The sequence below is a fragment of the Spermophilus citellus genome (genome assembly GCF_964194105.1).
Source record: "Spermophilus citellus genome assembly, chromosome: 10".
Lineage (NCBI taxonomy): Eukaryota > Metazoa > Chordata > Mammalia > Rodentia > Sciuridae > Spermophilus > Spermophilus citellus.
In genome coordinates, this window is record NC_138197.1 from 56,590,174 (window position 1) to 56,853,497 (window position 263,324).

The 263,324-nt window shown below is 37.8% G+C and overlaps 1 protein-coding gene across 3 annotated transcripts; it reads right to left on the reverse strand.

Annotated features, from left to right (window-relative positions):
- Window positions 1–25,503: 25,503 nt before the first annotated feature.
- DENND5B (DENN domain containing 5B) lies at window positions 25,504–210,602 on the reverse strand. Of its 3 annotated transcripts, XM_081310696.1 has the most exons (23): window positions 209,437–210,602; window positions 147,352–147,417; window positions 143,907–144,016; window positions 131,556–132,222; window positions 107,310–107,497; window positions 99,042–99,578; window positions 95,343–95,574; window positions 93,067–93,153; window positions 91,139–91,289; window positions 84,654–84,747; window positions 79,988–80,119; window positions 77,355–77,507; window positions 75,229–75,307; window positions 65,675–65,756; window positions 54,125–54,253; window positions 50,650–50,771; window positions 46,474–46,619; window positions 42,486–42,604; window positions 40,410–40,597; window positions 37,449–37,531; window positions 37,100–37,226; window positions 34,499–34,673; window positions 25,504–31,775 (listed from the first exon to the last, which is right to left on the reverse strand). In XM_081310696.1, the coding sequence occupies exons 1-23, from the start codon at window positions 209,579–209,581 to the stop codon at window positions 31,592–31,594; spliced, it is 3,996 nt and encodes a 1,331-aa protein (XP_081166822.1). In that variant the 5' UTR covers window positions 209,582–210,602; the 3' UTR covers window positions 25,504–31,591. The 3 variants fall into 3 exon arrangements, with proteins under 3 accessions (XP_081166822.1, XP_081166820.1, XP_081166821.1); XM_081310694.1 differs by lacking the exon at window positions 93,067–93,153 and having other exon boundaries at window positions 26,210–31,775; window positions 209,437–209,813; XM_081310695.1 differs by lacking the exons at window positions 93,067–93,153; window positions 147,352–147,417 and having other exon boundaries at window positions 26,210–31,775; window positions 209,437–209,813.
- Window positions 210,603–263,324: the final 52,722 nt, after the last annotated feature.

The window sequence follows — 263,324 nt, forward strand, 5'->3', positions numbered from 1 at the left end:
TTAACTTCCGCCCTTTTCTTCTTTTCCTTACAGGGTTTGCAATGAAGGTTGCGGGGTGGGGGACGCAGAGATATGGGGTCTAGGGAGGGGGAGTATGCAGATGGGTGCCAGAGCACTTATCTAGCCACGTGCAAGGCCCTGGGCTCAATCCCCAGTACAGAAACAACAATAAACCTAAGGGCTGGGGATGACAGTGTTACTGAAAGCTCAGTCTTTGTCCCTGATGCCAATCCAATAACAAGGACAGGGTTTTGAGAAAAAGGAAAAAGAAGGTTTATTGCTCTGCTAGCAAAGGAGAAAATGGGGATTCCTGTTCCCGGAACAGAGGGCTTTTAAAAGAGGTGATTCAAAGGCTACATTCCACAAGGTCTCGGTGGGGAGTTCTAACTCACTTGTTAATTTTGGAGATAGTCATTTCTTAGATCTTTTGGTGCCATCCCCAAATCTGAATTCCTTCCTTCCTGTGGAGGGTGTGTGGCCAAGGACAGGTAATTCTGCCAGGGATGAGGAAAGAAAGTTATCCATCTCTCCGCACCAGATTGGAGTGGGGGGGGGGGAGAGAGGAAGAGAAAGAAACTTTTAAAAAATAAGTTGCAATGGCAGAGCAGCAAGGGCTATGCTCACAGTGTAAAGTAGGCCACTGTTACAATAGGAGAAAACATCACTGACCCTAGGACTAAGAAGAGCACTGAATTTAGTGTGGAGATAGGCTGGGGTCCACAAGGAAATATTGGTTATCTGTTACCCAAAATATAGCAGTCCAAATCCAGGCTGTGGTGCATGCCTGTAATCCCAGTGGCTGAGGCAAGAGGACTGCAAGTTCAAGGTCAAACTGAGCAATTTAATGCTCAAAATAAAAGGGCTGGAGATGTAGCTCAGTGATAGAGCACCCCTGAGTTCAATCCCCACTACCCCCAATACATGTACACATCAGCTTGAAATAACAAATGTTGACTGTCTAGGGGTTCCTTTGAGTCAGAACACCAGTTTGGTGTAGCTGAGTGCTGCTCAACTGGAAGTTGACCGTGAAGTTATATTGATGTGAAGCCAGTTTTAAAGATAGGTATTATAGTTAGGTAAAACGGGTCTAATAAGGAGTAAGGTAAATAAAATGGAGGCCATTATTGAGAATGGAATCCAGGAAACCAGAGCAGCACTTGGGGAAATTGAAATGTTAATGTCCCCAAGGCCCAGAGCCCATCCTAAGGAAATGTTAATGAAGCAGCTCCCAGCAAACAGGGAGGTGCTAATCCAAAAGCCGCCCTAGGTCCTTCCTGCCCAGATTACTCACTCCTTCAGCCCACCTGTCCCCCACCTTTTGGGCCTTCCCACCTGCATTCTATCTCTGCAAGATAACGGAGAACTAAGGACCGGAGTGTGGGAAAGCTGAAAGAAGACCTTAGGGAAGACTTCCCCCTTCCGTGGATTCTGCCTTCTGAGTCCTCTTCTTCCTTGGGAAGAAGTCTTTTCTGCTGACTTTTAATAAAGCTTCTACTTTCCACTCTACACTTGCCTCTGCGTGCTTCTCTGGTGTTATACGTCAGCATTGGGGAAGCAGGGGACTCATCACCGGTAAACAGCGGTAACAGATGCCCACACAGTGGTAGAAGACCCCATTCCAAAGTCCCTCACACAGTTGTTGGTGAGTTTATTTCCTTGCAGGCTGCTGGCTGGAGGCCTCCCTCTGTTCCTTGTCATGAATTCCTCCTCATAGGGCGGTTCGCAACATGGCCGCTGACTTTCTACAGAGCAAGCAAGGGGGAGAGCCCCGAGAAAGAAACCACTGTCTTCAGGTAACTTAACCTTGGAACTGACAGCCCATCACTTCTGCCATGTTCTATTATTCAGAACTGCATCAGTCAACCCAGCTCACTGGAAGGAAGGGGATTACAGAGGGGCACAAAGACCAGAAGGCTAGGTTCACCGAGGGCCATCCACATGACTGCCTGTCACAGTAGCTACACAGAGACCTAGAGTGACAGGAGTTAGCCAGGCAGGAGGGGAGGAAGTTTGGGAATGGCAGGTGTCATGAACTCCAGCAGCTGTAATTCAGTATGACTGAGCAGAAAGTGGTTCATGTGGGTGATGTGTAGTTGTATGGATGTGTAGGGGAGACCAGCAGGACCCAGGAAGTATAAGCTGTCTGGGGGCTGGGGATATAGCTTAGATGGTAGAGTGCTTGCCTTGCATGCACAAGACCTGGGTTTGATCCTCAGCACCAGCACTGCCCCCCCCCACACACAAAAAAAAAGGAAACCCAGGTTTGTAAAGGCAAACTTTAACCTGGTGGCTAACATGTAGTTTTGTTTTGTTTGTTTGTTTTGGTAGTGGGGATTGAACCTTGGGGTGCTCTACCACTGAGCTAGGTCTCCAGCCCTTTTTAATTTTTTATTAAGACAGGGACTTGTGCTGAGGCTGGTTTTGAATTTTCAATCCTCTTGCCTCAGCCTCCTGAGCCTCTGGGATTACAGGTGTGTGCCACTGCGCCTGGCTTCCCTACCCCTTTTAATTTTTTAAATTATTTTTAAAAAATGTTATGTTTTAGGGGCTCGGGTTGTGGCTCGGTGGTCGAATTCTTGCCTCATAAGTGTGAGGCACTGGAACAATCTTCAGCACCACATAAAAATAAATAAATAAAACAAAGATATTATATCCACCTACAACTAAAATATATATATATATATATAAATAAAAATAAGCTTGGCATAGTGGCACACACCTGTAATCCCAGCAACTCAGGAGGCTGAGGCAGGAGGATTAAGAGTTTAAAGCCAGCCTCAGCAATGGCGAGGCACTAAGCAACTCAGTGAGACCCTGTCTCTAAATAAAATACAAAATAGGACTGGGGAGGTGGCCCATTGATCACGTGCCCCTGAGTTCAGTCTCTGGTGTGTGTGTGTGTGTGTGTGTGTGTGTGTGTATGATGTTTTAGTTGTAGGTGGACACAATACCTTTATTTTATTTTTATGTGGGCTGAGGATCAAACCCAGTACCTCCCATGTACTGGGGAAGTGCTGTACCACTGAGCCATAACCCCAGGCCAATTTTTTTATTTTGATGTAGGGTCTCGCCAAGTCGCCCAGGCTGGCCTAGAACTAGAACTGGAGAGTCTCTTGCCTCAGCCTCCCTAGTGGCTAGGAATACTGACAGACTTGTGCCATTGTGCCAGGTATAAGATTTGGTTTAAGATTATACTGCTATGGGGGCTGGGGATGTGGCTCAAGCGGTAGCGCGCTCGCCTGGCATGTGTGCGGCCTGGGTTCGATCCTCAGCACCACATACCAACAAAGATGTTGTGTCCGCCGAGAACTAAAAAATAAATATTAAAATTCTCTCTCTCTCTCTCTCTCTCTCTCTCTCTCTCTCTCTCTCTCCTCTCTCACTCTCTCTTTAAAAAAAAAAAAAGATTATACTGCTATGGGGAGAATGGTTTGGGGGAGTAAGAGAGAACAGGGAGGTGAACTGGGGGTTTTGAACTAAGGTAATGATTGGAGAGTCAAAGAACTAGGATCCATTAGATTTTAGGGACCAATTGCCCATCATTGGTCTCCCTCCTCTAGAATATGAATTCAACGAGGGCAGGGAGGGCAGGGACTTTTGGTCAGTAGTCTTTGGTTTCCCTCATGGCTTTAAATGAATAACTCTTTTTGTTTCTCTGGGGTTTATTTTTGTGTTTGTTGAAAAAGAATCTTGCTATGTTGCCCAGCTGGTCTTGAACTCCTGGGCTCAAGAGATCCTCCCACCCTAGCTTCCAGAGTGCTGGGATGACACTTGTGCCACCATGCCCAACTGAATGAATGACTGCATTTCTGGTTTGAGTAACTGGGTGGAGCTATTATCTGAGATGAAGTCCAGGGAAGGGACAAGGCCTTAATATTTAAAAAATATCTGAGATGCTTGGTGTCGCATCTAAGAGTAAATGTTTAGTAGGTGGCTTAAGAGTGGGGATCACCAGGAGACTTGAGGAGCAGAAACACCCAGATGCCAATTGTGGGACTATGTAATATGGCCTAGGAATTTCCTGGAGTTTCCAGGACACTCTGAACAAAAGCTTTGCTTACTTTGAATGATAGTGCAAGAGCCAGATATGGTGGCATGTATCTGTAATCCCAGTGACTTGGGAGGCTGAGACAGGAGGATCCCGAGTTTCAGGCCAACCTGGCCAACTTGGCAAGACCCTGTCTCAAAATAAAAAATGAAAACAGATTCCAGTTATGTCTCAATCCTATAAAATTATTCTCTTAAGGGGGAGGCAGGGAAAGATGACTTTTTTTTTTAAAGCTGCCAAGTTTTGATTTGTGCTGGGTATGGTGGTGTAAACCTGTAATCACAGCCGCTCTCAAGTTCAAAGCCAGCCTCAGCAGCAGCGAGACGCCAAGCAACTCAGACCCTGTCTAAATAAAATACAAAATAGAGCTAGAGATGTGGCTCAGTGGTTGAGTGTCCTGAGTTCAATCTTTGGTACCCGCCTCCTCCCCCCCACAAAAAAAAATTATTGATTTGTGTTTGGCTTAAGCCTTTGTAGAAGAAATAAAGTGGCAAAAACTAAGACAAACACCTCCTAGATTGCTAATCTGATAGAAGCTGACAGTTAAATTTAAGACTTCAACAGGAAATTTTAAGCAATCAAGAAAATAAACTTCCCACAAAGTTAAATCAAAAACAACTATAAAACATCCTGTATATTTATTATCAAGAAAGTGCTGATGACTATAATTAGGACTATAAATTTAACTGAGAGTAAATGAGAACTAGATTAGTAAATAAAACTGTCTGTAAACATTTGTAAATCAGTTCTTCTATGGGGCTGGTTTGTGAAAGAGCTCAGTGGGTCAAGAGCAGGAGCTGTTTTTGGCTCAGAGTGGCCATCTTTGTTGGTCACTGTGGAGTAGCGCTTCCATCTCACCCCTGCTCTCTTCCCAGAGAGCCCCAGCTTTCTTCTTCCCACTCCTGGGCTCCCCTGCTGTCTCCATTTCTTCACCACTCCTCATCCCTGGCAGTTAACTTTGATCCTCAGAAGCCCCAGTTGGTCATGGTGGTGTATGCCTGTAATCCCAGCAGGAACATGGCAAGTGCCAGGCCAGCCTGGGCAACTTAGACCTTGTCTCAAAATTTAAAAATAAATAAAACAAAAACAAACAAATAACAACAAAAAAGGGGCGGGGGCTGGGAATCTAGCTCCATGGTAGAGCACCTCTGGGTTCAGAGAAAATTGTCTCCCCAGTTTCCTCCTTTCTTCGCAGTCCCTAAAGACAACCCTGAAAGTTCTTTTCTGTTTTAGAAGATTTACCCCCATCAGGTAGTAAGATAAACGTGGGGAGTCAATAAGTGACAGGCTTCCCCTGAGCAAGGCTCTGATGCTTTTATCTTTAGGTTAAATCATGCCAAACAATAGATGCTCTTTGGCTTCACCTCACTGGATAGAATGTGTCTACTTTCATTGGTCTCCTGTTCCCACACAGGGTTTCTCTGGACTCCTTAGGGTATTTCTTCAAAATTACTCCAATCTTAATCTAATTAGTCCCTAAAGAAATGCAAAAAAAAAAAAAAAAAAAAGTTCTGTCAGGAGGAAAAAAAAACTAACTAAATAAAGCCTGATAATACCCAGTTTGGCTAGGTTTTCTGGGATGCTGACTCATTTTTGCACTGCTGAAAGTGCTCTGAATTCAGAGCCTTAAACACATGCATACCCTTCAACCCAGTAATCCCACTTCTAGGAAAATATCCTAAGGAAATAATCAAGAGATGCAGTCAAGGATTTATGAACAAAGGATATTCATTGCAGAGCCATAATTGAGAAAAATTGGAAAAGACTTACATGCCTCCCAGGTGGGGCTTGGCTCCACAAATCCCCCTGTTCTCTCTGATGGAATGAAGTGCATCCAGTCATGCAGTCATCCGTGTAGCAAGTATTTATTAAGTGCCTACCCTACATTAGGCATTTGGCTGCATAAACAAAACAGGTAAATTCCCAGCGACCCCCGCCCCAGATGCTGTCATTAAAATTCATCATCTCATAAAGCAATTTAAAATTGCTCACCTTATTTTTGGAGTTGGGGGGGCAGGTGACACCTGAATCACCTTCAACCTTTCACCCCACCCCCATAAGCAGTTACCAGATCCAAAACATTTTTCCTTCCATGGTTCTCCCGCATGACCTCTCTTTTCCTCTCAAAAGCAGACCCTAAGGCTCTGAGGTAACCTGATATCCGCGGGAGGAACACCAACATGGCTGGCTTCAGATTGGTTTCTAGTTCCAGGAAGTTGCTGGACTTTGGGCAAATCACACCACCTCTGGGACTGTTTCTAATCAGAATAATGAGAGGACTGGCCAATCTTTCAGGTCCTTTGAGCCTTGTAATTTGGAGCTGTATGGAGGGCCCTATGTAGATGGGGGAATCTCAACCTCCAGAGAAGGGGAGGGGAGACTGTGAAACCCTTCAGGATCTGGACACAAAAAAGCCAAGGAACTATCTAGGCAGGAGGGTGAAAGTACTAGAAGTCAGAAATATCAGAAAACAGGCCTGTGGATGGTGGGGAGGAGGAAATCCCACAGGCCCAGACCAGCCAGGCCAGTTCTCTGCACTCTGCTCTTCTTCCCCGGAGCAGACCTCAGGCCCATATCCAGCCTTTCTTTGAAGGGGCTAATTTATGTTAAATAATTGCTGGTGTAAGCTGGAGTGGCTCAGAGGCATGGCACTTGTCTAGTATGAATGAAGCCCTGGATTCCATTTCCAGCACCACAAAAAACAAAACAGCAAAACAAAAGTCATCTAGTAATTATTGGGTGTTTACTAAGTACATGGCATTGTGGTGATGATTTACAGTTACCTCAGGTTCACATCACAGAAGTAGGAGGTCTGCTCTGCTGTTCTCAGTTTTCTTTTCTTCTTCTACTTCTTAATTTTATTTATCGGTACTGGCACTTTACCACTGAGCTACATCCCCAGATGGTCTTGAACTTGTGAGCTGGTCTTGATTTTGTGATCCTCCGGCCTCAGCCTCCCCAAATTGCTGGGATTACAGGTGTGCACCACCACATTTGACTTGTTTCCATTTTTCTACAGGCAAAACAATGGCTTGGGGAAGGTTACAGAAATTATGGGAGCCGGGGTGTAATGGCACATGCCTGTAATCCCAGGTGCTTGGGGGACTGAGGCAGGAGGATCACAAGACTGAGGTCAGCCTGGGCAATTTAACTATACCCTGTCTCAAAATTTTAAAAATAACATTAAAAGGGTTGGGAATGAATCTCAGTGGTAGAGTGCTTGCCTAGCATGCACAAAGCCCTGGGTTCAATCTCAGACATGGCTAAATAAGTAAAAGAAGTTATTATGAGAAGTAACACAGCTTGTCACCATGCCTAGCGCTCCTCAGCTTTATAATGGCTGGTCTTCTTTTGTTGGAAGGACTGTGGGACAGTTTCCCATTTAATCTCTGTTTCCTACTGCAGAAGACGGAAATGAAGTTCACTGTGGCAGTAAGGGTTCGTGGATTACCAACTGAGGGATTGACATGAGTAGATCACAAACAAGCATGTAGGTTAGTAAGGGTGCAGATATTTATAAATGACCCTGGAATTGACTGCAGCATCTGCTTTCATTTGGAAACCACCCCTTCCCTGCCCTTGTCCCACTTGGAGTGAGGAAACCATGTTTTCTGAGAGTTGAGTGAGGGACCCAAGATGCATCTAAGAGGAATTCTGACCAGCGCTGCCCAGTTTCAACTCTGACTTTGTAGTAAAGATCTGCTCTGAAGCAATATGGAGTCTTTGACAGTAATATTCATTTAACTCAGGAATCTAAAAGAGCAGTTTCGCTGGGCACGATAGTGCATGCCTGAGTCCCAGTGGCTCAGGAGTGTAACAGTGGTCCACATCACCTTTTGAAATATAGCCTTTGCTTCTTATTTTAAAAAAGACATCGACAACTACAAGAAATATTTTTTAAAAAGGATGTTTTTCTTGGGGCTGGGGTTGTGGCTCAGTGGTAAAGCGCTTGCCTAGCATGTATGAGGCACTGGGTTCAATTCTCAGCACCACATATAAATAAATAAACAAAATAAAGGCCCATCAACAACAAAAAGAACATATATATAAAAGGATGTTTTTCTTTTCTTCTTCCCTCTCTCCCCCTCCCTAACCCAGGAGCTGAAAGATTACCTTGAGTTATCTGTCCTCCACAGGAAAGAGACATCACCTGAAGATCTTTGGAAGTGACTATCTCCCAAATTAACAAGTGAATTTCAACACACTATCAGGGCACACCTGGAAGGCAGCCTTTAAATAGCTTCTTTAAAAGCTTTGTTTTCCCTGACTGGCAGAACCACAGCTTCTGGGAGTAGAGTTCCCTGTGTTTCTCCTTTGCTAGCAAAGCGATGAAGCTTCTTTTTCCTTTTTGTCTAAACTATGTCCTCTTTATTAAATTGGCATGAATTGGCATCAGGGATGAGGACTGAGGTTTTGGTAACAAAATGTTGAGGCAGGAGGATCACAAGTGAAAGAGTAAAAGAAACTGAAGTTAAAATCTAAAGGACCAGGTATTGTTAAGTTTCTAAGCTACACTCAAAGCCTAAAATTCCTGTAGCTGTTAAGACAATTCCCGGGACTGCCCATTAGATATGTGTAGGAATCCCCCCGACCACTTAGTTGCTTAACAACTTGGACCCAGTGCAGCTTAGCACGTAGGCACCTCAGGGCCTAAACCAATCAGTTTGAATGTATACCCCGCTTTAGGACTGACCTATCACCCCCGCCCGACCTGTTCCCGCCAATGAATGTACTAATCATGTTTGAGAGTTGTTGTGCCATTTTCCCGCGCCTCATAATGATTTGCTCTGATGTATGCAAAGCCCCCGCCCTCCCCAAAAAGTGTACTCAAGCACTGCTTAACCCCTGCTCAGGGCTCTGGGCCACTCTCCCTTCTTGAGTGAGCACGGAGCCCCAGCGCGCTGGATCTTCAATAAACCCCTTTTGCTGTTGCATGAGACGGTCTCTTGGTGGTCTCTTCCTCCGTCGTTCGCCGGTCCCTTACATTTGGGGGCTTGCCCGGGATCCCTGCAGCGCCGGACAGGGAGACCCCAACGGACTCCTCTAGGGGTAAGTAAGGCGCCTTTTTCCTTTTTCTTGCGATCGCTAGGAGTTTCGGTTTAAGGGTTGGCAGAGTGGCTGCCGGCGGAGAGCGTGAGCTCCCGCCGGTGGTGGTGGACAGACGTGTCCTGAAGCCACAGGCCACGTCCCCAAGGGACGCCTTGGAGGACTCGGGAAACTGGGGGACGGAAGCGCCCTCAACTCAGGTGTATTCAGTGACTCTGCTGCCAACCCATCAGGTTCTGCCAGCTACTCAGTTCTGTTCATTGTCTCGTGTTGAGTTTACTGTCTGTCTTTAGGGTCTAGCCCATCAGGTTTTGCCAGTTACTCAGTTCTAATCTTTGTCTTGGACTCATGTTAAACGTTTACTGTTTGTCTTTATCGTCTGTGTCGCATTTGTGTCGTTACTGTCACTGTTTGTGTATCTCCCATTATGGGACATATCCATTCCACGCCTCTATCCCTGACCCTCGATCATTGGACTGAGGTCCACTCAAGGGCCCAGAATCTTTCTTTTTTAGTGAAACACCGGACCTGGCAGACTCTCTGTGCTTCAGAATGGCCTACCCTCGGAGTTGAATGGCCTCCAGAAGGATCCTTTCACCTCCCTCTAATCCACAAAGTCAGAGATATTGTCTTTCAGCCGGGGCCGCATGGCCATCCAGATCAACAGCCATATATCTTAACCTTACAGGACCTCTGTGAATCTCTTCCCACATGGGTGAAGCCTTTCCTTGTCCCTGCCCTCACTCCAACCCTCCAACCCCTTCCCCCACGATCCTATCACTCAAACCTTCCGTTCCTCCCCCTCGTCCCTCCATTCTCCCTGAGTCACAGGATTTAACTTTACTGGACTCTCCTCCCCCTCCTTATCCTCTACCCATGCTCCCCAACCCCCAACCCATCCCAGATGACCCTCCCATCGCTGACTCAGCCTCTCCGCTGCTAGAGGTAATTGGGTCAGACCCAAGCCCTCCCGGGGACTTCCCCGTGGTAGCAGCAGCAGTCCCTCCCCCCCCCCCGGAGGAAACTGGGCCAGCTAAAGGAACCCACCGGCGACGAATAATGGAAAACTTGGAAGCCCCTGTGATGTTCCCTCTTTGTCCCTATGGGCCCACAATAGATGATGGCCACGGAGGAGAGATGCAAGCTTACCAATACTGGCCTTTCTCCTCCTCAGACCTATATAACTGGAAAAATAACAATCCCCCTTTTTCTGAGGACCCCACCCGACTCACAGGTCTAGTCGAGTCGCTGATGTTCTCACACCAGCCCACTTGGGATGATTGCCAACAAGTTCTGGGGACTCTCTTCACAACGGAGGAATGAGAGAGAATCCTCTTGGAAGCCAGAAAGAATATTCTTGGACCAGATGGGCGACCAACCCAACTTCCCAACATCATCGAAGCTGGCTTCCCCTTAAACCGACCCAACTGGGACCCCAACACCTTTGAAGGTAGGGAGCATCTGTCCACTTATCGCTGGGCTCTTATAGCAGGTCTCCGAGCGGACGCCAGGCGGCCAACTAATTTGGCCAAGGTAAGAGAGATTATCCAGGGGCCTAATGAATCTCCCTCAATGTTTCTGGAGAGAATTATGGAAGCATATAGGAGATATACTCCCTTTGATCCTCAGGCAGAGGACCAAAAGGCATCTGTTGCAATGGCCTTTATCGGGCAGGCTGCCCTAGATATTAAGAGAAAGTTACAATGTTTAGATGGATTACAAGATATGACCTTAAGAGATTTAGTCAGAGAAGCTGAAAAAGTATATTATAAGAGAGAAACTGAGGAAGAGAGGGAACAGAGGAGGGAGAAGGAGAGGGAACAAAAGAAGGATGAAAGGAGCAAAAGGCAGACTAAAGCATTGGCTAAGGTCCTGGTCACAGCCGCAGATAGGCCAGAAGTTAAAAAGCAGGGAGACAGGAAGGGATACCTGGGCCCACGCCAAAGGCTGCCCCTGGCCTCAGATCAATGTGCCTACTGTAAAGAAAAAGGACACTGGGCCAAAGAATGCCCCAAAAAGAAGCAGCCACGCCAGCCTGCCATGCTGACTCTAGAAGATGACTAGGAAAGTCGGGGCTCGGATCCCCTCCCCAAGCTCAGGGTAACATTTGAAGTGGAGGGGACCCCAGTGAACTTTGAAGTGGATACAGGAGCAGTATACTCAACCCTTAAAACCCCACTGGGCCCCCTATCAAATAAAAGGTCCTTAGTTCAAGGGGCTAATGGCAGTAGATATTGGGCTTGGACAACAAAGAGGACTATGGACCTAGAAAGGGAAGAGTCCATCACTCCTTCCTAGTAATCCCAGAATGCCCGGCCCCATTAATGGGCAGGGATCTGCTCACCAAACTCCAGGCTAAAATAACCTTTAATCCTGATGGTCCCCAAGTGGAGTTTCTAAATCCTTCAGTAAAGACTCTCATAGTCACGGCTTTGACTATGTCAGTAGAAGATGAACATCAACTCTTCATGCCCCCTGGGATTGTCCTGGCCCAGGTAAGTCAGGGATTGGCCAGAACCTTGGGGATTGAATGGAAGTTACATTGTGCTTATAGACCCCAGAGCTCAGGACAGGTAGAAAGGATGAATAGAACAATCAAAGAGACCTTAACGAAATTAAGCTTGGAGACCGGCATAAAAGATTGGACTATGCTCCTACCTTATGCACTGTTTCGTGCAAGAAATACCCCCTCCACCTCTTTATGTAACCTCACCCCTTATGAGATTCTCTATGGTTCCCCTCCTCCATTAAGGGACCTAACCCCAACTCTGAGACTTAATGATTCCTTTCACACCCCCTTGCTTAACAGACTTAAAGCCCTTGAACAAACCCAACGGTACCTGTGGAAACAGTTGGCCACTGCCTATCAGCCCGGAGACGAGGGAACCCCACATCGATATCAAGTGGGAGACTTCGTCTACGTGAGACGGCATCAGGTGTCATCCCTGGAATCCCGCTGGAAAGGACCATACCAGGTGCTGCTTATAACGCCTACAGCGGTAAAAGTGGATGGGATCGCTCCCTGGATCCATGCCTCCCATCTCAAGCCTGCGCCCTGTCCAGACTCTGGCTGGAAACTGGAACAGACTGGTAACCCTCTCAAGTTGCGTGTCCGTCGTGTGGGTAGGGCTATGGATTCTTCCCCTGACCACCAGCAGTCCTAATCCCCATCAGCCTGTTCAGCAACAGTGGCAAGTTATAAATCCTACTGGACAAGTAGTATGGTTTATTTCACATACAGCCCCCTTATGGACTTGGTGGCCATCTCTCCACCCGGACATTTGTCAACTGGCCATAGGCCTCTCTGACTGGGACCTCCCTGACATAGAGGACCCCACACAGATCCCGCTCAAACCCAAACCAGGGCAACATTTCCAACAGGGTCACCATATGCATTATGGATGTAATCACCCCCATTTTAGGTGTAGACTAGCCAGTCTTGATTATTATGTGTGCCCAGCTGATTTCTGAAGTCGCAAACAGGCCCGAACCTGTGGAGGACCCAGTGACTTTTATTGCAAATCTTGGGGTTGTGAACAAACGGGAGCTGCATGGTGGAAACCAAACTCTCCAGATAGCATGATTCAGGTAGGGCGAAATGACACCTGGATAGATCCCAAGAACTGTTTGGCCAGCCAAGTGTCAAAAACTCGCTGTGGAAAAAATAGTCTATGTAACCCCCTCAATATAACTTTCACTTCCAAAGGAAGGGGCTACCTCAAAACAACGTGACTTACGGGAAATACTTGGGGAATGCGATTCTATGTTTATGGCCCCACTTATGACTTTGGCCTCTGGTTCACCATCCGACTTAAACAGGAAGAACATCGGGCTGGGGATGTGGCTCAAGCGGTAGCGTGCTCGCCTGGCATGCGTGCGGCCCGGGTTCGATCCTCAGCACCACATACAAAGATGTTGTGTCTGCCAATAACTAAAAAAAACAACAACAACAACAACAACAACAACAAAAAACAGGAAGAACATCCCACCACAATAGGGCCCAATCCCTCCAAACCAGGAATTAAGCATCCCAAACCTCCCATGCCTAGAACTACCAGAACCCCTCTACCATCTCATTCCTCCCAGTTTCGTCTTTGCCTACTTCCCCAGTCCGGAGTACAGCTGACTCCTCCCCCTGGGAATTGATTAAAGGAACCTTTATGGTACTGAACTCCACACAGCCAGATCTCACCCAATCCTGCTGGCTATGTCTTTCTGCCGCACCCCCCTATTATGAAGGGATAGCAGTCAATGGGACTTATGCTGTGAAGACGCAGAGTTCCACCTGTAGTTGGGGCGAAAATCCAAAGTTAACTCTCCCAGAAGTAACTGGGGCAGGTTTATGTCTAGGGTCCCCACCCAAAAGTAAACAACACATATGTACCCAGAAAGGAGAAATCAATACCATGCAGGGCTTTCTAGTCCCTGAGAAAGGAACCTGGTGGGCATGTGACTCAGGATCAACTCCTTGCATTTCAGCCCAGGTATTTGACAGCTCTGTAAACTATTGTGTAATGGTGCAAATACTCCCCAGGGTGCTTTATCATGATGCAGAATCATTTGAAGGTCTAGTAGGGGGACAAACAACCCGTTTCCACCGGGAACCAGTGTCCCTCACTCTAGCCATCCTATTAGGGATAGGAGCTGCTGCAGGAGTAGGTACGGATGATTTGTTAATTCTTATAACAATCCTGTGAGGTAAATAAAGTTACTATTCTGGTTTGTGCATTCTTTCATTTAGTAAATATTTATTGAGCAACTGCTATGTATCAGGCACTGTTCTCACAACTGGGGATACAGCAGTAAATTTTGTTTACTGTTTGTTTTGACTGTTTTCAGCCAAAAAAAAAAATACCTTCTCTCCTGGCACGTACATCCCTGTGGGGAGAGAGATAATAAGGAAGATGAGGAAACTGGGTTCACAGTTAAGAGATGAACCCAAGGCCTCAGCTAGTGAGCATCTGAGTTTGAACCTCAGGCAGTATAGCTCTGGGAGCTGGTTTCTATTTCAGGAAAAGAGGGAGGGGAAAAGAGAGAGACAGGGAGAGGGAGGGAGGAAGGGAGGGGGGGGAGAGAGAGAGAGAGAGAGAGAGAGAGAGAGAGAGAGAGAGAGAAGGAGGGAGGAATGTAATGAATGTAAATCACAAAATACTTAACATTTCAATGCAACAAAAAGCACCAGAAACTGGGTTGGGGGTGTAGCTCAATGGTAGAGCACTTGCCTGGCATGTGCAAGGCCCTGGGTTCAATCCCCAGCACCAAAGGAAACCAAACCAAATAAAACAACAATAGGGCCTGGGGATATATCTCAGTTAGTAGAGTGCTTGACTCACATGCACCAGGCTCTGGGTTCAATCCCCAGCACCACACACACACATACACACACACAAAAGTGAGAAAATGCTTACTCATGTAAGACCAAAGAGCTTAAAATGATTCTGAATTATATAAATCAAAGCAAACACACATATTAAAAATGAACATACGGGGCTGGGGGATGTAGCTCAGTAGTGGAATATGTGCCTAGCATGCCCCGAAACTCTCCCCAGCACTGCAAAACATACATATATAAATGAATAATAATTAAGTAAAAAAAAAAGAGATGGGAAGAGTTTTAAAGGTTACAAAATAATTTAGAAGAGGAAATAAAAATGTTCAATAATGGTGAATGCCCTTTCTTTCTTTCCTTTCTTTATTTCTACTGATGGAATTAAACCCTAGGACCTTATACATGCGAGGAAAGTATTCTACAATACTGAGGACACACATTCCGGCCCCCTCAATACTTTTATTTCTTTCCTTTTTTTTTAACATTTATTTTTTAGTTGTTTTTGGCACAATATCTTTATTTTACCTATTTATTTTTATGTGGTGTTGAGGATTTAACCCAGGGCCTACCACTGAGCCATAACCCAGCCCTCTTTCCTTTAATTCCTGAGTTGTTGGTATCACAGGTGTGTGACACCTCCCCAGTTTGTTTGTTGTTGTTGTATTTTCGTGTACCAGGGATTGAATTCAGGGGCACTTGACCACTGAGCCACATTCCCAGCCCTGTTTTGTATTTTATTTTATTTTATTTTATTTTTTTATTATTTTTTTTTAATATCTATTTTTCAGTTTTTTTTGGCGGACACAACATGGTTGTTTGTATGTGGTGCTGAGGATCGAACCTGGGGCGCACGCATTCCAGGCGAGCGCACTACCGCTTGAGCCACATCCCCAGCCCCCCTGTTTTGTATTTTATTTAGAGACAGCTTATCACTGAATGAATTGCTTAGCACCTCGCTTTTGCTGAGGCTGGCTTTGAACTCATGATCCTCCTGCTTTTGCCTCCTGAACCGCTGGGATTACAGGCATTACATGCATGCAACACTGCGAATGGCCTTTGTGTGTGTGTGTGTGTGTGTGTGTGTGTGTGTGTGTTGCTGGGGATTGAACTCAGGGCCTTGTGCATGCCAGGCAAGCACTTTACCAACTGAGCTATAGGCAGATGCATTTTAGGATCTTCTCACAAAGAACATCAGAGTTGAAGAAGTTTGCTGAGGGTGTGTGTGGTGTGTGAACTATATTCTTTAAAATTCACATGAAGGTGTGTGTAGTGCTGGGGGTCAAACCAGGGACTTGCTCATGCTGGGCAAGTACTCACCATGCACCCAGCCCAGTCCCAGAGTTTCTTTTCTTTCCTTTTTTTTTTTTTAAATCAATGACTGAAAATTAGAACTTGTCAATTTTGCCTTGAGAAAGGTGGGGGGAAGGGGGTACTGGGGATTGAACTCAGGGGCACTTTACCACTGAGCCACAAGCCTAGTACTTTTCTTTGGTACCAGGAATTGAACTCAGGGGCACTCAACAACCACTGAGCCACATCCCCAGCTCTATTTTGTATTTTATTTAGAGACAGGGTCTCACTGAGTTGTTTAGTGCCTCACCATTGCTCAGGCTGGCTTTTGAATTCGCTATCCATTCTCCTGTTTCAGCCTCCTGGGCCGCTGGGATTATAGGTGTTTACCACCAGGTCCAGCACATAGTACTTTTCAACAGGGTCTTGCTAAATTGCTTATGGCCTGGCTAATTTGCTGAGGCTGGATTTGAATTTGCAATCCTCATGCCTCAGCCCCCAAATCTCTGGGATTACAAGTATATACTACCATGCCTGGTAAATTTGTTAATTTTTAGATTGATATGATCATACAGTTTGTCTTTACATTTTAGTCTTCTAATGTGTTGAGTTGTAATGATCAATTTTTGAATGTTAAACCAAATTTGCATTCCTTGACAAAAAAAAAAAAAACACCCAATTCATGCCAGGCACAGTGGTGCAGGCCTGTAACCCCAGTAGCTCCAGAGGCTGAGGAGGGATGATTGTGATTTCAAAGCCAGCCCAGCAATTTAGTGAGGTCCTGAGCAACTCAGAGAGACCCTGTCTCTAAATAAAATATACAAAAAGAGCTGGGGATGTGACTCAATTGTTAGGCACCCCTGGGTTCAATCCCTGGTTGGGGAAAAAAAAAGTGTTCTTCCACTAAGCTCCCCCACCTAACCCCTAATTTCCTCTTTAGTTGACAAATAACAATTTTATATATTTATGGGGTACTATTTAAGAATTTTTGCATCTAAGTTCATAAGGATTATTGGTCTGCATTTTTCTTTTCTTGTAAGGTTTTTGAGTCAGAGTAATGCTGGCTTCATGGAATAAATTGGAAAGTATTTCTTTGACATGGCCTGTTTTAGGCCATTTTCTGTTGTCATAACTAAACATCTGAGACTGGGTGATTTATAAAGAATAGAGGTTTATTTTGGCTCATAATTCTGGAAGCTGGGGAGGCAAAGGTGTCAGCATAAGATGGCCTCTGGTGAGGGTCTTGTGCTGTGTCATAACATGGCAGAAAGGTGGAAGGGCAAGTGGGTGTGTGTGGAAGAGGCCAAGAGGATAGATGGCATTATAACCATCCGCTCTCGCCACTTCCATGAGAAAATCACTCATCCCTCTAATGACCTACTCACCTTCTGTAGGGCTCATCTCCCAATACTGCTACAAGGGCAATCACATTGGAACATGGGTTTCAGAGGGGACAAATAATATTCAAACCATTGCAGGGCTGAACTATATTCCTTAAAATTCACATGAAGGCAAGGCATTCTAAGTCCTTCAGCACCACAGAATCTGACTGAATTTGGAAAGAGGATTCTTCCTCCGTTTCGTGTGTGATGTGCTGGGATTGAACCTGGGTTCTCATATGTGCTCATATGTTATCACTGAACTTCACACCCAGTCAGAAATAGGGCCTTTAAAGAATGATTAAGTTAAAATGAGGTCATTAGGATGGACCCTAATCAAATATGACTGGTGCCCTTGTAAGATGAATCAGAATACAGATACACAGAGGGAAAACCACGTGAAAATGCAGAAGGGCCTCAGAAGAAATAACACTGCCAACACCTTCTAGACTTCAAAATTCTGAGCAAATGAATTTCTGTTGTCTAAGTAACCTAGTCTGTAGTACATTGTTACAGCTGCACTACCAAACTAGACATACTTCCTCATCAACTTTCTGGAAGAGTTTGTATAGAGTTTTCATTATTTCTTCCTTAAATTTTTGGTAGAATTTACCAGTGAAGTTTTCTGGGACTATACTTTTTTTGGGGGGAGGGGGTATCGGGGATTGAACTTAGGGACACTTGACTACTGAGCCACATCCCCAATCCTATTCTGTATTTTATTTAGAGACAGGGTCTCACTGAGTTGCTTAGCACCTTGCTGTTGCTGAGGATGGCTTTGAACCTGCGATCCTCCTGCCTTGCTGCTGGGGTTATAGACATGTGTACGCGGAGGGACTGTTTTGTTTGTGAGAAAGTTAACTATAAATTCAACTCATTTTAAAAGATATAGATGAATCTGTTTACCTGTATTTTGGGGGAAAGTATCAGGGATTGAACCCTCTTGCCTCAGCCTCCCAAAGCACTGGGATTACAGGTGTATACCAAGGTGCCCGGCAATTTATCTGTTTTTTTTTTTTTTTGTTGTTGTTGTTGTTGTTTTGTGGTGCTGAGGATTGATCCCAGGGCCTTGTGCATGTGAGGCAAGCACTCTACCAACTGATCTATATCCCCATCTCTGATTATCTGTTTTTTTAAAGATTTTTTCTCCCTTCATTTAGCATTCTGTATGTCAACACTGAGGTAAAAGAAAATGAATGAAAACTGGGCATGGTAGTAAGTAAATGCCTGTAATTCCAGCTCCCAGAGGCTGAAGCAGAAGGATCTTAAGCTTGAAACCATCTTGGGCAACTTAGTGGAACCCTTTCTCAAAATAAAATAAACAGGGCTAGGGATGTGGCTTAGTGCTAGAGCACTGGCACAGTATGACCAAGGCCTGGGGCTCAGTCACCAGTACAAAGAGGGGAGAGAGAGAGAGAGAGAGAGAGAGAGAGAGAGAGAGAGAGAGAGAGAGAGAGGGATGGATGATTGAAACTTAAATGTGAAAAACTCTTTACAATTTAATCCACAATTTTATGTATTTATCTTACATGTCAGTGAAAAATTGCCAACTATTATGACAACAACAACTTATATGTTGAAAGAATCCAAATATATAAAAAATTTCATAAAAATATAATAAACTATGAAAAGAATTGCTCCCTCGGTATCTTTTCTTTGTTCTTTACTGTGAACTCATATACCAACACATTGTTTTCTTCTTCTTTTTTTTTTTTTTTAGTACTGGGGATTGAACCCAGAGGGGCTTTACCACTGAATCACATCTCTAGCCCTTTTTATTATTATTACTTTTTTAAATTTTGAGACAGGGTCTTGCTAAGTTGCTTAGGGCCTCCGTAAATGGCTAAAGTTGGCCTCAAACTTGTGATACCCCTGCCTTAGCCGCTCAAGTAACTAGAATTATAGGAGTGCACCACCATGCCCAGCTCATCCTGTACTTCTTATTTATTTATTTAAGTAGGTATAAATGATAGCAGAATGCATTTTTATGTATTTATTTTTTGTAGTTGTATATGGACAGCATGTCTTTATTTCATTTATTTTTATGTGGTACTAGGGATTGAACCCAGTGCCTCACACATGCTAGGCAAGTACTCTGCCCCTGAGCTACAGCCCCAGCCCAGCAGAATGCATTTTGACTCATTGCAGACAATTGCAGCTCAACTTTTCAATTCTCTGGTTGTCCACAATGTAGTGTCACACCATATGTGCAGTCATGCATGTACCTAGGGTAATGATGTCCATCTCTTTCCACCATCTTTCCTGCCCCATGCTGTACTTATTCTTCAGTCTACTCCAGGGCTATGTTCATATAGCCATGTAGGTAAGTCAGGACCTCTCAATAATCTACTCTAGAATTTATTTATTTTTTTAATGGCAGAGGGAGTTGGATTTAGGACTTTTAATACCCTGCAGAGGTGCTCTATCACTGACCTATATTCCAAGCACTTTTTACTTTGAGAGGGGAATCTCAGTAAGTGGGCCAGGCTGACCTCGAGCTTGTGATCCTTCTGCCTTGGCCTCTCAGGTAGCTGGGATTACAGATGGGCACTACCATGCCCAGCTCATTTTTTTTTTTTTTTTTTTTGGTACTGGGATTGAACCCAGGGCCTTGTGTGCATGTGAGCCAAGCACTCTACCAACTAAGCCATATCCCCAGCCCCCTCCCCAGCCCTTTTTGTATTTTTTTTTTTAGAGATAGGGTCTCATCGAGTTAATTAGGGCCTCACTAAGTTGATGAGGCTGGCTTTGAATTTATGATCCTCCTACCTCAGCTTCCTGAGCCTCTCGGATTACAGGTGTGTGCCATCACCCTCTGGTTCAATATTTGCTGTCCGATAATTTGCTTTTAAAAGTTATTATAGCTGGGTGTAGTGGCACATGTTAATTAATTAATTTACTTTTTAATTTTGGTACTGGGGATTGAACTCAGGGGCACTCAACCACTGAGCCACATCTCCAGCCCTATTTTGTATTTTATTTAGAGACAGGGTCTTGCTGAGTTGCTTAGCGCCTTGCTTTTGCTGAGGCTAGCTTTGAACTCTGATTCTCGTCTCAGCCTCTTGAGCCGCTGGGATTAAAGGTGTGCACCACCACGCCCGGGTAATGTTTATTATTTTGATCAAGTACTCCAAGTCTTTAGGCATTTTAGTTGATACTAAATGGCTCTCAAATTTTTATAGACTTCAGCAGGGTTAATCGCTTGATTTAAAAAATGCAGGGATTCCGCCTCTTGGGTTCCCTTCTTCCTCCGGGAGAAGTCTTTTCTGCTGTCCTTTAATAAACTTCTAATTTCTACTCTGAAAAAAAAAAAAAAAGGACTGGGGATGTGGCTCAAGCGGTAGCGCGCTCGCCTGGCATGCATGCGGCCCGGGTTCGATCCTCAGCACTACATACCAACAAAGATGTTGTGTCCGCCGAGAACTAAAAAATAAATATTAAAAATTCTCTCTCTCTCTCTCCTCTCTCACTCTCTCTTAAAAAAAAAATAAAAAATGCATTAGTCATCTGCCTGCAGAAGGGTGAGACTCTTAATACATAATTCTTTTAAAATTTTTTGATTATTTTGGTTTCACCAGCTTTATACGTATTGAACAGAATTCTATTAGATTAAAAAAAGTTACAAAGGGGAAATATTAAACACATAAGCATTTCAAAAGAAAAAACACAAAATGACAATTTTTAGGTTACCTCTAGTTCAATCTGTGTGGCCAATCAGTCTGGATGGAACTGGCCCAGATTCATTCTGATAATCTTGGGAGGCAAGAAACCTGAGTTTGAATTCTGATTTTACTACTTAATTAGCTGTGTGACTTGAGTAATGCATTATTTCATCTCTTATGGTCCCAGGTGTCTTGTCTCGTAGCCAGGATGCCACTATCTATTTCTTAAGTAAGATTTGGTAGTTTATGACTTTAAGAAATATCTGTTTCATGTAAATTGTGGAATTTAATATTACAAAAAATTATTCATATATCCCTTATAATCCCATTAATATCTATAGGACCTGCATTTATGTCACTTCTTTCATTTTTCAAACTGGTAATTATATCTTGTCTCTTTCCCCCAGTCAGCTGGTTAGAGGCTTATCAATTTTACTGATAAAGCATAAAGAATCACATTAGGGTTTCACTAATTTTCTCTTTTGTTTTCTGCTTTACTGATTTAACACTATCTTTTTAATTTTCTGTCTTCTACTTATTAAGATAGAAGCTCTTAAGCCAGGTGCAGTGGCATATGCCTGTAATCCCAGCAACTCAGAAGGCTGAGGCAGGAGGATAGCAAGTTAAGGCCAGCCTCAGCAACTTAGCAAGACCCTGTCTCAGAATAAAAATAAAAATGGCTAGGATATAGCTTAGCAGTGGAGTGCCCCTGGGTTAAGTCCTCAATACCACAAGAAAAAAAGATGAAAAGCTCCTTAAGACATTTTCTTTCGGGCTGGGGATGTGGCTCAAGCAGTAGCGTGCTCGCCTGGCATGCCTGTGGCCAGGGTTCAATCCTCAGCACCACATAGAAATAAAGATGTTGTATCCTCTGAAAAGTAAAAAAATAAACATTAAATTAAAAAAAAAGACATTTTCTTTCTAATGTAGGTATTTGCTGTTCTTAATATCTCTTTTTTGTTGTTTTTTTAAAATTTTTTTTAGTTGTTGATAAACCTTTATTTTATTTATTTATATGCAGAAGCTTAGAATCGAACTCTGTGTTGCACATATGCCAGGTAAGTGTGCTACTGCTGAGGCCCAGTCCCAGCTCTAAATACTTTTTTTTTTTTTTTTTTTTTTGTGGTGCTGGGATTGAACCCAGGGCCCCAGCCCTTCTAAATATTTCTTTAAAGGCTGATTTAGATGCATTCCTCAAATTGTGATGTGCTTTGCTTTCATTCAGTTCAAAATAACACAATTCTACTCTTGATTACATTTTGACTTACTCATTTCCAAACAGTAACAAATATATTGTTTTCAGATATATTTGTTACTGATTCAGAACAGGGTCTTGCTATGTTGCTTAGGCTGGGCTTGAACTTCTGAGCTTATATGATCCTCCTGCCTCAGCATCCCAAATAGCTTGGACTACAGGAGCATACCACCATGGCTGGTTTTTTAGTAAATATTACTCAAATCTCTTTGTAACCAGAGAACTTTGGTGCTTTGCATTGATTATATCATTTTACATTTATTTAGCCTTGTTTTATGATCCAAAATAGTCAATCTTGGTAAATGTTCTTTGTGTACCTTGAAGGAAATGTATGTTTTGCTATTGTTGGGTATTCTATAAATATCGATTAGGTCAAATAAGTTGATCACGTAGTTCAAATTTTCTGTCTTGCCTGATTCTCTATTTGCTTTATCAGTTATGCAAATATTCAGAAATGGACATTTGAACTATTCTATAATTGAGGATCTAGGTTTTTTTTTTTTTTTTTTTTTTTTTTTTTTTTTTAATGGCAGGTACCAGGGACTGAATCCAGGGTTGCTTAACCACTGAACTCATATCCTCATTCCTTTTTGAGACATGGTCTTGCTAAGTTGCTTAGGGCTTGACTAATTTGCTGAGGCTGACCTCGAATTTGCAATCCTCTTGTTTCAGCTTCCCAAACTGCTGGGATTATAGGCATATGCCACCCTGCCAGGCTTGTCTATTCCTTATTGATTCTATTCAGGTTCACTCCAGCCCCCATGTATTTTGAAGCTTTGCTGTTTTTTTTTTTTTTTTAAATAGAATATAAGTGAGAAATCCAGGAAAAGTTTTTTTTTTTGTTGTTGTTGTTGTTTGTTTTTTGGTGGTGGCTGGTCTTGAACTCCTGGGCTCAACTGATCCTCCTACCTCAGTCTCCAGGGTAGCTGGGGACTATAGATATATACCTCTAGGCCTGGCTTTGGGAAGGTTTGAGACATTTAAGAGTATAAGCTATAGGTAAGAAAATGATAGACCTCAGGATTACATTATATTGGAGGATAGGGAACATTTGGTCCACATGCCAGCTCTAATTTGAGTGACTTATTTTTAATGACTTTGGAGCCCAGATCAATTCCTCCATCTAGGTTACAATATCTATTTTAATCAAAGTATAGTGTATACCAGGATAAAGAATTAGAAGAATCATATAAAATATTACGTTACAGGTCACTGTCAACATTTGTCTTTGACCTACATGGTCTTTCCTTTATTTTTGTCATGCTATTGAACTCAAGGCTTTGTTCATGCTAGGCAAGTGCACCTTTGCTGAAGCATATCCCAGCTCTCTTCTTTCATTTATTTATTCATTATTTTTAAGCACTGGGGATTGAACCCAAGGATGCTTTACCATTGAGCTACATCCCCAGCCATTTTCATTTTATTTTGGGCAGGATCTAAATTGCTGAGGCTGGCCTGAAACTTGAGATCCTCCTGCCTCAGCTTCCCAAGTCAGTAAGATCATAGGCATGTGCCAGTGTGTGACACTGCTACCAGCTCTTAGACTCATTCTTGACCTTTGTTTCTTAGTTCCCCACAATCCCTCAGGAAATTCTATGGCTCTAGTTTCAAGATATACCCAAACTCAACACTTCACCATTTCCATTGCTATTATTGTGGTCTTATCCATTAGATGACAAAATCCTCCTCACCTTAACTGCAATTAACTAATATTTTAAAGGGTAGTGATGAAAATTGTACGTATCTGGACCAAGTTCAAAGAAACATGGTAGTGTCTGTAACCTAAACTACTGCCTCATAACTTTTTGGAGACATTTGTCTTAGCTTCTCATCTTCCCCTCCTGCAATTTTTTTCTTCCTTGTTTCCTTCATAATTGTACAAAACTAATCCATTTTTGGCATTATCCACTTATCACCTCTAAGGTCTAAAATCTACTCTTCATTATCTGCTTAGGAATGACAGAGCTAGACCCTGTTGTGAACACGTCTGTTTGCCAGCTGGTGTGAGGATGACCTTTGTCAGTAGACTGCACTGCAAAGGCACTTGGGGAGGAGCTTTTCTTCCTGATGCTGGTTTACTCCCCTCCACAGGTTCCCACATCAGGCAGTTTCTAGCTCTAGTGATAGTCAACAGCCAGCCTCACCCAGTACCTTTTTTTTTTTTTTTGGTGTTGATGATTGAACTGGGGTTGGGGGGCTCAGGCACAACAGCCATTGCTACATCTCCAGCCATTGCCCCACACTCTCGAGATGACTGCACTTTTACTGGGATAGCACCTCTCCTTGGACACCTTCTCTGGAATCTCCTCCAGTGGTTTCCCAGAAAATTCTAGAGTATGTCACCACTCTTTGGATACTTCCTAGGTATTGAGGGAAAATTGTAAACAAGTCTCTTGGATGCAACCTTTCAATAAACTCTGTTGTCCACTGAGCCACAGTTGTGACCTAATAAAATTTGGCTCAACCTGAAAGGGAAGACCTCTTCTAGATGGCTTTGCTTCAGCCCTTAGGTTTGTAGTTGCCCCCTATATATGCTATTTTAATTTTTTTTTAATTACTTGATAGCAAATCCTCCATTATTTCAATTTGGTATTATGTGCAATAGTTAATCTTATATATCAACAAGATGCCCAGATATTTGGTAAAACTGAGAAGTTTTTATTTTATTTATTTACTTTTGGGGGAGGTACTGGGGATTGAATCTAGCAGTGCTTTACCACTAAGCTACATCCCCAGACTTCTTTTTAAATTATGAGACAGGGTCTCACTAAACTGCTGGGGGCTTTGCTAAATTGCAGACTACCCAGTTAGAATAAGATATATTTCATGACTGTATAATTACCTCAAAATGACTTGTACTGTCATGTTTAACTAATAAAATAAAATAAAATAAAAACAAAAATCAATTAAAAAACAAATAAATAAATTGCAGAGGCTGGTCTTAAACTTTCTCCTCCTGCCTCATCTCCCAAATTGCTGGGATTATACACATGTACCATCATGGCCTGAAAGTTGGTTTTATCTGAATGACACAAACATTTAAATTGGTGGATTTGCCAGGGACAGTGGTATACACGTGTAATCCCAGTAATTTGGGAGGCCGAAGAAGGAGGATTGCAAATTCAAAGCCACCCTAGGCAACTTAAGTGAGTACCTGTCTCATTTAAATAAAAGGGCTAGGGATGTAGGTTACTGGTAAAGCACTCCTGGGTTCAATCTCTAACATTGGGGGTTAGGGGGTGGAAAGGTGGACTTGAAAGTTCAAGTAAAGTAGGTTACCCTCCACAATGTGGGTGCAATCAGTTGAAGGCTTAATATAATTCCCCCCAAGACTTGATTTTTCAGTTCAATTTTCCCTCACCCATTCTAGATAAACAAGTGTCCAGCAGATTTTTTTTTTTAAACTATGTAATGGTGATTGTTTTTATTTTTGAAGTCTTTTGCCCTATGAAACATTTAGTAAGATTCTCCAATGATGAAGCAAAACAAATTATCAATCCCACAGTTTTATTTGTAAAGAACAAAGCATGAAAAGTCATATTTAAATGTACTTCAAAATCTGAAAAACCCATGTCAGTTTGCCTGATATGTTAAAGTGCTTAATATCACAATACTCTTTTTTAAGTGTTATATCATGTCCAGATGAGAAATAAAGAAGTATCCAGTTCTGATACACTCTGTTAACAATACAAAGGGAAACAATATAATTTAAATACAGAAATGGTAATTAAAAAAAAATATACAGGGTACATTTATACATGGTTCAAGTGTAACATGGGATTTTTTTTTTCGTTCCATTCCCTCATCTGATTGACAATAGAATCTCCTTAATATACTTCTCTTCTGTCAACAAAAGTTGGTGTTTAGATGAAGACTGGGTCTAACACCTAAGTACATCCAGGTAACTGGACCAAGCATGATTCCCTCCTACATAAACTAAGGTATGTTGGACCCTAAGAGGAAAAATTTTATTTGGTGAACTTTTTTCACTCTGGTATTAATATCTCAATGTGATGCCTTTTTGAAGCCAATTTTTATGTCTTCCTTAAGGGGTAATTAGCTCTAATAAATTTGGGAGGGTAAAGTTCTCCTTGAACTCTTTCTTTATTAGTAAGATTGAATGTGGGGCCTTGTGCATGCTAGGCATGCACAGCACTGTACCACTGAGTTGCACCCCAGTCTCTCCTTGGACTGTCTCTCTTTTTGTGTGTGTGTGTGTGTGTGTGTGTGGTGCTCGGGATTGAACCCAGGGCCTTGTGCATGTGAGACAAGCACTCTACAAACCGAGCTATATTCCCAGCCCCCTCCTTTGAACTTTTGATCATACTGCAACAATGATCTTTTCAAAAAGCTTGTATTCATTTAATTCAACAGATTTATAATCCCATTTTAACAGAAATAAGGAAGTCAGTAGCTTGTCATTCTTTCTGATTTATGTTAAATGGTAATGAATAAATTCATCTGTTACAGGAATTCAAAGGACACAGACAACTTGGAAATAGGATTCACTTCACAAAAATCGAGAACTCAAGACCCATTCTCAATCAATGAAGTTGTGTTAATACTGAAATGTAAGTAGCTAAGGTTCAGATTGTCCTCTCAACATTTGTGGAAAGGATAGACTAATATCTGTAAACCTCACAGAAAATACTCACAGTTCCTTAAATGAAAAATCTATTGGAAAAAAACACATAATTCTTAATAGAAGATATTTCATTATGAAGAGCTACACTCCCAAAGCTAACAGATATTTCCCTGGGAATTTGAGGTCCTCAATTATTGCCTCATGTTTCAAAACACCTTAGGGTATCAATAATATACTACATATAAGTTGTCAAATATAATCTTAACCTCTCTTTTTCACTTACACCTGCATACAAGGCTTTGTTGCCAAAAAAGGAAGTATGAGCAATTCAGTTTTTCCCCTACATCATTTATACAATGTGACAGAACTTCATTAAAATTATAAAAAAGAGGGGCTGGGGTTGTGGTTCAAGGGATAGAGTGCTCACCTGGTATGTGTGAGGCACTGGGTTCGATCCTCAGCACCACATAGAAATAAAATAAAGGTACTGTGTCCACCTACAACTAAAAATAAATATTTTAAAAAATTATAAAAAAATAGAAAAAAAATAAAAAGAAAAAAGTCATGTTAATGTAAATAACAGTTACCCAAAAAAAGCTGGGGACATTTATAAGAAATTTTAGAGGGAGGGGCTGTGGTTATGGCTCAGTGGTAGAGTACTTACCTAGCATGTGTAATAGGCACTGGGTTCAATCCACAGAACCACATAAATAAATAAAATAAAGGTATTGTGTCAATCTACAACTAAAAAGAATATTTAAAAAGTTTTTAGAGGGAAAGCTAAATCTTTGCAAATTTTAGGTCTCTTCTACCAAACTCACTCTTCCAGTGGGACATATGTGGAGGGCAATGGTTGGGAGGCTTTCATTCTTAGCAGCCTACTTTTCCCACCTAGAGCTCTTTTATACCACCTCATACTTGAGTGTCAGTCATTTTTCTTTTTTCTTTTTCTGTATTGGGGATGGAACTCATGGCCTCAAGCCTGCTGGGCAAGTGCTCTAACACTGAGCTACATTGCCAGCCAAGGCAATTTAAGTTTTAAATAATTTCTTCCAAAGCCACTGTTATTTGAAAATCTTAATTATGGCCCCAGGCATTTAATTTTATTTGGAGGGGGAAAAAGCAAATAGAAAATTTATTTTTATTTACTTTATAGTATGATTCTAAGGCAATATACTAATTTTAAAATTAACATAGCAAGGCTGGGGTTGTAGCTCAGTAATAGAGCACTTGCCTAGTATGGGTGAGGCACTGGATTTGATCCTCATCACCACATAAAAATAAGTATAAAATAGCCAGAGTTGTGGCGCACGCCTGTAACCTCAGTGGCTCGGGAGGCTGAGGCAGGAGGATCTTGAGTTCAAAGTCAGCCCCAGCAAAAAAGTGAGGTGCCAAGCAACTCAGTGAGACCCTGTCTCTAAATAAAATACAAAATAGGGCTGGGGATGTGGCTCAGTGGTTGAGTGCCCCTGAGTTCAATCCCTGGCACTAAAAAAATAAAGGTATTGTGTCCATCTACAACTAAAAATATTTTTTAAAAAGTTAACATAGCAGAAAGGATATCTCTAAATGGATATGATCATTCCAAAAGTCAGGGTGAATGAGTGCAGTGGCGTACACTTATAATCCCAGCAACTCTGGAGGCTGAGGCAAGAGAATCCCAAATTCAAAGCCAGCCTCAACAACTTAATTCAGCCCTAAACAATTTAGTGAGACCCTGCCTTAAAATAAAAAATAAAAAGGACTGAAAGGACTGGGGATATAGCTTGGTGGTAAAGCAAGTACCTCTGAGTTCAACCCCTCCTACAAAACAAACAAGCAAACAAACAAAAAACAACTCAAGTATGAAAGGTCACACATTTATTCAGTGGATTCTGCTTACTGGTGTGCTCAAAACATTTTGGGATTAACTCAGAGACAGTCATAAGCCACCTGAGTTTTATTTCTTTATAATTGTACTAGATGACTCCATCAGAAGAATCATTCTTTTTATTCATCAAACTTGGATTGTAGGGACTTTATGCTGTTTCTAATTATTAATTTATTCTGAAATATTTATTCTGAGAATATTTATTCTGAGAATATTCAAAAGAATGGGCTATGGGCCATTCAAGTAGATCACAAGTGGCCCAAGTGTGTACAGCAAAGGCTATGCCCCAGGGACAAGCACAGGTGCTCTGAGGTGACTACTGTGCCTAGCCAAGAGGATTTATGTTTTTTGAAATTGGTTCTCCCCCTATTCTTCTCTTGTTTTCTTTCTTTTTTCCCTTTGGTATTAGGGATTGAGCCCAGGTATACTCTACCACTGAGCTACATCCCCAGCCCTTTATTATTTTTTTATTTTTTTGAGTCAGGGATTTGGTACAGTCCACCCAGGCTGGACTCAAACTTGTCATCCCCCTGCCTCAGCTTCCTGAAAAGCTGAAATTTTAGTAATTCTACTGTTATAGTCATACTACACAACAAAGTGGGATGAAACTTTACTCATAACTTGTGTATGTGTGTGTATGTATGTATATATTTTGGTATTTCAGAAGCATGGTCTTATGGAAAAGGTAACAAGAATGAAACCCTGTGCTGGGCACAGTGGTGCACATCTATAATTCCAGCGGCTCAAGAGGCTGAGGCAGGAGGATCAAAAGTTCAAAGCCAGCCTCAGCAAAAGGGAGGCGATAAGCAACTCAATGAGACCCTGTCTCTAAATAAAATACAAAATAGAGCTGGGGATGTGGCTCAGTGGTTGAGTGCCCCTGAGTTCAACCCGGGTACCCACCTCCCAAAACAAGAATGAAACCCTGGATTGGGCCATCTATAATTTCTGATCACTATGGTAGAAGATAGGTGAAAGAGGCTATGAATGTCTTCAATAATAGAATTCCTATATCCCTAGGATAGCTATACCATTGTAGATACAGTTTAGTTTAAAGTAAACCATTCTCTCTTCTACCCAGGTCAACCAGAACCACCTTCTTTAAAAAAAAAATATTTTTTTTATTTGGAGTTGAACATGCTACCTTTATTTTATTTATTTATTTTTATTTGGTGCTAAGGATTGAACCCAGGGTGTCGCATGTGCTAGGTGAGCACTCTATCACTGAGCCACAACTCCAGCCCCAGAACCACCTTCTTAAGCCCTTTGCATAGGTTTCATGTGAAGCCTTCAACAACCCTTTTTTTAAAGTATAAAGTCACATGACAAAAGGGCCTGTTTCTTAGCTGCATACAGTGTTTGATAAAGGGAGTGAGGCACTTGTTTCACTAATTTCTTCCTCCAGGAAATAAGAGAACAACACTGTTGGCTAGAGCCCAGGACCTTTAGGTTGCACAAGGATCCTAAGAAGCCATGGCTTGGCTTTGCAGTCAGAGTTGGGAATAAAACCTGGAGGTCTGCTGAGGCAAATTTCCTGTTAACAATGTTCCACTCTCTATAATTAGAATTAGGTGACCTATCAGAAGATGAAGACTTAAGGTAACTACCTAACACTACATTTACTTAACATCTTTATAAACAATCAAATTGTAAAGTTACTCACAAGTCTGGTCTTTCAAAACTGCTGCCTCTTGTTTCTTGTTTCATTTCCATTTTGTCAATCTGTGCTCCTCTGGGCCAGTTGTTTTACATTATTGCCCCTTCTTACAAAGGAACAGAAAGCTTGCCCTGAAACACCCAGAAAGGGTTCATTCTTTCTCTCCCCGTTCTGTTATTTGCATTATCATGGTCAACAAATACTTTCACAAAAACATTCCAAGCCACCCAGTGCCCTCCTCCTTCTTAGACATTCCTTCCATTTCCTGAAGGGGGATGGGCATGCAGAGGGGGTGGCTGGAACCTAACAGACAGAGCTGATTATCCTTAAGATGTAAAGGAACACTGCAGAGTTTAGATGGACAAATTAAAGTGCAGAATCAAGTTGCTGTTTGTAGTACTTATAACTATGAGGCTAAACTCTGAAATTCATATCTTCCTAAAGTACCTCAAATAACAAGAATAAAAATGCCAAGAATGAAGTTAGTCTAGGCTAATCTTTCCAAAGTGCAAAGAAGTTATAATCCCATAATTTTAACACACTTCTCAGGGCTTCCTGTGTTTCTTTCCAGTTCAGCCAAGCTCCCAGTGTCTGGTATTTAAAATACTTGAATTAACTGGGGAGGGGTTGGTGGGGGGCATGCGTATAATCCAAGGGACTCAGAAGGATGAGGCAGGAGGAATAAAAGTTCGAGGCTAGCCTCAGCAATTTAGTGAGAACTTTCAAAAAAAAATAATAATAAATAAATAAAAAGGGTTGGGGACATGGCAGAGAGGTAATGTGCCCCTGGATACAATCCCCAGTATCAGGAAAAAGAAAATGCTTGAATTATATCTTTACCTTGTGCCAACTGATTTTTTTTTTTTCCAAAAGGCTGGAAAAGTGACTCAATTTAAATGCATAAGCATAAAGTGGTTTATAACTTAAAAAATACAAGTGAGGATTATCCCACAGTAGGTAAAATGGCATACATTCACTATACAAAGGATCAACACAGGATGGATGGCTACCACATAAAATGCATTCTGGGTTCCTTTGTGATACCTACAGGAGAAAAAAAAAAAAAAAAGCCCAACAGGGTTGCACCATATTTACATGTTTACTGGCTTCTTCCTGACTAGCACCACTCTTCCCCTTAACCCCCAACATTTTTAAACTACTTATTTTAAATCACAGGAATTTTCAATCTAAGAAAAGTATCTTATTAGAGTAATATAATTTCTTAAAGAAGATAGCATATTTACACACATCTAACACATGAAAATACTCTATTTTATACTAAATTCCAGGTTCAAATGAACTACAATACAGCATTGCCTTGTCTGCAGAGTAAAGATCCTTCAAATTGGGACATTCACTGGGTTGCCCCCTGCGTGACTCACTACTGTCAGACAAGTCTAAGTCTGTCCCCATAGTTGGGAGAAGGTTCAGAATTCAGAGGTTTGGACTGAGAATTTCTGGACAGTTGGTTCACACATCCACTCCTTTGATGAGTGATCCTTCCAATACTATGGTGAAGTCCTGAATTGTTTGCAGAATTCGGATGAGGGAGTTGACGGTCATGCGATCTCGCAGAAGTGCACTCTCCTCATACATTCGAGTGATGGCAGGACACTCAGCTAACAATGGAATCCACTGAGACAGCAGGTGATCTCTACAGACCCAAACAGAAATAATTTCTTAGTACCAAGAGGGAGCCTCACTGCACAACAATAGACATATTGGTGCTTTCATTTGGGAAGGTGGAGCTGAACAGTGCAATCTCCAGCCAAGCTCTGAGGTCAACAGAGAGGAAACCAAAACCAAGAAGGTGGAGGAGATTCACTGATAGAAAGGTTGTAATCAGAGTACAAAGCGAATAGAAAAATCCACTAGATTATAAAAGTACATCAGAAAGTCTACACACATTAAAGAAATTCTCTGATTTTACCACCTTTTTTGGGGTACCAGGGATTAAATTTAGGGACACTTTACCACTGAGCCACATTCTCAGCTTTTTTGATATTTTTATTTTGAGAGAGGGTATTGTTAAGTTGCTTAGGGTCTTGACAAGTTGCTAAGGCTGGTTTCGAACTTGTGATTCTCCTGCCTCAGCATCCAGAACCATTGGGATTACAGGTGTGTGCCACCTAGGCCACATGCGTGGGCCACCTTGGCTGGCATGCTTTTACCACTTTTTTTTTTTTTTTTTTTTTTGTGGTGCTGGGGATTGAACTCAGGGCCTTGTACATGCAAGGCAAGCATTCTACCAACTGAACTATATTCCCAAACACCATTTACCACCTTTTTAAAAAGAGGTTGGGGGCCGGGCTGTTGGCAGATGCCTGTAATTCCAGGTATATGGGATACAGAGGCAAGAAATTAGTAAATTCAAGTCTAGCCTGGGCAATTTAGTCTCAAAATAAAAAAAGGGCTGGGAATATATTTCAATGATAAAGCCCACCTGGGTTTAATCCCCAGTACCAAAATAATTTCCTATGTCTTTTTTTTTTTTTTTTTAACAAGGTAGAATATACTGACCGTTTGGGAAGACAGACTATATTAAATAGTAGGGATTTTCTTTAAAAACAAAAAAACAACAACAAACTTACCTTGGGAAGCAAAACTGAAGTAAAAAAACGTAAGTAGATTTTATAACCCCAAAGAGGGTTTGCATTGATCAAATAAATCATAACAGTACAAAGATAAAAATAGATAAAGATCATACTCAAGAAAAACTTTAAAGACAGCTGAAATTGGGCCCGTTTTATTAAGAAATACAGAACTTTCTTATGTTAACTGCTGTTTCATTATGACACTGTCTCATATCTTCCATTGTTTCTAATCACACCTGACACTGGCAATTGGTTAGAGTATCTTCACTGAGTACCCTCAACATATCTTTCTATGACATGCGCGACCATAACTAGCCATTCTCAATCTCAAATTGGGGCTCTCAATGTTTGTGAAAACACAAAAATTACACCAATAACTTTAAAATATCCTCAGCCCTTTTTATTTATTTTTTTAAATTTTGAGACAGAGCCTCTCTAAGTTGCTAAGGATATTGCTAAATTGCTGAGGCTAGCCAGGTACTTGCGATCCTCCTGCCTCTACTTCCGGAGTTGCTGAGATTACAGGCACACACCATGATGCCCACCCCCTATGTGTCATTTTCAAAAAACAAAGCTACCAGTAGGGCTGGGTGTGGAGCTCAGTGGTAGAACACGTGTCTAGCACATGCAAGGCCAAGTTTAATTTTCATTAATGCAATAAAATAAAACAAAGGAGTAGGAAGCTAGTGTGGTGACTGACATTTGTAAGCCCATCAACTCAGAGGGCTGAGACTAGGACAGCAAGTTTGAGGACCACCTCAGTAACTTAGTGAGATTCTTTCTCAAAAATAAAAAATAAAAAAGGGCTAGGGATTGTAGGTCAGTAGTAGAGCACCCGTTGGTTCAATGCCCAGTATCACAAAGATGAATGAATAAATGAATGGGTGGAAATAGTCCTTTTTTGGGGGGGTACCAGGGATTAAACTCAGGGGCACTCAATTACTGAGCCAAATCCCCAGCTCTATTTTGTATTTTATTAGAGAAAGGGTCTCACTGAGTTGCTTAATGCTAAATTGCTGAGGCAGGCTATGAACTTGCAATCCTCTTGCCTCCACCTCCAGAGTCCCTGGGATTACAGGAATGCACCACCACACCTAGCTAGGGAATAGTTTTAAAGAGAAGATGAACCAGGCACAGTAGTACATGCCTGTAATCCCAGCAGCTCAAGAGGCTGAGGCAGGAGGATTCGGAGTTCAAAGTCAGCCTCTGCAACAGCGAGGCGGTAAGCAACTCAGCGAGACCATGTCTCTAAAATACAAAATAGGGCTGGAAATGTGGCTTAGTGGTTGAGTACCTCTGAGCTCAATCCCGGTACCTCTGTCCCGCCCCAAAAGATAACAAGGATCCCACAATATTATTATATTCATAGCAATATGGTGGTGTATCACATAAGGTCTACAGAATAAATACACATGTATAGTCATATCTATTTACTTATCTCTGGAGCCAGTACAGAGAAAAAGTTGAGAATCTGGGCTGTAGCATGGGACTGGATATAAATCCTGGCTTTCCTTTCTTGCTGTGTGACTTTGGAAAAGTGTGCTAACTTATCTGTGCTTATTTCCTATTTTCTCACCTTCAGAATAGGGAGATCAGTTGCTACTTCATGTGGTGGTAGTAGTGAAATAATAAGAGCATACCCAGAAAATTAGTTTCATAATTAGAAACTGAAATGATAGAAACTCAACAGAGGGTTTGGGAGGGGCATGATCTGGTCTAACCCTTTCTGGACTCCTATTCAACATGTAACAAACATAAGGAAAGTAAAAAACTGGTTTTATACCGTGTTCCAAGGCAAACTAAAATCTGGAATTTGCCATCCTTCCCAATGTTTCTGGGTGCAGTATTAATAGCATTTACATAGTGGCAGAATGTTTTGCAGGATGATTTGTGGATAAGAACATCATCTTCATTGTCCAGAATCTGGTCTAGGGTTTCAAAATAGGTAACCGCTTTCTCTGTGGAAACAAAGCAGAATCACATTTCACAACAGAGTTAATACTTGATCTAGGGCTGGGGATGTGGCTCAAGCGGTAGCGCGCTCGCCTGGCATGCGTGCGGCCGGGGTTCAATCCTCAGCACCACATACAAAGATGTTGTGACCGCCGAAAACTAAAAAAATAAATAAATAAATATTAAAAAATTCTCTCTCTCTCTCTCTCTCTCTCTCTCTCTCTCTCTCTCGCGCGCGCTTTAAAAAAAAAAAGCTGAGTGTCAGGGTCAGATTTGTAGATCCCTTAGTTTAAAAAAAAAAAAAAAAACTTGATCTATAGACTCATCATTTAATTTATTCTGGAAACACTAATAAGGCTTTGTATCATAGCCCATCCTAAAGCCAAAATCACTACCTTATCATTGGTTTCAAAATAAATTTCAGAAGTTCACATTTCATGGTAGAACAATATATTCCCAGAATTTTTTTTTCATATTGGCTAAACCATTTTTTTATTCCTACCAGCAATGTATAATAATTCTAATTTCCCAGAAATTTATTTTCTAATCAAAACTGTAATTTTTTTTTAAAAGCTTAGAAAGTTTACTTTAATAAAAATATCTCCATGAAAAGAAATTGGCAAAACAGAAAAATAGAATCTTATAAGACTGGAAGTTTTCAGTAGTCTATGATAGAACAATCATTAAGATGGTGCCTTCTAGGGTTGGGGCTGTAGCTCAGTGGTTGAACACTTGCCTTGCACATGTGAGGCACTGGGTTCAATCCCCAGCACCTTAAAAATAAACAAAAATAAAAATAAAGGCATGCTGATGCTGTCCATCTACAAGTACCAAAAAAAAAAAAAAAAAAAAAAAAAGATGGTGCCTTCTGGACCAGAGGGGAGTGAGGGGAGGGGAGGGGTTGTGGGGATGGGAAGGACGGTGGAAAGAGACAGACATTACTACCCTGGTACATGTATGATTACAGAACTGGTGTGACTCTGCACCATGTTCAGCCAGAGAAAGGAGAAATTGTGCTGCATTTGTGTACAGTGTGTCAAAATGCATTCTACTGTCATGTATAATTAATTAGGGGGAAAAAAGATGATGCCTTTTGTTCTGGAATGGCTGCTTAACACTTTGCACAAGATCCTTGAAATAGACCTGACTGAGTAAACCTGAGGAAGACAGTTGTAGATATACACATCGGAGTCAGGACCAGAAAGAAAAAAAGGAAAAATCACTCTTGGGCTTAGTTCTGTCATTTTTCTTTCTTTAAACGCCTGAAAATTCTGAGTTAGGTGAAATCAGTCACTGCTTTATCTAGGCCTTATTTATAAAACACAAAATGATTAACTGCTCCTTTAAAGAAACTGGGAATTCTAGAGGAACTGCATACCAAAAGAAAGATCACAAATGTTAGCAGGCTAGAGCAGCACATTCCAACAGAACTTTCTGTAAGAATAGAAATGTTCTATATCTACAAGGCCCAATTTGGTTGCCTCTAAACATGTGTGGCTACCAAGTATTTGGAATATGGTCAGTAAAACTAAAAAAGCAAATTTTAAATTTAATTTAAATTAAGTCAATCTAAGTTTAAATATCCATGTATGGCTACTGGCTTACCATACTGGACTGCTCAGAACTAGAGAACACTTCCTGGGCAATTTAGTGAGACCCTGTCTCAAAAAAAAAAAAAAAAAAAAAAAAAAAAAAAAAAAAAAAAGTCTGGGGATGTGGTTCAGTATGTGCCTAGACTGTATGAGGCCCTGATTCAATCCCCAGTGTCAGAAAAAAAGGAAAAGAAAAATACATACATTGGTGTGTGTTTATAAATTATATGATGTCACTCTTCCATCTTAAAGTCTTCCAATGGCTTTCAGAATGAAGGCCAAGGTCTTCCCAATGACTTAGAAGGTAAATACCCCACTTCCTTCACAAATTTCCTACTCTCTCTCTGGTCTTCTTGTAGTTCCATGAAAAGGCCACACTTCCAAGTAGGGGCCTCTGTACTGGCAGTTATTTCCACCAGATATTCATATGGCTCAGTTTGTCACCTTCTTGAGGTCCAAGCCCAAAAGTCACTTTCTTTGACCCAGCTCAATTTTTCCCAAATGAAAGATCAACTTCTGTATACCATATAAATTATGTATTTCCTAAAGATTTTATATATTGTCTGTTCTCTCATCCCCATCAGAAACAAAAATTTGTCAACTTTAGGAATTTCTGTTGTATTTACTGATATATCTCTCGAGCATCTAGAGCAGTGTTTGGCATATTGTATGTACTATAAATGTTTGTTGAATGATGAAAAACAAAGATAGTGCTTATTTAATATTTATTTTTAAAAATAGACTCCTTTATTACTAACCTTTATTCAAATTCTTGGATCTCTGAATTTTCTAAGAAACATTTCAATTGCATTATAATAACATATATCTGCTTAATTTACCTACGAAATCCCAGATGAAGACATTCTTGTGAAAGATTCGGGTGGATTTGAACCCATGGTGGAAGACTTGTTCAAGTGCTGCAACCAGGCCATTTTCTCCACAAAGCAAAACCGTGAGGCTTCCTCTCTATGAAGCATAACACATAGTGTTAAAAGAAAAATTGTTGCCTCTATGCTTAGAAAACCACTAAAGAAACAAGAAAATGCTGAGGGTAGCTATAGGAAGCATGTTTTTGTAGCTATTAAAAAGCTTACAAGCGAAAATTAAGGTACCACATATTGCTTTATGTATCACATATAAAAATGGCTTTAAAACTCCCACTATATGAGGTTATAAAGCCCATAATACCTCTTTTTCAGGTTTATGAAAATGTTTCACAATATTGTTCACAGCTTCTCCAATTCCTTCTTGGATCTGTCCAGCATTGGGTTCTGTAAAATAATGAAGAGGGGTTGCATACTCATGCAGGAAAAATAAACCCAAGTACCATGCGATATCAACCATGTCCATCTCTGCAGGAAACACTTCACAAGACCAGGCTGACTCTGCCAGGGACTCCATGGGAGGAATCTTGGCACAATGAAAAAGAACTCAAGAAATTGATCCCTAAAGCAAACCCCAGCCTTACCCTGCAATTTATAAACCAAGCCAAGTGTCTAACTTTCTGTGAGTTTGACTCTTTCAACTAAAAAATAGAAATATATACACCTTACTGGAAAAACTAACGAGATATTAGGTGTAAACCACCTAACATGATGCCTGCTACCCGGTGCTAATAATAAGTCTCCAGATCTGAGGAGTAAGATGTGGATGGACCCTATCATCAATCCTCATATGCTCCCTTATTCTACTTACTTCTAAGCCCCTCAATGGACCCAGGCTAAGGCTTCTGAGGCTTGGAATGGCTAACCTGAAGTGAAGTTTACCAGTTGTGTTAAAGTGGAAATCCTAGGTTCCCTGTGGCACCCCAAATGGAAGCTCAGGACTCTTCCCCTTCCTGGCTAGTAAGTTTGTGTCTACTTCATTTTCCAAGCCAGCAGATGCTCATCTAGGCCGAGAGAGAGGGAGAAGGGGGTGATGGTGAAGGGAGGGAAGAAGGAGGAAGAGAAAAGAACTTGTGTGGTTGGTGAGCTGTCTAAATGGACCTTTAACTGTCGTTATCCACTGTACTAAGAATGATTAAAAGAAAAGTAAAGTGTAACAGATTTCATCAAGCGTCAGAAATAGGTAACAGGAGAAAAATGATTAAGTATTAGATCTAATTTATTTACTTCACTATAAGGGAAAACACTGTGTACTGTATTGTTTAAGAGTCTTAGTTCATACTGCTGGAGGATTTTTAAAAAATATTTCTTTAATTGTAGATGGACACAATACCTTTATTTTATTTGTTTATTTTTATGTGGTGCCAGGGATGAATCCAGTGTCTCACACATGCTAGGCAAGTGCTCTACCACTGAGTCACAACCCCGGCACCAGGATTTTTTTTTTTTTTTAAACATAAAAACAGGGGCTGGGGATGTGGCTCAAGCGGTAGCGCGCTCGTCTGGCATGCGTGCAGCCCGGGTTCGATCCTCAGCACCACATACAAACAAAGATGTTGTGTCCGCCAAATACTAAAATAAATAAATAAATAAATATTAAAATTCTCTCTCTCCCTCTCTCTCACTGTCTCTCACTGTCTCTTAAAACAAACAAACAAAAAACCATAAAAACAGCCCAGTCCTTTAGGTAAAATTCAAGTAAGTTTTTCCTAAACTGGTAAGTTTTTACCAGTGCATAAAAATTGTTGAACTGGGCTGAGATTGTGGCTCAGTGGCAGAGTGCTTACCTCACACCTATGAGGCACTGGGTTCGATCCTCAGCACCATGTAAAAATAAATAAGTAAAATAAAGGTACTGTGTCCATCAAAACTAAAAAAAAAAAAAAAAATTGTTGAACTGGCAATGTCTTATGATTGAAGACTGGTACTGTGATCTCTCCAGCTACTAGTAGTTTTTCTAACCAGCATTTTTTTCCCTCCCCACTTTTACCTTTCTCTGAATATTTTCTTTTAAATATTGTCTTATTCATTCTAAAACAGCCCTACACTAATCAGTAGTATTTTTTAAAAATATTTTTTAGTTGTAGTTGGATTGAACCCAGGGCCTCACATGTGCTAGGCCAGCACTCTACCGCTGAGCCACAATCCCAGCAATCAGTAGTATTTTGATGGATTTAAAACTTTCAAGTTCTCTGAATATCACCTTGCATATCTTGTGAAAAAAATACCCTGCTATCCATCCATCTCTGAGTCTTGAATTATTTAAAAATTTGGGCTTATTGAACAAGTAAAGAAAATATGAGTGAAATTGAGAAATAATGGTAGGTGTGGTAGTTTACACCTGTAATCCCAGAATTTGGGGTGAGGTAGAAGAAAAATCACAAGTTACAGGGTAGCCTAAGCAACTTAGCAAGACCCTATCTCAAAATGAAAAATAAAAAGGGCTGGAGACCTAGCTCAGTGGTAGAGCAGCCCTGGGTTCAATACCCAGTACCAACAAAACCAAACAAAACAGTCAAACTATGAAACTGGCCTAATTCAGAACTGCAATAAATTTGGATGGAAGTGAAATCTAGTTTTTATATATATATTTTATGGGGGATAGGGTACAGTGCTGGGCAATGTTGGGGATCAAACCGAGGGCCTTATGAATGCTAGGCAAGCATTCTACCATTGTGCTACTTGCCTAGCTCTGAAATCTACTTTTGAATTAAATTAAATAAGTCAATTATTTTTTGGAGTTGGGGATTAAATCCAGGGTCTTGTACTCGATAAGTACATGCTCTACCACTGAGCTACACCCCTAATTTCTCTTCTCCTTTTTAAAGTCCCTTCTCCCAAATTAATTTGCCTCTTTCTTACTCTCTTTGCCATAATTCATTAATGCAATCTTTGTTTAAAAATATTTTTTTAGTTGTAAGTGGACACAATACCTTTATTTTATTTGTTCATTTTTTATGTGGTGCTGGGGATTGAACTCAGTGCCTCATGCATGCTAGGCAAGCTCTCTACAACTTAGCCACAACCCCAGCACCCCCCACTTTTTTTTTTTTTGGTGAAATCACCACATGAAGCCTGTAACATGTAAAGCACGCTAGGAAAAAAAAGGTTGAGTGCTCCTGAGCAATTTAGCGAGGCCCCAAGCAACTTAGTGAGACCCTGTCTCTAAATAAAATATAAAAAAGGGCTGGGGATGGGGCTAAGGAGTTAAGAGCCCCTGGTTTCAATCCTGGTACCAAACAAACAAACAAATCAAACTACTTACTGGCAGTTTTTCCTGTTAGGGAAGTGATGCTCAGTCTCCTAGCTGTGGTGGGTGATTTCTGCTGGGGTGGAGTCCGACACTGTTTTACCAGGTCCTCATCTGATGCTGATGTCATCAATTCTCCAATAAGAATTCTCTCCAGGCTCCCATCATCAATGCCTTTCCCTAGCCACCGCCCACATGGGAATCTGAGAGGGGAGAAAAAAACTTCTCAATCATTAATTTTTAAAAACTGTTTTAATTAGAGTTTAGGAATGGTACCATGGATTAAGCTCATCATTTTAATGTCTCTGGGGTGAACTGGGGATGGACCTAATTGGTAGACCACTTGCCTAGAATGCGTTGAGGCCCTGGGTTTAATCCCCAGCATCACAAAAACAAAAAAGCCTGTGGGTTGCCTTTATTTATGAAAATGTCAAAAATATAGTAAAGTGGAAAATGGTATATTAGACATCCATATTTCTTATCACAGACGTAATATTTTGCCATTTGCTTCATTTTTCTAGTTAAGTATTGTATTTTTCATTTTTTTGTAATCCCAGGCTCTGAATCCAGGGCTTTGGGCATGTTAGGCAAGCACACTACCACTGAGCCACACCCCCCTTACTGTTAAGTATTTTTTTTTTAATATTTTAATTTGTTATATATGACAGCAGAATGCATTTCAATTCGTAGTACACAGATATAGCACAATTTTTCATATCTCTAGTTGTACACAACGTAGAGTCATACCATTTGTGTCTTCATACATGTACTTGGGGTAATGATGTCCATCTCATTCCACTGCCTTTCCTACCCTCTCTTCCTCTCCCTCCCCGCTGCCCTATCTAGAGTTCATCTATTCCTTCCATGCTCCGCTTACGTCCCCCTTATAAATCAACATCCTCATGTCAGAGAAAAGATTTGGGCATTTGGTTTTTTGGGATTGGCTAACTTCACTTAACATTATATTGTCCAACTCCATCAATTTACCTGCAAATGCCGTAGTTTTATTCTTTTTTTCTGGGGTGGGTACCAGGGATTGAACTCAGGGGCACTCAACCACTGAGCTACACCCCAGCCCAATTTTGTATTTTATTAGATACAAGGTCTCACTGAGTTGCTTAGCATCTTACAGTTGCTGAGGCTGGCTTTGAATTCATGATCCTCCTGTCTCAGTCTCCCAAGTTGCTGAGATTACAGGTGTGAGCCACCACGCCTGGCTGATTTTATTCTCTTTTAATGCTGAATAATATTCCATTGTGTCTATATACCACATTTTCTTTGTCCATTCATCAACTGAAGGGAATCTAGCCACTGGGATTACAGGCATGTGTCACCGGGTCCAGCTTTATTTTTTGTTTTGAGACAGGGTCTCACTAAGTTATTTAAGGCTTCACTAAGTTGCTGAGGCTGGCCTAGAACCTGGGATCCTCCTGCTTTAGCCTCTAGAGTTGCTGGGATTACAGGCATGCTCCATTATGCCAGGTGGAAAGAATATTTTCAAACTAAAAATGAATGTGGGAGTTAAATCACAAGAGAAAAAAAAGGAGAATGTTTACTCTTAAGATTCTGTAATTGGTAGAATTTAAGAGATGATTTTCTCTTATCAAAATTATTATTTTTTCAAAAAATTTTTTTAGTTGTAGATGGACACAATACCTTTATTTTGTTTATTTATTTTTATGTGGTGCTGAGGATTGAACCCAGTGGTTCACATGTGCAAGGCAAGCACTCTATATCACTGAGCCACAACCCGAGCCCCCTCATCAAAATTATTTTAAAAATTCCTTTTTTCCTTCTTCTTTTTTTTAGTTATGCCAATCTTTTCAAAACTCGTGGACTATTGAAGAATGATTTTTATATTACATAAAAAAAACAAAAAATTGAACTATAATGCAGAAGGCAGGGGAAAAACTTTAGAAAGAAAACAATTTCAAACCCTATCTAAAGAGCTTTGGCTGTGAATGTAGCTCAATGGTGAAGTGCACGTCTAGCATGTATGAGGCCCAGGGTTCAATCCCTAGCATTGCATAAATAAATAAATAAATAAGTCTCAAAGCAAAGAATTTTGAGTCTTTAAGGCCGTTTACTTACCTATATGTATGTCCTGTAATTTCATTTCTGACCATGACACAATCCACTAGCCATTTGGCTAATAGTCCTGAGTTATCGTGACCAATTTGAACAGTGGTGAGCTTCCCCAAGTTCTGGCACTGTAGGGACAGAACCATAGGTTATTTAGGATTTGACTCCATCTCATTCTCTCTCACCTTTAACAGTGGCACTTTGGTTTTATCTAAAAATTGCAGAGACTTACCCTGTTCAATGTGCTAAGCTACACACTAAACAGGAATATCCATAAAGTATTCCTTGCTCTCAGAGCCCTTATACAATGAGATAGGAGACATAGACACTGACAATCAAATGAGGTGGACTGTACAAGGTGCTAGACTAAAAATGAAAAACAAGCACTAAAAGAACTCTGGGGAAGAAATGGTTACTTCCATTTGTGCAATCCAGAAATATCATTGAGACAGTGATTTGAAGGATGAGAAAATTTTAAGAAATGGGAAAATGGTGCTATTTAAATTGACTTACAGAGAGCTTAGCAAATCAACTAGATTTTAAAAATCTCTGACACTGTTATTTTTCTTTACTTTGGGGGTGATGGGCCTCATTATTGCCTAATATGGCCTTAATTTACAATCTTCCTGCTTTGGCTTCCCAAGAAGCTAGGATTATAGGAGTGAGCTGCCTTGACTACCGATATGTCTTATATTTATTTATTTAGCACTGTGGATAAAATCCAGGGGTATTCTACCATTGAGTTTTGATTATTTGAGACAGAATTTTTGATCCTTCTGCCTTCACTTCTTAACTCGCTGGGATTATAGGTATGTTATACCATACCTGGCTATTTTCCTCTTTTTTTTTTTTTGGCACATGGGATTGAACCTAAGGGTGCTTACCCACTGAGTCACATCCCCAGCCTTTTTTATTTTGAGACAGGGTCTTGCTAAGTTGCTTAGAGCCTCACTAAATTGCTGAGGCTGGCCTTGAACTTGTGATCTTCCTGCCTCAGCCTCTGAACTGCTGGGATTACAGGTGTGAGCCACCATGCCCAGCAATTTTCCTATTTTTAATCAGAAGCTGAGGATATAGGTTATTGGTAGTGTACTAACCTAGCATGAGCAAGGCCTTGGTTTTGACTTCCAATACCACAAACAAAACATAAAAATCCAAGGCAGAACTGACCCCAAACCTCATCTACCAGAATTTTTTCAAGCTATTTATTAAAAAAAATAATAATAAGGCATACGGCAGTCCTCCCATATTCTCAAGAGATACGTTCTAAAACTCTCAATGGGCATCTGAAACTGCCATAGTACCAAACCTTATATCTCTACTAAGTTTTTGCCTATATGCTCTGCAAAGTTGCCACATAGTACCAGAGTTAATCTGTCCTTCAACATTCCTGCCCTGGTGTCTTCTTTGTACCATTATTCTTATATCACTAGTATGAGAGTGGTGGGGGCTATTATTAAGTAAGGGTTACATGAACGTAAGCAACTGTAGTACCTCAATAGCTGATCTGATAACTTATAATATGTGGGTGGCATGGATATACTGGACAATGGAATGATTTACATCCTAAGCAGGACAGCATAAGATTCTATCATGCTACTCAGAATGGTATACAATTTTCAACTTATTTATAGGGTAGGGTGTAGTTCAGTGGTAGAACACTAGCCTAGCATATGCAATGCCCTTGGTTTGAAACCTAGCACAGCAAAAACCAAAAACCTAACTAAAAAATACCCAAGCAAACAAAATTAGCTTATGAATTATTTATCTCTGGGATTTTCTGTTTAATATTTTTGGACTGATTGATTGCAGGTAATTGAAACAATAGAAAGTGAAACTATAAAAAAAAAGGGGGGGGGGACTACTGCAGTTATCAACATCCTTACTGACCCTTTGTGACAAGTATAAAATAAAGCAATGACAATAGCAATTGTAAACATAAAAGCTAATTAAGTTCTGACTTTTTTATTTTTATTTTTTAGCACTACTGGGGATTGAACCCAGAAGCACTTTATCACTGGGCTACATCCTCAGCCTTCTTTAAAATTTTTTATTTTGAGACAGGTCTCACTAAGTTGCTAAGGCTGGCCCCCCAATTGTGATCCTTCTGTCTTAACCTCCTGAGTTATTGGGATTATGCCACTGTACCCGGCATAAATCCAGACTTTAAATATCTGATAAGAAAAGCATCATAGACCCTACATGTGTCAGATAGAAACATCAGAATTATGAGTTTTAAAAGCATTTGATTTCTTTGTATCTCAGTGAGAAAGAAGGGGTCACAGTGAGTCAGCTGAGGGAGGATGGTACCTTGAATTACTCATGCAGCAGAGATGGAAAAGAGTGGATTGATACGGTGAGAGTGTTTGGAAACAGCAAGATAGGACTTACAATGGCGCTTATGTCCCATAATTGGTAGATGAAGAAAAGCCAAGGGTTTTAACCTTTTATATACAAATGACTGTGAGTCCACTACATATATAAGGCCAAAATGAGATCTTGGGTGAGTACTGTGATTCTGAGTGGATACTGCTATTCCTAGACCCCAAAGGACACGAGAACAGGGCTTGCAGGTAGTACCACTTCTCTCTCTCTCTTTTTTTTTTATTATTAGTTGTTCAAAACATTACAAAGCTCTTGACATATCATATTTCATACATTTGATTCAAGTGGGTTATGAATTCCCATTTTTACCCCGTATACAGATTACAGTATCACATCGGTTACACATCCACGTTTTCACATATTGCCATACTAGTGACTGCTGTATTCTGCTAGCTTTCCTATCCTCTATTATCCCCCCTCCCCTCCCTTCCCCTCCCATCTTCTCTACCCCATCTACTGTAATTCATTTCTCTCCCTTGTTTTGTTTTGTTTATTTTTTCCTTTCCCCTCACATCCTCTTATATGTAATTTTGTATAACAATGAGGGTCTCCTTCCATTTCCATGCAATTTCCCTTCTCTCTCCCTTTCCCTCCCACCTCTCATCCCTGTTTAATGTTAATCTTTTTCTCATGCTCTTCCTCTCTGCTCTGTTCTTAGTTGCTCTCCTTATATCAAAGAAGACATTTGGCATTTGTTTTTTAGGGACTGGCTAGCTTCACTTAGCATAATCTGCTCTAATGCCATCCATTTCCCTGCAAATGCCATGATTTTGCCATTTTTTATTGCTGAGTAATACTCCATTGTGTATAAATGCCACATTTTTTAATCCATTCATCTGTTGAAGGGCATCTAGGTTGGTTCCACAGTCTAGCTATTGTGAATTGTGCTGCTATGAACATCGATATAGCAGTATCCCTATAGTACGCTCTTTTAAGGTCTTCAGGGAATAGTCCGAGCAGGGCAATAGCTGGGTCAAATGGTGGTTCCATTCCCAGCTTTCCCAGGAATCTCCACACTGCTTTCCAAATTGGCCGCACCAATTTGCAGTCCTACCAGCAATGTACAAGTGTACCCTTTTCCCCACAGTACCACTTCTCTCTTGAAATATGAACAGTTATCTATCTTCTTCCTACATGCTAAATTCAACTTCCATGTTGGGAAATACTTCACTAGGTGAGATCTGAAAACTATTATGCAACAAGGCATTTTGATAAAAATCGATCTATAAATGCCATTATGTGGTTTAAAATCCATAAGCATGGATGTCAGCTCTCTGGTCCTTTTGCCAAAACATGTTTAAGTTGTGGCAGGGAGGAGATTGTTTATTCCAATGTTCTCTGCTTGCCACATTCTGTGTTAGGTACTAAGAATCATAAAATAGCAGAAAAATAGAGCTTAACAATGAAAATAACAATAATGAAAATACAGAACAGATTAGTGTAAGATACTTTAGACAACAATAAGCATATGATCACAAAAATGATCCAGTATGCTCACACATTCCTTTATTTTATAGATTCATAGAACACTGATAAAAAGCAAACTAGAATCCTTCTGTAGAACTAAATATGACACTTTTTTTTTTGCTAAGAAAGGTATCTTGGACCCTACCTCAAAAGTCATCTCAAGGAGGTTTTTGGGAATCTGCATTATTCCTGTGTCTCCCAGCTCTCCTGATACACAGATCCAGGGGTTTGATGTGATGATTGCATTGCTCAGCTTTTTGATTGGGATGATCACTGACCTGTATGGAATCACTAAAATATAAAAGGGAAAATTAATAAAGAATTACAATAAAGAAGCTCTTTTAACAAAACAAATATATAAGAACTGCTAATTTTCATAGATACTTTGCTTTTATGATCTTTTAATATGTACCTACACAAAAAGATGAGATCACAACTTCTAGTCTAGAATGAAAAGATTCAGGTTATGAAGACCCTATACTTTTGCTGGTGGTTTCTATGATACATACATTGCCATGTACAAGTGGCTTATATGTCACCATGATAATATACACCATCATTAAATTTATAAACAATATCAAGTATTAAAAAGAGAATACCTGAGGACCTGAACACTATGCTATATAGTGTTTTCATTGCTTAATGTATTTAAAAATGAATTCTGTAATAAAATTGAGTACCAATGAACTTATTTACTAGTATGTTTTCATATGAAAGGAAGAGTAGATGACTTATAGATTAGTATTCCATTTTTTGCTGATTTTCTTGGAGAATGCTTAAAACACTGCACTTCAGAACTTTCCCGTTCCAAGTTTACTGTACAACACACAAAACTGATAATAAAAAACAATGGAGCCTCCACTTTGGGCACTGTGTAAAGTCTATAATTCACAACTTGGGAAGCTGTTAAAGGTGACTCCTATTTAAGAGAACCTTGGGGAAAGGTCAAGATGTGGAAAGAGATCTATGTGAAGCTTTTCCCTCTAACAGTACATCCAAAAGCCCACCACTAGATGTCACCTTCCTATCATGGGCCTTGCCCCAAAGGTGAAAGGCACAAGTTAGATATTAGAGGTGTCCTCCCTTCTTTTAAATAACGGGGATGGGTAACACATATTATATATATGTGTGTGTGCGTGTATATAAATGTATATACATTTATGTACATATATAAAAATAATTTTATATATATATATATATATATATATATAAATTTATTTCAAATAGAGTAGAATCAATATTTTTTTGTTGTTGGTATCCTTGGGATTTCTACTCATTTGGTTATAAGTGGGGTGGTCAGAAGCTGTCCTTGAAAGATCTACATATAGGATGAAAAACAGTTAGTGGGCAAAGTGTCCAGACACAGCATCACAATAAGCTCACAGTTCAGCAAACTCTTAGATAAGGAAAATGAATGGGATGAATGGTTAATTTCCTTAATTCTACATAAATGACTTTCTTTATGTTTGTGAATAATTGCCCTTTCTGTCCTTTTATTTCGGTTGGAGAAAAGGAAAATGTCAGAGGATAGGCCATACTTTCATGGTTTAGTAATCATCAGAATCAAATCGGTTTTGAAACTGAAAGCAGAAGAGGTTAGTGTAAGACTTTATTTTAGGTTCCAGAAGTCTCTCTAATTTCTTGCAGTGATAGGATTAGAAAAGTTGCAAAAAAAAAAAAGGCCTGTTTAGGGTCAGTAGTTCTGCACTGCAAAGGGTGCAAAACAGTGACTCACACTGTTAAGTATAAAAGAGCAATATTATTAACTAAGACTATTCTTTCATAAAGTATCTCAATTTGCTCAAATTCAAAGAATTATTCAGATGAAGAAAAATTCCAGATATAAGGAAGCCTTTAAGAATCTTAAATGACATTTATGTCTTTTAAAACTGTATATAACATTTCAGAATCGTATAATTGAAGTAACATAATAAATTAATAATAACACAGGTCCTGTCCCCTTTCTCTTTGGTATTTTCTCCTTCCTTCCTACAGGTATGTGGGCAGAGAAGCCATATTCTGACCATGAGGTGATTAGCACACTCTGATAATGTCTAGGAGGAAATAGACATAGGTCTTGGTCTGTGACAGCACTGCAGATTGCCTACTACCAGACTACTTCTTACATAAGAAAAATAAATTACTGTTGTTTAAATAACTTCTTTTCAAAGTTTCTGGTATTTGCAGCTGAACACAATTCTTAACTGATACAAGCAAAAATTCTCCAAAATAGGGAGGGGAACACACTGAAAATAAGAATTAATAATGGTGGATAGAATAAATGCTGTGGTTCAGTTATCAAAAATACACTGAGGCTGGTGTGGTGGCTCATGCCTGTAATCCCAGCAGTTTGGGAGGCTGAGGCAGGATTATGAGTTCAAAGCAAGCCTCAGGAATTTAGTGAGGCTCTAAGCAACTCAGGTAAGCCTTTGTCTCTAAACAAATTATAAAATAAAGGTGTGTGTCCAACTACAACTAAAACAAAATACTAAAAAAAAGGGTGGGGGGCTGGGGATGTGACTCAGTACTTAAGTACCTCTGGGTTCAATTCCTGGTACAAAAAAAGAAAACAAAACAAAACGTTGAGGCTGAATGTGGTGTGCTGTATGTTTCTAATCTCAATTGCTTAGGATGCGGAGGCAGGAGAAACACAAGTTCAAGGCCAGCCTGGGCCACTTATTTGAAACCCTATTTCAAAATAAAATAAAAAGGGATAGGGATGTAGCTCAGTCACGGAGCATGTGAAGCCCTGGGTTCAATTCCTATTACTAGGGGGAAAAAATGACAATCAGTATTTCCTCCCAACCTAGACCAACAATATCTAGCAAGATTCTGAGGTGTTTCTTGATCAACAAAATTAAATAATGTTGTTACATAAGCGTATTATTATTATACACTTATTCTTTGAATTTATGTATTTTGGATAAATATTGGAATATTTATTTAACAAAACATTCCTTTTTACACCCATTGTAGGTAACAATTATCATCAGATTGGGTGTTTTGGAAAGATGAATAAGTCAGAAATTAGTACACATGATGTAGCTCCTGGGATCCACATATGAGGAGGAAAACAAGACTGGTTGAGGGAAATATTAAGTTGTGATGCAGTCTTCTTTTTTAATTTTTTTTTGTAGTTGTAGATAGAATGCCTTTATTTTATTTATTTTTATATGCTGCTAAGGATGGAACCCAGGGCCTCACACATGCTAGGCAAGTGCTCTGCCACTGAGGTATAGCCCCAGCCCTGTGATGCAGCCTTTTTTTTTTTTTAAAGGGAGACAAGAATCAAGCCAATTTTTTTTTTTTTTTAGAGAGAGAGAGAGAGAGAGAGAGAGAGAGAGATTGATTTAATATTTATTTTTTAGTTTTCAGTGGACACAACATCTTTGTTTGTATGTGGTGCTGAGGATCGAACCCCGGCCACACGCATGCCAGGCTGCTAGGAGCCAGAAGCAAATAATATGATGCATGGCACTTGTAAGGTTGTAAGGTGACGCCAGCTAGCCACTGAGATGATATGATTATGTTAAGAATTACATTCATATGGAAATTGGACTCCTGCTGTTCACCTTGGCCTGCTACGGGACTCATGTTACGGGACTCCTGGAGAGTTCCCATTGGTTGGGGAAGGATAGTAGGAGGGAATTCCGGGGGAGGTCCGGCCCGGTTCGGTAGACGCACGCGTGGGTGGACCGGTTTTGGCTTGCCGGCCCGTATGGAGGATTGGCGGCTTTTTCAAAAATAAAGTTTTGTTCCTGCTTGAGTGGCTCGTGATTCTGTGCCCAGCCAAGACATTGGCACCAGGCGAGTGCGCTACCGCTTGAGGCACATCCCCAGCCCTGATGAAGCCTTTTTTAAAATTTTATTTTATTTATTTTAGTTAATGAACCTTTATGTTTTATTTATATGTGGTGCTGAGAATCGAACTCAATGCCTCACACATTCAAGGCAAGCACTCTACCACTGAGCCACAACCCCAGCCCTGTGATACAGTCTTAATGATGTCCTCAGCTGACATCCACTGTGAGCTCTGAGATAGCTCTCTTGTCAATCGTGGGATGCTGGCTGGCCCTGGCTGGAGGGTACATGCACAGGAAGGTAGTTTTCTTTAGCGAGGTACTACCATAGGCTGGCTGGCAACTGAGGACTATCCCCAGCAGCTAAGGTATATCCTGCATTCCTAAATGGAGATCTGGGGGGCCATCATAGTATACCTCATTGTACTATGGTATATCTCATTACTATATATATATGAACACTTTTATTCCATTAGTTACCTAACAGAGTCTTTACTTAACAGTCAGTTCTCCAGACTTACTGATAGTGGTGAACACACTGGTGAAGCAGAAATAGTCCACAGCATTGAGGGAAAGAAGATGGTAAAGAAACTGCTCTCTTTCTTCTTCACAACGTAGAAAAGCATAGCGCTTATAAAGCTTCCTAAAAACAAATAAGACAAGCACAAAACAACAGTGTATTTTTTATACTTTTCATTATATTTAAAAATAAACACTTCACTAAACAAAGGGAAGAAAACAATGTTGAAAAAACAGAATTCACAAAAAATGGACATATTAACAGTTAATAAAAGGTTTTTAACTAGTAAAGGGGGAAAATACATGAAAAAATTTTTTTTAATTGGGGACTGAACCCAGGGGTGTTTTACCACTGAGCTACATCCCCAGCTCCCCACCTTAAAAAAAAATTAAAATAACTTTATTTATTTTTATGTGAGGCTGAAGATTGAACCTAGCACCTCATATGTATGAGGTAAGGACTCTACCACTGAGCCACAATCCCAGCCCTCCAGCCCTTTTAATTTTTTTTTTTTTTTTTGGTGCTGGGGATTGAACCTAGGGCCTTGTGCATGTGAGGCAAGCACTCTACCAATGGAACTATATCCCCAGCCCTCCCTTTTTAATTTTTTGTTTTAAGAAAAGGCCTTGCTGGGGCTGGGGATGTGGCTCAAGCGGTAGCGTGCTCGCCTGGCATGCGTGCGGCCCGGGTTCGATCCTCAGCACCACATACCAACAAAGATGTTGTGTCCGCCGAGAACTAAAAAAAAATAAATATTAAAAATTCTCTCTCTCTCTCTCTCTCCCCCCTCTCTCACTCTCTCTAAAAAAAAAAAAAAAAAGAAAAAAGAAAAAGAAAAGGCCTTGCTAAGTTGCTGCGGCTAGCCTTGCAGTTGCCTTCCTGTTACCCCAGTCTACCATGTTGCTGGGATAACCGGTATGTGACATCCTGCCTGCCTTTGCCATGAATTAAGTTTTTCTATTAAACTAATAGAAGTTGGACATGATGGTGCATACCTGTAATCCCAGTGACTTGGGAGGCTGAGGTAGAAGGATTACAAATTCAAGGCCAGCCTGTCCAACTTAGTGAGACCCTGTCTCAAAAAAATGTAAAGGGCTAGGGATGCAGCTCAGTGTAAAGCAACCCTGGGTTCAATCCCCAGTACTGTAAACAAAATAAAACAAAAAGTGAAACAATAAAGATTTAAAAATTATAACTGGCACCAAGGAGGAGCCAATGTTATCCTTATAGTTGGTGGGATTGCAAATTTCAGGAAAGCAATTTATTGGTAAGTTCCTGTCAACTAGTCATAACCGTTAACTCATAAATTTTACTTTTAGGGGTCAGTCCTAATTATACAATATGAAATGTGGGCGAAGGTTTACTTACAGCTGGGCATGGTGGCGCATGCCTATATTGCCAGTGGTTTTGGAGGCTGAGGCAGGAGATTGAGAGTTCAAAGCCAGTTTCAGCAACTTAGTGAGGCCCTAAACAATTCAGCAAGACCCTTCCTCTAAATAAAATATTAAAATAAGGGCTGAGGGATGTGGCTCAGTGGATAAGGTGCCCTTGGGTTTAATCTCTAGTACCAAAAGAAAAAAAAATTTTAAAAAGATTTACTTACAAATGTCCACTAAAATGTTATTTGTGAAGTAAAAAACCTTTTAGGCTGGGGTTGTAGCTGGGGTGAAGTAAGATCCTGGGTTCAATTCCCGGCAGTGACAAAAAACAAAAAATAAATAAAAACAAAAATGTTTCACAATATATTCACATGCTGGAATACTGTTATGGCCATTTAAGATAAAAGTTTATGAAGGGTTTTAACAATGGCATAGTCGCTACTACTAAAAATATTACTCTTTTTATTTTTTTGGGATGGGGTAACTAGGGATTGAATTCAGGGGTATTCAACCACTAAGCCACATTTTAGCTGTTTTTTGCATTTTATTTAGAGACAGGGTCTCACTGAGTTGCTTAGTGCCTTGCTTTTGCTGAAGCTGGTTTTGAACTCGCAGTCTTCCTGCCTCAGCCACCCGAGCTGCTGGGATTATAGGTGTGAGCCACCACGCCTGGCTTAATATATTTAATTCTTTTTTTAAAAAAAAAAATCTTTGTTTTATTTAATTATTTATTTTTTCATGTGATGCTGAGGATCGAACCTAGTACCTCACACATGCAAGGCAAGCACTCAACCACTGAACTACAACCCCAGCCTCATATATTTAATTCTTATGACAATCCTATGAGATAAGTCTATTAGCAACCTCATTTTTTATAAATGGAAGAACAGAGGCATAGAGAAGTTAATTATCTTGTCCAAAGCCATTCAAAAAGTAAGGAGTAAAGGCAGTATTCAGACTTCAGAGTTTAAACTTTTATATATTGTAAAACCATGTTAGGCTAAAAAAGGATGGCACTGAATTACAAATACAGTATAATTTTAACTAAGAAGGTATGAATAGATGACAGTATAGATGAAAGTACAGAAATACTTAATATTGTTCTTTATGCAGTAGGATTATAAACTATCATGTTCTTCTTCTTTGTACTTTTTTTTTTTTTGTTTTTGGTAATGGTGATTGAACTCAGGGGCACTTTATCACTGAACTGCATCTCCAGTCTTTTTTATTTTGAGAAAGGGTCTTGCTAAATTTCTGAGGGTCTTGCTTAATTGCTGGAACTTGTGATCTTCCTGCCTCAGCCTCCCGAGTTGCTGGGGTTAAAGTTGTGTGCCACTATGCCTGGCTCTTTGTACTTTAGCCACAATGGGCATAAATGACTTTAATGATTGGGGGAAAAAATGTTAAAAGACAAGGTCTGGTTCACAGTTGATAAATTACATTTTATTATCAAAACGACTCTCTGGACATTAAGACTCATCCTAAAATGCTCATGGGGTAATTAATCCAAGGGTGATACATATAAAAGTAGAACTGCAAAAAGCACTGGGTTACTATGATGGGATTACAATAAACTGTCATATTTAGGTCTTGGTTAGATTCTTTACATATATATGCTCTTAAAAACTCAAAAGTCCTTAGCCTTCAAAAAAGCTCTAATGTACACATTCAGACATGTATTCAGGATTTCTTGATAAAGGAAACTACCAAACCAATTAACAATTAATTGTCAGGCTATTAAATGGTTTCCTGGCTTTAGATTATTGAGCATAATGTTGGCAAGACTGTCATAAACCCTTTACTGTGAACCCTTCTCCCATCCTTTTTATGCTACTCTAGGTTTCGAAGTTGCTGTCAAACTGTACAGATGAATTATTATTTTTTTTCTGATTAGAACATAGCAATCTGGCCCTTGGCTATAAAATATGATGAGTCCTCCCAGCAATGATCAAATATTATGTTAGTCTTATTCTGAAGTATACTCCTGTTACACAATAAGAATTCATGTGCAAACAAATCAGCAATTCATGCTAAAGATGCCAGTTTGTCAGCTTTGCCAGCATACAAAACAGAAAGGTCTCAAAGGCAATATCTTACTTGGTAAGTGGTTGGTTAGAGAGCAACTGCTTGAGATGCTGGGACAAAAGCTTCTTCTCTAGAGATAATCTTATCCATGCCCGAGCTCGTCCAACATCAGTTTTGATCTCACTCATGTTTTGAATATGCCTAAAAAACAGTAGTAACAGTAAAGACAGATCCTAAGGAAAACCTTGAGCTAAAAAAGAACTAAAAAAGAATTAACAGTTCTGGGCACCAAAAAGCTGTTTCATACTTAGAGGAAGCAATGGGTAATACACAATTTGAAGGCCCATTAAACCTTAAAAAGTTCCATCTGAATCATGAATTTAGCCCCACATCAGAACTGTCATTATAATACAAACACACAAGCAACAACATCTTAAGATAAAGCATTTAACAGTCATCTATTCTTTCAGACTTATTATGTCCCTGTTTCATCCTCCGAGTTACCTATAAACAGGCACTTGATGATTCCCGATGCTAAAGAAAAGTAATAAAACAATATGAACAGTTAAGTTCTTATTCAAAATAATTGTTCTATAGTTTAAAAATGAGCCACAACTTTAATCCACTTAACTATTTTTTCTTACTCTTTTCCCTTATTTTTGTTTTGTAGTAATATAGATTAAACCCAGGAGTACTCCATCACTGAACTACATCCCTAGTCCTTTTTAGTATTTTTTAAATTTTGAGGCAGCTGTACCCTACGCTGCCCAGGTTGGCCTCTGATTTATGATCTGCCTGCCTCATGAACATATGGAATTACAGGTATGTGCCACTAAACCTGGTAACTACTCATCTATTTTTCAAGTTGCCCCAGACAATATATGGAAAATATAAAAATTTTACTTTTATGGTATCAGAAGTCACATTATATTGTGTTGATAATCTTAAAAGCTAGAAAGATTTAGGTAATTATGTGGCTACACAAAAAAAATTGTGTAGTCAAACAACAATTAAAAGTTACATCTTTTAACTGGGTGCAGTGGCCCATGCCTGTAATCCCAGCGACCTGGGAGGCTGCGACAGGAGGATTATAAATTCAAGGCCAGCCTCAGTCACTTGGCAAGGCCCTAAGCAACTTAGGGAGACCCTGTCTCAAAATAAATAAAAAAAATTTAAAAAGAACTGGGGATGTGGCTAAGTGGTTAAGTGTTCCTGGGTTTGATTCCCCAGAACCAAAAAATAAAATAAAATAAAAGTTATGTCTATGTATAAATTAGTATTCCATGTAAATGTCAGTGCTATATTTAGCCGAACTGAATTTATCTTCCTAAATATTTTTTTTCCTAAAGGGGAAAGAAGGATCAGACAAGAAGGACAAGCCTTAGAGAGAGGGTAAATTATAAAAACCACCACAGGGAGGTGAGTCATGAAAAAGCCTTTGTTACTATATAATGCATCATTTCTCATTTGATTTTTTTTTTTTTAAATATCCAGAATGACTCATTCTGGCTGTAATAAATACTGCAACAAAACCTATTCTCTGCTGATTCTAAGCATTCAGAATAAGGAAAAAATCCTCTCTGTAGCACACACATGTTCTTGCTTTTTTCTTCACTTTCTCCCTTTTTCTTCTCCTCACCCCGAATGTGAAGAAGTAGCACTTTAATCTTCAGTGCTGATGTATGAGCCAACACTCTTGATCAATAAGATGCAAAGCACTGTTATCACATTACATAGACAGATACACTAAAGAAATGACTTAAAAAACAAGTCAGAATCAGGAGGTAGAGTTGTGGCTGGGTGTGGTGTAATCCCAGTAACTCAGGAGACTGAGGTAGGAGGATGGCAAGTATGAGGCCAGCCTTGGCAACTTAGCAAGACTCTGTCTCAAAGTAAAATAAAAAAGGCTGGGGGTGTAGTTTGGTGGTATAACACTCATCAGTTCAATTCCTAGTATCCCCCCCGCCTCCCCCGAAGCTGTGTTATAATTTTTGTGGGATTTAACCAAAACCATCTTACGTCTAAGAATTTTTTCAGATTTTATAATACTTATTTTATTTATTTATTTATTTATTTATTTATTTTTGTGTGTGTGTGTGAGAGAGAGAGAGAGAGAGAGAGAGAGAATTTTTAGTATTTATTTTTTAGTTATTGGCGGACACAACATCTTTGCTTGTATGTGGTGCTGAGGATCGAACCCGGGCCACACACATGCCAGGCGAGCGCGCTACCACTTGAGCCACATCCCCAGCCCTTATAATACTTATTTTAAAGGAATTAATGCTATTAAACATGGCCATTAACAGAGAAATCTGGTGTCAAGTAACATCCTCTTGGACCCTGGTTCTTACTGGTCTGGTGTCAGTAGCTAGGCATCTGACAACCCAATTGGGTACCTTCCATATGAGTCTCTGAAAGAGCAGTGGCTATTCCTCAGCTCAAGGACATTCCCCAATTGATAACAAAGGTGACTAAAAGCAATAAAGTCTTAAACTTTAAACTACTATTTTTTCTACTGCATTTTCTTTAAATTTAATTAGTATGCTTCTTTAAAAATGACCCTATCATTCTTGTGGCATTTCCTTATTTGTGGCACCACAAGATGCCTCGGACTTTTCCTGTTTTTGTTTTTTTCTTTTCTCAGTACTGGAATCCTGGAATCATCCATTCCCTAGGAAGCCCTATTTATTTATTTTCGCAGTACTCGGGGTTAAATGCACTGACCTATATTCCCTTTTTTATTTCGTATTTTGAGATGGTTCTGTGTTGCCCAGGTTAGACTTGAACTTGTTCCTGCCTCAGCCTCCTGAATAGCTGGGACTGCAGTGTGCATTGCAGTGTGCATTACTGTGTGCAGCTACAGAATGATATTTAGAAATTAATATATGAGAGGCCAGTGTGCTCACTGTTACTGAGGTACTACTCTTCCAGTTCTTGTCCATGCAAAAAGCTTAGAAATATATCAGTCACTTCCTGGGGGAGGATCTGGAAGAGAGGTTGACTAAGAAGCAGCACAGGGAATTTGGTGGGTGAACAAAACTGTTCTTTATCATGATTGTGTATTTGTGAAGTCCCACAGAACTACATACTAACAAAGAGTGAACTTCATTGTACATAAATTTGGGAAAAACAAAACAAATTCACCAACTAAAATGTGGAGGTAACCCAAAATGGAATACAAAGTAACAAAAAGAACAGGACTGTATTATTATTATTAATAAATAGTATAACCATAGTGAAGTGAATGGAGAGAATAAAAGGAACTAATCTAAGCTTTAGAAAACAATATTTTGATTGGATACTGAAAGGCCAAAGACAAAGCTAGAGTTAGACATGAACACTGTGCTAATTTAGTTAATAAGCTTTTTTTCTCATATGGTTTAGCAATTAAAAAATTACCTAGTATGTATACAAAACATGTAAGAGTTATACAAATAAGTAAATATATTCTAGATAATGGAAGCCAGGTTTCTAGTGGTTATAGAAAGAAGTTACAAATATGAATTATAATGTGAGATATTATTAACCATTACGGAACCCAAGGTCACTTTTTTTTTTTTTTTTTTAAAGACAGAGTAGACCAGGCTGCTCCTCAACTTCTGTGCTCAACTGATTCTTTTGCCTCAGCATTACAGGTCTACATCACCATGCTGGTTCAGGGCCCAAGGTCTTAACCAGTGTACAACACTGCTCATAAAGTGAACAGAAATCCAAGCAGCACCTCCTCTCCCTGACAAAATAAATAAAAGTAAAATAGAAGAAAGTAAAACAGCAGGAACTAGAAGGAGCTTACAGTAGCCTTACATGATGTGTCTGTCCCCCACTGGAAATTGAATCAAGAATTGCTTTCCACTGAGTTATATCTCTAGCTTGCTTGCTTGCTTCGATCTATCTATCTATCTATCTATCTATCTATCTATCTATCTATCTATCTATCTATCTATCGTACTGGGTATTGAACCCAGTTGGTACTGGGGCACTCTACCACCAAATAATATCCTCAGCCCCCCTTTTTTTAATATTTAATTTTTTTTCAGTTGTAGATGGACACAATGCCTTTATTTATTTATTTATTTTTAATATTTATTTATTTTTTCAGTTATTGGCGGACACAACATCTTTGTATGTGGTGCTGAGGATCGAACCTGGGCCGCATGCATACCAGGAGAGTGCGCTACCGCTTGAGCCACATCCCCAGCCCACAATGCCTTTATTTTATTTGTTTATTTATATGTGGTGCTGAGGATCGAACCCAGGGCCTCATGTGTACAAGGCAAGTGCTCTACCACTGAGCCACAACCCCAGTCCCTTAAAATATTTTTTTATAACTTTATTTTATTTATTTATTTTTTATGTGGTACTGAGGATTGAACCCAGTGCCTCACCCAAGCTAGGCAAGTGCTCTACCACTAAGCTAGCTACAGCAACAATGCCCCCAGCCCTTTTTATTTGGAGACAGGGTCCCACAAAATTGCCCAAACTGCTGTTAAACTTGTGATTCTCCTACCTCAGGCTCCAGTGCACAACCATATCAGGCAACTACTTTGTGTGTGTATGTGTGTGGTGCTGGGGATTAAAACCAGGGCCTTATGCATGTGAGGCTAGCACTCTACCAACTGAGCTATATCCCAGCCCCCACTTTTTAATGAGGTTTCAGAAATTTGGCTTGGGTTCATAGTGGCAAAGCTTTAAACCACCACCTCCTTAAGGTGATGGCTACTGTGAAGCCATTGTAAAACACAGGTAGTTGTATATTTTTGTTAAGAGAGCTGAACCCATTTCTTCTCAAAAAAAATCATAAGCCACATAAGGACAACTACATTTCATCTACCAAAGAGTAATAAAACTTAAGACATAAATATATAAATTGATTCAGATGGCAATTAACATTTTGTGATTCTTAGTATGGGCTATGTACTTAAGTTCTTTACATAAACTAACTCATTTACTTCTCATTTAATCACTTCCTGGCCTTTGGCTAAGATCAAGTATAATTCTCATAATACTCCCAACAATATGCTGTCTGCAAGAGACTCACCTCACAGGCAAAGGCATCCATAGACTAAATCGAAAGGATGAGAAAAAATATACCCCATTCATATGGGACTTGTAAAGAAGTAGGGGTTGCTGTTCTCATATCAGATAAAGTGGACTTCAAGCCAAGAGCAATCAGAAGAGACAAAGAAGGTAACTTCATATTGCTTAAGGGAATCATACATCAACAAGATATAATTATTATAAATATTTATGCCCTAAACAATGGAACATCTATGTATATTGAACAAAACCTTCTCAATATTAAGAATCAAATATATCACAATAAAATAATACTGGGTGACTTTAACATGCTTCTCATCACTGGGTAGATCATCCAAAAATAAACTAAGTAAAGATTCTACAGAATTAAAACATACAATTAATAATATGCACCTAACAGATATCTATAGATTGAATTCACTTTCTTTTCAGCAACACATGGAACATTTTCTAAAATAGACCCTATTTTGGGTTGCAAATCTTGGCAAATACCAAAAAACAAAACCCACAAACATCTTGCATTCTATCAGATCATAATGGAATAAAATTAGAAATCAATAATAAAATAAAAACATAAACCACTCCAATACCTGGAGATTAAATAATATATTTTTGAATGATGAATGGATAGAAGAAATTGGGGAGAAATAAAAAAAACTCTTAGAAGCAAATGAATATAGTGGTACAATACATCAAAATCTCTGGGACAATATGAAGGCAGTTCTAAAGTAAAAGTTCACAGCCATGAGTGCATACATTAAAAGAATAGAAAGATACCAAATAGCTGGGCTCAGTGGCGCATGCCTATAATCCCAGTGACTCGGGAGGCTGAGGCAGGAGGATCACAAGTTCAAAGCCAGCCTCAGCAACAAGGAGGCACTAAGCAACTCAGTGAGAACCTGTCTCTAAATAAAATACAAATAGGCCTGGGGATGTGGTTCAGGGGTTAAATGCCCCTGAGTTCAATCCTCAGTGCCAAAAAATAAAAAAGAAAGAAAAAACCAAACTAAAACAAACAAACAAACAAAAAAACCCCAAACCAAACAAACCAACAAAAACCTCCACATTAAAAAGATACTGCACTGGGGCTGGGGGGCTGGGGTTGTAGCTCAGCGGTAGAGTGCTTGTCTCACATGTGCGGGACCCTGGGTTTGATCCTCAGCACCACATAAAAATAAATAAGTGAAATAAAGGTAGTGTGTCCAACTACAACTAAAAAATAAATATTAAAAAAGATACTGCACCATGAGCAAGTGGGTTTCACTCCAGGGATGCAAGGTTGTTTCAACATGGAAATCAATAAATGTAATTCACCACAGAAATAGAAGTAAGGACAAGAATCATATGACTATTTCAACAGATGCATAAAGAGCATTTTACAAAGTGTAGCACCCATTCATATTTAAAACACTAGAAAAACTAAGGATAGAAGAAACTTATCTCAACACTGTAAAGGCTGTATATGACAAATGCAAGGTCAACATTATACGGAATGGAGAAAATCTGAAAGCATTTCCTCTAAAAACAGGAACAAGATAAGGATGCCCACTTTCACCACTCCTGTTCAACATAGTCCTTCAAACTCTGGCCAGAGCAATCAGTAAGAGAAGAAAATTGAAGGTATACAAATAGGAAAAGAAGGGTGAAAATTCTCTCTTGTTTGTTGACAACATGATCCTATATTTAGAAGGCTCCAAAAAATACTCCACCAGGAGACTTCTAGAGCGTGTAAATTAATTAAGCAAAGTAGCAGGATCAATCACATGCCTAGACTGCAATGATGAATAAACTGAAAAAGTAATTAGTAAAAGTATCTCATTCACAATAGCCTCAAAAAGAATAAAATACCTGAGAATCAACAAAAGAGGTTGAAGGGCCCCTACAATGAAAACTATAGAATACTAAAGAAAGAAATTGAAGAAGACCTTAGAAGATGGAAGGACCTCTCATGTTCTTGGATAGATAGAATTAATATTGCCAAAATGGACATACTACCAAAAGCACTATATAGCTTCAATGCAATTCTCATCAAAATTCCAATGACATTCTTCACAGAACTAGAAAAAGCAGTTATGACATTCATTTGGAAAAACAAGAGACCGGGGATGGGACTGTAGCTCAGGGGTAGAGGGTTTGCCTAGCACGTGTGAGGCCCTGGGTTCAATCTTCAGCACCACATAAATATAAGTAAATAAAATAAAGGTATTGTATCCATCTACAACTGCAAAAAACAAACAAACAAACAAACAAAAAACCTCCAAGAGACCCCAAAACAGGTCTCAGGGTGAGAAAAGCGAAGCAGGAAGCATCACAATACTGGACTTCAAATTATACTATAGAACTATAGTAACAAAAACCGCATAGTACTTGCACCAAATAAGCATGGAGACCAATGAAACAGAAAAAAAGACACAGAGACAATACCACATAAATGTAAGTATCTCATACTAGACAAAGGTGCCAAAAAATATGTTGGAGAAAAGGTAGCCTTTTTAACAAATGATGCTGGGAAAACTGGAAATCCATATGTAGGAGAATAAAATTTAACCCCTGTATTTCACCCTGTACAAAAGTCAACTCAAAATGGAACAAAGACCTAGGAATTAGACCAGAAAGCCTGCAATTGCCAGAAGAAAATACAGGCCCAATACTGCAACATGTCAGCTCAGGAACTGATTTCCTTAAGATGACTCATAAAGCACAAGAAGCAAAACAAAAAATCAGTAAGTGAGATGGTATCAAATTAGAAAGCTTCTGCACAGCAAAGGAAACAATTAGTTGCATGAAGAGAGCCAACAGAATGAGAGAAAATCAGTTACCTGCTCTTCAGACAGGGAATTAATATCCAGGATATACAAAGAACTAAAAAAACAAGCAATAAATGGGTAAAGAGCTGGGCATGGTGGTTCATGCCTGTAATCCCAGAGGCTTAGGAGGCTGAGGTAGGAGGACAGCAAGTTCAAAGCCAGCCTCCATAACTTAGCAAGGACTTAAGCAACTTAGTGAGAATCTGTCTCTAAATAAAAAATAAAAATGGCTGGGGATGTGGCTCAGTGGTTAAGTGCCCCTGGGTTCAGTTTCCACTACGGAAAAAAAAAAAAAAAAAGAAAGAAAAAAAAGAAAAGAACTAAAAAGACACTTCTCAAATAAAGAAATACAAATGGTCAACAAATACATGAAAAAATATTCAACATCTCTAGCAATTAAAGAAATGCAAATTAAAACTACATTGAGATTTTATCTCACTCCAGTCAGAATGGCAATTATCAAGAATATAAGTAACAATAAAGATTGGTGAGGATAAGGGGAAAAAGGTACACTCATACTTTTTTGGGACTGCAAATTAGTGCAACTACTCTGGAAACAGCATGGAGATTCCTTAAAAACAAAACAAGCTGGGCGCAGCAGCACAAGGCTGTAATCCTAGTGGTTCCAGAGGTTGATACAGGAAAATCCAGAGTTCAAAGCTAGCCTCAGCAAAAGGCACTAAACAACTCGGTGAGACCCTGTCTCTAAGTAAAATACAAAATAGGGTTGGGGATATGGCTCAGTGGTCGAGTGCCCCTGAGTGCAATCCCTGGTACCCCTCAAAACCAAAAAAACCAACCAACCAAACAAACAAAAAACAACCTATGAATGGAACCCATCATATGATCCAACTATCCCACTCCTTGGTTTTATATCCAAAAGATTTAAAATCAGCATACTATGGTGATACAGCCACATCAATCTTTATAGTAACACAATTCATGATAGACAAGCTTTGGAGCCAACCTAGGAGCTCTTCAGTAGATTAATGGATAAAGAAAATGTGTCATATGTACACAATGTAGCATTACTCAGCCATAAAGAAGAATAGCTTTATGACATTTGTCAGTAAATGGACAGAACTGGAGACTAACATCCTAAGTTAAATAAGCCAGTCCCCAAAAGTCAAAAAGTCAAAGGTTGAAAGCTAACCCAAAATAGGAGGAGGGCAGATTAAAAAAAAAAATGAAAGATCAGTTCAGTAGACAAAGAGGAATGAATAGAAGAAAGGAGAGATGGGATAGGGGAAGACTGTGGAATGAATATGACCTAACTTTCCTTCCATATATGAATATACCACAGTGAATCTCACTATCATGTACATCCACAAGGCACTGATTAAAAAATAAAAAAGTATAAGTAAATAGCAGAATCAGTAGAGTGGAGTGAAGGGAACAGAGGAGAGAGAAGGGAAAAGAAAGGGGAACTACTGGGGACTAAATTAGAACATACTATATTCCATGATTTTATAATTATGTCAAAATGAACCCTATTGTTATGTATAACTAAAAATAACCAATGGGGAAAAAATACAAATGCTGGCAAGGATGTGAAGAAAAAGGTACACTCATACCTTGTTGGTAGGACCACAAATTAATACAATCAGTCTGGAGGGTAGTAAAAGATTTCTCAAAAAACTAGGAATGTAACCACTATATGACCCACTTATAAATATCCACTCCTTAGTATATATCCAAAAGAAATAAAATCAGCATACTGTTGTGATGCAGCTACATCCATAGTTGAAAGCAATGTGACACACAATAGCCAAGTTATGGAACCAGCCCAGGTGTCCATCAATAGATGAATGGATTAAGAGAATGTATATGTGTGTACACACACACACACAATGGGGTTTTATTCAGTTACAAAGAAGAATGAAATTATGGCATTTGCCAGCAAATGGAAGGAACTGGAGAACATCAAGCTAAGTGAAATAAGTCACACTCAGAAAATCAAGGGCTAAATGTTCTCTTTCATATGTGAAAGCTAGAGCAAAGTGAGGAAAAAAAAGTGTATGTGTATGTTGGGGGAAGAATATCATAAGGACAGAGGGAAGATCAGTGGAGTAAAAGGAGACAGAGAGAGAGGAAGGAGAGAGGGGAAAGGGGAGGAAATGCAGAATTAATCTGACAAAAATATGCTAGATGCTTGTTTAAATATACCACAGTGAATCCCACCTGTATGTATATCTATAAAGTACCAGTTAAAAATAAATAAATAGGAGGAAGACCAGCAGAGTAAAAGTGGGGAATAAGGGGATTGGGAGGGGAGGAAAGAGGAGGCATGGTGAATTAAAATAGAGCAAATTAAATTTCATACCTGCATGTTATGTCAAAATGAACTCAGTCATTATGTATAACTATGATGCACCAATAAAAGCATTAAAAAAAGAAAAAAAGCCTTACTTTCTTCATTAAAAAATCTACTTTAGACGTCTTATCCTTTCTGAAGACTTCTAAGACCAGTAATTGGGAAGCCATAGGTTTGTATTTCCTCCAAACTAAATCTACCTGACCATTATTTTCTGCCAAATAATTAGATGTATTTTGGTCTGTATCTATAGACAGCAAGTATTTAAAAGGCGACACCCATAGCACAAGAGTTAATAACTAGAATCAACAAATGGGACTTACTCAAACTAAAAAGTTTTTTCTCAGCAAAAGAAACAATAAGAGAGGTAAATAGGGAGCCTACATCCTGGGAACAAATCTTTACTCCTCACACTTCAGACAGAGCCCTAATATCCAGAGTATACAAAGAACTCAAAAAATTAAACAATAAGAAAACGAATAACCCAATCAACAAATGGGCCAAGGACCTGAACAGACGCTTCTCAGAGGAGGACATACAATCAATCAACAATCAACAAGTACATGAAAAAATGCTCACCATCTCTAGCAGTCAGAGAAATGCAAATCAAAACCACCCTATGATACCATCTCACTCCAGTAAAATTGGCAGCCATTCTGAAGTCAAACAACAACAAGTGCTGGCGAGGATGTGGGGAAAAGGGTACACTTGTACATTGCTGGTGGGACTGCAAATTGGTGCGGCCAATTTGGAAAGCAGTATGGAGATTTCTTGGAAAGCTGGGAATGGAACCACCATTTGACCCAGCTATTCCCCTTCTCGGTCTATTCCCTAAACACCTAAAAAGAGCATGCTACAGGGACACTGCTACATCGATGTTCATAGCAGCACAATTCACAATAGCAAGACTGTGGAACCAACCTAGATGCCCTTCAATAGACGAATGGATAAAAAAAAGTGGCATCTATACACAATGGAGTATTACTCTGCATTAAAAAATGACAAAATCATAGAATTTGCAGGGAAATGGATGGCATTAGAGCAGATTATGCTAAGTAAAGCTAGCCAATCCCTAAAAAACAAATGCCAAATGTCTTCTTTGATACAAGGAGAGTAACTAAGAACAGAGTTGGGAGGAAGAGCATGAGAAGAAAAAAAAGAAAGAAAGAAAAAAAAAACCAACCAAACAACCAAAACAAGTAATAAAATAGTTTAGAGATGTTTTAGCTGGGAGAATAACTCAGTGGTAGAGTACTTGCTTAGTATGTGTCAGGCTTTGGGGTTAATCCATAAAAAAACAAACAAAACAGAAACAAATGTTTAAAAACAAAAGAAGCACATGCTTAAAAACTTCTTAGTTGCACCTTCCCTTTGGAATGAAAAAAATATGTTATTTGAGCGATTTAGGTGAAAGCCATAAAATACATCAAAGTCACCACCATATGCTAACATTGTAATAAATACCTCATATCTTGGATGAGAGAGACCCTGAGTGTTGGTAACATAACTCCTGAGTCAGATTTTCTTCTTTCTGGTCCCAGGGCAACTAGTAGAGAAACACCAGCAAAGTATTAGAAAAATAACATTAAGACTTGAAATTTAAAATGAATCTTTCCTAACAAATAATACAATATGTGCAAACTCTGGCCATAAGGGCTGTCATTTTCTACAGCTATTCATTCTAATAGCTCTAGATGATTACATGAAAGCAATGTCCAAAAATTAAGTGATTAAATATGTGAACCTTCATCTCCAGACTCATAAATTATAATCACACAGTTTTAAACTCTGGAAGTATTTTTTTTAAAATTGTAACAGTTTTGGCTCTTCAGTTTGACAACCTTCTACTTCAAAGTTAACAATCCAACCTGTATTATGTACTCCATGCAAAGTGAGTAATCTCAATAGATGTTCTGAATTATAATGTCCATGAGTTATTCTCTTATGAAGTCTAAACAGTTAACATGTATGAAAGGAGAGATGATCTTTTGTACCAATAGCCAACCAATCAACTATTGGCTAAAATATGGTGGCTAGGGTGTTCAGTCTGGCTTTACATTAGACGCCATGAGTTTTGTGCCCTTTCTTCATTTCCATTTTCCCATTTGTAAATGAAAACTAAATTGCAACATCACACTTGGCAAATACATTGATATAAATAGAATTTAGGATGTGGCGTTTTGCTCTACCTTGAACCTTTATTTTTCTCAGTTTTTAGGTGCATTTTACTTTGTGAGATCAGGATACAATAACAGAACAAACACACATATATATGCATACACACATATAAACCTGGCTTTGAGAAAGTTGGGTAGAGAACATTTTGGTGTATTAGTATTTATACTTTTTTGGTACTTGAGGCTATTTGTTTTTAGGCAGTTTGGGGAGGGAATTCTAAATGAAAAGACCAATCTCTCTTGATATTCAGGAAATAATGGACACTGAAGAAATTGTTCCTGAGACTTAAAGGGAATGTACTATGTTTATTTTCCTGTTTAAGATCATCACCACTTAAGTACGTTATTAAAGATTTTTCCTTTTTGAGGATAAAATGAAGTGTCTCAAAGAATACTCTCTACTCCAAATGAATTGACAGCATGAAAGATGGCCATATAAGTGGCAGGAAATAGGCTGAGAAGAAGAGAAAAAAGATTACAAGGTAGAAAGGAGCTGAAACCATAATCAACAAGTTAGCCAGAGGAAGACCTGACAAGGAGGAACCATATTGCCAGAGAGCTGGTATAGCTCAGTGGTAGAGGACTAGCATGTGCAAGGCCCTGGATTGAATCTCAAATAAATAAAAATAAAAGAGGAATTTAACATTTAAGAAAGCAGCAGCATTCATGGTTTGAACATTCACAGGCATAAGCATATCCTGTAAATCCTATTCTAGAACCCTATATTCTAGTCACCCTTCTCTGCTCAATGTTCCTTCAAAAGAATGTACTTTTTCATGTCTTCATGCATTTGTTAAAGTATTCTCATCATTTACTGCTCTGTATCCTTTTCCTTGTTTACAACCTATGTATCACTTAAAATTGGAAAGTAATATGCATAGCTTAATGACTTAGAACATGGCTTTCTTGAACATTATAGACTTTAATAGATGTCTTTCTTTGTGTGAGTAAGAGTTTCTCTATGGACTATCTCCTTACCTGTAAACTTGGAGGAAACAGTGACAGTATTTACTTTATTGACATAGATCTTAACTTTATAATAGTGCTTAGCACCAAGTAAATTCTCAATGAAACACAATGAAATCTATCTTTAATTCTGTCCCAATGTGAGATCTTTCCTGAATATTCTCTGTCCCTTAAGCACATTGTTGGATAAATCATTCTCTCTCTAATAAGACTTGTAAAATTAAAAATCTATCACAGAACATACCACAACTTCACTTTTATTACTCCTATTAAATTATATCTGTTGAGATGCAGTTGTGTCCTATTCTTAGAATACACAGAGGGCCTGTAGTAGAGGCCCACATATAGGGTGTGCTCAGCAAATACTCAGGGAAATGAGGCTACTGAGGGACAGATGCTAGAATCTTGAATGTCAAGTTAGAACTTTATTCTAGGGACAGGGAGGATTTTGAAAATAAATGTTATGCTCCTGAGGACTTTTTTTTTAAACAAGAGTGACAGTGTGATCATGTAAGAAAAAAAAAAAGAAGTTACAGTAGAAATTATTCCAAAGGCCAGAGATGGTGGATAAAGTAAAAGAGTAGTAGCCAGTGAAAGCAAAGGGTCAGATTCAAGAATCAAAAAACAACATTTGGTATTAAAATAAAATGTTTTAATATATACTATCCAACTAATTATAACCTTTGATTTTTTTTTTCTTTTTGGTGATGGGGATTGAACCCCAGGGCCTCATGTAGGCTAAGCACACACTCTACCATTGAACTATACTCGCAGTCCTGAGGTTTTTTTTTTTTTAATCTTAATTTTGCAAATGAGGAAAGTGTGGTTTGAAGAGATTAAGAAATTTGTAGAGGGCTGGGGATATGGCTCAAGGTAGCGCGCTCGCCTGGCATGCGTGCGGCCCGGGTTCGATCCTCAGCATCACATACAAACAAAGATGTTGTGTCCACCGAGAACTGGAAAAATAAATATTAAAAAACTTTCTCTCTCATTCTCTCTTTAAAAAAAAAAAAGAAATTTGTGGAATCACATACATATATTATATAGGGCTGAGTGTTCTCAAGTCATGTCCAGTAGCCTTTCCAGCACATTACAGATGACCATCTGGCTTCTAGCTTGACTGAAAGAATGGTTCTTGTCCCATTAAATAAGGAAGAGTAAAAAATCTGATCAGGAAGAAGATGTGCTGAAATAAAGAGTTTGTTTTAAGATGTGCTAAGTTCCTAGATATCCATCTTTAGGACTGGGGATGGAGATTTGAGAATAATCTGCTAATATGGTAGCTGGATGATGACAGTGATTTAGGAATTAGTAGTGTTGTGGTTTGAATTGTGTACCTGCCGAAGATGCTGCCGTTCTATCACAAGGCACCTATGAGAATGACCTTATTTGGAAGTAATTTTTTCAGATGATCAAGTTGACTTCATGAGGGTAGGGCCCTAATTCAATCTGACCAGTATCCTTATAAAAGAGAGAAATTGGGGATTGAGGATGTAGTTTAGTGGCAGAATGTATGCCTAAGTGTAAGGCCCTAGCTTCAATTCCCAGTCTCTCACACACACACACACACACAATGATACATGCCTATAATCCCAGTAACTTGGGAGGCTGAGGCTGGAGAATTCCAAGTTCAAGGCCAGCCACAGCAAATCAGCAAGGCATTAAGCAACTTAGTGAGACCCTATCTCAAAATAAAAAATAAAAAGGGCTGGGCGTGTAGCTCAGTGGTAAAACATTCCTGGATTCCATCTCCAGTACCATTAAAAAAATTAAAACAAATAAAGTAATTTAGATACAGAGGTACACACAGAGGAAAAATGATGTAAAGACATAAGAAGAATACCATCTGCTGGCCAAGGAATGTCTGAGACTACCAGAAGTGAGGAGAGAGGTATGGAACAAGTTTTCTCTTATGGTCCTCAGAAGAAACAAACCCAGAGACACCCTGACCTTGGACTTCTAGCTTACATAAACCTAAGACAATAAATTTATGTTGCTTAAGCCACTCAGTTTGTGATAATTTATTACATCATTCTTGGGAATCTAGTACATTAGTTTATTAGTGACTTTGGAGGGAAGAGTTTAGAAATCCATGAGCAGAAGACAGATAAGGAGCTAAGTAATGAAGCCATGCCTTTTTTTGGCGGGGGTGGGAGGGGCAGATATTGGGGATTGGATTCAGGGACACTTGACCACTGAGCCATATCCTCAGCCCTATTTTGTATTTTACTTAGAGACAGCATCTCACTGAGTTGCTTAGCACCTTGCTTTTGCTGAGGTTGGCCTTGAACTCATGATCCTCTTGCCTCTACTTCGATAGCCATTGGGATTACAGGTCACCTTCTTGGATTCATGGATTTAATACTTTTTTTTTTTAACACTTTATTATTTTTTTTTTTTAGAGAGAGTGAGAGAGGAGAGAGAGAGAGAGAGAATTTTTAATATTTATTTTTTAGTTCTCGGCGGACACAACATCTTTGTTGGTATGTGGTGCTGAGGATCGAACCCGGGCCGCACGCATGCCAGGCGAGCGCGCTACCGCTTGAGCCACATCCCCAGCCCCTGGATTTAATACTTGATCACAGGAATTCCCTTTGCGTACCTGCCTGAATCAGTGCTACTGCATACACAAGTTTTTAAAGTGTAGAGATTATGTATATTGTTTTACTGAACCATGTACAGTCTATAAGCAGGTAAGTAATTAATAGAAAATTTTTTCTGGGTGCATTGGTGCATGCCTTTTATCCCAGAGACATGGGAGGCTGGGAAGCTGAGGCAATAGGATCACAAGTTTTAGGCCAGTCTCGGCAATTTAGTGAGACTCTACCTCCCAAAACAAAACAAAACAAAAACAAACAAAAAAAGGGTGGGGGGCAGCTGAGGATGTAGCTCAATGGTAGAACAGCTCTGTATTCAATTCCCAGAACTGCAAAGAAAAAAAAGAAAACTTTTGATGAAGATGATTAAAGAGTGATACAATATTCCTGGATGAGCAAATCCAGAAAATGAATTTAAATACAGCATTTCCACTCCTTTGTATGCTAATCTACCTCAATTCCTGACACAGGATTTAAAAATTTATGTACAGTTTCATTGAACTATAAGGGTGCAAGGTTTAAGAACAACGCATATTATAAACCAGCCAACATTTATTTACTTACTTACTATTAAGAATTGGATTCAGGGGTATTCTGCTACTGAACTACATCCCAATATTTTATTTTTTATTTTGAGACAGGGGCTTACTAGGTTGCAGAGGTTGGCCTTGAACTTTTGATCCTCCTGGTTCAGCTTTCCAAATAATAGTGAGAATTACAGGCATGTGTCATCATTTTTAAAGGCAGAAACTTCTGGATGATATATTAAGAACAGTCCTTGTTCTAGGACCAATTGCATTGTGAGACTGTCTGAAACAGGACTTAGACCGCTAGGAGCATGATTGCTAAGTCAAAGCTAACACAGACTACTCACTATGATCCTTTTGCTAAAATAGACCCTTTCTATTCTTCTGCAATCCTCCAAATGTCTGTAACTCCTGTTAGTGCTGCTTCTGAAGAATGATGCTAATAATCTATCATGTAGTCTCATCTGGGCTCAATGCCAGTAAAAGCAGTGTTCAAACCCCTTGCGAATATTTAAGGACTCTGAGCTACATCCCCCTTTTTATTTTTTATTTCAAGACAAGGGACACAGTCTTACAAAATTGCTAAGGACGGCCTTGAACTTGTGATCCTCCTGCCTTAGCATCCTTAGTTGCTGGGATTACAGATGTGTGCCACTGTGCCTGGTGAAAATTAATTTTTGTGCATGTGTGTGTGGTGCTGGGGATGGTATTCAGGGCCTCACAAATGCTGACTGTGTGTTCTACCATTGAGATACATCCAGACTTACAAAAACAAAAAAACAAAAAAAAATTATTTTTGTGTATCTAGAGCACTATATTGTTTCTTAAACATTTTTACTTTTTGGTGCTACTGGGAGTTGAATCCAAGACCTCACACATGCTAAGCAAACACTACCACTGAGCTATATCCCCAGTCCTAGAATAAAATATTTTTTAAACTGATGTTTTCATATGTACATCATATTCTCTTTTCTCTGGTGGTACTGGGTATTGAACTCAGGAGTGCTCTATCATGATTTACATACCCTGCCCTCTATTTCTTTTTAAATTTTGAGACAGAGAGGATCTTGCTAATCTGACCAGTTGGCCTTGTACTTGGGATCATCCTGCTTTGGCCTCCCAAGTAGCTGAGATTACAGCTGTGTAATCTTTTGGCTACTCTCATATTTTCAAATTTGAATTTCCTGGACTAAATCACTAGAAGTGTTAGAGCAATAGTCTTGAAATCCACCCTCTAAACATATGATAAACTTTGATTTCAAAAGCTACATGGCTTATATTTATTTTACTTAGGATCAGCAAAATATTTAACTTGTGTTCATTCTTACATTACCAGCCCTTCATCAACATTTGACATTAGAGCACAAACAATCACTGCATGAGGCTTTGGCACATTTTATATTCCTTAGCCTTGTCTTTAGTTTTGCTTGTTCTACTACTAACTGAAGGCATTGCGATAATCGATACTCTAAACTCCACCTGAACCACCCAACATTTGATCAGCCAAAGCCAGGAAAGCTGCTGGTGTTGCCTAACAGCTGTTAATTCTAACTGCTAGACAGTCTTACATGCCTCATTTTGGCACAAGAGCTGAATGCTCCCCACCTTAACTGATGTTGACTTTCTAACATCTCACCCTACAAATGGTTATTTCTTCCTAGGGATTTATTTTTTAAATATTGGGGTAAAACCATTTCTCAGCCTTTTGGCTAAAAGCAAGTGAAATTAGGGTAAGCTGGGGCTGGGGATGTGGCTCAAGCGGTAGCGCGCTCGCCTGGCATGCGTGTGGCCCGGGTTCAATCCTCAGCACCACATACAAACAAAGATGTTGTGTCTGTCTTGGGGCTGGGGATGTGGCTCAAGCGGTAGCGCGCTCATCTGGCATGCGTGCGGCCCGGGTTCGATCCTCAGCACCACATACCAACAAAGATGTTGTCTGCCGAGAACTAGAAAATAAATATTAAAAATTCTCTCTCTCTCTCTCTCTCTCTCTCTCTCTGTCTTTCACTCTCTCTTAAAAAAAAAAAAAAGATGTTGTGTCTGCCGAAAACTAAAAAATAAACGAATATTAAAATTCTCTCTCTCTCTAAAAAAAAAAAAAAATTGCTGCAACTGTTAAAAAAAAAAAGAAATTAGGGTAAGCTGTCTTGATTATGGTCTTATGGTCTGAACAGCTGTACTTTCTGTTAGAGACAACTCAGGGCACATGCCAACACATTTTTACTTTTTCTTTACAGACAAAGGGGAAGAGGAGATGAACATTAGAGAATGCTTTTAAACTTAATCTGAATCTTTATAAACATAATTATAGCCTGGGACATCAGGAATTTGACATTCTTTTTCAGAGGAGCTTCAGGGCATGATAGTATCAAGTTGGAGAGTATCATATTAAGCAAAGTAAGCCAATCCCAAAAACACAAACGCCAATGTTTTCTCTGATACGTGGGTGCTAATTTACAATAAGTGGGGGTGGGGTGTTATGGAAGAATAGAGTTACTTTAGGTAGAGGGATGTGAAGGGAGGGGAGGAGATATGGGGATAGGAAGGACAATAGAATGAAACAGACATTTTTACCTTATGTACATATATGACATCATGACCAATGTGATTCCACAACATGTACAATCAGAAAAATAAGAAATTATACCACATTTATGTATAAAATAACAAAGTGCCTAAATGCATTCTACTGTCCTGTATAGCTAATTAGAACAAATACAAAAATTTACAAAGGAAAAAGCCAACTTATACTCCTAGCTATCTGATTAAATATATTTAAAAACTAGGTTTCTAATAATAAACACATTTAGGGTAGTGTTGCCCTCTAAGGGCAGAAAGGAAAAAGGAGGAGGGGGTGGATACAAGGGTGTTTCAATCATATTTGTAATGTTTGTATTTTTTATAAAGATTGTTACAATTATTTTTATATCTTTTATTTATTTATTTTTTAATATTTATTTTTATGTGGGGCTGAGGATTGAACCCAGCGCCTCGCACATGCTAGGCGAGTGCTCTGCCACTGAGCCACAGCCCCGGCCCCTGTATTTTTTTTTTTTTTTAAAGATAGATAGATAGAGAGAGAGAGAGAGAGAGAGAGAGAATGAGAGAGAATTTTTTAATATTTATTTTTTAGTTTTCGGTGGACACAACATCTTTGTTTGTATGTGGTGCTGAGGATCAAACCCGGGCCGCACGCATGCCAGGCGAGCGCTTGAGCCACATCCCCAGCCCTGTATTTTTTATTTTATTTTTTTAGTTGTAGTTGAACACAACACCTTTATTTATTTATTTATATGTGGCACTAAGGATTGAACCTAGCACTTTGTGTGTCTGTTGAACCTAGCACCTTGTGTGTGCTAGGTGAGTGCTCAAGCCCAGCCCATGTATTTTTTGTTTTAAGCTGGTGGTTAGCAAATGAGTTTATAAAAGTTTTTACATTTTTATATTCCTGAATGTTTGAAATACTCTATAATTTTAGAAAAGTTTCCTAAATGACTGCTCCAATAAGACATTTTATTTCTATTAGCTTCCCACTGTTATTTTTACTTTTTGTGAAATAAATGGTTATTTTTACATAAAGAAAAGCAAGTTCTAGTCTGGGAGTATTACTCAGTGGTAAAGTGGTTGCCTAGCATGGGCAAGACCCTGGGCCCAGCACCTCTGCATTTTCTTTGTGAAAAAATAAATAGCAGGAAGATAGAATGTTATGACACTTTAACATGTGATACTTTGTATAAACTGAATAATCTGACTCCCGACCCAGGTGTGGTGCCAACACCTGAAGTCTGGAAGACTGCTTGAGCTCAGGAGTTTGAAAAAAGCCTGGTCAACATAGAGAGACCCCATCTCAAAAAGTAAATTAACAAAATTAAAACAAACAAACAAACAAAAAAAAAAAAAAAAAAAAAACTCCAGTTCCTGAAGATTGAGATACACTCTTTCCCTGAATGATGATGATGATTTTATTTTATTTTTTTGGTACTGGGGATTGAACCCAGATACACTTTACCACTGAGCTACATCCCCAATCCTTTTTATTTATTTATTTTTAAATTTTGAGACTGGATCTGAGTTCCTGAGGGCCTAAGTTGCTGAGGATGGCCTTGAACTTGTACTCCTCCTGCCTCAGCATTTTGATTCACTGGGATTACAGGTTCCCAAAAGATTAGTAATAGTCACAAAACTTTAAGACAAAAAAAATATCAATATACACCATAGTGTAATGTTGGTGGGAGTAAGGAATACTTATATGGTCTTTTACAATTCACTGGGGATTTTCATTTTTGATCAACATGTCTGCCTTGGCATTATTTCCCCTATCTTGTACATGGTGGGGCAGAAGATCAGAAAGGTCGCCTGGTACAGTGGTGTATGCCAATAATCTCAGCTACTCTGGAGCTGCTGCAGGAAGATCCCAAGCTTGAGGCCAGGTCAGCAATTTAGCAAGACCCTAAGGAATTTAGTGAGACCTTGTCTCAACAGAAAAAAATAAAAAAGGCTGGAGTTGTAGCTTGGTGGTAGGATCTAATGCAGTAACATATATATACACACACACAGATCAGAAAAGTCAAGTAACTTTTCCCGGCCTGAAAAAATAAATAATCATGCTGCTTCTGCTTTATCCTACTACTGGAAAAACTGGCTACGTTTTAGCTTGAGAGAGAAAAAGACAGAGACAAGCCCATCTGTTATTGATTCTTTTCATGGTCCGATGCTGCCAATTCAAACAACCTAAAGCAAAGCCCTCTTACCTGGTGATTCTGCAAGGTGCTCTTGTTTTTCTTCTCTGTCTTGAAATTGAATTAAATGTGACCACAAAGCTGACTTCCCCTGAAAGTAGAAATAAAAATTTTCATTTTAAATAAGTATTTTATGAAAAAATAATTTCTCATCAAGATCATTCACTTTAAATTGGCCATTATGAAGTTTGGTGACCCAAGCTCACTGTATAATTTTTTTTTTCCTCAGTGCTGAGGATTTAACCCAGGGCATTGTACATTATAGGTAAACACTGTACCACTGAGCTACACACTAAATCCTGTGTGACATTCTGAGCATCTCTTTCCATGTGGGTTTTTGTTGTTGTTGTTATTTGTTTGTTTGTTTTGGGGTACCAGGGATTGAACTCAGGGGCACTCAACCTCTGAGCCACATCCCTAGCCCTATTTTGTATTTTGTTTAGAGACAGGGTCTCACCGAGTTGCTTGGTGCCTCTCCCTTGCAGAGGTTGGCTTTGAACTCACAATCCCCGTCTCAACGCCCTCAGTTGCTAGGATTAAGACGTGTGCCACTACACCAGGCTCACTCCATGTGTTTTAAGGGTTATACTTTGCCTTGCTAAGAAGTCTGGTAAGAGTCTGGAAAAGGGAAGGGAAGCAGAAGGCCAGAAGGGTGGGTTTGAAGATTTATTTTTTATGTCAACTCAGCTGTTAGTTATATATAATTAGGAAACATTAATAACTATGGAATTAAAAAACTCCAGTAGTACATAGTGTATTTATATACACCCATATGAAAATGTTTGAAATATGGAGTAGCAATGAGGGAAGAAAATTAGAATAAGAGAAGCAGGGAGTCATAAGAAGAAAAAAAAAATCAGAAATTGGGTATGGTGGTGCACTTCTGTAATCCCAGCAACTCAGGAGACTGAGGCAGGTATATCACAAGTTCTAGGCCAGCCTTGGTTAACTTACCAAGATCCTGTCTCAAAATAAAAAATAAAAAGAGCTAGAAATGTGGCACAGTGGTTAAGCGCTCCTCTGAGTTCAATTCCCAGTACCAAAACAGACAAACAAAACAAAAAAAAACCCACGTCAAGAAATGTTAATTCTGGCTACACCTTTTTCCTGGACAAAAGCAGGACATTTCCTGGATATTTAATGAAATCTACACAGGATAACTGTGCTACTTTATCCTTTCTTGTTTGCCAGGAAAGATACCAAACTATCGCCTGATCACAGGTTGTTTTCTTTTTCTGGAATTAAAATGCCCATGGCACATTTCTTTCTTTCTTTTTTGTGTGGTACTGGGGATTGAACCCAGGAGTACTTTACCAGGAAGCTATATCCCCAACCTCTTTTTCATTTTGAGACACAGTCTTGCTAAATTGCCAAGGCTGGCCTGGAACTTATGATCTGCCTGCTTCAGTCTCCCAAATTGCTGAGGATTACAGGCTTGCATCTTGCACCACAACTCCTGGTGAAACCCACCTTTTTTTTGTGATCCTTTTCTCCTTGTCACTTTTTTTTGTGGGGTGGGGAGGTTCTGGGGATTGAACCCAGGGGTGCTTTACCACTAAGACACATCCCCAGCCTTTTTTTGAGATATGGTCTTGCTAAATTGCTTAGGACCTCACTAAGCTTCTGAGGCTGGCTTCAAACTTGAGTCCTCCTGCCTGAGGCTCCCAAGGTGCCGGGATTACAGGTATGTGCCATTATACCCAGTTTCTTTTTTTTTTTTTTTGGTGATACTGGATACTGAATCCAGGGCCTCCTGAATGCTAGACAAATACTCTACCTCTGAACTACATCTTTAGTCTTTCTTCAATTATTTTGAGACAGGGTATCACTAAATTGCTGAGGTTGGCCTTGAATTTGTCATTCTCCTGCTTTAGCCTCTTGAGTAGCTGGGATTACAGACATGTGACACCATGCCAGGCTTTCCCTGTTATATTTCTTTTTTTAAAAAATTTTAATATTTATTTTTTAGTTTTCGGCGGACACAACATCTTTGTTTGTATGTGGTGCTGAGGATGGAACCTGGGCCGCACGCATGCCAGGCGAGCACGCTACCGCTTGAGCCACATCCCCAGCCCCCGTTATATTTCTTAACAGGGCTCCTAAATGACCATGACACCAGTACTTTCTGAGACTGTTACCTGTTTGACCTGTAGGCCATGGCTCCATATCCTCTCTAGTAGGTCACAGAGGCTGGCAATCAAGGTATTCTCTTCCAAGCCAGTGATGTTTGCTTCTCCATGGCCCAGCTCCACTGCTTCGTGTCCCATCTTTTCTACCAACATGCGTTTTGTCTGAAAACATCATGAGTATGTATAAATTACGCAGGCAGCAAAACCAAAAACTAGGGTTAGGAGATTACTGGATTAGGAGAACTGGCTTTTTTCATTATATGTCTTTTGTTTTTGTTGTTATTACTGGGGATTTAACCCAGAGGCCCTGTACCACTGGGCTATATTCCAAGCTCTTTTTATTTTGAGACAGGGTCCTGCTAAATTGCCATGTCTGGCCTTGGACTTGGGATTCTTTTGTATCAGTCTCCCAAGTCCCAAGGGATTACAGGTGCATGCTACTATGCCCAGCTTTTTATTATACTGCTAATTGGAAATGGAAGGTCACTAAAAAGAGAATAACCCAATATTTATCAAGCATCCCCATATTGAAAAAGTGTTTTTATACAACAATTTTCAGATTATTCACTTCTGTGACACTGGGAAATTACACAAGACCTAGAAAAATGTACTGTTGAAACTGGAATCACAACCTGTGACTAAAATTTGCCCTCCCACTGACTCTAGCACTTGGTATACTAAAGCTATTTGTACTCTTGCATTTAGGCAAAAACCACAATAGAAATGGGCAGAGTTCTAAGATTCTGCAGAACTTCCTAATTTGTGCATAAAACAGAAATATATTTTCCCTTCTCTTTTCTCTCTTCTCTGATTATATATACACAAAGAAAATGAAAAGAAAATGGGAATCACTTTTAGGTAAATTAATTTACACCAAATTTAGCTGCTTTTGTAAATTGTAAAATGAGAAAGAATCTAGTCCCTTTAGGCAGGGACCTTGTCTGTCAATTCACCACTATATTCTGATGTTGAAAACAGTGTATTTAGGGACAGATTCAAACTAAAAAGCTTCTTCTCAGCAAAAGAAACAATCAGTGAGGTGAACAGAAAGCCTACAGAATGGGAGCAAATTTTTACCACACGCACATCAGATAGAGCACTAATCTCTAAGATATATGAAGAACTCAAAAATCTTTTAAATACTTATTTCTTAGTTTTGGGTGGACACAATATCTTCAGTAAAATCAGCAAACTTATGTGGTGCTGAGGACTGAACCCAGTACCTTGTGCATGCGAGGTGAGCACTCTACCACTGAGCCAAACCCCAACCCTCAAAAATCTTAACACCAAAAAATAACAATAATCCAATCAATAAATGGGCCAAGGAAATGAACAGACACTTCTCAGAAGATGATATACAATCAATCAACAAATATATAAAAAAATGTTCAACATCTCTAGCAATTAGAGAAATGCAAATCAAAACTACTCTAAGATTTCATCTCACTCCAGTCAGAATGGCAGCTATTAAAAATATAAACAACAATAAGTGTTGGTGAGGATGTGGGGAAAAAGCACACTCATACATTGCTGGTGGGACTGCAAATTGGTGCAGCCCCTCTGGTAAGCATTATGGAGATTCCTTGAAAAACTGGGAATGGAACCACCATTTGTCCCAGCTATCCTGCTCCTCGGTTTATACCCAAAGGACTTGAAATCAGCATACTACAAGGACACATCCACATCAATGTTTACAGCAGCTCAATTCACAATAGCTAAACAGTGGAACCAACCTAGATGCCCTTCAGTAGATGAATGATAAAGAAACTGTGGTAAATATATGAGGATGCTGATCCATAATGGGGATGGCGAGGTGTGGGGGGAAGCATGGGAAGAATGGAGGAACTTTAGATAGGGCTAAGGGAGGAAGGGGAAGGGAGGGGGCAGGGGAGTAGGAAAGATGGTGGAATGAGATGGACATCATTACCCCAAGTACATGTATGAAGACACGAATGGTGTGACTCTACTTTATGTATGACCAGAGACATGAAAAGTTGTGCTCTATGTGTGTACTATGAATTGAAATGCATTCTTCTGTCATATATAACAAATTAGAATGAATGATGAATAAAAAAATAAAATAGTGCATTTATTGAATATACAGAGAAAGTACTCAAGAAATAACACTGAATAAAATTAGCTAAAATGACATTCTGAGTTTTGTCAGTTTGTACTGCTAAGTCATATAAACTCAGGCATCCAAGAGGAGACTGGGGTATAATACACTAACCAACAATATGACTGAATTTTTTTTCTCCTTATGGATGTACATATGAATGTATGGGTGCAGACAAGGAGGTACACAGGTGCACACACAAACAAAAAAAAGTGCTGCCTTTGACATAAGATGACAACATTCCTGACACAACTTGTGAATGGCTTAACATCTATTTATATTGAAGTAGAGGAAGACAATAGCTAAAAAGATGAGAAACTATGCCGGGCTCCCATGTCACTGATGCTGTGAGCCATGGGAAAGTCCATGGAGGTTCAGGACCTCAGAGAAGGGCACCTGAGGGCTATGCTACTGGAAAAGTTTTGTTTTAGGAAACTATAGGCATGAATGAGGGTTGACTCAGCTCATTTAGCCCCACACATGGTGTGAATATGAATGAGTACTGTGTGGCATTAGTAATACATACCTTCATTCTACATTCTTTTAATAAGCCTTCTACAAATTTCCAGTTGGTCTGTGCAATCACTGCGGGAGAAAGGTCTGACAATTTGGGCTGCCTCAGATTTTTTCCTAAACTTCGTGCCTCTTGCATGTATTTCTAAAAATTAAGAGTATTTAAAAAAAACATTAACATAAGATTTTTTTCTATTCTACTTAACCTTATACAAACAAATGCGGGAACAAACAAGATGCAAAAAGGCAGTAAGTATGTGTGCAACAACAATTAAAGCTTTAGTGCACTAAAAGGCAGAGACGTTTGTACTCCCATCACAACCTGTTAATGCCTGTGAAAATGAGGGCAACAGAGACCTCATCAGATTAAAACTAATTCAAAGTGATATGGAGTTTCATTTAGTTTACTCTTTTTATTGTGACTATCCAAAGTGTGATTAGTGAGGATCACAGAACAACAAAATTGAGGTGTTTGGATTACAAGTCTAGGTTCTATAGGAGTGCAGTGGTTCTCGTATCACTGGCTTCCTCTACTCCTCTCTCCATACAACAAAAAGACTTCATTTACCTGTACTGTTTTGGACAGTGCTCTCCAGCTCAACTTGCTGTTCTAATCAAGTCACAACAGTAAAATCAGGAGCTCTAGAGTCATGTTGCAACTAATTGTAAGACCTCAGGCATATCAACTAACGTTCCTGTATCTCAGCTTGTTAAATGGGCATAAAACAAGTGCACCAAGGTAAAAAAAAAAAAAGCTGTAAAATCACGGGGAAAAGGATGGTATGCTTCAAATACAAGGTCTCTTCTTTCTGTGAAGTTTGCTAAAGCCCTCCCTTGCCTTGTTCTACAATCATAAAAGAGTGGGATTATACTGTTAAGTTTAGAGTCTATGGTTATTTGGAAGTTCCACAGAAACCCAACACAATGCTCTTGAACTCTGGTTAATAAATTTTCATCCAAAAAAACCCCAAAAATCCCAAAACAAAACTACAAAACTAGTGTAGAACATGTGCACACTATGTTGCCTTCTTTCTATGCTATCTGAAAAACTCCCATCTACATATCTCATGTTTGTATCAGAATCACAGGGCAGAATTTCCAAAAGACCCAAGTGTTTTGGGACCATATTTAGAGAATAGCTAGACTAAATTATATAGTAAAACTAGTAGTTTGCTGCAGGGAGAGTGAGCAAGATAGTGGTTGCAAGCCAGCATATGCACACATCCTCCCATGGGCACATATGTGACAGCAATCCTTACTATATTAAGGGGAGAATTTTTTTTTTGTACCAGGAATTGAACTCAGGGGCACTCAACCATTGAGCCACATCCCAGCTCTATTTTGTGTTTTATTTAGAGACAGAATCTCACTGAGTTGCTCAGTGCTTCACTTTTGCTGAGGCTGGCTTTGAACTCGTGATCCTCCTGTCTCAGACTCCTCAGCCACTGGGAATACAGGCATGTGCCACCACGCCCAGCTGGGGAGAATTTAATATGATAATAGAAGATGTGTATAATCCTTTGAGTTCTTTAAATGTAAGAGTTCGTAGGTTTGATATATTTCCCCTTTGGAAGAAAATGAATCTACTATATATGATAAAAATATTTAGCAAATGAAAGCAGTTTCAGAATAATCAACCTGAGACACAGAGCATGAACCCTGTGTAAGAATTATATTTGCATTTTCTATTGTTATTGGAATACGTATTAAAATGAGTAGAAGGTTGGTAAAAACAAATGTTAACTGTTAAAATTTAAAGAATCCCTTTCCCCACCCCCAGAGTTCATAGTTAATACTTAGGATTTATGTGTTAATAATAACGTTCAATATCTCCATCCTTATGCAAATATAGAGAGAACCATTCTAAAGAAGTGTTAAGTACTAAATTAGCTAAGGATGAAATACATCATCTAGAAGTAAGGGAATGAGAACATGGTCAGGTAAGAGGCTAGGAAAAAGCCTCTAGCATTTCTTTTTCCTGAAATATGTTTAAAAATTCTGGAATAAATCTAAATTAAGCACTATTAATTTATGTTTTGTTTTATATAAAAGAACACAAGCCAGATGGGGGCTATTCTTTGAGTGACTATGTCTCTGAACATCCAGCACATGGGGTAGGTGTACATATTAGTCAACAGTGGGCCTCATACAGCCATTTGTAAAATCTCCTTCTGGAGCCACAGAATTAGCCACACCCCATGGATTTGAACTTTAGATCCTCTTGCTTCAGCCTCTTGAACAGCTAGGATTACAGGCGTGCGCCACTCTGCCCGCTTATGTATTTTGATGTATTTTGAGATGAAAATAGAGAAGAAAGAAACTTTTCACAAGGAATGTTTTTATTATAAAATCGGTTTCTCTATGGGGGAAAAAATCCCAGATTTCTTTGGGATTCCTATTGTGCTTTTTAATTTTGTCAAACACAAGCAAAAAGCCACTAGGAAATACCTAATGAAAACATATCCTATTATTCAATAAACATTGAACTAAGTGTCTTTCTTCCTTCTTAATTTTGGTACTGTCAATTCCAGGGGTGCTCTACTACTGAACTTCATTCCCAGCTCTTTTTTTAAGTTTTATTTTGAGACAGGGTCTTGCCAAGTTGCCAGGGCTGGCTTCTAATTTGCAATCTTCCTGCTTCAATCTCCTGAGTCACTGGGATTACAGGCATGAGCCACTGTGCCTGGGTATTGTTTTTTTTTTTTTTTTTAATTAGATATTTATGGTTATATGCAGTAGTTCGGTTCATCCCAACATACTCAGACCTAAGTGTTCTTTAGTACATGCTTTCCTTAAATTTTCTAATAAACAAGCACTCTATCCTTTTAATTGGTGCTGAACTAATGAAAAGAAGACCATTGTTAAATAAATCTAAACTCATGAAATAATGTGGAAAAAAATACAAGCAAGAGTCCTAAATTACTTGTGCCCTCAGGTGAATTGTGGTTAGCGCATCCTGGTGTGTGTGGTTAATGGAAAGAGACTCCTGGCCTGAATGTCAGAAGTCCTGGGCTAGATGCCTAGCTGTGCCCCTTTTAGTCAAATTATGTCAAGTGGATAAGCTGACCTCAAATATGACCCTTCGCACTAAAATTCTGTATTGATGACTGAATTTTCTGACAACATATAGACCAGGAAAGTAAATCAATTTAATGCTGTGGAGATAAAGTCTAGAAAAAGAAAAGCTGAAATTCAATCACTTCTGCACTTCTGGAAAATACTTACACGAGAATCTGTATTTAAATTTTACATGTATGTATCTGTACATATGTGTGTGTGTGTATTTTTTTTTTTTGTATAGGTAAGTGAATCCAGGGGTACATAACTACTGAGCCATATCTCCAGCCTTTTTTTGTATTTTATTTAGAGGCAGGGTCTCACTGAGTTACTCAGGGCCTTGCTAAATTGCTGAGGCTGCCTTTGACTGGTGATTCTCCTACTTCAGCCTTCCAAACTGTTGGGATTACAAGTGTGTGCCACCACAATTTCCAATATAATTTCAAAAAACTCTCCACTGACTAGGGATTTGAATAATCAGTTCTACTATTAATAGGGCAGAATTACTTGTATTGGCACACACCAGTACAAAAAGGCACCAAACACAAGAGAAAGCAGAGAGCAAAATGGAGAGGCTGAGAGTTTACTTCACAAAGTGATGTGAGGCATTCTAGAACTATGTGCACTCACACGTGTATCATTTCAAGCAACACCAAAGACAAAATTTGGGAACATTTGGTGAAGCACTTTCAGGCAAAGGACATACCAGGCAGCACTCAGAGAAGGACTTTTTAGGAAGCTGTGCAGGAGGAGGTGGGCCCTGATCCCACTCCCAGAATGCCATGGAGTTCTGACAGACCAAAAGTTCCCCGGAAGGCTAAGAGGATGGAATAGTGCCAGTGATAGAAAAGCAAAAAAAAAAAAAAAAAAAAAAGGATTGGGGGAGAGAGACAAGCAAAACAAGCATGCATATGATAAAATCATAGCAAAAGGGAGGGGGAAAGAAGAAAATACAGTAGCAAAAGAAAAGCACAGAACAGGAGATGCTTCAGTTCTTAAGAAAATGTTTTATATCACATATGTACGAACACACCAACAAAAAGTGACAGATGTTTGAAACGACTGTTTTCTGCTTAGTTAAAAAAAAATAGTTAACAGGTTTTCTGATTGCATTTTTCTTTTGATCACAAAAAGAGTCAAAACTTACATTATTCAAATGTATAATACAGTTTTATTTTCAAAGACTACAAACAAAACCTTTGTATCTTAATTTAAAAGTAGTTTAAACACTTTTATGGTGGTGTCACTAAGCCAGGGACAAAGCATACATCTTTACTTACTAAATTTAAATTATATTTGAAATTTAGAAATGTCTGTTTCTGGCAATTTTTTTTTTCTCTATAGGAGACCAAATGACCAAAAATATACCCTAAACACAGTCTTACTTGATGTAACACACAAAAGACTTCTCTTAGTGCCCTATTTCAGATGTATGGAAATTACAAATATGGAAAAAAGGTATTTTCTGGTACAAGTCAGTACAAAAAGATTAATATTTTAAAATATAACTGAACTGTTTTTTTAAAAGAACATGAAAGAATTTGCACAATGACACCTGCTGGCTTATTAAGCCTAGTTCCTGCCTGTTGCATCCTGACACAACAGGCAGGCAGCCTACATACCTCCCTCAAGTCGTTGTCCAGTCCAATGTGCTCGGAATGCTGGCGAAGGCGCTCTTTCCTGCGCTGTGTGGTGGTGCTCCGACTTACCCAGCGACTGAAAAAATAACCACACCCCAGAGGGTATAGATTAAGACAACAAGCTAAATAAAAACATGTGGTCTTTATCTTTAAAATAAAAATAATGAATTGTTCCACACAGCTGATGATAATTATTTTTAAATTAATTCTTTAAAAACATATAATAGGTTTAAGATACAATTAAAATACCATAAGATTTACCTATTTAAAGAATACAATGCAATGGTTTTGCTATATTCACAGATAATATACAACCATTATCACAATCAATGCTTTTTAACAACTGAGGTTAAAAAGGGATCAAGGGTCAAAAGGGTTGGGGATGTAGCTCAATCATAGCACTTGCCACTTGCTAGCATGTATAAGGCCTTTGGTCTGAGTCCCAATACAACAACAAAAAAGGGTCAGTACATGTTAGACACACACACACACACACACAATGACAAATCTGTTCTTACTTGAGTCTTTGACTATGTTAAACATACAAGAGATGCCTCTGTGTACTCAAAGTAAATATTACAGGTATTTTTTTAATACAAAGGAGAATATTCTCATTTCAAAATTTATAATTATTTAATTCTAGTGTTCTAAAAGAACAAAAGAAATTCATGAGATTTAATCTTTTTAAAGGAATAGCTTCCTTTATTTTATTTTAAAAGGAACAGTTTTCTAAAATTAAGATTCTAAGAAAGAAGAAGTGAGCCCTTATCTCTAAAGTCTAAGAGTTAGATTAAATGATCACTGTGATTCCTTTTAGCTGTAAAATTGTATGACTGTGTTTCTGTGAAAAGACAGGCTGTATTTATCAGATATCTTGGGAAAATTATATATGTGTGTGTGTGTCTATACATACACACACACACACACACACTCAATACCAAAATAGGCAGAAAAATGTGTTGGAAATAAAACCTAAACTCTTTCCCATGGTCTCTAAAATTAAACAGCCAGGCCTTTCTTTCTGACCTTACCTCATGTCAGTTTCCCCTCAACTGACCAATTTTTAATATAGTGATTTTCATTCTGTTACTAAATGCTTTATTAATAAAATTAATGCTAGTTCTATAATAGTTTCCTCTGGTACTGAATTGTTGGCATCCAAATTGTATTTCAGTTTTAATACCTTTGCTTTTAGTTAATAATGATTCAACAATTAACATGTTTGCTGAGAGCCATAGCCAAGTAGGAATGATGCATGGCATTTTTGGTTGAAAGGTGACCCCAGCAAGCCATTGAGATGATAATGATTATGTTAAGATGCGCATTCAATTGGAGATTAGACCCCTGCTGTCTGCCTAGGCCTGCTACTTTGGAGCTCTTGTGGGACTCCAGGAGAGTTCCCATTGGTTGGGGAAGTGTGGTAGGAGGGAATCCTGGAGGAGGGATTTCCTGTTGGTGTAGTGTGTCCTGGGAGAAGGCCGCGTGCGTGGCATTCGCGGGAGTTTCAGAAATAAAGTTTGAGTCAGTGGCTCGTGATTTGTGCCCAGCCAGACTGCGGCACATGTTCTGGGTGGTATGAGCAATTTAAAGAAATATTATAATGTTTCCCTTATTCAAAGGTACTTTTGTGGCCACTCTAACTATCTAAAGACTATACATCAGTGTATAAAATGCAAAATATGCAGCTATATCATCCTCAATCTTTTACCTCAATCATCTTTATTCAGAGAAGAATTTGGAACATGGCCAAGTTTTCTTTCCAACAAGGGAAAACACAAAGACTACAGATACAACCTAACCTTACTATTCTGAAAGCCCCCTGAATCAAAATAACTTTGCTCCCACTCCAATTTAACCAAAATCAGAACATTATAATAAATCAAGTGACCATCCAAGACTCTTGCACCTCAGAAATCTTAACCTCTACTATCTTACCATCTCTTGTTACATTAGTTCTTCCTTGCCTTGATTCCCAAGTAGAACCCCTTTTGTGTTTTCTTTCTGTTCTGAGCCTAAATCCTTGGGGAAAGCACCTAAACTTCTCCACACTAACACCCTCTCCTCTGTAATGATCATTTCCTTTCTACTTAACCTACTGGAGGGAGCCTCAAATCCTGAATGAATGCTATTGTTCTGGTTTACACTTGAGGCGTACCCTAAAAGCTCATGTAGCTCATCTGTGAGACAATGAAAAAGTTTAGAGTTGAAGTGATTGGTTTATGAGAGCCTTAACCTAATCAGTGCATTAATCCATTTTAATTGATTAACTGGGTGGTAATTCTTGGCAGGTCAGTGTGGCTGGAGGACTTACATCACCAAGGGCACGCCCTTTTGATTTATATTTTGCTCCTAGTGAACAGAGAACTCTCTTTCTGCTTCCTGATTGTCATATACTGAGCTGCTTTTCTCCACTACTCCCTTCCGCCATGATGTCCAACCTTATCTCTGGCTCAGAGCAAAGAAGTAAGCCATCTATGGACTGTGACCTCTGAAACAATGAGCCCCAAATAAAATTTATTCCTTTTATGTTGGTCTTGTCAGGTCTTTTGATCACAGCAAAGTAAAAGCTAACTAAAACAACTATCCTTACTTCCCTATTCCCTAGTCTCATATTAGTTGCTGATTTCCTAAATTAATTCCCATAAATCATTATGTCTGCTCTTTATTAATTAATTATCTCTTATCCCCCTCAAAGACTATTGTACAAATTTTCATTTCATCTAAGTACCACCTCTCAATTGATCAAAGTAACATAAAATCTAATTCTTTTTTTTGGGGGGGGGTACAAGGGATTGAACTCAGGGGCACTCAACCACTGAGCAACATCCCCTGCCCTATTTTATATTTTATTTAGACACAGGGTCTCACTGAGTTGCTTAGGCTTGCTTGGAACTCATGATCCTCCTGCCTCAGCCTCAGGAGCCACTGGGATTAGAGGCATGTGCCACTGCACCCAGCCACAAAATCTATTTTTTTTTAAGCACAAAATCTAGAACTTATTTTTAGAACAACTAAACCACATAAATAGCTGTTGAATTTATACAATATAAGGGAAGTGATGAACATATATTAAGAAACAAAATGTATAAAGTCCTAGATGTAGCTCTTTGACATTAGAGTTCTTGACAATAGCCCTGAAGCAAAAAAGGTCAGTCTAAGACAATAAAATTTGTTTAGGGATTAAAACAATTAAGGCTAAACTGGGTGTGGTAGCATATATCTATAATCTCAGATGTTGAGGAAGAAGAATTGAAAGTTTGAGGCAAGCTCGGGCAATTTAGAAAAATCCTGTCTCAAAATAAAATTGAAAAAAAAGTTGGGGGAGGGGGCTGAGTGTGTGGCTCAATGGCACAGCACTTGTCTTGCATGTGCAAGGCCCTGGGTTTGATCTCTAGCACTTAAGAAAAAAAAAATTAGGGCTAGGGGGCAGGGTAGTCCAAATAAAATAAAAATATGAAACAATATAAATACTAGCTAATAAACTTAAAATGAAGAAGCAAAATGTAAATGGTAGAACATTTTCCTTGGTAAGCAAAAGTGGAAAAGGCTTTAGGAAAACAAACTTATAAAGAAAATTATTATAAAGTCCATACATTCCTGGTCTTAAGTAATTTATTCATTCCTTGCATTATTAAGCATTTTTTTTAATATTTAAAAAAATTTTAGTTGTAGTTAGACATAATACCTTTGTTTTATTTATTTTTATGTGGTGCTGAGGATCGAACCCAGGACCTGGCACACACTAGGCGAGCGGTCTATTGCTGAGCCACTACCCGAGCCCATATTAAACATTTGTTAGTAAGTATAATTTTACCAATGATGATCACAATTGCTGAAATACTTAAGACCGCTTGTTTCTGTCTTGGAAATAGTATATTAAATTCTAACAAATATTACTATATATTCACCCATCCAAATAAATCTCTTATACTCCAATACATACATTGGTACAGTATTTATTAAACTAAACCAAATGTTATCAGCACACATTACAAAGGGTAATTTACTGTTTTCCTCTTTCCTGACCAATAGATAAGCATCTTGGGGAATAAAAACAAAAACTTCTGCAACACAGTTCAGCAGATCATCTGATAGGTAGAAACACCACACTTTTAAGTACCTTGTTTCACTACTTGCCTTCTTCAGGTGGCAGTGCCACTTCATTGTGAGTACCTAGTTTTTTCTTTCTGGAACTGTGGATTGAACCCAGGGTTTAAACACTAAGCCACATTCCCAACCCTTTTTATTTTGAGAGGAGGGTCTTGCTAAATTGCTGAGGTTGGCTTTGAATTTATGATCCTCCTGCCTTTTCCTCCCAAATTGCTGGGATTATAGGGGGGATTACAGGTGTGCACTACCACACCCAGCTGTACCTAGTTTTTTACTTCAGTCTTCTATCCCATTTTTTCCCACTGCTTGGCTCCTTTATACTTTTTTTCTGAGCCTCTTTAATAAGGAGATCACAGATGCTGTAGAAGTATAGAATATTTTCACATGAGAAAAGTGGCAAATAATTTCAGTTCCTCCAAGGTTCCCAAGCTGAAGAATGAAGTCAACATACTTTATATACAAACAGAGATACATGTCGTATATGTGTGTATTAAGAATTGTAATGCAAAAAAAAAAGAAAAAGAAAAAGAAAAAAGAACAGTGTTACCTTAGATTAGGTAGAGGGAAGTGAAAGGAGGGGAAGGCAGAGGATGTGGGGATAAGAAAGATAGTAGAATGAAACAGACATCATTACTTTATGTATGTATGTGACTGTATGACCAATGTGATTCTATAATATGTATACTCAGAAAAATGAGAAATTATATCCCACTATGTATATGATATATCAAAGTATACAAGTGCATTCTACTGCCATATATAACTAATTAAAACAAATAAAAAATTAAAAAATGAAGTAAATTCTAATACTGCTGATATTTCAATTCAATGCTCACTCTTTCCAACTTATACCATATCTATTAATATTCTTTTCTTCCTTTCTTCTAAACCTCTTATTATTCACTTGATAATAATAAAATAATAGTATTCACTTATAATCAAGAACTTGCCTAAACCCAAATATTATAATTGTTTTCAGTTCTTTTTTTTTGGCAGTGCTGAGGCTCAAACTCAGGGTTTCACACATACGAGGCAAGTACTCTACCACGGAGTATATCTCAAGCCTTCTTCTTCTTCTTTTTTTTAAAAACCTTTTTTTAGTTGTAGATGGACACAATACCTTTATTTTATTTACTTACTTTTTTTTTAATTTATTATTTTTTTTATGTGGTGCCTGGGATCAAATCCAGTGCCTCACGCATGCTAGGCAAGCGCTCTACCACCAAGCCACAACCTCGGCCCTCAAGCCTTCTTTTTAAAATTCTAACTATATTTAGATATTTTCTGAATGGTCTCATCTACCATAAATTATAGGGTTTATCTTAATTTTTGCATTGTAATTTTTTGTACTTGATACCAAAAGATGGTATATGAGCTAAATCATGTTCCCCACATGGTATGCTGAAGTCTTAATCCTGGGTACCTACGAAATGACTATATTTGGAAATAAGTCTTTGCAGATGTAATCAAGTTAAGATGAGGTCATTAAGGAGTGCCCCAATTGCATGTGACTGGTGTCCTTATAAGAGGAGGAAAATATGGATACAAACATAGAAAGAAGATGAACATGAGAAGACAGAGACTGGGGTTATATTATTACGAGCCAAGGAGCTACTGGGGCTACCAAAAGGTGGTAGAGGGGCTGGGATTGTGGCTCAGTTGGTTTTGTGCTTGCTGGGCATGTGTAAGGCCCTGGGTTCAATCCCCAGCCCTGGGGGACTGGTAAGCGGGTAGGTGGAGTAGAAGGGTGTGGAAAGTAATAATCATCCCCCAAGAGTCCTGGGAGGTGGCAATAATCCTGCCAAAACCTTGATTTCAGACTTCTAGCTTCCAGAACTGTGAAAGAATAATTTCAGTGTTTTAAGCCACTAAATTTGTAGTATTTTGTTATGGCAGTCTAAAGAAACTAATATTTAGATAGTAAAGGTACAACTTTTAAAAATTCCATTAGATTGTACTAGCATTATATGTAAACAGACATTTAAAGTGTGATCCAGGGTTTATAGAAAAGAAAAAAAAAGGTATTCACTAGTACACTGTTCTTTTAAAAAAATATATTTATTTTTTAGTTGTAGTTGGACACAATACCTTCATTTCACTTATTTATTTTTATATGGTGCTGAGGATCAAACCCAAGGTCTCAAATATGCGAGGTGAGCACTCTACTGCTGAGCCACAACATCAGCCCACTAGTACACACTGTTCTTTGGGTGAAAAAAAGCCACCTTACAAATAGATTAATGTGATTTTGAAAAGAAGCCATCACATAGATAGAGTTTAATGGTGACAGGCTGCTTTAATCAGAGTTGCAAAACATCCCACCTTTCATCAACTAGTTAATTAAAAAAGGTGCTTACTTGTTATTGGTTGGTCCTGTTGCCAAGACATCAGACTGTAACTTTGGAAAGAACCCTTGCTCATATTTGCCTTGACCAATTTTCATATCAAGTAGATGTGGGTGGATTGCAGTGTGATCCATTTTCATCAGTCTTTGCTCAATTGATTGGGCTATAAGTTAAATATGTAACAGATTAGAGATATTTTATTGCTAAACCTTCAAAAATAATGCTTCTTCAACTCATGCACATAGAGAATTCATTCATACTGACACTGTGAAACAGTTTTACCAATCCTCTTCAGAAATCATATCACATATATACATAGAAAGGTTAATTTTAAATAAACATTAGATGATTAATTTTCATTACTTTGTCAAAAGTATGGTAGCTGGGTTGAAAAATCTGTAATTTAGTACTTAAACAATTTTATTAAAGTGGGATATTTAATATGCTTAACAAAAATGATTCTAGGTACAACATTAAAGAAAATATTGGCAAATAAAGTATTTTCTTGAGCTGAAAGACAATGTAAAGGGAAGGAAGATGCAAGTATAGTAAGTAGTCTTGTTACTTTCTTTGTGTAAAGACTCATTAAATATTCATGGTTCTCCATCAATAAAAACAAGGAACTGTGTGAAGTTTATTACCTCACTTTTAGCAACATTCACATTCTTCATTAGTAAGAGTGATTTAGGAATGTTTATTAGATCAAGAAGGTAAAGCAGAGAAGTCAAATAAGCAGGCATTTAGAAAATGTCCAGAGAATAAGAAATTGTCCTTTTGGAGAATTAAAATAGGTCAAAGTTAAAAGACAGGAATTGTAAAACACTTTAAATTTAGTAGTGTTGGAGAAAGTCTCAAAGACTCATAAAATAGAAAGTAACCTATTTTTACTGGTAAAACAAACAAAATCCTGATTTTTCTACCACTGAGCTATATCCCTAACCCATTTAAAAAAATATTTATCTTTTAGTTTCAGGTGGACATAATATCTTTATTTTTATGTAGTACTGAAGATCGAACCCAGTGCCTCATGCATGCTAGGTGAGCACTCTACCACTGAGCCACCCAGCTCCCTAGCCCATTTTTTGAATTTTGAAAAAGGGTCTTGATAAGTTGCCAAAGCTGGATTCAAACTTGCTATCCTCCTACCTCAGCCTCCCAAGTAAGCTGGGACAATCCTGATCTTAAGTGTTTTTATCAACTGAATCTTTAGGAGAAAACATAAGAGATTAGGTCTCCAATCCTTTCATTAGAGATTACTAAAAAGTGATAATATGCAGTAACTGTGGTTGTGTGATAACTAGAGCAGACTATGGGAATTGCTGATCTTGTGACTTACAAAAACTAATAAGGTAACTAATAAGGTAAGTATTTCATAGAATTCATTTACTTTCCTCCTTTTCATTGCAAGTAGACTGAGTCCTGCTGGTTATTCCCCAAACATATTCTAAACATTTTTTTTTGGAGAGGAATTCATCTATGACACTTTGCATTCTTGTCAAAATAATACGCTTATTGCCACTGGCTCCACCTAAGCCAATTATTGGTGTTTATAGTGGTACTGGGATGCTGTATTGAAGTTAACTACTGCTCTCCATTGTTTAAACTTCAAAATATTAGACATTTACTTTAAGCTTCTCTAATTTTCCCTCACAAAAAGTATGAATTTATTCAAAACCTTGAATTTCACTGTTTTTTTTTTTTTTTTGGTGGTGGAGTACCGGGAATTGAACTCAGGGGCACTTGACCACTGAGCCACATCCCTGCTCTATTTTGTTACTTTCTGCAATGTTACTTTTCAGTGATTATATAGCCCGTGAATATTGAACATTCAGAAAATATCAAATGCCTGCTTTGAGAGGTCAGGTTCTGTTGTTAGACTTTTAAAGATTTGTGACAATACTGATTTGCAGTGGTTGGTAAAGAAAAAAAAACTGTATTACTATCCACTTCTTGTCTTTCTGCACAGAGATCATGAGGTTCTGGTGCCACAATATCAGCAGCAGATAGCCTGTGCCTAAAGAGTTCACCTGCAAATCAAATTCTTTTTGGTTAGAGGCAAAACAATAGCAAAAGTATCCACATGTATGTGTACACACACACACACACACACACACACACACACACACACACACACCGTCAAAGCCAAAAAACAGAACGAAATCTTAATACCCAATAAAAAATCAATGTCAACAACACCCCAATCTCAATTTGGGGGATGAGAACAATTTTACCTGATAAAGAAGTAACTGCACCATTTACGAGAGATTAGCAGTTATAGTCAGCTGTCTTTTACCTTTTAAAAAAAATTCTGATAAATTAAATTCCTGGGAGACTACTGCCTCAGCCTAATCTAGTTTTCATATATATGAAGTCTACAATACAACATTTTCAAAAGAGTTTTACATAATTTCTGTGATGACAGTGGGAGTGCCAAATTCTGAGAGATTCTATTTTAATGAAATTCTATTTTAATTGGATTTTTTAGAAGGACATAAATTAAGGAATTGGTGCTTAATTCCATATATATATATATATATATATATATATATATATATATATATATATACACATACATACATATAAATTATATATATTTAGTTGTAGTGGACACAATTATCTTTATTTATTTATTTTTATGTGGTGCTGAGGATCAAACCCAGTACCTCACACATATGAGAGAAGTACTCTACCACTAAGCCACAACCCCAGGCCTATTTTAAAAGTTGTGTCAGGAAGAGAAGAAAGAGATTTGTTCAATAATTACATTATTGACATGGCTATTAAAACAATGGAAGTCATAATATTCTTTGGATAAGCATAGACAATTTCATTCTACCTTAATTTCTAGGAACACAGAGGTAATTGCTATTTTCTGAGGGGCTTCCAAGGATCTACCCTTATACATGGGAATATAACAGGGTGACGGTTCAGAGACCTTGATGGCACCATAAAAGATTATTTACTACTTCCTTTCTTAAATGTGATAAAACTATAGCATCACTACTTCTGATCTATTTAAATAATCTGGGAAAGGCAAGCAAATAACAGGAATGGCAAAGAAGCTCCACATTTGCTATCTCCCTTTTCTTTTAGAGAGAGAGAGAGAGAGAGAGAGAGAGAGAGAGAATTTTAATATTTATTTTTTAGTTTTCAACGGACACAACATCTTTGTTTGTATGTGGTGCTAAGGATCGAACACGGGCCGCATGCATGCCAGGTGAGCGCGCTACCGCTTGAGCCACATCCCCAGCCCTGCTATCTCCCTTTTCTTTGGCAGAAAATTTGCTCTCAAGCAATTCCTACATTTGAAAGGAAAAAATAAAAAGGAGAGGGCACTCGGGTGATCGATTTCTGTTTATTTGGCAAAGAATGGGTTAGGAACCAGGCATAAATGTATAAAATTACATGGATTGGTACATTTCAGCTTTTTCTTTTTTGGGGGGTGGGGGTGGTACCAGGGGTTGAACTCAGGGGCACTTGACCACTGAGCCACATCCCCAGCCCTATTTTGGATTTTATTTAGAGACAGGTTCTTACTGAATTGCTTAGCACCTCGCTTTTGCTGAGGCTGGCTTTGAACTCATGATCCTCCTGCCTCAGCCTCCCAAGTCACCAGGATTACAGGCATGTGCCACCATGCCCAGCCTGTCACATATTTTAAAAAAATATTTATTTTTTAGTTGTAGCTGGATACAATACCCTTATTTTATTTTATTTATTTATTTTTATGTGGTGCTGAGTATCTAATCCAGGGCCTTGCAAAATAAGTTTGCCTATACCTCCTTGTTGTTAAGCTCAATGCAAAAATGCATGTAAAACACTTGGTCTATAGTAGGTAAACATTGGCTGTTAATAATTGCTAAGCAAAACTGGCCAAGATTAATAATTCTATGAGGGGAAAAACTGGTGTCAGGGATCAAAGAATCTCTAATTTGAATGTAAAAATCCAGTGATTTAATCTCAATAAATGAAGCTATATAATTAATGGTACTAGTAAATCAAATATACCATTTCAGTTATGCAAATTAGACAGCATCTCAGATTTGCCATTTTAAATTAAAAAGAAATAGAAAACTACAGAAAGCACTTCTTGGTATAATAATCAAGATTAGCCATGGTATCTTAGACAGAAAATGAATTTTGTGATATTTTAGACCAAGAATACGAAAAAAGAAATAATCATCGACTTTAATTTTAAAAGGCAAGGTAAATGTACCTGCTTCTTTTAAAGTGCTGCATTTCTGATATATAGATGTCCGTAAGGTGGGTGCCCTTCCATTGTACAATCTTATCTTCTCAATCCGAGAATCAAAGACTCGAAGCAAAGGATCTTTCTCTTCCCACTGAGACATAATTTTGTTATCAATAAAGGTGGCAAACATCTGTGTTTCAATGAAGCGTGAAAGAAATGGCAGATAAGGCTCAGGTTGGTCAGAAAGGAAAGAAGCCTGTAATGAAATAATTGGCAAATTATTACCATCACAATACTACATGACAAATGGGATAATTATCTGTTGCTAAGGTTATTCTTTTTTAATCTTACAACTATAAAACTGACACATAAAATTAAAAAGTCCTTAAAATCCCACTCTTTATTCCTTTCTTATATGCTGATCCTAATGATCCCATTATGCAGACAAGAGGGCATCACTGGTGAAAGAGAGGGTTAAGTTGCTATATAATTGTCAATCATCCACTTCACTTACCATTAAATTTTAATCCCTCTCCCCAGTGAGTAGTTTCTTCTCCTTTCTATTCCTAGTTTATGCAATCCCATAAGGCAATGAGATGATTAACTGATGCAATGAGATATATATTAGCAATAACTTTTAAAAACGACCACATAGAATTTGTGCTTATGGGTGAAATTCTTTTGTTCTTCAAGTGGATTCTTTTTAGGCTGTAAATCTTTTAACTCAAAATCAAACTGCTTGCAGACCTGTGTTGCAGTCTGGGGTTAAACTACTAAAAAAAAAAAAAAAGAAAAGAAAAGAAAAAGAAAGAAACCAAAAACAAAACCATTGCCTGAAAAATCATTATAAGCAAGCTTCTGGAAAACATATGCAACAAACTGCACTTTCATATTACTAGCTTGTTTAATGTGTGGAATGGTTCAATAAATTGTAATCAGTTTCTAATCTAAAGTATTCACTTCTTTCTGTTATTCTTCAGGTATATACATCTAGGAATTTTAGTCTCAGTTTGGTATTAGGGGAAATTTGGAAGTGAATTACTATTTCAGCCAGTGGGCTGGTTTTGCTTTACTTTCCTTTTGAGTAGACGAAGTATGGCAGAAGTCAGAAGGCGAAAGATGAAAGGGTAAGTTCCAAATAAGGTTACTTTGTCTTTCCCTTTTTTGGGGTACTGGGATTGAATCCAGGGCCTCACATGTGTTAGGCAAGCACTTTATACCACTGAGCTACATCACCAGCCTTTTTCTTTAAAAATTATTTGACACAGGGTCTTGCTAAATTGCCCAGGTTGGCCTTGAACTTGTAATCCTTCTCTCTCAGCCTCCTAAATAGCTGGGATTATAGGCATGCACCACCATGCCTGGCCTAAGGTTACTATTCTTAATACTCATCAGCTTCTTTCTAGCATATTTTGCATTCTGAAATTTCCAAGGACTTTAAATACTTCCTTATAGAAATGTACATATCCAATCTTTGTACTTCCATAGTTCAGATGTTACTTACATAAATCCAAATGACTAGAGAAAGATTCACAGTATCTCTAGAAATCAGCTCAATTCCTCAAAAGGCATTTTTTTTGTTATTGTTGTTGCCAGGGACTGAACCCAGGCCCTTGTGCATGTGAAGCATGCACTCTATTGAGCTACATTCCCAGCCCTCCTCAAAAGGCATTTTATAGATAAACATCAATTTTACTTTTTATAGGGCAAATAGTCTTTTTAAAAATAAAATGAGCCATATGTATCTGGCTTTTGAGGTTCAGACATCATAGACTACATACAATACTTAAGGTGGGGAAAAAAAAGACTTGGGTTGCAGAGCTAATATGTCTTACATACTAGCCTTCTGGAGTGCAACATGAAACTTTCATTTCTTAGGGGTTATATAAAGGCAATCTCACTTCTAGATTGAAGCGACATAAAACTTAAGAAATAAGAAAGTAAAAAAATTAAAAAATAAAAAAGAAGGAAGAAAGTACCAGAGCTTGACTTAAGAATTTGAATTGCCCCAAGGATAAATCATGAATGTAACACAGATTAGTTCCAGGCTAGATAGGAAAAAGTATAGGAAAAAAGTTATGGTAAATGAGAAAGGAATCTAAGAGTAGGAATACATTTGAAGAAGTAAAATTTCTTAAATTACAGAGTTTAAGCAAACTGGGTAAGGTGATGCATGCCTATTAATCTCAACTAGTTGGGAGGCAGAGGCGAGATTGATTCACAAATTTAAAGCCAACCCAGGCTATTTTACAAAACCCTGGCTTCTCAAAATAAGAAAAAAGGGCTAGTGATGTAGCTCAGTGGCTGACTGCTTACCTAGCAAGCCCAAACCCTGCCACCTTCACCTCACCCCAAAAGTTTAATGAAATGGAGTAAATCAGCAAATTCTGACATTCCTGGCATATTATTCTCCATCAGAAAAAAAAATTGATGAAATCAGAAAATATTCCATTCTACCTGTGTTTACACAAAATTTTAGTTAATACTTACTTGTCAGATGCTACAAGGCTGTACATTAGCCTCTTAGAGTGCATTAGCCCCTTTGGGAGGTCTTTCATGACCAAAAGATGCCACTTAGTGAGTGAACACCATGATTCATTTTTATAGCATTATTATGCCTCAGCAATCACACAGGCAGGGGCCTGAACTATACCCTAGTGACTTATAGGAGTTAATGCACATCTCTAAGTGCTTTTGTCTGGGGGAGGAAAAAAAAAAAAGTCTGGGGAATAGGTAAAGAAAATCTGGTAGAAGAATACAGTAAACCTTAGGGAAAAAGCTTCAATAGGAGAATCAAAAGCTAGTGTCATTTTTGTCTTTCTTTTCCAAAAACTTTGGAATAGTCTTAGACTAACAGTCATAAAACCTGATTTGTTCACTCTTTATCTCTTATGATTCTAAAATGAAAAAAAAAATTGGCTTTTGAAACTAAATTATTTGTTACCTTTATATGGACACATTGTGATCCCATTAAAGGATGAAGGTTAAATATAAGAACTGGGATTTCTTGGGCTGGGGTTGTGGCTCAGTGGTAGAGCACTTGCCTAGCATATGTGAGGCCCTGGGTTCAATTCTTAGCACCACATATAAATAAATAGAATACAAGTATTGTGTCCATCTTAAAAAAAAAAAAAAAAGAGAATTAAGATTTCTTTATAAAGGAATAGCCTTCATTTGACTAGATTTGGTCATAAGGGTAAACAAAAGCCTTATAAGGTCAGGTAGTATTAACAGATTTGAAAAAGCTGTTTGGAATTTCTATAATTTACCTGGATGCAGTAGCGCATGCCTGTAATCCCAGTGACTCAGGAGATTAAGGCAGGAGGGATCACTAGTTCAAAGCCAGCCTCAGCAACTCAGTGAGACCCTGTGCAACTTAGCAAGATCCTATCTTAAAATAAAAAATAAAAAGGACTGGGGATGTGGCTTAGTGATTAAGTGCCCCTGAATTCAATCCCTGGTTAACTCCTACCCCTCAAAAAAGTTTCTATAATTTAAGCATTGTCAAAGTACAGAAAATTTTAAATTGAGATTATAGGTTATTTAACAGCCAGTCTTATAAGCTGGTTGGTTTGCCTTTCTGTAAAATTAGTGTAAAATATTGGTGACAGAAAGTGCTTAGTGGGACAGGAGAGGGGAAATTTTGTGTTTAAAAAAAGTTAACAAAATCAAGTAATGTAATCAACTAAGAACCATAAAGAAGGAAAACTATGGCTCTTTTACTTTGTCAAAGTTCTGCATCTGTTCCCGGTTGGTCAGCCAGGATTCCATGTCCTGGGCAGTTTGAATCACAAATGCTTCATAATCAGCAAACATCTGTGTAAAGCGGTTAGCAAAGACCTCTCTCAGCTGTACATTCAGCTGGTAGTCCCTCAGTTCTGCCTCTTCACACTGCAGTTTTAAATCCTTTTCTTTTTCACCCAGAGAAGCAGACAGGTCCATTTTTTCCACAGTCACACCAGTCCTCTTGGCCAGAGCCTGCAAGCGGGCTATGGTTTCATTGCCCTTCAATAACTCATACATGCTGATATTATTAGTGGAGACATTGCCATTCTTCTTGTCATTGACCAAATCTTTCAGAACCAGATTCTTCAGTTTGGTGGCACTCTCACTGCAATGTAAGCTGCCCTCAGGAGGAATCCCAAATTGAAGAAGAACTTCAGATAGCTCCTGGATAAAATCCACTTTATTGGGGAACTGTGGAAATTCTTCGGGCAATTCAATAAAATGGTTGTCAATGTCCACAAAGCACAAATTAGCCTGAAATAGAAAAAAGGAATACAAAGATTAAATTTTATATCCAGAAATACTCTTGCCAACTATTATAAAGAAAAGCATAGATTATGCTGCATTTGGTTTTTTAAATTCTTACTTTTCCCCCTTATTATTATTAGTATTATTTTTAGGTATTGGGTATCGAACCCAGGGGCACTCTACCATCTCGACCTTTTTTTTTTTTTTTCTCCCCAGACAGGGTCTCACTAGTTGTCCAGGTTGACCTTGAACGTGTAACCTGTCTGCCTCAGCTTCCTGAATAGTTGGGATTACAGGCATGTATTACTACACCTGGATTATTTTTGTTTTTTTACAATGTCTTTTATGTTAACCATTTCAAGGTTCAATTTTTTGTGGTGCTGGGGATTGAACTCAGAATCACTAAGTACATTTGCTACCACCAACCACTGAGTTACAACCCCATCCCCTGAGATTATTATTCTTTAAAAAATAATTTCTTTTGTCAGCATTTTTCCCTAGGTAAGTATTTGCATACCATATTTAATAATATTTTCATAATAATATTTTATAATATTTATTCATGAATAATTTTCTGTGGGTCTCAACAATTTACTATAATCTGACATGAATCTCTAATATTTGGCATTGATCAGGCATTCCTAAATGGGTAAAGGGACCCAGATCCTACACATGAACATTATTGAGTAAAATACTCATAATGAGCTTTATCATTCTTTGTCATTATTCCATTGCTTAAACAACATCTATAATTTAGAATACACAATAATTGCTAAAAATTAGAGCTCTAGTACCCCCAAATGGATGAGACTGGCAAAGTTCAATGCAATTCACAGATAATCCACAAATTTTCACTTTAACAAAATTAGCTGAACTTTGCAGAACAGCAAAATCATTTTAGAGGTCATTAGACAAAAAAGCAGGAAGCAGGGACAGGGTTGTGGCTCAGTGGTAGAGCCTAGCATGCGTGAGGCACTGGGTTCAATCCCCAGCACCACATGGAAATAAACAAATAAAATAAAAGTATTGTGTCCATCTACAACTAAATATATATATATATATTTATATATATTTAGGCCACCAAACAAGCAGGAAGCAGCTAGGTGTGGTAGCACATGCCTATATCCCCATGAATTGGGAGGCTGACACAGGAGGATTACTAGTTCAAACCCAGCCTCAGCAACTTAGTGAAGCCCTAAGCAACTCAGCAAGACCTTGTCTGTAATTTAAAAAAAAAAAAAAAAAAAAAGGGTTGGGGATGTGGCTCGGTGGTTAAGCATTCCTAGGTTCAATTCCTGGTCACACACACACAATAAAAGCAGGAAGCAGAAAGAGGTGGGAGAAGCAAGTGCTTGGATAACCAGTGATTAATTAAATAATTTGACTCAGAAATAAGAAGAAATGTATTCTGTTTGCTTATACTCTAGATTTGAAATTTATTTCGACTAAAAGGCTTTTAATATATATAAACATTTTTCAAATAGATACAGTAAATTCAAGAGGCCAAGCACCTGAATAAAATCCTGATTATCTCCTTGGGGACCTGGTAAACAGTATTTTTTACCTTTACTGTCCCATACTTTCTTGATCATAACGAGGTTATCAATGAAAAAGATGATTGAGCTCCTAGAATTGGGGTGGAGTAGAGAGAAGCGGGGAAAGCAAGGGCACGAAAGATGTAGCTCATCACATAAAACTGATTCCAATTACATCAACAACTGAACACAGAATATATGTAAGCAAACAAAACATGAAGCTTCATCTTGAGTTGAGTTTTCTCCTTTCCCATTAGGTAACCAAGGAGAGAATTCATACTGTCTTCTGATCCCACATGGCAAGGTTAGATAAAAGGGGAAGTAAATAGTTGGGTCTCCCCCTGCCATTTTTTTTAGTATTTATTTTTTAGTTGTAGTTAGACACAATACCTTTATTTTATTTATTTTTATGTGGTGCTGAGGATCAAACCCAGGGCCTTGCACATGCTAGGCAAGCGCTCCACAGCTGAGCCACAACCCCAGCCCCCTTTTTCTTCTCTCTCTCTCTCTTTTTTTTTTTTTTTTGGTTGTAGATTGATACAAATACCTTTATTTTTTCTTATTACTTATTTATTTTTATATGGTGCTGAGAATCAAACCCAGTGCCTCACATGTGCCAGTCAAGTGCTCTACCACTGAGCCACAACCCCAGTCACCCCTTTTTCCATTTTAATCCTTTTTTTTCATGTGAGAGGACAGAAAGCTAAAATCTCAATAAAGCCCCAAGATTTCCTACTCCTATACAAAACTAAATAATAAAACTAGAGCCTAATATAACCTTTATAATCCAGTCCTTCAATTTTGCAGATGAAAAAATTGAGGCCCAAGAACTTGGGTAACTTCCTGGCACCTGCTCCAAATATGCATCCTCAAATAGCCTGGGGTTTCCTTGTGATTATTTTTTTTTCCTCATCTCCAATGTCAGTAGATTTCTCTAAATAAAGAGCTGAAATATCAGATCTTGCTGAAGACAGTAGTGCTTCCTACAACTTTCTTTAAATCCACATCTTTATGTGTGTGTCTTCCATTTCTTGAAAGTAGGATACACTGAAAGACTTAGAGGCAGAAAGTAGGTCACCATAATTCAAACAGATGATTCAATATCTTTAAAAATGGAAGAAAAAAATTCAATAACTTGCTAAGTATTAACCAGTAACCTTTCATTTTTATTTTATATTATCTTCTTCATTAATGCCCTCTAACTATCCTTTTCCATTCTTCTCCTCCTCCCATAAAGAGAGAGAATAAAATATTTTCTGACATAAAATTTAAAGCTTATTATGCTCACGGTATCAGTGCTGAACTGAGTGTGTTGTGCCGGTGGGAGTTCTGGCAACAGAGACTAGCCAGTCTTCATGCTCCCACAGAAGTCTCCCATGCCCCCCACTACACCTGCTTGGAAGGGCCCAGAAGGGCTCTGATTATTATCACAAAGTAGAAATAGGAAATACAAATTTGTGTTATTAAAAATTGTTGAAGAAAACAGTTTTTTTCTAAAACAAATATGATTCCCACTAAATAATTTGACAAGTTGTTTCTTCTCTCTTAATACCATTAAATTTTAAAAAATTCTATTAGAAAAGCTCAAGAAGTATTACATACATGATAAAAAACAGACTCAAACCTCAATTTGACACTGTTTGGGGACTAAGTACTTTATATATCTACTGATCAACATAACCCATAAATCTTCATGATATGTAATTAACTCAAATTAAAAGTAAAAAAAGTTCCCTCAAAAGTAAAAGGTCAGGGCTGGGGTTGTGGCTCAGCGGTAGAACACTCGCCTAGCACATGTGAGGCCCTGGGTTCGATCCTCAGCACCACATAAAAATAAATAAATAAAATAAAGGTATTGTGTCCAACTACAACTAAAAAATAAATTAAAAAAGTAAGAGGTCAAATAATTGAAGCTTAATTATTTCTTCTGTAAGTAGAAGCATCCTGATCTCCTCTATATATTCTTAGTTCATTTATTCCTGAGTATTTATTTAACCTGCCTATGTGTTTTTGTTGTTGTTGTTGTTTTATCTTAAGTAAAAGTATAGCAAAGTTTATTAGAAGGGTGGGGAAAGATGGTCTCAAGGGAAGAAGCAGATATCTTGGAGAAGAAATTGACTAACCTGTGTTATTGATACTTAAATTTTTTTGTTGTTGTTTTGGAAAGCTGAAATCACCTCGATTATCTTGAAGCCCCCTACAATTCTACACAAGTAGTGTCTGTTGAAACCCTCAGGTGATGGTCACTTGAGGGAACACCAAAGAGGTAGGCATGGGGGCTGGGGACATAGCTCAGTTGGTAGAGCGCTTACCTCACACGCACAAAGCCCTGGGTTTGATGCTCAGCACCACACACACACACACACACACACACACACACACACACGTAGGCAGGAGCAGTAAATACTTAGGAATGTGAGCTGGGAGAAGCTTTCCTCAGGTTTATTTATAAGTGATCTAGGTTCTGAGTGTCTGAAATTAAGATGTCATGAGGATAAGCCAGAGGAGATCATTTAAAATTTTCTCCCCTGAGAATATAGTTCAATGGAAGAGAGCCTGCCTAGCATGAATGAGGCCCTGGGTTTGATCCCTAGCACCACAAATAAGAAAATAAGAATAAATAAATAAATAAATAAAATATTCCCTCAGAATCTCAAGGCAAGGTACAACAAAAACAAGGTGGCAAAAGCAATTCTGTTCTCAGTTTTAATTTTTGTCTATCACTTTAAAGATGAGCAAAAACAGTTAAAAGTGAGGTAACATTCTATGCAGTTAATTTTCAGAGTTACATTCTTGCACACTCACTTTCCCACCCAGCTCCCTAAAAAATTATATAACAAATGGCTACTTGTGCCTATCATTTTGGAGTCATGGGGAAAGGGAGTGGGTAGTTAATTATAAGTCTATGTAGTTACATTAGTTACCTAACAACTAAAATCATACCTTCTTGAAAAACTCATTTTTGTACACTTAGCATTTTTGTAACTATTTTTGGAAGCTTTATCACTATTTTTAGCCATTATTTTATTTATACAGTTTTTTGGGAAGAGGGCGAGAAGTATGAATAGTGAGTGCACTTAAGTCATCTTTTTTTTTTTTTTTTTTTGGTGGTGCTGGGGATTGAACCTAAGGCCTTGTGCATGTGAGGCAGGCAGTCTACCAATTGAGATATATCCCCAGTCCCTTTAAGTCATTTTTAAAAATGGCTATTTTTTTAAAGTTGTAGATGGACACAATACCTTTATTTTATTTTATTTTTATGTGGTGCTGGGGATCAAACCCAGTGCCTCACTCATGCTAGGAAAGTGCTCTACCACTGAGCCACAACCCGGCCCCTAAAATGGCTATTTTTATACTACTTCCTCTCCCCCAAATTATGTGAGGCAGATATTCATCTCATTGTAAAATGATACCAGAATGAAGTAATACACTGTTAGCCTTTTCTTCCAGAACAATGGTGCATCTAATTTATAGTTTCTATATAGAAACACTGTTACTTTTTTTAACAGCTAACTCAGGTAATTTCATACTATTCTATTAATAGATGGGTATATGTATTTATTAAATAGTGTTGAGGGCTAAGGATATGACCCAATGGTAAAGCATTTGCTTAGCATTTATAAGAGGGCCTGGTTTCAATTCCCAACACTGCAAACCAACCACCCAATCAAACAAACTGACCCTAAAATCTAAAAAAAACTAAAATAAAATAAAAGTAGAATTCAACTTGTGAGTGAAAAATTAGAAAATCCCAGTGATCATTATGAAGACTTTTGCAATTTTTAACTTATCTTTAGTCAGAGGATACATGTAGACATAGAAAAATTTCCCAATTACATATATACCAAGGTGGCATTTAAAAATTTGTCAATAATTACTTATGTAAAATGGAAAGACAACTTTTACATACTAAATAAACTACCTTAAGAATATAATTTGCCAGCCAGGTGCGGTGGCACATGCCTGTAATCTCAGTGGCTTGGGAGGCTAAAACAGGAGGAAAGTGAGTTCAAAGCCAGCCTCAGCAAGAAGAGAGGCGCTAAGCAACTCAGCAGCATGTCTCTAAATAAATAATACAAAATAGGGCTGGGGATGTGGCTCAATCCTTGGGAAAAAAAAATTAATTTGTTTAATGTACAAAATAGATCAGATACTCAACAAGAAACTAAATGTCTTGTTAAATCCTCGCCCCCCCAACCCCAGTACTAAGGATCAAAGCTAGGGACTTGCATATAAGCTACACCGCAACCCTAAGTCTATTTTTGGGTGTTGGTTCTAGGCATTGAACACAGAAGACTTCTGCCTGTGAGCTACAATACAAGCTCCTTTTTAAAAATTTTATTTTGAGCCGGGTGTGGTAGTGCACACATGCAATCCCAATAGCTTACGAGGTTGAAGCAGGAGCAATTTAGTGAGGCCCCAAGCAACTTGGTGAGACCCTGTCTCAAAATAAAATATAAAAAATGGCTGGGGATGTGGCTCAGTGGTTGAGCGTCCCTGAGTTCAATCTCTGGTACCAAAATATATATATTTATTATTTTATTATTTTGGTACTGGGGGTTGAACCTAGGGGTGCTTAACCACTGAGTCACATCCCCAGCCCTATTGTATTTTATTTAGAGACAGGGTCTCACTGAGTTGCTTAGCACCTCGACACTGCTGAGGCTGGTTCTGAACTCTTGATCCTCCCCATCTTTGCCTCTGGAGCCACTAAAATACAGGTGTGCACCACTGTGCTCAGGAAAAAAATAACTTTTTATTTTGAGACAAGGTCTTGCCAAATTGCCCAGGCTGCCCTCAGACTTGTAATACTCCTGCCTCAGCCTCCTGAGAGCTGGAATAAAGTGCATGCGCTACCACGCCCAGATTTTTTTTTTAATGTTTTATTGTAGATGGACACAATATTTTTGTTTTTATTTATTCATTTTTATGTGGTGCTGAGGATCGAACCCAGTGCCTCATGCAATGCGAGGCAAGCGCTCAACCACTGAGCTACAACCCCAGCCCTCTTTTTAAGTCTTTAAAATAAAAACACATTTTTTCTTGAAAATTTAGGGGATTTACTTCTTCAAACAATGACATTCTAGATTAATTCCATGAAAGAGAAAATAAGAAAATTCAGGGAATAAAGATGTTAAAATAAGAAGCAGAAAGAGGAGAACATGAGCAAGTCCCAGAAGAACAAGAAAACTTGCCCATATATTTTATATGACCTGAAGTTATTTTCTCTTGAACAAAAATGTTAATTTTGGTAAGGAAACATTCCTTAGAATAAAAGTCAGCAGTGGATGATTATGGGAATCATTACTAGGTATAATGTCTATGGCTTAGTGTGTTATTTTAAACTCACTTATTAAAATGAGAATCTCTACAGGAAATAAGAACAAATAAAAGTGAAACTCAGCATGAGAGACTGTATTAAGAAAGGTGCTAATTAAATAGCTAATAATATAATGTAATTAACCATTTTGTGTTCTTTAATAGGCCATGGCACTCTCATCAATATTTCATTTCAAAAGCTTTACAGTACAATTCTAAGTACCATTAACAACAGCCAAAAATTAGATTCAAAATGCTTTCAAGAATTCTTGCTTATTTTTCCTCTCAAACAACATTTCAAAACAAAGCACACTGGAAAGATAGTAATATTAAGGTGGCAAAAAGCTAGGTAGGGCTTAAAATTTTAGTCTAGCTGACAAAGCTAAGTTAATATTTAGAACAAATTGATAATTGGCCTTATGACTGCAAATAGAGAATAAAGCATTTTATGTTTCCATTTTCCAGTTTGCTGAAAGATGTTATTTTTCATTTGATGGGAGGTAAAAAGTCAAATTCACCTCAGTTAATACAATTTTAAAGGATGTCAGATCTGGGATGTGTCATTTAAAAATAAAATTTGTAACAAGTATGGAAAAGAAATGAATGTTATTAGAATAAATCAATGATGATTATGATTACTATTGCTCCATTCTCAAACATTTATAGATATAAAAATACGCCAGTGTTCTGTTTTGAACTATGTTTAATTAATGGCTATCGTGTAGTAATCATCAGATCATGGTCTGCATTCTGTGGCTCAGGTTCTACCTTAGCCATACTTGGGAGATTAAGGAGAGCCAGAGAGATAAAATCGGATTAACAAAAGTAGCCTTGACCTAAATCAACAAACAGCAAATTTCATCATTCACCAAAAAAGTTTTACCTCTTGAGGAAGTTCTAGTTTAGAACGGTCAGTTCCTTCTTTTGACTGAAGACCCATCAGATAAGGTACAGGAGCATCAAGAAAATGAAGCAGAGAAGCAGGAAGGATGGGCACATAAACATGCTGCCACTGAAATGGGAACAAAAGTGTGGTGATGCCTTCTGCCACAGTCATTAGGCGTTGATAATCTGCACAGAAGAAGGGAAAAAATGGAAGGAAAGAAAAATCCAAGTAAAAATACAATTGCCTTATTAAGCTTGAAAATATCAGAAAAAAATCTGTTAAAATTTATGATTATACAGAAAATAGGTCAGTTTTATTCCTCCAAAGTGGGTGTGGGCAGGTGGAAAACATCATCACACTCCTTCTTTTTTTGGTACTGGGCATTGAACCCAGGGGAGCTTTACCACTGAGCTATATATATATCCCCAGTCCTTTCTATTTTTTTTTGAGACAGGGTCTTGTTAAGTTGCTGAGGCTGGCCTCAAACTTGGGATCTTTCTGCCTGAGCCTCTCAAGGTGCTAGGATTACAGGTATATGGTACTGTTCCTGGAACACTCCTTGCTTCACTGGTATGTGACTCTATATTCCCTTAAAATGTGGGAAAATCAAGAACTAATATAATTGCTCTTTATTATATTCAGTGGTACTTATTCCACTGAAAATGTACAAATTATATTACCATGGAACACTTTTGATTATATGCATACTCATATAATCTGCAATCAGAAGCTCATTTTTTTCTTATACATATGATCATGGTGATAGCCTTTGGTAAGCTGATTATATTATGTTGGCCCTCATTTGTGGGCACATAAAATGAAACAGATATACAATCATAGTCACATTTCCTATATTTAAACCTATAACTACAGAACCATCATATGTAGGCATAAAGTGAGTTACAAGATAATTAAAGGTGTTCTGTTGTTGTAACTGTGCTTTGTTTACATGAATTAGCTTATCAAAATTAAAAACTATCCACAATACTAAAGTGCCCTCTTAAACCACTCTGCCATAGATAATTTATATTTACATATGCCCACAATCCCTATTTAAACCCTTAGAGGTAGACTTTTTTTTTTTTTTTTTTTTTTTGTACTAGGGATTTAACTCAGGAGCACTCAACCACTGAGCCACATCCCCAGTCCTATTTTGTATTTTATTTAGACACAGGGTCTCACTGAGTTGCTTAGCTGGCTCTGAATTCATGATCTTCTTGTCTCAGCCTCCTGAGCTGCTGGGATTACAGGCGTGTGCTACCACACCTGTTTTGTTTTGTTTTTTGGTCCTGCGGTTTGAACCCAGGGGCACTTTACCACTGAGCTACACTTCCATCCCTTTTTATTCTGAGACAGGGTTTGGCCAAGTTGCTCAGGTTGGCCTTAAACTTGCAATCCTCAGCTTCTAGTTGGTGATATTTCAGATGTGTGCCACTGTGCCTGACTGGAGCAGACATGTTTTAGAATCCAGATTTTTGTTTTCTTAAATTTAGAAAGGTAACACAGTGTGTAGATCATATGTATGAACTACTGAGGGCAGTACCCTAGAACGAAATACATTAATATTTTTGCAGTGAACCAACAAATGTTCTATAATAGGGCAAAAAAAAAATCATATATAAATAGGGCTATTTCAGTTCAGGTTTGGATTTTCTGTTAAGTAACTTACACAAACAACATTTGGTTTTCAAAATTTTTTGGATTTGAGAATTAAAGATAAAGGACCGTGGACTTGTAATAAATACCTCACGAATTCATGCTGCAAAAATACAGTAAAGCCCTAGGGAGGAAGACTTCAGGGAAGTCTTAATTTTAAAAGGTTAAGGAAAATGATCAGATGCTACTTGTTCACATTATCTTGTCAAACATTTAACAAGCATGTACAGAATTTTTCTTGTGTTATTTTATAAATTTCAAATGACTACCTTTAATAGTCTATAATGGGATTTTGGTAGTAAACCATTAGCAGTCCATAATCCTTATTTGATTCATTATAAAAACTAACATTCTAGATGAAACCTTCTTTATATAAATACTTCTAAAAGAAACGCCAGGTGACCTGAAGGGTTTGGGTCAGTCATATAAGCACAAAAGGCTGACTTAATTATGTGGCTTGGAAAGACAGACACACACCATCATTTGATGCCCATAAAAAAGCCAGGCTTGGACAGCTGGTACTCTGTGGAGGTAAGGCGAATGGTAGTCAAAGGACATCAGTCACTTACTACTCTACTTAACTGGGTAGATGTTTGAAGTGTAGTGACAAGGGTCTTTTATTAGATGAGTGGGGGAGTGGATGGAAAGCTGATTTGAAATCATGAAGTCTGCTTGATAGCCCCCAGGTTTAGAAATTATACTCTAGGAAGAACTAACTCTACTTGTGCTCTGTCACAGGATTCTATGGCCACTTGACCCATGTACCATCTCTTTACTGTGGGTTCCCTCTGAGAAGAGCAGTATTTGTCTTATCTCATATCTTGCCCACAAAGCACTTAGCCAGTGCTAACTAAATTTATTGTCCAAATTTACTGATGCTACTAAATGTTGTACTCTTCTTCTCTTTACGCCCAACAGAGTCCTAAAAACAAAACCAAAAAATGAGAAGCAGGAAGATGGGCAAGTAATTAACCATAAGACAATCAAATCCAGAGAAACTCAGGATCTATTCTGTGGCCATCCATTTCAACCAAGGATTGGGGGCTTTCTTATTTTTATAACTTCAGTACTTAGTACAATATAATGCTGCCTATAGTAGAAGTTTAAAAAGTTTAATCAATGAAATAAAAGGATAAGAATATATAATTTTGTTACTATCCATAACTTATGTAGACTTGCTTAGATTTTTGCCCACAAGATTAAACAATTACTAATTTTTTTAGGGAGAGAAAATGGTAACTCCTCAGACAACAAAATATTCACTAAAAAAATCACATTTCTTGGAACATTCACATTAACATTCAGTTAATTACAGGTATGCCCAAGCACATTATAAGAAAACATATCCATTTACTAAGCCATAGTGGTTGTTTATCATGCAGAGAACCAAGTGACTCATTCTAACTATACATAAGTAGACCTTACAGGGATCAGAGTTCTGTTTAAAAACAAAAATCACATTTTAACATTTACCTCTACTATATTAAAAATGTAAATATTTTAGCAATGATATATTAATGCAGGCTTGTTAAAGCCTTTCAGAGTGGGGAAAGGACTCTTGGAAGCTTCCTCAGCTTTCTGGAAGTAAGTAGTGAATTAAGAAGCTCAGTGTCACCCCCATCAGGAAGATTTATTCTACATGTCACTCCTTAAGTATGCAGAGAACAGAATCTCTCAAAAATAAGAAAACAACTTCATATTCATTTCATTAAAGTTGCTTATGTCTTGACCATATTCAAAATATATGCTATGTCTTCTGTAGGAAAGCTATCATAAAAATAAATGTTTTGTCTATATTTGCTAAGTATTAAAAACTGCTAACAGTTTAACTGTGGGTTTTATGGAGTTTTATTTCTGCAAAAATAGTTTTAAAAAATAAACTATTATCAGAGTTGTTTTTTTTTAATACTGTTAAATTTCTAAGAGAGTCATTTCCTTAAGGAAAAAAGTCAATGTTGGTAATGCAACTAGCTTCTTCAAACACATACATAGACATAAACTGGGCAAGGTGGCACACACTTGTAATTCCAGCTACTTAAGTGGTTGAGGCAGGATGATCGCAAGTTTGAGGTCAGCTTGGGCAACTTATTGAGACCCTGTATCAAAATAAAAAATAAAAAAAAGCTGGGGATGTAGCTCAGTGGTGGAGTACTTGCATAGCATGAATAAGGTTCTGGGTTCAATCCCTAGTACCACCAAAAGAAAACAATAACAAAAATGCAGAAGAAAAAATACTTATCATTTCTTCTACCAATGCCCTTCAGTGAAAACAAAAAACAAAAACAAACAAACCCAGGAACACACCTGTACCTGAACAAACTGTTTGGGTTTCTTGCTCACTGCAGAGAGGGAGAATGCAAACTTGAGAAACTGTGGAATATCTTAATAAAGGAAAAAAGTCTAATATAAAATTTGGGATTTAGCTGGATAATTTTTGGGAGCATTTAAGATTTAGCTGGATAATTTTTGGGAGCATCTAAGGAAACAGATTTGCTTTGGATTGGGAGCTGCCAGAAATCAAGGCAATTCTATGACTAGGTATCTCAATAAATCTGATTGATAAGGAGCAAAGACTAAAGTGAGTATAAAGCTATAACTTGGGTTGGAGATAAAGCTCAATGGTAGAGTGCTTGCCTAGCATGAGGCCCTGGGTTTAATATGCAAAACACACACACACACACACACACACAAACTGGTGAGCAAGTAGCATACTAATTTAATGAGGAAGAGGTCTGGTATTTTGTAGGGTACACAGTGGTCTTGCTTGCTATTCTTGTGAGACTGCTTATTCCCTGCAGGAGAACAACATTGCTTAGTTTTGCATATCACATCAGTTTGTAATAACAGTGAGGCCTATCTGTGAGAGCCAGACCAGTTCTAAGACATCAGGGTCTGATTTTATTTATTTATTTTTCAATTATAAGTCAGACATAGGTGAAAGGCTCTGAGTTTTAGCAGTCAAATTATGTGCCAGTTATCCATTAATTGCCTCTCCACTCCAAATCCACTGCGTACATGCTGTATGAGAACCGGATGGACTCAAGCATTTTCTTTTTCAGTGATCACAATATTAAGCTTTGCAAGGAGAAGGCAATGGAAAGATACTGCTGGAAGAAGGGTCTTTTCTTCCTGGTCCTAGTGGGCAATGTATACTGTTTTGCTTGTTATTGCTACTGTTGCATGGTTGACCAGTGGTGTGGATATGCAAAGATATCTAGTGGTACAACGCCCCAGCCACACACCTAGAGTGAGCAGTACCTCAGTGACTGGGCCCAATGGTCACCTTCCCAGGGCCCTCTCAACAGAGATATTGCACATTCAGACCTCCCACTTACAGTGGGGCAAGACAATTGCTGTGGGCCTGCTCATCAGCTGCAGCTCATTTATACCATGGAGGTTTGCTTTCCGCTACCCTGGGGCCTGAGAACCAGCTCTGGCCCAGGTAACCCACTGACTTCCATTCTTTGCAAACATAATTTTGTCAGTAAGAGATAAACAATAGCCTTGGGATATGGGTTCCTCTTTCACCTTATCTTTCTTTGGGCATTCTTTAGAGTTTTATTTATGTCTTTATAGCTACTCTCCTATATACATTAATAATACTTTATATTACACTCTTTTGTTTAAATTACTGTGTGGTTTTTGTCTCCTTCTTGGACCTAACCTGAAGGGCACAAGGTTTTGAGCAGTCAAACCAAATTCCTAGCACTTTGTCTACTTTTTTTTTTTTTTTTTTTTTTTTTACTGTTGTGGGGAAAATGTCCAATCTCCTAGAAAACAAGTTCTTCAAGTAATGGCAACTGGTACCTTGGACTATTTTGTTCCTTTAATAATGGAAAACACTACCATGAGAAGTAAAAATAAATTACCCATTTTCACCCTTTCTACTTAGGCATTAAAAGACTGCTGTACTAAATAGCTCAGTAAGACCCTGTCTCTAAATAAAGTACAAAATAGGGCTGGGGATGTGGCTTAGTTGGTCGAGTTCAAGCCTTGGTACAAAAAAAAAAAAAAAGACTACTGTACATGGTTTGCTTTTCCTTCACAATTCTACTCACTAATAGGTATTCTTTGTTTATTCTTTCTTCCGGTTCTTTATGACCTCTGCAAGGTTGGTTGAAACATTAATTTTTAAGATTGCAATTTCTTAGCAAAAATAAAACCATTTTAAAAAATTAAATCAAGAAATAAAAGGTAGAGTTTTCTTCCTTAAGTGTTGTTTCAATTAAAATATTTTAGGGAAGTGTTTTTTTTTTAACCCCATAGATATTCACAGTGATGGATATATAAAAGAAGCGTCAGTATGGTATATGAGGCTCTTCATGATTCGTCTCTTGCTTGCCTCGTTTCTCACCAACATCCCATATGTAGTCAAACATCTACTTGTAGTTCATTCATTAAATGTGACATGCTTTCACAGAGTCTTGTGCCTCTGCATACTCTTGTCTTCTGCCCAGAATGTTCCTTCTTCTTGCACTGCCTGGCTAAGTTCTACCTTTTCCTCAGATCTGTTTCTCTGAAAGCTTTTTCTAAATAATTCTTATCACTAGAAACTTTTCTACATGATTACATATTACCTAATCTTTATTTCCATCAAAGCAATCATTCATCTCACAAAACTATTATAATCCTAATAATCTAAATATACCTTTTCCTTAACATTTTCTCTTTGAAGTAATGATTATGCATACACTATGTTATCCAGGCTAGGCCCAAACTTTGAACTTAAGTGATCCTCCTGCTTCAGTCTCTTGAGTTTGTGGGACTAGAAGCATAGAGCTAATGACCTTATCAATTTATCCATCTATATGCCTTCTCCCTACCCTCTTGCAGTACTCGGGAGAGAACTCAGGGCCTCAATTATGCTGGGCAAGCACTCTACCACTGATCTATATCTCTAGTCCTTTTTATTTTATTTTGAGATAGTGTCTTGCTAAGTTGCCCAAACTAGCCTTGATCTGATCCCCTCTTGCTCTTGCCTCCCAAGTAACTGGGATTACAAATGTGCACCAAGAGGCCCAATTAATGACATTTTGAATTTTTAGCAATTGATACAGGGTCTATTAGGTGGTAAGTGGCCATTAAATGTGTTGAAGAATTAAAATGTTAACATCTACGGTAAGTAAAATGAAATAACACCTTTTAGACATTTAAAAATTATGTTTGGTTGTTCCATAATAAAACATACTATCAAAACTTTGTCAAGCAGTTGATCTGGTGTACACCCGAATGTAGCAATAGCTTCTGCTGCCTTGCCCCTGATGTCAGCCCCTGCTGTGCTATCTACCAGCAACCAACCTGGAAGATAAGGCTGGCTCCTCAAGGACAGCACAGGGGTCTAGGGTTGGAGCTGTGGTTGAAGGAATAGGAACTGTGATGATGCAGGTTGGAAAGCTGGCCAATCAGCACTGCAAGGCTCTGGCATCGGCTACAGGTGATTAGTACCAGCAGGGGGCTATGTCCAAGGGAGTTTATGCACTGCTAAGTACTGCCAAGGGAATTGTGAAGTGTCCAGCACAGCTCTGATGAATTTCCTGGTGAGGCTGGATGGCTGTACACCAATGATCCTGAATATAGTGACTGATTACTACTGAACCATGAGGGTTTGGGGGACTAAGAGCCATGCATAAATTAGCTCATGCACCTAGCTGCAGAGAAATTCACCTCAGATATTGCCAACAATGCCCTATAGCATTATCAAATAAAGGGCCTATGACAGCTCCCAAAGCAAGGGCTGTAAGTATTCTAATCATGGAGGACTTGACAGTTGTCCTAAGCAAAAATGGTATGTAAAACCAACAAATGACTACACCTGAACCTAAACTTGCTTGTCCTTGTGTCCCCATGACAATTTTTAAATTTTTATTTATATTTTTAGTTGTAGACAGACACAATACATTTATTTTTATGTGGTGCTAGGATCAAATCCAGTTTCTCACACATGCCAGGCAAGTGCTTCTATCACTGAGCTACAACCACAGCCCTGTCAATCTGTTTTTGTAATTTTAAAGAACCCTAAAAACAAACAATCAAAAACACTTAACTTTCCTGTTACCAAAATGTTAAAGAAAGAATTAGCTACAGATTAAACACTGGTTAAAACAATACATTAATAAACTGGGTGACAGATGTGGAGAAATCACCCAGAATGCAGCACAGAAACAAAAAGAAAAAAGAGACTGAAATACAAAGAAGACTGAGCAAGGCAAGACAGGTTGTTATGTTTAATAAGTTTCAAGAAGGCAAAAAAAGAAAGAAAGAAAGAGGATACAAGAAATAAGTAGAAAGATGGTTGAGAATTTCCCAAAACTGGTGAAAGACATTAAACCTTGAATCACAAGTAAGTCAAAGAAAGCACAAAATACAGGATACCAAAACCAAAATCAGTTGTCAGAGCACGTATACGTGTGTGCATGCACGCACACACAATGAAAAGATAGATTTGTGGCCACTGAATTAGAGTGACTGTGATAGCTGACTTCTCAGTAGCTATACTGAAAACCAGAAGATATTATCTTCAGAGGGGAGGGAGGGAGGAAAGGAAGGAAGGAAGGAAGGAAGGAAGGAAGGAAACCTTTTAACCTAGAATTTAACATCCAAAGGAGCTACTTTTCAAAAACAAGGGCAAAATAAACCATTTTCAGTTGAACAAAATCTAACCAAGGTCACCTCAGTAAAAGAATGTCTAACAATACATTTTAAGAAGGAGACTGATCCCAGAAGAAATATATGAGACAAGGAATGTGAATTAAAAAAAATCATTGTGGATAAATTTAAACAAAATTAAGTATATAAAAAATGTCTATCTTGAAGATTATTAAAATTCTGAACCATTAAAAAGTAAGCCAGCTAAGCATGATGGTGCACACCTGTAATGCCATCTACCCAGGAGGCTGAGACACAAGGATCACAAGTTCAAGGCCAGCTTCTGTAACTCAGTGAGGAACTACCAAAACACACACACACACACACACACACACACACACAAGAGAAATACAGAATATCTAAACTCAGTGGAAAAAACTTCAGTGAGGAAAAAAAATTCAATCCAATTCAAAAGAAGGCAAGAGACAAACATTGAGTGGGGGGGGGGCAAAAAAACCTCAATAAACAAAGAAAGAAAAGTAGGACAAAATGTCAGAATAAATACATATTTTAAAATTCTTAGAACAAAATACCAGATATTAAAACTTACAGAATGTAATTGACACAGGAATCAAATGCTTAAGATGCTAAGAGCAGAAGGGGAGATTCAAGATGGCAGATTAGAGAAGGCTACATTTCCAGTTGTTCTGTGGCTCAGGATTTAAGCAGCAGGAATACTCCTTTCTCAGTGAGGCGGGTGAAAGAGGGAATTTACAGAAATTCAATATCAGACAGAGATTTTTAGAGATTCAGAAATTAGGGTACATTAAACAAAGGACAAGAATGAGTACACTGAAGCTAAGCCAGTGGTGGCAGCACCCCTGGTTTACTACAGAGGGGAGGATAACACAGAGAAACACAAGACAAATTTGACATGGAAAATTCTATCTGAGCGCTGCTGAACCAGAGGCTGCACAATGAGCTGGTGTTTGAAAAGTGCTCTGTGTTTCTCAACTGGCAAGAGGAGAGCTAAGGTGGGGAGCCACCTTAGGGAAGCCAATCTGTAGCTTGCTGCTGTGGGACCCAGCAGACTATAGCAAGTAGTGCTATATTGTCCCAGTAAGTGCTTATCATGTGGCTAAGGTATACCTATAAGAACATGATGGAAACAGGCACAGAGAAGATTATACCAGGAGAGATCTGGGTCAGAGATACGGAGGGAAGTGTGGTGGCTCACAAGATCAGCTAAAGAGGGTCAGGAAACTGAACAGGCAGGCATGATTACATTCTGGAATTACACTCAGGAAGTGAGCCTAGGAAAGGCACATTCGTGGGGAGTGGACTTGTGGAGGTTTTGGCACCCTGCCCTACAACAGAATTCCTGGGAGGACCCTGAGATCCAGACTCCCTAACAGAGCAGATACCACCTAACAATGACCCAAAGTCCTAATTAGAGCTAAACACAAGGATCACAAGTTCAAGGCCAAGGTTGAATTTCCCATTTAGAACTCTGTAGTAGCCCTACCCTGGGAGTGCATCAATCTGGTCAAACAAATCTGTCTGAACAAAGCTCCAATAGAAAGTACTTCCTATTCCATTCTATTTTATACTGGTGAGAAGGGAAGTTAAGAGCTATATCAGCCAGCTGTGGTTCCAGGCCACTCCAGCTGCAGCTCAGTGAGAAACACAAAAAGAAATAAGGTTTGCCAACCCCCAGCCCTTGCTCTAAGAGGTACATAGCCCAAAAATAAATAGAAAGAAAGGCAGTCTGGCATATGCAGTCAATATCCATCATTGTTGACAGTTCTGACTACCTCAGGGGGAAAAATTCTTTTATTTTTCATTTCTTCCTCCTTTTTGGGGGGAAGGTGTGGTGGGGGTGTTCTTGCTGTGCTTACTGGTTCATGGATATACCTACATATAAACATTTCTTTTTTTTTCTCACTTTTAAATTTTGTTGTGTTTCTTTGTTTTGTCTTTTGAGGGTTAGATGTTTCTATTTGTTTATTTTGGTTTTCATAATTGTTGTTTCTTTTTTTCTTCTTTCTTCTCCCTCTAATAGCCAAATTCTCCTTGTCTTTCTCTTTATTGTTTCTTTTACTTTTTTTTCTCCTTTACAGTCATCACTTGCTACATTTCTACTGCTTTTTCTGTACACATTTTGAATATTCTAAACTTTATGTTACCTTCCTATCATACTTTTCCTCTTAATGAACTATATTTTCACCACCTTTTAGAACTACTTGGTTTATATAATTCCTACTGACACCATTCATGCTACAGCAGTTATTAGTACTATGGATGGCACAGTTGATACCTGCTGTTTACTTTAATGCCAGATTTAGTTCATGGCTATTTACTGCTATTGTTGTTGGCAACTGCTGACCTCACAATTCCTGTTTTTGTAGTAATTAGCATTGTATACGTCACAATAAGCACCATTTATTTATTATAAAGCTGTAAATAGTTTACTGCCATTGTTGCTGTTGTTTATTTCTCCCTGTCCTGTGAGCTGCTAGGAATTTACTGGAATACAGGGTAGAGACTACTGCTGAGTTATATCCAAAATCCAACCAAGAAACAGTGCACCTTGCTCCATACACGAACTAAACCATTCCCAAACTTCTATGATATTTTAATGCAAAGAACAGAGACAAAAACCCCAAACAAGGAATTCAATATGGAGGCAGAAATGCTGAAAAACTATCAAACAGAAATCTTAGAAATGAAAGACACAATAAATCAAGTAAAATGCTCAGGTGAAAGTCTCTAATAGAATACACCATGCAGAAGACAGAATCTCAGAGCTAGAAGGCACAGTGGCCAACTCTGAACATTAGACAGTATTAAAGAAAAGAAAATGACTAAATAACCATGACCAGAATATACAAGAACTCTGGGACAACTGTAAGAGAACAAATTTAAGAATCACTGAAATTAAAGAGGATTGTGAGATGTGGACTAATGTTGTTCTAGGGACAGACGAGGCAAGGCACTGAAGAGGCAAGGCACCGAAGATAGCAGGAAACAGTTTTATTTGGCTGCAGCCAGGTTCAGAAGGCACAGCTTTTGTTGTAATCAATCAATCCCCTGAATCCTGAGTTCAGGTGGTTTCAGAATTTTATACCCAGCATGTAAGGGGAGGGGCTCAGAAGTTCACAATCTGCAGAAGTTTACATAAAAGCAGCTTTTTCTTTCACTGTTTTGGGCAAGTTAACCCTTCAAAGCCAACACCTGAGAAGGGAGAGCTTCTTCTTCCCTTTCTTTCCTCCCTCAGCCAGCTGTTACCATGGAGCCCAACTGGTATCTTCTCTTATCTTAGGAATATAGACATCTCTGTAAAGCCCCAGTTCAAGGCCAGAGGACTTGTTTGCACATTTCTACAAACTACTATACTGGGGTACATGTTTGTGAAAAACTAGTAAGGGGGTGCCCAGCACCTGGAGTGCTGATATCTTCCCAGCCAGTGGCCAAGTAAAACAGGGCAACATGAAAATAGGAAGTTTATCTACATTGAACTCTTTTGCAGAGACTCTTTTGCTAACAGTCCCAAAATCACCCATAGTGAAGATTTCTGGATAAGCCCAGTTAAGATTTTTCTGTGGAGAAAGAGGGTACCACTACAATGTCATGGATAACCTCTTCAGGAAAATAATTACAGAATAATTTCCAACCCTTGGGAATGAGATGGACATCTAGACACAGGAGTCATTCAGAATCCCAAATAAAACAAGATCAAAAAAGAACCTCTCAGGCTGGGGTTGTGGCTCAGTGATAGAGTGACTGCCTAGCAAATGTGAAGCACTGGTTTCTATCCTTAGCAAAATAAATAAAATAAAGGTGTTGTGTCCACCTACAACTAAAAAAAACAACAAAAAAACCCACCTCTCTTTGACACATTTTAAAATGCCTAACACAGAGCACCAAGGATAGAAATTTAAAAGCCTCAATAGAAAAATATCAGGTCACATTTAGAGGCAGGTCGATTAGAATTACTTATGATTTCTTATCACAACTTCTAAAATCCAGGAGGGGTTAGAATAATGTGTTCCAAGCCTCGAAAGAAAATAACTGCCAACCAAGATTGCTATAGCTTCCAAGATTGCTGTATCCAACGAAGCTATCCTTCAGAATTTAAAAGGAAATAAAAAACTTCCAAGGTAAGTAGAAACTAAAAGAATTCATGACTACTAGGCAAGCACTAAAGATAATAGTTTTTTTTTAATTAACTTTTTTTTAAGAGAGAGAGAATTTTTAGTATTTATTTTTTAGTTTTCGGCGGACACAACATCTTTGTTTTGTATGTGGTGCTGAGGAACCTGGGCCGCACACATGCCAGGCGAGAGCGCTACCACTTGAGCCACATCCCCAGCCCAAGATAATAGTTAAAAAAGCTTGCAAATGGACAAATCTCATCTGAAAAGTAGCTAAGAAAATGAGAAACAGAACCAAATTAAACATTAGAAATAAATCAAAATGGCAGGAATTAATAAACATCTATAACACTGAATGTAAATGATGTCAACTCTTCAATTAAGACACATGCTAGTAGAATGGATTAAACAATACCCAACTATACATTGTTTGCAAGAGACTCGCCTTACAGGCAAATAATCCAGCCACAAGCTGAAAGTAAAAGGTTAGAAATTGATATATAATGCAAATGGAGCCCCCAAACAAGCAGGAGTAGCTACTCTTATATCCAATAAACCATATTTCAGACAAAATTAGTAAGAGACAAAGAAGGTCACTTGATACTTACAAAGGGAACAATTAAACAAGAAGATAAAATGATAGTAAATATTTATGCCCAAAACATTGGTATACCTAATTACATGAAACAGACACTACTCAAAGATTCAGATAGATCCCAGTACAATAACACTGGGTGATTTCAACACACCTCTCTCACCAACAGATAGGTCATTCATACATAAACCCGGTAAAGACTCCAAGATCTTAAAAAAGTTATAAATGATTTAATAGACACCTATATTCCGTGCAACAACAGCCAAATTCACTTTCTTATCAGCTGCTCATGGACCTTTCTCCCAAACACATCATATTTTGAGCCACAAAGTAACTCTTAGCAAATTTTTAAAAATGATAAAATTCCTTTCATTTTATTTGATCATAACAGAATGAAATTAGAAATTAACTACAACAAATTACAGAAACTATATAAAACATGGGACTGAACAACACAATTTCAAATAATGAATGGGTGATAGAAGAAATCAGGGGAGAAATTTTAAAAATTATTAGATTCAAATGAGAATAGTGATACAACATATCTGAACCTCTGGAACACTATAAAGGTAATTATAAGAGGAAAGTTTTTTTTTTTTTTTTTTTAATAGCTATTAGTGCTTATGTAAGAAAATCAGAAAGATCCCAAACAAACAACCTAAAGATAACTCAAGGCCCTGTGGGAGGAGGGGTGAACAAACAAATTCTAAAACCAGTACAAGGAAGGAAATAATTAAAATCAGAGCCCAAAATCAATGAATTTAAAAACTATAAAAGATCAATTAAACAACTGACTGAAAAGATCAGTAAAGATAAGTAAAAGTAAGAAAAACTCTTTTTTATGCTTTTTTTTATTTTAATTTTTTATGACAGATAAATTCTTAGCCAAACTCACCAAGAGAAAGAGAGAGAAGACACAAATTAATAAAATTAGAGATGAAAAAAGAGAAATCACCAGACAGCACAGAAATCCAGAGGATCATTAGGGACTGTTTTGAAAACTTATACTGCAAAAAATCAGAAAACTCTGAAGAAACAGACATATTTCTAGACATATATGACTTGCCAAAATTGAATCAAGAGGATACAGAAAACCTAAACAGATCACTAACAATCAATGAGATAGAAGCAGTAATAAGAAGTCTCCCTATAAAGAAAAGCCCAGGATCAGATGGATTCTTAAGTGAATTCTACCAGACCTTTAAAGAACTAATGCCAAAGCTCCACAAATTATTTCATGAAATAGAAAGGGAAGGAACACTTCTATGAAGCCAGTATCATCCTGATACCAAAACCAGATGATAGATAAAGGGAAAAAAAACTACAGATCAATATTCCTGATGAGCTTAGATATAAAAATCATTAATAAAATATTAGCAAATCAAATTCAACAAAATATTAATAAGACTGTACATCATGGCCAAGTTGGTTTCATTCCAGGGATGCAAGGATAGTTTAATATGCAAATCAATAAATGCAATTCACCACATAAATTAATAAAAATCACATAGTCATCTTAATAGATGCCTTCAACAAAAATCAGCACCCATTTGTGACAAAAATACTTAAGAAACTAGGAATAGAAAGAACTTACCTCAACATTATAAAGACTATATATGATAAACCCCAAAGCCAACAGAATGGGTAAAAACTGAAGGGATTTCCTTTAAAATGTGGAACAAGACAAGGGTGTCCATTCTCATTACTCAAAAAATTCCAGCCAGCACAATTAGACAAGAGAAGGAAATAGAAGGGATATAAATAGAAAGAAAGAAGTAAAATTATCCCTGTTTGCAGATGATATGATCCTATATTTAGAAGACCCAAAAAGTTCCACCAGAAGACTGCTGGAACTAATAAAAAATTTTTAGCAAAGTAGCACGTTATAAAATCAACATACAAAAATCAATAGCTTTCCTGTATACCAATAATGAATATGTTGAAAAAGAAATAAAAATAATCCCATTTACAATAGCCATAACAAACAAAACACTTAGGAATAAATCTAACCAAGGAGGTAAAAGACCTCTACAATGAAAAACTATAGAAACTGAAAAAGGAACTTGAGGAAGACAAGAGATGGAAGATCTCCCATGTTCATAGACAAAACAGAATCAATACGGTTAAAATGGCCATATTACAAAAGTAATACACAGATTCAATGCAATGTGCATCAAAATACCAATGACATTATTCATAGAACTAGAAAAAACAGTCCTAAAATTCATTTGGAAGGATAAAAGACCCAGAATAGCTACAGCAATTCTAAGCCAAAAAAGCAATGTTGTAGGCTTCACAATATTTGTCTTCAAATTATACTACAGAGCTATAGTAATAAAAAATGTAGGGTCAACACTTCAAAATACAGGCACGGCAATGAGTTCCTCAATAGAACTCCTATAGCTAAGGAAATAATACCAAGAATTAATAAATGGGATGGCATAAAATTAAAAATATTCTATACAACAAAGGAAACAGTTAAGAATATGAAGAGAGCTGGGATTGTGGTGGGAAGTGGTGGAGCACTTGCCTAGCTAGCATATGCGAGGCACTGGGTTCGATTATCAGCACCCCATATAAAATAAAGGTCCATCAACAACTAAAAAAAAAAAAAATTAAAAAAAAAAGAATATGAAGAAAGAACTACAAAACGAAATTCTTTACTAGCTCTCTTCTGACAAAGTTTTAACAATCAGAATATGTAAGAACTGGAAAAAAATTCCACCAAAACCCCCCACAAATAACCCAATTCATAAATGGGCAAATGAATGCAACAGACACCCCCAAAAGAATAAATATACATGGCCAACAAATATATGAAAAACATTTAACATCATTAGCAATTAGGAAATGTACATCAAAACCATACTGAGATTTTAACTCACTCTAGTTAGAATGGCAGCCATCAAGAATACAAACAATAATAAATGCTAGAGAGGATGTAGGGGAAAAGGATCACTATTGGTGGGATTGTACATTAGTACAAGCACCAAGGAAATCAGCATGGAAATCAAAACAGTAGCAATGGAGCCACCATATGACCCAACTATATCACTCTTTGGCATTATTTATTTATTTAAGCTGTCGACTGGACCTTTATTTGTATGCGGTGCAGAGAATCAAACCCAGGACCTCACACATGCTAGGCAAGCACTCAACCACTAAGCCACAACCCCAGCCCAAATCTTTGGTATTTATCTAAAGAATTAGTCATCATACTACAGTGATACCTGCATATCCATATTTACAGCAGCATAATGCACAATAACTGAACTATGGAACCAATTTAGGTGTCCATCAATGTATGAATGGACAAAGAAAATGTGATAAATATACACAATGGAATTTTATTTAGCTATAATAAAATTATGTCATTTGCAGGAAAATGGATGGATCTTAAGAGCGTTATGTTAAATGAAATAAGCCAAACTGAGAAAGTCAAGGGTCATATGTGAAAAGTAGAGAGTAAAAAGGAAAAGAAAGGTGAAGGGCGGGATCTCATGAAAATCAAAGAGAGACTAATAAGAGTAGAGAAAAGGGACCAGTGGAAGAGAGGAGAGGAGAGAAAGAGGAAATCCTGAGGAACTACACTGACTAAATTGTACTGTAAATTGTATTGTATTGACTAAATAAATTGTAATATCGTAAGCATGTATGAATTTGTTACAATGAATCCCACTGTTATGTATCCTTACAACACACCAATAAAAAATGGAAAAAGTATGCTCATAGTGGTGAGGGGATGAAAAAGGTATTTAATGAGTCCAAAGGAAGTAGAAGGGAGAATAAAAATAAAACCAGAAATTAGCAAAACAGAAAAAAAAAAGATACAATATGGAATACCAATGAATATAAAGGCTGTTTCTTTGAAAAGAATAATCAAATTGACACATTTGGGGTAAAAATAATTGGGGGAAAAGTAGGCACACATAAATAGTATTAGGAATGGAAAGAGGGACAGATATAGCAATGATTGAGAAAATAAAGAGGGCTGGAGTTTGTGGCTCAGTGGTAAGAGCACTTGACTAGCATGTGTGAGGACCTGGATTCGATTCTCAGAACCAAATACAAATAAATGAATCCAAAAAAGTCCATCAACATCTAAAAATAAATAAAGAAATAAATAAATAAAAGAAAATAAGTAAACATATTAAGACTTTATGCTAGTTGGTTGAAAGCTTAAGAAAAATATCCTGAGAAAAGACAACTGAGCAAAACTTTATTGAAGAAGAAATAAGTCTAGAAATATATAGTCCTTCTAGAAATGAGGACTATAGGTAATAAAACTATACTACATTTGGGATTCATACTAGATAAGTAAATTTTAGCTGCTCCTGCCCCTCACACAAATGAGTAACTATGTGAGATGATGCATATGTTAATTTGCTTCCTTATAATATCCTTTTTACTATTTATTTGTACTCCATATATTATGTGCATACCTTAAATATACACAAAATTAATTTTTACAAATAAGAAATAGGGGGGCTTCCAGGCTGGTAAACATATTGAGGTGAGGTAACATACTTGAAGAAGCCACTGAATCTCTACCCTAACCCCTGTGCATCACTTCCATTTGGCTATTCTTGAGTTGTATTCTTCATAGCAAAACAGTTAACTTTGTATTTGTGAGTAAAGTGTTTTCTTGAGTTCTGGGAATCATTCTAGAAAGTTATCCAATCTAGGTGGCAGAAATTCCTAAATTTGTAGTCAGCTGGAAAGAAATGGAGTCCAGGCACTCTGTTTGGGGCTAGAATCAGAAGTGAGGGAAGTCTTGTAGGACTAACTCTTAAACTCGTGGAGTTTGAAATTATCTCTCAGTAGTGTTAGAACTGGACTGGGTTGTTGAGTACCCAGATAGCATCAGAACTCGTTGGTGTCAGGGAGGAAAAAACCTCTCATTTGGTTTCAGAAAACACTTCTTCATTTGGTGTTAGAAAACATGCAATTTCTAGCATGATCCAGACTCTTAGAAACATATGGTTTAGGAAGAGGAATAAAAGGAGGGGAACCTTTGATTTCTAGGTAGGCATATGGTTACCTACCTAGAAATCACAAATGTGCTAGGATCAGTGACCAAACATAAAAGTTTACATTCAGAATTTAGACATGTGTCCAACTCCTATGGAGTTGATCCACTGGATAGTTAAGGAAACATAAGCCAGTAAGAAAAAAGTAAAACACAAAATTCCTTGGTTATGTTGTATGTAAGAACTAAAATGAAATCAAGATCTTGACAATGGATGAACTTCAAATTTCAAGTCAGTCTGATAATGACCATTAGCTCCAAAGCTACTTTTGAATGGAAGAATAATATAGAAACAACAGAGTACCTCTAAGACTTCTGATCACCAAAAAGGTGGTCTGCTAAGGGAAGGGCAAAATAAGAAACTACTGCTGGGCGTGGTGGTGCACACCTGCAATCCCAGCAGCTCAAGAGCCTGAGGCAGGAGGATCTTGAGTTCAAAGCCAGCATCAGCAAAAGCAAGGCATTAAGCAACTCATTGAGACTCTGCCTCCTAATAAAATACAAAATAGAGCTGGGGATGTGGCTCAGTGGTCGAGTGCCCCTGAGTTCAATCCCTGGTACCAAAACAAACACAACAAACAAACAAAACACAGAATGAAAGAAAAGAAACTACTGAAACCAGGGGATACAGTGTGAATCAAGTTTTCTCTCATTTTGTGTATCACTATCACCAGTTTCCTGAAGAACTTTTATAATAGTGACTAATTTAGGGACAGTATCTTTGTTTTTAAGAGCTATAGACAAGAAGAACATACTTGGACTTGCATAGTTGACATAAGACTCACAGGCTCACTATAGAACAATCACACATGGGGATTTATGATCCAGATACCCAAGTTATTCTTGAGGGAAAAGCCAGGCTCACAGACTGGATAAAAGTCACTATGAGTTCTGTTTACCTGGGGAGACTGCTTGACTTCACTTGTAAATGCCAAGTGGAATACTTCAGATAAAGCATTTTATAGGTTTTATATGACAGCCCTGTGAGATTGGCTTTATAATAATCAGAATAGCTGCCCACAGAATATGTCCATTATCCAGGTTAAATGCTGCAGTTAAGGAAGTTCCTATTAATGGGCACCTCAAGTAATATTACTGTTGCAAAACTGAATTGTCTGAAAAGCCTTATTCAATTTGCTGTGGAAGGCTTTACCCAGAACAGTTCTAAAGTGAAATGGAAATAGTTTATTCTGGATCTTATTACATGGGGAATGCAAGGATATTCCCACGAAGGAGGGGGCCTCTTTTCCCCTAGGGATAAACTAGAACTGTGAGAGACACTGCCAGGTTCTACAGTCACTTGAATGGTACCCTATAAACACCACTTGACTAACCAAAAGGAGCTGCTTGATATATGGATGATAGATAATTCCAAGGTGAACGGACAACATCCTGTTTGGAAGGCCATCACTCCAAACAAATCAGCTTAGTGGGCTGACTTGCATACTGGTTTTTCAGCAGTGATGAGAGAGTTGACAATGGTAAAAGTTCCTGTGTCTAGGTTTTTACCCACTCATGGGCAGGAGCCAATGACCTGGTCATATGGTCAGGTAGGTGGGCAATGGAAAATTGGACTATTAAAGGGAGGCCTATGTGGGGTAGTCCCATATGCCTATTTCAACTGACCCAAATAAAGTCTTCCTTACTGTTTAAAAAGTATCACGAATAATTTTTAATAAGATTACATTCATCACAAAAAATGGTGTTAAAATATTGGCTGGTCAAATTGTACTACTTTTAGAATCCAGGTCACAGAAACTTACTCTCTGCCATCAAAGTATCAGAATTGCTTTTATGATTTATAAATTCTACAACCAATAAGATATGATGTCCACTTGAGCATGACTAGCAATTTGGGATTAGCAGCCTCACAATTTCTTCAAGAAAACTGAAACTAGCTTCCACTTTCTGACAAGATTTTTAATTCACACACAATTTACAAAAGTGAGGGGAAATTTAGGGGCAGAGGGAGTAAAGCGTAACAAACACACACAGGCATGCAGTGTGGAACTGTTAACTTCCTTTGTGAAGAGCCAAAGGAGGTAGGCAAGGCCCCTAAATATTCCTAAGGCTTTAATTATAGGTATTGGAAGTCAGACCACTAGTCAGGCATGATGGTGCTCATCTGTAATCCCAGTGACCTGGGAGACTGAGGCAGGAAGATCAAAAGTTGGAAGCCAGCCTCAGCAAATTAGTGAGATCCTGTCTCAAAATAAAAAGGTCTGTGGATGTAGCTCAGTAGTAGTACCCCTGGGTTCAATCTCCAGTTAAAAAATAAAGTAGAAAGAAAGTTACACAATGATGTTTTTTTTTTTTTTAAGAGAGAGTGAGAGGGGGGGAGAGAGAGAGAGAGAGAGAGAGAGAGAGAGAGAGAGAGAGAGAGAGAGAGAGAGAGAGAATTTTTAATATTTATTTTTTTAGTTATCGGCGGTCACAACATCTTTGTTGGTATGTGGTGCTGAGGATCGAACCCGGGCCGCACGCATGCCAGGCGAGCGCGCTACCGCTTGAGCCACATCCCCAGCCCCCACAATGATGTTTTAAATTCCCCATATTTCATTCTTCTACTATTCTTTGAAAAGAGAATCATACTCTGTTTTTCCACTGTCCTAGCTCCACATATTTCCAGGCTATAGAAGAAAGTGCTGTTTTTTGGGGTTTTTTGCACTGTGGATTGAACCCAAAAGCCCTTAACCACTGAGCCGCATCTCCAGCTCTTTTTTATATTTTATTTAGAGACAAGGTCTCGCTGAGATGCTTAGGGCCTTACTAAGTTGCTGAGGCTGGCTTTGAACTCACGATCCTCCTGCCTCAGCCTCCTGAGCCATTGGGATTATAGGCGTGCACCACTGAGCCCGGCAAAAGTGCTTTTTTTTTTTTTTTAATTTGGGGTTCCAGGAAAGAGCCTTCTCCACCTGGATGAATTCTCTACTTAAAGTTTCTAGCTTATTACCACTGCAAAGTGACTATGATATACACACACTCTAAATAACAGATTGAATCTGTTTAAATAGGCTGTAGACCAGAATTTCAAATCAGTTTAGAGTGAAATTTTCATCACTGAAAACCATCTACTCTGATACACTTTGGGTTTTCAGGGTAATTGTTCAGTACTTGAAATGTTTTTTTTTTTTTTAATTTTATGGCATAGATTTATCAGTGAATAAAAAATGAAGTATAAAATGTTCTTTAATCCCCTTACACAGAGTCAGGAAGACTGAAAGAAGGGACCAGAGCACAAATCAACATAATGATTCTTTCATCTCATGTATTTAAATGGAATGTCTTTCTCTAATGGGAGAGAGATTGTCAATGTTAAAACTTGCTTTTACACATAGCTTTCATTTCATATTTTGCAAGTATTTAGCACAACACCTTTATAACTGAGCCAAAAAATGAGTTCATAATTTAAATATAAATATTGATAACAGGTAAAGAAAGGCTAAATGCAGTGTGCAATACAATTAATGTGGTGGTTAAGTACTTGGACAAAAACTGATCTAAGCCCAATTCTTGGTGCCACCGCATTGCTTATTTGCTATATGATCTTAAACAGATTTCTTAACTTTCCTGAGACTCAATTTCCTCATTAACAAAACCTGGATTACAGCACTATCTAATTGTAAAAGGATTAAATGCAGGGGAAAACCCCCATATGTACATGCATTTCTTTAGCACAATTCCTGATATCAAGTGATTTTAGTTAATCATTGTATGTGCACCCCACCCCTGCCTTTACTGTATGCACATAGGGGAAAAAAATATAGTTCTAAGAGCTAAACATGATGGTGCATACTTAAATTCTCAGGTACTCGGGAAGCAAATTCAAGTCTAGCCTGGGCAACTTAGCAAGATCCCATCTCACACAAAAAAAGAAAAAAAATCTAGTTCTATTATTTCAGGATTCAGTCTCTTATATTCTCAGCAAAAGACCAGACCAAATTACCAAAAACTACTCAGAGTACAAAAACATGTCCATAAATACTCATTCTTCATTTACAACTAAAATCAATTGGTAGTATTAATCAACTAAAATTTCAACAGATTACTTAAAACAAATGGGACAAGCATATCAGAGTAGAAACATGGAGGCTCAGTTCAGATAAGCAAGTGAAAAATAAACTGCTATTTAACAAAGGAAGTATCATAATGGCAAATTTTCTTTAAAAAAAAAGCACAGTACAAAGGATAAAAGAACATTTATTAGTATTTTTCCACTCCTTTGTGGTGAGGACATCACATCACATCACCCAAGGCTTCACATATGCTAGCCAAGCACTCTTATCACTGAGTTATACTCCCATCCCATTTATTAGGCTCTTTAGTTGTAGATGGACACAATACCTTTACTTTAATTAATTTTATGTGGTGCTGAGGCTCGAACCCAGTGCCTCACACACACTGAGCTACAACCCCAGCCCTGTCAGGCTCTTAATCCTGGAACAAAAGTCTTTTGACTCTGTGTATGCTGCTAGGGATCAAATCCAGAGCCTTGCACATACCAGGCAAGTGTTCTACCCTTAGCAAGACCCCAGATCAAACAAATGTCTTGACTATGTAATTTTTTAAAAACTGTAGTTTAAATTAAGTAATATGTTGGACCTCCACAATTTAAGATAAGCATAATTTACAGAAGATTACATTAAACTAATAATAACTACAGTAATATCAGCTTCTCTTCCATTTAGTGCCACTTTATACTCCAAGTGCTTTGTACAGGTTTTCTTATTTAACCTTCACAATAAATCAGTGGGACAGGATGGGGACTGTTATCCTCATAAAAATAATGGTACTGACACTTAGGAAAATTAAGTAACTTGCCCATCATTATAGTTACTAAAGGATAAGGCAGAATTTGAACCCAGGATTGTTATGACTTCTAAAACCAATATAGGTTGGGCATTCCTAATTCAAAAATCTAAAAATTGAAATACTCCAAAATTTGAAAACTACATGATGTGACTCTTCAACTCTACCTTCTTTAGGGAAAAATGATAGGAAGAGGAGTTACTTAAAGTTAAAATTATCAGTTCCTAGTAGGTGATTTAGAAGTAATGATGAGCACTAAAAAAGTGAGAGCAAGAAGAAAGAAAATAAATTTAGACTGGCTATCAGAGAAGAACTTCCTGTCAACAAAAACTGAGACACTAGAACATATTATCAAAGAACATTACGTAGGATAAACTGGAAGAAAACACAACCTTGTGAAGGGTTGTCAACACACAAATAGTGTCAACATACACACAAGATGGGAAAGTACAAATATAGCTAACTTGGCTCAGCCTCACTTATAATTTAAAATAGAAAAATAAAAAAAGAAAAGTGGTAAAATAAGCCTGACAGCAGCAGTCAGGAGATTGCACTAGAATTCTGCCAGCCTAAATACAAGTTAGCAAAATGCTAACCCAAATATTTATGCCACATTTTTCAAAGGATCCATCAAGGTACAGGTACTATTTTATAATTTTCTTCAATTCACTACCCCTTAAGACATGACATCTCTATTTCTTCTGTAAATTCATATTCAGATGGGAACTGGTATCCTTGTCTAAGCTTAACATTAGTAGATGTTAATGTACTGGAAAAATAAAACCCAGTTTGTTAGTTTTCAAGTGTGTAGGGAAATTTATGAATAAAAGATATCACAATGATAACAAACACACACACACCCTCTGGCAGAACTATTAGTTAAACTGGGAAAATCTTTGTCTTTTTCATGCCTGTACAACTTCTCTTCTTCTCTCAAGTGAAATGTTGCCACAGGCAAAGTTCCAAAGTTGACTGCTTCAAGACATTTCAGAGTCATCAATTTCATTTATTCCTTTCCAATGTCAGCTGAATTTTCATCTGAACCTTTACTGATTTGTAAAAAATGGGAAGTCTATATATCCCTCCTCATAGTAACTGGTTTTCTTCACTTTCATGAAAAGAATGAATGTTTCTTTAATGAGGATTATATATTATCAGGAAAAAAGGGCTATTTCCATTAAAAATTAAATATGTCCAAACTGGTATAGGTAATATTATTGTACTTTCCTGTTTTTCTCTATAGCACTGCCAACTCAAAGAGAAACAACATGTAGTTATTGGTTCCATCCATACCAGTTCCTTTTACACAAAACAGAAAAAACTCCTGACCATTAATTACATGGTTCTAGCAATATAGCTCAAGGAAATCCAGTATTTGAGGATGTAAATACTTGTTTTGGGAAAATAACACCTACCTTGTGAGTAGAGAAGGATCTGCATTTCTAAAAGAACACAGGTAAAAACCTGCACCAGGTTCTCTAATCCCAGGAGCTCAAAAGCCTCATGAAGAGGGTAGTCAGAGAGGGGGAGTTCATTGGTCCCAGGCCTCTGGCAGATGACAGGTTCATAAACACCATAAAATTTCAGTGATCTCCCTGGAGGTGGAAGAGGTACTTCATAAAGAATATTATGGATGTAGCTCTCAAGCGGCAAGGGTGGTGGCTGCTGTGAGGTAACTGCCTTGTAAAGTTGGATGAGGAATTTCTTGCAGGCCTGCATAAAAGGTAGTGGTGTGATCAAGCATATACTTTTTGAAACATACAGGGTATCTCTGTTGATATCATAGGAGTTGTATCGCTGGAGTTTCAAAAGGGAAGTTGTATCGCCCTCATCAATGCTGCTTGCCAGTGAGTCCATGCTGCATGAGGATGAAGCATAAACACTGCTGTATTGCTCAGCGTTGTGCATCTGGTAGAGTGTCTGCATTGCTGTGCAGATTTGCTTACTTGTAACTTCTTCATAAAAAGTGAGAACAAAACCGTAGGTGCGAGAACCATCTTCCCGGGTAATTATAAATGAGTGAAACTGAGGGTCTTTACTTTCATTTTGGGTTCTGAATGATAGCCCTTTAGGCATGCATAACTGTAGAGGAAATGGGGAGAAAGCATCAGAATACAACATACAAACAACTTCAAACCTGAAAAAAAAGATGTTTGGCTTTTTTTTTTTTTAACATTACAGAATTCAAAAGGACAGGTTTTTAATCTAGCTTTAACTTTAGCAATAGCCTTATATTAGAAATACATTGTAAGCTCATTTACATGTAGATAAAGGTATTTTTAAAAGGAATATATACATGCATATATCAGAAAAATAATCACTGTGTGGGTACTACAAGGAGGGGGTTTTATTAAGATTGAGAAGATATTTTGGTCCCAAAAACCTCTAACCAAGCTTGTAACCTTGAACAAGTCATGTAACTTCTCTGAACCTCAGTTACTTTTACAGTTGCTACATCAATAAACTGAAGATGGAGTATGCAAAACACTTTACAAATATTTAAGTACCATTTTTGTGGCAATATGATGCTTCAAAGGAAAAGGGAAAAAAGTGAAGGCTCATTTGATAATGGGAAAAAAGTTTAAAAAAACAACAGTACCATCTTTGCTTTTTTTGAACAAATGATACTTTTTAAAAAAAAATATATATTTTTTTAGTTGTAGTTGGACACAACACCTTTATTTCACTTGTTTATTTTTGTATGTGGTACTGAGGATCGAACCCAGGGTCTCGCATATGCGAGGCGAGCGTTCTACCGCTGAGCCACAACCCCAGCCCAATATGATACTTTATCTTAGAAAAAAATAAACAGAAAATGAAAACGTTTTGATACTGACACAGAAGGGAAGAAACAAGACATTTTTGATTATTTGTAGTAGAGACTGACGTTCTAGGTCTTGGGAACTAGCAAAATTAACTCAAACTTGGGAACAAAATTACCCAAGAAGCTAAAGATTCTATATTTAGCATCTCATGCATTTTGATACTTAAAAGGCATGAGATACTAAATTCTTTAAAATATTTCAAATAAACAGAAAATTAGAAATATACTAAATAAATAAGAACTTGTAATTCAATCATATTCAAAAATAATCTTATTTGTTTTATGTATTTCTTTCTACTTTTGTATTGCAATCTACTTTCTGCATTAAGATAATTTTATCATACATTATTACATTTTTCTATTTTCCCTCCAATTTAATAAACAATCTGGTGCAAAATCTAGACATTCTCCCAAATTCCTGCATTACCAAGAAAGCACAATTCACCTTAAAAGTTATACACCCTTCATATTGTCAATGTTTATTAAGTGCCTTTGGAAATGAGACCCCGTGCTGACCTACAATGGTGAGAAAGACATGGTCCCTGTTTCTAGGGAGGTCCCAGCCCATAGGATGAAAGATGAATGTAAAAAAAAAAAAAAAAGAAAATCATAAATCACAAAGTATGCAAACTGCAAAGATAAGATAAATGCAGGTTGATTTAGAAAAAGATAGCAGGAAAGCATATTAGGAAAAAAAGAAAGCTATCACATAAAAATGAAGTCCAAATTGAAACCTGAGGATGGGTATAATAGGTGCTGGTCAGATGAATATGATTCTAAGCAAAGGAACAATAGGTGAAAAGCCAAGAAGGAAGAAGAAATGGATTTGAGGAAGTGAAACCAGGTCAGTGTGGGTGGAGCACAGAATGCAAGGTGGGGGATGTGATAAGAAAGCAAGAGAAATAATCAGGGGCCTTCCTGGAGGGCCTTGGTGACCCCTATTAGAAATCTGAAGACAATGGTAGCCTTTGAAGGATTTTTAGCAGGAGGAGCCTAGAATGTGATAAATCTGAGAATATCCATCTCCCAGCACTGAAAGACAATGGTTTACAAAGGGGTCCAAAAAGGAAAGGACAATGCTTCAGTGTCTAGGAAGTAGTGAGAGGTCAGAGGAGAAACAGGGAACAGCTTCCCTCCCTTCCTCAGGCATATTCCATTTGAATTTGTTTTGTAGAGTTTTGTATTAAAATTTCTGGGTTACCACTGCTTAAAAAAAAAAAAAACAAAATATTAATGGACAGGATTAATAAAACAAATTTTCACTGAGCATGAAGATGGGTGGGTGTACTGACTGCTCCTCATAACCACTTGAAATCATGGGCCAGCCTTTTTTCCTAAAATCTCTAGGCTCTGAAGCCAAGTCATCAATCACATCTGAATCTGAAGCCAAGTCATCACCACATCTTGGTTTTCTTTTCTTTTGTGGTACAGAGATTGAAAAGGGGCACTCTATCACTGAGCTACATATCCCTAGCTCTTTTTATTTTTTGAGATAATGTCTCACTGAGTTGTCCAAACTGGCCTTGTAATTGCCATCCTCTTGTCTCCTGAGTTGCTGGGACTATAGGTGTGTACAATAGTGCCCAGCTGAACTTTACTCTTAATTAAATAATTACTTCACTATTTCCATCAAGATGTCTAATTTACCACGGCCAAAACTGAAAGCCTGATTTGTTCCTCCAAGCCTGTTCCCCCTATATCTCCATCCATCCATCCATCTACTTTGCCTAGTATAAAAACCTTGGAGTAATCTTTTACCTCTCTCTTCCCTTCTCATTCAATTATCCAATCCATGAGCAAATATTATGAAATGTACATTCAAACATATATTCAGAGACTACTTACTTCTCTCTTTAGTCTTAACTCTCTACTCCATCTTCTTTTCTTGCCTGGATGACTGTGATATCCTGCTAACCATTCTCCTTGCTTTTGCCTTTGTTCCTCATAATCTATTCCCCATAGAGCAATCAACATGATCCATAAAAATGTCAGATTTTGTCACTCTTCTTAAAACTCTCAATGGACTCTTACCTCAATAAAAGCCAAAGTTCTTACTATAGTAGGGCCCTATGGCCTGGCTCCAGCAACAGTCTGCCCTCATCTTCCACTATTCTTTACCCACTCTTCTCCAGCAACACTGGCATGCTGCCTTTCTGTGAACAGGACTAGCATGCTCCTGTCAAAATCTGTTCTGTCACCTGGAAATGACTTCCTGTAGGTGTACAAATGGCTTACTCCCTGTGGCAGGCTATTTTGTAAAAATGGTTCAAACAATATTTCTAGTTCCACGCACTCTTCCAGTACTTTGCCATCCTCCCATTGAGGGGTAGAGTCTACCCATCTCCTTGAACCTGGGTAGGCTGCTGAAAGTGCTCACATCAGAGAATAACAAACTGTTCCCACAAATAGCCAGATAAATATTTTTAGGCTCTGCAGACCACAGTATTGTCCTAACAACTCAACCCTAGCACTGTCGCAAGAAAACAGTCATGATAACACATACAGGAATAATATGACTTTTCTAATACAATTATGTTAATAAAAACAGATGGATGGATTTGGACAGGAAGACATGTTTGCCCAAACCCTGACCTAATCAAGTAAAATGCAACAGCAGTGACAGTAACCAAGTGACTTTTGAAGCAAGCCTAAAAGTGGCAATACAGCTTCTACCTCTCTTGCTGGTCGAACATCTTGGAAGCCCTGAAGTAATATATAAATCTGGCTAACCTGAAGCTTCCATGCTGTCAAAACCAATTGGAGAGACCATAGAGACACAAGTAATATATTTGTCTAAAAAATTGTAAAAACTAGCCCCAGGAGGTCAAGGTTGACTGCAATGTTTCAGCCCAAACTATGAGTAAGGCTATATTTGATTTTAATCTTTAGGCTTCAAACCTCTCTAGTGCATGCTGAGAAGAGAACAGGGGCAGCCCTGCCAAAATCTATCCAAATCACACATTTGTAAGCAAAGTAATTATTCTGTTGTTTTAAATCAAGGGCCAATAAACCACAGTGTTTATGTTAAATCCAATCTGCCACCAGTTTTTTTTTTTTTTTGGCGGGGGTGGGGTGGTGGGGTGGGGTACTGGGGATTGAACTCAGGGGCACTCAACCACTGAGTCACACCCCCAAGCCCTATTCTGTATTTTACTTAGAGACAGGGTTTCACAGAGTCACTCAGCGCCTTGCTAAATTGCTGAGGCTGGCTTTGAACTCGTGATCCTCCTGTCTCAGCCTCTGGAGCTGCTGGGATTATAGGCACGTGCCACCATGCCCGGCTCCTGCCACCAGTTTGGTAAATAAAATTTCACTTCAAACAAGTCACACTCTTCATTTATATATTGTCAAAAGATGTTTATCTATTACCCAACAACAGAGCTGAATAATTGTGACGGAATCTGTATGCCCACAAGACCTCAAACATTTACTATCTGATCCCATATGGAAAAAAATTGCCATCCCTTGTTCTAAGCCAGTAAGTAATACAAACATGGTTTTTTTTTTAATGAATCAACAGATAATCAAAATGTTCCTTTACTTCCTTGAAGTCTAAATAAACATTGCTTTAGAAAAGCTTTCTTCCTCTACCTTTCTATTAAAAAATGGTGTTTTTCTCATCCTTTAAATGCTATCAGAATGCTACTTCTCTAAAAAGTCCTTTTTGTATAGAGAAGCATTTAAAGCCTCGCATCACTATATACTTGGACAATATAGAGATATGCATTATTAGCTCTAATTTTATTTCATCTCTAGGTTGTAAACTACTCAAGGGCTGGTACTTTATTTCAGAAACCTTAAATATTCAAGTGTAACATGCATTGAACAATATATTATTTGGGGCCAAAATAAATGGTGATTGATGAAAACAAAAGGAAAAAAAACTATGACAATAAACATTATAACAGTGGCTACGCTGCTGGGAGCTGTACTTGGCAGAGTTAATTTTACTTCCCCTCCCTTTACATGTCATTCTAAATTCTAAAGAAAAGCCTCACCTAAATGATTAAGATGTTAATTAGTAAATAAACTTTTTGTAGGTTTATAGAACCCAACATCTGATGCCCTTTAGATAACGTCAGAATGTGTAATGCCCCTCTTTATTCTAGTCCTGTGCATCAACCAATACAAAGTATTAAACTGCTATGAGGTTTACTTGCAGAAAAGTAATATGTTTGTCTAAAAAACTGTAAAAACTAGCCCCAGGAGGTCAAGACTGACTGCAAAGTTTCAGCCCAACAGGTGGGGGAGAGTGGGACATAGACACATGCCCTGAATTACAAAGACCCCATTCAATACACTCTGCCTGCCCACTCTCCTTCCTTTCCTACCCTATAAAAGCTCTTTGTGTACCTGACTTTCCCAAGATGATAGACTCCACCAATTTTCTCTGGGTCAGTCCTTAAACAAACTGATTTCCTCCATATTAACTCTCATCTCATAAGTATTGGCTTTTGAAGGGTGAACAGGCAGATTTAGGTTCAGGAACAGCATCAGTATACCAGTGAAAATGTCTTTATGTTTCACATCACTGAATATAAGACTAGGAGAGAACTAAGGTAGATTTAGTTAATTTTTAAAATATATATTAACATGAATTAAAGTACTATGTATATCTGCATAGAATAAGATATAAACTTAAACCAGGCGGGGTGGTGTATGCTTGTAATCCCAGCAGCTCAGGAGGCTGAGATAGGAGGATCATGAGTTCAAAGCCAGCCTCAGCAACAGTGAGGCACTAAGCAACTCAGTGAGATCACCCTGTCTCTAAATAAAACACAAAATAGGGCTGGGGATGTGGCTCAATGGTTGAGAGCCCCTGAGTTCAATCCCTGGTACCCCACACCCCACACGCCCCCCAAAAGACATAGACTTAGATAAACCTGATGAATACCTGGATTTGCTAAACGGAAAACTGCTTATTCCTAATCTTGGGAAATAACTGTATAATGAGAGGCTGCACATGGCAGGATCCTTTCAAGACCCTGCATTCAATTTAAAGCTGTTTTTATTATAACAATAAGCAATGAATTACTGTGCTGGTAGTATAAATGAACTCATGTGACACATTTACTATATTCAATAAAGATTATAGAAGGGATGATATGAATTACTATTGCTCCAGGTTACTTCAAGTTGTTTAGCATAGTGCATGGCACATCAGTATTTGCTGAATGAATGAAAGAATGAGAAAGAAAACAAACAAACAAAAAATCTTGGGTACAGGACCCAGATTTAGTTCATCTCTTGATCTAGCCTGAAGTTCTCTTTTTAGTAAACTATACAGAGACTTCCAAAATCAACATAAAGATTTACTTTTGTTGGGGCTGGGGTTGTGGCTCAGTGGTAGAGTGCTCACCTAGCATGCATGAGGCACTGGGTTCGGTACTCAGCACCACATAAATGTAAAATAAAGATATTGTGTCCACCTAAAACTTAAGAATAAATGTTAACAAAAAAAAAAAAGATTTACTTTTGTTGATAGGTTTTTCTGAACATAGTAAACCACAAAATCACAGTTCACACTGTTTTTTGAACAGTTGCCAAATATTCCCTTAAAGGTTTGTAGGTTTCTTGAGCACATATTCAAGCATTTACAAGAAAAGCTTGCCAAAAGTTGTATGCAAAGTGAAGAAAGATTTTCTATGCTGCAAATAATAGATGTAATTTTTTTTCTTAAATGCTCTTCCTACAAATAAGAAAAATAAGGTATATTTCTAATCTGGAAACCATGAATTCAAAAATATTATTGCTTTCTCATTTTTATTATTTTGGAGTACTGGGGATTGAACCAAGGGGTGCTTTACCACTGAGCTACATCCCTTGTCCTTTTCATTTTATATTTTGAGACAGGGTCTCATTAAGTTACTTAGGCCTTGCTAAGCTACTGAGACAGGGCTTGAACTTGCAATTCTCCTATCTCAGCCATCCAAGTCACGGGGATTACAGGCATATGCCACCATGCCCAGCTGCTTTCTCAGTTCCTATGGCTGTCCTCAAACTTGCAATCCTCTTGCCTTAGTCTCTCAAACAGCTGGGATTTCAGGTATGTACCAGAACCTACCATTGTATTTTAATAATCTATTGTTATCCCTTAATATTGCTATTACTAATAATATCTCATCTCACCTTTCCACAATAAAATAACTAAAAATTAGAGTTGTGATATTATGACCAGATTGCCGCATTTAACTAAATTACTTTAGCCAAAATATGATAACAATGCTGTCTGAACCTGTCCCAGTTAGAGTGAACAAATATCTTCATCTCTCTGGACCCTTTTAGGCAGTTTGGCTAGAATTTTTAAAATTAATTATTTATTTATTCTTTTTCCATTTTCCTTTTTTTTCCCTCTCTTTTATTGTTGGCCAGAGTTTTACAATTCACTTTTCCATATTCTATAGTTCTCAGGCTCCATGGCCTCTCCCTCATTATTCAAATTAAAAAAAATTATTCAGAAGAGCTGGTCAGTTTGCTTTATCCCTTCCCCTCCTTTCTTTTTGTCTCTTCTCTCTTTCCCTCTTTTAATAAACATTTGTTTTTTTTATTTATTTTTTTTTAAAGAGAGAGTGAGAGAGGAGAGAGGAGAGAGAGAGAGAGAATTTTTAATATTTATTTTTTAGTTCTCGGCGGACACATCTTTGTTGGTACGTGGTGCTGAGGATCGAACCCGGGCCGCACGCATGCCAGGCGAGCGCGCTACCACTTGAGCCACATCCCCAGCCCTAAACATTTATTTTATTCCATGCATTACGCCGACTTTGGCAACTAATTAAAGAAACCATAAAAATAATCCCTTCCTTCAGAGAGCTCACATTCTAGTAGGAAAAACAGACATACAAACCAACAATTACAAAACCTTATGATCAGTGCTACAGCGGAGTGTGTTCAAGATGTTACAGGGAGAAGAAAAAGCACCTAACTACTACTGCTTAAGAGATGATTTTGCACCTGAACAGACAAGAATAAGAAACAGAAGTATTATAAACAAGCAAGCATTTCTTCATTTAATAAATGATTTGAGCATTCAATGATTTGTGCAAAGCTAGGGACCTAGCAAGGAATAAGATAAACTGTGTCTGTCCTAGTGGTACTTACATTATTGCAGGAAATATAGAGGTATCTACATAATTAGTTACATAATTAATTATTTAATTGTAACTGGGACAGGTGCTACAAAAAGGTGCAATGTACTAAGAGACCTGTTAGAAAGTTAAGAGGGCAGTGGAAAGGAATGGCTTCTCTAAGGACATGTTTAAAATGAAATCTTAAAGATCAATTAGAATTCACTAGGTAAAGGAGAAGTAGAAGAAGAAAAACATCAGCATAAATAAGAGTGATAGTGTGAAGAATGGGATGGGGCTGGGGATTTGGCTCAAGCGGTAACGTGCTCGCCTGGCATGCGTGGGGCCCTGGGTTCGATCCTCAGCACCAAATAAAAATAAAATAAAGATGTTGTGTCCACTGAAAACTGAAAAATAAATATTAAAAAGTTCTCTCTCTCTTGGTGGTTTGGGCTAAGGTGGGTGTGTGGAAACAGAGGAAGCAGATAAATAATTAATTATATAGGGGAGAGGGATAAAAAGAATTTTCAAGGACAACCTTCAGATTTTGGCTTAGGCAACTAGGTGGATGGCTGTACCATTCACTGTCCAAGATTAATGGGAAGGACTGTGAATTCAATTTTAGACATGCTAAGCTTGAGATGCCAGTGAAATATTCTAGCTAAAAGGTTAAAGAAAACAGGTGGGGCCCACGAGCAACAGCTGAATTAGTCCCAATCCTATGATTCTACAGTAAGGCATAAACTTAAATGAGTCAAAATAAAGCCTACTTTCATTATGATATCAAACCTATGAGTGCCATTTTCGGTTATCCATTTCAAATTTAAATACTTGCTTAGTATATAAAAAGTATGTAACAAGTATCTCCCCTTTTCCTCTGAATGTTGCAAGATGGACATCTGAATAGTTGTCTTCTGCCAACATTTTACCTTTTACTCTTTGCTCATCATTCTACTCTATCTTTCTTTGTGATCAAAGTAAACTACAAACCTACAGCTTTAAAGATTGCAAAGAACTTTATAATAGTTATTACACTTTTAATTAAAACATCATTTGTCAGATTATTTTGTTTAGGACAGATATATAAAATGGAATATTTATATTTCATATAACTTGCTTTAAAAGATAGTGATCATTTCTTCTTCCTAAAAATTCCTAGGTATGCATTCTTATTAAGAATAAGATCTATCTACTAGAACATTATATGAATAGTTATAGAGGCCAATATTCAGGTTACCTCAGAGAGAGCTGAAAATGGGACTGGTGGGAGACAGTGGAAGAATTTTGGCTCTGTTCTGCAATGCTTAGTTCCATTTAAAACAACAAGTAAAGCTAAAGTGAACATGTCAATGTTGATATATGTTAGTACTATGTATTGAGTATATGAACGTTTGTTATACTGTTCTGTTTTACAATACTTCAAATAATTTTTTCATAAAAATCTCTGAACTGGCAACCAAGACATAAAAAGCAATTAATTTAGAAACAATTTCACCTGTCACATATTTATTTTGTATTATATTTGCACTTTACTCAAACATATGGGATTTTTTATATAACCAAGTTCATTGCTTTGTATTCTTAATTTATTTGTGAAATTAATGACCTCTATGAAAATCACCATTGTTACTTAAAAGAGGAATGACTAATCTACAGAAGGCAATAACTTGGAGTGGGATTTTGCTAAAGGCAAGATAAAGCTTTATAACTTTAGGCAAGAATAAATTATAGCTTAATACAAATGCACTTACTAATAAATCAAAGACAAAATTAAGGGCAATAAATCTATGACTCAAACACAAACTGGTTTAATGGGATGCTTTTCAAGATTTTCCAGGAGTACAAGCAAATCCTTTTAGATTTGTAGTTAAAAAAAAAAAATGCCATGTGGTATTTAACCATCAGAACTCAGTCTTTTCATTTATTTTTTTAGAGGAAAATGTTTGTTCCTTTTATAAAACAACCTCAGAAACAAGAGGTTAAAAAAATACCAAAGACAATCAAAGAATTTGATAATTGCTTTAAAGATGAATGCTTTTCAGACAAAAACAAAAGCTATCATGGACATCTATTCATTCATTTACGTGACTAAGAGAAAATACACCAACTGTGGCTTTTTGTTCAAATGACTACAGATTAATACTGTAGGAAGAGCCTACTTTTGGACATTATTCTGATTTCTCACAAAATAATTTATACTTTGAAATATCTTACTAAATTAAGAAGATTAAGTTCTAACCTCTATTCACATTCTTATATATTTTTCTATTGCTTCAGTTGGACACTCTTTTCCTTAATACCTCTCTATTAATTTCCTGGTGTAGGCAGCTGATAAATTATTTTTGCCACTGCTGTCTGTTATCTATTTAGTCAGAGTCTTGGTTAGGTTCCTCTAAGTCTCCCAAAGATAACTAATGATTGTGCTCTACCCTCTATCTATATACTCTTTTCACCAAAGATAAAACTAAGCATTCACAGTATTCATTTCCAACAAAATGTCAACTCCAGTTATTTTAGTATTGGATAAGTTTGGGGAAATACATTTTGCTCTGTAAAGAATCAAAATTGAAGTGCTAAGTGCTTTAGGCATCAGTTCTTACAAAAAGCACCATGCTTTCCCTTTCCCTTTCCTGAAGCAAGCTCAGACTGCAAAGTTTGTTTGTTTTTTTTTTCTTTAAAGAGAGAGTGAGAGAGGAGAGTGAGAGAGAGTGAGAGAGAATTTTTTTTAATATTTATTTTTTAGTTCTCGGCGGACACAACATCTTTGTTTGTATGTGGTGCTGAGGATCGAACCCGGGCCGCACACATGCCAGGGGAGCGCGCTACCGCTTGAGCCACATCCCCAGCCCCAGACTGCAAAGTTTTTACTGTGATATTACCAAGGGTTAAATTACCCCATACGATTTCTGATGCAAACCAAAACATAGTTTTTCTCTAGAGAAAGCAGCAGGGGAGTGGGGAAAAAAGTAAGCTAGAAAGTAAAAATGTTCTGGGGTTGGCCTCAAATATTCACTGCATGACTTTGGGCAAGTTACTTAATCTCCATAAAATGTGAACAAGGGTTCACTGGGTACATGTAAACATGTATGTGAAAATAACACACCTTGAAGTACCTAGCAGGCATCTACTGAATATTAATTTTCTTTTCCAAAAGTATCAGATCATAATGGGATTTTTTATGTCTTCCAGTTCTCTTTTTAAGTTCTCAAAAAGAACTATACCTATCATAGCGTCTCAGTTCATCATTAATCATTTCTGTGTGTAACAAGACTGATGTCTCATTTGCTCAGTTTGGGGCCTCTTGAATTATGTAATCACAGAGTTGATAGAGGTTCAAAATAGTATTCAGGCTTCTAAGAAGGACTCTTCCTAAAGTGATCAGAAAACTATGACCTACTTTATTTTTAAGAATCTCTAAAGGAAACTTTTAATCACCTCTGGTTAACTTATATTGATTACCATTCTTTATAACAAATTCATACTCATGTCTAAATGAAGTATTTAAGTTCCTTTCCATCTTCATGTTGTCTGTGAAAATGACAAATGACAGGCCCTTCACACAACATTTCTTAAAACATAAAAACTGAAACCATGTTTCTTCTATCAGGCAAACAGAGTAATTTCACTGTTTATCAAAGCATCTCTGTATTAGTACAAACCTACAACATAGCTTAAAAATGGGCTTTGGGGGTCTGTTGTATAAACTTGTTAGATGTGAGAATCCTGGCCAAGTAACTTCTCTGTACTTCAGTTTCCAAATCTATAAAGTATGAATGATAATTAAATGAAATAACGTAGACATTCAAAATATAGTCATTATTGCCATTTAGTAAAATAAAAGGAAGGATAAAGAGAGAATGAAAGTGGGGGGAACATACCATATTCACTGCATCTTGATCAAAGGGATTCCATTCTATATTCTGAGGGTAGTGGGCCAGAACTTTGGATTTGAATGTTCTTCTCAAAGGACTCTGGTCAAAATTTTCACCTAAAACAAATAATTAATAATTGGTTAATATCTAGAACCTTTTCCAAATCACATTATAGTTTTATATTTATTTTGTAGAGTATTTACTTATAATGTTGAAATGTGATTCGGGTTCTACTTCCAATAGTCTGAGTTGTAAAATTCCCAGTGGATAACTGGCAAATTGTTAATAAGAGAACTGAATTTAAAACTTTAGAATCTGTGAGGCATCAGGATTTCGAGTTCAAAGCCAGCCTCAGCAACTTAGCAAGGCCTTAAGCAACTCAGCAAGATCCTGTCTCTAATAAAATATAAAAAGGGGCAATGGTTAAGTGCTCTTGGGTTCAATTCCCAGCATCAAAAAAACAGAAACGCAGAAATGTCAGAATCTGAATTTTAAAAACAGAGTTTTACAATTAATACTAAAAATCAAGTGTAAAAATAATCTCTGCTGTAATATAATTATTGCATTCATTTCAATATATGATAATATAAATCTCTTATATGGAAACATTTAATTTACTAAAGAAACATTCTGATTTAAGCTAATCATATTTCTTATGATCTATATCTATATATTCATACACAGATAGACCCAATGTTACAGTGCACATAGAAGGCAATTTTGTTTGAATTTCTAAAACAAACAAACAAACAAAAAAACCCCCAAAACCCTCTCTAATATATGTGATTTTATATATAGACTCTTAGGTAATATAATTAACAAAATTAGAAACATCACTGCTAAAAGGGGCTGGGGATGCAGAGCAATGGTACCATGCTTGCTTAGCAACTGTGAAGTTCTGATTCCCCAACTACCATAGGGGGTTTAAAGAAAAAAAAAGAAAGAAACATTATTATTGAATTATCTAATTTAGTGGACAGAACACATTAAACACACTAACCTTTTTTAAAAAATGAACTATTCTAAGTTAAATTCATCACCTGATAAAATTCTGCAAAGATTAGACTATATTTTATGTAAAAAATTCAATAACAGCTGTCATATCAGTGCTTTATCTCCTTGACTAAATTAATTCCCATAAGATCTGTTATTCCCAAATGCCTTAGTTTCATAAAATGTTTTAAGATGAATGGATCTTAAATTTCCAATGTCAAAAAGTTGAGATCAAGGAATTAGAAACTTGAAGCAATTTCTTCCTGTCTCCTGTGTTTTTCTACTTTCAAAATTCTAATTAAGTGCAAAATACTAGCTGTTATAGCAAAATATAAATGCCATTTACCAGTATTTGCATAATTAAAAATATCACTAGGCAATCTGAATTACAAGTCATACTCTGACATCTTGTGACTCAATTTCCATTTTGGGTAAAAATATGAATAGGTATTAAAACACCTTTGAGTGCAAAACTTAACAGATCACAGAAGGAGGGAAAAGTCACACTATAAAATCTTGTTGGAGACTGCAATATGAAATACATAGGAGCTTTTATGAATAAGGGCACATAATTTAAATGTATTTACAGAGGCAATTAAAGTACTGTTTCTTTTAAAAAATATTTATTTATTTACTTTAGTTTTAAGTGGATACAATATTTTCATTTTATTTTTATGTGGTGCTGAGGATTGAACCCAGTGCCTCACGCATATTAGGCGAGTGCTCTTCCTCTGAGCCAAACGACAGCCCTAAAGTACTGTTTCTAATTGAAGTATTTGGTTAATGATCATTTTCCTTTGGATTTCTCTGATTTAGGCAAGTACTACATCCCTACATCTTTCCATTCCACACTTCAGTTTCTAAGAATAGAGAGCTTTCACCTCCAGAAGAGAAACTGTTAAAGAACAGAAACCCCTAAGAAGAGTTCATCAATTTTTGCACCATGACCCAAGGTTATATAAATACCAAAAAGTCAATGGAGACATGGGAAACTATCCATCAGTCAATGTAGCTAAAAGTTGAGGAGAACCAAAGTCAAAGTTCAGAACTGTTGACTTCAGGGTAAATGATGTCCTTAAGCTGATATAAAATTTTAATGTGAACACAAAATTTACTTTACTTTAGGGCTAAGAAAAAGCAAAATAAAAGAAAAATTCCCTTCTGATTCTAAAAAAACTATGCTGCTGACTGCGCTACTGATGCAGCAACAAGCATATTTTGAGATAACATAAGAAACCCTTTCTTATGCCCACCGTCATAGTCCAGAAATGCTTGTTTTTATCATCCATAAATTTTAGTAAAATATGAAACACTATAACAGTGGTAGAAAGAGCACATAATCCAGGATATAAGTCCTTGCAACACTTACCTTTTAATGATTTCCTGCCTGTTTTTGGTAAAAATAGTGATGTTATCTTTATTCACATATCAAGTTAATAATGGGACAGAGATATATCAGAAAAATCATAAAAGTGCATTCTCAATATAATTGTTCTATTACCTAATGCTACAACTTCTTGAGGATCATCGAAGCAACAAGAGATTACCTCCAAAATTATAAAAACATAAAATACACAAAACAGTAACTCAATTATAAGAAAACAAAACCACTGCCACCACCACTATCTCTACCACCATCACCACCTCTACCACCATCACCACCTCTTAACACCATTAAAGAGAGAGCAATAGGAAAGATCATTCTTAAATATACAGCGGTCTTGGCAAATATTATTTTGAAGGAAATGAGGGAAAGAATAAACTTTTCTGAAATTCTAATATCACTGTTAGGGATTCAGATATGAGTGGATGCAGTACCAGCCAGAGAAGAATATCTACTAGGAAGAACAACCTACTCTTCACATTTTGAATGTATGTTTTATAAAAAACTAACTTCGAATTCACTGCTAGGACTAAACAGAAAAAATGAGTAGGTCTGAAAATCTGGATTCCCAGGAAATGGAATTACATATAAATATCCTTCACTTAAGCTAAACTTTATCTTTTAAAAATTATACTTAAACAAACAAGAATTATAAATTTGTAGCAATAGTAATATTCTTGAGGGGGCCTGGGTTCGATCTTGGCGATTGACTTGCCAAAAACACTCCAAAAAATGAGCTTACATATTAATAATATCCTTGCCATAACTATATATAGATTGAGTAGTATTACTAAATAATCAACTAAATTTAAGATGCAATTAAGCCTTCTCTCCTAAGAAAGTAGGAAATATATGCCAAGACAGCTTAAAGACTTGTGAATATATTTTTTCAAGGCCTGAAGCAAATGAAGTCTTTATGAAAATTAAGATGCAGACAAGAGAACAGAATACAAAATAATATCTTTAGATGATCTCTCCAAACAAAACTAAATAAGGAAATGCTTATAATGGGCTTGGGGTGAATTACAATAAAGATTTCTAGTAACCCACCCTTTTTTTAACTATTATTTTTACCTGAAGTCGAATTTGTAGCTTCTTGGCTCTTGCTATGACGATCTGCTTCTAGCCATTGGTACAAAACTACATAATGTAACAGAAACAAAAAGCTTTATGAACAAAGAAAAACAAAAAAGCAAAACTGACTTTGAAGAATGGAAAATGAGAATAAAAAATTAAACAAAAACGATTAAACAAGACATTAACATAAAAAAAATACAGCTTAACACCAGTAGAATGTAGCTTATAAGCTATTAGTGATAAGAAAGCAAAAGAGAATAGGCAATTTTAACCTAATAGTGAAAGGACATTTAAATACCAGTAACAATTATTTGTATGGGGAAAAACCACACACATCCTCTCCAAAGACTAATTTCAAGGGCAGGGATTGTGGCTCAGTGGTAGAATGCTTGCCTAGCATGCATGAGGTCCTGGGTTTGATTCCTGGCACCACATAAAAATAAAAACATATAAAATAAAGGTTAAAAAAAACAGACTAATTTCAAGAGAAATATCAAGAGAAGAAAGCTAATGCTTCTATAGTGAGATATAATAATAGTAAGACAAAATGGTCAATTTTAAAATTGTATTCCAACCACTGCATACCTAGAATGGCTGAGGTCCAAAAAACTGACAATACCAAATGCTGACAAGGTTGTGAAACGACAAACTCTCTTATTGTTAGTGGGAATGCAAAACGGTACAGCCACTTTGGAAGACAGTTTGTCAATTCTCTTAAGGTTAAACATAGCTTTAAAATAATATAATCCTATAACCCCAATCTAACCATAACTAAAACATCAAATTCTAAAAGAAATAACTTATAATATATACCTGATATGTACTCATCAAAACTGTCAAAGACAATATAATGTGGCATATTGGATGGGATCTTCCAAGAGAAAAGGGATATTAGGTAAAAACTAAGGAACTAACTATTTTCTCAACTTTTTGTTTATTTAAAAATTCTCAAGAAAAACAAGTATATTTGAAAAATTATATTCGAAAGTAGGTGTGATAGGCATGCCTTTAATATATGGCAGCAGTGTTAGGCAACTATACATCCTGGCATCAAGAATAGAATACAATAGATTATTTACTTGCAAAAATAACTTTAGCAATCCAGGATCTAGAGTTCTCTGATACTGTAGAATAAAGAAGTCTTTGTTCCAGCCCATGTTAATCAAATTATTCCTTTTCTAATAAAATATGAAACAAGAAAACTTTTAAAAAGTCATTATTGTGGGCTGGGATTGTGGCTCAGCGGTACAGCGCTCACTTAGCACGGGTAGGACCCGGGTTCGATTCTCAGCACCACATAAAAATAAACGCATTGTGTTGTGTCCATCTATAAAAAAAAAAGATTCATTTTATTTCTCTGTCTCTCTCTCAAAAAATAGTCATTATTATATCTGATATAATGAAAGTATGCATATTTTTTAGGTTTAGTACTATATGTTCAACAATACTTGTAAATTATATTTATTATTTAAAAATTTTCATATTTTATTGGTACTGGGGATTGAACACAGGGGCATTTTACCTATGAGCTACAACCCTAACCCATTTTATTTTGGGACAATTTTTAGGGTCTTCTAAGTTGCCCAGGCTGGCTTTGAACTTGGGCGATCCTCTTACCTGGACCTCCCAAATAGCTGGGATTACAAGTGTCATTTTTATTATTCAAAGAATATTGAAGTGATTTTCAAATAATAAGCACAGCCTAGAAAACAAGATTCTAATTTTGAATAAATATGCTAATCTAATAGCCTATATCCAATCATAATTTCTGAGCAAAAGTTTTCTCATATATCAAATATAGACTTTTTTCTATTACAATAAGAACACATTATTATTATTAGATATCTACCTTCTACGAGAATCATTTATTCAATATATTTCTGGGAGACCATATTAATATTAGTACTCATGTTGTATTTCAATCATACAATATAAGGCCAATCTGCCCCTATTTCTAATTAATGCATTCTGTGCTAAAGAAACACCCAAGAGAACAATACTTTGCCTTCAGGAACAAAAGAAAGTCACTTACCATTAAAGTATTTATAGTGACAACACTACAGAGCTGTTCTAAGATGATTCATACTAAAACTTTTCTGCTACATAACTCAAAGAAGTAGTTGTCTGCTCAGAGCTAAAGGTAGACCTTTTCTTCCATTTCTATTAACTAATTTTTGTTGTCAATATTCTCTTTCCAGGGGGCTGGGGATGTGGCTCAAGCGGTGGCGCGCTCGCCTGGCATGCGTGCGGCCCGGGTTCCATCCTCAGCACCACATACCAACAAAGATGTTGTGTCCGCCGAGAACTAAAAAATAAATATTAAAAATTCTCTCTCTCTCTCTCTCTCTCTCTCTCTCTCTCTCTCTCTCTCTCTCTCTCTCCTCTCTCACTCTCTTTAAAAAAAAAAATTCTCTTTCCAAAATTTTATAAGGAGTCAAAAGCATGAGCAGTTCAGTTTAGGTTATATAGGGTATCAATCAACTTATATGGAATACTGCTTTCTTCCTCTTCCCCTCTTTGGAAGAAAAAAATAGTATGTAAGAATCAACAAAGTTTCTCTCTCTCTCTCTCTCTCTCTCTCTCTTTTTTTTTTTAAGAGAGAGTGAGAGAGGAGAGAGAGAGAGAGAGAGAGAGAGAGAGAGAGAGAGAGAGAGAGAGAGAATTTTTAATATTTATTTTTTAGTTCTCGGCGGACACAACATCTTTGTTGGTATGTGGTGCTGAGGATCGAACCCGGGCCGCACGCATGTCAGGCGAGCGAGGTACCGCTTGAGCCACATCCCCAGCCCTCTCTCTTTTTTTTGTACTCCACATTGAACCCAGTGGTACTCTACCACTGAGCTACATTCCCAGCACTTTTTACTTTTTATTTGAGACAGGGTTTCATTAAGTTGCCGAGATTGGTCTCAAATTTGCAATCCTCTTGCCTCAGTCTCCCAAGTCACTGAGATTTGAGTAATCACGCCTGGCTCAAAGTTCTTTAAATTAAAGATATGAATAACAAGATGGGGAAGGGGGTTAGTGAAACATTACATCTTGCTTCATGGTCTATTAAGTTATTCTAACGATGGGGCTGGGGATGTGGCTCAAGCGGTAGCGCGCTCGCCTGGCATGCGTGCGGCCCGGGTTCGATCCTCAGCACCACATACAAAGATGTTGTGTCCGCTAAAAACTAAAAAATAAATATTAAAAAAAAAGTTATTCTAACGCTGAAAAACTGGTAAGAAATGTCAGTAACAAGATTCACTGGGAAATTCTTTCTGTTAAGAATAAAATGTTAAGTAATAATATCCCAATGATTATCTGAAGTGATCAGAAGCCAGAATGGCTCAGTTCATGTGATTTTTGCTAAGTAGAAAAGGTCTCTGGCTGGGGCTGTGGCTCAGCAGTAGAGCACTCACCTGGAACGTGCGAGGCCTTGGGTTCAATCCTCAGCATAAAAGTAAATAAAATAAAGGTATGGTGTCCAACTACAACTAAAAAATAAATATTAAAAAAAATTGCTTAACAAAAAAGAAAGAAAAGAAAGGTCTCAAGAGTTTCTCTGTCATCAATGTGTTCTTTTATCCAAAGACCTTCAAGGACCTTTCCTAATATGCTCAGTGATAGCTAAGATTCAGGTTTTAATGGTACTAAGGTACTACACACCAACATATGAAATCATGCTCCTCATACATTAGGAAGAGTACAAAGGGATCTATGTGACTAAGACCTTGCCAATTCTATAAGAGGCTAGGATTTCCAAAGCTACTGTGTAACATTAAAAAAGAAAAAAGAGCAGGGTGTAGTAGGTCATGCCTGTAATCCCAGCAATCAGGGAGGCTGTGACAGGAGGATTGGAAATTCAAGGCCAGCCTTAGCAATTCAGCTTGGCCCTAAGCAACTTAGTGAGATTCTGTCTCAAAACAAAAAATATAAAAAGGTTGGGGATACACCCTTAGGCTCACTGCCCAGTACCAAAAAAAAAAAAAAAAAAAGAAAAAGAAAAAAGCCAAGTCACTTTTGGTGGAGGAAAAAAGGTCATTTTAATTACATTTCAAAATGAATATAAATAGAACAACCAAAAAGGATAAAAATGAACTGAAAGAAGCAAAAATTTCCTCTTTTGTAAGGGAAAACAAAGTTGTCCTTTCTCCTTCCACCAGAAAAACACTAAAGAAAATCTTTAAGAGCACGCTCTCCAGCCTTGAGTTCAAGGATCTCAGTTGGCTGGCTTAGCACCAAAAACCTCAATTTCAGTGCTTCCAAAACTGAGCTGGTCTTTTCCCGCAAAGCTTTTGCTCTGTTAACAGTGTCACAGTTCATGAAATCATCTAAGTATTTCCACCTATTTATTCAGCCCTTTCAGGGATTAATTTAACACTAAAAATAATTTTATCAAGAAGGGATTCATGCTCACAATTTTTAAAAATTTACTTTTATGTATCAATGTATATATGTATTTATTATTGTGGTACTGGGGGTTGAACCCAGAGCGCTCATCCCAAGCTCTTCCTATTTTTTGAGACAAGTTCTCACTAAGTTGCAGAGGCTGGCTTTGAACTTGAGATCCTCCTGCTTCAGCCTCTCCAGTTGCTCCTATTTATGATATTTGCTTTAGCACAGAGCTGGTCTCTTTGACTGACTGTAAGTTATTCTAGATTGCTAGATTGAGATTCTAGACTTCTCCCCTTCTCAACCCAGATTCCCCTACTTTATTTCCATATTCAAATGGTCACTAAATTTTGCAATCTGTACTTCCTAGGTATCTCCAAATCAGTCTTTCTTTTCCATTTCTACTCAAGTCAAGCTTAGAATACTGAGGCAATATCCTAACAAACTGGTCATATGTTATACTCCTCTTCTAATAAACTCACTTCACTCATTTATTCATTCATTCATCAGGCATTTACAAAGCTCTACAATGGGGCAGGGTGGTGGGGCGGAGGTGGCAAAGAGGTAGGAAAGACAGTGGAATGAGACAGAGATCATTACCCTAAGTACATGTATGACTGTACGAATGGTGTGACTGTACTTAATGCACAATCAGAGAAGTGAAAAATTCTGCTCCATTTGTGTGACAATGAATGAAAGAGTTTCTACTGTTATATATAACTGATTCGAACTAAAATAAACAAAAATTCTACAAGCCAAGGCACCATTCTAAGCTCTTGGGATATAATAAAACAACAGATTGTGTATTCCAAACATGGCCAAAACAGTATTTCTTGTTCCCCATATTCCTCTGAAACTCCACCAAAGAAGGTGGAATCAATGTTCTCTGCCCTTAAACCTGGAAGGGCGTATGCAACTGCCTCAAACAAAACACTCCATCCATACAGTATAAGTGATGTTATATGGCCTCCAAGGTGAGCTCATTAAAAGTGCCATGCATTTCCACCTGTTCTTCTGGGATTTGAATCTTTACAGCATAGATACAATGCTGTGAGAAAGCTACAGCAGCCATTTTGAAGCCATCTACCAGAGGCTGAATAGATGGGGTTGCCCAATCTTGGACTTTCAGCTTTCAAAATTGTGAGGTGAATAAAGTACCCAGCCTCGTATTTGTTATGGAGATAGATAACAGCCTAATACAGCTTTTTTTTTTTTTAAAGGAAATAGAAATGTGAAGTTCTTGGAATTCTGTTCTCATAATTTCTATGCATACTGCTGTTTATTTACTATACTGCATTAAAGCTGCTAAATGTTATTTCTTCCTTTAGATTTTAAGTTCTTCAATATATTATCCTTCTTTAGAGCTTTAACACCTACTTAATACTGTGCCTGGCACATATGTTTACTGAATAAATGGAAAGATGAATGGAACCTATATGCTCAGGTCTGAATTATACACATGCTTCAGGATTTGTAAGATGTATTTATTTCATCTTCACAGCAGCTGTGAAAATGATTCATTTCAAAACCCTGACTACATTAACTGAAATGTAATCAAAGGAATAAAAAACAAAAGCCCATTTTCTTTTGAACATTCTATTTATTTACTAAGTTGTATTGGGATATAAGTTAAAACCTGATACCTGCCTTATTCCAAATATAAGGCTATTTATATATTCCAAATATAAGGCTATATATATTCCACATATATTTATCTGATGTTCATCAGCAACACAGGATCCGTTTTTTTTAATTCTTTGTTTTGAATCCTGGACTTCATAGTTAACTTTTTAAAAAAACAAACTTAGTTTTTATAGAGTGACATTACAGAAAAATTGGGAAGAACACAGAGAACTCTCATATGTCTTGCAACCAATTTCTCCTATAAGCAATATATATAATACATTATAACAATTAATGAACTAGTATTGATATGTAATTATCAACAAAAGTCTAAATTTTATCCAGATTCTCTGAGTTTTTATCGAAGGCTCTTTTTCTATTCCAGAATCCTATTCAGAATACCACATTACATTTAGTAGTCATGTCTCCCTAAGTTCCTCTTGGCTATGATGGTTTCTCAGACTTTCCTTGTTTTAGATGACACTGACATTTCTGAGCACTGATGAGGTATTTTTAGAATGCTCCTCAAATGGAATTTGTCTGACATCTCCCTTATGATAAGACTATGGTTATAGGTTTGGGAGAATAAGATCATAGAAGTAAAGTGCCACTTTAATTACATTATATTGTGGGTATACTCTATCCATATGTTATCACTACTGATTCTAACCTTGATCAAATGGCTGAGATAGTGTCAGGTTTCTCCACAGTAAAGTTTCTCTTTTTTTCTCCTCTTTGCTATACTATAAAGTTCAAAAGGAAGTCACTTAACTCAGCCCATACTTAAAGAATGGGGAATTATGTCTCACCTCCTTGAGGGTGGAGCATCTACAAAAATTATTTAATATTCTCCTGCAAGGGAGATTTGTCTCTTCTCCCAATTTATTATCTGATCACTTATCTACACTAATATGGAGTCATAATTACATTTATGTTATATTTTATGTCATGATTCAATATTCTTTTATTTTGGGATTTTAATTTTTTTTTCCAGTTTTGGTCATTGAGAACTCTTTAATTTGATTCAAACCCTCAGCTATGTGATTTTTGTTTTATTTTCCATGGGTGGGGGGAGGGTTCCAGTGCTAGGGATAAAACCCAGGGCCTTCCACATGACTGTGAGCTATACTCTTAGACCTGGTGTGGTTTTTTGAGGGCTGCTTTAATTTCTGGCAGTATAAAGCTCATCTTGTATATTTCCTGCCCCATTTCTAGAAATCAGTTATTTCTCCAAGGATTTCTTCATTCCTCTAATTGGAGAATGGCATTAGAAATGAGGATCTGGGGGGCTGGGGTTGTAACTCAGAGGTAGAGCACTTACCTAGCACGGAAGAGGCACTGGGTTTAATCCTCAGCACCACATACAAATAAATAAATAAAACAAAGGGTTTTGTGTCCATCTATAACTGAAAAAGAAAGAGAGAGAGAGAGAGAGAGAGAGAGAGGGAGGGAGGGAGGGAGGGAGAGGGAGAGAGAGAGAGAAAAAGAGGATCTGGAACTGGGCAGGGTGGCACACGCTGGTTACTCCAACAACTCAGGAGGCCGAAGGAAGCAGGAGGATTGCAAATTCAAGGTCAGCCTGGGCAACTCAGTGTGACCTTGCCTCAAAATACAAATTTTAAAGGGCTGAAGATATAGCTCAGTGGTAGCATGCTCCTGGGTAAAATTCCCAGTACAGGGGGAAAAAGAAAAAAAGAAAGAAAACAGGATCTGGGTGCTGGATTACTACTAGGCTGCAGAAAATACTTCTAGGCCCTTATAGGTTAACCAATTTTTACTTCTTTTTTAAATACTTATTTTCTAAATAAATATAAGGTATAGTTGGCAACATCAGTTTGTAAATAAAATTTTAAAATCCTTTATAAGAGCACTTTGTGAAGTATCTTTCAAATCTCCAACAATATAAATTTTATTATAAAGGAGAACATTTTAAAAGGGGAAACCCCATATATTTCCTATCCCCTGGGGTCACAATCTATTTTCACTATGTTTTTTCAAAAACACTCAGAAGATAAGTTAGTTTTGAAGTTTACCTGTGGGTTTCACCCTACTCCATTTTCTTGCCTACACCTGTACACTCTTTCTCATGTACTTTATAATTTAAACTGTTCAACTAAAAGCAGCTTTATAGAAGCTATAGTTTTATAGAATAGCTTCCACTCTAATAACTTGTATTTTCTTTAAAAACTCCCATTACATTCGAAATATCATATTTGACAAATTGACAAATGTAAGGTTTCCTTCATATTTTTCACAAAGCTTTGTGCAAATTCTTTTCACAATTAGTAACTATACATCATTTGTGTAACATTAAATCACTTTGCTTACGAACATAAGATATATTACATACTTGGTTTACTTATTGAATTGTCATGTTTGGTTATTTAAGATGTAAAATGTTTGAGACAAACGAGAATCTGGATATTAAATCACAATTTAATAATATTAAAGAATTATTTAACATTTTTAGTTGTGATAACTGCCTCAGGGTAATGTCAATATAGAGGTCTAATCTTTTCCAGATATATACTGAAGAATTTTTTAAAGACCATAAGATGTTCAAAAATAGCTTTAAAATAATAAGGGGCAGAGTACAGAAGAAACATGTTTGGTATGAATTGATAATTTTTTAATGGGTACATGGGAACTCACTGCACTATTCTACTTCTATACTCAAATTCAACATGTAAAAACTTTTAAAAGTCACTAATACCAAAATAAAATAGGTCATTAACAATAAGTTTAATAAGTTTAAACCTATCTTCAGCTGGCAGGAGGTAAACATTTCAATATGTCTTTCTAAAACATATGGATTCCCTCTCTATTTCATAACACAACTACAATACCATTATGACACTAAAAAACCAATAATTCCCTAATATAAAATATTTGATTATTATTGAATTTTTCAATTATCTTATAAATGTCCCCTTTTTATGGGGTACTGGGGATTAAACTCAGGGCACTCAATCACTGAACCACATCCCCAGCCCTATTTTGTATTTTATTTTGAGACAGGGTCTCACTGAGTTGCTTACCGCCTCACCTTTTTAAAAAATACTTTTATCTACCTATGTATCTATCTATTTATTCATTTATTTATCATGTGGTGCTGAGGATCGAATCCAGTGCCTCATACATGCCAGATGAACGCTCTACCACGGAGCCACAACCCCAGCCCTACTGCCTTACTTTTACATTCACTTTTTGAATTAGCACTCCTTCTGTCTCAGCCTCCTGGGATTATAGGAAGGTGCCAGCACACATCAGGATTCAAATTAAGTCCATATTTTATGAATTGCTGATATGCTTTTTTTTTTTCTTTAACAAAATATTCACTGATTTAATTTCATTTATTGCTTAATAAATGTCACTGAACACCAGAAGTAAAACTGCCTTCAATAGTACAGAGAAAAATAAGATCAAGTCTCTGAACTCAAGAAACTCAGCATGTAATAGAGAAGACAATGAGAAAGCAAATATTAATATTCAGTATAATAAGATTTATGTAAGGTATTACATCACCATGTTTTTCAAATTAGAGTACCAAATTCACAGAGTAAACATGATTCATTATTCTCCAACACCAATTATATAAGAAAACTTTGGTATTAGAATATTATTTAAACAGCAAAGAATATTAATTTTATAATGTGGTCTACAATGCAAAATTCAAATTCACATGGAAGGCCCCTAGGAGCTATCAAGGTTCACTTTGTCTTCTACATTGGGGCTACCTGGAAAGAAATGTTTGAAAAAAAAACAATGAGAGGGACCTAAATCCTTTATTCCTTCCTCCCACCCCTCACCTGCTTATCTCTTTTACTAAAAATATAAAATGTATGTTTTTGTTCTTGTACTTATTAATAGTTTTATGTTTCTTAGTGCTGATATGCTTTTTTAAAAAAATTAGTGGTAGTTAGACACAATACCTTTATTTTATTTATTTATTTTTATGTGGTGCTGCCACAACCCCAGCCCCATAGTGTTGATATGCTTTTAAGTCTCTTTTAATCATAGGGTTTCTTTCCTACCTTTCCCTCCCACAGGAGGCTTATTTGTTGAAAAACTTGATTAGAGTTTCCACAGTTTAGACTTTGTTGACTGTATCTCATGCTATAGCTTAATATGCCTCTTTCTCTTCTGTGTTTCCTGAAAATTGATATTGTAATATAAAGCTGATGAGCTAGGATCCAGCCAGGCTCGGTGATGCATGCCTGTAATCCCACTGACTTGGGAGGCTAAGGCAGGAGGATCTCAAGTTCAAGGTCAGGCTCTGCAACTTAACTAGACCATGTCTCAAAATAAAAAAATAAAAAAGGTATTATTTCCCCTGAAGAAGGAAGACATCAGATGACATGAAAATATGAAAGATGGAGCTTAGACAGGTATGAAGAAGGAACTCTTTCTTCTCTTTGGATCTCATTCCATTATGCCTAGACCACACGCAAACTAGATATACTTAATGACTTTCCTTACTGGTGAGCCAAAGAACCTCCCATGCGGGGATACATCTTAGTTTCAGTGAAATGGCAATTCTGTATCTGAGAAAGAATGAACTCTGCAAAGGACCTAAAAAGACCAGGTGATTCTTGGAGCAATAAAAGCAGTCATATAAATATTTTTAAAATTAGGTTCCTTTCCATTTATGATTTCTTTCTATTATCATTATGGGTTTTTTGCAAAGTCTTACTATGCTTGGTTATAAGAATTAAGATAGGTTAGTGTAATAAAGAAGGAGCTATACTACCCAAATCCAGCAGGGTGGTAGCAGCAGATTGGTGGGATCCCCAGGTGAAAGTCAAGATTTGTAGTTACAAAGTTCAGCTGCCCTTACCCAAGTGTTCTTTTCTCTTGACAACTTTTCAAAACTGGGCAGTTATTAAAGGAACTTGTTTATCAGTCACCTCCATGGTTTCTCCTCTTCTATTCCTCCCCATGTATTTGTATTCCACTGCTCGTGTTTTCTTACTCTATACACTCCACCAGCTTATGCTACACCCACATTAATGACTTTCTAATCTACACGTGCACACACACACACACACACACACACACACACACACTCACACACACATACATATGTCATTCTTCTCTCCAGGTCAGTATTTCCAAGTGCCTATTGGAAACCACACTACCACAAACTAATAAACCTCAAAGTAAGGCTGGGGCTGTAGCTCAGTGGCAGAGCGCTTGCCTGGCATGTGTGAGGCAATGGGTTCGATCCTTAGCACCACATAAAAATAAATAAAATAAAGGCATCCTGTCCATCTACAAATACAAAAAAAAAAAACCCTCAAAGTATCCTAAAATGAACCTTTATATATCTCCTGGACTATCTCTTCTTCCTCTATTACTTGTGTCAATTAATGAAACCAAATGATATAATGATATTCACCAAAGTCAAAACCTGAGATACTCTTGTCCCTTCCTTCTGTTGCAAGGGAGAAATAAACTAGAATGAAAGAAATCCCTTCTACCATATAAAGTGTTCTCTATAATAAAGATGGCTGAATATTCTCATCATGTGGAGAATGATTCTTAGTTGTTGGGTTTCCAGAGCATAAATATATTATAACTAAGCCATATGTGACCGGGGGTAAGCTTAGTCTTTCTGTGTTTTCTAAAAGGAAAATGGCAATAATTGAAATTATATCATAAAAACAGTAAATATTATAAAGATTATTTCTTAAATACTTTCCCAAATTTTATGAAAATGCTCACTTTTCCCAGTAAATAAGCATAACAGCAAGTATGCCTAATGGCATTCCTGACTTAAGAGTTAGTTCTGCAGAAACTCACATAAATAATAGTTATCTCATACTAAACAAGGGGACCATAAGTATACATTAGAGAAAAGATAGCCTCCTCAATAAATGGTGCCAAGAAAAGTAGAAATCCATATGTAGCAGAATGAAGTTGAACTGCTATCTCTGACTCTGCACAAAACTGAAATCAAAGTGGATCAAGGAACTAGGCATGAGACCAGAGACCCTGCACCTACTAGAAGAAAACGTAAGCCCAACACTCCATCATGTCAGCTTAGAAACTGACTTCCTTGCAAAACTCCTAAGGCTCAAGAAGTAAAATCAAGAATCAATAAATGAAATGTTTTCAAACAAAGAAGCTTTTTCACAGTAAAAGAAATAATCAATAATGTGAAGAGAGAGCCTACAGAATGGGAGAAAAATCTTTGCCATCTGCACCTCAGATAGAGCACTAGTCTCCAGGATGTATAAAGAACTCATAAAACTTAACACCAAAAACAACAACAACAACAAATAACTCAATCAATAAATGAGCAAAGGAACTGAACACTTTGCAGAAGAAATATGAATGCTCAACAAAAATGAAAAATATTCAACATCTCTAGCAATTAGAGAAGTGCAAATTAAAACTACATTGTGATGTCATCTCACTCTAGTCAGAATGGCAATGATCAAGTAACGATAAATGTTGGCAAGGGTGTGGGGGAAAAGGTTCACTCATACATTGCTAATGGGACTGCAAATTGGTGCAAGCACTCTGGAAAGCAGTATGGAGATTCCTCAGAAAACCTGGAATGGAACCACCATTTGACCCAGTAATCCCATTCCTTGGCATATACCCAAAGGACTTAAAATATTAAAGTGATGCAGCCACATTAATGTTTATAGGAGCTCAATTCACAATAGCTAAGCTATGGAACCAACTCAGGTACTCTTCAACAGATGAATGGAGAAAGAAAATGTGATATATGTACACAATGGAATATTACTCAGCCATAAAGAAGAAATAAATTATGGTATTTGCCAGTAAATGAATAGAACTGGAGACTACCATGTAAAGTGAAATAAGCCAATCCTAAAAAAACCAAAGGCTGGATGTTCTCTCTGATATGTGGATGCTAACACACAATATGGGGTTGGGGAATAATAGAAGTTCATGAATTAAACAGAGGGAAATGAAAGGAAGGGAGAGAGGATGGGAACAGGAAAGACAGTAGAACTGAGCTGGACACAATTTTCATATATTCATATATGAGTACACCACCAATGAAACTCTACATCATGTACAATCACAAGACTGGGATACTAATTAGAATAGTTACATTCCATGTATGTATAATATGTCAAAATACACTCTATTGTCACGTATATCTAAAAAGAATAAAGAGTTCTGCATCTTCTTGTATCTGTCATTGAAAAAAACCCTCAGTTTCACAAATCTATTGTTAAGTATTGATTAGGAGTTTAAAGAACTCTATAGTTATTAATATAATTCTCTTTCTATTGCCCTACATCTAAATTTAACCATTTAATCTTATTTAACCTCCAATTAAAAAAAAATCTATCCAACTCTTTCTAACCCTAGTGCTACTACGTTAATCCAATTCATGTCATCTCTCTTCTGAATTGTTATAAATGTCATCATTGAGATGGGAATGGGAGTTCATGCCTAAAATTCCAGTGACTTAGGGATTTGATCCAGGAGGATGGCAAGTTTAAGGGCAGCCTGGGAAACTTAATGAGACAAGAAAGAAAGAGAGAGAGGGGGGGGGGAGGGAGAAAGAAAGAAAGAAAGAAAGAAAGAAAGAAAGAAAGAAAGAAAGAAAGAAAGAAAGAAAGGAAGGAAGGAAGGAAGGAAGGAAGGAAGGAAGAAAGAAAAAAGGGGTTAGAGTATATTTCAGTGGTAGAGTGCCCCAGGGTTCAATCCCCACTATAATCAATCAATCAATCAATCAATCAATGTTTTCATTGTTCTATTGATCGTCAGTCTTGCTCTCCACTAACCCCTACTCCATAATACAGCTAAGAAAACTTTCCAAATATAAATCTCATGATACTCCCATTCAAACCTTTTAATAGTGCTTCATCATTATAATTCATAAAATATTAGGCTTGAATAATCTTTAAGAGATTATGCAGCCTTCCTTATTTTACGTTAAGAGGATATGGATGTTGCTGTGGTTTAAATTAAAGTCTCCAGAAACTCAAAGACAGTGTCCTCTATTAAATGTCTACCTCTTCACCTTTATGCCAGGTGCAGGGCAAAGCATGAGCACAGACTCAATACATATAGGCTAAGTGACATTTCTCAAATGCAATATATAAGCTTTTAAGAACTATTCAAATACATCATTTTTACTAGGATTATTAGCAACCAAATCTTTCAAGTGACTTTTAATCAATATATGATTAAAAGTATCATATATTAGTAGTATATATCATATATTACCTTCTCATCTCAAAACTGATTAAAACTATCTGAATTTCACTCAATGCGTAATACTTGACTAACATAGCTAGTTGTTTTTTTTTTAAATCCTTTTTGCTTCATGCTGTGCTAATTTAACCTCATCTTGGTAAACAAGAAAACGGTCCTTATTTGACAGACTCTAGCTGCAGCAACTGCAGCTGGCCTGTGTGAAAACCAATTTTGTTCATTCTTTATCCTGGCAGGGATCCCTGCCCTAGAATTGTTTGGGGACTAATCAGCATTAAACCTGTGTCAGAAAGGTTACTGAAAGCACCCCCAGAATAAGGCCTTGGTAACAAGGCTTTTCAGGAAAGGGATTAAGGCAAATGCAGCAGCTATGTAAAAATCTATGCAAAGAGTTTTGCTCATGATAGTAAAATTTTAGGTCAGCTTCTCTTCTGACTTCGGCACTTCTCCTGTGGAAATGACTTAGAAAGGGCATATTGGGAGAAAAGAGATACATCAAATTTATTGTATTTCTTTCTTTCTGGGCACTTGATAGCTATCCAGGATATATTACTAGCCTCAGATGGTAGCAAATAAGAAATCTGCATACTTAGCTACTCTCTGAAGTTGAAAACAATTACATGACTTCTCTTGGGGTATTCTTGTGAGTTAGGGAGCATGATTTTTCTAAAGGATGAATTAACGGTATCAGAAACAGAAGACATGCCTAAAAAGATGAAGAGTAGATGTAAAAAACTCTGTCTAAAAATTCCATTAAAGAATGAATTCCTGGGCCGGGGATGTGGCTCAAGCGGTAGCGCGCTCGCCTGGCATGCGTGCGGCCCGGGTTCGATTCTCCAGCACCACATACAAACAAAGATGTTGTGTCCGCCAATAACTAATAAATAAATAAATATTAAAAAAAAAAGAATGAATTCCTCAACATCAAATGATCAAATTTTAAATGTTTTTATCCCCCACCCAATGTCTGAATTCATCGTGTTTACATCTTCCAGTGTATCAAATACATTTATACTAGAACTTAGATGAGACATTCAATCTCATATACATATGCAATTCATAGACATTGTCTAATAACTTTACAAGTACCTACAAAAGAAGGCCACTATTGTTCTCAAAATACAACCAGATCTATGGGAATACTTCAGAAGTTAAAAAGGGACAGTCCAATTTTGTCTGATCACAGTTCTTCTCAAATATATGGTTGCTTTTTGTGCATTTGTTCACCTAATTTTCATTAAATGACTATTAAGTCAGTAACTGCAGATGTGCATGTGCAAAGTGATCAGCTTTACTGGGATACATTTCACATACCCTAATATCTACTCTTTTAAAATGTATACAATTAAGTAATTTTTAGTGTATTCATTGAGTGTACAAATCAACCCTATTTGATTTTAGAATACTTTCATTAACCCAAAGAAAATCCCTGTATCTATTAGCAAAGACATTTTGCTGTATCGCCATTCCTATTTGCTGGATATGTTTGTTACCTATGCAGACATTTCTTGGTAATGTCTACACCAGCTTGGGAACTTATTGTAGAAATAATTTATTAGCAGAAGAGTAAATAAACATTATCCAACTTATGTTCTTCCAAATGAATTGACATTATCTATAAAACCCCATCTCCTTCAGGGGAGGGAAAGGGAAGGTACTGGGGAATGAGATGGGTAAAATAATGTTATGTACATGTACAAATATGGCATAATGAATCCCACTATTATGTATGATTGTAATGCACCAATAAAGAAACCACAGTCTCCTGCAGATATTCTGTGTTAAGGCTCTTACTAATCGAATCAACTAAGGAACTTTTATACCTTATTCCAAAATATAGGGATACAATTGTGTATTATTTCAGTTTCCAGACACTTATAATGAATTAAAATGACATATTTGATGATCAAGAAATAGTTAGTAGATACTTTTGCTGAAAAAAATTTAGTTAGCAAAGAAAAAATAAATATATCGTGAGTCATATATGTAATTAAATATTCTCTAGTAATCACATTTTAGAAATAGTAAAGGGGCTGTGGTTGTAGCTCAGTAGTAGAGTGTCTGCCTAGCACATGTGAGGCACTGGGTTCAATTCTTAGCACCGCATAAAAATAAAAATAAATCAAATAAAGGTATTGTGTCCATCTACAACTAAAAACAATTTTTTAAATAGTAAAAAGAAATAGGAAGAATTCATTTTAATGATATATTTAATCCAGTATACCCCAAATATTACTTCATAATGTAATCAATACACAAAACTTTTAGTGAGATATTTAGTCTTTGAAATCCAGTATCTTACACGTATTGTAAATCTCATTTTAGACTATGCAAGTTCCAAGTGGTCATCAGCTACATGAGGCTAAGTGACTCCCATATTGAGCATCACAGCCTTAGATCACTGTTATGGTTTGGATATGGTGTCCCCTAAAAGCTCACCTGTGAGACAATGCAAGAAGGTTCAGAGGAGAAATGATTGGGTTCTAACTGTCTTCACCCAATCAGTGATTTAATCCCCCCCCCCAAGGATTAATTAAGTGGTAACTGAAATGGTAGGGTGTGGCTAAACAAGGTGGGAATTGGGACATGGCTTTGGGTATATATTTGTATATGGCAAGTGGAGTCTCTCTCTCTGCTTGCTGATCATCATGTGGGCCGCTTCCGTCCACCACATCCTCTTCCACCCACAGTGTCTTGGTTCACCTTGAGCCTTGCTTCTACAGACTAAGACCTCTGAGATGGTGAATCCTTAAATAAACCTTTCTTCCTCAACGAATGTTTAGGTTGGTTCTTTAAGTCCCATCAGGGAAAAGGCTAAAACATGGTCTTTTAAGTGAAAACTACTGAGCCTTTTTGTTGTGGTGGTACTGAGAGTACTGGGGTTGAACCAGAAGATGCTCTACCACTGAGCTACACCTCCAGCCCTTTTTAACTTTTATTGAGACAGGGTCTTGCTAAATTGTCCAAGCTAGCAATAAACTTACCAATCACTCAAAACTTACAACACTTCTGCCTCAGTCTCCTGTGTTGCTAGGATTACAAGCATGTGCTACCATATCCAGCCCTAAGCTTTTTATCTCAACAGTTTTGTATCATGTCTTAACAACACCTGAAACAGAATACATGTAGTAAGGAATAAATTAATACATAGAATAAAAAAGATGAAAGGATGGTTAAGAGTAAATACAGGAGTAACAAAAACAGCATGATGTAAATTCTTTCCATACTTCGTGCTGTGATCTCCTATCACCAACTCATCTGCAGCTCATGACTGACATGTGACATATTGACCTAATTGGGGGAGCCATGGTGATATTAAGTTTTAATTACAATGACATAAAGTTTGTTGCTATATCCTCCCAAAGGAATTAATGTCCAACTATTCTCTGCCACCTCCCCTTGGGTTCCAAGTGAAAACTAATTTGAAAGCTTATGTTCTTCCCAACCAAGTAACCACAACTTGCTTCTACTGTATGGTTCTATAATTGAATTATTTTGAAGAAATTCAATAAAACATATTCTATGGTAAAACAAAAAGTAAACATAGGAATAATATAAATTATCATATTTTTATCAAATTTTAGTTTATTAAGGAACTTTAAGGGTCTACTTTCTTTTAGTAAAATATTTCAAAAAATGACTACGAATAATTCTTCCCTTTCCAATAACACTTCTTTCATCAATAGGAGGAGGTCTACTTCTCTCACCTTGATTCTGGACTGGCCTTATGACCCCTCCTCCATTTTAAAAAATGACTTGCTTTAACCAGCAAAATGTAACTGAGATGTTACTGCGACAGTACTAGGCTTCACTCTTAAGAATCCTGGCAACTTCTGTTGTTTCTAACTTTGAATCCAGCTACCATATAAAAGTGTACATGGGTTAAACTACTGAGGAATGAGGGATGACCCAAGGAAGTGGGACGAAGCCTGGCTGACCCCCAGCTAGTAGAGTCACCCAAGTCAACTGAGAAACCACCATGGACATCTAGCCATATCAATGATCCCAGCCAACCATGTGAGGTGGAATCACCCAGCCAAGCTAGAAATTTTTAAAAATATATCACTGATGATTTAGACCACTATGTTTGAGGTAGTCAGTTACACATCAATAGATAACTGACATTTCTCCTGAATACCCTAATCAATCTTCTTCTAATACCCTACATTTAGAACTGGAATTATATTTCTCTAGTAATAAACTTACCAATCACTTTGATCCCCCAAATCCTTTAAAATCTCTGAACTGAACATATTTTTAAATTTCAAAACTAAAGATTCTTATATTTGACAAAATTATCACCAGGATATTTTAAAATTTTCTATAAATAAATAAAAACAATAATACATTTTTTAAAAAAGATGAAAAAGAAAACCAACATATACAAATAGCTAATAAGCAAAGAAACAGACGTTCAACATCATTAGTCATTACGTAAAATACAAATATGAGACACTGGAACATATCCATTGAGTAATCAAAATTAAAAAGACATATCAATACCAACTACTGGTAAGGCTATGGACTAAATGAAACTCAATACAGTGTTGGTAATAGTATAAAATTATTTAATCCCAGCAACTTGGGAGGCTGAGGCAGAAAGATCACAAGTTCAAAGTCAATCTCTGCAACTTAGTGAGACCCTATCTCAAAAAAAGAGAGCCAGGGGTGTAGTTCAGTAGTTGAGCACCCCTGGGTTCAATCCCTGGTAACAAAAAACAAACAAAAAAATTGTTGGGCTATTTTTATAAAGTTAAACATGTACCTACCAGTATACCTACAATTCAAATTCTAAGACTTACATGATGTCTTGCAAAAAAAAAAATATATATATATATATATATACACACACACACACACACACACACACACACACACAGAAATAGTTTTATTTACAGTAACAAAAAACTGGAAACAACCTAAATGTTCATCAATAGGCAAGTGGATATACAAATTGTAGTATGTTCATTCAATAGTACAACTCAGCTATAAAAATAAGTAAATATCAGCTTATAACTATAGGGATTAAAAGAAAGAAAGAAAGAAACCCATCTGAAAAAGAAAAAGGAAGTACACAAACAAAATTTTTGGAAGACAAGAAGGAAAATAATAATAATAGAGCTACATTCTTAGCCCAGAAAATTATTTTTTATGGCTATGTTTTATAAGTTTGGGGTAAATAAGTAAAACATTAATTGCTGACTTAACAAGAACAAATTAACAAGGTATCTGAACCTTGATATTTGAACCAAAATATTTTTGGTTAGCTTGTATGAATAAGATACTCTACTAAGTGCTGTGAGAGCTCTATGCAGCAGTAAAGATAACAAAATTCAGGCTTCCCTAGTACTATCTCATAGAACTTATTCAATATACAGAATCATTACACATACAGGTATATAATGACCACTCAGTAAATTCAACAAAATTACTGTAAGATCAGTAATCTCATGCCAGATTAATTCTCACATTTTATAAAACTAATGAATGAAGTAGAAAATTCAGAATTTATTTACTTTAAGAGCCTTCACCATCCTATTCTCCCCTCCCCAAATTCAATAATTTAAAAAAATTTTTTTGACTGATAATACTTATTGCCTAACAAGCATTAATATTCTATATTCTAGGTACCAATGATAACACTGGTGAATAAAACAGTCTCTACCTCACAGAATTAACATTTCAGAGTAGTCAACAGTTAGTCTATTATCTTAAAACCTGTCACCCCAGTTCAACATAATGCAAATACAATGAAATAATTCTGAATATGACACACAACTAACTAATGAAACTGGAAGTCATGCTAAACTTTATGCTTGATAGTCTCACCGTATAATTGAGTTATATTGAGATTAGAGTCAATATAATTCATTTTTTAAAGTGACCATGCCAAGTATATACATACTAGAAACTAGGAATTTAACACAAAGGGAATATACTCCTGTCTTGAAAGCTGAAATCCCATGAGGAAGACAAACAAATAAACCATCAGACTAGTGAAATAAATGTCATAAAAGCAGTATCTACAGTGTGCTCATAGAACACTTAAGATCTGTAGAAGCATTCCTAACCAATTCCTCCTTAACCAACAACATGGACAGACTAATCTCGCCCTGTGAACATAATGGCCAGTTTCCATAGTGGACCAAATGCTCATGAACTGCTGCTGCTACTTGAATTTGCTTATGGAGAGCCATTCCCAACCAGTTTATGCAGTTGTACATGATACCAAATTTATAACTTAATTAACTTTAAGTAAACCTATGAAATATGATTTAAAGAAATATAATTTCCATGAGGATGAAGCTAAATATATATGGATCTGAAGTGTCCTGCAGAGATTCTTGTGTTGAAAGCTTGTTTCCCAATGCATCAAGTCCTAGAGGTGGGGCTTCTGGGAAGTGATGGGATCATGAGGCTCTAACCTCATCAGTGGATCAACATATGGGTGGATTCTTTTTTGATGGCATTAATGGGAGGTGGTGGAAACTGCAGGAAGTGGGGCCTACTTCGAGAAAGTAGGTCACTGGGGGGGAATATATCTTGTTTCTAGCCCCTTCCTCTTTTTCCTACCTGCTTCTTGGCTTCTATTTTGTGAGCAGCTTTCCTCCACCGCTTCCTTCCACCATGATGCTTTTGCCTCACCAGCTGACCATGGATTGAAACCTCGGAAACCATGAACCAAAATAAACCTCTCCTCCCTTAAGTTGATTTTCTCAGGTATTTTGTCATAGCAATGGAAAGCTAACACAATGTTAAAATAATAAAATTGCTATCCAATTATGAGATGTAGGAAGATTAAATTAAGGGTAGAAAAACCATAAAACCCTGGAAGGATTCTGTACTTAGATTTCTCTGAAATGGCTTTAAATTCTCATTCAACTTCAAAGAAAGAAAAACTGAAAATCATAGATGATTCATTTTTGATGGGATTATGAAAAAAGATTAGTCAGCAACTACTTATTCAAAGGAAAAGTCTTGGTCTTAAAAGCTTGATGGAAACATACATACATATACTGACACATGCTTAAAATACACATGTGGCTTTTGTTTTAATTAATTGGTAAGCCTACACTGTAAAAAAATTTCAATAGCAATATTCTCAGAGAAACAAGAATGCTAGGAGAGACATCAGGCTCTTTCTGTGTGACAGGTAATTCAGAGTAAAATGTACTAAGATTTCATCTCACCCCAGTCAGAATGGCAATTATCAAGAATACAAGCAACAATAAGTGTTGGTGAGAGGTGGGGGAAAGGTATACACTCATACAATGCTGGTGAGACTGCAAATTGGTGTAACCACTCTAGAAAGCAGTATGGAGATTCCCCAGAAAACTTGGAATGGAAACCACCATTTGACCCAGTTACTCCACTCCTTGGCATATACCCAAAAGACTTAAAATCAGCATACTATAGTGATGTTGCCACACCAATGTTTATAGCAGCTCAATTCACAACAGCTAAGCTATGGAACCAACTGAGGTGCCCTTCAACAGATGAATGGATAAAGCAAATGTGGTTTATATACACAGGGAATATTACTCAGCCTTAAAGAAGAATGAAATTATGGCATCTGCAGGTAAATAGAGTTGGAGACGATCGTGCTAAGTGAAATAAGCCAGTCCCCCAAAAAACAAAGGCCAAATGTTTTCTCTGATATGTGGATGCTGATCCATAATGAGGGTAAGGGGTAGTTAGGGAAGAATGGAGGAACTTTGGACTGGGTAGAGGGGAGTGAGGGAAAGGGAGGGGGTATAGGGGTGAGAAAGATGGTAGAATAATATAGATATTATTAACCTACGTTTGATTGTACATGTATGATTGCATGGTGTGATTCTGCATCGTGAACAGCCAAAGAAATGAGAAATTGTGCTCCACTGTGTACAATGAGTTGAAATTCATTCTGCTGTCATGTACAACAAACTAGAACAAATATAATACTAATACTACTACTACTAATAATAATAGTAAAAGTAAATCTGAAAAGTTGAAAAGGTAGAAAGGGTATGGGAAAAAACAATAAAATCACTAATAGCATGAACAAAGTAGACCTAGATTTATATATAAAGTGCTAAAATGCTAGAATAAAGATAGCCTTAAACAAGGTACTTTTGTTTGTTTTTGTTGTTGTTTTATTGATACAAAATCATCCCCACTAGAAAATAAGCTCCACAAAGAGCAAGGACTTTGCTTTTATTTACTGATTAGCCCTTATCACTAAAATGCCTGGAATGAATTGGTTCTCAATAATTATTTACTGAAGGTTGAAAAGATCAATTGAATGAGTTAGCCACAACATTTTCTGACATTTACAAAAATTGAAATTTGAGCAATGTAAAGTTAAGATAAGTAGAGGATAGTGTGACTTGACACATGAAAAAAATAAACTTAAGAGTCTCAGTTTTCCACTGCCCTGTCTTACTCCCTTCCTCTGGAGACCCTCCTCTCTAGTTTTATATTCTTTCACCATTTTTTAGGCTTAAAAATATTATTCTATTCTCTAGCTCCCTTCCTTTTCTCTTTCTTCATCTATTAAAATTCTATGCCTGGGGCTGGGGTGTGGCTCAGAGGTAGAGTGCTTGCCTGGAATGGGTGAGGCATCTCAGCACCACATAAAAATCAAATAAAGATACTGTGCCCACCTACAACTAACTAAATAAATAAATTTATTAAAATTTTATTTTAAAAAATTCTATACCTGAAAAGAAGATATACAAATGGCCAATAAGCACAAGAAAAGATGGTCAACATCATTAGTCATCAGGGAAATGCAAATCAAAACCACATGAGATATTACTTCACATCACGAGCAAGGCTAAAATGAAAAAGACAGACATTAACACATGTTTGTTAGGATGTAGAGAAATTGGAACCCTCATACATACTGGTGGGAATGTAAAATAGCCTGATAATTTCTCAACTGGTTAAACACTGCGTAACAATATGACTCAGCAATTCTACTCCCAAGTATACACCCAAGATTACTGAAAACATGTGTACATGTAAAAACCTGTACATGAATGTTCATAGCAGAATCATTTATTATACTCAAAAGTGAAAACACAGGCTGTGATTGTAGTTCTGTGGTAGAGTGCTTTCCTAGCATGTGTTAGTCACAGGGTTTGATCCCCAGCACCACATAAAATTAAATGAATAAAGGTACCGTGTACGCCAACTTAAAAAAAAGTGGAAACACCCTAAATGTTCATCAATTTCAAATGGAAAAATAAAACACGGTAGGTGTTTCCATATGGGAATAATATTTGGCAATAAAAAATGGAGGGATGGAAATGGTAAAGCACTTGCCTAGCCTGCGCAGAGATCACGGGTTTGATTTCAGCACTAGGGTGAGGAAGAAAGTTAAGAAGTACTGACACATGCTACAACATAATTGAACCTTGAAATGCTAACAGAAGACAGATATTGAATGATTCCATTTATATGAGATAACCAGAATAGGCAACTCCATAGAGATATAAAGCAGATTTATTAACAGAGGCTGAAGGAAGGACAGAATGAGGCACACAGGTATAGAATTTCTTTTTTTTTTTTTTCCTTGAGGTGCTGGGGAATCAAACCCAGGGGCCTTGTGCATGTTAGGTAAGTGTTCTACCACTGAGATACATCCCCAGGCCAAGAATGGGGTTTCTTTTGGAATGATGGAAATGTTCTAAAATTGATTGTGGTGATAGTTGCACAACTCTGTGAATACACAAAAAGCCACTTTAAATGGTATGTTTGGTATGTGTATGTTATATCAATAAAGTTGTTTTTTAAAATTCTATGTATACTTTAAGGAGGATGGAATCATCCCCCTCTTTTCCACCTCCCTCAGTCAAAAGTAATTTTCTCTGTGCTGTCAAACATTTTCTTTTAGTTATTTTACCCATACTGGAACCCAAACTTCTAAATGTTATTCTTTGCATTCCATTTCTCAAGGATTAATGCACTGCACTACATAGGATAGGTATACAATATATGGTGATCGTACCTCAGAATTAATTACCCTCAAAGAATGATACAAGGAGAGTACCTGAATGAAATTAAACGCATTGAGTTTAATTTACCCACTAAAATCACAAATGGTTAAGAGTTCTTCCAGGATTCGGCTCTTCATATGATAACATGGATTGGGAAGCTCTTACAACACAAAAGAATAGAACCAGATATACTGTGCAGCTGACCCAGAAAATGTCAGATTCTACAATCATCTTGTCTGAAGTTCAACAATGCCCTGTGGCAATATATTCTAGTGCTCCTAAATCCCCACCACCTTTCTTTCCCTCAGAAATAGTCTCGTGTGGCCAGGGATGGTGATGCATGCTTGTAATCCCAGCAATTTGGAAAGCTGAGACAGGAGGATCCCAAGGTCAAATGTTCTGTTAAACCTTACAAATATGTTTGTGCCAACAGCCTAAGACAAGCACATGAGTAATGGCAGCTCTGTGTGTTTTTCTTCCAGTGAATGCACTACATTAGCTACTATGTTCTTTTCCTTCAGAGAATCTTGCTCAGGTCACTGTCATGTTGTTTCCAATCAGACAAGTTAGTAAACCTGTACCTGTCTACAGACCCTGACAGATTCACATTTTTTTATTGTTCCTTTTTAATATACATTTAAAAACATACCTAAAGACAAAGAATATAGAAAAAAAATGTAATAAAACCCTAGGTATCCATTACCTATCTTTAACAGTTATCAATATTTTATTATTCTTGTTTTATCTAGTCCTCTCCCAATATTTTAAGGAAGAGTGTGGGTGATGGAATACTTTTTAACAAATCTCAAAAATGGTCAGATAAAAATTTCTGGCTAGTGACTAGAGCTGCAGCTCAATGGTAGAGTGCTTGCCTAGCATGGGTGAGGCACTGGGTTTGATTCTCAGTACCACATACAAATAAAGTAAAGGCATTGTGTCCATGTACAACTAATAATATAAAATAAATCTGGCTAACAAACAATGGTTTTACCCAGTGCTGGGGATGGAACCAAAGCCTTGCATATACTATGCAAATTCTCTATCACCAAGCCACACCCCTACCCCTGGCAGCAAATTTTACAAGGCATTTGTCTTTCATTTAAAATTTGTTATTACAAATATTGAACTGAGGATTAAAAATGTTAAGATATTAAACTTAATGTCTGGCATCAATCAAATCTGAATCAGACATTTAGCGCTAGAATAAAAGATATATCATCTATTTCCTTGCTATTCAAATTGTTATACTCGGACTGGCAGCACTGGTATAACCCAGAAGCTTGTTAGAACTGAATCTCAGGCCCAGTCCAAACCTTCTCAACCAATTCTCCACAGTTTAACAAGAGCCCCAAGTGTCTGGTATGCTCATTAAAGTTTGTGAATCTTGGATCGAGTCTACTCCACCGATTTGAGAAAACTGAGGCCTAAAAAGGTTAAGTAACTCTACCACCAGAAGCAGAACCCAGAGTACCTGACACTGAGACCAGGGTTTTTTCCTCACATGACACACTACGGCCTCTTGAAAAACTTGACTCAGTCACAAGACCTGTTGGGCTTTATATCCTTCTGGAAGCTAGTTCAATTAACAAAAGTAAATTAATTCCCCACATAATAAGCCTTTTTCTCAATTCTAAGAGTAACATTTTCTCAAATACTTAATCATATGCTAGAGCAGAATCTAAATTAATCAAATCTCTTTCTTCTTTGAGTAAAAGGATAGATCTTCTCAGTAAGCATGACTTCAAGGGGACCAATTTAATTAATTAATGGTTACCTATTTTTTTCAAAGGTCAGTACTATTATTGAGCATAGCTGAAAATATGGACCTTTTCACACAGAATCAATAAACTCAGTACTGAAAATGAAGCTCATTTCAATTAAAAAAAAAAACTAAGAAAATTCAGAAATGAGAGATAATATGTACCATCTGCTCCCCACTGGCAGTGATAACCAAGTCTTCTGGTTATCCTCAAGAGGCACTGCCTTTCCCCCCTTAATTCTAAGAAATGGAATCATGACTTTTTATAGAAAAATTGTGAATAAAACCTAAGATTATGATTTTTAAAATTATTTTAAAAGGCAAGTATTCTTTCATGCTGAGAGCCATTGCCAAGTAGGAATGACGCATGGCATGACCCAGGTCATTTGCAGTGACATTGCATGTAAGGTGACCTTGCTCAAGGACCAGGGCGGATCAGGGTTTAGGGCTCTCCTTGGGTTTAGGGAGGTTCCAGGTTTAAGGTGTACCCTGCTGGTAATAGGGCGTATCCTGCTGCCTCAGGTGCGCCCACTCCTTGAGTTCTCCTTGAGTTCTCACGGGATTCAGAGAGTATTTTTGGGATACAGAGCCGAGTGGAGGTGTGGATTTTGCCCAGAACCTGTGTGTAGAGTGCCAGTGACAGTTCGAGAATAAAGAGTTGCTGTTTGAATCTACAAGGTGTGTGGTGGCTCGTGATTTTGTGCCCAGCCAGACTGAGGCACTTTTAATTATAATACTTATATATTTTTTAGAAAATCATTACTTTGTTCATGTGAGTTTCCATAAGAGGCTATTCTTAATGTTTTAGAATTTTATGACATAGGGAAGTCCAGAACTTTGCAAAAACAATATTAGAAAGCATATTCTCTATAAAGAATAAAGAGATTCTGACTCTTTCAGTAAGTTCTGTTTTCTTAACAAAAATACACAATGAAGATTTTTCAAAAAATCTAAATCAATCATATTCCTTCAATAATACTGATAGAGGGATTGGGGTTATAGCTCAGTGGTGGAGCTCTTGCTAGCACATATGAGGCACTGCGTTCAATCCTCAGCACCACATAAAAAAATAAATAAATAAAACAAGCTATTTTTCTTAAAAAAATAAGTAAAATAAAGGTGTTGTGTCTATCTACAACTAAAAACAATTTTTTTAAATAAAAATACTGGTATAAGAATAAATTGGCAATATGCACTAAAAAATGAAACATGGATTCCTCTTGTTCTAGCAGTTCCCCTTCGGAACATGATCTAAAGAAATCATTAAAAATGTATGAAAAGTACCCATGTTTATAGTGGCATAATTCAAAACAGCCAAACTATGGAACCAGCATAGGTGTCTATCAACAGATAAGAAAATATGACATATATACACAGTGGAGTCTTAGTCAGTCATAATTAAATTACGTTATTTGTTGGAAAATGGATGGAAATAGAGGCAAAACAAAGTAAATTCGGAAGGCCAAGGGTCATATGTTTTCTCTCACGTGGAAGCTAGAGAGGAAAAAGGAAAAGAAAAGTGAAGGGGGGGCTGGGGATGTGGCTCAAGCGGTAGCGCGCTCGCCTGGCATGCGTGCGGCCCGGGTTCGATCCTCAGCACCACGTACAAACAGAGATGTTGTGTCTGCCGAAAAAACTAAAATAAATAAATAAATTCTCTCTCTCTCTCTCTCTCTCTCTCTCTCTCTCTCTCTCTCTCTCTCTCTCTCCCCCCTCTCCTCTCTCTTTAAAAAAAAAAAAAGAAAAGTGAAGGGATCTCATAAAGATCAAAGATCAGTAGAGGAAAGAGACAAGGGTGTGGGAGCAGGAAAGTGCTGGGAGTGATACTGGCTAAATTATATTATTATATTGTATGCATGTACTAATATGCAACAACAAATCCCATCATTATGCACAACTGTAATGCACTAATAAAAAGATGGAAAAAAATCATATGCAAAGATTTACCTAGAGAATCGATAAACTGTAAGAATGCATCCCTAAAATACATAGTTTTTTTCCCCATTAAAAAGGATAATACAGATCTAAAATGAAATCACCTCCACAATATAGGGAGTAAAAAAATTAAGATAGCATTTATGATTTCAACTATATATAATTAAGATGTATTCAACATAAATGCTTAAATCATATTTTATAAATATTAAAATTATTTATATATTAAACAAATATAAATTACTTATTATATGCTGTTTATATTTCATGTCTAGAGGATAAGATAATGATGTCCACTAAAAATGTTTCAGTAATTTTCTTTGTGTTTTTTCTTTTTTTAATTTGCAGTACTCAGGACTGAACCCAGGGCCTCACATGCACTAGGCAAGCACTCTACAGGTCCACCTCCAGCTCTCCTACTTTTTTAGATTTTATTTTGAGACAGGTTCTAGCTAAAGTTTCTGAAGTCAGCCTGGAATTTGCCATCCTCCTGCCTCAGCCTCCCAAGTAGCTGGGATTACACAGTAGTTATCTCTGAATGCTGTTCATTTGTACTTTCTTTATGTTTTCCTGCATTGCTTGAATTTTCTACAAAATCATGTGTGACCTCTTTACAATACAGAGTTAAAAACACAATATTACATATTGAGGATGCAGGGTGAATAAGGAAGGTTAGCAATGAAAAAAAATCTACCCACCTGACGATATTTCAAGTGTTTTGGAAAGTAGGGAAAAGGAGACGAAAGGAGAGGGAGAGAAAAGTCTGAAAGGATAGGAACAATTTGCAACCTGTTAAAACCAAGGAAATGCTCACCACTTTTGCCACATCAAAACAAGGCAGAGAGGAAGATACTCGTAATTTCCCCAACCCCCAAACAAAACCAATTGCACAGACTAGTCTTAAACATTCATTTTCCTGATAACATCTCTGCCCAACCTCAGACTCTCAAGTCCATTCTAAAGTACTATGAACATCATACTAAATGGAGAAAAACTAGCATTTCCTCTAAAATCAGAAACAAGACATGGCTGTCCACTCTCTCCATTCCTGTTCAATACAGTCCTCGAAACACTTGCCAGAGTGATCAGGCAAGAAAAGGAAATCAAAGGGATGCAAATAGGAAAAGAAGAAGTCAAACTATCTCTGTTTGCCAATGATCTTATGCTACATCCAGAAGACCCAAAAAACTCCACCAGAAGACTTCTGGGTAAGTTTAGCAAAGTAACAGGATACAAGATCAACACCCATAAATCAATATCTTTCTTGTACTCCAATAGTGATTCAGCTGAGGAAGATCAGAAATATCATACCACTCACAATGACCTATTAAAAAAAAAAAAAAACTTTGGAAATTAATCTAACCAAGAAGGTAAAAAGAGCTCTATAATGAAAGTTGTATATTTGTTGATCGATTGTATATCTACACTGAAGAAACTGAACAAGACCTTAGAAGATGGAAAGATAATCCATGTTCTTGGATAGGTAGAATTAATATTGTCAAATTTTTAAAAATTCTTATTTATTTTATTTTTTACACAAATGAAGCACAACTTTTTCATTTCTCTGGTTGTATATAATGTAGAGTCACATCATTTATGCAATCATACCAGTACATAGGGTAATAATGTCTGTCTCATTCCAACATCTTCTCCCTCACGCCCCCACCCCTCTCCCTTCTGCTCAATCCAAAGTTCCTCCATTCTTCCCTTGCTCCCACCTCATTATCGATCAGCATCCACTTATCAGAGAAAATATTTGACCTTTGGTTTTTGAGGATTGGCTGGCTTACTTAGCATGATATTCTCCAACTCCGTCCATTTACCTATAAATGCCACAATTTCATTCTTTATGGCTGGGTACTATTTCATTGTGTGTATGTACCACATTTTATTGAACCATTCATCTGTTGAAGGGCATCTAGGTTGATTCCATAGTTTAGCTATTGTGAATTGTGTGCTATAAACATTGATGTGGCCGCATCACTGTAGCACGCTGATTTTATGTCCTTTGGGTATAGACTAAGGAGTGGGATAGCTGGTTCAAATGGTGGTTCCATTCCAAGTTTTCTAAGGAATCTCCATACTGCTTTCCAAAGTAGTTGCACCATTTTGCAAACCCACCAGCAATGAATCAGTGTACCTTTTCTCCACATCCTCACTAGCACTTCATGTTGCTTGAATTCTTGATAACTGCCATTCTGACTAGAATGAGATGGAATCTTAGTTTTGATTTGCATTTCTCTAACTGCTAGAAATGTTGAATACTTTTTTTTCATATATTTGTTGATCGATTGTATATCTACACTGAAGAAACTGAACAAGACCTTAGAAGATGGAAAGATAACCCATGTTCTTGGATAGGTAGAATTAATATTGTCAAAATGACTATACTACCAAAAGCAACATACAGCTTCAGTGCAATCTCCACACAAATAACAATGACATTCTTCACAGAATTAGAAAAAACAATTCTTAAAGTTCATTTGGAAAAATAAGAAAGAGAATAGCCAAAGCAATACTGAGCAAGAAAAGCAAAGCAGACCTATCTCTCACCATGCTCAAAACTTAACTCAAAATGGATCAAGGACCTAGGAATTAGACCACAGACTCTGTGTCTAATAGAAGAAAAAGTAGGCCCTAATCTCCATCATGTGGGATTAGGCCCCAACTTCCTTAATAAGACTCCTATAGCACAAGAATTAAAACCAAGAATCAATAAATGGGATGAAATCAAACTAAAAAGTTTCTTCTCAGCAAAAGAAACAATCTGTAAGGTGAACATAGAGCCCACATCTTGGGAGCAAATTTTATCTCTCACACATCAGATAGAGCACTAATCTCTAGGATATTTAAAGAACTCAAAAAGCTAAGCACCAAAAAAAAAAAAAAAAAAAAAAAAAAACCCACAAATAACCCAATCAACAAATGGGCCATGGACCTGAACAGACACTTCTCAGAAGAGGATATACAATCAATCAACAAATATATGAAAAAACTATCATCTCTAGCAATCAGAGAAATGCAAATCAAAACTACTCTAAGATATCATCTCACACCAGTCAGAATGGCAACTATTATGAAGACAAACAACAATAAGTGTTGAGGAGGATGTGGGGAAAAAGGTATACTAATACATTGCTGGTGGGACTGCAAATTGGTACAGCCAATATGGAAAGCAGTATGGAGATTCCTTGGAAATCTGGGAATGAAACCACCATTTGACCCAGCTATCCCTCTCCTCGGACTATACCCAAAGGACTTAAAAACAGCATACTACAGGGACACAGCCATATCAACGTTTATAGCAGCATAATTCACAATAGCTAAACTGTGGAGCCAACCTAGATGCCCTTCAGTGGATGAATGGATTAAAAAATGTGACATATCTACACAATGGAATTTTACTCAGCATTAAAAGAGAATAAAATCATGGCATTTACAGGTAAATGGATGGCACTGGAGAAGATGATGCTAAGTGAAGTTAGACAATCCCAAAAAAACAAATGCCGAATGTTTTCTCTGATATAAGGAGGCTGACTCATAGTGGGGTAGGGAGGGAGAGCATGGGAGGATTAGATGAATTCTAGATAGGGCAGAGGGGTGGGAGGGAAGGGGGGGGCAGGGGATTAGCAAGGGCGGTGATGAACATCATTGTCCAAAGTACATGTATGAAGACATGTATCAACATACATTATATATAAACAGAGATATGAAAAATTGTGGTATATATGTATAATAAGAATTATAATTAAAAAAACAAAGTACATGTATAAAGGCATGAATTAGTGTGAACATACTCTATATACAAAGATATGAAAAACTGTACTCTATATGTGTGGAATTGTAATGCATTCCACTGTCATGTATTTAAAAACATAAAATCAATAAAACTAAGAAAAGAAAAGCAGGAAGCCTCAATAGCTGCTTTGAAATACTACAGAGCTGGGCATGGTGGCGTATGCCTGTAATCCCAGCAGTTTAGGAGGCTGAGACAAGAGAATCATGAGTTCAAAGCCAGCCTCAACAATGTGAGGAGCAAAGCACTAAGCAACTCAGTGAGATCCTGTCTCTAAATAAAATACAAAATAGGGCTGGGGATGTGGCTCAGTGGTTGAGTTCAATCCCCAGTACTTAAAAATATATATATATATACTACAGAGCTGTAGTAAAAAAATAGCATGCTATTGGCAACAAAATAGACGAGAAGACCAATGGAACAGAATAGAAGAGACAAACCCACATAGATTTTGGAGAAAAGGCAACCATTTTAACAAATGTTGTTAGGAAAACTGGATAGCTGTGTAGAAAAATGAAACTAGACCCCTCTCTCTCACCCTGCAAAGAACTCAAATCAAAATGGATCAAAGATTTAGGAAGTAGACCAGAAACTTCATAATTGCTAGAAGAAAACACAGGATTAACACTCCATTATACAGGTACTGGAACCAACTTTCTAACAAGACCCCCAAAGTGCAAGAAATGAAACCAAGAATACAATGAAAAGCAAATTTTATAGCCATTCTAGTATCAGTAAGTAATCCTTACTGGAATAAGGAAAAATAATCAGTCTTCAACCTATTTTAGTTGAAACCTTACATTAGAGGAAATGAACTGATGGCAAACTCCAAAAAGTTTTTTTTTCCTTAACAAATCAAATTCAAAGACAAGAACTGTGAACACTGAATACAAGAAGAAAGGAGTCCACTGTCTGCCTCCTAAGCCATTTTATTGTTCAGTATCAGCTCCATTTGTCTAATTCAAAATATCAGCAAGGATTTTCTGTCAATGGACCAGGCACCTTCACTAGATAGTGCTGCTTACGCATATGAAACAGCTAAAACAAAAATATTTTGGAAGTATCTCCAGGCAAGTAATAAAAATAAAAGAAAAAATTTTAAATCCTACTATGCCCAATAGCATGTTATTTTCAGAATTTATAGCAATCATAAATTATTAGCAATAAGGATGCTCTGCCAACATTTTTTACTTTAGCTTAATGAAAATATAATAAAAAACAGAATAGTATTTATTAATATTTATTTAACAACTGGTGGGGGGGAGGATTGATCCATGAGTACTAAGTTTCCCATGGAATAAAAAGTTCTGGTGTGATGTGCACAGTACAGTCACTATGGATAGTAATATTATACCTACTTTAAAAAGACAGAAGAGGGCTGGGGATGTGGCTCAAGCGGTAGCACGCTCGCCTGGCATGCGTGTGGCCCGGGTTCAATCCTCAGCACCACATACAAAAACAAAGATGTTGTGTCTGCAGAAAACTAAAAAAATAAATATTAAAAAATTCTCTCTCTCTCTCTCTCTTTAAAAAAAATAAAAAATAAATAAAGAGACAGAAGAAAGGATTTGGAATATTTTCACATAAATGACAAATGTTTGAGAACATAGCGTTGTTTAAGCTGATTTCAATATTATACAATATATACCTACTAAAACATCACATGATACCCCATTAATATATACAAAGTGTTTTTATTTATTAGTTAAAAATAAATTTATTAAGTGTATTCACCATTAACTGACTTATGTGAGTTTAATAAAAATTTTTTTCTTAAACATTTCTTCAGCAATTTTATATATAAAGTTTAATCAAGGATTTAAGAACTCCAATGAAGTAGTAAAAATAAAATAAAATCAGGACATTAATTTACCAGAGAAAAGGTCAATTGTGTATTTGTTCCCATCTTGAGTTTACTATTAAGTAAAAATTTTTAAGAACTTTGTAACAGAAAAAGAACAAGAAAAAGAAAAAATAATACACTGTGTAGTGCTGCCATTCCTCTTATAGGTTCTATTCTCCATTCCTTTAAAAAACACTTGGCTATTTTCTTCCCTAAAATGTGCTTATTGATATAGTCTTAATATTATAACATTAATGAACTATTATGGGCCCTATTCCTTTTCCTTACCTACATTCTCACCCTTGGTGATCTTATTTAGACTCAAAAGATTAAAATACAACCCTAATTCTCAACTCCAGCTGTCTTTTCTATTACCTTCAGACTCAGATCTCTAACTGCCTACTTGACCAGGATTCTAATAGGCATCTCAAACACAGGATGTGCAAAAATGAATACCTCATCTGTGCCACAGTTCCTCCAAATGTATGCAACTCAGTCTTCTCCATTCAAGTTGATGACAACTCTACTTTCCAACTTGCTCAAGTTGAAAACCTTTAAAGTCAGTAATTCTTCCCTTTCTCTCACACCCCACCTTTTGAAAATGAAATCCTATTGTTTCAATCTTCCAAATATATCTCGAAACTGACCCGTCTCACCATTTCCACTATCATCTTCTGAGCCACCATCATTCTCTTACCTATAGATGTGTCCATCTACAACTAAAAAAAAATTTAAAACCAACCAAACAAAAATTCATCATGTACTGAGAATTTCCTAAAAGATCTCCCTGCTTCTCCCTATACCTCTACAATTTAGTACTAATAAAGCTGCAAAAAATGATCCTTTTAAAACAAGAATAATCCTTCTAAAACTAAGTAGTCTCTATTCTGTTCAACCTTGAACTTTCATCCATCTCTGTTAGAATAAAAACCAAATGCCTTCCAACAATACAAGGCTCTTCATAATCTGGCCTCCTGTGACCTTTCTGGCCTCTCCAGTTATTCTTACCCCTGTTCACTCCTGTAGGGTCCTTAGGGTTCCTTGAAAACACCAGATGACCATACCAGCCCCAGTGAGGACCTGGACTCTCCATCTTTTCTTTGGAATATTATCCCAAATATCCAGCTAACTCCCTTATTTCCTTTAAGTCTTTATTCAAAGATAACCTCCCAGTGAGACCTACAACCATCCTATTTAATATTGCAACCAGCCCCTTCCACAACTATCCTATTTAAAATTTTAACCAGCCCCTTTCACACCTAGGCAGGGGAGGGAGAGAGTAACTTATCCTTAATTGAACTTACCTCACCTAAGTAGAGACTGTGGAAGAAAGTATTAAAATATCATTTCATTACAAAATGCCATAAGAGATTAGCTAGAACCTTTTGTCAAGATCTCAGTTATGTTTAGGGATTTAAAAGAGAATTCTTTTTTTTTTTTTTTACTATTTTTTTTTTATTGGTTGTTCACAACATTACAAAGCTCTTGACATATCATATTTCATACATTAGATTGAAGTGGGTTATGAACTCCCAATTTTACCCCAAATGCAGATTGCAGAATCACGTCGGTTACACATCCACAATTTTACATAATGCCCTATTAGTAATTGTTGTATTCTGCTACCTTTCCTATCCCCTACTATCCCCCCTCCCCTTCCCTCACATCTTCTCTCTCTACCCCATCTACTGTAATTCATTTCTCTCCTTGTTAATTTTCCCATTCCCCTCACAACCTCTTATATGTAATTTTGTATAGCAATGAGGGTCTCCCTTCATTTCCATGCAATTTCCCTTTTCTCTCTTAAAAGAGAATTCTTCATGGAAGGAATGAAGAAAAATGGTTAGTCACCAAAAAGGATTAGAGACCTTATTAGAGTCACAGATATACAGCAGTGACACATTCACAAGAGACTCAAAAGGAAAAAAAACCCACACAACTTAAAGCCCAGCAAAGCAATTCCTTGTCCATAAATGACAAAAGAAAAATAGCAAGGAAATATACCCCAGCTCTAGAAAATGCAAAAAGTTAATTAGTAATTTCTGTTCCACATGCATGTAATGTCTGTCTCTAAGAAAAGGACTGACATAATACTTGATGCTTAGTTTTAAAAACAAACAAACAGAGCTGGGGTTGTGGCTCAGTGGTAGAGTGCTTACCTCAAATATGTGAGGTCCTGGGTTCAATCCTCAGCACCACATAAAAAAAAAAAAATATATATATATATATATATATATATAGTGTCCATCTATAACTAAAAAAAAATTTTAAACAAACAAAAAAATCATCATCATTCTGAAATCTAATTAGCCAGCAGCTAACCATCTGAATTTGTAGTTTTGGTTTTCAAAAAGGACACGTAAAACTTTGATCTGTTTAACAAAACACAAAGTAACAAATAGAAAACCCTGCTAATTTATTCAAACATGCTTTGAGCATCTATTATGTATCAGACCTGTGTCTGGAGCTAATATGGCTCCATAGCATTGTAACTATAGTTAAAATGAGATATATAAATATCAAACACGTGAGCATTTTTTTCCTCTTTAAAATATTTATCAATTATATTGACAATGGCTGCATGTGCTGGAACTGGAACTTTCCAAGTATAAACCATATCATTCATTCAACAAATGTAACAAGTATCTATTATGTACATGGCACTGTACAGTACTAGGTGCTAAGGTATTATAAATATAAACAATGGATTACGTTTACTGAGTGCTTCCCATGTGCCCTATATGTGTGTGTGTGTGTGTGTGTGTGTGTGTGTGTGTGTGTGTATTATCTTATGCATCAACCCAGCAGTTTGCGTCTCTGTTTTAGAGTTGACATAAACTTAAGGTTTCCAAAGTTTAGGACACAAAAGTAGCAAATGGTAGAACTGGAATTTGCTCTTAGACACTGTAATCTCCAGAACCCATATTCTTAACTACTATGCTAAATTGTTTCAAGTACCTTCAAGTTTAAAGATAAAAGAATTAGAAATAAATTTAATACAACTGACCAGCCCTACTTCTTTATCAATTAGAAGTCTAATTCACAAATAAAAATGGAAAATTACTCACAAGAGTGCACACATTTTATAGTACAGAATTGCCCCACAGAAAATTGAATTTTAAATAAATAAATGGTAGTTGCAAATAATCTTTGTAATCATAGTTTTACAAGAAAGATAAAATGAATGAAATTAATAATGAAAGCAACTAATGACTAATTTTCAACTTCTTTGCTGATCTAGGGTTTGGGGAATGTAGCTCAGTGATAGGGCACTCGCCTAGCATGTGTGAAGCTCTGGGTTTGATCCCCAGCACTGCAAAAACCAAAAATTTAAAAGCTGCTCTGTAGTAACTTTAACTTAATTACATGAATAACAAGACTTGTAATTTAGTTTCGACTCATTTCTTCCTGATATATCAGAACAAAATCAAATGACTAATATAGTAGAAAAGGAAATATCATCCTAAGTATTTATCTAGAAACTGTTTTTTGTCTTTTCTTGCTGTTGTTTTACAAATTCTAAACACTTATGTAGAAAAGGTTTACTTCTGACCCTAAGAAAAACTTTTTGCACATTATTAGGTGCACCAGGCTTCAAAAGACAGATTGATAGCCCGCCAGGCCTCCAAAATTCTTTGTTTAAAAGGTGGCACATAGGTCCTCTTGAGCATCAAAGTCAGCCAAGTTTCTGGGAGGCACTGACCCAATAAAGCCATAATGTTTCTTAATCTTTCAAGGCTAGAGCAGACAAAAGAGTCAAAACTAAAAGAAGTCAAAGGAAGATTAGACTTACACATGTCAAGCCTTATCATACTAAAATCTTTATTGTTCAATTAGGTAAATTCTCAGCAATTAGAATAAACTCAAACTGCTAAAAACCTTCTTTGGGGAAAAAACTCCAGAAATATCTGAGAGATTCCTTACCATGTAAAACAGGAAGCTAATGATAGAAAATTGTATTTTAACTTTGAAGACACCTGGAAGTTTCTTCTTAAAACAACAGTAGGAATAAGTAGGTGAATATCAAGTTATTATTCAGTACAAAAAGTAGTCTCATGAACTCTGCGGGGAATTTATAAGACAAATTTTGGGAGGAAAAATTTTGAATGAAGGTAAAAAGCTTGGTATTAATGATCAAAAGCAAGAAAAAAATTTAAAGCAATATTTATGATCTCTATTTATATCCTCAATGATTTTAACAGATCTCTTGGAAATTAATTTGAAACATAAACCTTTTTTGTAAATAAAAAAAAAACAGGTTTACTTTTAATTATATATCTTCTAAATAAAAAATAAAGTTTCTTCAATGAAAATGAAGGCTACTATTTAACAAAGAAGATTCATAATTCAGAGATGTTTGAAATATTATACATACCTTAAAGTACAATTATAGTAATTAAAAGGGCCATTGTTTGTTCTTCTCAAAAGCTATATAATTTAATTTGCTCCACAGCTTATTTTGCAAGAGAATTTTGAGTATAAAAAATTTTTCCTTAGTGTCTACTCTTACATCTTCAACAACATGGACACAAAATAAAGACAATGAACCGCAACTCCACACTGGCTACCAGAAGATAAGAATATGTAAGATCTAATGGAAACAAGGCAGGGACTGTTGGAGCCCATGAATATTTCAGAAGAATAATTAAAAAGTATGCCAGATGGGTTCACTTGCAGCTGGCTAACAACTAAATTTCTGACCAAAGCCAAATGCTTCCTTACATAATTTATCAAGCCCCTTTCAGTTTCCTTCCACTAACACCCTTTTTGTTCTTGTTTTTTTCTTTTTAAAGAGCAATACCCTCATTTCTCTTTCAAGTGGGACTAATATAGCAGGAAAGAACACCTGTGTGCCCTGCCTGCTGAGTCTGAAGCATGAAAATCCAGGTGTTATCACTGAAGCAAAAATGGACAAAGGAAGTGCTACAAAAGCCTAACCATTATTATTATTATTTTTTTAAACAAAGTAGTCTGGGGTGGGAATGTGGCTCAGTGAGGGAATACATGCATAAGGTCCTGGGTTCAACACTCCCAGCACTGAAAAAACAAAGTAATTTAAAACAAACACTAACAACCAAGGATTAGCAATAGTATAAATAAAAATTAATTCTGTTTAGAGGTAAAAGCTTATCCTTCCCATTGTATATTGGCTCCTGCCTACTCTCCAGTCTCATCTTCCAATATTCTACCTTATATTCTAGACATATAAAAGCAACTTAGTTTGCTCATATTCTCAAGTTTTTACTATGTGCCAGGCACTGTTCTAAGTACAGGTTATTGACAAGCACTTAACCCTTACTATAATCCCAAGAAGACACAGAGCAGTATTATTATTAGGTAAAGAGATTTTAAGTAAGTTGCCTAAGATGTTGAACTATAGAGCTTCCATTCTTAAGCTCTGCCATACTGCGATTCTAAAGACGGTAGATCTGCATTATTTCTTTCAAATATAGATTGCTTCAAAATCCTGCACATTACTATAGCTTTACCCTACTCTATTTAAAACCACTGCTGAAGTTCAAAAATGACCTGTCTCAAAATGAAAAAAATTAAAAAGGGCTGGGGATGTACCTTATTGGTAAAACACCCTGGGGCTCAATCCCCAGTACCAAAACTCAAAAAACATTTTAGGACGTTCTTTCTTTTAACACCTTTGTTTGTCAATAGGGCTACTTGCTTGTTTTTATTAACTATTGCTTTGGAACAAATTAATCCAAAATTTAGCACTCAAAACAAGCACGGTCTGTGGGTTTAGTTAAGTAGTAGAGTGTATACTTCACATGTGTGAGGTCCTGTGTTCAATTCTGAGCACCAAACAAAACAAAAAAAGTAACATTCATTATCTAAGTTTCTGGTGGTCAGGTATAGAGGAAACTCTAATTTAGTCTCTCAAGAGGTTGCAATCAGGGCTGGGGTTGTGGCTCAGCGGTAGAGCGCTCGCCTAGCACATTTGAGGACCTGGGTTGGATCCTCAGCACCACATAAAAATAAATAAATACAATAAAGGTATTGTGTCCAACTACAACTAAAAAATAAATATTAAAAAAAAAAAAGAGGCTGCAGTCAGACTTGCAAGGGATGCAGTCATCTCCATTCCTGTCTGTGGCTACAGAATCTCCTTCCAACCTCATTTATGTGGTTCTTGGCAAATTTCTGTTCCTCATCACTTCATAAGAAACCTATATGTCTTAATGACATGACGCTGGTTTCTGCCAGAGGAAGTGATGAGACAGACACCCCCCCATGACAGAAGCCAAAGTTGTTTAAAACCTGATCTCAGAAGTAAGATACCATCATTTCTGCTTTATGCTACTGGTTGCCTAGATTGCTCTGGTACATTGTAAGAGGTATAAGAGGGGACTACACAAAGCAGGAAACATTGGAAGTCATCCTGATAACTGGCTTAAACCCCTGAGGAAAAATTTTAAAATTCAGTCTCAGCTTGCATTCTGGGCAGTTTCAATATTTATCTTAATTGTGGTATTTTTATATTTCCTTTTTCTGTGGAGTAAACCCAGAGAGTGCTTTACCATTGGGCTACAGCCGTACTCTTTTTTATTTTGTATTCTGAGACAGAGAGTCTAAGTTGCAAAGGCTGGCCTCAAATTTGTGATCCTCCTGCCTCAGCCTCCCAAATCATTGGGATTATAAGCATTTGCCACAGCACTTGTTTATACTTCATCTTTAAAACACAGACCTAAATTAATATGCACACATACTTGGTTTCCTTAACCAATGAGGGAGAGAAAAGGAAGGGAGGGAAGGGGAGGAGAGACGGAAGATAAAGAATGAGTTATTTCTATAAATAGAGGTAGGTATGACACGATGGAGGGAAAAAAAACTAGAAATTTGGTCTGAACCCAGAAACTTTGCAACTTCTAGAAGAAAATATGAGGTCTACACTCTTATCACATAGGTGCAGGCATCAACTTCCTTAACAAAATCCCCTAAAGCTCAAGAAATAAAACCAAAAATTAATAAGTAGGATGCTATCAAATTAAAAAGCTTCTGCACAGCAAAGGAATGATTAAGAGTAAGACAAGACAGTCTTCAGAATGGGGGAAAAAAAAAAATCTTTGCCAGCTACTCCTCTGACAGGGATCCAGAATATACAAAAAACTCAAAAAGCTTAACACCAAAAACCCAAATAACTCAAACAACAAAGAATTAAACACTTCTAAAAATAAACACAAATGGCCAACAAATATATGAAAACATGTTCAACATCCCTACCAATGAGGAAAATGCAAATCAAAACTACACTGAGGGCCGGGGTTGTGGCTCGATGGTAGAGCACTCACCCACCATGTGTGAGGCACTGGGTTCAATTCTCAGCACCACATACAAATTAATTAATTAAAGGTCCATCAACAACTAAAAAAATTTTAAAAGAAAACTACACTGAGATTTCATTGTACTTCATTCAAAATGGTAGTTATCAGGAATACAACTATTAATAAATGCCGGCAAGGATTCAGGGGCAGGGGTGGTAAAAGGTATATTCTTGGTGGGGTTGCAAATTAGTACAACCTCTCTGGAAAACAGTATGGATATTTCTCAAAAAAGTAAGAATGGAACCACTATATGACTCTGGTATCCCACTCCTTGGTATTTATCCAAAGAACCTAAATTAGCAAATTATAGTGATAACAGCCACATCAACGTTTACAGCAATACAATTCACAATAGCCAAGTTATAGAACAAGTCCAGATGCCTTTCAATAGATGAGTAGATTAAGAAAACATGGTAAATATATACAATGGAATTTTACTCAGCCATAAAGAAGAATGAAATTATGACATTTGCCAGTAAATGGATGAAACTGGAGAATATCATGCCAAGTAAAATAAACCAGACTCGAAAAATTAAAAGTTGAATGTTTTTTCATATGTCGAAGATACAGCAAAATAAAGGAAAAAGGGGTAGGGGATCAGATATCACAAAGATATAGAGAAGATCAATGGAGTACAAGATGGGGAGAGAAAGAGAACAGATGGAACATGTAATTAATTTAACAAAATCGTGTTGTATACCTGTATAAACATACTACAGGGAATACAACCTATAGAAAATACCCATGAGGGCTGGAGTTGTGGCTCAGTGGCAGAGTACTCACCTAGCATGTGTGAGGCACTGGGTTCTATTCTCAGCACCATATATAAACAAATAATAAATAAAGGTGTATTAATAACTAGTAAAAAATTTTTAAAAAAGAAAATACCCATGAAAAAAGCAAATAAATAAGGCAGGTGCAGTGGCACATGCCTGTAATCCCAGAGACTTGGGAGGCTGAGGCAGGAGGATCATGAGTTCAAGGCCAGCCTTAGCAACTTACTGAGATCCTAAGCAACTTTAGTAGACCCTGTTTTTCAAAAGAAAAAAATAAAAAGGGCTGTGGATGGGGCTCACACGCGTGTGTGTGTGTGTGTGTGTGTGTGTGTGTGAGAGAGAGAGAGAGAGAGAGAGAGAGAGAAAGAGAGAGAGAGAGAGAGAGAGAGAGAGAGAGAGAGAATGAAAGGAAGGAGGAGATTGTGGGAAGAAAATGGACTCTGAAATGTAAATCAAATTCAAAACATGTACGATGTTGTCAAAATGAACCCAACTACTATGTATAATTATAATGCTCTAATAAAAAAATGGGGGGGGGGCAAAAAATTGGATCTGAAGCCTTGAATTCAAGTTGTAGCTCTTTACCACTTGCTTGTACACATACATTAGTATCTGACTATCAAGACAAAATATGGAGAATTTTTTTTGTAATGAAAAATGGTTTTAATCCTCCCTAACATAAAGGAAAATAAAGTCATACCAATACCATCACCATCACAAATTCAAAATTGACCTCACCATGCATCATCTGAAACTTATTTCCTTCCTAGGACTATCAATCCCTATTGCCTAGACCCCAAATCTCAGTCATTTGCACAGTGAAGTTACCAAAGTTTTTTCAGTTTATATTTCTATCATATCTATTATATCCATCACCATTTTTTAAACTTTCTCTGCCACTATTCTAATTCTCGCACTTCCCCTCTAATTTGTTCTACAAAATAGCTTCCTAAATTGGTTCCCCTACTTAAGTCTCTTCCCAGATGAATTCCATTCAATACCTTTTATCCACAGTGACATTTCTAAAGCATAGTTTTGAACATGCCTTCCCTTGTTCAAAACCTTTCAGGGGTTCTTTTTTATCTTTCAAAGGGCCCTCTTCATAGTCAGCATTCAACAGAAAAGGGACTGATGGAATTGCTTCCAATAGCCACTTTCCTCCCGCTTCCATTATGAAGCAGCCATGTTGAATTTTCATCCCAAATTAATCTCTAAGCAATCAGTTTAATTTCATCTTAATTGCCACAATGGGCCTAAGGGAAGTATGACCCTAGATTTCTATTTCATGGCAGGATTGGGGGTGGAGAAAGTTAAGGTGTGTTGTGCAAATGTGATGTCTGAACTACTTCAACCATTTTGTCACCATGAGGGTGCCACCTTAAAGAGGAAGAGCCTAAAGGGCTGCAGTGAAGTGGAACTGGAGTTCAGTTCAAATTACAACTGAATACAACACCCCTCACACCAAAAACAACAACAACAACAACAAAAAAAACCTTAAAATTATTTGAAGCAACCAAATTCTTGCATTTCTTAGGTTCTCTCTGGCTTAAAACCACAAAAGTTCTAACAGAAAAGTCCTCCAAATGCTCAGTCTCTCTTCCCAAATCATCTCTCATTCCATGAAATGCTTAAAGCTGGCTAGTCTACATATCTCTTTTAAGTGTGTAACATACACCTGGCTTTAGAAATAAAAAGTAGAACCAGAGATCTGGACATAAACAAACCTCTCTTCTCTATGGTTTGCAGCCCATCCCTCAATTCTTTTGTGACTGTGTTATATTCTCCAAAAAATTTCTGAAGAACCAATTTCAGTCACAGTGCTCAGGAACAACTAAAATTCATCTTAATTCAATTTATCCTAAAAAAAACAACAACAATTAAAAAAAAAAAAAAAACACCAAGAGGGAAAAAATGCAAATAATACCTCTCCAGAGGAACTAACCAGAGTTTTTTCTCTCAATTTTTTTTTTTACTTCTTAGTTTTGTTTCATTTACTCAAAAAACAAAAAAAAAAAAAACCACTATCATTACTAAAATCCTATTTATTTTCAGTAAATTGATAGGTTTTAAGAAAAAGAGAAACACATCTGTCCCAACATTAAGTTTTTCCAATTACTGTGACAAATATTCTTTCTTTAGTATCACCAGTTCTTCTTGTTTTGTTTGTTCTAAACATTTGAAATTCAGTGTTCTAGGAGGAAAGTTGTTCAGAGAATGGGTCAGAAATCTGAACTTCCTTATAGGACCAACAGCCAAAAACATAGCAGGACAATCAAAAGACTGTCCCTGTTCTTACTATTCTGCTGCATAAAAAGGGAAACTGCAGGCATTCTTGGCATTCTAGTGCTACTGCCAGCACTGACCATGAAATGTTTACACAATCCTTACTTGGGAGATGATAAGAGAACTGTGAGGGACAAGTGTCAGATCTGCTGCTGCAGATTCAGTCTCCCTAACATATTCTCTCACAAACCTGTAGGGAGACAACCAGATTTTCCATCAGAGGTTTCTTATATCATCTAAGCCTATTTCCATTCTGCTGGATGACAACAAATAAATAATTATGTTCCCAATAAGATGGAGATGAAGAGTTTATCTGCTACTGAACTGCCTCCTCTTCTTCCTCTGCCATCCTGTTTCATTTGTCACTACTATTTTGCCTTTAACTTTCCATCATAGAAAAAAAACTTAAAGTTGCTTATTTTAGCATTAAGATTCAAGATTCAAAGCTACTCATTCTTTTCCTTTTATTGATAGTGTTGGGAATTTTGGTTTAAAAGAAAAGTACAAAGGCTTTGATTTCTCTCTCTCAAGTAAACACAGGAAACAGGACAACTCCACTTTATTTATCCATTCATTCTTTCAATCAACAAGTATTTACTGAGGTGTTTACAGATCTCACATTCTAAATCAGTAACAATGACTTAGGGAAAAAAAACAATCTTGCTGGGTTTCTTGCATTATTGCTTATCTCATATACCACAATAAATAACCAGTGGTCACTCTGGTTTCTAGCTAATAGTCAGAAAGCAGAACTTCTATTTTTAAATCTTCCCCTGCAGAATAACAGGTGGTTGTAACTTTTTTTTTTTTTTAATGAACTCTCATAGCCTCTGGTTTTTAAACTGAACATATATTATTTTTATAATCTAAAAGCCATTAATTTTTATTACAGTATTATCTTTTATTTCAAACCAACTACTTTATTTATCCTTATTCCTGATGATGATTCAGTAACAAGAAAATGCCATGTAAACCAAAGTACTAAAGCTTCATTATTAGGTCTTTCTGATGGTATACAAAACAAACATTACTCAGAAAGTCCTATTAAAATATCTGAAACAGGGCTGGGGTTGTGGCTCCATGGTACAGTGCTCACCCAGCATGCACAAGGCACTGGGTTCGATCCTCAGCATCACATAAATGTAAAATGAAGATATTGTGTCCACCTAAAACTAAGAAATAAACATTTTTTTAAAAAAATCTGAAACAAAGCAAATGCTTAGTTTTCTGAATAAGCATGAAGATAGAATACAAAACAACAATAAAATACATAGAAAATCCTCAAACCCTTATTTTTACTCCTAATGTTATGCTCTTTCTTAAAAATTTTCTTATGTGGTTACTAACTGAATTAGTGTCTCCATTTCTCTGTCCCTGTTTCTCTTCCTATATTATTTTATACATCTAATAAGGTATCGAAACTGTGTCAGTTTGTTTATTATAAGGTTAAAATATAGATCTCTCTGAAAATATTCAATCTGCTGCTCATGTGTAACATCCTTTGAGTCCAGACTTCAGCTTCTCATACCTAAAAAGACAAAAATAGGGAATAAACAGTGGAATCTCTCTTGGGCTTCCTTATCCTAGAAAGTTCTGTTTGGCCTTTCCCTAAATAACCAATTTTCCAAGAACATTTTACTCCAAGGGTGGTGGCAGGGACATATTTAATTTAATCACACACACACACACACACACACACAAAAAAAAAAAAAACAAAAACAAAAACAAGCTATTAGCGTAAGTCAGTCTTTGGACAATAAGGCATTAGGAAGAAAAAACCTTTTAAAGAAAAAAACATTTACAAAACTCATGCCCATAATTAAACCTAAATGTTCCCTAGGATTCGAAGAACATTTTAAGGAAGCCTAAAGCTTTATGTTGTGGTGTAAGGAAACCTTAGCAAACTGAAGAAAAGCTCAAAGGCCCATAATCTCATCACAAAGCAGCAGGGTCAAAAGGCAAAGGTCAGTGACCAGGGGAACAGGGTGTAAAACAGTTCCCACACTCCAGAGTCGACTGTACCTCATGATTTCAGAGACTCAGTCCCTGGTACCAAAAAATAAAAAAAATTTTTTAAAAATAAATAAATAAACTATTCAGCTGTGTTTACTACAATAACACAATCATTTATATGCTCCTTTCAGTCTAAGAGTAAACTGGAATATTATGAAATGAATTTATTTTTAATAGCAAGAAATAAAAAAGTTAAAATTTTCTCCTACATTTGAACACCAGCCTCCCTCTCATGCATACACGAGTGCTTCTGTTGTTCCTCAAAGACAAACTTTTGGATAAAAGTTGTCACCTGATCTCTTCTGCAGAGTTCAAAATAAGGCAGAGAAATAAATACTAAATGTATATACATGCCAACAGACATTTTGTATCAAGCTCTCTGTCACCAAAATGATTCAACAGGGTAATAAGTCTACTTCATGGTCTTATGTCCACATTCCAAAAAAGCTACATTTTTAACTCCTATTTAAAAGAGATTTCATTTCAGGAAGAATAAAAGTAATTTTGTTAAACTTTTAGTATTGGACATTTGTACAGGAGACATTTATAACGACTCCATGATTTCTCAAGCAAGCAATTAATTCTGCAGGAGCTCTGGGGTCTAGGGCATTTGTCTAGGTATCTCTATACTATTGGTTGTTCTCTAACTGTCAATTTGAGGTTCCAAGTCAGAGAGAGGGTGAGGTTATTAATGAGAATGGAAAGAAAACTGTGAAATAACAGGTGTGCTTTTAATTTCTACCCATATACTCCACTTTAATTATTTCACCACCAGGGACAAGATGGTTTACAAGTGGTACATGAGGCAAGTAAGACCTTTTACTACAAAGATTTTACATTCTGGCACATACAGTTTTCACATATTTAATTAAAATCCTATTTGTAGCTAAGGCTGCCAGTGAAAAAATAAGCACTGACAGGAGTGAGAACAACCAAACAAAATAATCTACTTTGGCCTAATCACATCAATGGTACCAAAGCCTGTGTTTTAATAAACTGTGAAATCAGTCTTGTTCTTTTGAACAATGGCACAAAACAAAGTACTAAAGTTCCTTTCCCTGGAACTGAGTCAGAATATTTTGAAATCCAAACAGAAGTTTCTTTATAAGAATACACTTGAGACTGGAGATGAGCAACCTTTTTAAACAATCTGTTATTTTTTTTTTTTTTACCCCAGCCATTTATATTTCCTTTAGGTTAAATTTAAACTTAAAAGCAAAGATAAATTAACTTTGAAAATAAAACTAAACTAAAAGTGTATCACTTACAAGCTTTAAACCTGTAATGGTCTCTAAATGCTTATTGCCCAAACTATTCTTCTTAAAGTTAATATCTCATGCTCATGGAATTCCAACTGATATGCTGGTACGGATTCTTATGACATGGAAGGAACTTTACATCAGGGAATTATATACAAGAGTATGGAGGGCTGGGGGTATATCACAATGGTAGATGCAGGTTTAACATGTGTCAGGCCCTTGTTTTAATCCCCAGTGCTGAAAAAGTGCACAGAAAAGTATACAATGCCCACCGGCAACCCCCAACCCTGCCAAATATTCATGTCAGCTGCCCAGAGGTAACAATCCCTCTTTACCTTTTTAAACTAAGTCAAAAAGGAAAAGTTGACAGAATTTCAATATGTAGGAAGAATACTGTTGGTTTATCAGATTGTCCCTGAAAAAGACTATAAGATTGGGCTGGGGATGTGGCTCAATCGGTAGCGCGCTCGCCTGGCATGCGTGTGGCCCGGGTTCAATCCTCAGCACCACATACAAACAAAGATGTTGTGTCCGCCGAAAACTAAAAAATAAATATTAAAATTCTCTCTCTCCCTCCCTCTCTCACTCTCTCTAAAAAAAGACTATAAGACTATGAGAAAAGGAAAAAGAAGAAAACTAAAGAGACACTAGAAGTACAAAGTACTGAGTCCTAAAAAACTTCCCAGTTTCTGCTGAGGATGAAGGTAACACTGGAGGATTTCAGCAGACATTAAAAACACTTACTTCACTCTTAGGTTTTAATGGCACAGAAACTTTTTTGCCAAAGGATATTTCTTCTGTTTTTACACAAAACGGATTATCAAAAGGACAATAGGAGGTGGCTTCATAAATACTCATGTAAAAATAAAGGTGATCTTTGAAGAAGGGATTAGGGGGAAAAAGTACAAAAACAGTCAATGAGCAACCTTGCACCAAACTGTACAGAGGAATTAAGACTACCAAAACCTTGACTTATTTAATATACTAATGTTCCTAAAACCATAGGAAATAATTTATTGGGTTAAATAAGTGATACACTGTATTGTAATAAAAAATTTTTTAAAAAACAGGAAGACAACGGAAGGGCAAGAAAACATGGACTCAATAACATGATGAGAGAACCTACCGAAGGGGAAAAAATTCTTTACCACATGCACCTCAAACAGAGCACTAATCTCCAGGAAACATAAAGAACTCAAAAAGCTTAACACCAAAAAACCAAATAACCCAATCAATAAATAGGCTAAGGAACTGAATAAACACTTTACAGAAGAAGAAATACAATCAATCAACAAACATGAAAAAATGTTCATCATCTTTAGCAATTAGAGAAATATAAATCAAAACTACTCTAAGATTTCATCTCCAGTCAGAATGGCAATTATCAAGAATACAAGCAATAATAAGTGTTGGCAAGAATGTGGAGAAACAGGTACATTCATACATTGTCGGTGGACTGCAAATTGGTGCAACCACTATGGAAAGCAGTATGGAAATACCTCAGAAAACCTGGAATGGAACCACCATTTGACCTAGATATTCCACTCCTTGGTTTATTCCCAAAGGACTTAAAATCAGCATACTAGAGTAATGCAGCCACATCAATGTTTACAGCAGCTGAATTCACGATAGCTAAGCTATGGAACCAAACTTGATGCCCTTCAACAGATGAATGGGTAAATAAAACATGGTATATATACACAATGAAATATTATTCAGCCTTGAAGAATTAAATTATGGCATTTCCAGGTAAACGGATGGAACTAGAGAATATCATGCTAAGTGAAACAAAAGCCGAATGTTTTCTCTAATAAGCAGATGCTGATTCATAGTGGGGCCGGGGTTTGGGGGGGGATAGAGAAGAACGAAGGAACTTTAGTTTGTGTAGAGGAGAGTAAGGGGAGGAATGGGGTTGTGGGAATGGGAAGGACAGTAGAGAAAGATAGACATTATTACCCTATATAAATGTATGATTACACTACTGGATTGACTCTGAACGATGTATAGCCAGAGGAATGAGAAGTTGTGCTCCATTTATGTACTATATGTCAAAATGCATTCTACTGTTAAAATAAAAAAATAAAACATGGTCTTCAAAACAGAAACCTGAGTCCAGGCACGTGGCGAACTTTTGTAATCCCAGCAGCTCAGGAGTCTGAGACAGGAGAATTGCAAGTTCAAAGCCAACCTCAGCAATGGTGAGGCATTAAGGAACTCAGTAAGACCCTGTCTCTAAATAAAATACAAAATAGGCTGAGGATGTGGCTCAATGGTGAGTACCCTTGGGTTCAATCCCTGGTACCAAAAAACAAAACAAAACAAAACCAAAAAACAGAAACCTGGATTCTCAGGTCATGCGCAGGAAAAAATTATGAATAAATAGGTGGGTTTTTGTCAGAAAGCCTCTGGAATCTAGAAACACACTACTGAAAAATACCTTTAAACCGGGATTCACAAACCAAACATGGTGGCGCACACATGTAATCCCAGTTACTTGAGGGGCTAAGGCAGGAAGATTGCAATTAGAAGCTGGGCCAGGCAACTTAGCAAGACCCTGTATCAAAATAAAAAGTAAAAAGAGCTGGATATGGCTTAGTGGCAGAGCATCCCTGGCTTCAAGTCCCAGTACTGCTAATGGATAAATAGATTTTTTAAAAAATTTTAAAGATTCCCCCTTATGTATGGGGTTCATGCACAATTGCTGGTATGAAACATAAATGCTCTCTCTCATCTATCCAATAAAAATATATAGGAATGGAATTGAGTGAAAATTATATTATTAAAGACCTTGAATCCATTTCATTTATTTAAAAATGTATATCATTTATAACCTCAGTATGTCTACTTCTGTTACAATTATTTGCAACCTAACTCACAAATGGCAGGCCCATTAATATATCACTACCCAGCAGTTGAGGGCAGCTGGTCATAATGAAAAAGAACTACTTTGGAGTCAGGCTGGGATAGAAACCCAGCTTTGGCCTTTATTGTTTCTCTAACTTTGAACAATCACCTCAGCCTCCTATGGAGTGAAGAAAGTAAGATACCTTCAAGTTATTTTGAGAATTAAAGATAATGTTTATAAATCACATAAATGTTTATAAATTGCCTGATAAATGTTAGCTATTTTATAGCTTCATAATACAAAGGTGATTTTCTGGGATTACTTCTGACTTGATAATCCTAGCCCATATCCTTGAAAAGTCATTTAAAGAAATTATTTCAGGGCTGGGGTTGTGGCTCAGCAGTAGAGCGCTCACCTAGCACGTGTGAGGCCCTGGGTTCGATCCTCAGCACCACATATAAATAAATAAATAAAATAAAGTTCTTGTGTCAATATATATATATATATATATATATATATATATATATATATATAAATTATTTCAAAATAAGCTTTCTGCATCAGTGATATACATACATGGTTTATAAATAAAAGCAACTCAAAAAATCCATGTTAGTAAAAAAAAAGTTATAGTACTTAATTTAGTATGAAGTTAGTAAAAGTCATAGATTCTTGGGAAAGGTGGATGACATCTGAGAAAGCAAATGATCCATGCTCTTCTATCCATATGATGTGATCTTTCACTCTGAAAATTCTGTTCTTACCTCTCATATCCAATCAGACATCTTTGCATTTTATTTGAAAAGAAATGGGGGGGAAAAGACAATCTTATAATGAAATGTTTTGGAATCTGGCCCAGAGGACATTAGATGGTGCTGTTTTAAAAAGTCAAGTTTTAGACAGAATAGATTATAAAGCACAATAAAGATGAAGTGTAAGTGGCAGAGTGCCTGTTTGGCATGCACAAGGCTGTGGGTTTCATCCCCAGCACCAAAAAAAAAAAGGACAAAGTGTAACTGGTAAAAATATATAAAGGATTAAAACTTAACACAACCAAAATGAACTGTCCTAATGAAGCCCAAAGTTGATGTGGATGTCCATAAAAAGAAACTGAATGCAACTTCCTAAGATACTCCTCTAAAACCACTAAGGAAACTATAGTATTCTTTAATGCAACCACTTACTGTGAAATTCCATAAATGTTAAGCACCACTTATATGCTTGGCACTTGTTGATAAATAAAACATGTGGTTTGATTAATTTAAAAAAAAAAAAAGCAGAGCCTTGCTGATATCTGCATGACTACTTAGATACAGGCGATTTAAGAAAGGTTAATTTTACTTATTATACCTTATTTCAAGAAGAAATGAATAAGTTAATAAACTTTAGCAAAGAATAAACTTTACTTCACAAAGCTAATATACACCTTTTTAACAAAAATCAACTATTTGTCCACTCTCTTATTTCTTCATCAATCCTAGGCTTCTCGTTTTTAAAATTATTTTTATTTATATACTTTTTTTGGTACCAGCGATTAAACCCAGGGGCACTTAACCAAGAGTCACATCCTCAACCCTTTGTATTTTTTATTTTGAGACAGGGTCTGGTTAAGTTGCTGAGGCTAGATTTGAACTTGTGATCCTCCTGTTTCAACCTCCTGAGCAGCTGGGATTACATGCATGCACCACCTCACCCAACAGGCTTCCCATTTTTAAAGAAACTCTGCCTTCCATTGTAAGGTTTTTCCATTTTAGGGTTTAAAAAACACAAAGTTTACTAAATTAGCCAAGTATACTAAAATTTTATGGTTAATAACAAAAACTACATTTCTATTCCTATCCAATTACCTTGATCACTGACTCAAACAATCTACTTGAGTCCCTATTCTGTGCCAGGAACTATTTTAATCACAGGGTGAACAATAATAACCAAGAAACACAAAGGTCCTGCTCTTTAAGAGTCAACAATTTAATGGAAAAGATTGACATTAAAAGGCAAGCAAGGGGAGCTGGAGTTGTGGCTCAGTGGTAGAGTGCTCATAGTGCGTGAGGCACTGGATTCGATCCTCAGCACCACCTAAATCTAAAGATATTAAAAAATAACTAAAAAATAAAAAAAAAATTTTAAAAAGGCAAGCAAGGGGCCAGGGTTGTGGCTCAGTGGCAGAGCACTTGCATGAGGCACTGGGCTCGATCCCCAGCACCACATAAAAATAAAAACAAATAAAATAAAGGTATTGTGTCCATCTATAACTAAAAAGAAAAAACTTTTTAAAAGTGGGGGGGAGGCAAGCAAATGCATTTACAATATACTGTCAAGTACTAATAGGTACTATGAGTAAAATAAAGCAGGGTGACGGACAACAATGAGGCAAGGAGGGTAGGATGGCCTGAAAAGGCTTCTCTGAGGAGGTAATAGTAGAGACCTGAATGATGAGAAAAGCCAATCATGCAAAGACCTAGGGATATAATGTCCATAGGGTAGCCACAAACTGCAAGTGGCTATTAAACACTTGAAATGTGCCTACTTCAAATAAGATATGCTTTATGACTGTAAATTTTCACATTTAAAAATAAAAATATTTAAAAATTCATTAACAGGGGCTGGGGTTGTGGCTCAGTGGTAGAGCACTCGCCTAGCATGGGTGAAGCACTGGGTTCAATCCTCCACACCACATAAGATGAATAAATAAAGATATTGTGTCCATCTACAACTAAAAATATTTTTTAAAATTCATTAATAATTTTATGGTGGTATTTTGAAACATTATTTTGGATATGCGAGTTAAATAAATCATGGAAATTAATATCACTTGTTTCATTTTTAATACAACTACTCAAAAAAAAGTAGAATTACAAATGTGTCACATATTAAACCTGTATAAGACAATACTGGTCTCAGGGAATAGGATTCTGGTGAAAAAACTAAAGAACAATAGCCATGAAATACACTTTGCAGAGTTTAAGGACCTGAAAGAAAACCAACGTATCTGGAAAGAAAAATGTTAGAGAAGTAAGCATAGAGCTGAACATAGTGTTGCACAAACACCTGTGATCCTAGCTACTAGGAAGGTTGAGGCAGAAGGATTAAGTGAGAGGTCAGTCTGGGCTACTTAGACCCTATCTCAAAATTAAAAATAAAGAGAGAGAGGAACTGTAGCTCAGTGGTATAGAAAATCTGAGTTCCATCCCCAGATATGCGAAAAGAAAGAAAGGTAAAGAGAGACCAAATCATGAATACTTTGTATATTGGAAAATCATTCATCCATTTAACACTTCCCCCCACCTTTGTGGGGGGCGGGTATTAGGAGCTGAACCCAGTGGCACTCTACCACTGAACTACATCCCTAACCATTTTTTTTTTTTTAATTTTAAGACAGGGTAACATCACTAAGATGGTGAGGTCTTACAATCCTCCTGCCTCAGCCTCCCAGGTCATTTAACTCCTTTTGAATCAGATAATAAGAAGACTGATGTTTACAGCTATCATAAGTGACAGATCAGGACTGGATTCTCGGCTTCTGACCATACACCCTGCTCTAAATACTGTATTCACTGCCCTGCCAACTATGGCTTCACAAAGCAATCATGTACTCTTTTTAAAAATTAAAAACTGTCCTAAAAACAACAACTTTGATAAGAAAAGATAACATGACAAACCCCAGTTAAAAAAAAAAAAGCAAACAGATTTTTTAAAAAGCTGAAAGTGGTATTTTCATAGCAAAAGCTTTATATTTATATAGTAACATCTTTATAAACATAAATTGAGGGCTGAGGGAATGTAGCTCAGTGGTAAAGCACTTGCCTAGTATACATGAGTCCCAGAGTTAGATCCCCAGCACTACACATACACTCCAAAAATTCAATGATAAAAACAAAAGTAACATCAAATATATATTCTTATTTTTCTGATGAATAAAGGAATGAATGCAATAAATAAATGTCTCCCCATGAATATCTTACCTACAGTATAGAGGAGTTAAAAGATAATTTCATTTTTCTTTTTGCTTTGTACTGGGGATGGAACCCAGGGCCACTCTACCACTGAGCTACATCCCTAACCCTTTTTTTATTTTTGAGACAGGGTCTCACTGATTTGCCTGGGCTGGCCTCTAACTTGCAATCCTCCTGCTTCAGTCTCCTACATTGCTGGGAATACAGGTATGTGTCAATATGCCCAGTTATAACAACCACACTTGACTAATAAGTTTTCTATCTGGGATCTGTATACTGCTATATTTTACAATCTGTATGATACAGCATGTGTTGTAAGGAGGCAGCAATATACAGTAGTTATGGGCATGAATGAATTATATTAGACAGATGTTTAATCAGGTTTCTCACTTATATGAACCTGAGTAAAGGACTTCAACTAACCCTTATCTGTAAAACAGAGAAAATTTTATCTCATCAAATGAAACAGTAACTATAAAGCATATAAAGCATTTAACCATAGTGCCAGTCATGTGGAAAGCACTATATAAATGTTATTTTTTTAATGTGAGAATATTTTTATTGGTTGTTCAAAACATTACATAACTCGTGACATGTCATCTTTCATACATTTGATTCAAGTGGGTAATGAACTCCCATTTTTACCCCAAATACAAGTTGCAGAATCACATCGGTTAAAAAATATGGAACACTTCATGAATTTGCGTGTCATCCTTGCACAGGGGCCATGCTAATCTTCTCTGTATCGTTCCAATTTTAGTATATGTGCTGCCGAAGCGAGCACTAAATGTTATTTTATTATTACTATTTCATTGTCGATTCTTACACAACAGTGACTGTCACCTATATACTCCACAATCTTGAACACTGTATCTAATGTTAATTAAACCAAAATGCAATAGCGAATTATGGCTCTATAAAAAACAAAATCAAGGTCATATTATACAAAACAGGGATCCAAGTATGTGATAAATGCTTCTTAAAGCACCTTGCATTATAATTATACCTTCAGTAAACCGTTGAAGAGAAAAATGTTTTTTTCCATATGGAGCATCATGGAAATTATGACTAAAAATGCATTACCTCCTAAACGTATGCATTTATTATTCAAAAGAAAAGTTCAAAAAGACAGTTCAAGTTTTACAAAAAAGGAGCTGGAGAGTTAGGTTAGTAGTAGAGTGCTTGCCTGGTATGCATGAGACTCTGGGTTCAATACGCAGTACAGAAAAAATAAGTTTTAAAAGACTTACTTTAACACAGTCTTTTTTTTTTAATTTATTTTTTAGTTTTCGGCAGACACAACATCTTTGTTTGTATGTGGTGCTGAGGATCGAACCCAGGCCGCCCGCATACCAGGCGAGCGCACTACCGCTTGAGCCACATCCCCAGCCCATTTTAACACAGTCTTGACTATGACATTCAATATGAGATAAGGGCAATACTGATATGCTTCTGAATTTAAGCTGAGCTCGATTTTTTTTGAAGTTTATATAAAATAACTATGAGACATAGTATACTAGACCAACCAAGCACTAGTCAGGTATCTGCTACTGTTCAGCTATGATCTGAGAGGGCCCTTAATCTCTCAGCCTTGTAAATAATGTCTAAGAGTCCTTCCAGAACAATCATGCCATGATCCTCTGTCAGCCTCAACTAAATTTTATAATTGAGTTAAGATCATGATCTCTCCTGCCTCTAATCTTTTCTGGAAACTACACCCAACTCAATCTAAGTTAAAAATGGGCAGAGACACCAAGGAAGAAATCTAAACAAAGGTTTGTGGCAGGGATCTCAGTATCAGACTTCAACAGCCATTAGCAGCAAGCACTAAATCTAGGTTACCACGGAACACTTTAAGAACATGGACAGGCACAAGCCTATAATTACAGAAAATCATGAAGCTGAGGCAGGAGGATTTCAAGTTTAAGGCCAACTTCAGCAACTTAGTGAGGCCCTAAGAATTAGAAAGACCCTATTTCAAAATAAAAACTTTTTTAAAAAGGGGGTGTGGGGTTTGGGAGGACTGGTATGTTAAAATTCAATCTGGAATCTGGGTTCAATCTCAAGTATCTCTGGATTCAATCCCCAGCACCAAAAATCAATCTCTCTCTCTCTCTCTCTCTCTCTCTCTCTCACACACACACACACACACACACACGTAAATATATATGATCATCACACAATTTTAACTCTTTTGTAAACTTACATTTATTTACAGGTTTGTTTGCAGTGCTGGTGATCAAATCCAGGACCTTGCACATGTTAAGGCTATACAACTGACCTACACCCTTAGCTCTCTTTCACATATTGAACACTAACATACTGTGTATAAGGTACTATGAAAAAGAGAAGCAAAGCTCCTTCCTTCTTGGAGAAGTTACATCTTTATATTACTTAAATGAAAGTTTAATCATATCCTTCATTTTCCATTGCTCAGAAGATCACTGCTATAAATCAAGCCATGAGTACTCCTATAGCTAGGTCTCAAAGAAAATGGGAGCCCTAAAAGAAAATCTCAAAATACCTGCCACTCTTCACATCAACTAACTGCATGATTTACCTCCACTTACACCTCCCTTCTTCTATATGCAATAAAGAATGCAATTTTGAAAACTCTTCCTTATTTTTAACATTCAAAGGAAATTTAAACATTCCTGCTTTAACATTTAAAGAACATTTTTGTCTATAAACAAACTGCATCTTCAAAATATACAGTAAGAGAAGCACAAACAGCTAAGATGTAGTAGAGAAAGGACAACAGATAATACCAAACTACCAGTGCAAATATGTGAATATCCCCATAAAATTACTAGGTTCTTCATTTTTAAATACATTTATTTATATATATTTAAATTATGTTCAGCTGTTAAGAGAACTTTTAACATTTAAGAAGTTTTAGTTGGGCATGGTGGTGCTCATTTGTAATCCGTTACTCAAAGGGCTAAGGCAAAAGGATCCAACTTTAGGGCCAGCCTTGGCAATTTAAAAGAGGTCCTGTCTCAAAAAAAAAAAAAAAAAAAAAAAAAGTGGGAATTTAACTTAGTAATAAAACAATCCTGGGTTCAATTCCCAGTACTGAAAACAAGACAAAACAAAAACCTTCTTAATTTTTTTTTTTTTTTTTGGTAGGGGGCAGTACTGGGGAGTGAACCCAGGGGTAATCTACTACTGAGCTAAATCCCCAGCTCTTCTTATTTTTGAGACAAAGTATAGCTACTACCAAGGCTGACCTCAAACTTGTGACCCTTAAGCAGTTGGGATTACAAGCATGAGCCACTGTACCTGGCTTAACAAGTTTTTTCCGTGATTGTTAAAGCTAGGTGATACTTGACAGAGTGTCTTAAAAGAAGTGATCATTTTGATAACTTTTACCATAAGTTTAATTGCTACTTCATCATATGAGATGTGTACTTAATTTATTTCAATATCTATCATCTGCAGAGGATGAATTCTAGGAACATGTATATGTTAAGAAATAAAGTCTTGGGGCTGGGGATGTGGCTCAAGCGGTAGCGCGCTTGCCTGGCATGCGTGCGGCCCGGGCTCGATCCTCAGCACCACATACAAACAAAGATGTGTCCGCCGATAACTAAAAAATAAATATTAAAAAATTCTCTCTCTCTCTCTCCTCTCTCACTCTATCTTTAAAAAAAAATAAAGTCTACAGAGCAGTCAGTAGAATTTATGTTTAACAGAAGTCAATTAAGACCTATACAGGCAGGGTAACTACTTGCTGAGAAATAGTGGGATAAAAATAGATCAGTTCTAAAAAGCAAAATAGAAACCAAACTATCATTAACTCTGAAATTAATGCAACAAAACAGAAACAACCTTCTGACTAATTTGTCCAGCTCAGTGCTACGGTTTGGATATGGTTTGAGTGTGTCCCCCGAAGGATAACACGCTGGAAGCTTGGTTTTTAGTGCAGCAAAGTTGAGAAGTGGTAGAATCATTAAGAGGTAGGGCCTAACAAAGGGTAACTAGGTCACTGGGGGCACTGCCTTTGAAAGGGATTAATACAGTTCTCTGGAGACCCCAGTTAGTTAGGTTACTTACTAAGAGAGTAAGAGGTCATAAAAGGAGCAAGCCTGATCCCAGAACCTCTCTAGCTTCTTGTCTCACCATGTGGTCTCTTTTGTAAGCACTCCTACCATTGTGACACCATCCTCCATGAGGCCCTTATCAGAAACTGTACAGATAGAGCCATAGTGATCTTGGACTTTCAACATCCAAAACTGTGAGCTAAATAAATCTCATTTCTTTCTAATATACCCAGCCTTGGGCATTTTGTAATAGCAACAAAAACAAATACACACACACACTTTCTAATCTCCAAATGCGACTCTATGGAAAGTAAAGAAAATTTGTTAGTTGAGACCATTATACTACTACAGTTACCTGTTTTCTTCCCAGCCTACTGTCCACACTCCTTAATCTCCTTGTTTCCTCCTCATCCTATGCATGCTAGAGTGCCCTAGACCCCAGAATTTGAGCCTTTTTTCTATCTATACTCACCACGTCCTAAGTGATTACATCAAATTTCATGGCTCTAAATTGACATCTACAATGTGGACTTCTGGCCTGAAAGTCTGACATTTCCATTAAAAGTCTAATAGGCACTTCAAAGTTAAACATGTCTAAAACTGAACTAGTCTGCTTCTCCATTAGTTTTCTTATTTCAGTATAGAAGCTCATAATTGTTCAGGCCAAAAATCTTGGGAGTCATCTTTGACCACATTCTTTGACTATAATTACCATACTAATAGAATTCACATATAGTCATACAATTCATAGGGAAATTCCACTGGCTCTATCGTTAATATATATCTAGACTCTAATTCCCCCATTTCACCAAACCACAAACATCTCTCACCTCAAACAGTGAGTCTCTTAACATGTTTTCTGCTTTTACTCTTACCCGTGACACAGTCAATTCAACATGGCAGTCACAGGGATCCTTTCTAGGTGTATCAGATCTTATCATTACTCTGCGGAAACACTGCCAGTGGCAGTCCCTTTTTAAAGTAAAAGCCTAACAATTGTCTTTAAGGACCTACACAATCTCACCCACCCTCTCCCTCTCCCTGAGATGTAGCTAGGTTGACCTCCTTGCTGTGACCGGCACAAACTAGGCACTGATCCATCTCAGCGCATGCTGTTTTCTCCACCTGCAAAGCTATTCCCCTAGGCAATGCATGACTTGCTTCCTCACCTCCTTCAAGACTCTTCACATGTCACCTTCTCAGCAAGGCCTTCACAGGGCCGTTGGCTGTAGCTCAGTGGTAGAGCACACACTTAGCATGTGTGAAGCTCTCCGGTTTAATCTCTAGCACCTAAATAAAATAAAATAAAACTACAACCCCACCATCCCACCATTCTGTTGACATTCATTTAATTCCATTTCTCTGCTTAATTTTTCCTCATAGTATTTATTAGCATCTGACAAACTATCTTCATTATTTGTTTACACTAGAATGTAAGCTCCACTACGACAGGGGATTTTGACTTTGTCTACAGCTGTTCAGTACCTAGAATAGTCTACATACAGAGGCTTTAAAATCTATTTGGTGAATCAATAAATTATACTACAATCTTGCCAGGTAAAATTACCCGAATATACCAAGTATTATGAGAAGCAGAAATCCCAATCACACATGCAATACTGCAAAAGGAGAAACCAAAGTTTGTGTCTTATAAATATATTAAAATCCTATGTTTTGTCAGTGCTAAAAGCATTGTAGCCATTTCTTCCTCAGACATTGCTCTTCCTCCTTTCTCTACTTGTTTGTAAAGAAAGAGAAAAGGAAAATACTTTTTTATTTGTTTAGTACCAGGAATTGAACCCAGGAATGCTTAACCACTGAACTACATCCCCACCTCTTTTTATTTTGAGACAGGATCTGACTAAATTACTAAGAGCCTCATTAAGTTGCTGAGGCTGGCTCTGAATTTGTGATCTTCCTACCTCAGCCTTCTGAAAAGTTCTTAAATACAGGGCTGGGGCTGGGGCTCAGCATGTATGAGGCATTGGGTTCGATTCTCAGCACCACATATAAATATATAAATAAAATAAAGGTCTATCAACAACTAAAATAAATAAATAAATTTTAAAGGCATTAAAATTGAATGTTTAGTTTTGTTAGACCCATTTGCACTGTGACTAAAGAGTCCTGGGTCACACTTAAAAGGTTTTGTTTTAGTGTTAACAGGGCAAATAAAGAAGGAAAAATACAGGCTTTTTTTCTTTAATCAGTCACCACCCACAGAAGGCCTTCAAATGACCCTGTTACCACAAATGTTTAGAATATTTAAAGAGCAGATCCTAGAAAAATAAGATAATCCTTGCATCAATCCCCAAAAGAGGAATTTCTCCAAATCTCTCTATAGACATTGTTTTATAACTTCACATCCCTTAACAAAGCCACTCTAAGCATATACATGAAACTTTAGCTGAAAAAAAACAATGATTAGACCCGCCCCTGATACACACCTATAATCCAGAAACTCAGGAAGCTAAAACCAGGAGATCACAAGTTGGAGGCCAGTCCCAGCAATTTATCCAGGCCCTAAGCAACTTTATGAGACTCTGACTCAAAATTTTAAAAAAATAATAATAAAAATAAGGGCTGGGGATGCCATTTAGTAGTAAAGCACCCTTGGATAGTGGAGAACGTGGAGGAAGAGGAGGATGAAAAAATATGATTACGTAACTATACATACCAAAACACACACACACACAACTCTAGTACTCTATTCAAAAATTTAAAACTAGACTTAGTTTTGTTGAAAATGTTTTGCTGTAAGGCTGACTTAACAGACATAGCTAAGACATGAGTTGATGGATAAGGCTGAATAGTTTTGTTTACTATTATTATTTAATACATCCTTTCCAGTTTTCCAGTTTCCTACCCCCCAAAAACGAAAAATCCACATTGGTGCAATCATTAATGAATGCTATGTCCAAAGGAAACTGTTCTAAAAGGCTATGTCCTAAGTGTTTAGCACTGACACAGATAAAGTTCAGGCAGTAGATGTCACTTGTCTCACCCATTTAACTCAAAAAAAAAAAAAAAAAAAAAAGTCAAGATTCAGATCCCACGGAGGCAAGCAGAATGAAAGATGTAATCAGTCCCTTCTCCTCGCCTCTTCTCACAGGGCGCACAACCCCTGTACCCCGTCATCCTTTAACAGCCCCTTTTCCCAGGGTAGGTTCTCCAGCTCAGCCCTGCACTGCGCCATCAAATGAGTCAAGAGGAGGAACCAGTGCCCCTCCAGGAAAACCCAGGCAGTAACACACGGTGCACCCAGTTGGATGGGGTAATAGCCAACTACTCCAACTCAGGAACAGCGTAGGCAGTGTCAACAAAGCATCGTGCAGAGTCCCGAGCGTCCAAAGGTCCCCTCCAGGTTCCCTGACACTGCCAAATCGACAGCATTCCAAAAGGTGATTCGACCGTCATCGCAGAACCCGGGGTGGCGGAAGGCGGGGCGCAGACTGAGAACAGTCACGGATGAAGTCTAACTAGCCTCCTGCCCGCGCCTTCGCCAGCCCCGCACGGCCACCACCGCCGGGGTGGGCACGAATCCAGCCCTCAGCCGAGAGGTCTCCCACACCCCCTCCTCTAGGAAGATGGGCGCTACGTCACGTGCTGGGGCCAAACTTCGCAGCCCCAGCGGAGAGGGCGGGAGAGGGAAACAGGGGACAGCCGCGAGGTCGGGGAGCCAGCGCGCCTGTCAGGAGCCGCCTCCGCTAGCAGCAGCTAGCCGAGCGGCCGAGGTGCCGGGCGGGGGCCGTGCCCTCGGGGCCTCCCCCGCGCCGGTTATTAATAACCCCGCACTCTGGAGGCGAAAGCCCCCGGCTGGCGCCCTAGGCGGCGAGTCGTCCGAGGACTCAACATTCACCCTGCGCGCGGAATAAATAACAATGTCATTAAATCGCCACCCGACCGCCCGTCCGGCCGGAGAGCGGCAGCGTCGGCGGCAGCGGCGAGGGGCGCCTCCAGGAGCCGACTTTGTCTGGATCCTGCACCCCGCCTCCCGCGCGTCGCCGCAGCCTTCCCCGCACCCCTGAGGGAACCCCCGCGCCGCCGCAGCCCGGCCTTACCCGCCAGCTCGTCGGGTTCCAGCCCGCTGTCTGCGTCGATTCCGCACAGCACGAAGTAGTGCGCGAAGCGGCAGGCTGCCGAGGAGGAGCCGGAGCCCGAGCTTGAGCCCGAGCCCGGGCCGAGCGCCGCGCAGCTCCCGCTCATCCCGGCCCCGCTGTTCGTGCGGCTGTCGTCGCCGCCGCTGAGGAAGGCTCACTGAGGAAGGCTAGCAGTGGAGGCTGCCGCTGTCGCTCCCGCTGCGGTCTCCGTGCCGGTCCTACTAGGGCGACCCCGGCGCGCCCATAGCCGCGCAGCCGCCGCTCGCCACCGCAGCCTCGGCGCCGGGAAAAGCGGCCTCGGGCTCGCGCGCGGCCCGTCCGGATCCTGGCCCCGCTGGGGGAGGGGCGCGCAGGGGGAGTGTCGGCGTGAGAGGCTCGCGCCGCCGCAGCTGCGCTGGAGAGCCGGGAGCCACCGCGTCTGGCGCCCGAGGGTCAGCTGAGCAGCGCTCAGGCGGCTGTGGGAGCGCGGGGCGGGCGGGGGCGCTGGAGACCAAGCACCGGGAGGGGGCGCGTTCGCGAGGGGCGGCGACGTGCCTCGGCCTGGCGCGCGCGCCCAGCGGGCTCTGAGGGAGCGCCCGGCGCGGGCAGGAATCGTGCCCGCCAGCCCCGGCTGCGGCACTGGGGCGACCCCACACACACCCCTCCCGTTAGCCGCCGGCAGGGAAGAGGGCCAGCCGCAGGGAGGCAGTCTGTCCTCCGAAGGGGATGTTACTCACCATAATTAAAAAAAAAAAAAAAAAATGCAGCTTTGGGGAAGGTGAACAGCCGCTCTGAGATCATTTCCCACAACGGTCTAAGCCATCGTCTTTTAAACTGTGACATGTGCAGATGCCTATATCATTCTAAGACACTAGTCCTTGAATCGTTCCGCCATCTCTCACCCCTGCTCACAAGGCACCCCTTAATTAGCAACTAAACGGTGAGGGGAGGAAACAAAACAATTCAATATCCATACAGCATTGAGACTTCTAAAGGGGGCTACAGTTGCCAGCCCCCTGCCTGTCTTTCGTAATTTACCCTGGCGCTTTCCAGGTCAATGTAAAGTAACCCAGGCGCTCGGTTCCCCAGCTCGGGACTCCTTTGATGTTATCTGCTCTTGATGCAGGTACACTTGGAGGCTGATAAGGTAACAGGAATTAGACCCTGAACTCTGCTCCTCACAAAGACATGGCTTTCTTTCCCTGCTCATTCCTCTTACTTTCCATTCTACAGAAGAAGCTCACAATCCCTACTCTCTTCTTCTGGAACTGAGGAGTGAGGGATCATCATGAACACCACTGGTAGACACACAAGCAAATCTTCCAAGGAAGTGGAGTGAGAGAAACTTGAATATTTGATTGAATAATGCTCTTCCTTGAAGACATTTTATGCCTGCATACCACCATTTATTTAGTATAGCTTGTATCCTCTCTTTCTTCGATTCTGAAATGAAAGAAAATCAAGAAATCAGAGCAAGCCACAACCTGGGTAATTGATCTTTAGCTCCCATTGCACTCCACTTTTCCGTCAGAACACTTACGGTGGCTTAGCTGGGTTGTAAACTCTACAAAGTAGGAGTTGTGCTCTGTGGTTCATTATATTTTTAGTATCTAGCAGAATCCTGATCCCACCTGGCCTCTTATTTATATTTGAGTGAAGGAAAGAAGAGTGGTAACCTAGGATGTTGATGCTACTAGCGAAATAAACGTTAATATGTGAAACATATTTATGAACACTTGTTCATTTACTATTATAAAATTATTGCTTCTCGCGCTGGGGTTGTAGCTCAGTGGTAGAGTGCTTGCCTCACATGTGGAAGGCACTGGGTTTGATCCTCGGGGCACCACATAAAAATAAAAATAAAGGTATTGTGTTCATCTACAACTAATTTTTTTTTAAATTATTGCTTCTCCTCACATAAGAAATTCTGAAATGCACAAAAGTATTTTACTAGTAAAGTAGTGGGGTGTCTGTGTTCCTTGAGACCATCTTTGGTGGAAGCTTCTTGCAGAATGCTTGTTAGAATCAAGCCTAATCAAACAAAACCCAGTATAAAACCAATTTTCTGTTTGCACTAGTCAAGAAATATATCCTTTTTTGTTCATTTGAACAGCATGAGCTTGTAAGCCCTGAATTAATGTTTTAAGACTGAAAAAAAAGAAGCCCCAACAAACAGAATACATTCAATTGTAATGCATAAATCTTGACAAAATACACACATTCCCTAATATCTTTTCTAAAGTTTTCAAAGGAATAGTTACACATTACAAGATAAAACACTAATTTGGAACTATCTGGGTACTTTCCTAATTATCACTTAAGTATGACACTGTATAAGTATATTCTGCATTAAGATGCAATGAAACAAAATTGAAAGAATAAGCAAAAATTAGCTATGAGAATAAATAAAACTTGACGGGATTTAGTCATTAAAAAAAGAAAAGAAAGCTGGGCATGGTGATGCACTCCAGTAATTGCAGCAATTCAGGAGGCTGAGGCAAGAAGATCACAAGTTCAAAGTCAATCTCAGCAATTTAGTGAAACCCTGTCTCAAAAACTAAAAGAGGAACTGGGGATATAACAGTAATAGAGCACCCCTGATTCAATCTCCAATACCAACAGAAGAAAGAGAATTAGAATAAGAATTAGCTACAGGAGATGGGTGCTATGGTGCATACCTGTAATCCAGCTGCTCAGGAGGCTGAGGCAGGAGGATCACAAGTTTAAGGCAACTGGGCAACTTAAAAAGACCCTGTCTCAAAATAAAATTTTAAAAGGCCAGGGGATGTAGTTTGGTGGCAGCATTCTTGCCTAGTGTGCATGATGCCTTGGGTTCCATCTTCAGTAGCAATTGAAAAAACACAAAAGATTTAGCTATGGGACTGACAATGTAGCCCAATGGTAGAGTGTTTGCTTAGCATGCATGAGGCCCTGGGTTCAATCCCCCACATTGAAAAAAAAAATCAAGTTATCATTGCATATATAGTCTCCTCTAAAATAATGATCTAGAAGTAAATTAACTAAGTAAACAAAAATAACTCAAAATAAATCTTTCAAATTTTGAAGGAATGTTGACCTTTGTCAATGCCATTCTTCACCACCACCACTGCACTATCCACACATAGATACAACTGAAAGTGAAGTTACTGCAATGTAACTATTCAGAGCCCTAAATATTCATTGGACCATATTTTACTGGTAGTCAGTCACCATGTACCACTGGGTTCCTAGGGCTCTATAAGTTCCTCACTCCTCTGCTTCCTACAGCAGACCCAGATAGCCTTCAAGAATGCTATGACTTCCACTTGAGGTTTTACCAGAAAGTCCTTTAGAGAGAACAGATCAGTGTTCAGATACTTAAGAGCATTGCCTTCCATTTGCTATTGTGTCTTGTACATTTGAATTGAGAACTTGGTGGAGGCAGTAATCCCTATCTTAACCTCTAGGTAGCATGAAACATTCCAAACTATCACAATGCCAATAAATGGAAATCTTGGGTGACACTTTCTTTGGCCAGGATTTTAGTTTTTTGGAAAACCTTACAATAATAAAAGATTATTTGGAAAAATTAATAATCAGGGCTGGGGTTGTAGCTCAGCAGCAGAGCATTCGCCTAGCATGTGTGAGGCCCTGGGTTTGATCTTCAGCACCATATAATTATAAATAAAATAAAGGTATTGTGTCCAACTATAACTAAAAAAATATAATATTTTCTAAAAAAGAAAGAATAATAATCATATTCTCTTGTCATAGTTTTAGAAAAAGTTAGTTTATGCCAATAAGGGTTTAGTAGCACAATAGCTGAATCCAAATTTTACCTAAGTCTCTTTCTACTTTATACAATGAGTCTTCTCTTATCAAGAATCTCCTATTCAGCCCAGAGAAAGCAATTCATAGCAAAGTTGCTAAATAAAACATCATTAAGTCCAAAAAAAAAAAAAAAAAGAATCTCCTATTCATAAGCCATAGTGCTAATACTTTCCGTTTATGAAGGTCTGATCCTTCTTCCTTCAGAAGTTTACTATATAGTATTAAGAAACATATTTTTCAAAAATTACTCAAATGCCAAAAAGAAAACAAAAAGTAAATGTCTGCATGACAATACAAAAAGTGATATGGGATTTAGTGAGCAGAGAGGTCAATTCTTGTTAAGGAATCCAGTAAGTTAATACGAAAGTGGTAATATTTGAGATGGGCCTTACAAGAGGAATAGGATTTCACCAGGTAGGAATGGAAAGAAAGATATTCTAGGCACAGATGAAATGACTAGGATAGAAAGTGTATACAAAACAGTAAGAGTTCAGTCGGGGACAGATCAAGAAGAACCCTGAGTTCCAGGCAACAAGAGTTGTACTCACCTTCTTATGATCTTATACCTACCTTGATGATTTCTGAAAGATAGTCTTAGCTAGCTCTTTTAAAAATATATAATCTATTATTTTAGAGCAGTTTTAGTTTCCCAGCAAAATTAAGAGGACGGTAAAAAGATTTCCTACATATGCCTTGTCTCTTAGCTAGCTTTTAATGAGTTTATCATAGAATATTTGAACTCAGTTAATCTAGCTTTCTTATTTTACAAATAAAAATATAAAATTTCCTAGGCTTTTGGTGACTCACCCAAATGCACACTTTTCATGAAAATCAAAAACAAAGTCTAATACACTAGACTAGAGTATAGCTGAAAGGCCCTTCCATTCAAATGTCTGAAAGTCTATGAAATCTTTCTCCTACATGCTTTTTCTATGATCCTCTTTGGAATTTGATTACTATTATTATTCTTTTTATAAGGATATTTTTAAAAACTACAGAAAGAATAATTCAATACCCACATACCCATCACCAGGTTTTAATGTTTACATTTTGCCGTTTTTATTTCATTTATTTGTGGGGTTTTTGTTTTGTTTTTTTTGTTACTGGGAATTTAACTCAGGGGCACTTGACCACTAAACCACATCCCCAGCCCTATTTTGTATTTTATTTAGAGATAGGGTCTCACTCAGTTGCCTACCACCTTGATTTTTGCTGAGGCTGGATTTGAACTAGTGATCTTCCTGTCTAGGCCTCCCTAGCCACTGGGATTATAGGCATGCGCCAGTACGCCCGGCTCTATTTGTGTTTTTACCACTGTTAATGAGGCATGGCATTTTGTAACCATTGTCAACATTCTGATTATGTCTTCTTTTAAAAAAAAAAAAAATATTTATTTTATTTATTTATTTATTTATTTTTTTTTTTAGTTCTTGGCCGACACAACATCTTTGTTGGTATGTGGTGCTGAGGATCGAACCCGGGCCGCACGCATGCCAGTGGAATGCGCTACCGCTTGAGCCACATCCCCAGCCCCCCCCCCAAAATTATTTATTTTAGTTATAGGTTGACGCTATACCTTTATTTTATTTCTATGTGGTGCTGAGATTGAACCCAGTGCCTCAAGCATGCTCGGCTAGCGCTCTACTTCTGAGCCACAACCCCAAGCCCCTGATTATGTCTCTTATCCAAAGTTTCATGTGAATGTGTCTTTAATTTCTCAGGGAAATTTCAGTCCTTTAACTTCACATAAAATGTCCAGTGTTAGTTCCTGTTCATCATCTAGTCCTATCTCTAGCCTTTGGCTTTTCATTAATATCATAGTTTTCATTAGTATCATTGTTTTCTCAGAACTCTTTGACTTCTGTCATCTCCTACAACTGTTCTCTCAGGAGCTACAGTTATATAATGTCAAACACACACACACACACACACACACACTGTTCCCTCCTATAACACAATCAAAGGGTCTAAAATAAGGCTTGTGGCCCAAGCTGGGGTAATGAGCTAGTCCCCTGCTTTTTGAATTTAGGGTCCAAAGAATTGAGATGATTTTCTATAGGTAGCCAAAGGTGTGAACTGAAAACTGAGGAGATATTAGTAGTCTTGTTTCTATCACATGAAGAATAATAGTCTTCAGTGAGAGGGAAGGATGAGGCAGGAGAAGAGAGCCGGGTTCAGTGATGGACATGGGTATTCCCAGACATTCAGGAGGCTGAGACAGGAGGATCACAAGTTTGAGATCAGCCTAGGCAACTTAGTGAGACCCTGTCTCTCAAAATAACAAATAAAAAAGGACTGGGGATGTAAATTAGTGGTAGAGCATCCCTAGTTCTATTCCCAGGAGAAGAGGTGAAACAATGGAGCAAGCATCTTATTTATTTACCATGTATTTGGCTCTTTTTTTTTTTTTTGTACTGGGGACTGAATTCAGGGACACTCAATCACTGAGCCACATCCCCAGACCTATATTGTATTTTATTTAGAGACAGGGTCTTGCTGAGTTACTTAGCAACCTAGCTTTTGCTGAGGCTGGCTTTGTACTCACTAGCCTCCTGCCTCAGCTTCCCGAACTGCTGGGTTTACAGGCATGCACCAGTGCCAGCTGGCTTTTTAAACTATGCTAATCTAAATGGGGATTCTCACACCTGCAGTCAAGGAAACATATATGTGTGATTTAGCCTGGAGGATATAAGTAGAAAGAATAGAGCAAAATCTTCAGATTGCCCCTGAATGAAATGTATAAAGACCACTCTAAGCATCCACCCAACTTCAAATTCAAAAGACTTTACAAGGGCTGGAGTGTAGCTCAGTAATAGAACACTTTTTTTTCTTTATTCTTTTTTAATATTTTTATTATTTTTAACATGATAGTAGAGTATATTTTGAAATATTATACATACATAGAATAAGTATAATTTGTTCCAATTAGAATCCCATTATTGGTTGTACATAATGAGGAGTTATGTTGGTCATGTATTTATTTATTCATTTATTTATTTATAATATATTTTTAGTTGTTGATAGACCCTTATTTTATTTATTCACATGTGGTGCTGAGAATTGAACCCAGTGCCTCACACATACCAGGCAAGTGCGCTACCGCTGAGCCACAGCCACATCCCTGGTCATGTATTTAAATATAAGGATAGGAAAGATATGTCAGATTCATTCTACTGTCTTTCCTATTACCATCCCCCCTCCCTTCCCTTCATTCCCCTTTGTCTAGCCCAGTGAACTTCTAATCTTTCCCTACCTTGTTGTGGGTTAGCATCCACATATCAGAGAGAACATTCTTCCTTTGGTTTTTGGGGACTGACTTATTTCACTTAGCATGATACTCTCCAGTGCCATCCATTTACCAACAAATGCCATAATTTAGTGATAGGGCACTTGCCTAACATAAGCAAGGCCCTAGGTTTGATCTCTAGCACCACAAATAAACAAACAACAAAAAACCCTCAAAATTAACTTAAGTCTGTGCATATTTTCAAGGTTTCTACTGAGATACACAAACCTATAAAAACTAAGTGTATGTTATCTACTTATTGAAATGCTACCAAAACTGTATTAGAAATGTCATGAACTAGTTTCTTCTCCTGTTGGTATATTGTATTTTGTGTTAAAAAATCTTTTTACATATATTTTTAGTTGTAGTTGGGCACAATATCTTTATTTTTATATTTTTACATGGTGCTAAGGATCGAACCCAGAGCCTCGCACATGCTAGGCAAGCGTTCTATCGCTGAGCCACAACCCCAGCCCCCCAAAATCTTAATATTAAAATGGTTGCCATACATACATCTAATAAAGGACTTTTATCCAAATATTTTTAAAACTTTTACAATTCAATTATAAAACAAACCAATTGTGTGGTGGTGGGAGTAGGGATTGTACAGAACCTCACAAATGCTAAGCTCACATTCTACCACTGAGCTACACCTCCCACCACCAACAATCCAATTTTTGGCTGGGGGAGGTCAGGTACCAGGGATAGAACTCAGGGGCACTCGCCTACTGAGCCACATCCCCAGCCCTATTTTGTATTTTATTTAGAGACAGGGCTCACTGACTTGCTTAGCACCTCGCCATAACCGAGGCTGGCTTTGACCTCTTGACTTCCTGCCTCAGCCTCCCCAGCCACTGAGATTACAGGTGTGTGCTGCTCTGCTCAGCAGTCCAATTTTTTAACCAAACAGAATATTTGGACAAACACTTGACAAAAGTAAATACACAAGTAGTCAATAAACACAGAAAAAGATGCTAAACATCCCTATTTCAATAGATAGAAGTGGAAAGGATCAGGAATTATTAAAATATAGGGACATAAAGCCAGAGAAAGGTACTACCTCATATAAATTACAATGGCTAATGTTAAAAAGACAAATAATACCAAATATTGGATAAGATGTACATATGGGGAGTGTTGGGTGCAGAGCAGGCTGAACTGTGTTGTCTGCAGGGCAGGCTGAACAGATGTTGGCTGCAAGATAGCCCACGCACTCAAACCCTGCTCTATCTGGTCCTTTATCACCTGTTTGCCTCAAGTCTGAACATTCAACCCCGCTCAAGGCTGAATACGTAACCCCCCATTGGGCCAACAAGGCAGCTTGCAGACCCAGAGGCCCCATTAGATTTGGGCTATAAAAACTCCCTCCTGCCAGGCCCCCCCCCCCTTGCTCTCTCTCTCTTGCTTTGTCTTTCTTGCGTGTGCTCTCTGTCTCTCTCTTGCTCTTGCTCTCTCCCTCTTCATCTATCCTCTCCTCTCTCTCTCTCTCTCTCTCTCTCTCTCTCTCTCTCTCTCTCTCCTTCTTTCCTTTCTCTTTGTTGCACTGCTGCAATAAAGATCTTTTGGTTGCTCCAAGTGTTGTGGTCACAGGGAGGGTTGGAGATATAGTTCAGTTGCTAGAGTGCTTGCCAGAATTCATAAGGCCCTAAATTCAATCCCCAGCACCATCCCCCCCCCCAAAAAAAAAAGATTTGGGCTGAAGTTGTGGCTCAGCAGTAGAGCACTTGCCTAGCACGTGCGAGGCACTGGGTTCAGTCCTCACCATCACATAAAAATAAATAAAATAAAGACATTGTGTCCAACTACAACTAAAAATAAAATTTTTTTAAAAAGATGTATGTATGGTTTGGTGGTTTTGTTAAACACGTACTATATGTCCTAGCAAATTTTATTACTATTTATTTCCCAAGAGAAATGGAAATATACGACCACAAAAGACTCTTTCCCATGTAAGTTCATAAGAGTTTTACTTATAACAGTCCTGAACTAGAAATAACTTGTTAGTAATTAATTTATAATCAATTGGATTTTTGGATCTATTCTTCTTTGCTCTGCTTATTTATTTATTTATTTATTTATCTTGGTACCAGAGATTGAACTCATGGACACTCAACCACTGACCCACATCCCCAGCCCTATTTTGTATTTTATTTAGAGTCAAAGTCTCACTGAGTTGCTTAGCCCCTCACTGTTGCTGAGGCTGGCTTTGAACTTGCAATCCTCCTGCCTCAGCCTCCCAAGCTGCTGAGATTACAGGTGTGCACCATTGTGCCTGGCTTGCTCTGCCTTTTGATACTGAAGCCCAGCCTTCTAAATGAAACTCTTATGCCTGCTGGTGCAGTGTTAGTTTTGGTCTCATTGAGGATGCAAAATGATAACAGCAGGGTATCTGGGTTCTTGTCCTTGTCCCACATTTTTATTCAGTGTAGATGCCAACATCTGGTAGCACTCACCTCTATAGTCCTCACTGACAAGTTCCAGCCATAGTCTCAAACCTTGCCCCTCCCACTCTCAACCTGCTAATACAGGCCACCAAGTCACCCATATCATTTGGAAGCCTCTGATCTGTGGGCCAGCCCCAGTCTGTGTCCTCTGGCAAATTTCTCCAACACTGACAGGCAGGCTGTACATTCTTATGGCAGTCAACCACACCTTTCAAAGGGGTCTGAATCAAGTCCTTGTGAGAAAAAGGGCATTGGTTCCTTCAGAGCCCTGTTTTACCGAAGCCTACCGATTACTTCCAGATCAAGGAAAGTCCCCTTTTATTCTTTGTTGTCATTAGTATTTTTTAACGTTAATCTTATTTATTTATTTTTTTCTGATGCTGAAGATCAAACTCAGTGCCTCACATGTGCCAGGCAAGTGCTCCACCACTGAGCCACAACCCTAGCCCCCATTAATCACTTTTAGTAGCAAACAATTGTATTAAACTTTTCTGTTCAATTACTGTTTTTTTTTTTTTTTTGTCTCCTGACTAATATATAAGCAAATGTCTAACATTAAATGAACAGAGAGGTAAATCGGCATGTTTATACCATGGAATACTATTCAGAAGTAAAGAGAAATGAGCTACTGATGACTTGTCAAAAACAAGCTGAGCAGTTAGGCACAATGGCACATACTTGCAATCCCAGTGACTTTGGAGGCTGGGGCAAGAGTACCTCAAGTTCAAGACTACTTCAGCACTTTTTTGAGACCCTCAGCAAATGAACAAGACTCTAACTTGGGGGAAAATAAAAAGAACTAAGGATGTAGCTCAATGGTAAAGCACCCCTACGTTCAATTTCCAATACCAAAAAAAAAAAAAAAAAAAATGCTGAGCAAAAGATGTCAGACACAAAAGAATCTATATTTTATTATTCTATTTATAAAAAAATTTTAGGATGAACAGGAAGCAGATCAGTGATTACCTGGAGCCAGGGAGGGTTGGGGGATAGATGGAATGCAAAAGGAACCTTCTGGAATAATAGGAAAAATTCACATCTTGATTGTAATGGTGATTTCACAGATGCACACATTTGTAAAAATCCATTGAATTGTGCTCTTAAAATGAGGGCATTTTAATAAAGATAAATTGTATCTCTAAAAATATATTTTTAAGCCAGGCAAAGTGGCACACGCCTCTAAACCCAGCTACTCATGAGTCTGAGGCAGGTCAATCACAACTTTGAGGCCAGCCTGAGCAACTCAGTGAGATCTTGTCTGTTGGAAAAAAAAAAAAAAAGGCTGGAAATGTAACTCAATGATATAGCACCTCTGGGTTCAACCCCACTATAGGAAAAAAAAAAGGAAGGAAGGAGGGAGGGAGGAAAGGAAGGAAGCGGGAGAAGGAATGAAAGATTTACATCAACTTTTAATTGCATCCTATGTTTCAAAACTTGACACTTCCTAAGCTTCTACTTATATTAGTTGATTGACAAGAATTGATTCAAATTCTTCAAAAAATCTTGTTTAATTTTGATTTTTTTTTTTTTTTTTTGGCTGGCAGTTTTTGAAGTAGTATGGTATGCTGGTAGAAGGACAGTCTCCAGAGTCATACTGCTTGGGTTCAAATGTCACTTCTCCCTTTAGTATCTATAAGACAATTTGTTTAATGTCACTCAAACTTTAATTCCCTTATATGAAAAAAGAGGATCAAAATAGGATTGTTGTGGGCTGAGGCTGGGGCTCAGTGGTGGAGCCCTTGCCTCGCGCACGTGTGAGGCCCTGGGTTCAATCCTCAGCACCACATTAAAAAAATAAAATAAAAATAAAGATATTAAAAAAGTTATGTATTTTAAAAAAAAGATTGTTGTGAAGTTCAAAGAAGATAATATATAGAGTGCTAAGCCCATTGTCTGGATGCAGAAAGTATTCAATATGTGTAAAGTGCCAGGCATTGATATATATATATATATATATATATATATATATATATATATATATGTTGTAGTTGTACATAATATCTTTATTTTATTTATTTATTTATTTTTATGAGGTGCTGAGGATCGAACCCAGCCAGGTGAGCACTCTACCGCTGAGCCTCAGCCCCATAAGCTAAATATTTTAACATACAATATCTCATATATAACTTTTAACAGAAGGTATAAGATATGAAAATCAGTGTATAGATGTTATAAATATTTGAAATTACTAATGAATAGTCCAAGAGGAGCAGTGTTTTGGAGGTAGCACCTCAGAATACAGCAGGGTATGACCAATTATAACTAGAAAGGGCTAATAGAGATATGCCACACCTCACCCAGGACCCACTTGATGAGTGATGAATACTGGGGGAGGAGGGGGAACCTCTCTGGGCCTCTGCTGGTACTAACAGCAGAGACTGAGTGTAGCAGTCAAACTTGGCATCCAAAGTGAACCACAATGTCTAAATGGTGTCAACCAAAGGGCTCGTGAGATTTTGTTGCTGCTAAAAGTGACAGAAGGAAGGACCCCAATATAGGTAGCATTTAGAAGTCTGGGAAATTAGTCAGCCTCAGGAAATTTATGAAGGAGTCACACATTCTCCATTTAAATCAAGAGAGTATAGTGGATTTAGTTGTGTTCCCCCACAAAAAAAGTGTTCAAATCCTATTCCCTGGTGCTTGCAAATGTGACCTTATTTGAAAATAGAGTTTCTTCAGATGTAATTAAGGATCAAAAGATTAGATACTCTGGATTTAAGGTAGGCTGTAAATTCAGTCACTGGTGTCCTTATAAGAAAAGGAAAGGAAAATCTGAGACAGGCACACAGAGAGAAAGATCATCTGAAGACAAAGGCAGAGACTGGAGTGATGTTGCTACAAGTCAAGAAATGCCAGTGGCCTATAGACGTCAGACTCTAGGAAGAGAGACAGATGCATCCTTCTTCCCACCTTCAGAAGGAACCGACTTTGCCGGCCCCTTGACTCCGGCATTCTAGCCTCCAGAACTATGAGAAAATAAATTTCTGTTCTTTTTTTTTTTTAATTTTTAAAATTGTAGATGGATATAATACCTTTATTTAGTTTATTTTTTTAAATTTTAGTTATACATGGACACAGTATCTTTTATTTTGTTTGTTTGTTTATTTATTTATTTTTAGAGAGAGAGAGGGAGAGAGAGAATTTTAATATTTATTTTTTAGTTTTCGGCGAACACAACATCTTTGTTTGTATGTGGTGCTAAGGATCGAACCCGGTCCACACACATGCCAGGCGAGCGCGCCACCGCTTGAGCCACATCCCCAGCCCTATTTAGTTTATTTTTAAAATATATTTTTAGTTGTTGGTAGGCCTTTATTTATTTATAAGCAGTGCTGGGAATCAAACCCAGTGCCTCACACTCGCTAGTCAAGCATGCTACCATTAAGCTATAGCCCCAGTCCATATATTTATTTTTATGTGGTGCTAAGGATCAAACCCATGCCTCACTCATGCTAGGAAAATGCTCTACCACTGAACTACAACAGCAGACCCCCAAATTTCTGTTCTTTAAACCACAAAGCTGGTGGTAATTTGTTGCTTACAGAAACAAATAAATAAATAAACCACATATTTTAAATATAAGAAAAGAAATATTATTCTGTATGCTAAAGACATGACCATGCTATGCCTCTAGAACTTCAGGCAAGTATGGTAGGCTCCCCCCTGGGAATCAGGGCCCATAAGATAGGGAAGAGCACATGCCTGTAGTCCCAGCTACCTAGGAGGTTGAGGCAGGAAGACCCCTTAAAACAGGCCCGGATCCACCATTTGACCCAGCTATCTCACTTCTTGGTTTATACCAAAAGGACTTGAAATCACCATACCACAGGGACACAGCCATATCAATGTTTACAGCAGCTCAATTCACAATAGCTAAACAGTGGAACCAACCTAGATGCCCTTCAACAGATGAATGGATTAAAAAATGTGTACATATACACAATGGAATATTACTCAGCCTTAAGAAGAATGAAATTATGGCATTTGCAGGTAAATGGATGGAACTGGAGAATATCATGCTAAGTGAAATAAGCCAAGCCCCCAAAACCAAAAGTCAAAGGTTTTCTCTGATAAGCGGATGCTGATCCATAGTGGGGCAGGGGGATAGGTAAGAATGAAGGAACTTTGGTTTGAATAGAGGGGAGTGAGGGGAGGGGTGAGGTTGTGGGGATAGGAAGGACAGTAGAATGAGACAGACATTATTACCATATATACACGTATGATTACACTACGAGACAGACATTATTACCATATATACATGTATGATTACACTACTGGTGTGACTCTGCACCATGTACAGCTAGAGGAATGAGAAGTTCTCCATTTGTGTACAATATGTCAAAATGCATTGTACTATAAAATAAATAAATAAATAAATAAAAATTTTTTAAAAAATAGAGGCTTGGGCAACATAATAAGACTCCATCAAAGGAAAGAAGAAATCTTGGCAGTATTTTGCACAAAGTATTTTCCTGAGGTGGCCTGATTCTTTCTCACTGCACCAAAGTCAAGAATATAAGAAAAGCAATAAAAATGCAGATTTTATGAAAAAATTTAGACTATTTATACCTTTTGACTCATCAATTCTGCTTCTTTCCTACAAAGCCAGATGTGGTGGTGCATGCCTGTTATCACAGTAATTCAGGAGGCTGAAGCAGGAGAATCTCAAGTTCGAAGTCAGTCTGGGTAACTTGTCTCAAAATAAAAAGTAAAAAGGACTGAGAATGCAGCTCAGTGGTAGAGCACCTCCATGTTTAATCCCTAGTAACATTTTGAAAAGTATATTTCTATAAATAACAAATGGTTTAAAAAGTCTGATATATCTACATGATGCAGAGCTAAGAGTAAGGGTGCACTGATGGGGCAAAAAAAATTACCAAATATGTGGTTGAATAGAAGAAGAAATCAGGGCTGGGGATGTGGCTCAAGTGGTAGCGCGCTCGCCTGGCATGCGTGCGGCCCGGGTTCGATCCTCAGCACCACATACCAACAAAGATGTTGTGTCCGCCAAGAACTAAAAAAAATAAATATTAAAAAAAAAAGAAGAAGAAATCAAGAAAAATGTTTAATATGATCTTATGTTTTTGTGCTAAAAATAAATTGTATACATATGCTTGTGCATAAAGGCATCTGAAAGTCTTCCATGTTTTATTTTTCATATTCCATATTGCTAAAAATTTGGAACAGGAATCTATTGCTTATTATAATTCCAAACCTCTCTTTTTTAAGAATGCATATATGTTTTTCTGTGAGAAAAGCTGATAAACTCTGTAAATCATGGCTATTCTCATAAATAACCCAAACTTGTAACTATGATAATGACTTACTCTTGGGACTATTTCAAATGACTATACATACATTCACATATGCATATACATTCACACTTGCATGCTTGAAAATTCATTCATTATTCAACATTTCTATTTTTTTATTTTCATTTTCTCTTTCTTTCTTTCTTTCTTTTTTTTTTTTTTGTACTGGGGATTGAACCCAGGGATGCTTTACTGAGACCTTTTTATTTTTTACTTTGAAACAGGGTTTCACTAAGTTGCTAAGACTACTCCTAGCTGGGGCTGGGGCTGGGGATGTAGCTTAGTGTTAATGCACCCCTGGGTTCAATCCTCAGAACTGCAAAAAGACAAAGAGAATAAAAAGAAAAACATTATCTTACTCATCAATTTTTTCCTATTACAAATTCAGAGGCATTTGTAATTAGTCCCACACAGTTTAGTACTGCATTATTAATTATTTCAGGTATATTAATTGCTGTAGTCTGTTCTAACACAAAACCATAAACTGGATAGCTTGTAAACTACAGAAATTTAATTCTCAGTCTTGGCTGGAAAGTCTAAGATCTAGGCACAGGAAGATTCAGTATCTGGTGAGGCTGTTTTTTGGTTCTCAGACCATGCCTTCTTGCTGTGTCCTCACATGGGGGAAGGGATGAGCTAGTTCTCTGAAGCCTTATTTTTTTTAACTTTATTTAGTCTAATTTGTTTGTTTGATTATTTATTTTATGTGGTGCTAAGGATTGAACTCAGTGCCTCACATGTGCTAGGCAAGTGCTCTACCACCGAGCTACAACCCAGCCCTGGAACATTTTTTATAAGGGCACTAATCCATTTTGAAGGCTTCCTCCCTCGTGACCTAATTAATCACCTCTCAAGAACTTACCTCTTAAATACTATTACCTGGTGGGGAGGGGTGTTAGGATTGCAACACATGAATTTGAGACAACAAAGATTCAGACCATGGCATCAATTCTTTCTTCACAACTGAGCGTTGAGAGCTTCTGGGACTTGAGAACTGTTTTCTTTTCCCTCACTTCCACACTCCACACAGTTTACACTTTCAGAAAATTGATTGACTAAATGCATCTCTCGGCTTTCTCAACAAAGAGCGTGGATCTGAACTAAAAATAGAAAGCAGATCCTCTGTGCTTTCCAGTCATAATCAATATGACTATTCATGAGGCAATTATTTTAAACTTAGCAATTTAGCCACAATCCTATCATTGAATTAGGCTTGAAATCTTAAGAGAGAAATCTCAGAACGTTTATTTGCCTGAACTAACTTCTAAGCAAGCCATCCTCCTCCAAGCTTATAGCCCCCTCCACAGGCTCCCTTATCTAGGGAGCAATTTTAGTTTATATAATAGGTTTTTAAAAACATTTTGGAAAGTACCTTTTTTTTTTATTGGTTGTTCACAACATTACAAAGCTCTTGACATATCATATTTCATACATTAGATTGAAGTGGGTTATGAACCCCCAATTTTACCCCAAATGCAGATTGCAGAATCACGTCAGTTACACATCCACAATTTTACATAATGCCCTATAAGTAGTTGTATTCTGCTACCTTTCCTATCTGGAAAGTATCTTATTCTGTTTCAAGAAAACTATAAACTTCTCTCTCTCTCTTTTTCTCTCAAGAATTCTTTTCCTATGACAATTTCCTTAAACTTCAGGCTCAAACAATAACTTTAATTTCAGACTCAAACAATAATTAAAGGTAGCGAGAAAGATGCTGGGAGAAAAGCCAATTTAATTGTACCATCCCGAATAATTGTTTCTTACTTCCAGCTTGCCCATTGTGATTTTTGGGGGGAAGGAAAAAAAATTAATATCACATTCCAACAATCTTCAAACAAGTAAAAATTATAATCTGGTCGATGACTATTTAAAGTAACAAAATCCAAGGCAACATAAGAGGCCTAATTTTGGATACGCATGTTATTAACTAAAAGTAGGAGAGAGCATTATCTAGCACTGAAGAGTCAGGAGCATGAATCAACCCCGTTAGATCTATACTCCCACTTTGTCAAGGTTTGAAATGGATAAAATGACTTCACCTCCCTGAATTTAGCTTCTCTGTCCTTAAATTATAAGCAAATGTTTTATCACTTCACATAATTGTTGACCATCTAAGCTTGTAAAACACCAAGGGCCTCAAAGAGATTAATTTGTAAATAAGTAACCCTATGCAAAAATGTAGTCTTCATTTAAATTGGAGTGTTAGGTCTTGAAATGGGGGCAACAGCTATTTTTTCAAACATGAAATATTATTTTCAAAGGTAGATTATAATTCAAATTATACATTTTAATTTTTTTTTCTTCCAGAAGTACCAGGTTGAGAAGATCGAGTGAAGTTGAATACATTTCACACATCTTTGCTTGATTTCCTTAGCTTCAACAAATATAATTAAATATAGGCCTCTTTATGATTAAATTTGAATATATATGTTATCAAGTAGATTTTTAAAAAGAATAGTTTATTGCAGCCTTTAAAAAATGAGTAAAGATTTTGGCACATACCTGTAATTCAAGCTACAGGGCCAGGGGGCTGGGACAGGAGGATTATCAGGTTCAAGGGCAACCTGGGCACCTTAGTAAGATGCTCTCTCAAAATAAAAAACTAGACTGGCACAATGGCACATGCCTGTAATCCAAGCTGCATGGGAGCCTGAAGCAGAAGAATTGCAAGTTCAAAGCCAACCTCAGCAACTTAGTGAGGCCCTAAACAACTTAGCTAGACCCTGTCTCAAAATAGAAACATAAAAAGGTCTGGGAATGTGGCTCAGTGGTTCAATCTCTGGTACCAAATAAATAAATAAATAATAATAATAAAATAAAAAGGTCTGGGGATGGAGCTCAGTGGTAGGACACTGGCCTACATGTGGTAGGCCCTGGACTCAATCTCCAATACCAAAAATAAAATGAAATAAAATAAATTAAATAAAAATGAGTAAAGGAAGGACTGGGGGATAGCTAGGTGGTAGAGCATTTGCCTAGTATGCTTGAGGCTCTGTGTTCAATCCCCAGTAACCCCATCTGAGAGAGAGAGAGAGAGAGAGAGAGAGAGAGAGAATTTGTAGGCAACTCTCAGACATACATGGTTTCAAATTTTAAGTTAAGAACATGAAATTCAAGCCTAGAATACCTATTTAAATCTTTTAATAAGTTCCCTTTCTATAAATCCATGAGCTATTTATAAACTAAATCCATTTTGTAATTTTAATTGCAAGTGAAAAGAATTAGGCATATCTTAGTGAGGGACCCATAGGATAGAATTTCTAGCTAGGAATTTAAAAATATTGTGGAGCTACCTTTTCAACATTGTTAGTAAAATGTGAGTTCTGGAGCCTCCTGTGTGGCAACATATGGTCACATTATAATAAAGAACTAAGTCAATAAAAGAATTCAAAATTTTAAGCTTAAAAATGTTACTGGAAAGTGGAAAGCTTGCTAAGTTAATATCTGAATTTAGACACTAAAACATTGTCTGTCTTATAATGTATTTTAAAATGTTATCACTGGCCGCAGACAGGCAGTAACTATACAAAGGTAGCAATTAATGTGACAGCAGTTGGGTACTGAGGCCAAATGAAGGGGAATTATTTTCTCTTCATTGCCATGATTGGGAGTGTAGAGGAGGTTCCCAGAAGCTCGATAAAGGAGGTTTTAGTTAAATACACACTATTTTTCATATTCATCTTGAAATATACAATTTGACAAAATCCTTTCTAAAAAAGCCACCCTAAAGCAAGTGAAATATATAAAACAATTTGCAATCTGTGTGTCTGGTTTTGAATAGCAGCCTTAAGCTCCAAACATGGGCTAAATATTGAACTATTTTCTTAAGCTTTTTATTATGGAAATTTCCAAACATACACAAAGTTGAAAGAATAGAATAATGAGCCCCCACATTCCTATTACTTAGATACATTTGTCAACATATGACCAATCTCTTTCATTTACATCCACAGTTGCCACCCCTTCCACAATATATTATTTAAAATCAACAGTGTGGGCTGGGCGTGTAGCTTAATGATAGAGTGCTTGCTAGTATGAGTGAGGCCCTGGGTTTGATCCCTAATGACACACACAAAAATAAAACAAAAAGGGGGGAAAACAAAACAACAACAAAACACCTAATATTGTTCATATCATATCAGATCATTTTGCTAAAAAACACTATAGTGTGTACCTCTAACAGATCAAGAATTTTTCAAAATATAATCATAATGACAGCAACACACCTACAAAAAATAAACACCTTGCCACATATGGTGACATATTCCTGTAATCCCAGTGACTCAGAAAACTGAGGCAGGAGGATCACAAATTTAAGGGTAGCCTCTACAACTCAGTGAGACCCTGTCTCAAAATAAAAAAATAAAGCAAGGTACTGGGGATGTAGCTCCTTGGTAAAGCTCCCCCCAATCCCAGGTACCAAAAAACGAAAAAACAAGAACAAACACAAAAACTCCACAGGAATCTGAATTTGGGGGTTTAATTATTCCCATGTAATACTTGAATCGTTTTGTTGTCTTGAAATTACATTAAAATGAATGCTTGTGCATCTTATAACTCATGTTCCTATGTTTGATAGGTTGGTTAGTTGATTTTATCCAGAGACTAGAAATGGAGCAAGATGATTGCAGGATAAGAAATAGCAAAACTGAAACCACCTTCTCTGTTTTTGAAAATAACTTGCCGGGGCTGGGGATGTGGCTCAAGCGGTAGCCCAGGGTTCGATCCTCAGCACCACAAACAAAGATGTTGGGTCCACCCAGAACTGAAAAATAAATATTAAAAAATTCTCTCTCTCCCCCCTCTCTCTCTCACTCAATCTCTCTCTTTAAAAAAAAAAAAAAAAAAAGAAAATAATTTGCCTAACAGCAAAGAAATGATACATGAAAAAATAGATAGGCTTACCCCATTGAACATTATATAATGTATGCACGTATCAAACCATCATATAGTACCTCACGCATATGTGCAGTTTTAAGGTATCAATTAAAGAGAGAAAAAGAAAAAGAAATAACTTCTCTAAATCTAGAATAGAAGGAGCAATATTTTGACCTCTTTGTTAAAGCCACAACTGGGGGCTGGGGATGTGGCTCAAGCGGTAGCGCGCTTGCCTGGCATGCATGTGGCCCGGGTTCGATCCTCAGCACCACATACAAACAAAGATGTTGTCTGCCGAAAACTAAGAAAAAATAAATATTAAAATTCTCTCTCTCTCTCTCTCTCTCTCTCTGAAAAAAAAAAAAAAAGCCACAACTGGCTTTCAAATGGTTTGCACTGCTATGGGTGAACTCATTATTAAAATAATAGCTGTCATCTAAAAAGTCTGGTAACTAGCTATTGCCCTCTCTTCTAGCTGTTGTTCCTTTACTTCTCTGGTCTGGATCTGAGCAGTCCTGGGCTCCAGTTGACAACCCTGCTGGTCCCCGAGAGGGCAATGCCTGGTCTTCTTGGGTTTGCTAGCCTGCTGTCACATAGACAATTGCTGTGAACATGTGGAAACTGCAGCCTCTACCGAGTACCAAAATGGTTGTTACATAACATAACGTTAAGGACCACTTTTCCTAAATTCCTTTGTTGTTTTCTCTCATTTGGAAGTTTAGGTGAATGTAATTGAGGCATTGGGCTGAAAGGGGACTCCAGAGTCAGGCGTGGTTCAGATCAAGGCTCCGTCTCCACTGTTGTTCCAGTGTCTTCGTGGGTAAAATGAAGATGATGATAATAATACCCACCTCATCAGATTGGTGGGAGGGTTGAATGAGATACTTCTTTAATGTCCCAATGTCTAAATAGCCCACATGGAGAACTCTTGATTTTTCTCTCTCAAACCTGCTCTTCTGACAGTTCTTCCCATTTCAGGTCATGGGACCACAAGTCACATTTGCTGAGGCCCCAATCCAAAAGTCATTTTTTATTTTCCCTCAAGAATGAATCTACTACTTGATTCTTTTCTTTTAGGAATATAGGCCCCACTGGGTAATGTAGCACATGTCAGTAATCCCAGCTACTCAGGAGACTGAGGCAGGAAAATCCTGGGTTGAAGGCCAGTCTGGGAAATTTAGGGAGACACTGTCTCCAAAAAAAAAAAAAAAAAAAAAAAAAAAAGGAGGGGGGCTAAGGCTAAGGAGGCACCTCACTGAAAGATCATGCTGGTTTAATCCTTACTATCAAATAAACAAATAGAATGTAGTTTTCCAGTATATTCTAAATATATGTTAAACCCAGCCACTTTGTATTAGCTCCATTGCCACACCCTAGTTTATCAATCTCAGGATTCCTTTACAGTCTTGGAAACCATTGCAAACTTCAGAAACCTTTGTTTATGTGGGTTATACTAATATTTACATTAATATTAGAAATTAGAGCAGAGACAAATTTAAAGTACTTGTTTATTCACTAAAATAATGTCTATAGCAGGTTAACATAAATCATATATCTCTTGAAAAGTGGCCATAGTTTTTCTAAAATATTTGTTTTTCAGTTATAGGTGGACACAATATCTTTATTTTTTATTTTATGTGGTGCTGAGGATCGAACCCAGTGCCTCACACATGCTAGGCAAGCACTCTACCTCTGAGTCACAACTCCAGTCCAGCCATAGTTTTTAAAAAGTTAAAATAGTGGTATTGAAAAAAAAAGAAAAAAACAGGGCTGGGGATGTGGCTCAAACTAGTAGAAATGCAAACTTAATTCAAGAGTATTCAAGAAACTGATATCCACTTCTCTATGCATAAATAAACAAGACTCAAAAAAGCTGAAGTAAATTTACTATATTAGATATAAAATTAGAAAGAGTTGGCACTGGGTGTAGCTCAGTGGTGGAGTACTTGACTAGCATGTGCAAGGCCCAGGTTTGATCTCCAGCACACTTTAAAAACAATATTAAAAATTAAAAACAGGGCTGGGGATGTGGCTCAAGCAGTAGCGCGCTCGCCTGGCATGCGTGCGGCCCGGGTTCGATCCTCAGCACCACATACAAACAAAGATATGTCTGCCGAAAACTGAAAAATAAATATTAAAAAGGAAAAAAAAAAGAAAAGGAAAAAAAAAACAACAAAATATATATATATATATATATATATATAGCGCTGGGGGTGGTGGCACATGCCTGTAACCCCAGAAGTTCCAGAGACTGAGACAGGAGATTGCAAGTTTGAGGCCAGCCTTGGCAAATTAATGAGTCTCAAAGCAACTTAGTAGACCCTGGCTCAAAATAAAAAACAAAAAGGGTTGAGGGAGGCTGGGGTTGTGACTCTGAGGTAGAGCGTTTGCCTAGCACTTTTGAGGCCCTGGGTTTGATCCTCAGCACCACATAAAAAATAAATAAATAAATAAATAAATAAAGGTATAAAAAGAAGCTTAAATTTTTTTTCTTTTTTTTTTTTTTTTTTTTAGAGAGAGTGAGAGAGGGGAGAGAGAGAGAGAGAATTTTTAATATTTATTTTTTAGTTCTCGGCGGACACAACATCTTTGTTGGTATGTGGTGCTGAGGATCGAACCCAGGCCACACGCATGCCAGGCGAGCGCGCTACCGCTTGAGCCACATCCCCAGCCCTTAAATTTTTTTTAAAAGAGGGGGGTTGACAGGTTCAGTGGCTCAACAACTGTGGGTTCAATTCCCAGTACCAAAATAAAATAAAATGGTGGCACTGATTTACTATTTTTTTCTAACCTCTTTAGTGACAATTTAATTAAAAAGCTGGATTTCATATATCTATTTCTATATTTATAATCTGTCACAATATCACATGTCATGAAGCCACTAGAAAACTCTACTGTATATTCATGAAAGAACAAAAAAGGCAAATAATATCTCAGTGTTATTATGAAAACAGTTTTGATCTTGCAGACCCACTTGTGTGTCTCAAGAATCCCCAGAGCACAATTTTAAACATATTTTTTAAACATTTATTTTTTAGTTGTAAGTGCACACAATAGCTTATTTATTCTTATGGGTGCTGAGGATCAAACCCAGTGCCTCACACATGCTAGGCAAGCGCTCTACCTCTGAGCCACAACCCCAGCCCCTAAACATCTTTTTTTTTTGGGGGGGGGGCTGGGGATGTGGCTCAAGTGGTAGCATGCTTGCCTGGCATGCGTGTTGCCAGGGTTCGATCCTCAGCACCACATACAAAGAAAGATGTTGTGTCAGCCGAAAACTAAAAAATAAATATTAAAAATTCTCTCTCTCTGTCTCTCTCTCTCACCTCTCTCTTAAAAAAAAAACAAACTAAACATATTTTTAATTGAGATATAATTCATTTATTTTAACCTTTCTAAAATATACAATTTAGTGGATTTTAGTATATTCACAAAGTTGTGCAACAATCATCATTGTCTAATTCTAGAACGTTTTCATCACTCCATTAGTTGCTACCCATTCCCTCTCCCACCATCTACTAATCTACTTTCTATTTCCACTCATTTGACTATTCAGGCCAATTTATATAAATTAGATCATACAATATGTGTTCTTTTCTGTCTGGGTTCTTTTACTTAATATTTTCAAAGTTCATCTATGCCATAGCATGTATTTCTTTTTATAGACAAATAATATTCCTTTATATGAGTACGAATATACCACCTTTCATTTGTGTGTTCATCAATTGCTGGACTTTTAGGTTGTTTTTACTTTGGGGCTATTATCAGTAATGTTGCTATGTAGAATGGGATACAAGTTTTGTAAGAACATGTTTTCAGTTCTCTTGGGTACATATCTAGGAGCAGAAATGCTGGGTCATGTGGCAAGTCCACTTTTACATTTTTGAGGAACCACCAATCTGGGGAGACCACGTTTTGAGAACCACTTCCCTGATCTGAACCATTTACTTACTACCTAGACTATTGCAAGAGTTCCCTAAACAGTTTCCCTGATCCCACCCTGGAACTCCTACTGTTTTTGTTCCAAACAGCCTCTAGAACTATTTTCTGAGAGCTCACATTAGAGTAGATCCCTCCCCTACAATGGTTTCCCAATAAAACCAAAGTCCACCCTGGGACAAGCATGATCTAGTCGCTGCCTGCTCTTTGACCACATCTCCTCACCTCTCTCCTTGCTACTTACTGTGTTCTAGCCCTTGGCCTTCTGCTTTTCAAACATGCCAAGCTCCTCCCACCTCAGGGCCTCTTCACTGGTCCCTTCTATTTGAAAAGTGCTCCCCTCTGATCTTTACATAGTAGCTTTCTCTATTCATGCATATTGAAAATAACCTCCTTAGACAGGTCCTCCTTGACCTCACCATCTAAAACAGCCATTCCCACCAATTACTCTTTCTCTGGCTATATTGACTCATAGACTCAAATGCTTACTTATTTAATTGTTAATTTCCAGTGCTATGTCCAGTTCCTAGAATTGGCACACAGTAGGATTCAAAAAATACTTGAAATGAATGTATTAGTAGAAGGCAAAGGAACCTGGCATGGTGGTGCATGCCCATAAGCCCAGCTTCTCAGGAGACTGAGGTGGGAGAGCCACAAGTTCAAGGCCAACGTGGAAAACTCAGTGAGACCCTCTTTCAAGATGGAAAAAAAAAGGATTGGAAATGTAGCTCAGTGGTATAGGGCTTGCCTTGCATGTGCAAGGTTCTGGGTTCATCTCCAGTATTGCAAATAAAATAAAGAATATAATAAAAGGTGAAAATGCCTAGTATTCCAGCTATCTATTGTTATATAATGATCCCAGAACTCAGTGGCTTGAAACAACCATTTATTTTAGTAAATTCCGCCCCCCCCCCCCCGCTTTTTTTTTTTTTGTGTGTGTGTGGTGCTGGAGATTGAACCTACGGCCTTATACATGTAAGGGAAGCACTCTACCAACTGAGCTATATCCCCAGCCCTTACTTTAGTGTAGTTTAGCTGGGTGATTTTTCTGTTGGTCTTGCCTGAAATCACTTGTGCAATCACCTGGCAGATTATCTCAGCTTGGCCTCCTCACCCCCTCTTTTTTTATGTGGGGGGTTCTGGGGATTGAACCCAGTGGTGCTTTACCACTGCCATTCCCCCACCCATTTTATTTTTTATTTTGAGACAAGGTCTCACTAAGTTGCTTAGGGCCTAGAACTTGCAGTCTTGCTGCCTCAGCCTCTCCAGTTGCTGGAATTATAGGTGTGCTCCACTGTGCCTAGCCTCTCCATCCTTCACCTGACCTCTGCATGTAGTCTCAACAGCATGGTTTTCAATTTCTCACAGAACAACTCAGGACTCCCTAGAGCAAAAGTTAGAAGTTACCAGCCCTTTCAAGACTTAGGCCTGGAACAGGCTCCACATCACTTTTGCCATATTCTACTGGTTAATAAAATTGCAGGGCCAGCCAAATTTCAAGAGATTTGAATACCAGGAGTGTTTCATGGGGTTAAGGAGATAACCAAGCACACCATGCAGAGGCTTAGTATATTTTTTCCTCTAGTTATTATGACTGCCTGACAGCTAGGAAGGGAAGAAATTCACCCAATGGCTCAGCTGTGTTGCAAATTACAGCATCTTTCTTAATATGCAGTTATACAAACTGAAGCAAGAGAAAGCCTGTGTTATTTCGAGTATGGGAGTCTTTGCTACAACTGCATCAAAAAGCATATATCTAGATATAAAACTATTTTATTACATACAGATTCTTGGTAGCTATTTGTCATAGTGAAAATCAATGATCCTAACTAGGCAGCATGGTACCATAGGTGAGAATAGGACTCAAGCCTGACTACCTGGGTTTGGGCCCTGACTGGGATGCTTCCTAGTAGAGGCTCTTGCACAGCTTTCTTAGCCACTTCATGCTCTTGTCTCCTCATCTAAAAAATGAGAGTGAGAGGGCTGGGGATGTGGCTCAAACGGTGGCGCGCTTGCCTGGCATGCGTGCGGCCCGGGTTCGATCCTCAGCACCACATACAAACAAAGATGTTGTGTCCACCGAAAACTAAAAAGTAAATATTAAAAATTCTCTCTCTCTCTCTCTCTCTCTCTCTCTAAAAAAAAAATGAGAGTGAGAAGAATAGAAGCTACACTGTGGGTTATTAAGAATTAAATAGTAAATTCCACAAAGTGTAGAAGTACCACACATAGTGACTGCTAGGCAAGCATTTATTAAATAAAATGTCAATTTCAGGTTTAAAAAATACTAAATGTTTGTTCTAAGAATTTTGGCAATTGCTTTTGTCTGTGAGTAGAGACCCCCCCCCATCTTAAACTTTCCCAAAGGTATTAAACTAAATTAAAATAAATTATCAATACATAATCTAAACCTTGCCCTTATTCCGGCTTTTTCCAATTATTAACTATATAAAAACAATAAGTAGTCATGCCAATTCATTAGATATGCTTTTTTTCTTTTTCTTTTCTTTTTTTTTTTTGATTGGGGATTGAGCCCAAGGGCGCTTTATCACTGATTACATCCCTAGCACTCTTTTATTTTTTATTTTGAGACAGAATCTGCTAAGTTGCTAAAATGGACCTCAAATTTGTGATCCTCCTGCCTTAGCCTCCAGAGCTGCTGGGATTATAGGCATGCACCATCATGCCCAGCTAGATGTGCTTTTTAAAATTTGGTTTTGCAATTCTTGTGATTGTTATTATTTATTTATTTATTTTAGAGACAAGGTCGGATTCTGTTGCCCAGGCTGGCCTGGAACTCCTCAGTGTGCAGAGTAAGCCAGAGCTAAAGGTATGTGTCATTACACCCGGAAATTTGCAATTATTTAGTCAAATTTTCTTAAGACTTTGACTTTCATGTACTTTGACCTTCTGCAATGACTCTTCAAAAGAGCCCTTTAAAAAATGCAATAATGACTGGCAAATTAAGGTAATATTGAAAAGCAATGTCCGTTCAAAGGTTGAGTTTGTAATAAGTTGAAGGTCACCCACAGCTGTGAACGTCAACCCCAGGAAGGCTGGGTGTATTCAGAGTCTCTCTAGAAATTGCACAAGCAGTTTGGTTATGTTTGACTATTCTAAACTCCACAATCCCTCCACCTATAAAACATTGAGTCCCAAGACAAACAGGAGATTGTAAAGAGGGGATCAGAGCTAATCTAGTTCTTGTCAGAGTATTCTAGAATAAATTCCCATGCCAAATTGCCACCGACAATTTTTCAAACTTTGAATTGGTTCTTTACAATAAAGGTTAAAATATCACCTTGTAGGGGCTGGGGATGTGGCTCAAGCGGTAGCGCGCTCGCCTGGCATGCGTGCAGCCCGGGTTCGATCCTCAGCACCACATACCAACGAAGATGTTGTGTCCGCCGAGAACTAAGAAAAAATAAATAAATGTTAAAATTCTCTCTCTCTCTGTCCCCCTCTCTCTCACTCTCTCTTTAAAAAAAAAAAAATATCACCTTGTGTTGTGCATCACAGTAAGTTTTCAGAGCATTTTTTAAATCTCATATCACAGTCTTAGGAACATAGCAAGACTAATATGGTAATTATTGCTTCCATGACAATCAGCATTCCAAGGATGAGAGGTCAAAACCCAGATTAATTATAAATAGAAATATCTGGCCGCGCCTGCCTACCCCTCCTTCTCCTCCCAGATCCACAGAGCTGGAGCTGCTGCCATAGTCACAGTTGCAGGCACTATGACATCTGGGGTTACAGTGAATGATGAAGTCATCAAAATTTTAAAAATCTTTTACATGAGAAGAGAACAAAAAAAAAAAAAAAAGAAAAGAAAAAGAAAGCAGTTCTCTTCTGCTTAAGAGATGACAAAAGACAAATAATTGTAGAAGAAGTAAAGCAGATCTTGGTGGGTGACATTGGTGATACTTAGACGACCCTTACACATCTTTTGTGAAATTGCTACCTCTGAATGAGTGCTGATATGCTTTGTCCTAAGAAAGAAGAAGACCTAGTATTTATATTCTGGGCTCCTGAAAGTGCACCCTTAAAAAGCAAGATGATTTATGCTAGCTCTAAAGATTTCATTAAAAAGAAATTTACAGGTATTATACTCTAGTGGCAAGTAAATGGCTTGGATGATATTAAGGACCCGTCAACACTGGGAGAGAAACTGGGAGGCAATGTAGTGGTTTCACTTGAAGGAAAATCGTTATAAAATGACCATCAAGTGCTGTCTGGATCTTAAGGAGGTTTCATTTTTCCAGCTCAGTGTACCAGAATAGCATTAGGTGTTTTTTGTTTTTGTTTTTGTTTTTTCCATTTCCACTGGGCCCTTCCAACACAGTGAATAAAGGTGATATCATTCATTTAAGCAGCCTGTAAGTGACTGCCATTAGACTCTTTAATACAGTTACTTTTATGTAGAGCCCAAGGAATGCCTTCCTGTCTTATTTTAGCCAAAACAACTGGTTATATGCCTCCCTTGCAGCAAGCACTACAATGAATGTGATTGTCAATGTGAATAGTCTAGAATACTGCAAAGGGTAAGCAGATTGAATGTCTTGAAAGTAATACCCATTGGTCAGATGGTGAACTTTTTTCAGTATTATTTATAGTTGCACTTGATTGTAGTTTTGTGAGGCACTGGAGCATTCATATAGCTCACTTGCCGTGGTAAGCCTTCTTTTGTGACATGGCAGCACGAATATAACACTATGCATTAAAAGCACTTTTTAAAAATGAGCTTAATCTCCCAAAAGGAATGTCAGTTAAGTTTCATTAACTGTGTTATCCATTTGTCCTATTACCTCAGTGTTAATTCCTATTACCTGCATATCTTTTTTTATTATTTTTATTTTTTTGTAATTGTAGATGGACAGAATGCCTTTATTTTATTTATTTTTATGTGGTGTTAAGGATTGAACCCAGTGCCTCACATATGCTAGGCAAGCGCTCTGCCACTGAGCTACAGCCCCAGCCGCCTGAATATCTTTTTTAAAAGAAATAGCTGTTGTTAATGCCTTTTTGTTTTTCATTGACTGTACAGTACTGAATAAGTGTGAGAGTTTTATGTTTACCATGTGAGTCTTGCAACATGAAAGACATTTTTAAGAGCAGTCATGATGGCGATTTCTGTATAAAAGAGCCTTAAGTAGAACATTGTTTTGAGATCAAACTCCCCACTCTCACAAAAATGGGCATGTTGCAATAAAAATTGTGGCATGTTTAAAAAAAAAAAAAAGAAAAGAAAAGAAATATCTGTGGATCTTCTGACCTGGAAGTTGGTCTAAATCTGAATGAATTATAGGGAACTGTGGACCTCCTTTGCCTTCCCTGAACTTTATTAGTACATGTATCTGCCAAGTACAGAGCACTGATAGTTAAGATTTTAATTCTCTTCTTTTCTTCTAATTTTAATTTTGTGTGTGTGTGTGTGAAGCCATAACAATAAAGAGAAAAAATGTAAGGCATGCACATATTAGCACCTCAATGCAATTATCTTCATTTCTACTTATTTTCTTCCAGACTTTGTCCAGATGCATACAGGCTTTTATATAATTATCATCATAGTGCACATGCTTCTTTATTTTACTTTTTCTCTTTTTACAACAATGTTTCTTCACATTAAATTTTAAAAATTATTATGGCTTCATGTTGCTGTCAGTTAGTAACAGATTTTTTTTTTTCTTTCTGGTACTGAGAATTGAACCCAAGGTTTCATATATACTAAGCCAGCAATCTACCACCGTTATATCCCCAGCTCACATTGCTGTTAATTGTTAAGTGATGATTCACTTAGACTTTTATCTATTAGTAGACATGTAGGTAGTTTCTTTCTTTGCTACAAAAGCTGAGATGAATATCTCTGCTCTGATACATTTCTTGGCATTATTTTCATATGACAAATTTCTTAGAATAAAATTATATAGGTTGTGGCACATTTGTGTGTTCTAAAGAGGGCCACAACAATATTTCTGGATGCCACTGCTTTTCTGTAATATGACCTTGTCACTCCCCCTTGAACTTGGACAGGCTCCATGACTGATTTTTACCAATAGATTATGGTGACAGTGACATTGTACCTGGTCTGATATATTCTTCAACTGGCTTGTTAACATCTACTTCCTACTTCAAAGAAGTAAAATTATGCTGTGAGAAGCCTACCATGTGAGTAGGCCCTTGGGGCTGTGATGCTGGGTGGAGAGAAAGAAAAGCCAGGAATCTTGGGACAAAAGACATGTGAGGAAAGATTCCACCTTGAAAGTGTGTGTCCCAGACCTTTCTGCCCCACATAAAGCAGGGTGGATGGACTTTCTAGAGGAACCATTCCCAAATTTCTTACCTATACAAACACATGCAAAAAAAAAAATGGTTGTATTAAGCCATTACGTTTTTTGGTACTTAATTAGTAATAGATCTTCAAAACTTTGGTCAAAAAGATAAATTTTCTTTTCCCACACGCTGGCAAAATGTTTATACAGGATTGAACCAGTTTATACAATTTACTGCGTCCTTAAAGAGTTTCTGCTTTTGGAGATTCAAGCCTTAAAATAATCTATGCTCTGTACAATTTCTGAGTTCATTTGTTTACTTATTTATTTATTGGTACTAGGGATTGAAATCTAGGCCCTTGCCCACTGAGCTACATTCCCAGCCCTTTTTATTTATTTTTTATCTTAAAGCAGGGTCTCACTAAGTTGCTTAGGGCCTTACTAATTTGCAGAGGATATCCTAGAACCTGCAATCCTCCTGCCTCAGCCTCCTGAGTCACTGGGATTACAGCTGTGTGCCACCATGCCCAGCTAAATGTGTTTATCTACAGTGGAGCAATAATAGCATCCAAAATTTTTTGAAGGGATTCTAATTTTGCCTCTTTTCTGAGAGGATAACCCCTTGGTTTGGAAATCCTCCAATGATTTTCTTCTTTTTGCCATCTTTACTGTCATTCCTTCTTGTTCCCTCCACATGAGCTCTACTCATCTTGAACAAAATCATACTTAACATTTATTGATTTCAAGTTTAAACACGTGAAACCTATAGCATCTCATGTGAAATTGACATTCTGTATTGTAAGCTTCTTTATTTTTAAATTTTCTTTTTTCCCCCCCACTGGAAAGGAAAGTTGATGCTTGATGTTAAACATTAAAAGTATAAAAGTTGCTTTGGTACAATAATACTACATGTGTACACACAAAAAGTTTAAATTGATGCTCTTTGAATGCACTTGAAGAAAGGAACTGTAAAGGGCTGAAGTACGTGCAGGTGTATTTAACTGTGTGGTACAATAAAAATTAATGTTTTATTCATTTATTCATTCAAAAACCCCTTTGAGTACCTCTTATATGTTAATCTTATTGTTTCTCTTAGATAGGACTCTAAGTATGCAATGGTAGAAAAGGAACTCAAATTGGATTAAGGAGAATAGAAATTTATTGCTTCATTGGAATTGAGAACTCGTTTTAGGAGAGGCCTGATTCAGGCCTCAAATAATGTGAAAGAGACACAAATTTCTCTGTTTCTTGGTTGACTCTGCCATCCTGGGTCTGCTGGTTCCATTCTCAGGTCCTCAGTAGTTGGTTGAAGTAACAGCTCCAGCCTCCCAACCCCTTGATGTTCAAGTTCAATGAGAGGGAGAGAGTCTTCCAGGGAGCTGCAACACAAGACTGGGATTCATGGATGGACCATCCTGGATCTAGTGCCCAAATCTAAATCAGTCATAATGGCCAGAGGAATAAAAATGTATTGATTGACTTTGGCTTGGTCAGATGCCTGCTCTCCTGGACTTAGATGGCTTTAGCTATAGAACGGGACTGCAAATGGAGAAGTTGACCCAGAACAAAATAGGAGTTCTCCGTCCAAGGTGTACAGTAACACATTCCATAACATTTTAGTCAAGGATGGACAGCTTATATGACAAAGGTCCCCTGACAGTGTATTGCTACACTATTGATAGTGTATCTTAGTTTGTGTGAGTACACTCTACAATGATGTTCTCTAAACCATGAAACCAATAGGCACATTTTTTTTCCCCAGAATGGGTTTCCATTGTTAAGTGACACAGAACTATAGTTATCAATTCCCTGCAGTTGTTGAGCTGGGAATAACATTTCAGCTATCTTATTCCTACTCCTATTTATGAATTCTCTGCAGATCTTAATGTGTTAAGAGTGATAGTTCAACCAGGCATGGTGTCACACATTTGTAATCCCAGTGACTTGGGAGGCTGAGGTAAGACGAATACAAGTTCCAGGCCAGTCTGGACAACTTAGTAAGAACCTATCTAAAAATCAAACAAAAAGGGCTGGCTGTGGATGTAGCTCAGTAGTAGAGTGCTTGCTTAACATATGGGAGGCCCTGGGTTCAATCCCTAGTCCTGCGGGGCAGGGGAGGGAGACTAGCAAGCAGCTGATAATCTTGACTAAAGATTCTGCCCATACCCATTCCCCTAATTAATCAATGCCTCCCTTTTAAGAGTCTTATGCTCACAGTTCACATTGCTTCAGTGTTTTTTTAGTGCACTGGATGCAAGAATATTTCTGAATGTTTTACAGCTTCTTCTTTGGGGTGCCACAGAATACTCTTCTTTATTAGGAGAAACTGCCTCTAGGGGAAGGAGGAAGAACAACAGATGAAAAGTTACCTCTTTTCTTGCACCTCTAGGATAAAAACATAATTAGAACCTTCCAATTTGTAAAGAAAAAGAGCTAGATTTAGATTTCCAAATGTGGAGTCACAGGCATTTCACAGAATGGGGGAGTTGGATTTGATAACTCACTGAAGTTCCTTCTAGTTCTTATAGGATTCCATGATTCACATCCTTCCTTTCAAAACAGCAGTTTTTGTTTTGTTTTTGATAAGGGGAGAGGGCACTGGTTCCTGAAGTCGCAGGGAGGAGGGGGAGAGAGGAGTCTCTTTAGGAAAGAGGAAATGGGAGGAAGAGGAAGGGCAAGTGGGAACTGCCAGACAAATTTCACCCAGTTCCCAGTTTTAGTCGCCAAGCAGCTGTTCCTCATTCCCCACTTGGATTTTGAGCATTTTCACAAATCCTCAGATTTAGTTCAAATCATCAGCTTGTACTTGACAGCTTTATTCCCTTGGCTTTTGCAAGGGGAAGTAAATCAGAGCCTGACTGCTCAGAATCTGGCAGGAACATTTACTAAAGATGTTGACAGAGGAATAGGGCAGACTTAAGAACTCCACAGTCAGTGGTCATCTCTCTCTACTCTATGTCCAGGCTAGCTTCCAGGAAATATAGCAAGTTGTAGGAAGGAGGAGATTGCCCAGATTTATTGCAGAACGAGTTAGCAGCCCTGGATCTCAGTTATTGCAGCACAGAAGGCTATGAAGGGGTTGGGGATGTAGCTAAGCAGTATAGAGCTTGCCTAGCATGTGCAAGGCCCTGGGTTTCATCTCCAGCATCAAAATAAATAAATAAATAAAGAGAGAGGGAAGAATGAGAGAGGAGATGCTACGATGCTGCTCTGGGTACAGATTGGTATAGAAAGCCTTGCAATTGCGGGGAGGTGTTTGGATTCTGACAAAAGGCAAAGTAAGCAGCACAGGAAAACATTCCGATGTCCATAGGAAGCCAAGAGAATCCTGCAGCAGAAATCTGTTTGTGAGCAGCATTTCAATGCTGAGCTAAAGGCAAGGACTCGCCCGAGCATGGAGAAAGAGCTGAAGGCCCTCAGAGGCTGCAGAATCAACATCACATGGGTTGAAATAAAATGCAGTTGCAGCATTTACATGGGTATTGCCTCATTTTATTTCTCATCGATCCACTTGTGTGTCAGAGAGAAATGCCAAGAGCCATGGTACCAAGGAAGCTCATTCCAAATGGATCAGTTTGCCAAGGGAATCATAAAATGAGCCCTTTCCCGAAGCCTCCTCTTCTATACACCCCTGTCCCTCTTCATCCAGGAGTCTCAGGTCATGCTGAAGCCTATACTTTATCCTTTATCTGAAATATAACCATATGAGAAATAGGAAAGGTATAATTTGCAACCTGACTATATTGAATTTTTCTTGAGCCCTGTGATCCTGGAAAACAGTTTATGAAATCCTCCTACCCTTCCTATCCTGGAAAAATGGTGCATTGCAAAGATCCATGCTTCTCACATGACTTAGTTAAGACTCACCAAAGCCCCTCTTGTTTACCTCTGACAAGGATAGACACAGGTCTTCAACTTATCTTTCTTTGCCTTGTAAATGATTAGCTCAACTGCTTATCCCAGCTGATCAATTGGAACAAAACACTTTTTAGACAAACTTTGGTTAAATTCTTTCCTTCCAACAGGCCCCTGAACTTTACCCACCCTCAGCCTGAGCCAGCATGTGGCCCCTTGAGAGCAGGCTGGCCTCAGATCTGCTATCCCATCCATTACTCTTTCATCCGCTTCCCTTATCGGGGTCATCCTAGACTTGTTTACTCTTCTCTATCACAGAAAAAAACCTCTTGCCTAACCCCTACTCCCCAGGATGCATGTAGACTAAGCATTCTCTGGTTGCAATGGCTCCTCTCCCCTATTATAACCCTTACTCGCCTTGCAATAATCTTTTTGAATAAAAGTCTCTCTTTACTAAGAAGTGGAAAAATAATCATCAATATACCTTTTTCTTTCTTTTCCTTTTCTTCCTTCCTTCTTTCTTTCTTTTTTCCCCTTTATTCAATACCCATGGATTGAATCCAAGGCTTTATGTGTGCTAGGTAAGCACTCTGACCAGTGAGCTACATCCTCAGTCCTTTTTATTTTGAGTTAGGGTCTTGCTAAGTTGCCCAGGCTGATCTTTTCAGTTTTCGGTGGACACAACATCTTTATTTTATTTTATGTGGTGCTGAGGATTGAACCCAGTGCCCCGCGCATGCCAGATGAGCGCATTACCGCTTGGGCCACATCCCCAGCCCATGCCCAGGCTGATCTTGAACTTGTGATCCTCCTGCCTCAGCTCCTGAGAAGCTGGATTGCAGGTGCATATGACCATGCCCAGATCAATCACTCATTTATTTATTTATTTGGCAGTTATGAGGATTAAACCCAGGGGCACTCTATCAGAGAACTACATCCCCAGAGTTTTTTATTTTTTATTTTGAGACAGGAGGATTGCAAGTTTGAGGCTAGCCTCAACAATTTAGTGAGACCCTCAGCAACTTAGCAAGACCCTGTCTCAAAATGAAAAATAAAAAGGGCTGGGGATGTAGCTCAGTGGGCAAACTGCCCTTGAGTTCAATCCCTTAGTAACAAATAAAAACAAGAAGAAAATTTAAAATTTATAAAAAAGTAAATGTAAAAAGTCTGCATATTCTCAAACCCTTCACCCCAAATCTCAACCCTTTCCCTATAATAAATCACTATTCTCAGTACTGCATGCTTCTTTCCAGATAATTTCTTTGCTTTCACATGTATACATACATACCTACTAAATAAGTAGATAATAATAAGAAACTTCTCTTCCACATTAATGTGTTTTAGATACTTTGATATTCAATCTTCATAACAATCTCTGATGTTGGTGCCATTATTTATCCATTTATGGATCAGGAGACCGATTTACAGAGGCAGTAACTTAATTGCTCATGTTGTACCACTCATGAACAATGAAGCCAGATGTTGTACTCGGGCTACTTAGTGTCCCACATTCTCAACCACTGCACTGTGCTACTTCCTGATGGCAATTTCAGCATCACCCCGGGTGGTGCTTTTTGGTTTACTTGCCACAGAGCTGGCTGCATCATATGCTTATGCCATGTAGGTATAACCATGGTGGCCCACGGGGCTGAAACCATGGTTACTGGGCAACTTTGTGCAGTGGAACTTGGGCTGCAACAAGGCTTCCCAGTGGTAATAAGGGAAACAGGAACACAGGAAAAGTAATGCTAGCGTGAAGCTACAAATACAGTCCCTCTTTGCCTTTCTGTGTTGTTAAAAACTGGGGTGGGTTTCTCAATGGAACTTCAAGATTCATTTAATTGTCTTAATTTTCCAGTTGGGTGAAATTAAATTCGGGGGTATTTTATCAGCCACGTTCTTGCCACATTACCAACCCACACAGGATTCTTCAAATACCATTCCGGTGTGTCAATAGGATAAGTGTGGATTTGTCCTTGGATCTCGTTTTTTGCTCCCAGCCTCGGTTTCATCTATGTAATGATGACAAACCTGGCCCTGTTCCTACAGAGAATTGTGAGGCTTATATTAGAGAACATGTTAGCAAAAGCACTTCATGCCCTGGAAAACCCCAAGTCACCATCTCTGACTCATGCGCCATGTGCTCCTCTCCTGGCTGTGAAGATAGGTCAATGAAGAAACAATAAAAGAAGGAACAATTTACTGAAAGTGCTCAAACAAGATTTGATCATTCTAAAGGTCATTCGAACAACGTGGGATCTACCTCTATAACCTCTTGTTATGAATCTCTAGCTGAAATATCATAATTATAGAACCCTATTCCTTTTCACTAATATGAGTGATTCTCTCCTAGCGAATTTGGAACAACAGAATAAAAGCTGGATTAAGTGCCTAGCACATAGTCGCCATTCAATTATCTGTTCAAAGAACAAAAGGGAAGCATCCATCCCTGTCCTCCTCTGTTAAATGTTCAGAATTATTTAAATTTATGACACTTACCACATGCATCAATTTTTCTGGTCTTCAGATGGAAAAAAATAATAATGTCTGTTGTCTTCTTGGTCTCTCAGAGTGTCTTGAGATTGAGATAACATACAAAATATTTTTTTCTCAATGTATAGGTGTAAGACAATACTTTTACATATGTATTTCCTGAGAAGGCTTACAGAGGTAATGTGCATTATCAACACCTATGTGTCACCTGGGCATGGATAGCAATGGGACTTGGCTGTCCTCAGGCCTATGAGGTAAGCAGGGGGTACCAAGGCAGGCAAGGCCGACCATCAAATCAGGGGAAAAGGTGCAAGAAGAATAAGAAGGGAAACCTAGAGATCCTGACAGGGAAGTAACTTTTGGGAGAGCTTGAAAAATAAATAGGAAGTAGGATAAAAGGTAAAGAACACTTCAAAGGGCAGCCAAGGGTGGCAAGAATATGGCAGGTGAGAGGTTGGCTGTCAAAGCCAGCAAACCAGTGCAGGCCTGGCTTAGTACGTCCATGCTGAAATTCCTGTCCAGCCTTTTTCTAGAAGGATTTGCTGTGGAGACCAAGACAGGCATCACACTCCTGAAAACTCACAGGACAGAAGTACCTAGGATAGAAATAGCCCAATCCAATCAGACAGTATGAACTACCTTGTACAAATGAGCAGTATATCGGGAAAGAACAAATTCAGGAAGAAAAATATTAAATCGGCAATATTCACATGAAATTCTGTATAATGCTCTGAACCTTACCAGTAGATCTGAATGTCACGTTGTATTATTACTACCTATTAATGTGCACTGATGTCTTTCAGTGTTGATATATTCATTATATATATATTATATATTCATTAAATTTCTTTATATGTAAATTTAAGATTTTCAAATGTTAAACAAATCTGTTTCAGATATTAATAATGAATAAGAATAGGAAGAATTTGCAGCATTTTTAAGAGCTTAGGGTTCTGAAATTCCTAAAGAATTTTGGGAATTTCTGAATCACAATGATTGATATCAACCAGGTGAGGTGGCTCATGCCTGTGACTCCAGCCACTCTGCAGGCTGAGGCAGAAGAATACTGAGTTCCAGGCCAGCCAGCACAACGTAGTGAAACCCCTTGTCAAATAACAAAACAAAACAATGATTGGCGTCTGCTAAGAATTTGGAAACATTGTCCTAGTGCGATACTCTTTGTTGTATATGGGAAGATGTTATGGTTTGAATATGAGCTGTCCCCCCAAAGCTCCTGTTAATGAAGGACAGTTCAGAGGCAAACCGATTAGATTAGGAGAGCTCTAACCTAATCAGTCCATCCTGGTTTGAATGGACTGACTGAATGGTAACTGTGAACAGGTGAGGTGTGGCTGGAGGAGGTGGGTCACTGGAGCATGCCCTAGATGGGTTGTTCTTCTCTATGGCCCCTTCCCATCTTGCTCTCTCGGCTTCTTGAATGTGCTATGAGCTGACAGCTTTCCTGTGCTGGGCCCTTCCCTATGATGTGCTGCCTCACCTTGGGCTCAGGGATATGGAGTCAGCCACCTATGGACTAAGACCTCTGAAACTATGAGCCCCAAATAAACTTTCCTCCTCTGAGTTATTCTTGTCAGGTATTTCAGTCACAGTGACAAAAACTCTGCCTAACATAGAAATTGGTACAGACAAGAGAGGTTGTTTCTGTAACTACCCAGGCCACCTGGTTCAGAAGTCTTTGGAAATGGTCTGCAGAGGAGTTTAAAAAAGTTTAGAGATACAGATTGTCACGAGTGGGCTATGTGTGGATTGTATTGCACATAGTAGCTTCTTGAGGGGATAGGACTGGCTCTGCCAACTCCCTGTCTGGGATTGAATGCATGATGCAGCTGTGCCTCTGTCTCTAGCTCTGCCTAAGATCCCACACAGCACCTGAGATGGGTGTGACCCGCCAGGATGTGAATCAGTCTGCTGACCATGAGGCAACAAGACTCCATTTTTGAAACCTTATCCCCCTCTGATGTCTCCACTATAATATAAAGGAAACATGGGCTCACGGTCTCTTTTTCCAGAGCTCTTTCCAGAGTGGAAGCTGACCCTTAAGGTCTCAGAGCCATCCCTCCCTTGATTTGAAAACTACTGTCACGTGGGTTTTTTTTGCCACTTTCTTAGCTTAATGTTGTATCCAGCTCTTTTAAACCCAGTTGATTGGGGCTGGGGATGTGGCTCAAGCGGTAGCGCGCTCGCCTGGCATGCGTGCGGCCCGGGTTCGATCCTCAGCACCACATACCAACAAAGATGTTGTGTCCGCCGAGAACTAAAAAATAAATATTAAAAATTCTCTCTCTCTCTCTCCTCTCTCTTTAAAAACAAACAAAAAAACCCAGTTGATCTCGTCTGTGTGGGTCGTTGGTGGGAGCGGATTAGAAAACTTTAGAATGTTATAAGCATAGTTTAATGTGTGAGTCTGGTGGGAGTTGAGAAGGCCAGAATGTTGAGAGGAATGTGGACTGTGCTCTTGAGGTTTCAGAAGGAAATGAGGACTCTATTAGGAATTTTACCAGAGGCTACCTGTGTTACATTCTGGCAAGGAATTTGGCTACATTTGTCCATGTCCTGAGATTTTGTGTGAGGATGAATTTAAAGGTGATGGACTAATTAATCTTGCAGAAGAAATTTCAAGACAGCACAACATTCAGGAGGTTGCATGGATAGCTGGCAGCTTTTAGCCAGGTTTACTGTGAGAGTTAACAACAGAAAGCAGAACTAAAGGATTTCAAAAACTTGAAATTCAACCAGAAAAATGCTTATAAATCTGGGGCCAAAGAAGTTGTGGTTATTGAAGAGATTATAACTCCTAAAGAGATGCTAAGTAATTTTCACAGAAATAATAAAAAAGATGCTTTAGAGGCACCTCAGGAATTTATAAGATTACACCCCCCTACAGGCTCCAGGGTATAGAAAGGAAAATTCCTTTGGGAAGAGATCATCAGGGCACCCTGCTCACACATGAGAACTAGGAAGTTGTTTCACCATTCTGAGCCAGGGGACCCAGGTATTGTGTGAACTGATGCCAGACTTTGATATCATCCATATGGTGCTGGTTCTGCAGGAATGCAGGATGCTGGAGTTGGGTGTCACAAAGGCTTCCACCAAGATTTCAAAGGAAGGCCTGGGAGGCCAGGTAAAGTGTAGCAGGATGAGAGTGCCTGCAGGCTGCCCCTGAGATAGCCATGCAAGAAGTTGTGAAGGTGAAACTGAATCTGGAATGGAGACCCCTGGAATTAAAAGATGCCAGTAATGTGGACTGTCTGCAAAGAAAAGCTGCTAGTTGCAGAGAGAGCCAAGCTAAAAGAGAGCCTATGTGCACTACAACTGTCAAGGCCAAAGGATTGAGGCTTCCCAAGCCCTTTGCAAATAACATATTGCCACCATAGGTCATACATGCTGCACATTGAGTTAAAGGCAGAGTTCTCAGACCTGTTTACCCAGCTGCGTTTGGTCTTGTTTTGGTCCCATACCATCATTTTATACACTTATTCCTCCATTTTGGAATGGCACACTTTACTCTGTCCCACTGTATATTGGATAGATGTAACTTGTTTTGATTTTTACAGGGGCTCACAACCAAAAATTTGCCTTGAGTCTCAGATGTAACTCTGGATTTGGACTTTTAGGTAATGCTAAAACTGTAGACTATGGGATTCTTGGAGATGAAATAAACACATTTTGCATTGTGAGATGGACATGAGCTTTTGGGGGCCAGGGACAGAAATGTATGATTTGGATATGATGTATCCCCCAAAAGCTCCTGTTAATGCAGGAATATTCAGAGGTAAAATGATTAGATTATCAAAGCTGTAACCTAATCAGTCCATCCTAGTTTGAATGGACTGACTGAATGGTAACTGCAGGCAGGTGGGGATGTGGCTAGAAGAGGTAGGTCACTGGAGCATGCGCTAGAAGGGTTGATCTTCTCTGTGGCCCCTTCCCACCCCCAACCTCCCAGTCTCTTTGCTTCCTGACTATGCCATGAACTGAGCAGCTTTCGTCTGCTGGGCCCTTCCCCTATGATGCTGCCTCATCTTGAGCCTAGAGCTATGGAGTTGGCTATCCATGGACTAAACCTCTGAAACCAGGAGCCCCAAATAAACTTTTCCTCCTCTCAGTTGTTCTTGTTGGATATTTTGGTCACTATGATGAAAAAGCCACCTAACTCAGAAGATTAAGTTTTTCTAAAAGTACAGGGAGAGAGAGTAGGGTCAGTGTTTTTCTATCTATGGAGAGTGGTGTATAATTAGAATATTCTTCCAAATCAAGGAACATTCTAGGAAAGCTTATATAGATTTTTTTTAAGAGAGAGAGAGAGAGAGAGAGAGAGAGAGAGAGAGAGAGATTTTTTAAATATTTATTGTTTAGTTTTTCATGGACACAACATCTTTATTTTATTTTTATGTGGTGCTGAGGATCGAACCCAGCACCCCGCAAATGCCAGACGAGCAAGTTACCACTTGAGCCACATCCCCAGCCCAAGCTTATATAGATTAAAATGCTTATGTAGATTAAATATTTTTGATAATGTCACTAGGATATGAAAGTTATATTTTGTCTCTCCCAGTTAGTAGGAAATTTATAGAATCCAAAAACGTGAAATTGAAATGGGAAGGTGAAACTGATATTTACAGAAAGATCCTTTGTTTAGGAAAAAAATGATTGTGGCAGAAACAATTCTGTGTATTCAGAAAACTTATTTCATTTTCCAGGACAGAGGAAGACTATCATTTCCCAATGTTCCCTTTGCATAAAACGTCTCTCACAATCTTTTAGGCTGTCTTTCTCCATCTGCATGGTTAATGAAGGTTCTATGAGGGCTAATCTGCATTGTCAACTTGAATGGATTAGAGATGCTTAGGAATCAGAGATTCTCTGGGTGTGTCAATGAGAGTATTTCCAGAGATGATTGGCACGTGGGACAGCAAACTGAGGGGAAACCTAAGCTGAATGTGAGTGGCACCATCCAACAGGCTGGATGGAACAAAAGGCAAAAGAAGGAGGAAGCCCAGGTGGATGCATGCTAGATTCTTTTTGAGCAGGTAAGTAGAATGCTGCTACCATAGTCCACGGATATCAGACTGAGTTCCTTCCAAGGTGGACTCTTCCAACATGGACTCTTATCATTGATTTTTCAGGGAGCTTCCAGGCCTTTAGTCTTGGACTGGGGCTGCATCATTGGTCCGTCTTGTTCTGGGGCTCCAGGTTCTTGGACTGAGCAGTTGCTGGTTCCTCTGGCTCTCAAGTCTGTAGACAGCCATTGTGGGACCCTCCAGCCTCTGATCATGTAAACCATCCTAATCAATCCCCATTTATAACCATACATGTGAGTATCCTATTGATTCTGTTCCTTTAGAGAACCCTAACACATGTTCCAAGATGGAAGACTCACAGCATGGAAGAAAACTTGATTCCTAAATTTGCTGCTTAGAAAAGAACTGCTCCGTTGAACCCTCTGACATCAGCATGAATGAAAACAAGCCTTGCCAGGTGTGGTGGCAATTCCTGTAATCCCAGAGACTTGGGAAGCTGAGGCAGGAGAATCACAAGTTCAAGGCCAGCCTCAACAACTTAGCAAGGCTAAGCATCTTAGACCCAGTCTTTAAATAAAAAACAGTTTATTTATTACCCCAGAACAGCCTATCCTATTCTCATACCATGCCAAGTTCCAAGATCCTCCTTAGCCTTCACAGGAGTTGAAAATCATACCAATGGGGGAAAATAACCACATAGGACATACATAAAGGGGTGGTGACTACAAAACAAGGACCGTTCATACTGTAGCATATAGGGGACTCTAGAGGAAATGTATCTCCTACACCTGGAAGTAATGTGCTCACTGAGAAATCAACCAGTAAAGCCATCAATAACCTCAGTGACCCAAGAGCTTTCCATCACACCATTGCCTCCATCATTAGTCCTGTGCCCTATTTGTTCATTGTGATTGAACAAATGGCAGTGTATTATTCTCCACACAATAATTTCTTGGGAGTGTATCAGTGTCAGATTTACTGTGACTGACCAAAGCTGGTGTTTGGACAAGGACTAGACCCTGGAATGTGAAGTTTTTACCACCTTTCTGGTCCCAGGAAGAACTTTTTTTTTTTTTTTTTTTTTTTGGTACGAGGGATTGAACTCAGTGGCACTCAACCACTCAGCCAATACTCAGCTCTATTTTGTATTTTATTTAGAGACAGGGTCTCACTGAGTTGCTTAGCCCCTCGCTTTTATTGAGGTTGGCTTTGAACTCGAGATCCTCCTGTTTCAGCCTCCCAAGCTGCTGGGATTATAGGCATGTGCCTAGCTTCCCAGGAAGATCTTTAGCAGCAGCAGCTAGGTTTCCCAGCCAAAATTTTTTTGTAAACCAAGGTGTCCTTCCAATGGTTAAAATAATTTAGACCATTAAAAAATCATATTTTCAGCAAGAAAACATGTTGAAAAAGAAAAACAAACTGCTCAGGAGCCTTTGTGCAAAAGAGGAGGGCTCTGCAGCCATGATGTGCTAACACACTGTTTTCATGGGCAGTAGAATCCTGGAAACTGAATGGAGCTGGTGAGTCACCATTTTGACTGAGAATTTGGTCTACCTAGAATCTGATCCCTACCTTGACATAAATAGCACTTACACAGAGGAATGAAAGTGCCATGGTTTATCTAATTTAACACAAAAATCTAAGGTCAGATTCTCACTTAGATTTGATGTTTCAGACTTCAAGTAGATAAAATAATCTACTGTAGCAGATAAAAGCATCTGGGGCCATGTCAGGACTAGAATATTTCTGCAAGCTCTTGAGAGAGTGAAGTTGAGAGTCAATTAACCCCAAGACTACATTTAAAAACATTTACACATGGTATGTTAGAGATGCAGAAAAAAAAAATTACATCCCAACTCTCAGCAGTCTTTAGGTTACAAATACTAATTTATAAATGTCCCAGCTGAATGAACACATTAAATAGCAGGTTGTTTTTCCAACTGAAATTGTCCTCCATTCACAGGTCCATAGCCAATTGGTTATGGGCTGACGGTGCCCCCTTGTGGACATCAGGGAAGTCGCCGGGCCCAGGTTGCTTCCTTGCTTTTTAAGAGACAGCTCTTTATTCTTGTACATATGTACAGCATTTCTGAAAACCAAAAGTGAGAAACTGAGTTCATATACTACATGCAATTAATATTTTATGAGAGTTTCAATTCTTATAAAATGAAATAGATAGTCAAATTTATTTCACAATCTTCAAATATATTCAGTATTTTTAATGGTTGACACATGTTCTCTGATTTTCCACTATTCCTCTACAGTTGATGAATGAGGATTAGACTAAGACTTAGGATATATCTCTTTGAGGGTAATCTCTGTCCTAATTGTATTCCTTTTATGTAGTCTACATATTATCTTTATTTTACAATGTTTTCTTTCATTTAAATAGTTTAATTTGCAGAGCTGGGGATTGATCCCAGGACCTGAAACATGATAGACAAGTCCTTTACCACTAAGCCACAACTCTAGCCGATTTCACTTTTTAATCAAAATAAATGAAAATAAAAATAAAGTGTTAATTCACAAACAGTGTCAAACAAAGATAGCATTCTGTATGGTTGACTGGCAGGAACAAGAATTCAACTTCTCCATTTGCTGAGTACCAATGCTTATCATGTGTAGGTTTGAAAGGTGTAATGACTGGAAGTTTGAAAGTCCAGGAATGGTTGTAATATTTCATATTTCCTTTTGAAGACTCCATATTCTGCCTCAGCCCCCCATTTTTTGGGGGGTGCTGAGTATGGAACCTAGGGTGTCATTCACGCTGGGCATGTGCTCTACCACTGAGCTGCACTCCTAAGTCTCTAGACCCTATATCTTAAAGTTAATGCCATTCCAGACAGATATAAATATATATAACATGTATTATTTAATATTAGGTGTAAGATGTGTAATATATATTATATGGTATAATATATAAGTATATATTTTTTTAAACTGGGGATTGAAACCAGGAGTGCTCTACCATTGAGCTACATCCCTCGACTTTTTAAAAATTATTATGTTTTATTTTGAGACAAGGTCTTGCTAAGTTGCTGAGACTGGTTTTGAACTTGCAATTCTCCTGCCTTTACCTCTCAAGTTTCTGAGATCACAGGTTTGTGCCATAATGTCTGATACACACACACACACACACACACACACACACACACACACACATATCCTATTCTACATATCTCTCTATCTTCCTTTTGTCCTCTTCTGTCTTTTAATTTCATGTACAGATGCAAGATCATTTCTAATAATGGCTGAAAGGGTGACAGAAGTCCCTGAATGAAAGAAGATTTTCAAAAAGAACTAGATTATCAACCTCCAAAAGCTTTCGAGGACCTAGATGTTTCTTTTCATCTTCTCATATTTTCACATCCTTCTTCATCCATTTAAAATGCATCCTGTTTTTTTCTTCAAGTGCCAACTTTCAAGATAAATAAGAAGCTACTGGTGATATACTTTTAAAAATCATTGTTACATTATTTTTCTGTTCTTACTGAAAGGGTAAAGTTTCTAAGCTGGAAACCTTGAATTGAAATGTAAAAGATTAGGTACTATTAAGTTCCTCTGTTACACCCAGATTCCTGAGATAGTTAAGACAACGCCCTACTGGCCATTCAGCCTAGGGCCCTGTGCAGTTTGTCACAGGGCCCGAACCAATCAGTTTGAATGTGTACCCAGTTTAGAAGTGACCAATCACCCCTGCCCAGCCTGTTCCCACCAATGAATGGACTAATCATGTATCAGAGTTGTTGTTCAATTTTCCCGCGCCTCATGATGATTTGTTCTGATGTATGCAAAGCCCCCCACCCTCTCCAAAAAGTGTACTTAAGCTCTGCTTGACCTCTGCTCTGGGCTCTGGGCTGCTCTCCCTTCTTGAGTGAGCACAGAGTCCCAGTGCACTGGAATGGATCCAATAAATCCCCCTTGCCATTGCATGAAGCTAGTCTCGTGGTCTCTTTCTCCGACGTTTCGCCGGACCCTTACATTACAATAGAATGGTCTCAAATTTGTTTTTGAAAACTGCAAGCATGCAAGTCTCAGCGATAATGGGATTGAGAGAGCCTTTTGTTCAGTGACTGGATCTAAGTGTCATTTATGACAATGTTTCTGTGTAACCATGTACTCCAACTCCTAAAGTAACCAACAGAGGAGGACTTCCTGAGCTAAGCTCATGAAAAGTAGCTGATTTGACCCATGCAGGGAGGTAATATTTGTTGATAGTTTGGAATAATTACTACTGATATTTACTAAATGTTTTCTATATTCCAGATCCTTCTTTTAGAGTTTGATGTGCATTGACTCATTTACTCCTCACCACAATCCTATGAAGTAGGGACCTCACTTAATTTTATGGACAAGAGCATGAGCCCTAAGAGATTGTCACCCCACTAAGTTCACAGAGCTATGAAATAGTAGTACAGTTTGACTTTAGAGCCACTGTGCTCTACAGTTTTACAGAATTTATTTTGTAGCTTAAGACATATTTGGAAACTACTGAGATTCATATTAAAATTCCTTGAAAGTAAGCATTAAGTCTAACTTGTTTTGGGTTTTCCCATGTGTATACCCTAAGAAGATTCTCAAGACAGTCGTTGACAGTTGAGTTAGTTGGGGATACTAGTCTTTGATTGTTATATATCATAGACAAAGCTAATATGTCAAGCTTTAATATGTCTCTGAGGTAAATGCTTTAGCAAATGTGAAACATGTCAGAATCATAAATGTTGATTTAATCAAGAGAAAGAGCAAATGGTTCAGATCACTAGCATAGCAGTTGCCCCATTATCTACATACAGGCTGACTGAGAGGGGAAAAGTCCAGGTAGCCTGCAGCAATACCTGGCCAGGTGAAAAGCCCCTCTTAGCTAAGACACTTTCTCCATTGTGGTCCCACTCACTCACCAATAGCTTCTGCATATCTGCTCTGAACTTGCCTATCACTGAAAAATATTATGCCATGCTGTGAACTTGTTGAAAGAGCCTGTCAGGACTCTTCAGAGAAACTGAACCAATTGGATGTATGTATGCATATATGCATATGTATATATATGTATATATAAAAAAATGTGTGATATATACATACATGTATTTTGAGATTACATATACACATACATATATATATATATACATGTATGTGTTATATATATAACACATACATACATATACATGCATATTGAGATTATAAGGAATTGGATCACATGATGATTATAAAATCTAGCAAGTCCCAAGATCTTTAGGGTGTGTCAGCAGGCAGGAGACTCAGGAACATTCCAGCCTGCCTTCAGGTAGAACTAATGTTTCAGTTTGAGACTGAAGGCAGAAAAAAGGTAATGTCTCAGATCAAAGGCTGGTAGGCAGGAGGAATTCTCTGTTACCTTTTTTTTTTTTTTTTAATTTAAAAATATTGTTCTAATTAGTTATACATGACAGTAGAATATATTTTGATACATCATACATAAAGGGAGTATAACTTTTCATTCTTCTGGTTGTACATGATGTAGAATCACACCAGTTGTGTAGTCGTATATGCACATAGGGTAATAATGTTCTTCCTACTATCATATCCTCTCCCCTTCCTTCACTCCTCTCTGCCTAGTACAAAGTACCTCTATTCTTCCCTATCTGCCTCACCCCCTCCTCGCTCCCCCATTGTGAATTAACATCCACATATCAGAGAAAACATTTGGCCTTTGTATTTTGGGGATTGACTTATTTCACTTAATGTGATATGCTTCAGTTATGGGCAAATACCATAATCTCATTCTTCCTTAAGCCTGAGTAATACTCCATTGTGTATACCATACCACATTTTCTTTATCCATTCATCTGTTGAAAGGCACCTAGCTTGGTTCCATAGTTTAGCTATTATAAGTTGAGCTGCTATAAACATTGATGTGGCTCCATCGCTGTAATATGCTGATTTTAAGTTCTTTGGGTATAAAACAAGGAGTGGAATAGCTGGATCAAATGGTGAAGGATCAGCTTTTTTCTTTTATTCAGGCCTTCAACTGATTGGATGAGGCCTACCCCCATGAGGGAGTATAATCTGCTTGACTGGGTTTACTGATTCAAATGTTAATCTCATTCAGAAACAACTAGTGTTTGATCAAATATCTGGGAACCCCATGGCCTAGTCAAGTTGACACACAAAATTAACAGTTTTTTTTTTAAATTGGAACAATTGGTACCAAAATAGACATGTAGTCTAATGGTACAGAGTGGAAGACACAGAGACAATTCTTCATAAATACAGTTATCTTTTTGGATTAAAAAAACTGTAGTATATATACACAATGGAATATTACTCAGCATTAAAAGAGAATAAGATTATGGCATTTGCAGGTAAATGGATGTAAATAAATATCATGCTAAGTGAAGTAAGCCAATCCTAAAAAACTAAAGGCTTAATGTTTTCCCTGATAAGTGGATGCTGATCCATAATGGGAGGAGGGAAGAATGGGAGGAGTGGAGGAACTTTAGATAGGGCAAAGGGGAGGGAGGGGGCAGGAGGGAACATGGGGGTAGGAAAGATAGTGGAATGAGATGGACATCATTACCCTAGGTACATGTATGAAGATCCAAATGGTGTGATTCTACTTTGTGTACAACCAGAGAAATGAAAAATTGTGCTCCATTTGCATACTATGAATTGAAATGCATTTATTTATTTGTTCTAACAAATTAGAACAAATAAATAAATTTTAAAAATAAATAGAGTTATCTCATACTAGACAAAGGCTCCAAAAACATTCATTGGAGAAAAGATAGCCTCTTCAGCAAATGGTGCTGGGAAAACTGGAAATCCATATGTAGCAAGATGAAATTAAGCCTCTCTCACTGTGCACAAAAATCAACTCAAAGTGGATTAAAGACTTAGGCACAGACTTTGCACCTAATAGAAGAAAAAGTAGGCCCAAATCTCCACCATGTCGGCTTAGGCCCTGACTTCCTTAACCAGACTCCTAAAGCATAAGAAGTAAAATCAAGAATCAATAAATGAGATGGATTCAAACTAAAAAGCTTCTTCTCAGCAAAGGAAACAATCAATAACATGAAGAGAGAGCCTACAGAATGGGAGAAAATCTTTACCACATGCACCTTAGAGCACTAATCTCCAGGTTATATAAATAATTCAAAAAACACCAAAAAAAAAAAAAAACACACCCCCACAAAACACCAAAACAACAACAACAACAACAACAACAACAACCCCACAAATAACCCAATCAATAAATGAGCTAAGGAACTGAACAGACACTTCACAGAAGAAGAAATATAATCAATCAACAAACATAACGAAAAAATGTTCACCACTTCTAGCAATTATAGAAATGCAAATCAAAACTATTTAAGATTTCATTTCACTCCAGTCAGAATGGCAATTATCAAGAATACAAGCAACAATAAGTGTTAGCGAGGATGTGGGGGGGGGGGCGGGGAAGGTACACTCATATATTGCTGGTAGAACTATAAATTGGTGCAACCACTATGGAAAACAGTATGGAGGTTCCTCAGAAAACTTGGAATGGAACCACCATTTGAGCCAACTATCCCACTTCTCAGTTTATAACCAAAGGACTTAAAATCAGCATACTACAGGGATACAGCTACATCAATGTTTACAGCAGCTCAATTCAAATAGCTAAACTATGGAACCAACCTAGACGCCTTTCAAGAGATGAATGGTTAAAGAAAATGTAGTATATATACACAATGGAGTATTACTCAGTCTTAAGGAAGAATGAGATTATGGCATTTGCTGGTAACTAGAGAGTATTATGTTAAGTGAAATAAGCCAAACGCCCCAAACCAAAGGCTGAATATTTTCTCTGATAAGTGGATGCTGATCCGTAATGGGGAGGGGGCCAGAATGAAGGGACTTTGGATTGTGCAGACGGAATGAGAAGAGGAGAGAGGCTGTGGGGATGGGAAGGATGGTGGAATAAAATGGATATTATTACCCTATAAACATGTATGATTACATAACAGTGTGACTCTGCACCATGTTCAGCCGGACGAAGGGGAAGTTGTCGTCCATTTGTGTACAATGTGTCAAGATGTGTTCTATTGTCATATATATAACTAATTAGAACAAATTTAAAAAATAAAAAAAAAATTAAAAAATGGAACAAAGTGCTTGGGGTTTCTGGAACTCTTTGGAATCATCTGCTGAAGGATAAGGTGGGAGGCTCTCCTGGCTACTGTTTTCAATATAGGGGGTTCAACTTCTTCCCCAGCATCGCTACTTATGTCCAAGTCTTTATTTGTTGAAGCTAAAAATGCCTAAGTGGTTGTTGAAGCACAGCAGTTTTGGTAAAACTTGGAATGGAACCACCATTTGAACCAGCTATCCCAGAGATTGCTGATAAAGAGTGAAAGGGACATAACACAGAAGGAAGTGACCTGGATGTGAATCCAAGTTCTGCCATTTCCAGGCCCGTGTGAATTTAGGCCAGTTACTTAACCTGTATAGCCTTGGTTCTATCTACTCTATTAAAACTAGGAATAAGAATTTCTGCCTCACAAGGTCATTATGAAAATTAGGGAGAAGTGACAAGAGCCCATAGAGTTGTACTCAGTAAATATTATTTTACTTTCCCCTGAATTCCCTTCCCATACTTTTGCCACAGAAAATAATAAGTAAGTAGAAGTAGGTTGGAGTCTTGGAGGGGAAAATAAACTAGGCAAACCCTGTACCACAGAGCTACACCTCTAGCGCCTATGTTTTTTGATTAATTTTTGTAGTTGTAGATAGACAGAATGCCTTTATTTGTTTATTTGTATGTGGTGCTAAGGATTGAACCCAGTGCCTCACACAAGCGCTCTGCCACTGACCTACAGCCCCAGCCCACAGCTCCTATGTTTTTATACAGATAACATTTTTGCTACTGCAAATATAAGCAACACTTGGTATCTTTGCAATAGTAGCAATACTTTCCTCTGATTTTTTTTTTTTTAGCTCCCGAAGATCACCATGAGCTGAGTGAATTGAGATAGTCTTTGTGATATGCTCCCCAGTCCCTTCTCTCAGAAACTGACATGACTTAATAGGAAGAAACCAGAGATCATAAGATGTCATAGAGAAAAATCATGTTTGGTGAGAGGTAGTGTAAATGACACTGAAGGTTTTTCTCTATTAGCCTGTGATTCCAGAGAAAAGTTAAGAGGACATAACGTTTTCTCCCACTCTGAACAAGGTTGTGGGCAGATTAAACTAAACTCTTTGTATAAAGGAGACAGTACATGTCCCGGAGGTGATACAAGCTTGTTGGTATATCATCACTATTAACAGTGGCTAATTATAGACTTGGACATCTGAGCCTATCTGAAGGAGACATACATTTTCTTTTTTCTTTTGTTGCTTTCTTTTGATACTGGGGATTGAACCCTGGGGAGGATAACTGAGCTATCTTTCCATATTTAATAATATATATAATTATAAAACAGAGTAGTTTGAACTTGGTTATAAGAAAGCTTTTCTTTCACCTTCCCGACACTCCTTACTTTGTACACTTTATTTTTAGAGGCCATGAATTTGTTGATAGCTACTGAAAGGCTGTTTTCATTTACTTTCTCCTCTGATCACACACCTGCCATGACTCCTGATTAAAATTCCTAATGGAATCCAAGTTTCTAAGCCTGGCATTCAAGGCCATCCACCAGCTGGTCTCACACTGTCTCATTTCATCTCCCTGGTCTCACACTGTCTCATTTCATCTACCTGGCCCTCATCCATGTCCATCTCTAGCCAAGCTGGGCTCTTTATTTTCTCCACAATGAACTTGTAAATTTTTACCTTTGACTCTGTGCTTGAAACATCTTTCTCCTTTCCCCAACTAGGGGGAGGCACGGTGGATGATTAAGTGAGATGTGGGGTATGTCTGAATGCAATGAATGAGAGAGAAAAATAAGATGGGCAAGACCAGGAATGAATGGTGGTGGTGTTAATTCATACAGCACGATCAGACAGTCTCCCTAAGATGATGACCTGTGAGCAGAAGAGAAGGAAGCAGGAAGAGTTTATTGAAGAAGAGTTATTGAAAAAGAGTCAGAGACATCTGGGGGAGAGCAAGAACCATGCAAAAGATCCCTTCTCTGGTAGGAGGAGCAGCCAGAGGTCAGGGTGGTTCGTTCCTCAAAAGAACAGGAGGGTGTTGAGAATGACATCAGAGAAGTGGCTAGGGCCATTACAAGAACTCAAGGCCATCTAAGGACTTTGGCTTTTCTGAGAAGAAAATACGTAGAACTGGGCATGCCTGTGACTCCAGTGACTTGCATGGCTGAGGCAGGAGGATAGCAAGTTGAAAGCCCTGGGTTCAATCCTCAGCACAGCAAATAAAAAATAAATAAATAAAATAAAAGATCCATTGATAATTTTAAAAAAAGTTGAAAGAAAAGGGGAAAGTAGTGGGAAGTGAAAGTAAAGGGGCCAAACTTGATGCAGTAAAGGTCTGTGGTTTGCTATTGGAGAATTTTGAGTAGAGCATTGATTTGACCTGATTTCTTTTGAAAGAAATCACTCTGGCTTTTTTTTTTTTTTTTTTTTTTTGGTACAGGGGACCGAACTCAGGGGTACTAGACCACTGAGCCACATCCCCAACCCTATTTTTGTATTTTATTTAGAGACAGGGTCTCACTGAGTTGCTTAGTATCTTGTAGTTGCTGAGGCTAGCTTTGAACTTGCAATCCTCCTGTCTCAACCTCTCAAGATGCTGGGATTACAGGCATGCACCACTGCATCCGGCCACTCTGGCTTTTTTGTTGAGAGTAGATTACAGGGGGCAAAGTGGAGATGGGAGGTTATTTAGGAGACTATTGCAATAATTCAGGCTAGAAAGGTGGTGGTTTGTACTAGAGATAAATGGTCTGATTCTGGATATGTATTGAAAATGAAGTCCAAGGAATTTACTTGTGGAATGTGTGTGTGTGTGTGTGTGTGTGTGTGTGTGTGTGTGAGAGAGAGAGAGAGAGAGAGAGAGAGAGAGAGAGAGAGAGAATGAAAATGGGAGGGAGAGAGGGAGAGAATGTTTTATGGATGATATGGAATTGTTCTTACACTTTAGGATTTATCTATTTATTATTAGGGATAAGTAGTTCTGCTATGTCTTATGACTAAACAAATGTGTCAGTATGCAGTGAGATTTTTGGTGAAAATCTTTGTTCCTTAGACATAACTAAGTATGATTCCCAGTTTCTTTTCCTTATTTTTTTAAAACTTTTTAGCTCAGATACACTTGGCTGACCTGAAACCAAATCATCACTAGGTGGCACCAGCACCTAAGTTCAAGATTTCTGGGCTTTGCAGGTGAGTTCCATTCCTTTTACAGCTAATTAGCCTTAAAGCACCAACTGTTAGCATTTTCAGGCATGACCTTGCTGGGTTTAAAATTGTGCTTGATAGGAGCAGTGGTGACCACCTCTAATCCCAGTGGTTCAGGAGGCTGAGACAAGAGGATCACCAGTTCAGAGTCAACTTTAGCAATTTATGTAGGCCCTGAACAACTTAGCAAAACCCTGTCTCAAAATAGAAACTAAAAAGGGTAGGGGTGTGGCTCAGTGATTAAGTGCTCCTGGGCTCAATCCCCAGTACAACAACAACAACAAAAGTATGGATGGCAAATCAATATGTGAAAAGATGATTAAACACTGTTAGTTGAAGGAATGAAGGATGATCCACCCCAGAATGTGCTGATTTGATATATTTAATCTGGTGCCATGATTTGGATCAGTGACACCATCCATAGGACAGGTTTGGTTTTGTTTTTGTTTTGATACTGGGGATTGAATCCAGGGACACTTTACCACTGAGTCACATCCCAAGTTCTTTTTATTTTTTATTTTGGGACGGGGTCTCACTAAGTTGCTTAGGGCTTTGCTAAATTGCCGAGGCTGGCCTCAAACTTGTGATCCTCCTGCCTCAGTCTCTTGAGTCACTGGGATTACAGGGTTACACCACTATGCCTGATAGGTCAGGTATTTAAACTTCACCTTGTCCATCTCCCAGCTTTGATTGAGATGACATCTAACTTTGCCTCTGATATCTTGCCTTTTGCATTGGACTTCTCTGTGTACTCTTCTCCCCCAGAAGCTCCTCCATATGTCACATGTTCAATCTGTCTTATGTCATCTTGTTGTATTTGTTCAGTTTTTTATGCAGTCAATGACAACACTGGAACCTTGTCTTTTCTGGCTGGCGAACTTATACTCTTTATCTTTCATTAGCTTTATACCACCCCCTTATATTTCCTAGTGATGTCAATAGATTTTTTTTTTTTTTTTTTTTTGGTACCAGGGATTGAACCCAGAGGCGCTTTGGAGGTGGTTATGAATGAATCAGATGATACTAGATCGGGTCCTCAACACCCCCCCCACACCTCAAGCCCCACCCCACCCCGTGTTAAAGATTAAACATTTAAAACACTGAGACAAGCATAGAAAGCAAGTTTTTTTTTTAAATTTAGGAGACAGAACAGAGATGATGCTGGTGGGAGGGAGCGTGTTTTGCCCCTTTATAGATCTCTGATTTCTTTTCCTCCTTCC

Coding starts and splice junctions, on each gene's coding strand:
- DENND5B (XM_081310696.1), bottom strand. CDS start 209,581: ATGAGCGGGAGCTGCGCGGCGCTCGGCCCGGGCTCGGGCTCAAGCTCG. Junction 95,575..99,041: donor AGATGCAGAACTTTGACAAA/GTAAAAGAGCCA, acceptor ATTTCATTACAG/GCTTCTTTCCTTTCTGACCA. Junction 93,154..95,342: donor CAGCACTTTAAAAGAAGCAG/GTACATTTACCT, acceptor TTTGATTTGCAG/GTGAACTCTTTAGGCACAGG.